General features: G+C 42.1%; 3 protein-coding genes and 1 pseudogene across 11 annotated transcripts; 1 reads left to right on the top strand and 3 right to left on the bottom strand.

Annotated features, from left to right (window-relative positions):
* Nucleotides 1-11501: 11501 nt before the first annotated feature.
* Nucleotides 11502-16357, bottom strand: LOC110537832 (complement component 1 Q subcomponent-binding protein, mitochondrial). Of its 2 annotated transcripts, none has more exons than XM_021624249.2 (6): nt 15932-16357; nt 14826-14976; nt 14497-14590; nt 14293-14388; nt 13968-14111; nt 11502-12202 (listed from the first exon to the last, which is right to left on the bottom strand). In XM_021624249.2, the coding sequence occupies exons 1-6, from the start codon at nt 16182-16184 to the stop codon at nt 12053-12055; spliced, it is 888 nt and encodes a 295-aa protein (XP_021479924.2). In that variant the 5' UTR covers nt 16185-16357; the 3' UTR covers nt 11502-12052. The 2 variants fall into 2 exon arrangements, with proteins under 2 accessions (XP_021479924.2, XP_021479925.2); XM_021624250.2 differs by having other exon boundaries at nt 11657-12202; nt 13968-14093; nt 15932-16356.
* An 8581-nt stretch (nt 16358-24938) lies between these two features.
* LOC110537831 lies at nt 24939-30202 on the bottom strand (annotated as a pseudogene).
* Nucleotides 30203-53587: 23385 nt separating this feature from the next.
* LOC110537827 (P2X purinoceptor 1) lies at nt 53588-106233 on the top strand. 6 transcript variants are annotated; one of them, XM_036937859.1, is made up of 14 exons: nt 53588-54115; nt 73024-73168; nt 79407-79478; nt 79822-79882; nt 85329-85419; nt 85664-85744; nt 91838-91979; nt 92336-92481; nt 92966-93056; nt 93177-93242; nt 95299-95394; nt 97143-97241; nt 99278-99319; nt 105468-106233. In XM_036937859.1, the coding sequence occupies exons 1-13, from the start codon at nt 53928-53930 to the stop codon at nt 99308-99310; spliced, it is 1311 nt and encodes a 436-aa protein (XP_036793754.1). In that variant the 5' UTR covers nt 53588-53927; the 3' UTR covers nt 99311-99319; nt 105468-106233. The 6 variants fall into 6 exon arrangements, 4 of the variants coding, with proteins under 4 accessions (XP_036793754.1, XP_021479919.1, XP_021479921.1 ...); XM_021624244.2 differs by having other exon boundaries at nt 53590-54115; nt 79822-79894; XR_005035031.1 differs by having other exon boundaries at nt 53591-54115; nt 79822-79894; nt 97204-97241.
* Nucleotides 106234-109401: 3168 nt separating this feature from the next.
* Nucleotides 109402-230081, bottom strand: camkk1a (calcium/calmodulin-dependent protein kinase kinase 1, alpha a). 3 transcript variants are annotated; one of them, XM_036937856.1, is made up of 17 exons: nt 229840-230081; nt 199829-200267; nt 186707-186754; nt 180329-180382; nt 163548-163599; nt 160147-160283; nt 152249-152285; nt 149731-149752; nt 145536-145624; nt 141748-141947; nt 140076-140129; nt 139622-139695; nt 138625-138712; nt 135408-135536; nt 135129-135232; nt 113116-113163; nt 109402-111537 (listed from the first exon to the last, which is right to left on the bottom strand). In XM_036937856.1, exons 2-17 carry the CDS (start codon nt 200165-200167, stop codon nt 111465-111467), a joined length of 1548 nt encoding a protein of 515 aa, XP_036793751.1. In that variant the 5' UTR covers nt 200168-200267; nt 229840-230081; the 3' UTR covers nt 109402-111464. The 3 variants fall into 3 exon arrangements, with proteins under 3 accessions (XP_036793751.1, XP_036793753.1, XP_036793752.1); XM_036937858.1 differs by lacking the exon at nt 113116-113163; XM_036937857.1 differs by lacking the exons at nt 109402-111537; nt 113116-113163 and adding an exon at nt 127557-128574.
* Nucleotides 230082-242968: the final 12887 nt, after the last annotated feature.

Genomic DNA, 242968 nt, shown 5'->3' with positions numbered 1-242968 from the left:
TGGGTTGCACTTAGTGGGACTATTATTTGTTTTTCAACAGAACAATGACCCAACACACCTTCAGGCTGTGTAAGGGCTATTTGACCAAGGAAGAGAGTGATGAAGTGCTGCATCAGATGACCTGACCTCCACAATCATCCGACCTCAACCCAGTTGAGATGATTTGGGATGAGTTGGATCGCAGAATGAAGGAAAAGCAGCCAACAAGTGCTCAGCATATGTGGGAACTCCTTCAAGACTGTTGGAAAAGCATTCCAGGTGAAGCTGGTTGAGATAATGCCAAGAGTGTGCAAAGCTGTCATCAAGGCAAAGGGTGGCTCCTTTGAAGAATCTCAAATAAAAAATATATGTTCATTTGTTTAGCACAAGTTCTTACTACATGATTCCATATGTGTTATTTCATAGTTGTGATGTCTTCACTATTACTCTACAATGTAGAAAATAGTCAAAATAAACAAAAAACATTGAATGAGTAGGTGTGTCCACATTTTGACTGGTACTGTATAAAGGTAGTTATCATTGAAACGTCACAATATGGTGAAAAACTTTCGATTTGCCTGCTGGGGGGCAAGGAGACCCCCAGCTCTGCAAAATCCATTGAAAACAGCATGCTATTTGGTTGTAATATCATCACTTCATCACATCGCATTTTTGATTATTTGCGCACATTTAGCATCATCGTCAGAGTTATACAGCAAGTAACTAACTGTATGCTTTTCATGATCAGTAAACATATTTGAGTGATATAAAATAGTCAACTATACCTGACAAGTATGAGTGGTTTAGGTTCATTTCCCATCCTTTGTGGGGTCTGCCTGTCAAGCAGCAGTAGCATGCATTTGCCATGTACTGTTGTGTTAGCTGATAATGTTTACTTTGCAAGCTACCGGTAGAAACGTTGTACAATTGGCTAAACATAGTGGTAAGTAGTCCTAATGTACTTTTTCTCCAACCAACGTAGGCCTACCAAGCGAAGTTAGCTAACATTATCCCCGTTTCAACATTGTTTTTAAGAGTGCTTAATCACAATTGCTACGGACAGACATGATACGCTACATTGGTTGAAGGACCACATCAAATTGGCTAGCTAGCTAATAACAGATCACATCAATATGGTTAGTTAACAAGCTAACTTTCAAGGGATAAACTAGATGGCTATATCCAAATATTTTTTGATTTGCTTTCCATCTATAGTGGTGATGACAGTAGGACGACTGACAACTTTACCAGGATGAGGACTTGCCGATGTCAAACTCTTCCGGAAAACCCAATCTCTGATGAAGCAAGCTAAATTACACGTTGTTTGCTTAGCTTGCTAGCTACATGCCAACTGGATAGGCTACCCTCACGTATCGGAAAGTACATGATCAATTTATATTTGTTTATTTATTTAGGGGGTATGATTAATTGATGTTTATTGATCATGAAAAGCATGCAGTTACTTACTGTAGTAACTGATGATAGAGCTAATTATTGTTTTGCATGAAATAATCTAAACGTTTTTGTTCTGACTATGCTCTTCAAGATGTGATGATATTACAACGAAATAGTTTACAACGAAATGTATTTAACAATACCTTGAAAACGGCATGTAGTTGTCAATGGTTTTAGCAGAGCTGTGGTCTCATACGTTCTGCTCCGTATTGTTTTATTGGTAGTTTTTATTGATAATTACCTATATTGAACATTTTTATTTACTGTTAGATATTTTATTAAACTAATATTTGTTGGCTTATTTACAGTTTGAATTATTCCACAGTTTGTTGTGGGTGAGCGGCATTAAACAGCAAACTTCAAGTCTTTTCCACAGATTCTGGGCTTTGACTGAGCCACTCAAGGACTTTTACATTCTTGTTCTGAAACCATTCCAGGGTTGCTTTGGCTGTATGCTTGGGGTCATTGTCCTGTTGGAACATAAATCTTTGCCCCAGTCTAAGATCATTTTCACTCTGAAGCAAGTTCTCATCAATGGTTTGCCTGTATTTTGCTCCATTCAGTGTTCCCTTTAGCCTTACCAGTCTCCAATTCCCTGCCCCTGAAAAGCATACCCGTAGCATGATGCTGCTACCACCTTTCTTCATGGTAGGGATGGTTAGACGGTTGATGAGCTGTGCTTGGTTTTCTCCAGACATAGTGCTTTGCATTCAGGCCAAAGAGTTACATTTTTGTCTCATCAGGCCACAGAATGTTTTGCCTTATGCTCTGTCTTTCACAAGCCTTTTTAGCAAATTCCAGGCATGTTCTCATGTGCCTTTTTCTCAGGAGTGTCTTCCATCTGGCCGCTGTCCCATAAAGCCCAGATTGGTGAAGTGCTGTAGAGACTGTTGTCCTTCTGGCAGGTTATCCCATCTCAGCCAAATAACTCTGTAGTTCTGTCAGAGTGGTCATTGGGTTCTTGGTCTCCTCCCTGGCCAAGGTTCTTCTTGGCCGGTTGCTACGTTTGGTCGAATGGCAAGCTCTAGGCAGGATCTGTGTAGTTCCAAATGTTTTATATTTCCCAATGATGGAGACCAGTGTGCTCTTGGAAACGTTCAACACTCTAGAAATTCTTGTATACCCTTCCCCAGATATAGGCCTCATCACAATCCTATCTCAGAGTCTACAGACAGTTCCTTGGACATCAAGGTACAGTTTCAACTCTGACATGCACTGTCAACGGTAGGACATTTATATATACAGTACCAGTCAAACATTTGGACACACCTACTCATTCAAGGTTTATTATTATTTTTTATGTTGAGATTGTTGATGGTGAGATTGTAGAATAATAGTGAAGACATCAAAACTATGAAATAACACAAATTAAATCATGTAGTAACCCAAAAATATATTTTCTATTTGAGATTCTTCAAAGTACACACCCTTTGCATTCACGCTCTTGGCATTCTTTCAACCAGCTTCATGAGGTAGTCAGTCACCTGGACTTGTTAGAAGTTAATTTGTTGAATTTCTGTCCTCGATGCATTTAAGCCAATCAGTTGTGTTGTGACAAAGTAGGGGTGGTATACAGAAGATAGCCCTATTTGGCAAAAGACCAAGTCCATATTATGGCAAGAACAGCTCAAATAAGCAAAGACAAACGACAGTCCATCCTTACTTTAAGACATGAAGGTCAGTCAATGCAGAAAATTTCAAGAATCATCAAACGCTATGATGAAACTGGCTCTCATGACAACTGCCACAGGAATGGAAGACCCAGATTTACCTCTGCTGCAGCAGATCAATTCATTTGAGTTACCAGCCTCAGAAATTGCAGCCCAAATAATAAATAATGCGTCACAGAATTCAAGTAACAGACACATCTCCACATCAACTGTCCATGAAGATTGCGTGAATCAGGTCTTCATGGTCGAGTTGCTGCAAAGAAATCACTACTAAAGGACACCAATAATAATGAGAAACTTGCTTGGGCCAAGAAACACAAGCAATGGACATTAGACTGGTGGAAATCTGTCCTTTGGTCTGATGAGTCCAAATGTGAGATTATTGGTTCCACCCACCGTGTCTTTGTGAGACGCAGAGTAGGTGAACGGATGACCTCCGCATGTGTGGCTACCACCGTGAAACATGGAGGAGGGGTGATGGTGTGGGGGTGCTTTGCTGGTTACACTGTCAGTGATTTATTTAGAATTCAAGGCACACTTAACAAGCATGGCTACCACAGCATTCTGAAGCGATACGCCATCCTATCTGGTTTGCGCTTAGTGAGACTGTCATTTGTTTTTTTTAAACAGGAAAAGGGATATTTGACCAAGAAGGAGAGTGATGGAGTGCTGCATCAGATGACCTGGCCTTCTCAATCACCCGACCTCAACCCAGTTGAGATGGTTTGGGATTAGTTGGACCACAGAGTGAAAGAAAAGCAGCCAACAAGTGCTCAGCATATGTGGGAACTCCTTCAAGACTGTTGGAAAAGCATTACAGGTGAAGCTATTTGAGAGAATGGCAAGAGTTTGCAAAGCTGTCATCAAGGCAAATGGTGGCTGCTTTGAAGAACGTCAAAGATAACATATTTTGATTTGTTTTACACTTCTTTTTGGTTACTACATGATTCCATATGTGTTATTTCATAGTTGTGATGTCTTCACTATTATTCTACACTGTAGAAAATAGTGAAAATAATGAAAAGCCCTTGAATGAGTAGTGTCCAAACTTTTGACTTGACTGTTTTTCATTTTGGATCAAAGTAGCTTGTACTGTAGCTAGCTAGCTGACAGCTGACAGTGTCAGCTGGAGATGACGTGCAGGACATGCTAATTTAGCCTTTTACAATCTGAGAGTAAATAGAGACCAATATATTGATAAAAGTAACTTTGTCCGAGAGATGGTTATCAACGCTTCACGCCAGGTCGAAAAACCCTTGAATGAATAGGTGTGTCCAAACTTTTGACTGGTACTGTATATTCTTTCTAAATCCAATTCAAACAACTGAATTTGCCAAAGGTGGACTTCAATCATGTAGTGACATTTCAAAGATGATCAAAGGAAATTGGACAAACCTGAGCTCAATTTGCAAACATTTCTAAAACATGTTATCACTTTGTCATTATGGGGTATTGTGTGTTGATGGGTGAGAAAAAATCTATTTAATTGATTTTGAATTCAGACTGTAACGCAACAAAATACGGAATAAGTAAAGGGGTATGAATACTTTCTGAAGGCACCATATTTCAATTCATGGTGTACTGATGTATTAAAACAATATGGAACTAACATGTTGACATGTTCTGTTGTAGATTCAAAGCCAGATGAACTAATTGCAGAATGTATCCATAATCATGAATGAATAAGCATATTTAGTTGGCATATTTATTTGACAAGAATGCACCTAGCCACCACATCAAACACCTGAACAGCAACAATTAATCAATTGATCAAATTACATCAGCTGATGTCACAAAGTGCTGTACAGAAACCGAGCCTAAAACACCAAACAGCAAGCAATGCAGGTGTAGAAGCACAGTGGCTAGGAAAAACTCCCTAGAAAGAACCTTGGAAGAAACCTAGAGAGGAACCAGGCTATGAGGGGTGGCCAGCCCTCTTCTGGCTGTGCCGGGGGGAGATTATAACAGAACATGGCCAAGATGTTCAAATGTTCATAGATGACCAGCAGGGTCAAATAATAATAATCACAGTGGTTGTAGAGGGTGCAACAGGTCAGCACCTCAGGAGTAAATGTCAGTTGGCTTTTCATAGCCGATCATTCAGAGGATCTCTACCGCTTCTGCTGTCTCTAGAGAGTTGAAAACAGCAGGTCTGGGACAGGTAGCACGTCCGGTGAACTGGTCAGGGTTCTATAGCCGCAGGCAGAACAGTTGAAACTGGAGCAGCAGCACGACCAGGTGGACTGGGGACAGGAAGTAGTCATCAGGCTAGGTAGTCCTTAGGCATGGTCCTAGGGCTCAGGTCCTCCGAGAGAAAGAAAGAGAGAAAAAGATCACAGATTAAAGCAATTACATTAATTTAAATAAATCTAAATAGTAAACAATGAATACGCCTTTTAAACATAACATATAAACATCTGACTTGAAGTAAAGATTAAATTATTTATTCCTGCCACAAACCTGGGACATCGAAGAGCACCATATGAACTGTTAATTTTATCCGAGAGTGTACAGATTCTTCTGCTTTTACATTTTTTGCAGAAATAACACAAAATGTAAAACAGCATATTGTGATTTTTGGTTGGTGAGATACAAATGGAGAAACAACTGAATGCGTAAGGTAGGTTTTATATAAAATACCAGGTCAAATCCAGCAGAATGAGAAACACACTTAACAGACTCCAAACCGGGAAGCCAAGCCTAAACACAGCTATATCAACACCCTTGTCAATTTAACAGGTCCATGTTGCTACTGCCATTTGATTGCAGCACATTCAACACTGCATTCAGTAAACCCCAGAATATGCAGGACATCATTACACACGTGAAAAAGGTAGCCTAAACAGTACACATCAACACTTTTAAATGTGTTACTCAGTCTAGATGTCATCCAATCAAGAGAAGAACAAGTGAAGGAAGCAGCACAGGGGAACTTGGTGAAAATAGGGTGGGTTTATAGAGTTAAGATGGAGAGTTCCAAAGTTTTGGAAGTTGAGGGACCATGGGTCATAAAAGGCATAGTGTGGAATAAGGGGTAGCTAGAGGGATGGTTGGCCATATAATAAACATTAAATGGTGTGTTGTTGTGCTTCCTTACCCCTTTTAGGTCGTTGTCACAAATACCTGGCCCAAGTCCAGTCATACTCGGGGTCTCAGCATGTATCCCTCAAAGTCATTCCGTCTCAGTTGCAGCATTCAAATCATGGTCATCATTTGTCTGTGAATCACATCGTTAAAGAAGATAAGTGATCACAGCATTTCCACAAATGATCCATTCACAATACAAATTAAGCACTGAGGACAGCTAGCTCTCAAAGTGCTGCTTCAAATGTCTTCGGGTCTGCGTCTAAAAAAGTAAAGTGCAAAATGGAGGAACAGGCTTGGATTTAATTCAAAGTAGACAAAAATGATAAACTAAGCTATACAATGTGACAAACTACTACACATATGAAAGACTGTACCACACAGGCCAGTACAATAGCCTACACATGGAGAGGATCCTAAAGACACATACAGTACCAACTAATACTACTCACCCGACAGACAGGTGTGAACCAGTGCTGCATTGGCTGTAGGCTTCTGGTCTGCAGCTGCTCTCTTCTTCTTAAAGCAAATGTATGCTTGATCTGAAAATGTGGTTGAGTGCTCTGTATGGAGGGTGTGATACAATAGCGGAACCTCCGGAGGCATGCAGAGGCCAAATTGAGCTCTGTACCGCATCGCACCACACCTCCCAAATTTTGTAACAATGCGGAGGTTTAGGAATAGCTCCGCACTGACATGATTGGTTGATGGTAAGTGGTGGCATTACGTCCTGTATAAACAAACTCACTTCCTTGACAACTTCCTTCACACAGCTCTACTCAACAGCTCTACGCTGCTCTGCGAAGTGCAAAAAGTATGAATGCCCTGACTTCTGCAGAGGCCGTATCAGCATAAATGCTTCACTGCCAATGCGTATATCAGATTGACCATGCAGCACCTTTTAGCACCTGCCGCCTTGTCATCAGTCAACAAGTTCAACTTCTATCTGAGATTGGAGCATGCATTATATATCATTACCATCTAAATGAATCCCCCCCCCAACCCACCTCCAATTGTACCCATAGTGCAGGAAAATGACTTACAGGGGTGGACAGCTCCAGATCTGAATTGCAGGAGTGTGTATAAGCTTTTGTTTCAGCCCCTCTCATACCTAATTACAAATCAGCCTATCGCCGGGATTAGTTATGTTGATCAACATGTTGATCTAACACCTGACTATCAAATCAACACTTTACGTTGTAAAGATTGTAAAAGTAGTTTTATTTTATAATTTGATTATTTTGTTGAGCTCCTTTTTGAAATAGAAACAAAACAAACAAAAAATTGGTGGAATTAACCACATCACTGAGACTCTCAAGGGCCCTTGTATATTTTTACAGGGGAGAGGAGGAGGATGAATGAGCCAATCATAAACTGGGGATTATTAGGTGACCTTCATGGTTTGAGGGCCAGATTGGGAATTTAGCCAGGACACCAGGGTTAACACCCCTACTCTCACAATAAGTGCCATGGGGTCTTTAATGACCTCAGAGAGTCAGGACACCCATTTAACATCCCATCTGAAAGACAACACCCCTACACAGGGCAGTGTCCCCAATCGCTGCCCTGGGGTATTGGGATATTTTTTAGACCAGAGGAAAGAGTGTCTCCTACTGGCCCTCCAACACCACTTCCAGTAGCATCTGGTCTCCCACCCAGGGACTGACCAAGACCAACCCTGCTTAGCTTCAGAAGCAAGCCAGCAGTGGTATGCAGAGTGGTATGGAGGGTGGTATGCTGTTGGCAATTATAGCAACATTAACTCGTGATAGATCCTTCGTAGTAATCAGAGGAATGAAAATTGATGTCAACATTTAAATAGGCTAACTCTGAATGTCTGATAAATACCCTATTTTACCTCGGTCTAACACCAATGGAAAATGGCACCAAATATTTTCCAACTTTTTTTTAACTTGGCAAGTCAGTTGAGAACAAACTCTTATTTTCAAGATTGGCCTACGAACAGTGGGTTAACTGCCTTGTTCAGGGGTAGAACGATAGATTTTTATCTTGTCTGCTCGGGGATTCGATCTTGCAACCTTTTGGTTACAAGTCCAAACTCTAACCACTAGGCAACCTGCAGCCCCAACTAACCTGGTCTTAGCAGCTTTATAAGTTCTCGATTCGGGGGGAAAAGTGTATCTTATAAATAATAATCATAGATTTATTTATATAGCGCTTTTTATTACAAGTAGTATCTCAGTACCTACCTTGACTAGCAGAAAGGTTTGGAAGCATTTTTTCAACTAACCTTTTCTTGACAATACTTTATGAATGTCCGTGTTCAGTTGCAGGTGGTTCCCCCCAAAAATATTCAGAATGTTTTGTATCTGGTGAGAACTAAGAAATGCCTCTTGCTTGTGTGTAGATCTTTGTTTTGGTTGTACTGTGTGATGCACTGTCTACTTCTACACGTGGCCGAGTCGCATAGAAACCACTAGTTCCTGCAAAGATGTCTGGCAGCTAAAATGGCAAGGAAACTCTTACTCGGAGCAAAACAATGATTTTACTATCTTTCTGAATATTCTCTGGTGTTTGGAGAACCACCTGCAACTGAACACGGACATTTATCAGTCACACTTTTCTTCAGAATCAAGATCTAAGAAAGAATCGCCAAGACAAGGTTAGCTGTTTGGAAGGATTCACATATCACCACCGTAATGATGTGTAGCTTCCAGACGACAGCCTTATGGAGGGCCCAGAAACATGGGTTCGAACCCTAATTGGTAACATTGGTGCTGTGACCCAGGTGGGTCTTTTCGAGGAGAAGGTAAAAGAGGGAGGTGGGGTGGTGATGATGTGTAACTTCTGTTGATGGTTAACTTTGTTTGTTCCTCAGAGTTGCGTGGACAGGTTGAGAAACAGCAGATCCGGGCTACTGGAGAAGTACCGCCAAATGGGAGAGTCAGCACTGTGACACCAAAGGCCAGATGGTGATTGAGGAAGAGTGGAACGCACTCCAGTCAGCCAACGGAGGGCTTCCTTCCCTTTGCAGTAAAGACTGCATAGGAGAGATGAGGGTTTATTGTCAGTTGGCTGTGCATGACAGTTAATCATATAGCTAACATGACTCCTACATAGAACAAATCTACAGCTAATCCTACATGAGCCATGTAACATTACATAAGGCAGATGTATTGATACTAGTTAATTGTTTTATAATCCTGTCTTCCCAACACAGATGTAGTATCATGAAGGAGTATGATGAACTGGCAGTGTTTGAAGAGATCCAACAGGAGCTCATGTCTCAAGGTAGTTTAATTTCCCAAATTAATGTTGCCTGAATACATTACACACACAGAGAAAATGAGACGAAACCCCCAAAATGTATGGTTCTCACTGTGAATAATATGTACTGTATTTTCTCTTTATACAGCACTCTACATCATTGATGAAAATGGGAAAAGTATGCCGTTTGAAGAGTTCTACGTGAATTCAGTTGTGGAAGAGATGGTCGGGGAAAGGGAAATCATATGTAAGTGTTTCAATCTCTCAGAGATGTGCCTTTGCCCCAAACACACTTCCTCCGAGCTGGCCAATCAGCAGTCTACTCGCGTTAATATATATATATATTTTTTACCCCCTTTTCTCCGAAAGCCATGCGTCCTCCGAAACACAACCCAGCCATGCCGCACTGCTTCTTAACACAGCTTGCATCCAACCCGGAAGCCAGCCGCACCAATGTGTTGGAGGAAACACCGTGCACCTGGCGACCTGGTTAGCGTGCACTGCACCCGGCCCGCCACAGGAGTCGCTAGTGCACGATGAGACAAGGATATCCCTACCGGCCAAACCCTCCATAACCCAGACGACGCCCCACGGACCTCTCGGTCGCGGCCGGCTGCGACAGAGCCTGGGCTCGAACCCAGATTCTCTGGTGGCCTAGACCACTGCGCCACCCGGGAGGGTCATTAATATTTTTTATAAGCCAAATACAGAAAACCTGAAAAATTGGAAGAAAAACACTTTCACTCATATTGTAATAAATTATAGGTCATATTTCATAGAAACCTTCAAACACTGGACAGTTACTTCAAAGTTTACCAACCTCCCAAACCAAGATGCCCTTTTTACACTGAATACAAATATTAACGCAACATGCAACAATTTCAACGATTTTACTGAGTTACAGTTCATTTAAGGAAATCTGTCGATTGAAAAAAAAAAAAATGAGGCCCTAATCTATGGATTTAACATGACTGGGAATACATCTGTTGGTCACAGATATCATTTTTTTTTAAATTTAAAAAGTAGGGGCCTGGATCAGAAAACCAGTCGGTATCTGGTGTGACCATCATTTGCCTCATGCAGCGCAACACATCTCCTTCACATAGTTGATCAGGCTGTTGATTGTGACCTGTGGAATGTTATCCGACTCCTCTTCAATGGCTGTTTGAAGTTGCGGGAACTGGCACACGCTGTTCCAGAGCATCCCAAACATGCTCAATGGGTGACATGTTTGATGAGTATGCAGGCCATGGAAGAACTGTGACATGTTCAGCTTCCAGGAATCGTGTACAGATCCTTGCCACATGGGGCTGTGCATTAACATTCTGAAACATGAGGTGATGGCGGGGAATGAATGGCACGGCAATGGGCCTCAAGATCTTGTCATGGTATCACTGTGCATTCAAATTGCCATCAATAAAAGAGGATACGTCTCTACTTCTCATTTGTGCAGAAATCCTTAGGTTGTGCAAACCCCCAGTTTCACCAGCTGTCCTGGTGGCTGGACTCAGACAATCACACAGGTGAAGAAGCTGGATGTGAAGGTCCTGGGCTGGCGCGGTTATACGAGGTCTGAGGTTGTGAGGCCGGTTGGATGTTGTAAAATTACGTTGGAGGCAGTTATGGTAGAGAAATTAACAATAAATTCTCCGGTAACAGCTCTGGTGTACATTTCTGCAGTCAGCATGGCAATTGCATGCTCCCTCAAAAGTTGAGACATCTGTGGCATTGTGTCAAAACTGCAGTTTAGAGTGGCCTTTTATTGTGCCCAGTGCACCTGTGTAAATTTCTTGCAGTTTAATGAGCTTCTTGATATACCACACCAGTCTGGTGGATGGTCTATCTTTATCTCACACTAAACGGGATGTAAATAAATTTGTGCATAAAATCTGAGAGGAATAAACATTTTGTGCATATGGAAAATTTCTGGGATCTTTCATTTCAGCTCATGAAACATGGGACCAACACATTACATTTATATTTTTGTTCAGTATAGTTGGCCATTTTGTTGTCCTGGCCAGATATTCCTCACAATCATTTTAAGTAAGCAACTTTTTTCTGTTCTATGCTCATGGCTGATTGTCCTTTTTTTTTTTTTTACCTTTATTTAACTAGGCAAGTCAGTTAAGAACAAATTCTTATTTTCAATGACACTGACTGGATCTTCATTACACCTTTTATAAAATGTCAGTTGACCATGCTTGGATACTATTTGAAATAAAATCATGCTGAACCACTCATTTGTGAAACATATTATTTTGTCATACAGTGACTTGTGTGGTGACTGACATGCTTCCAAAATGTTGACAAATGACAATGACAGCCTTCATACATTAACCTTATTTTGAGACACAGTAAAATACAGAAGCATTTGCAACGCTGATAAATTTTCAGCAAAGCAGTAGTTCAATATTAAATTACTGTTCAAAGCGGCAGAAACTCATACAACAGTCTAAATGATAACTGACATGTCCAAACTGGGCAATGACTTCAATCAGTGCCTATACTTTCCCTCAAATTTAAATACTTTCCATTTGTTCACATTTTCAATGTAGAGGGGGATGGTGTCTTACTGAAATTAGTTTGGTTTGTGAATTTATTTATACACAGCTTGTTGAATCTATTCATTCCAAACATTAATTGCATTTGACAAAGCCACTGAGGTCCTCCAGGAACTTGATGTATTCGTGATGCTCCATGGCAGTGCTCAGCTCAATCAGTTCATCAGCAAACGTGTTGTCAACCCCCCGGTCAGCCAGGAAGTCCATGAGGTGGTCATACAGGGCCTGAGGTAAACCACAAAGGAACGGCCAGTGAGAACTTCAAAATTAAACCGTAACCATGTGCAGCGGTCTAAGGCATTGCATCTCAGTGCTAGAGGCGTCACTACAGACCCTGGTTCGATTCCAGGCTCTATCACAACAGACCGTGATTGGGAGTCCCATAGGACAGCGCACATTTGGCCCAGCGTCACCCAGGTTAGGCAGTCATTGTAAATAAGAATTTATTCTTAACTTCTTTGGGCTGGGGGCAGTATTGAATAGCTTGGATGAATAAGGTGCCCAGAGTAAACTGTCTGCTACTCAGGCCCAGTTGATATATGCATATTATTAGTATATTTGGATAGAAAACACTCTGAAGTGTCTAAAACTGTTTGAATGATGTCTGTGAGTATAACAAAACTCATATGGAAGGCAAAAACCTGAGAAAAAATCCAACCAGGAAGTAGGAAATCTGACTCTTGGCCTATCGAATACACAGTGTCTATGGGGTCAACTTGCACTTCACAAGGCTTCCACTAGATGTCAACAGTCTTTAGAACCTTGTTTGATGCTTCTACTGTGAAGTGGGGGCGAATGAGTGGGGAATGAGTCAGAGGTCTGCCAGAGAGCCACGAGCTGGACATGCGCGTTCACGTGAGAGTTAGCTTGAGTTCCATTGCATTTCTGCAGACAAAGGAATTCTCCGGTTGGAACATTATTGAAGATTTATGTTAAAAACATCCTAAAGATTGATTCTATACTGGGCTAAACGCGTGAACAAAAAGGAGGTATTTGGAATAATTATGGACATCATCGAACAAAACAAACATTTATTGTGGAACTGGAATTCCTGGGAGTGCATTTTGATGAAGATCATCAAAGTATATATTTATAACGCTATTTCTGACTTCTGTTGACTACACAACATGGCGGATATCTGTTTGGGTTGTTTTGGTCCCTGAGCGCCGTACTCAGATTATAGCATGGTGTGCTTTTTCCGTAAAGTTTTTTTAAAATCTGACACAGCGGTTGCATTAAGGAGAAATGTATCTATAATTCCGTGCATAATAGTTGTATCTTTTATCAATGTTTATTGTGAGTATTTCTGTAAATTGATGTGAGCCACATCTGCAGTCTGCAAAATCACCGGATGTTTTGGAACTACTGAGCGTCAATGTAAACAGATTTTTTAAAATATAAATATTAACTTTATCGAACAAAACATACATGTATTGTGTAACATGAAGTCCTATGAGTGTCATCTGATGAAGATAATCAAAGGTTAGTGATTAATTTCTCTATTTATGCTTTTTGTGACTCCTCTCTTTGGCTGGAAAAATTGCTGTTTTTTTGTGACTTGGCTCTGACCTAGCATAATCGTTTGGTTTGCTTTCGCTGTAAAGCCTTTTTGAAATCCTACACTGTGGTGGGATTAACAAGAAGTATGTCTTTAAAATGGCCCTGCACTTTCACTGGCTGTTGTCATATCGATCCCGTTAGTGGGATCTCAGCCCAAAGAGGTTTTAACTGACATGTCTAGTTAAATAAAGGTTAAATAAGCCAGCCACCTTAACCGTCGTGGGAGTAGGTTTGCAGTGTCTGGAGAGTAATACACCTCATAATTCCTGGTTATAACTCATGTTGCTTTCTAAAAAGTGTGTCACAATTCTACCAAAGCTGCATTAAGACCAATATTGAATATTGTAGGCAGTCAAGTTATCATTGACACTTAGAAGTATTTGTAATGATATTTAATTTGCAGACAGATGGTCCAAGATACAGTACTTACCCAGTCCAGAGAGTCTGTGTTGAGTGTGTAGGCGGTCTCCTTCCACTCTACATCTCCCTCAGGCTGGAAGCTGACCTCACGGATGGCAAAAATATCACTCTCCTCTTCCCCTTCACCATGGATTGCCTGGAAAATGTATTTAGCCTAAGATTGTCAGATATATTGCTTATTAACTAAATGTGGTAAGAAACAAAGCAATAAAGCCTTAGGTGATTAGCAACTGAGGGGGCATGCTTCCCAATTATGTTGATAAAGATGTATTTTGTTTCAACTTAGTCTGGACTATACATGAAGCCAATGATGATTTACTTGTAGGATAACTTACCTCATCTTCAGGATAATGGCAGTCAAACACCAAGGAATGTTTTGCCGCCTGTTTTGTCACCTCGACAACGAAGTTGGGTGAAGACACAATATCTGGCTTTAAGGAAACAAAATACACATGGTTCAAAACCTAAACAATGTAACAGTGCAACACGTTCAGTGCAGTGTGTGTCCATTTCGGAAAAGACAGTACAAAGAGGTTTACCTCATTCTCTGCAGACTTCTGTCCCTGTGCTTGTTCAGCCTCCTCTTCAAACTTAGGGGGAATACTGTTGTTGACGTTGAATGTGACGGTCACTCTAAGTAAAAGGACGAGGGGTCAGACAATGTAGAGTCGCTTATAGAAAATGTAGTTCAAATTACTTTAAAATAATGTTAACTGGGTTCATTTTGTGCAGTTATGGATTTATTAATACAACATCTAGGTTAATTATTAGTCAAATAAAATGTCTGCAGGGATTGTATCAGTACTGGTCATTTACTAATCTACTTGGTGTAGCAGGCAGGGATAAACTAATATTGAGATGGCCTTACTTTTCTCCAGAAATTGTCCTAATGAGTTTGGCTTCTGTGCCGTTCTGCTGTAGCTCCCACCCTCCAGACATCTTGGGAAGAGTACTGCTTTTCTGGATCTTCTTCTCTTCTTTGATTTCATCCGAAAGGAAATTTCCAAAGGCTTTGTCTCCTGAAACCGAGCAATTATATAGGATCTTAGAACAGAAGATAAGTCAGTATTAGCTACATGCTAGTGTAACGGATGTGAAACTGCTATATATATAGCATCGCAGTGCTAGAGGCGTGACTACAGACCCTGGTTCAATCACAGGCTGTATCACAACCGGCCGTGATCGGAAGTCCCATAGGGCGGCGCACAATTTGCCCACTTGTCGTCCAGGTTAGGGGAGGATTTGGCTGGGACAGGCAGTCATTGCAAATAAGAATTTGTTCTTAAAAGACTTGCCTAGTTAAATACAGGTTAAAACTGTATATACACAAAGTCCCAAAGATTATGACCAACCCCTATACATTTGCACCCACCAATGTTCCATTCCCATGGTCACATGTGCATTGAATTACACACGGGTCCAGATGTAGATGACATCAAGGATAACCAGCCAGTTAACATCACTTTCAATAGTTACTGATCTTTTCATTATCAGCTTAGCCTTCCGCACTGCTCTAGAACAAGCGGTCTTAACTGATAAACAAACTAGCTATGAATATGACTAGCTACGGATAGACGTACACAGACGAATGTTCCAAACCGTGGGTGAAACGCATTGGTGACATTTCTGTTGCCAATTTCGTCCAACCGGTCAGCTACATGACAACGGTTAAATAAATTATGTCCATGTTTTGCATCCTGGTCGCAGCTATTCCTCCATTGCTTTACATACAGGTAACTAGTAATTATATTCAACAAGTCCAAGTTGAACCCTATTTAGCAGGTTAGGAGAGCCTTTCCACAAACCCTAACCTTAATTTCCAACCTTAACCTAATTATCCTGACCTGCTGCGTAAATATAGCCGTATAGAAGTGGCGTGTTTTTAAGGAATGTCATATTTAGCTAGCAGCTAGGTAGCTAACGTTAGCTAGCGTACTCACACAACAGTAGATAGTTAATCCAGCTAGTTATTACCTTCTGTGTGTAGTGATCCACATCCACACGACACAGGAGTAAATCCTTTTGAACTGAAGAGTTTTGGTCTGTATACCGATGCTGCCCCGTTATGGCTCATCATCCAGAGAGACCGGCTGAAAGGCCGTATGGTTCCGGAGTTTGGAGAACATAATGTCGATCTCGTAAGAGGCTGGAGACTTCGGGCCGAAAACATTGTGGTTGTAGAAATTCGAACTGCAGTACTCACCGTTCGGGAAAGAGACTTTAGCATGGTTATAGATTGGTAAATTTGACTAAATAAGAAAATATAATAGTAAAATAAACCCAGAGTATCAGTTACCCACGACTGACGTTACAGACAGATTACTGCCTGAGAAAACACGTGGGAAGGACACCCTGACCTCCTCAAACTTCGAACCGGAAGTGGTCCCAAGGTCCAACCCACTGAGGTTTTGCAACGTTTTTTGTAATCTTTTGGGGGAAAATAATAGGTATTAAAATATCTGAAATATTGGACCCTTTTTTTCAATTTTCGCCGAAAATGACATGCCCAAATCTAACTGCTTGTAGCTCAGGACCTGAAGCAAGGATATGTATATTCTTGATACCATTTGAATGGAAACACAGAAGTTTGTGGAAATGTGAAAATAATGAATGAGAATATAACACATTAGATCTGGTAAAATATAATACAAACAAAAAACATGCGTTTTCTATTTTTTTTCCTTCGTCATCTTTGAAATGAGAGAAAGGCCGTTATATCACTTAGGAGTGTAGGCGCAATTTAGATTTGGGCCACTAGATGAAAGCAGTGTATGCGTAAAGTTTTAGACTGATCCAAATAAATCAAATCAAATTGTATTTGTCACATACACATGGTTAGCAGATGTTAATGCGAGCCAATGCAGTAATAACCAACGAGTAATCTAACCTAACAATTTCACAACAACTACCTTATACACACAAGTGTAAAGGGATGAAGAATATGTACATAAAAATATATGAATGAGTGATGGTACAGAACGGCATAGGCAAGATGCAGTAGATGGTATTGAGTACAGTATATACATATGAGATGAGTAATGTAGGGTATGTAAACATAAAAGTGGCATTGTTTAAAGTGGCTAGTGAAACATGTATTACATAAAGATGACAAGATGCAGTAGATGGTATAGGGTACAGTATATACATATGAGATGAGTAATGTAGGGTATGTAAACATTATATTAAGTGGCATTGTTTAAAGTGGCTTGTGATACATTTTTACATCAATTTTTCCATTATTAAAGTGACTGGAGTTGAGTCAGTATGTTGGCAGCAGCCACTCAATGTTAGTGGTGGCTGTTTAACAGTCTGATGGCTTTGAGATAGAAGCTGTTTTTCAGTCTCTCGGTCCCAGCTTTGATGCACCTGTATTGACCTCGCCTTCTGGATGTTTGTCCGTGATGTGTACGCTGAGGAACTTAAAACGTACTACCCTCTCCACTACTGTCCCGTCGATGTGGATAGGGGGGTGCTCCCTCTGCTGTTTCCTGAAGTCCACGATCATCTCCTTTGTTTTGTTGACGTTGAGTGTGAGGTTATCTTCCTGCACCCCACTCCGAGGGCCCTCACCTCCTCCCTGTAGGCCGTCTCGTTGTTGTTGGTAATCAAGCCTAACACTGTCTGCAAACTTGATGATTGAGTTGAGGTGTGCATGGCCACGCAGTCGTGGGTGAACAGGGAGTACAGGAGAGGTCTCAGAACGCACCCTTGGTGGTCTGTTCAATGCTGGTCCGACCAATCTGATTCCACACTCCAAGACTGCTTCCATCACATGGACTGGGATATGTTTCGTATTGCGTCAGACAACAACATTGACTGATTCGGTGAGCGAGTTCATTAGAACGTTGAGGGCAGCGTTGAAGATGACGTTCCCATAGCAACGATTAAAACATTCCAAAACCAGAAACCGTGGATTGATGGCAGCATTCGCGTGAAACTGAAAGCACGAACCACTGCTTTTAATCAGGGCAAGGTGACCGGAAACATGACCGAATACAAACAGTGTAGTTATTCCCTCCGCAAGGCAATCAAACAAGCTACGGGTCAGTATAGAGACAAAGTAGAATCTCAATTCAATGGCTCAGACACAAGAGGTATGTGGCAGGGTCTACAGTCAATCACGGATTACAAAAAGAAAACCAGCCCCGTCACGGACCAGGATGTCTTGCTCCCAGGCAGACTAAATAACTTTTTTGCCCGCTTTGAGGACAATACAGTGCCACTGACAAGGCCTGCAACCAAAACATGCGGCCTCTCCTTCACTGCAGCCGAGGTGAGTAAAACATTTAAACGTGTTAACCCTCGCAAGGCTGCAGGCCCAGACGGCATCCCCAGCCGCGTCCTCAGAGCATGCGCAGACCAGCTGGCTGGTGTGTTTACGGACATATTCAATCAATCCCTATTCCAGTCTGCTGTTCCCACATGCTTCAAGAGGGCCACCATTGTTCCTGTTCCCAAGAAAGCTAAGGTAACTGAGCTAAACGACTATCGCCCCGTAGCACTCACTTCCGTCATCATGAAGTGCTTTGAGAGACTAGTCAAGGACCATATCACCTCCACCCTACCTGACACCCTAGACCCACTCCAATTTGCTTACTGCCCAAATATGTCCACAGACGATGCAATCTCAACCACACTGCACACTGCCCTAACCCATCTGGACAAGAGGAATACCTATGTGAGAATGCTGTTCATCGACTACAGCTCAGCATTTAACACCATAGTACCCTCCAAACTCATCATCAAGCTCGAGACCCTGGGTCTCGACCCCACTCTGTGCAACTGGGTACTGGACTTCCTGACGGGCCGCCCCCAGGTGGTGAGGGTAGGTAACAACATCTCCACCCCGCTGATCCTCAACACTGGGGCCCCACAAGGGTGCGTTCTGAGCCCTCTCCTGTACTCCCTGTTCACCCACGACTGCGTGGCCACGCACGCCTCCAACTCAATCATCAAGTTTGCGGACGACACAACAGTGGTAGGCTTGATTACCAACAACGACGAGACGGCCTACAGTGAGGAGGTGAGGGCCCTCGGAGTGTGGTGTCAGGAAAATAACCTCACACTCAACGTCAACAAAACTAAAGAGATGATTGTGGACTTCAGGAAACAGCAGAGGGAACACCCCCCTATCCACATCGATGGAACAGTAGTGGAGAGGGTAGTAAGTTTTAAGTTCCTCGGCGTACACATCACAGACAAACTGAATTGGTCCACCCACACAGACAGCATCGTGAAGAAGGCGCAGCAGCGCCTCTTCAACCTCAGGAGGCTGAAGAAATTTGGCTTGTCACCAAAAGCACTCACAAACTTCTACAGATGCACAATCGAGAGCATCCTGTCGGGCTGTATCACCGCCTGGTACGGCAGCTCCGCCCACAACCGTAAGGCTCTCCAGAGGGTAGTGAGGTCTGCACAACGCATCACCGGGGGCAAACTACCTGCCCTCCAGGACACCTACACCACCCGATGTCACAGGAAGGCCATAAAGATCATCAAGGACAATATCCAAACGAGCCACTGCCTGTTCACCCCGCTATCATCCAGAAGGCGAGGTCAGTACAGGTGCATCAAAGCTGGGACCGAGAGACAAAAACAGCTTCTATCTCAAAGCCATCAGACTGTTAAACAGCCACCACTAACATTGAGTGGCTGCTGCCAACACACTGACTCAACTCCAGCCACTTCAATAATGGGAATTGATGTAAAATATATCACTAGCCACTTTAAACAATGCTACTTAATATAATGTTTACATACCCTACATTATTCATCTCATATGTCTACGTATATACTGTACTCTATATCATCTACTGCATCTTTATGTAATACATGTATCACTAGCCACTTTAAACTATTCCACTTTGTTTACATACTCATCTCATATGTATATACTGTACTCGATACCATCTACTGCATCTTGCCTATGCCGTTCTGTACCATCACTCATTCACATATCTTTATGTACATATTCTTTATCCCTTTACACTTGTGTGAATAAGGTAGTAGTTTTGGAATTGTTAGTTAGATTACTCGTTGGTTATTACTGCATTGTCGGAACTAGAAGCACAAGCATTTCGCTACACTAGCATTAACATCTGCTAACCATGTGTATGTGACAAATAAAATTTGATTTGATTTGATTTGTGGGGCCCCAGTGTTGAGGATCAGCGGGGTGGAGATGTTGTTACCTATCCTCACCACCTGGGGGCGGCCCATCAGGAAGTCCAGTACCCAGTTGCACAGGGCAGGATCGAGACCCAGGGTTTCGAGCTTGATGATGTGTTTGGAGGGTACTATGGTGTTAAATGCTGAGCTGTAGTCGATGAACAACATTCTCACATAGGTATTCCTCTTGTCCAGATGGGTTAGGGCAGTGTGCAGTGTGGTTGCGATTGCGTCATCTATTGGGGCGGTAAGCAAATTGGAGTGGGTCTAGGGTGTCAGGTAGGGTGGAGGTGATATGGTCCTTGACTAGTCTCTCAAAGCACTTCATGATGACGGACATGAGTGCTACGGGGTGGTGGTCATTTAGCTCAGTTACCTTAGCTTTCTTTGGAACAGGAACAATGGTGGCCCTCTTGAAGCATGTAGGAACAGCAGACTGGGATAAGGATTGATTGAATATGTCCGTAAACACACCAGCCAGCTGGTCTGCGCATGCTCTGAGGACGCGGCTGGGGATGCCGTCTGGGCCTGCAGCCTTGCGAGGGTTAACACGTTTAAATGTTTTACTCACATCGGCTGCAGTGAAGGAGAGTCCACAGGTTTTGGTAGTGGGCCATGTCAGTGGCACTGTATTGTCCTCAAAGCGAGCAAAGAAGTTGTTTAGTCTGTCTGGGAGCAAGACATCCTGGTCTGCGACAGGGCTGGTTTTCTTTTTGTAATCCATGATTAAATATAGACCCTGCCACATATCTCTTGCGTCTGAGCCGTTGAATTGCGACTCTACTTTGTCTCTATACTGACGCTTAGCTTGTTTGATTGCCTTGCGGAGGGAATAGCTAAACTGTTTGTATTCGGTCATGTTTCCGGTCACCCTGCCCTGGTTAAAAGCAGTGGTTCGTGCTTTCAGTTTTGCGCGAATGCTGCCATCAATCCATGGTTTCTGGTTTGGGAATGTTTTAATAGTTGCTGTGGGTATGGCATCACTGATGCACTTGCTATTAAACTCGCTCACCGAATCAGCGTATTTGTCAATGTCTCGAGATGGCTATGCATATTAATACCATGAGGCTAGTAGCATAGCATCTCTCTCCATTGAATACAGGCAATTGACGTCAACAACCCTCATCAAATATTTAAAATAGGATTAAAATAATGACATGTATCCACCAATCTAAAGAATGGAAAGGCGGGAGCTAGACAGCCCATCTTTCCGCTTTGCCCATTGTTAGGACGGAGAGACATGTATCTTGTCAATATATCCATAATCTTTGATATTAAAGATGTACTATGCAGAAATCGCTCCACCATTTCCTGGTAGCTACAATTCTAATAGTTCTCCTAATTTGAGTTTATGTGACAAAACAAGCAAGAGAATCATTGTACCAACTAAACCACTGTGAAATATTTTTTTCCATAACCAAAAATATTGTATTTTCAGTTGTTTGAAGCCGGTGTCCAATACCAAAAGTAAAAGATGCAAAAAAATGAAATTTAACAACGAGAAGCATAGACATAGCGCTCATAGAACAGATCTTCGGCTTCTTAGACTTGCTTTCAATGAGAATGTCAGATCTATAACTGTGAATTTGGTCAGTTCGTACAAAAAAAGTACATATCGCAGCTTCAGAAAGTATTCCTTCCCAACTGACGTATCCCAACAGCCTGATTTCAATATGGATTAAATTAATTGTTTCTCCACACCCATCTACACACAATACACCATAACTACAAAGTGAAAATATTTTTGGGGTCCTTTTTTGTACATTTATTGAAAATGAACCACATAAGTATTCACACCCCTGAGTCAATACTGTAGAAGCCTATCACCTATGGCAGTGATCAAAGCTTTGAGTAATCGCCATATCTACATATCTATGCCTGTATCAGCTTTGCGCATGAAGATTTGGGGATTTTCTCCCATTCTTCCTTGCAGATTTTCTCAAGCTCTGTTAAATTAGATGGGTAACAGCGATGAACTGAAACCTTCAAGTCTTTCCACAGAAAGTATTATTGATTTTATATTTCAATCTTGTCTCATCGCTGCAACTCCCCAATGGGCTCGGGAGGCGAAGGTCAAGTCATGCGTCCTCTGAAACATGACCTGCCAAACCGCACTTCTTAACACTGTGTCAGAGGAAACACCATTCAACTGACGATGAGGTTAGCCTGCCACAAGAGCGTGACGAGCCAAGTAAAGCCCCCCCCGGCCAAACCCTCCCCTAACCAGTACGACGCTGGGCCAATTGTGAGCCGTCCTATGGGACTCCCGATCGGTTGTGATACAGCCTGGGATCGAACCCGGGTCTTTGGTGACACCTCTAGCACTACGATGCAGTGCCTTAGACCACTGTGACATTCAGGAGGCCCTGTTTCACAGATTTTCAATGGGATTCAAGTCTGGGCTTTGGCTGGGCCACTCAAGGACTTTCACATTCTTGTTCTGAAGCCATTCTAGTGTTGTTTTGGCAATCATTGTCCTGTTGGAACGTAAATCTTATCCCCAGTCTAAGGTCGTTTGCACTCGGAAGCAGGTTCTCATCAAGGATTTGCCTGTATTTGGCTCTAATCATCATAACTAGGCAAGTCAGTTAAGAACAAATTCTTACGTTCAATGACAGCCTAGAAACAGTGGGTTAACTGCCTTGTTTCTTGGGCAGAACAACATATTTTTACCTTGTCAGCTCAAGGATTTGATCTTGCAACCTTCACGGTCATTAGTCCAACGCTCTAAGTACTAGTCTACCTGTCAACCCAAGCAATGACCCCAAGCATACAGCCAAAGCAACGCTGGAATGGCTTCAGAAAAATAATATGAAAGTCCTTGAGTATCCCAGCCAAAGCCGACTATAATCCCATTGAAAATCTGTGGAAAGACTTGAAGATTGCGGGTCACTGCCCCATCTAACTTAATTCACAGAGCTTGAGAAAATCTGCAAGGAAGAATGGGAGCAAATCCCCAAATTCAGATGTGCAAAGCTGATATACAGTGCCTTGCGAAAGTATTCGGCCCCCTTGAACTTTGCGACCTTTTGCCACATTTCAGGCTTCAAACATAAAGATATAAAACTGTATTTTTTTGTGAAGAATCAACAACAAGTGGGACACAATCATGAAGTGGAACGACATTTATTGGATATTTCAAACTCTTTTAACAAATCAAAAACTGAAAAATTGGGCGTGCAAAATTATTCAGCCCCTTTACTTTCAGTGCAGCAAACTCTCTCCAGAAGTTAAGTGAGGATCTCTGAATGATCCAATGTTGACCTAAATGACTAATGATGATAAATACAATCCACCTGTGTGTAATCAAGTCTCCGTATAAATGCACCTGCACTGTGATAGTCTCAGAGGTCCGTTAAAAGCGCAGAGACCATGTATTAGTTCATCAAGCAAATAAGAAGACCATAAAAGTTGAAACAATGCCGCAAACAGATTTGGAAGCATACATTTCAGTGTGCAATATTCCTCATCAATCTACACACAATACCCCATAATGACAAAGTGAAACCAGATTTTTACCAATATATTAAAAATAAAAAACTGAAATACCTTATTTACATAAGTATTCAGACCCTTTGCTATGAGACTCAAAATGAAGCTCAGGTGCATCCGGTTTCCATTGAACATCCTTGAGACGTTTCTACAACTTGATTGGAGTCACCTGTGGAAAATTCAAATGATTGGACATGATTTGGAAAGGCACACACCTGTCTATATAAGGTCCCACAATTGACAGTGCATGTCAAACCATGTCATGATGTTGAAGGAATTGTCTGTAGAGCTCCGAGACAGGATTGGGTTGAGGCACAGATCTGGGGAAGGGTACCAAAAAAATGTCTGCAGCATTGCAAGATTAAATGAAAGAAGTTTGGAACAACCAAGACTCTTCCTAGAGCTGGCCGCCCCGGGCCAAACTGAGCAATCGGGTGAGAAGGGCCTTGGTCCGGTAGGTGGCCAAGAACTCAATGGTCACTCTGACAGAGCTCCAGAGTTCTTCTGTGGAGATGGGAGAACATTCCAGAAGGACAACCATCTCTCTAGCATTCCACCAATAAGGCCTTTATGGTAGAGTGGCCAGACGGAAGCCACTCCTCAGTAAAAGGCACATGACAGCCAGCTTGGAGTTTGTAAAAGGCACCAAAAGACTCTCAGACCATTAGAAACAAGATTCTCTGGTCTGATGAAACCAAGACTTAACTATTTGGCCTGAATGCCAAGTGTCATGTCTGGATGAAACCTGGCACAATCCCTACGGTGAAGGACGGTGGTGGTAGCATCATGCTGTGGGAATGTTTTTCAGTGGCAGGAACTGGGAGACTAGTCGGGATCGAGGCAAAGATGAATGGAGTATAGAGAGATCCTTGATGAAAACCTGCTTCAGAGCGCTTAGGACCTCGGACTGGGCCGAAGGTTCACCTTCCAACAGGACAATGACCCTAAGCACACAGCCAAGACAATGTAGTAGTGGCTTTGGGACAAGTCTCTGAATGTCCTTGAGTGGCCCAGCCACAGCCCGGACTTAAACCTGACCGAACAGCTCTGGAGAGACCTAAAAATAGCTGTGCAGCGACACTCCTCATCCAACCTGACAGAGCTTGAGAGAATCTGCAGAGAAGAATGGGAGAAACTCCTCAAATACAGGTGTGCCAAGCTTGTAGCGTCATACCCAAGAAGACTCAAGGCTATAATCGCTGCCAAAGGTGCTTCAACAAAGTACTGAGTCTGAATACTTATGTAAATGTGATAGTTTATTTTATTTTATACATTTGCAAAAATGTCTAAACTCGTTTTTTCTTTGTCATTATGGGGTATTGTGTGTAGATTGATGAGTAAAACAACTATTTTAATCAATATCAGAATAAGGCTGTAATGTAACAAAATTTGGAAAAAGTCAAGGGGTCTGAATACTTTCCGAATGCACTGTATGTCCAGAGGTACTGTATACAGCTGATCATAGCTGAAGTGCATTTTGTATAGTCTCCCCCACAGGCTTCTTCTTCCTCGAGTTTATCCACTGACCTTGTTGGCGTTCACTTTCTTGAAGGTTCTGTAGATGTAGAGTGGGGTCAAGTGATCTCCCTCGCTGGTGGTGAACTTCTTGCGTGCGGCAAGACACTCCTCTCGGCGTACAGGGGGGTTGTAGAGCCCCGTGTCCACCGACAGCAGAGAAACGATGGTCAGCACCTCCTCAGAACACTGGAAGTCTGGCGACAGCAGGATGGTCTGTAGATGTAGACACACAAGAGAGAGATACAGCGAGGGATAATGTGTTAATACAGTATTTATTGTTGGTCATGGGGATCAATACAAACAACCTCCAATAAAAAGCCCCTTTCCTGTGTGTCTGTGTCTTACCTTGGCATAGCGTGGCTCCAGGGGGAAGCTGGCAAATCTTCTTGCCCAGAAGAGTGAGGGTGACCTGCTCATCTTTCTTCTCTACAGCCCCTAGTCCAGCTGCTCCACCGCCTCTGAACAGTCATATTAACATTACGTGATTACAACCAACTCTGACCAAACACGTTGACAACATGAATGCAATACCTAAATGTAAGTTGCTCTGGATAAGAGAGTCTGCTAAATGACTAAAATGTAAACGGAATTACAGTAGTACAACTAACTCCTATCTGAGTCTACATATCAGTGGATTGACATAATAACACTTCTGAAGACGTTAGCATCACAGTGAACACACAGCAGACCTGGGACTGGATGACAGACTGCTTACCAGGAGAAGGCTTAGACATGAAGTCAAAGTTCATCACGTCAGGAATCCCCAGAGCCAGAAGCTGCAGCATGACACTGGCCAGGTTACACCTACAGGGGAGAACACGGGACAGGAACAGTTACACCTGCAGAGGAGAGAACAGAGGAGCAGAACACTCACTCGTAATGACCTAGAGATGCATCAATTTATGCTGCAGCAAGAACTGGGTCGTGTTCATTAGGGTACACCGTAGCAAAAACTTTTACAGTGGCGAATGAAAACGAGCGTTTCTTATTGGACATGTTAAGGTACCTCACCATTTCATGCCTACTGAAAATTACCCTGTTCTCTTTTAACAGGTGAACAGTGACAGCAACTAGATTTGCTTCGGCTCCTAATCTAAGCCATCATGGTCCTACCCACCTCTATCTCAGGCACGGTCATGGGGATGAGGTTGTCAAACTCGTCCTCGGTGTAGAGGCGGTAGACAGACCTTGTGTCCTCTCTGCCAGCCCTGCCCGTCCTCTACCACGCCTGGGCTTTAGATACCCACTGTACTGCTAACACCTCCAGACCACTCTCTGGGGGGCAGACAGAAACACATTACAAATAATGAGGAACACAATGAAAATAAGTCTGTAGACTTTATTATATATGTTAATCTTTGATTTTTCAAGCCTATTTTTGTTTTATCATATTTATTTAGAAAATATACAATTTCATTTCATAATTCGAGTTCATTCATTTATTTATTCACACTAGGCCACAGACCTGAGTGACTCGCAAGTAGAGAAACAGAGTTTAAAAGGCATTGTGTACAGTCAGTGAGGAATCTCACCTGGGTTGAAGTGTTTTGCTTTCACCATGCCTGTATCAATTATGTATTTGATCCCTGAGATTGTGATCGACATCTCAGCGATGTTGGTTGAGAGAATGACCTTCCTACAACCCTGGCAAAACAATATAGTTGCTTGCAGAGACCATGTATCACATTATACAGTGCCTTCAGAAAGTATTCATACCCCTTGACTTATTCCACATTTTGTCACAGCCTGAATTCAAAATGTATTAAATCAATGTAACATTTTCCCCTTTGCGAAGCATTGAAAATCCTCTGTGATATTTGTGGTTGAATCTGTGTTTGAAATTCACTGCTCGACTCAGTGACTTTACAGATAATTGTATGTGTGGGGTACAGAGACGAGGTAGTCATTAAAAAAATCATGTTAAACACTAGTATTGCACATAGAGTGAGTCCATGCAATTATTATGTGAATGGTTAATAAAACATTTACTCCTGAACTTATTTAGGTTTGCCATGACAAAGCGGTTGAATACTTATTGACATTTCAGCTTTTCATTTTTAATGAATTTGTCAAATTCTCTAAAAACATAATTCCACTTTGACATTATGGGGTATTGTGTGTAGGCCAGTGACACATTGCAATTTAATCAATTTTAAATTCAGGCAGTAACACAACAAAATGTGGAAAAAGTCAAGGGGTGTGAATACTTTCTGAAGGCACTGTAGATGACTGCAAGACATTGAGGGGGGTGTAGGTGTATCCTACCTTAGGTGCGGGCTGGAAGAGCCTGAGCTACTGAGCAGGGGACAGAGAGACGTACAGGGGGATGGCTGTCATGGGACCACAGCCGTCAGGAAGGTTCTTGGCGATGTCACGGCAGGTACGTGCCAGCGCCTCTATCTCCTCCTGACCCGTCATGACCACCAGGATGTCATATGATGTAGGGGCTTCCTGTTTAGAATGGACACATCACAACCATACCCTGTCTGGCATCATATGGTGATTTGGAATCACGTCTCCAACTTGTGTTTCCAGAAAGGTATGATTAATGTAAGTTATAAGGTTGAGTAGTGATAGTAGTTGCCTGGTTAGTAGCCTGACTAAACTAGTGAGTGCAGCGTTCAGTCTGGTTTAACCAGGCCAGGTGTCTGGGCCATCTTAAACTGAATCAACTTTTCTACATGAGACATTTCTCTTCAGCTAAAGCACCCCAGCAGCCAGGCCAGCCAGAGCACACTTACAGTGGGGCAAAAAAAGTATTTAGTCAGCCACCAATTGTGCAAGTTATCCCACCTAAAAAGATGAGAGAGGCCTGTAATTTGATGATGAGAAAAAAATTCCAGAAAATCACAAGCAAGATTTCTGGCTCTCACAGACCTGTAACTTCTTCTTTAAGAGGCTCCTCTGTCCTTACCTGTATTAATGGCACCTGTTTGAACTTGTTATCAGTATAAAAGACACCTGTCCACAACCTCAAACAGTCACACTCCAAACTCCACTATGGCCAAGACCAAAGAGCTGTCAAAGGACACCAGAAACAAAATTGTAGACCTGCACCAGGCTGGGAAGACTGAATCTGCAATAGGTAAGCAGCTTGGTTTGAAGAAATCAACTATGGGAGCAATTATTAGGAAATGGAAGACATACAAGACCACTGATAATCTCACTCGCAAGATCACTCGCAAGATCTCACCCCGTGGGGTCAAAATGATCACAAGAACGGTGAACAAAAATCCCAGAACCACACGGGGGGACCTAGTGAATGACCTGCAGAGAGCTGGGACCAAAGTAACAAAGCCTACCATCAGTAACACACTACGCAGCCAGGGACTCAAATCCTGCAGTGCCAGACGTGTCCCCCTGCTTAAGCCAGTACATGGCCAGGCCCGTCTGAAGTTTGCTAGAGAGCATTTGGATGATCCAGAAGAAGATTGGGAGAATGTCATATGGTCAGATGAAACCAAAATATAACTTTTTGGTAAAAACTCAACTCGTCGTGTTTGGAGGACAAAGAATGCTGAGTTGCATCCAAAGAACACCATACCTACCGTGAAGCATGGGGGTGGAAACATCATGCTTTGGGGCTGTTTTTCTGCAAAGGGACCAGGACGAATGATCCGTGTAAAGGAAAGAATGGATGGGGCCATGTATCGTGAGATTTTGAGTGAAAACCTCCTTCCATCAGCAAGGACATTGAAGATGAAACGTGGCTGGGTCTTTCAGCATGACAATGATCCCAAACACACCGCCCGGGCAACAGAGGAGTGGCTTCGTAAGAAGCATTTCAAGGTCCTGGAGTGGCCTAGCCAGTCTCCAGATCTCAACCGCATAGAAAATCTTTGGAGAGAGTTGAAAGTCTGTGTTGCCCAGCAACAGCCCCAAATCACTGCTCTAGAGGAGATATGCATGGAGGAATGGGCCAAAATACCAGCAACAGTGTGTGAAAACCTTGTGAAGACTTACAGAAAACGTTTGACCTCTGTCATTGCCAACAAAGGGTATATAACAAAGTATTAAGATAAACTTTTGTTATTGACCAAATACTTATTTTCCACCATAATTTGCAAATAAATTCATTAAAAATCCTACAATATGATTTTCTGGATTTTTTCCTAATTTTGTCTGTCATAGTTGAAGTGTACATATGATGAAAATTACAGGCCTCTCTCATCTTTTTAAGTGGGAGAACTTGCACAATTGGTGGCTGACTAAATACTTTTTTGCCCCACTGTATGTACCTGATGGATCTGGAAGACTGAGACCAGTGTAGCCTGCAAATAGTCAGACTGGGGATGCTTGGTGAAGTAGATTTGGATGGGGTGCAGCCTGCCCTCCTCCAGGTACAGCACAGGAGATTTCTTGAAGTACTAAGAGAAGAGGACCACAACCATGGTGGCTGACATCACGATCACCCAGAATGGTACATTGGAAGAGACAATACATCAGATTTATTTTTAAACCCCTTTTTTTTTAATCAGCAGTTGTCATAAAGTGTTTTTACATTAAGAACAAGACTACAAGCCACCAGTCTTAAGGTGGTCTGTGCAGAGTAATGTTGACATTGTACATCTGTACTTTGAAGAATGGAACATCAGACCCAGGGGGGGCACGTGCGCGCGCACACACACACACACACACACACACACACACTTATGTTAAAAAACACAACCAGCCTATGACAATTTTTATCTATGGAGCCTAATGTTAGTGACCTAGCCTGAAATTCAAACTGAAATGTTCTGTTACACCATTGTTTCAGATCATATCAGTTTGGATTCCAGGTTACTGAGTCTAGTAGTGACCCAAGGTGAAGGGAATCTTGTTCTGTTCTCTGCGTTTGCATTGGGCTACCTTCACCACTCCAAACAGCACGTCAGTGTGGACCGTGTGCTCGTGAGCCTCATCCAGCAACACCACAGTGTAGCGCAGCGTTAAGGGGTCTCATTTGCAAGTTCAAATCCCTGAGCTGACAAGGTACAAATCTGTCGTTCTGCCCCTGAACAGGCAGTTAACCCACTGTTCCTAGGCCGTCATTGAGAATAAGAATTTGTTCTTAACTGACTTGCCTAGTTAAATAAAGGTAAAATAAAAATAAAATATGACCTCCCGCAGGAGCCTACCATCTGTCATGAACTTTAGCTTTGTCTCTGAGGAGGTGACATCCTCAAATCGCACCGTGTAGCCAACCTGAAGGGCATGATTGGATTTCCTGTTAGGCCCATCTTGAGTGTTTGGTAATGGTATCAGCCATGCTGCTGCCACTCGACCATTGATGATGATCTAGGCTGCGAGGGAAAGTATGAGCACCACATCCTTGCTCTTTGATGCGTGTTCAAAATGTGTCTGTCTTCTTCACCATACAGTTTGATCACTGATTGTAATGTAAAAGGTTGTTTTTATTTACCAGCTTCCCCAGTTGAGCTCTCTTCTCCTCTGCCACCCTCGATGCCTGGGAGATAGCTGCCAGTCGGCGGGGCTGTGTGACTGTGACGATGCCCTGTCATCCGATGCCATACAAGTACTGAGGGATCTGGGTGGAAACGCATTATCTGGAGTGATGAATCACACTTCACCATCTGGCAGTCCAATTGGCGGATGCCAGGAGAATGCTATCTGCCCCAATGCATAGTGCCAACTGTAAAGTTGAGTGAAGAGGAATAATGGTCTATGGCTGTTTTTCATGGTTAGGGTTAAGTGGCAGGTAGCCTAATGGTTAGAGTGCTGGCACAGTAACCGAAAGGTTGCTATATCAAATCCCTGAGCTGACAAGGTAAAAACCTGTCGTTCTGCCCCTGAACAAGGTAGTTAACCCACTGTTCCTAGGCCGTCATTGTAAATAATAATTTGTTCTTAACTGACTTGCCTAGTTAAATAAAGGCTAAATAAAACATGTAAATAAATAAGCGCATTAGTTCCAGTGAAGGGAAATCTTAACTCTTCAACATACAATTCTGTGCTTCCAACTATGTGGAAACAGTTTGGGGAAGGCCCTTCTGTTTCACCATGACAATGCCCCTGTGCACAAAGTGAGGTCCATACAGAAATGGTTTGTCGAGATCGGTGTGGAAGAACTTGACTGGCCTGCACAGAGCCCTGATCTGAACCTCATCGAACACCTTTGGGATGAATTGGAACTCAGACTCCGAGCCAGGCCTAATCGCCCAACATCAGTGCTCAACCTCACTAATGTTCATTGCTGAATGGAAGCAACAATGTTCCAACATCTAGTGGAAAGCATTCCCTGAAGAATGCAGGCTGTTACAGTAGCAAAAGGGGGACCAACTCCATTTTGGAATGAGATGTTCAGCAAGCAGGTGTCCACATACTTTTGGTCATGCAGTGTAGCTAGTGTAGCCAACCCAACTCTCATGTGGCACTACCGGGCAGTGATTACCCTCGCTGTAACTTTTTTTTAAAAAGTGTGTGCCAGTGTCCTAGCTAGCAGGTAAATAATATTTCCCTGTGGATATTTTGTCTCAAATTGTAACCCACTGAATGACCAACTGCAGACAACCGGTAGACTAAGTTCAAATTGTATTAAACTTTCTGCCTTGTAAGGGAACTTTACAAGTTTTTGCAGTGCTTTGTTTCAAACTGTATACCAATAATTGGTATCAGTCTGATTTATTAGGAAAAAGTATGGAGAGCATACAATTTGGAACTATTATGTGAGTCTACGGTAATTACATCCTTGCTATGATTTGATCTTTACTGTTAATAAATAGGCAAAATATCCAATCAAAGACCGTCTGGAAAGCGATTTTATTTATGCTTTGCACACGTTTAGCTATGAACATTGAGAAGGGTGCAATTGCAGTCTTCAATTCGGGGAGTTCCTGTATGTGCGCATTCCTGCATCTGCAGGAACACCTCTTTATACTTCTATTGGGCAATTTGCAGCTAGGACAGGCGGGAGCGCTCTAGTATAGCTGGTGGCGTTAATGCACAATAACGTTGGGTGCCAGCCGCTGAGAAACCCCAAAGAAGATGGGGCCGGGCCGACAACTGTAGCTAGCTAGCTATACCTCGGTAGACAGTGTCATTTGTCCCTGCCTGACGGGCACTGTTTTTTTTTACTGTTCTGTTAACGACGGCAGGTGTTCGGCAAGAGGGTGCGAAGGACACTGTGCTAGCTTAGCCAGCTAGTTCGGTACACAGCAGGTGCAAGCGAGCACTAACAGTGTGCTAACTAGCAAGCTAGCTAGTTAACCCAGTATCACTGGTAGACAGTGTCCCTCGCCCCCGCCTGTCGGCCCCAGTTTTCTCCGGTACCCAGCATTTGGAAGGAGGGAACGACATCATGTCCTAGATTTTTTTATTTAACTTGCAAGCTAGCACATGGTGTCATCCAAACGTCCCGGCTGCTGTGCTAAAGGGAAGAGGGGGCGACTAATAGACAGTGTCCTTCGGCCCCGCTTGCCGGGCACTGTTTTCCCGCAGTTCTGTTAACTACAGTGAGGGTAGGGTGTTCAGCAGGTGAGAGCGAAGGACGTTGTCTACCGGTGTCACTCCCACTACCTAGCAAGGAGGCAGGTGTGAAAACGGATAACTAAATTATTATTTCCCTTTTGCCCCACAACAAAAAGTGTCACAAGCATGAAGATGCTCAGGGGGAGGCGTTCTTGCAAATGCAGCATTGCCCTAAATCACGTATTCCTGCAAGTGCAGGAATGCCATAAATTGCGTGATGCAGTTGCACACTTGCAATCTCATCTGTGCTGTGCTACATTTTTACGTTTTAGTCATTTAGCCGACGCTCTTATCCAGAGCGACTTAAAGTTAGTCCATTCATCTTACGATAGCTAGGTGGGACAACCACATATCAAAGGCATAGTAAGTACACTTTTCCTCAAAGTCATTATAATGAACATGGTTTAGCCAATTTACATATAAATACATGATTATGAAGCTGTCTACGTTGGTTAATACATTGAGACTTCGCCTGGTATATAGGAATATGTTTCCTTTGCACTTCTATTGGTACCGATGCATTTAACTTTCTAGGTAGCAGCATCCCAGCCTTGTCAAAACGTAAAAATTGAGATCCCGGCTTAAATATCGGGGTCGTGGGGCATGGTCTATAGAAACACGCTATACAAAATAAACCTTCAAGCTTATTCTCAACGCGTGTCCAACGGGAAATTAAACAGAAGATACGTTTTTATGGACGCATACTTCCGAGCTGAACAGCTGTTTACCTTTTCGACACAGTTGGTAAATTCCGTCGCTTTAGTTTGACGTCATTGAACCCTCTAGCGGTGACTATGTGCAATGATAATGGGGGCCAACATCTAGCCTCAATGCGCACGAGATGGCGCGGCCCTTCAATATCTTGGCACCTTTGGGTTTAAATGTCTCTTTTTTTCTCGATTTGTTTTTCAGGTGGGCGGGCTTAGAGGCGTGTCTATAAACTTTAGATTGGTCACTTATGACAGAGAGGAAAGGGAAGAGTCCAACTCGGCGGAAAATCTTTCTCCTCCAGCAGGTGGCGTTTTTTCGTTGTTTCGCCCACCAACCAATACGTTTTTGTATGGATGAAAACACTTTATATCGTAGCTGTCTCGAGATGGCTATGCATATTCATGTCTGGCATGAGGCTAGTAGCATAACATAATTCAATTCAAAAGGATTTATTGGCATGGGAAACATTTTTTCATTGCCAAAGGAAGTGAAATACAAATATACGCAGAAGTAAAATAAACGATAAACATTACACACACAAAGTGCTAAAGGAAGAGAGACATTTCAAAAGTCATATTATGACTGTATACCGTGTTGTAACGGTGTGCAAATAGTTAAAGTACAAAAGGGAAACATAAATATGGGTTGTATTTACGATGGTGTTTGTTCTTCACTGGTTTCCCTTGTGGCAACAGGTCACAAATCTTGCTACTGTGGTATTTCACACAATATAAATGGGAGTTTATTGAAATTGGATTTCTTTTCAAATTAATTTTGGGTCTGTGTAATCTGAGGGAAATATGTGTCTCTAATATGGTCATACATTTGGCAGGAAATTAGGAAGTGCAGCTCAGTTTCCACCTAATTTTGTGGGCAGTGTGCACATAGCCTGACTTTTCTTGAGAGCCCGGTCTGCCTACGGCGGCCTGAGACTGTAGATAGTCAAAGCTTTCCTTACTTTTGGGTCAGTCACTGTGGTCAGGTATTCTGCCACTGTGTACTCACTGTTTAGGGCCAAATAGCATTCTAGTTAGCTCTTTTTTTGTAAATTCTTTCCAATTGTGTCATCTCTTTGTTTTCTTGTGATTTGGTTGGGTCTAAACTTTTTGCTGTCTCTGTGGGATCTGTTTGTGTTTATGAATAGAGCCCCAGGACCAGCTTGCTTAGGGGACTCTCTCTGTAGGTGATGGCTTTGTTATGGAAGTTTTGGGAATCGCTTAATTTCAAGTGGTTGTAGAATTTAACAGCTCTTTTCTGGATTTTCAGAATTAGCGGGTATCGGCCTAATTCTGCTCTGCATGTGTTATTTGGTGTTTTACTTTGTACACAGGATATTTTAACCACATTTAAATGGACATAAAGCTCACCCATTTCATAGAGAGTGTTACAAACTGGACTATATTTAGTAACTTAGTTTAAAGAGATAGCGATTGGCTTTAAATAGGCATTTGGTAATAAAAATTCTGTCTACTTGTCTTTAACTTAATTTTCTGAAAGTCAGACTCTTCCCACATGCCAACATATTTTTTCAGCTTCAAAAGCATCTACATTCACAAAATTGTGTGTGGTTATCCTTAGATATATTCTCAAGACTTGCCCAGAGGGAAAATGTTGATATGTTGTATATATGTTTTTCTAGATAAAAAATGTTGGGGAAAAATGTTAGTATTTTACAGCTAGAAAGATAAAAAAGTGTTAATCCTCAATCTGCTCAGGACAGGTCCGGTCCCAGAGTGTTTTAACAAAATGAAGCCAAAATATTTAGGCTGACTTCATCCAGTGTCTAGAAACATGTATTTGCGTGATGTTCAAATGTGCGCATATTTAATGAATGATCAATATGTTTCTAAAACATATTTCAAACTATTTTAATACCAAAAAATATTATATTTGTGTCCACATTCTACTGGTAAATGTTGATTGTGATATGATTAAGGGAAATCTGGCCTTACCTTGGAGGGCCTGAGGGACTAACTAACAAATGATTGCCCTTGTTGGCGTGTTATTGGTTGAGTATTCTTGGATGCATGATGTCAAACAGATGCGCTTCTGATTAGCTTAATGGCTGACTTGAACAGTAAGCGCCAAACGATTTGGGACTTGATACATAAGTGAAGTAATTGGGAAATAAATTAAATAGCTATACTATACCTTGAGTTGAGTGGAATCTACTTACTAAAGTTAGCTAGCTAGCTAATTACTTGTGAGCCAGCAACGCTAATATGTAAGACAAAAAGCAGGCAGTCGGCTCTAACTAAGTAACACCATAGTCCACCACTAGCTAATTGTTTTTCTTCACCTTTCCACAAAGTGTCTGGTACAGTGCATTCGGAATGTATTCAGATCCCTTTATTTTTTCCCACATTTTGTTACATTACAGCCTCATTCTAAAATGGATTAAATAAATACAAATCCTTATCAATCTACACACCCCATGACAAAGCAAAAACAGGTTTAGAAATTTTAGCAAATGTATTAAAAATAAAAACATTTTTTACATAAGTATTCAGACTCTTTGCTATGAGACTCGAAATTGAGCTCAGGTGCATCCTGTTTCCATTGATCATCCTTGAGATGTTTCTTTCTGATTGGAGTCAAACTGTGGTAAATACAATTGATTAGACATGATTTGGAAAGGCACACACCTGTCTATATAAGGTCCCACAGTTGACATTGCATGTCAAAGCAAAAGCAAAAACCAAGCCATTAGGTCGAAAGAATTGGCCGTAGAGCTCCGAGACAGGATTGTGTCGAGGCACAGATCTGCAGAAGTGTACCACAAATTGTCTGCAGCATTGAAGGTCCACAAGAACACAGTGGCCTCCATCATTCTGGAATGAAAGACGTTTGGAACCACCAAGACTCTTCTTAGAGCTGGAAACCTGGCCAAACTGAGCAATTTGGTGGAGAGTGGCCTTGGTCAGGGAGGTGACCAAGAAACCGATGATCACTCTGACAGAGCTCTATAGTTCCTCGGCGGAGATGGGAGAGCCTTCCAGAAGGACAACCATCACTAGAAAACTCCACCAATAAGGCCTTTATGGAGATCGAATATCTCTACAGGGACCTAAAAATAGCTGTGCAGCGATACTCCCCATCCAACCTGACAGAGCTTGAGAGGATCAGCAAAGAAGAATGGGAGAAACTCCTCAATTACAGGTGTGCCAAGCTTGTAGCGACATACCCAAGAATGCTGTAATTGCTGGCAAAGGTGCTTCAACAAAGTACTGGGTGAAGGGTTTGAATACTTATTTAAATGTAATTTCTTTTTTTTTATTTGTAATAAATGTGCAAAAAAAAATCTAAAAACCTGTTTTTGCTTTGTTATTATGGGGTACTGTGTGTAGATTGATGAGAAAAAAACTAAAATGTAATACATTTCAGAATAAGGCTGTAATGTAACAAAATGTGGGGAAAGTCAAGGGGTCTGAATACTTTAGGAATGGACTGTATTAAGCCGAAGGGCATACAAATACACAGCATATGGGGATTTTGAACTATATGGAGACACGAAGGGGAGAACCTGCTACACTAACAGTACATAACCAGTGCCAAATTATATCAACTGAAATTAATGTGATAAACCAGTTAAACATGTCATGGTACACACAGTATTCAAAGGAGGACATCGTAACGGCGTGCATTCACCAAACATTTAACTGAGGAAAACAGATTTGTTTTATAGTAATTGTCTGATTGGGAACCACTATTGCCTATTGCCTATAAAATTACTGTGTCAAATGGTTTCAGTTTGGCATTGGAAGTTTAACGGAGTACAGGCAGTAATACAGGAGTCAAATCGTATCAGGAGTCTCGTCAGATCAAATGTTATCAGCAAGCCAGAGCCATCTGTGGATAGAGTACAAGTAGAACAAAGATGTATGTTCAAACAGATAACAAATGTATCATTCAACATTAGATTCCACCTAAAACAATGACATGAGCTCTGTCCAAATTAATTTCAGCTCAACTCCTCACTTCCTCTCTACTCGCATCTTCCTCAAAATCCATTGGACATTTGAGGCGAGGAACTTTGGGTCCTCTCCTCCGATGGTGTTTTAAGGAGGCACGGAAAAAGGATGCTAGGAAAGATAAAATGGCACAGAGCCATTGCATGTTTGCCTCAGTATGGAATGGCAGAAGTCACTATGTGAGATGATCCAAAACACACCTCCAGGCTGTGTAAGGGCTATTTGACCAAGAAGGAGAGTGATGGAGTGCTGCATCAGATGACCTGGCCTCCACAATTACCCAACCTCAACCCAATTGAGATGGTTTGGGATGAGTTCGACCGCAGAGTGAAGGAAAAGTAGCCAACAAGTGCTCAGCATTTGTGGAAACTCCTCCAAGACTGTTAGAATAGCATTCCTCTTAAAGCTTGTTGAGAGAATGCCAAGAGTGTGCAAAGCTGTCATCAAGGCAAAGGGTGGCTACTTTGAAGAATCTCAAATATAAAATATATTTTGATTTGTTTAACACTTTTTTGGTCACTACATGTGTTATTCCATAGTTTTTATGTCTTCACTATTATTCTACAATGTAGAAAATAGTAAGAATAAAGAAAAACATTTGAATGAGTAGCTGTGTCCAAACTTTTGACTGGTGCTGAGTTGTGCAAGGCACAAGATGAGTTAGGGAACACCCATGACCCCAAAAGCCTTAGAAGAAAGTTACGTTGAGGTCAAAGGTGACTCACAGGTCCAACCTTGGCGTCCTCTGCCTCGTAGATGTAGTGGTCCATATATGTTCTTTGCACACATACTGACACGTCTCCTGAGAACAACTGCAGTGAGAGATAAAGTAAAAATAGGAAATGTCAGACAGAGTTCAACTGGAGTTGAAAAGTTTTAACATGTTAATGTTTCATTCAAGGTAACAGTCCCTTTAAACACTGCTGCTGTATCAAAAGAGGCAACTATGGAAAACCATGTAGCCAAATAAGTTATTAGGCGAACTGTACCAATCAATCTACGCCACTTGTCAGTCAGTATGGCTCAGTATTCAACAGCCTGCTGTCAATTCATGCCAAACCCTCGTCGTGGAGAGCTTTCCTCCTATAGGTTTTCACTTCATCCCTTAACCTAACCAACTTGTACACATTCAGTATAGAATCATCTTTATAGAACTATCTTTCTAACCAAATAGACAACAGTTGGTCAAAGTCAATAACATGTTGGCATCCCGAGTGGCGCAGCGGTGTAAGGCACTGCATCACAGTGTTTCGGCGTCACTATAGCCTGCGGTTTGATCCCAGGTTGTATTATAACCGTCCATAACCGGGAGACCCATAGGGCGGCGCACAATTGCCTGAGCGTCGTCCGTGTTAGGGGAGGGTTTGGCCGGGGGAGCTTTACTTGGCTCATCGCGCTCTAGCATCTCCTTGTGGTGGGCCGAGCGCCTGCAGGCTGACTTCTGTCATCAACTGAACGGTGTTTCCTCTGACACATTGGTGCAGCTGGCTTCTAGGTTAAGTGAACAGTTAGAAGGATACAATATTAGCTATTTAGTTTGGAGTTTTATCTCTCTTGGCTCCCCCTCACCCCATCTCAATCAAGGGTTTCTTCTCCAGTGAGGGCCATTCCTGTCTGTTCTCACCCAGTCTCTCCCTCCTCCGCCACTCACCCCCCAGTCATGCTGGTCTTTCAAGTCCTCCTTCCATACTAATCCCTCGTTAACTTAGCTAGCTAACCCACTGGGCAAACACTGGTTGAATCAACGTTGTAGCCACTTAATTTCAATGAAATTACGTTGAACCAACATGGAATAGACGTTGAATTGACGTCTGTGCCCAGTTGGAATGCTCTTGGTTAAACCAAAGATACTGGTAACTTTTATATGTGATTAAATGCAGTGTTTATTTTGGCACTATATTTTTGTCTAAATAAAATGATAAATGTTTTTGTCATTTGAATAATGATTTAGTCTAGTTATTGTCATGACAAACAGTGGGCCATTTTAGTCAACTAAATGCCCTTTCATTTTAGTCACATCACATTTGTATTGCCTCATTAACATATAGTAAACATAAATCACTGACTTCCAGGTGCACAAACATACATAGACTTGTCCTACCAACATTTTTCTGCATAACATCCTATTCTCTTCCCAACAGCAACAATATGACAAACATACAGTGGGGAGAACAAGTATTAGATAACCTGCAAAATCGGCAGTGTTTCCTACTTACAAAGCATGTAGAGGTATGTCATTTTTTATCATAGGTACACTTCAACTGTGAGATACGGAATCTAAAACAAAAATCCAGAAAATCACATTGTATGATTTTTAAGTAATTAATTAGCATTTTATTGCATGACATAAGTATTTGATCACCTACCAACCAGTAAGAATTCCATCTCTCACAGACCTGTTAGTTTTTCTTTAAGAAGCCCTCCTGTTCTCCACTCATTACCTGTATTAACTGCACCTGTTTGAACTCGTTACCTGTATAAAAGACACCTGTCCACACACTCAAACAGACTCCAACCTCTCCACAATGGCCAAGACCAGAGAGCTGTGTAAGGACATCAGGGATAAATTGGAGACCTGCACAAGGCTGGGATGGGCTACAGGACAATAGGCAAGCAGCTTGGTGAGAAGGCAACAACTGTTGGTGCAATTATTAGAAAATGGAAGTTCAAGATGACGGTCAATCACCCTCGGTCTGGGGCTCCATGCAAGATCTCACCTCGTGGGGCATCAATGATCATGAGGAAGGTGGGGGATCAGCCCATAACTACATGGCAGGACCTGGTCAATGACCTGAAGAGAGCTGGGACCACAGTCTCAAAGAACCATTAGTAACACACTACGCCGTCATGGATTAAAATCCTGCAACGCACGCAAGGTCCCCCTGCTCAAGCCAGCGTCTATCCAGGCCCGCTGAAGTTTGCCAATGACAATCTGGATGATCCAGAGGAGGAATGGTAGAAGGTCATGTGGTCTGATGAGACAAAAATAGAGCTTTTTGGTCTAAACTCCACTCGCTGTGTATGGAGGAAGAAGAAGGATGAGAACACCATCCCAACCGTGAAGCATGGAGGTGGAAACATCATTCTTTGGGGATGCTTTTCTACAAAGGGGACAGGACGACTGCACCGTATTGAGGGTAGGATCGATGGGGCCATGTATCGCGATATCTTGGCCAACAACCTCCTTCCCTCAGTAAGAGCATTGAAGATGGGTCGTGGCTGGGTCTTCCAGCATAACAATGACCCGAAACACACAGCCAAGGCAACTAAGGAGTGGCTCCGTAAGAAGCATCTCAAGGTCCTGGAGTGGCCTAGCCAGTCTCCAGACCTGAACACAATAGAACATCTTTGGAGGGAGCTGAAAGTCCGTACTGCCCAGCGACAGCCCCGAAACCTGAAGGATCTGGAGAAGGTCTGTATGAAGGAGTGGGCCAAAATCCCTGCTGCAGTGTGTGTAAACCTGGTCAAGAACTACAGGAAACTTATGATCTCTGTAATTGCAAACAAAGGTTTCTATACCAAATATTAAGTTCTGGTTTTCTGATGTATCAAATACTTATGTCATGCAATAAAATGTAAATTAATTACTTAAGTCATACAATGTGATTTTCTGGATTTTTGTCTCTCACATTTGAAGTGTACCTATGATAAAAATTACAGACCTCTACATGCTTTGTAAGTGGGAAACACTGACGATTTTGCAGGTTATCAAGTCCTTGTTCTCCCCACTGTATATAAAAATAACATTATATAAAAATTATCTGCCATGTAAATTCCTAATTCAACCTACATAGATATGGCATATTACATAGGAGAGAGAAAGAGAGGCACAATCACCAGATGGTTTCAGAAAGAATTGGCAAAGTAGTTTGGGTTGAACCTCCATCACTCAGTTGCATCATTACCATTGTTATCAACGTTCCACAACCACATTAGGCCTTTTCACACTATTGTTCTTAGCCCCAGGTTATCTTAGCCCCATGCTAGACTAGCCCTGGGATAGCTTAGTCTGTGTTTACACACATTTAACCCAGGGCTAAACTTGAGCCTTGGTCTAAGGATTCACACTTGCATTCCAAAGCCCTGGGCTAACAAACAAACACAGAGACGCGACCAATGTTATTTTTGTTTTATTTCACCTTTATTTAACCAGGTAGTCTAGTTGAGAACAAGTTCTAATTTACAACTGTGACCTGGCCAAGAAAGCAATGCAAGACACAACACAGAGTTACACATGGAATAAACAAACATACAGTATAAGAAAATATATATATACAGTGTGTGCAAATGAGGTAAGATAAGGGAATAAATAGGCCATGGTGCCGAAGTAATTACAATATACCAATTAAACACTGGAGTGATAAAAGATGAATGTGCAAGTAGAGGTACTGGGGTGCAAAGGAGCAAGATAAAATAAATACAGTATGGGGATGAGGTAGTTGGATGGGCTATTTACAGATGGGCTATGTATAGGTGCAGTGATCTGTGAGCTGCTCTGACAGCTGGTGTTTCAAGCTAGTGAGGGAGATATGAGTCTCCAGCTTCAGTGATTTTTGCAGTTCGTTCCAGTCTTTGGCAGCAGAGAACTGGAAGGAAAGGCGGCCAAAGGGGGAATTGGCTTTAGGGGTGACCAGTGAGATATACCTGCTGGAGCGTGTGCTACGGGTGGGTGCTGCTATGGTGAACAGTGAGCTGAGATAAGGCGGGGCTTTACCTAGCGAAGACTTGTATATGACCAGGAGTCAGTGGGTTTGGCGACGAGAGCACACAGGTCGCAGTGGTGAGTATATGGGGCTTTGGTGACAAAACGGATGGCACTGTGATAGATTGCATCCAATTTGTTGAGTAGCATGTTGGGAGGCTCGCCGAAGTCGAGGATCAGTAGGATGGTCAGTTTTACAAGGGTATGTTTGGCAGCATGAGTGAAGGATGCTTTGTTACGAAATAGGAAGCTGATTCTAGATTTAATTTTGAATTTGAGATGCTTAATGTGAGTCTGGAAGGAGAGTTTACAGTCTAGCCAGACACCTAGGCATTTGTAGTTGTCCACATATTCTAAGTCAGAACTGTCCAGAGTAGTGATGCTGGACGGGCGGGCAGGTGCGGGCATTGATCGGTTGACATGCATGCATTTAGTTTTACTTGCATTTAAGAGCAGTTGGAGGCCACGGAAGGAGAGTTGTATGGCATTGAAGCTCGTCTGGATGTTAGTTAACACAGTGTCCAAAAAAGGGCCAGAAGTATACAGAATGGTGTCGTCTGCGTAGAGGTGGATCAGAGAATCACCAGCAGCAAGAGCAACATCATTGATGTATACAGAGAAGAGAGTCAGCCTGAGAATTGAACCCTGTGGCACCCCCATAGAGACTGCCAACGGTCTGGACAACAGACCCTCCGATTTGACACACTGAACTCTATCAGAGAAGTAGTTGGTGAACCAGAAACCAGATTGCATAGCGGGGAAGGTATGGTGGGATAATCTGTTTGTTAATTTGGCTTTCAAAGACCTTAGAAAGGCAGGGTAGGATAGATATAGGTCTGTAGCAGTTTGGGTCGGGAGTGTCTCCCCCTTTGAAGAGGGGGATGATCGCGGCAGATTTCCAATCTTTGGGAATCTCAACAGTGATCGTTTGTATAAACCTTTCCGTCTGCCTGTCTGACCTCAGAAACAATTTCGTCCCTGAACAGAGAATGCTGTGCACGAGACATCAACTTTTCTGATCCAGGCAAAATCATGCAACAATATTATTATCATGGATATGTACAATTAAATGTCAATAGAAAAGCTATGTCAACATTTTGAGTTTGCTGCCCTTCCAGCTATAGAGTTTGTAGCATTACTTGGCTAATTGAGAAGACGCTAGCCAGCCTGCATAGCAAAATAATTGTTAGGCATAGCAGCCAATATTTTTGCGCAGATTTTAAAGGATTTAGTTTTTTGTACTTATCAAAATGATATGCAGAACGCATTGCAGGCATCACAAGCATACAGTGCATTCAGAAAGTATTCAGACCCTTTGACTTTTTCCACATTTTGTTACTTTACAGCCTTATTCTAAAATTGATTTAAAAAAGTATAATAATCCTTAGCAATCTATACACAATACTCCATAATGACAAAGTGAAAACGGTTTAAGTGCACTGTAAATTAAGTGTCAGTGCAGCTTTTGTGATTGGACAATGAGCATTATAGGAGTTGTTCTTGACCCTGTTTCACACTACCTATTTTGGCACTAAAATCTCTCTTAGCACAGGGCTAAGGAGGCTCCAAGCCTTGGGCTAAGGTGCAGCTTGAATGCACCTATTAATGTCCAAAAGTAGAACGGAGCTAATAACTTTGAATGGGACCTATTGACTGTTCGCCCAGTGATGTAGTTGAGTCACTAAACCTCGAGTCCAAGTCCAATTCACCAATGGTTGAGTTACACATCTCTATGGCTGAAGTCTGAGTCCCAGCGCTCGAGTCCTGGTCCAATTGCTTAAGTCTGAGTCACTGGGTCCACATGAACTGAAAATAAAGTTATTTACCCAGTCAGATATAGCCTAGTGGCAAGAGGAATGTAGTCAATAAATAGTTTGCTATCCCTTTTCCTTTCTTTCTGTGTCACCAAATGTTTTCATATAGGCTACTGGTAATGTTACCAGGACCACGTTCAGTTGAACATTTTTCTAAAACGTTGCAGATGGAAATTCCATGAATAGAGCCAACGTTATCCCTTATTCAACATGTCAGAGAGGCATATTTGTTCTACATAGCATATTTATATCTGAACGTTCCAAAACATTGCGTACTGCTGAACGCGCCCCCAGGTTGTTAGCTATAGAAAAGATTATGGATATACTGACAAGATACACGTCTCTCCGCCCTAACAATGAAAGTCATTGTCCACAAACGGGCTGTCTTTTTTCAATATTTGATGAGGGTTGTTGATGTCAACGACCACTATTCAATGGACAGAGATGCTATGCTACTAGCCACATGACATGAATATCCATAGCCATCTCGAGACAACTCCGATATAAAGTGTTTTTCTCAAAGTTGCTGGGATGTCACATAACAACTTAAGCATTACGAAACTTCTATTTGATCAAATAAACCTTATGTAGCAAATTCAACTCAACTCTCTCATTGACCAATTCATACCAAAGGTGTTTGTTGGGGTTGAGGTCAGGGCTCTTGGCAGGCCAGTCATGTTCTTCCACACTGATCTCGACAAACCATTTCTGTATGGACCTCGCTTTGTGCACAGGGCATTGCCATAATGAACCATAGAGCCCTGACCTTCCCCAAACTGTTGCCACAAAGTTGATAACAAACTATAGTTTTGGCAAGTCGGTGAGGACATCTACTTTGTGCATGACACAAGTAATTTTTCCAACAATTGTTTACAGACAGATTATTTCACTTATAATTGTATCACAATTCCAGTGGGTTAGAAGTTTACATACACTAAGTTGACTGTGCCTTTAAACAGCTTGGAAAATTCAAGAAAATTATGCCATGGCTTTAGAAGCTTCTGATTTGATTCAATTGGAGGTGTACCTGTGGATTTATTTCAAGGCCCATCTTCAAACTCAGTGCCTCTTTGCTTGACATCATGGGAAAATCAAAAGAAATCAGCCAAGACCTCAGAAGAAAAAAATTGTAGACCCCCACAAGTCTGGTTCATCCTTGGGAGCAATTTTCAAATGACTGAAGGTACCACGTTCATCTGCACAAACAATAGTACGCAAGTATAAACACTATGGGACCATGCAGCCGTCATACCGCTCAGGAAGGAGACGCATTCTGTCTCCTAGAGCTGAACAAATTTTGGTGTGAAAAGTGCAAATCAATCCCAGAGAAACAGCAAAGGACCTTATGAAGATGCTGGAGGAAACAGGTACAAAAGTATCTATATCCACAGTAAAACGAGTCCTATATCGACATAACCTGAAAGGCCGTTCAGCAAGGAAGAAGCCACTGCTCCAAAACCGCCATAAAAAAAGGCAGACTACGGTTTGCAACTGCACATGGGGACAAAGATCGTACTTTTGGAGAAATGTCCTCTTGTCTGATGAAACAAAAATAGAACTGTTTGGCCATTATGACCATCGTTATGTTTGGAGGAAAAAGGGGGCGGCTTGCAAACCGAAGAACACCATCCCAACCGTGAAGCACGGGGGTGGCAGCATCATGTTGTGGGGGTGCTTTGCTGCAGGAGGGACTGGTGCACTTCACAAAATAAATGGCATCATGAGGTTGGAAAATTACGTGAATATATTGTAGCAACATCAAGACATCAGTCAGGAAGTTAAAGCTTGGTTGCAAATGGGTCTTCCAAATGGACAAAGACCCCAAGCTTACTTCCAAAGTTGTGGCAAAATGGCTTAAGGACAACAAAGTCAAGGTATTGGAGTGGCCATCATAAAGCCCTGACGTCAATCCTAGAGAAAGGATGTGGGCAGAACTGAAAAAGCTTGTGCGAGCAAGGAGGCCTACAAACCTGACTCATTTACACCAGCTCTGTCAGGAGGAGTGGGCCAGAATTCACCCAACTTATTGTGGGAAGTTTGACCAAAGTTAAGCAATTTAAAGGCAATGCTACCAAATACTAATTGAGTGTATGTAAACTTCTGACCCACTGGGAATGTGATGAAAGAAATAAAAGCTGAATAAATAATTATCTCTAGAGAAAATAGAACTGCATTGGGTATATCATTCTATGTTAGGTCCTACTACCCGTACACGGAGACTGAACTGGTTTTTTCTACAGTTCCATACAGATAAGTCACTCAGTCCACATGACATAGAACCTGATTAAAACAAAATCATGGGGCACCATGCCAGATTCAAACAAAGGCAGTGCAGAGACAGTTGGTCCCACACCAATGACGGCTGGGCCTGACCTCTCTGACACTGCCCTGACTGATGCTGACTTGGCGGTTCTGCATGTATAGATCAAACTACAGGGAAGAAACATGCAGGGTTTGGTATTGTGACAATTGATAGAACCACTCACACACAACAACCATTACCAGATACTTTCTCAGCTCAACAGGCTGAGCTTTTGGCACTAACCACTGCCTGTAAAATGGGAGAAGGGAAAAGGGTTACAATTTTCTCTGATTCTGCTAATGCAATAAGGGGTTTTCTCTCCTGGTGTGGTGTCTGGAGGAGAAGGGGTTTTCACAATGCTTGTGGAAGTCTTATTCATAATAGAACTATGGTTTTAGATCTCTTGGAGGCTATGATGCTGCCCTCTGCTTTGGATTTTGTGAGTATGGGTAACGCCATGGCAGATGAGGCTGCTGAATTGGCTGCCTCAAAGTGTCATAGCCACTCCATGTTCTTCTCTGCTGCTGTTGGGAAAGACACAGATTATTTGGCATCTAAACAGGTTTTGGATGTTGGTTCTCATTTGGTATGGCAACAGCAGGGTTGTAAACTTGGAGACAGACTCTTGTCTTATCACCTCTGTTTGCCAAGTGGCCCATGGTATGGCCCATTTGTCAAGGGGGTATATGATAGAGGCAATTTCTTTGGATTGGTTTTGTCCAAATTTGACCCAGCATGTGAAACAGTTTCTGTTTCGACGTGCAAAGTGCATGCAATTTAACATTGCCAAAGGAACACCTGTGAAACCAGGTCATTTCCCTACGCCAAGAGGACCATTTGTCCATCTTGCCATGGATTTTATAGATCTTGCAGAAAGAAAAGAAAGGAAAAGGTACTGTTTAGTTCTTATTGACAGGTTCACCAGTTGGGTGGAGGCATTTCCCACCACACACTGTGATGCTAAGACAGTAGCAAAGCTACTAGTGAGGGAGATACCTAGATTTGGTGTTCCTGAGGTTTTATCTGCAGACAATGGTACTCACTTCACTGGTGATGTAGTGAAGCAGGTAGCCATAATGATGGGAGTGGACCAGAATTTTGTGTCCATCTACCACCCTCCGAGTAATGGGGTTACCGAGAGAGCTAACCAATCCATTAAACAAGGGTTAGCTAAGGCATGCCACTCCACCAAGAAATCTTGCGTGGATTGTTTACCACTGGTGTTAATGAAAATGCGCAGTAGTGTTAATAAAGGCCTGTGGTGTACACCACATGAAACGTTGACAGGAAGACCCATGAATGTTCCCGCACACAGACCCATGACTGACAGACAAATAGACCTGACTCTAGCTGAAGTAGAACACTTGGAGTCCATGAAAGAGCTAATCACTATTGTTAAATCTCTCCACTCTCACACTAGGAAAGCTCAGGAGGAGGTACCAGGTGAGGACCCCAACTACCTGCCTGTGGAGGTTGGAGACTGTAAAAATCCGGGTCCACAAGAGAAAATATAACCAGCCAAGATGAATGGGGCCATTCAAGGTAACCATGGCAACACAAACGGCGGTCAGAGTTCAGGAAAGGTCCGGCTGGCACCACCTGTCCCACTGCCAGAAGGTGTTCAGCCCACATGATGATGATGGAGCCAGACACAGCCTGAAACAAGAGGCAGAAGCAAATGTGAGTCGAGACCAAATACTGGAAAAAGATGAAGGGCAAGACCAAAGCCCTGAAGAACCAACTGTTTTAAATGTTGTAAATAACCAAACCCTTAGGGGGAATAAGCGAGGGAAGATGACCGCATGTGGTCATTGGTAGTTGACTGTTTTGGCTCTATCCACACTACTTGTTTGTGGGGGTGAAGCCGGCCCTGTCAACACGTGGGTAAAGTTTGTTTGAGACTTAGGTAGAAATGTGTCCCCAAACGGGACTGCGGTGTTAATTTTGTCTAAACCCAAATCCATGAGAGAGTTGTTTGGTTAAATGAGTGATTAATATGATGCCATTGGTGTTGACCCCAACTATGACCCTCTTGCTTGCCCAACTGACCCAGAGGATGATTACTATACTACCTATATGTCAATGGTTAAAAGTTCCAGATGTCTAACGTCGATTTCTGTACATGGTTATATGAGACTAGGTAGTCTCAAAGGGGGGAATGTTGGGGTTTACCCTGTGGGTTGGGTGAGGGGCTACACCAATGCCATGATTACTGTATATATATGTGATAACCTTTGTATGCTTGCAATGCGCAATGATGGAAAAGTACTGGGTAAATGGAGATATACTGCTTTAGTTTTCAGGCTGAGAATTGTCTTCACCTGCTGATAGTCACACAGGCTAAAGGCCGAGATAGCAGAGTGAGAAACCACAGTCTAGACATGTTTTTCTCATCTTAGTTACTTTGTATCTAATCCAATGCAACAACGTTAAGGTATGATTGACAGTAGGTTGACAACGCCCACTAGTATATGGAGCTTTGTCTCCTGTCTCGCCTCACAGATCTTTACTATAAACTACTGAGGTATTCTGTATGTGAATCTCTGTCTGCAATTGCATTTTATTATGAAAGAGTTGTATACCAAGGTTCCTGTGTCTGTGTCATCTATCTGAAAGACTGATTGTTAAAGGAAACTTACATCACCCCATGCAAACGACCAACCAACAGCGCTTCAGCACTCGGCTGTCCCGTTCTGTGAGCCTGTGTGGCCTACCACTTAGCATCTGAGCCGTTGTTGCTCCTAGATGTTCTACTTCACAATAACAGCACTTACATTTGACCGGGGCAGCTCTAGCAGTGCAGAATCCTATGACAGCGCCACTTTGAAAGTCACTGAGCTCTTCAGTAAGGCCACTCTACTGCTAATCTATGGAGATTGCATGGCTGTGTGCTCCATTTTATACACCTGTCAAAAACGGGTGTGGCTGAAATAGCCGAATCCAGTAATTTGAAGGGGTGTACACATGCCTTTGTATATATAGTGTAGCTACTGAAGTAACATGACTGAACAAGGTGTAGCTAAACAAATGGTCAACGGTCTGGTCTGCAAGTAGCCTAGTTTTAGAACGCCCCGCGGTATGCCTTATGAATGTAAAATGCAGCCCGCCATTGCACAATAGGTTAATGTCTTTTAAACTAGAATCAATATGTTTTCTCTAAGGTAAAGAAGGAGACTTGGCTATGCTGGATACAGAACCTGTATATGAAATGCAGTGGGAAAAGTGGGAGGGTTGAGTGAGACAAATTCAAAGACAGCCTATTTTTCTATAGCCTACTCAGGGGAGAGAAAAACATAGCTAGACTGTTGGTTTACTATTAAACTCAATGCTACCGTTGTTTTTAATTGTGTAAAGCAGCAGCTTGTGTTTCTTAACCAGACAAACGGTAGCTAACTAGAAGGCTGGTGGTGACAATGGCGATTTTCCACTACAGGCTGTTCCGTGCAGTGAATATCATAGTTCCTATTTCATTTCCACTTGCCCATGGCCTTATCCGGTGCAGTAGGCTGGTGGGTGGGGTTACAAATGGCCGTACTCAATGATTGGTCTCAGGCAAAGATGTCAGTCTCTCTCCCGTATGTTGGTCATACTCATGCAGGAGTCACAAGTCATTTGATCAATAGGCGGGGTTTAGGGCCCCATAATAATTATGACTTTGTGGCTGTGTTAACTAGTGACGACCATGTTCATTGGCTCAAATTTTTACCTGTAATAAAATTATAGTATAAGATTGCAGTTGTGAGAGCAACATTTGTTGTTGTGAGAGGTGTATTTCTGAGTCTTGACATGTAATAAGTATCTCTGCAAAAATAAGTATCTCTGTCTCAAATTAATATTTTGCTGCAGCAATGATGTTCTGTTCGCTCAAACTCACACTTGCAATTGAAGTTTAATTTGCGTGCCCCCGATGCCTGTGTGCTCGCAGGACCCATCCTCAGCCCGCGTGAACACATTCTGTGCTCTCCACTGGTCTGTGCGCTTGTTTCACTTATCCTTTGCTCATGGGACATATCCTCTGCACTCTCTATTCAGTGTTTGCTTGCTCAGTGATGTTTATTATTGCTCGACAGAGCCATCCTGCGCGCAATGGACTTTAAAGGCTGATTTTAGGCAAAGCCTAACATACAAAAAAAGTTAACACAAAGAAATATCATGTAGGAGCAAGCTGCTGAGATAAATATCACAAACAGTTCTGTGCGATCAGGTCTGTGCGATCAGGGATCCTTGGGACATCCCTACCCCATTGAAGTTGAAATTCAAAATCAAAATGGTTAATGTAAGGGTTAGGTAATAGTTAAGGTTAGAGTAAGGGTAGGGGTTAGGGTTTAGAGTAGGGACGTCCCAAGAATCCCGTATAGCCCTGACAGTCACATAATGGTCTCAGAATTCCCAGAGCTAGGGCAACAGCACTAGGAACATTGCTACATTGCTAGGCAACCGGTATGTCTAGAGCAGGAGCGCCAAACACAAGGACTGGTGCTGAATCCGGCCCGAGAGGGGGTCCATCCTGCTAGTAATAAAAAAATAATAATCTCTGAACAAGATTGGTAGCACCAGTTTTTTTTGTCATAGTTTTATAAATGAATCAAACTGTGCATTGTTCATCAATATTTTTTTTATTTGCAAAGCCCTTTTTTATAGTCTTTTTACAGTAGCCTGGCTTAGATCCAGAAAAGCAAGCAAGAGCAGAGTGGTCAGGAAAAAGTTTCTAGAAGGGAGAAACCTAGAGGGGAACCCAGCTCTAAGTGGTGGCCCATACTCTTGTAGCTTTACCAGCTAGAGATAAGCCAGAGTTTCAGTTCAGAGTGTGAGCATGTTTGTCAGACTGATTGACGTGAAATGAATTAAATTCAGTCCACTTATATCTAACCTCTCCTTCCTTAGTCCAGACCTTAAAGTCCAGTAGAGCCATGCCCACATTAAGATAAACATGGAAGGACCAGACACTGAGGACTATCTCCACTAGCACTGGCCTAGACATAGACAACCCATTGATCGTCATGTCATTTTAGAGTAGTGCCATTACAATGGGTAGTTGGAAATATCTATATCAATACCAAGGTTTGTAAATAGTGACATGAGATGTCACTCACTCACTAGCTGTGTTAGGGGATGCTTAATCAGCATAAAAAGTTGTGTAACAGAAAACTAAAGAAGAATGATTAAATGTATCCTTCAACCAGTGGACATATTGATTGCAGGCATTTATTTGAAAAATAGAAATAGACATTTATTAACAAACATTAAAGAAACTGTTACACGGTATTAGAATACCCGCTCCAGTATTTCTCCAGTATTTTCTAAATATTCAGTGGAAGCAGGATCAGGCAGCGTTCACCCAATTACAAGCCATGTTTTTCCAGATTAAAGGCAGACACTGTACATGGTTTGAAAATGTTATGTGAATGATTCCAGCCTAGCCTACTTCTAGTCTCTCACAGTCATAAACTAACACATTGATATATTGAACTATTTTCCCCAGTAGCTTACAGCTCAGTAGTCAGTACACAGACACTGTAGTCCAGGATATGACTCATAACATCAGTATCTTTATAGGAACTACACAAATCAATGTACAGTATGTCATGCAAACACTGGGGTTTAATAAATTATCTGGAAGTGAGTAGACCTGCTTGATATAGGCCTAGGGGCAGTTATTTGAGATTGCATTATCGGCACTATTGGTTCCATTGTTTTGCAAACTAAATCAATACACCTGAAGTATTTGAAAGCGTCTAATATGTATTTGACCCAGCCCTAGACTGGAAATAACCTTCCACATTTGAAAATCATGGGAGATTAGCATTGTCTCACGTCAGATAGCACGACGAGTGTCGCGTAGGAGTGACACGATCTGATGGAAGACAATAGGGAGATCAGAGCACTAGCTCAATATGAGCTAAATGTGGTACCTAAACCAACCACAGAAAAATAGGGCTAAATGTCAAATCAAAGCAAATTGTATTTGTCACGTGTCGAATACAACAGGTGTAGACTTTACAGTGAAATGCTTACTTACAAGCCCTTAATCAACAATGCAGTTTTAAGAAAATCCCCCAAAAAGTAAGAGATAAGAATAACAAATAATGAAAGAGCAGTAGTAAACAACAATAGCGGAGCTATGTACAGGGGGTACCGGTACAGAGACAAGGTGTCAATGCACGGGGGGCACCGGTGTCGAGGTAATTATGTACATGTAGGTAGAGTTATTAAAGTGACTATGCAAATGTGTGGTTTTGAAGTTTTAAATGCCCGCTTATTTGCTATTCAAACATTTGGGATAGATAACTAATGTACTGTAAAAGATACTTTCCATTGCTGGACAGAGATATGAGTTCTGAAATTCTAGTTTAATTCAAAATAGCATGATAATAGGCAGAATCTACCGCACACGCAAAACCGATTTGTGAAGGTGCTGGAGGCAAAATGCAAAAATACAAACTGCAATTTTGACTGGGAGTGTGCAGAGATGTTTTCCATTTCGTGGTATCCAGTTGTTAGTAATTACTATCTTGTCTCATCGCTACAACTCCCGTACGGGCTCTGGAGAGACGAAGGTCAAAAGCAATGCGTCCTCCGAAACACAACCCAACCAAGCCGCACTGCTTCTTAACACAGCGCCATCCAACCCGGAAGCCAGCCGCACCAACGTGTCGGAGGAAACACCGTGCGCCTGGCGACCTTGGTTGGCGTGCACTGTGCCCGGCCTGCCACAGGAGTCGCTAGTGCGCGATGAGACAAGGATATCCCTACCGGCCAAACCCTCCCTAACCTTGAAGACGCTAGGCCAATTGTGCGTCGCCCCACGGACCTCCTGGTCGCGGCCGGCTGCGACAGAGCCTGGGCGCGAACCCAGAGTCTCTGGTGGCACAGCTAGCGCTGCGATAGTGCCCTAGACCACTGCGGCACCCGGGAGGCCCCCCTTTTTAAAATTCAAATTAGTAACACCCTTGTGGTGCGTTGTTGTGTTGAACTCATCCCTAAGCGACATACAAGTAACTGAATTATATTACTTTAATGGTTATGTGTTAATCAAACAGATTAACAGAATGTAGTATTTATTAATACAACCTAATTGCATTTTATTCAATCTGTTATTGATTAAGTAATTTTTGTCTCTTCCTCATACCTTGTGTAGGCTACCCCTACCAAAAATCAACACAATACTATATGAAACATCTGTATTGGAAAGCGAAAGAAGCAGGCAACATGAAGTCCAAGTTCATCTACTTCATTCACATGGCAGAATACAATAGAACTCTGAATTGCGTGAATAAAACAAAATATTTTAAACAAAACACTCACATGCATTATACTGTTTTTGTAGCCTAAGTTTAGGTCAAGCATATGTCCGTGCTATCTCTGTGCACCACACAGGAAGACAGTGTCAGGGGGAAATGATTGCATGGTGTGAGAAGGATGTAATGTTTATTATGTCTGTGACAGATGTTGAATGATCTGATAAGTAGCTAAGTGAAGAAGTCGTTTTTTGACTGTAGAACAGTAACTAACACCTTGGTTTACAGGAAGATTATATAGTATTTGTTTGTTTTGGAGAGTGGGAAGGAGAGAGAAAGAGGGAGTAGAGTAGAGAGCGAAAGAGAGGGAATGAGAGGGCGTGTTTGAGAGGTAAGGGTGACAGAAAGAAACTTGACTGTGAGGAGAGTCAGAGAGGGAGAAAGAAAGAGTGAGTGAGAGAGAGAGGAGGAAGTCTAACTGAAACATGTCAGCTGTTGGGTAAATGAGACTGAAGAAGAAAAATAGGTAATAGAGAAAAGGTGTGAGAGACAGAGAGAGAGAGAGAGAGGCAGGGTCAGGGTGTATGCATGCCAGCGGGATGGAGAGACCCTCCTGTCTCTCACGGAGCAGCAAGATGAACAGCTACATCACCAACGCCCTCTCTGACTTCTTCTTCAAGTATGAGACCCCCCGCCAAGTGCTGGTGCGGAACAGGAGAGTGGGGGTCGTGTGCCGATTGATTCAGCTGGGGGTCCTGGCTTACATCATTGGGTAAGACTCTTTTAAAGGATTCTGTTATTTACCGGGACTCTACAGGCATGCAAACTTAGAGTGGAGCGTGGTGAGCATGTGAGTTAGTGTGTGAGCTTGTCTGTTGCAAGTTTCAGCAAGACTGAGTCATTTCTCCGCTGCAAAATGCATGACCCAGCTTTCATTATTTACATTCAATTGCTTGTTTGTTGAAATGTCAAAATGTGTGTAGTGGAGATCTTTACAATGTAAAACACTACAAAGTAAAATTCTACAGATATCACGAGATATCTGACCAAATTAGAAAGTGATATTTAAAGATGCTGTCTGGAATCTTGAGCACTGACAAATTCGTAACATATAGTACAAATCGCAAAGCAAAAATGTATACATAACATATACAAAATGGATGATATAGCACACAATTGTGCACAATTTTCGGGGACAGTTTTTGCTTGTGAGCGCTACTTTGAAAACTACTGGCTGAAATTATACAAAACCTTTAGAGCACCACTATATTTAAGGGTGATGACTTCATAATGCAAATATAACTATTTTTTGGCATACAGGAGGGATGTATGTATGGAACTTTCTTGTGGATGGATCTAGTGACATCTGGGCTAATTCAGGTTTGATATTTAGGGTGATGAGTCTAATGAGTTTAATGACCAGGGTTGGTGGAGTAACGGATTACATGTCCATTACATGTCCATTACAAAAACAAAAAAAATCTAATCTGTTACATTACTAGCAAAAAAATTGTAATCAGATTACTTCTAGCATTACTTTAAATTTCAGAAACCATGTTTGCAAATTTTTTTTATTGACACCTTTCTGTTTTCTCATTCAAATCAGCATTGAAAAAAGGCATGTTTAAGTTTGTTCCACCTGAGCAAGTCTGACCACAAGTCAGAGACCTCTACGATGACACACCAAATGAGTTTGATGGATTACAGAAAAAGAGCAGGAATAGGTTTTTGTAGGCTACAATCCAAGCTATGTCTTCCAATGTTGCGACTGCTATCAGCCTCCAAAGATGATCCAACTTGGATAAACGTTTGGAGGTAAGGGAGTGGCCGAAATTGACACAATTGTTACCCGGAGGAAAATGGGGAAGGGTCATGTTTTTTTCAATTTCAGTCTGGGGGAGGGTTTAGTATTTTTTGATTTAGTCCAGGGAAGGTCATGTAATTTGTAATCGATTAACAAACCTAACACAATCGTAAATATAAGCGCTGGCGGTGGCACTATAGGTTCAGGGGTGTGTCAGAAATATTTTTGCAATCTTCACATTCAAAAATGATCTTTACAGTGCTTGTTGGTGGTGGTGTGAAAGGGCTGGGTTTTAATGACTAAACCAGTTGTGGGTGTGTCGAGGCTTAGCCCCTCACTGGCCAATATGTGGTTGCTTCACTTTGTGTATTTATGATATTTTATGTATGCATTGCCATGGATACAACTCCAATTCAAATGTTAGTCCCGTTATAGTTTGTTCAACAGCTTACAGAAATGAAATAACAAAATGTAGACCCATCCTATCTTTGCAAAATATGTTAACTTGAACCTGTTTGCAGTCAACATTGTTCTAAGTAATTGCATGGCTTCAATGTGGAAATATATAGCCTACATAGCATTCTCACTGATATAGGGGCTCGCCCTACTGTATATTGAATTATGGCTGAGCATGGACATGCCAAACGGTGTCAATAAGCAAGATAAAATGAATTATTGATAAGGCCTAAAAACAGAGCAAATAATTCTAAATTCTAAACAAAACGAAACAACAACTTGTTTTAAATCGGCTATGTCTAAATAGACTTACTGACACCATCATGGATCCCTATGGGCATTTAATAGGGTATTAAAACAAGGCAGACTAAGCACATCCAAACTTTTCACAAATATCCAATATAAAGAGAAAGGGAGAATATCCACTCACCGTTGTACTTTTCCCTTCGGAAAAAAATCAGACCCCTTGACTTTTTCCACATTTTCCACGTTACAGCCTTATTCTAAAATATATATATGTTTAATTCTCAGCAATCTACACACAATACTCCATAATGACAAAGTGAAAACTTATTTACATAAGTTTTCCTACCCTTTGCTCTGAGACTCGAAATTGAGCTCAGGTGCATCCTGTTTCCATTGATCATCCTTGAGATGTTTCTACAACTTGATTGGAGTCCACCTGTGGTAAATTCAATTGATTGGACATGATTTGGAAAGGCACACACCTGTCTATATAAGGTCCCACATTTGACAGTGCATGTCAGAGCAAAATTGAAGCAATGAGGACGAAGGAATTGTCCGTAGAGCTCCGAGACAAGATTGTGTCGAGGCACAGATCTGGGTAAGCGTACCAAAACATTTTTCGGCAGCAGGGACTGGGAGACTAGTCAGGAATGAGACAAAGATTAACGGAGCAAAGTACAGAGAGATCCTTGATGAAAACCTGCTCCAGAGTGCTCAGGACATACTGAGACAGGACAACGACTCTAAGCACACAGCCAAGACAACGCAGGGTGCTTCGGGACAAGTCTCTGAATGTCCTTGAGTGGCTCAGCCAGAGCCCGAATTTGAACCTGATCAAACATTTCTGGAGAAACCTGAAAATAACTGTGCAGCAACGCTCCCCATCCAACTGGACAGAGCTTGAAAGGATCTGCAGAGAGGAATGGGAGAAACTCCCCAAATACATGTGTGCCAAACTTGTAGCATCATACCCAAGAAAACTCAAGCCTGTAATCGCTGCCAAAGGTGCTTTAACAAAGTACTGAGTAAAGGGTCTGAATACTTAAATAAATGTGATATTTCAGTATTTTATTGTGTGTAGATTGATGAGAGAAAAAACGATTTAATCCATTTTAGAATAAGGCTGTAACCTAACGAGATATGGAAAAAGTAAAGTGGTCTGAATACTTTCCTAATGCACTGTACATGGACGTTCTTACCATAAAACCAGGACATTGTGAATCATTCTAATTTTGGTTTTAATCAAATAATAAAAAATAAAAAAAACAAGCTATTCATTTTTTTCAACAACAACAATACATTTATGTAAAATGTAATGATGTCATAAAATCACTAGGATATAATAGACACGTTGGTGTTGAACCAGCCTTCATTAAATTAGGCCTAAGGTAAGGGTAGGAGGGATTTTGGTTTTAAAAATGGGAAATGGCAAACAAGCAATTATTACAGGAAAATAACTTCTAAATACAATGTTAACCGGTATTCACCACGGTTCTCATGTAATTTCCTGATGGGCATGGACACATGTAGCCTACATCATGGAGGGGGTTTTACACACCTCCAAAGCATGGCTAAAATAATGCAGGCCTGCCTACAATAGACAAAAAGAAAAAGTCAATATTGCGTTGTCCATTATTTCCAAGGCATTTATCCCTTACTTAAATAATAATTAAACAAAAAATACCTTATTAGGCTATACAGTCATTCTACAGTACCTTTTTAAATCAATTTTAGAAATATGAGTTTGGCCAGTCTTTGGTTTGAGGATCATGCAGTGAGCTTTGCATGCCTAGTTTTTTATTTTTTCATTTTTTTTTTCATTTTTTTTTCATTTTTTGAGGTGAGAAGGGAGGTAAAGGCAAAAAAAAAGGCAATGGTGGCAAAGTAAATACAATATAGCAAGTAAAACACTGGAATGCAAGATTTGCAGTGGAAGAATGTGCAAAGTAGAAATACAAATAATGGGGTGCAAAGGAGCAAAATAAATAAATAAATACAGTAGGGAAAGAGGTAGTAGTTTGGGCTAAATTATAGGTGGGCTATGTACAGGTGCAGTAATCTGTGAGCTGCTCTGACAGTTGGTGCTTAAAGTTAGTGAGGGAGATAAGTGTTTCCAGTTTCAGAGATTTTTGTAGTTCGGTCCAGTCATTGGCAGCAGAGAACTGGAAGGAGAGGCGGCCAAAGAAATAATTGGTTTTGGGGGTGACCAGAGAGATATACCTGCTGGAGCGCGTGCTACAGGTGGGTGATGCTATGGTGACCAGCGAGCTGAGATAAGGGGGGACTTTACCTAGCAGGGTCTTGTAGATGACATGGAGCCAGTGGGTTTGGCGACGAGTATGAAGCGAGGGCCAGCCAACGAGAGCGTACAGGTCGCAATGGTGGGTAGTATATGGGGCTTTGGTGACAAAACGGATTGCACTGTGATAGACTGCATCCAATTTGTTGAGTAGGGTATTGGAGGCTAATTTGTAAATTACATCGCCGAAGTCGAGGATTGGTAGGATGGTCAGTTTTACAAGGGTATGTTTGGCAGCATGAGTGAATGATGCTTTGTTGTGAAATAGGAAGCCAATTCTAGATTTAACTTTGGATTGGAGATGTTTGATGTGGGTCTGGAAGGAGAGTTTACAGTCTAACCAGACACCTAGGTATTTGTAGTTGTCCACGTATTCTAAGTCAGAGCCGTCCAGAGTAGTGATGTTGGACAGGCGGGCAGGTGCAGGCAGCAATCGGTTGAAGAGCATGCATTTAGTTTTACTTGTATTTAAGAGCAATTGGAGGCCACAGAAGGAGAGTTGTATGGCATTGAAGCTTGCCTGGAGGGTTGTTAACACAGTAGAGGTCCTGGATGGTAGGCTTCTGTGTAGAGGTCCTGGATGGCAGGCAGCTTTGCCACAGTGATATACTTGGCCGTACGCACTACCCTCTGAAGTGCTTTGCGGTCGGAGGCCAAGCAATTGACGTACCAGGCAGTGATGCAACCGGTCAGGATGCTCTCGATGTTGCAGCTGTAGAACCTTTTGAGGATCTCAGGACCCATGCCAAATCTTTTTAGTTTCTTGAGGGGGAATAGGCTTTGTCGTGCCCTCTTCACGACTGTCTTGGTGTGTTTGGACCAATCTAGTTTGTTGTTGATGTGGATACCAAGGAATTTGAAGCTCTCAACCTGCTCCACTACAGCCCCGTCGACGAGAATGGGGACGTGCTCGGTGCTCCTTTTCCTGTAGTCCACAATCATCTCCTTAGTCTTGGTTACATTGAGGGATAGGTTGTTATTCTGGCACCACCTGGCCAGGTCTCTGACCTCCTCCCTATAGGTTGTCTCTTCGTTAATGATGGTGTTGGAGTCGTGCCTGGCCATGCAGTCGTGAGTGAACAGGGAGTACAGGAGGGGACTGAGCACGCACCCCTGGGGAGCTCCTGTGTTGAGGATCAGCGTGGCAGATATGTTGCTACCTACCCTCACCAACTGGGGGCGGCCTGTCAGGAAGTCCAGGATCCAGTTGCAGAGGGAGGTGTTTAGTCCCAGGATCCTTAGCTTGGTGATGAGCTTTGAGGGTATTATGGTGTTGAACGCTGAGCTGTAGTCAATGAACAGCATTCTCACATTGGTGTCCCCTTTGTCCAGGTGGGAAAGGGCAGTGTGGAGTGCAATAGAGATTGCATCATCTGTGGATCTGTTTGGGTGGTATGCAAATTGGAGTGGGTCTAGGGTTTCTGGGATAATGGTGTTGATGTGAGCCATTACCAGCCTTTCTAAGCACTTCATTGCTACGGACGTGAGTGCTACGGGTCTTTAGTCATTTAGGCAGGTTGCCTTTGTGTTCTTGGGCACAGGGACTATGGGGGTCTGCTTGAAGTTTGTTGGTATTACATACTCAATCAGGGACATGTTGACAATGTCAGTGAAGACTCATGCCAGTTGGTCAACACATGCCCGGAGCACACGTCCTGGTAATCTGCCTGGCCCCACAGCCTTGTGTATGTTGACCTGTTTAAAGGTCTTACTCACGTCGGCTACGGAGAGCATGATCACACAGTCGTCCGGAACAGCTGATGCTCTCATGCATGCCTCAGTGTTGCTTGCCTCGAAGCGAGCATAGAAGTGATTTAGCTCGTCTGGTAGGCTCGTGTCACTGGGAAGCTCGCGGCTGTGCTTCTCTTTGTAGTCTGTAATAGTTTGCAAGCCCTGCCACATCCGACGAGCGTCTGAGCCGGTGTAGTATGATTCAATCTTAGCCCTGTATTCACGCATTGCCTGTTTGATGGTTCGTCGCAGGGCATAGCGGGATTTCTTGTAAGCACCTTGAAAGTGGCAGCTCTACCCTTTAGCTCAGTGCAAATGTTGCCTGTAATCCATGGCTTCTGGTTGGGGTATGTACGTACAGTCACTTTGAGGACGACGTCCTCAATGCACTTATTGATAAAGCCAGTGACTGATGTGGTGTATTCCTCAATGTCATCGGAAGAATCCCGGAACTTGTTCCAGTCTGTGATAGCAAAGCAGTCCTGTAGTTTAGCATCTGCTTCATCTGACCATTTTTTTATAGACCGAGTCACTGGTGCTTCCGAGGATAGAGCTGTGGTCGGATTTACCAAATGGAGGGCGAAGGAGAGCTTTGTACATGTCTCTGTGTGTGGAGTACAGGTGATCTATAATTTTTTCTCCCTCTGGTTGCACTAAATGTTGATAGAGATTTGGTAGAACTGATTTAAGTTTCCCTGCATTAAAGTCACCGGCCACTAGGAGCGCCGCCTCTGGGTGAGTGGTTTCCTGTTTGCTTATTTCCTTATACAGCTGACTGAGTGCGGTCTTAGTGCCAGCATCTGTCTGTGGTGGTAAATAAACAGCCACGAAAAGTATAGCTGAGAACTCTCTAGGCAAGTAGTGTGGCCTGCAGTTTGTCACAATATACTCAACTTCAGGCGAGCAAAATCTAGAGACTTCCTTAGATTTCGTGCACCAGCTGTTTACAAATATGCACAGACCGCCCCTCCCTCGTCTGTGTGCTGTTCTATCCTGCCAGTGCAGCGTGTATCCCGCTAGCTGAATAACCATGTCGTCATTCAGCCACGATTCCATGAAGCATAACATATTACAGTTTTTGATGTCCCGTTGGTAGGATATTCGTGATCTTACCTCGTCTAGTTTATTGTCCAATGATTGCACGTTGGCGAGTAATATTGATGGTAATGGCAGCTTTCCTAGTTGTCTTCTGCGGGTCCGGACGAGGCATCCGGCTCTTCGTCCTCTGCGTCGCTTCCTTTTGCGAATAATTGGGATGTCTGCCCTGTGGGTTGTTTGGAGAATATCGTGTGAGTCCTGCTTGCTGCTGTTGTTGTTGTTGAAGAAATCTTTGTCTAATCCGAGGTGAGTGATCGCTGTCCTGATATCCAGAAGCTCTTTTCTGCCGTAAGATACGGTTGCAGAAACATTATGTACAAAATAATTTACAAATATTGTTAAAAAAAACACATAATAGCACAATTGGTTAGGAGACTGTAAAACAGAGGCCATCTCCTCCGGCGCTATCTATGATTGTGGATAAAGAGTTACCTGACTAACAGAACAGAGGGTGTTCTTTAATGGAAGCCTCTCCAACATAATCCTGTCATGTATTGTCATATTATGTCTTGTTCCTGTTCTTTCTCTTCACTCCGTCTCCCTCTGCTGGTCGTATTAGGTTACCTTCTCTTCCTCTCCTTCCCCCAGCTGCTCCTCATCTTCTCTAACTACCTCGTTCACCCTTTTCCCACCTGTTCCCTTTTTTCCCTCTGATTAGGTCTCTATTTCTCTCTCTGTTCCTGCTTCTGTCTTTGTCAGATTCTTGTTTGAGTTTCTCATGCCAGAACCAAACTATCGTCTCGTTTGCTTCAACCTTGTCCTGTCCTGTCGGAATCTGCCTGTTCATCTGAGGCTACGTGTGATCAGGTACCTCTGTCCTCTACAACCCAGCTATTCTCCTCTGCTGCTAGAAGGGGACTCTAACCCAGCTATTCTCCTCTGCTGCTAGAAGGGGAACTCTTCTGTGATATTCAGAAGGACTTTGTTTCATTTGTCGCCCTCTCTGCGGGTTGTTTATTTTGCCATCATATACATTTGAAGAGGATCTATGTCTTACCTGTGTTTTGACATTAAAGGACTCTGTTTTTGTTAAACCGCTTTTGGGTCCTCACTCACGTGCATAACAAATCCAGGTAGAATCAGGAATTCCCCATGGCAGCTGTCTAGGCCTCTTACTTTTTAAAATCTTTACTAATGACATGCCACGCTTTGAGTAAAGCCATTGTGTCTATTTATGCAAATGACTCAACACTATACAAGTCAGCTACTACAGCGACTGTATTGACTGCAACACTTAACAAAGAGCTGCAGTTAGTTTCAGAACGGGTGGCAAGGAATAAGTTATTCCTAAATATTTCAAAAAACTAAAAGCATTGTATTTGGGACAAATCATTCAATAAACCCTAAACCTGAACTAAATCTTCTAAAAAATGATGTGGAGACTGAGCAATTTGAGGTGACTAAACTGCTTGGAGTCACCCTGGATTGTAAACTGTTGTGGTCTAAACATATTGCTACAGTAGATAAGATGGGGAGAAGTCTGTCCATAATAAAGTGTTGCTCCATCTTCTTAACAACACTATCAACAAGGCAGGTCCTACAGGCTCCAGTTTTGTCGCACCTGGACTACTTTTCAGTCGTGTGGTCAGGTGGCACGAAGAGGGACTTAGGAAAATTGGCTCAGAACAGGGCAGCACGGCTGGCCCTTGGATGTACACAGAGAGCAAACATGAATAATATGCATGTCAAACTCTCCTGGCTCAAAGTGGAGGAGAGATTGACTTCATCACTACTTGTAAGAGATATTGACATGTTGAAAGCACCGAGCTGTCTGTTTAAACAACTAGCACACCGCTCAGACACCCATGTATACCCCACAATACATGCCACCAGAGGTATCTTCACAGTTCCCAAGTCCAGAACAGACTATGGGAGGCGCACAGTACTACATAGAGCCATGACTTCATGGAACTCTATTCCACATCAGGTAACTGATGCAAGCAGTAGAATCAGATTAAAAAAACTGATAAAAATACACCTTATTGAACAGAGGGGACTGTGAAGCAACACAAACATAGGCACAGACACATGCATATACACACATCATAACATACGCACTATTTTTAATTTACATTTTTTTATTTCACCTTTATTTATATCCTCTTGAAACTAGGGGGCACTATTTTTATTTTTGGAAAAATAACGTTCCCAAAGTAAACCGCCTATTTCTCAGGACCAGATGCTAGAATATGCATATAATTGACAGCTTAGGATAGAAAACACTCTAAAGTTTCCAAAATTGTCAAAATATTGTCTGTGAGTATAACAGAACTGATATTGCAGGCAAAAGCCTAAGAAAAATCCAATCAGGAAGTGACTCATGTTTTGAAATCGTTGTGTTCCTATGCACCCCTATTGGCCACTGAAAGGGATATCAACCAGATTCCTTTTTCTACATATTCCCTAAAGTGTCTACAGCATTGTGACGTAGTTTCACGCCTTTATGTTGAAGAATGAGCGTAAACGACTACATTGCATAAGTGGCCAGCTGAGGGCTCTCAGAGTGATTCTTGCGTAAAAGACAGAGGTAGTCATTTTTCCTCTTGCTCCTACTGAAAAGCCAATTGTCCCAGTTGATATATTATCGAATAGATATTTGAAAAACACCTTGAGGATTGATTATAAAAATGTTTGCCATGTTTCTGTCGATATTATGGATATAAGTAGATTTTATTTTCGGCGTTGTCGTGACAGCTATTTCCGGTGGATTTCTCAACATAACGTGACAAACAAACGGAGGAATTTTGGGTATAAAAATCATCTTTATGGAAGAAAAGGAACATTTGCTGTCTAACTGGGAGTCTTGTCAGTGAAAACATCCAAAGATCATCAAAGGTAAACAGTTAATTTGATTGCTTTTCTGATTTTCATGACCAAGCTTCCTGCTGCTAGCTGGACATAATGCTATGCTAGGCTATCGATAAATTTATACAAACGCTTGTCTTGCTTTGGCTGTAAAGCATAATTTCAAAATCTGAGATGACAGGGTGGTTAACAAAAGGCTAAGCTGTGTGTCACTATATTTCACTTGTGATTTCATGAATATGAATATTTTCTAGTAATATTTTTTGACCGTTGCGCTATGCTAATTAGTGTAGTTGATGACAATTCTCCTGGATCCGGGATTGGTAGTTCCAAGATTCCAAGATTATTGTTTTGTAGATATGTGGTAATGGAGTAACGGCCTGAGGGCACACACTTAGTGTGTTGTGAAATCAGATATGAATGTATTGTAATTTTTTAAAATTGTGTAACTGCCTTAATTTTGCAGGACCTCAGGAAGCAGCTAATGGGGATCCATAATAAAGACAATTACAAATACCTACCGTCAACCAATCATGTCAGTGTGGAGCTATACAGAACTCTCCACATTGTTATTTTTTTTTGGAGGAGCACGGCAATGTGGTATGGAGCTCAATTTGGCCTCTGCATGCCTCGGAGGCTCTGCAACTACGTCATACCGTCCATATGGTGCCTCCAACCATATTTTCGGATCAAGCATAAAAGCCTATTTATTTTTTAACTCAAAGCAATGAGACCAATCAGTCCTCTATGACAGCAAAATCATAAACAATAGAGTAGGCTAATTAGTCCTTAGTTTTGGGGTTATGCTTAGGTATAGCAATTTGGCTAATCTGTATTTCCAAATTTCAAAGTCCTGTTTTTGAAGATTAAGGGTATTAAATTGGAATGACTTAAAATCTGGTAGTTTTTAGCCTAATCATATTAGAATCTGCAGTAGAATGCAATAGGTTAGAAATAGTCTACTTAACCAACCCATAAAGTAAAATGCAACATCCATTTATAGCCAGCTATGTAAACTCTAACATTAATTTATCCTGCAATAGATGTTCAAATGGTAATACAAATGTTTGTCTTCTGCTAATGCCTCTTAACTAGGTTGACGTTTATTGGGACGAGTCTTGTTCTTTAGGCAGAACTGAGTGATTTTCAGCTGCAAATCCCAAATTTGCTGAATTGTAAAAAACTATTTATTGGGTTGCTTTTTGGTCTTAATTTAAGGTTAGGGTTAGGCATTAGGGTTAGCAGTGTGGTTAAGGTTAGGGCTATTTAAGGTTAGGATTAGGCATAAGGGCTAGCTATGTGGTACGGTTAGGGTTAAGGTTAGGTTTAAAATCAGATTTTATGACTTTGTGGCTGTTCCAACTACTAACCTGCGCCTCTTAAGGGAAAAGTATTCTAAAAGTAACTGAAAGTAATCAAGTAATCAGATTGCGTTACTGAGTTTGGGTAATAAACCAAAAGTTACGTTACTGATTAACATTTTGGACAGGTAACTAGTAACTGTAATGGATTACATTTAGAAAGTAATCTAGTGTACCCAACCTAATGACTTGCTTTTTTTTTAGGAGGTGGATCAGCTTTAATATTGAGGATAGATTGTTGCTTCCATCAATGTAATTGTCTGCATCATTTACAAACCATTTATTTATTTTTGGGGTAAATATATCTATATATATACACATACATCCACATATCTACAGTGGGCTCCAAAATTACTGGCACCCCTGACTGGCAATGCACAAATAATACATAAAAAAAATATAAACAATATAATTACAGAGAAACTCAAAATACCAACACGTGAGAAATTACTGTACTTTATTAATGCTTCAATGGAAGCCACCAAAATCGTACAATTATTTAATGCAAAATACATTTGACCAAAATCAAGGTTTCATAATTATTGGCACTCATAGTGAAACCACCTCTGGAGTCCTTTCCTGTAATGTTTGACAAGGAACACATTTGGAGGGATTTTGGACCATTCCTCTAAGCAGATCCTTTCAAGATCCTTCACATTCTTAGGTTTGCGCTTATCAACTGCTCACAAGTTTTCGATTGGATTGATGTCCGGCGACAGAGATAGCCATGACAGAACATTGATTTTGTTGTCACAGAACCATTTCTGTGTGGATCTTGAGGTATGTTTTGGGTCATTGTCATGTTGGAAAGTCCACCTACGGCCAAGTCCCAGCCTTCTGGCAGAGTGAACCAGATTGTCAGCCAAAATTGCCTGATACTTGGTGGAATTCATTATGTCATCAATCTTAACCAGTGCCCCTGGACCTCTGGAATTAAAACAGCCCCAAAACATCACTGACCCACCAAGGACTGCAATTCTTTCACAGTGTTTATTGGGGATTTTGTTTCTTCTCTCACCATCCTCCTCCCTATCCTGGGGTTTTCAACTGTTCCATATCTTTTGACTTTTTTTATAATTACTCTGACAGTGTTCAATGGTATATTCAATTGTTTGTGGATCTTCTTGTAGCCATTACCAGATTTATAAAGGTCTATGACCATCTGTCCTTTTGAACTGCCAGTTCTTTTGTTTTCTTCATGATGTTGGATGACAAAGGGATATTGCATGCGTGTTACCTCATTTTTATACCCTAGTGAAACAGGAAGTGATGTAATGGCTCAATATAGTTCCTTAAGACTTAGATCAATTAAATAAATTGAATTTAATTCCTGGTTTAATCTTGGTAGATATTATTTACAATAGTATTTAAGGGTGCCATTAATTGTGAAACCTTGATTTGGAGGACGTTCATTTTTTATTAAATCAATAAATTATTTTGGTGGGTTCCATTGAAACATTAATAAATAACAGTATTTCTCACATGTTGGTATATTGAGTTTCCGTCTATAATTATATTGTTTATATTTTTTAAAGTAATGTTCGTGCATTGCCAGTCAGAAGTGCCAGTAATTTTGGAGCCCACTCTGTACACATATAAACATTCATACATATACACATATATATACACACATACATATATGCACATACACTTCTATTTGAATATACCTTCCTTTATTATTCCCCGCAAACCCTACCATCCTTCTCCTAATTGGAGTAAACTAATAAACAATAACACTAACAATTGAAGTCAGAAGTTTACATACACCTTAGCCTAATACATTTAAACTCAGTTTTTCACAATTCCTGGTGTTTAATTCAAGTAAAATATTCCCTGTTTTAGGTCAGTTAGGATCACCACTTGATTTTAAGAATGTGAAATGTCAGAATATAAGTAGAGAGAATTATTTATTCAGCTTTTCTTTCTTTCATCATATTCCCAGTGGGTCAGAAGTTTACATACACTCAATTAGTATTAGGTAGCGTTGCCTTTAAGTAGTTTAACTTGGGTCGAACATTTCGGGTAGCCTTCCACAAGCTTCCCACAATAAGTTGGGTGAATTCTGGCCCACTACTCCTGACAGAGCTGGTGTAACTGAGTCAGGTTTGTAGGCCTCCTTGCTTTCACACGCTTTTTCAGTTCTGCCCACAAATTTTCTATGGGATTGAGGTCAGGGCTTTGTGATGGCCATTCCAATACCTTGACTTTGTTGTCCTTAAGCCATTTTGCCACAACTTTGGAAGCATGTTTGGGGTCATTGTCCATTTGGAAGACCCATTTGCGACCAAGCTTTAACTTCCTGACTGATGTCTTGAGATGTTGCTTCAATATATCCACATCATTTTCTTACCTCATGATGCCATCTATTTTGTGAAGTGCACCATTCCCTCCTGCAGCAAAGCACCCCCACAACATGATGCTGCCACCCCCGTGCTTCACGGTTGGGATGGTGTTCTTCAGCTTGCAAGCATCCCCCCTTTTCCTCCAAACATAACGATGTTCATTATGGCCAAATAGTTCTATTTTTGTTTCATCAGACAAGAAGGACATTTCTCCAAAAAGTACGATCTTTGTCCCCATGTAAAGTTGTAGACCGTAGTCTGGCTTTTGTATGGCGGTTTTGGAGCAGTGGCATCTTCCTTGCTGAGCGGCCTTTCACGTTATGTCGATATAGGTCTCGTTTTACTGTGGATATAGATACTTTTGTACCCGTTTCCTCCAGCATCTTCACAAGGTCCTTTGCTGTTGTTCTGGGATTGATTTGCACTTTTCACACCAAAGGACGTTCATCTCTAGGAGACCGAACATGTCTCCTTCCTGAGCGGTATGATGGCTGTGTGGTCAAATGGTGTTTATACTTGTGTACTATTGTTTGTACAAATGAACATGGTGCCTCTAGGCGTTTGGAAATTGCTCCCAAGGCTAAACCAGACTTGTGGAGATCTACAATGTTTTTTCTGAGCTCTTAGCTGATTTCTTTTGATTTTCCCATGATGTCAAGCAAAGAGGCACTGAGTGTGAAGGTAGGCCTTGAAATACATCCACAGGTACACCTCCAATTTACTTGAATGATGTAAATTAGCCTGTCAGAAGCTTCTAAAGCCATGACATCATTTTCTGGAATTTTCCAAGCTGTTCAAAGGCACAGTCAACTTAGTGTATGTAAACCTCTGACCCACAGGAATTGTGATACAGTGAATTATAAGTGAAATGATCTGTCTGTAAACAATTGTTGGAAAAATGACTTGTGTCATGCACAAAGTAGATGTCCTAACCGACTTGCCAAAACTATAGTTTGTTATCAAGAAATTTGTGGAGTGGTTGAAAAAATAGTTTTAATGACTCCAACCTAAGTGTATGTAAACTTCTGACCTCAACTACAGGTTTCTACTTCCAGCTTATACATACTATTCACTTTTTGCATACAGGATGAATAGATGTAAAGAGGAACTTTCTTGTGACTGGCTGTTGTGGCAGCTGAATTAATTGTCTGGAGGAATAGTGAAGAATGATGGAACAGCAGCTGTCATGTTATATTGTATAATGTGAGCATATAAGGAACAAGGAGCTAGAATTAGCTGTAGCTGAAGACATCCCTCTTATCACCAGTCTTGGGTAATGCAACATTACTGCATATTGGGAAACTTGTTCACATAGATACTCACATTGGACCAATCCTCTCCTTAGCTTGCAGACTTGCTACCACATGTAGGTTTGCAAATAGTGGGATGAGTCAGTGTTGTGGAAGGAGGATGAATTCTTTGGACTTTCATGTTGTACTTTGTACTTTCTTACTGGAGATGCACCAGAAGACAGACTGTGTTATGTCTCAACAAAACAAATGATTTGTTTACACTTTGTGTGTGTATGTGTGTGTGTATATACGTGTGTGTGTGCGTGCCTGCGTGTGTGTGTGTGTTTTGTGTGTCTGTATACATCTTCAGGCATCTGGACTTTAGGAGCTACAGGACATGAACAGGCTGAGGCATGTGCTCACACAGATAACAATCAAACATGGGTAAACTCACAGCTACACTGCTATTTCTCAGAGATATTCCTCCTTGAGATAATGCCAGAAAGGCATGTGACATTTCAAAAGTTCATTCTCTGTTGAAAACACATTAGAGAAACTTAAATGCGCTCAGCTTGGCAGATTCAGTCATACCAGAATTATCACACCTCATAAATTTGTTCTTTCTTTACATCCTAAAGACATTCCCCTACCGTTGGGCCCTTGAGCAAGGCCCTTAACCCAAGAACATGCTCTCCATCCAGGGACGCTGCACTGCAACCTTGACCCTGTGCTTCTCCAAACTGTATGTGTTATGTGTGCTGTCTGGGGTTGGGGGGTGATTAGGAACATGTCCAGGACTCTCTTAATCAGAGCCCTACTGGATTTGAGCTGTTGTGAAGGAAGTTGTCAAGAAAGTGGATTTGTGTTTATATAGGACCTCCCACCCCCACCGACCGTCAACCAATCATGTCAATGCGGAGCTATACGGAGCTCTCAGCAATGTTACAAGATTTGGGTGTTGCACGGCATGGAGCTCAATTTGACCTCTGCATGCCTCTGGAGACTCTGCAATTGTGTCGCACCATCCATACGGTGCCCCCGGCAATATTTTCGGATCAAGCATAAATTGGCTTCTATCCAGAGCGACTTACAGTAGTGAATGCATACATTTTCGTACTGGTCTCAGGTGGGAATCAAACCCGCAACCCTGGCGTTGCAAGTGCGATGCTCTACGAACTGAGCCACACAGGATCAGACGGCTATGGGCCTTAATAGAAGTAGGGCGACTCAAAATAAATCTGTCTGAAAAACAGTGTGCTCAGCAAGAGCCACAAAGCCAATCACACATCAAAAAGATCTGTCGCATGGTCTGTCTGACTTTGTCGGTCTCTCTCTCTCTGCCAGGCCTTGGGACACAGAACAGATACAGATCTTTCTTAGATTGTTCTAGTGGAAAATGCTTTCCCTCATTTCACGCTTTGGTTTCTTCTAATGTGGCTGTTTTTACGTTTCTCTCTATGTGGACTTTAATTATCATTCAGAAACAACAACAGCGATAGGATTTGTAGTCTTAGCTTGACGGAAACATCCAGTTGAAACGTACCAGGTTCTTTAATTCTTTAAAGTTTAATTACAGCCAAACAACGCTGTGTGTGTGCACATGTGTGTGTGTGTGTGTGTGTGACACTTGTGACTTTAGCTGTAAGGCAGTGGCAGGGAGTTGTAGATGTGTGTAACATCCTGTCTCTGGGGCTTGATGCCAGGGGGTTATTACTTTATATGTCATTTATATAACATCTGTACTTGTTTTATATGTCCTTTTATATTGTACCAGCGTACGTACGTATAGCCCTATGACATCATCTACTTACCTGTTAATTCTCTTGCTCACAAGCTGGTGTCCATCAACTTATTCTGTGCCTGTATAGTACAGTTTTTTTTTATTGCTATCTACCTGTCCTGTTAGTTCCTCTATTTCCTTTGTTAGTCTGATCTCTTTTAACCGAAGCTGCTTTTGTTTTAAAGATGAATATTGAATTAATTGAGCTCTAAAGGTACATTTCAAAGTGTCCCATACAATAAGGGGATCGGATGTGCCTATGTCATGCAGGAAAATGTCAGTTCTAAAATATTTTGTATTAGTTAAGAGCCAATTGTCCTCCAGTAGGCTTTGATTTCATTTCCAATATCCCTACCAAGTGGAAATTCTGTAAGAGTTATGTGGAGGCCAATTAGATGATGGTTCGATCGCATTCTGTCTCCTATCAACACTTTTGAAAAAACTTTTGGTGCCAGTGAGAATGAAACTAGCTTGATGAATAATAATAATAATATAATATAATAATATTGATTAAGCCTCCTCCATATCTCACTAGGTCCGGGTTTGTTAGCCTCCATGTATCCACCAGGTCTAATGTGCCCATAATATTTGTTATCTCCTTAAGTGCATAAGGGTGATAGTTTGTAGTGTGATTTCCTTTATGGTCCATTGAAGTACCTAAAACCGTATATTGGATGACTGGCATTCATATTCCATTCACTCGGCTCAATGTAACATCGATAGGTTTAGGCTACTGCATGATACTCAAATTGTCCCTGTTACCATCATGGGGTTGCTCGTCATGAGGGAGAGAGATAAACAAAATAGGGATGTTGTGTTGTAGGCCTAATTTGGAATGACTGGCTCAGCATTGCAGGGTTTACTCACAACCAGGTTGTTATCTTGGAGGCCCTGAAGAGCTGGTTGTTAATGTAGAGCTTGTCCAACGCCAGGTGCACTTTCTGGCCCTGTGGTGTTTAAGAATAGTGTAAAGAACCCGTCTACATTCCACGATCTCTGAAGAATATTGTTAATTGATAGATAAATTGTTTCCGCATAGCCGCGGGAAGTGGAGGTGCTGAGCCTGCTGCAGCACCCCCTGAAAAATCAGAATGTTTATTTATTTTTATAACAAATATTTTTTGGAGAATTTTTTTTTGTTTTCTCACAAAAGTAGTGCACTGGACCTTTTAATAGTCCTGTATTAGCGGACCGATACAGCCGTCTACAGCATGGGCAAAATGTTTTTTTTGTCCTGCACCCCTACCCCCAAACGAGCGCAGCACTCCAACCCCCAAACTACTTCCCGCTGCTATATCCTTCAGGTCCCTTCCTCTTCCCAGCACTGTCACTTAATTTTGTAACGGGTTAACCGGGTTAACCTTGCAACAACAGGTCTGTCGGGTCTGTTCCCTGCCAAAACGGTGGGCCCTTTGGTAATCCACATTTTACCGTGTTCCTCCGTCATCCTGAGTTGTTCTTTCAAGTAGTCTTTGTTTTGCTCTTCCTCCACCCCTATCATAACAATATTGTGCCTCATGCATCTGCATTTTATATCTAGAATTGCAGCCCTCATTTATTTGTTATCATCCTGTAGTTTTGTGGCATGGAGTGTTTCATTTTCTGCCATTATTTGCTGTATTAAGCTGTTATTAGACTCCACCGATACTTTTTCTGCTATTGCTCCAGGGATCAAATCCAGCTTTTTCAATTGCTCGTTCATGTTTTTCAAAGCAGCTGTCGTCTTTGGCGAATGTTGTTGGGTAACCTTCTTCAGTCTAACCGTCCATTGTGATAGAACGTTTGGTCGGCCACAACTCCTCTCCTCCTCAGTACTGCTCTTTCCTGCTTTGTCTGTTGACTTAGAGAATTGCATTGCTAAATCTTATGATATGCTAAGTCTGGTATCTCTTTAAATTTGCTTCCTTCTTTTAATTGATGGCTAAATTACAATTTCAAACAATCAATAAGGACACAGGTTTGAAGCTCAGCACGTCACTGCCACCTACCACGTCACATCTGCTCAATCTGATGATGATGAGACCATTATTAATAATGACAAATATAAAGTTCCCATGATGAAAGCTTCAATGTGAATACGTTATACTACTCAAACCAAGTTTAACGTGAGAAGATGCATTAAGACCAGCCTTACTGATTGAACTTACATTAACTAGATTAGTCATACAACACATCATACATGTATGACACATACAGTACTGTACTGTAACCTTGACCTATACTGTAGCTGTTGGCATCATTTGAAAATGGTTGTCTAGAAATGCTGGCAATACTCATGGATCTTTGCCCTTGCCTGTGGTTTCATATCTCAGATGCTGAAATCACTAGTACTGTATGAGCCTGGTTCCTCTCAAGGTTTCTGACTGCTAGAGACTTTTCCCTCACCAATGTGCTTCTGCTTGCTTTTTTAGGGTCTAGGCCGGGTTACTGTAAAGCACTTTGAGACAACTGTTTGGGCGTTATAAATACATTTGATTGATCTATTGACTGATTTATGGTATCCTCTGTGTCCTCTGCTCCATCCAGTTGGGTGTTTATCTATGAGAAAGGCTACCAGTCGACAGACACGGCCGTGAGTTCTGTCTTTACGAAGATGAAAGGGGTGGGCTACACCAACGTGGATGGAGAGGAGAGGGTCTGGGACATGGTCGACTACGTCTTCCCTGAACAGGTGGGTCATTGGCTAATATCTTCCTTGAACAGGTGGCTGTGTGTGTTGACGAACAACACTAGTACTGTAATGAATGAGAAACTGAATGAATGACCTGAAAGGTCACATATCATTACACCCTCTAGGAACTGAGCCTCACAGTACATCTACCAGTGTGCTGTAATACTAGTGCAATAGCAATGCGTAATAAAGTACTACAGCGAGGTTCATGCAGGGAAGTCAGACAGATGGTGTCTGACAGATTGAAGAAGGAGGAAATGAAGAAGGTGAAGAACATGAACTGTGGTATCGTGTGATATCATTGTCAACACACAGGTGTGAGAGTGAAACTGTACCTAACTTTCATCAGTAGTTCCTTTGCACGCATCCTGATCCTGCACACACATTAGGCAAATACAGAGACAAGCAGAAGAGTCTCTGTAAACACAGTGACATTGTTTGCCTAAGTGTAGTCAGCTCATGTTGACCGTGACTAAGCAATAAAGAGATACAAAGAAGACACTACTGTTTACTCTGAGGGGTGTGGCCATGATGGGTCTATTTAATTCAGAACCAACCAGTTCGACTGATGGTTAGGAGTAAGGAGATCAATGACCAAAAACAGCAAGAAGGTCAAACACACAAGATTATACAGCCTGTGATCTTATATGAGTATCTATTTGCAAGGTATTTACCGGAAGATGACATTGTCTGCTTTCATAATATATGGTATATGTTAACTTATTCAAGGTCTTTACCTGAAGATTACCTTGTCTGTTATTTATTTATGTAACCTTTATTTAACTAAGTCAGTTAAGAACAAATTGTCATAATATATGGTATCTGTTAACTTATTCAAGGTATCTACCTGAGATGAACTTGTCTGTTATCAAAATATATCAAATCAAAGTTGATTTGTCATGTGCGCCGAATACAACAGCGCCGAATTACAGTGAAATGCTTACTTACAGGCTCTAACCAATAGTGAAAAAAATGTATTAGGTGAACAATAGGTAAGTAAAGACATAAAACAACAGTAAAAAGACAGGCTACATACAGTAGAGAGGCTATAAGAGTAGCGAGGCTACATACAGACACCGGTTAGTCAGGCTGATTTGAGGTAGTATGTACATGCAGATATGGTTAAGGTGACAATGCATATATGATGAACAGAGAGTAGAAGTAGCGTAAAAGAGGGGTTGGCGGGTGGTGGGTGGCAGGACACAATGCAGATAGACCGGTTAGCTAATGTGCGGGAGCACTGGTTGGTCGGCCCAATTGAGGTAGTATGTACTGTACATGTGTAGTTAAAGTGACTATGCATATATGATAAACGGAGAGTAGCAGCAGCGTAAAATAGGTGTTGGGGGGGCACACAATGCAAATAGTCCGGGAAGCCATTTGATTACCTGTTCAGGAGTCTTATGGCTTGGGGGTAAAAACTGTTAAGAAGCCTTTTTGTCCTTGACTTGGCACTCCGGTACCGCTTGCCATGCGGTAGTAGAGAGAACAGTCTATGACTGGGGTGGCTGGGGTCTTTGACAATTTTTAGGGCCTTCCTCTGACACCACCTGGTGTAGAGGTCCTGGATGGCAGGCAGCTTAGCCCCAGTGCAGTACTGGGCTGTACGCAGTACCCACTGTAGTGCCTTGCGGTCAGAGGCCGAGCAATTGCCATACCAGGCAGTGATGCAACCAGTCATGGTGCTCTCGATATTGCAGCTGTAGAACCCTTTGAGGATCTCAGGACCCATGCCAAATCTTTTTAGTTTCTTAAGTGGGAATAGGCTTTGTCGTGCCCTCTTCACGACTGTCTGTGTGTTTGGACCATTCTAGTTTGGACCATTCTAGTTTGTTGATGTGGACACCAAGGAACAGCATTCTCACATAAGTGTTCCTTTTGTCCTGGTGGGAAATGGCAGGCAGTGTGGAGTGAAAGAGAGATTGCATCATCTGTGAATCTGTTTGGGCGGTATGCAAATTGGAGTGGGTCTAGGGTTTCTGGGATAATGGTATTGATGTGAGCCATTACCAACCTTTCAAAGCACTTCATGGCTTCGGACGCGAGTGCTACGGATCTGTAGTCATTTAGGCAGGTTGCCTTTGTGTTCTTGGGCACAGGCACTATGGCGGTCTGCTTGAAATATGTTGGTATTAGACTCAATCAGGGACATGTTGAAAATGTCAGTGAAGACACCTGCCAGTTGGTCAGCACATGCCCGGAGCACACATCCTGGTAATCCGTCTGGCCCCGCAGCCTTGTGTATATTGACCTGTTTAAAGGTCTTACTCAAGTCGGCTACGGAGAGCATGATCACACAGTCGTCCGGAACAGCTGATGCTCTAATGCATGCATCAGTGTTGCTTGCCTCGAAGCGAGCATAGAAGGGATTTAACTCGTCTGGTAGGCTTGTGTCACTGGGCAGCCCGCGGCTGTGCTTCCCTTTGTAGTCTGTAATAGTTTGCAAGCCCTGCCACATAAGACGAGCGTCGGAGCCGGTGTAGTATGATTCAATCTTAGCCCTGTATTGACGCTTTGCCTGTTTGATGGTTCGTCGCAGGGCATAGCAGGATTTCTTGTAAGCTTTCGGGTTAGAGACCCGCACCTTGAAAGCGGCAGCTCTACCTTTTAGCTCAGTGCGATTGTTGCCTGTAATCCATGGCTTCTGGTTGGGGTATGTACGTACAGTCACTGTGGGGACGACGTCCTCGATGCACTTATTGATAAAACCAGTGACTGATGTGGTGACTTCTTAATGCCATCGGAAGAATCCCGGAACATGTTCCAGTCTGTGATAGCAAAACAGCCCTGTAGTTCAGCATCTGCTTCATCTGACCACTTTTTTATAGTCCGAGTCACTGGTGATTCCTGCTTTAATTTTTGCTTGTAAGCAGGAATCAGGAGGATAGAGTTGTGGTCGGATTTACCAAATGGAGGGCGAGGGAGAGCTTTGTACGCGTCTCTGTGTGTGGAGTACAGGTGATCTAGAATTATTTTGCACATTTAACATGTTGATAGAAATTTGGTAGAACTGATTTGTTTCCCTGTATTAAAGGTTCCGGCCACTAGGAGCGCCACCTCTGGGTGAGTGGTTTCCTGTTTGCTTATTTCCTTATACAGCTGACTGAGTGCGGTCTTAGTGCCAGCATGGTGGTAAATTAACAGCCACGAAAGTATATCTGAAAACTCTCTAGGCAAGTAGTGGTATATGGTATCTGTTAACTTATTCAAGGTGTTTACCTGAAGATTACCTTGTCTGTTATCATAATATATGGTATATGTTCACTTATTCAAGGTATTTACATGAGTCTCATGGTCATTTCCAAAACAATGTAATTGACACTGGTTATACAGTACTGATTGAGTGATTCAACATTGTATTACACCCAAAGGTATTTATTTTCTAGATATTGAAATAGGCAGTATATTGAGCAGTTTTATAGTAGTAGTAGTATTAATAGTAGTAGTAAAAGCTGTCTTGTACTACTGTAACTACACAGACATGTCTTAATATAACATTCATCTACAAAGAAATTATATTGACTCTAACTGCACTATCAATTACAGTGGGGCAAAAAAGTATTTAGTCAGCCACCAATTGTGCAAGTTCTCCCACTTAAAAAGATGAGGCCTGTAATTTTCATCATAGGTACACTTCAACTATGACAGACAAAATGAGAAAAAAATCCAGAAAATCACATTGTAGGATTTTGTATGAATTTATTTGCAAATTATGGTGGAAAATAAGTATTTGGTCAATAACAAAAGTTTATCTCAATATTTTGTTATATACCCTTTGTTGGCAATGCCAGAGGTCAAACGTTTTCTGTATGTCTTCACAAGGTTTTCACACACTTTTGCTGGTATTTTGGCCCATTCCTCCATGCAGATCTCCTCTAGAGCGGTGATGTTTTGCGGCTGTTGCTGGGCAACACGGACTTTCAACTACCTCCAAAGATTGTCTATGAGGTTGAGATTTGGAGACTGGCTAGGCCACTCCAGGACCTTGAAATGCTTCTTACGAAGCCACTCCTTCGTTGCCCGGGCGGTGTGTTTGGGATCATTGTCATGCTGAATGACCCAGCCATGTTTCATCTTCAATGCCGTTGCTGATGGTAGGCTTTGTTACTTTGGTCCCAGCTCTCTGCAGGTCATTCACTAGGTCCCCCCGTGTGGTTCTGGGATTTTTGCTCACCGTTCTTGTGATCATTTTGACCCCACGTTGTGAGATCTTGCGTGGAGCCCCAGATCGAGGGAGATTATCTGTGGTCTTGTATGTCTTCCATTTCCTAATAATTGCTCCCACAGTTGATTTCTTCAAACCAAGCTGCTTACCTATTGCAGATTCAGTCTTCCCAGCCTGGTGCAGGTCTACAATTTTGATTCTGGTGTCCTTTGACAGCTCTTTGGTCTTGGCCATAGTGGAGATTGGAGTGTGACTGTTTGAGGTTGTGGACAGGTGTCTTTTATACCAATAACAAGTTCAAACAGGTGCCATTAATACAGGTAACTTCTTCCTTGTTTGTAGGTGACCAAATACTTATTTTCCACCATAATTTGCAAATAAATTAATAAAAAATCCTACAATGTGATTTTCTGGATTTTTTTCTCATTTTGTCTGTCATAGTTGAAGTGTACCTATGATGAAAATTACAGACCTCTCATCTTTTTAAGTGGGAGAACTTGCACAATTGGTGGCTGACTAAATACTTTTTGCCCCACTGTAGATGCCATTGTGGTACTGCCTTAACAGGAATCAATGTAATTGACAGGAATCGATGTAATAACATCTGTCTTTGCATGATAATAACCACTTCCCGAAGTGGTCATAAGTCGGTGACTTGGCATCATGTGACCGAATTACACAAGCATGCCATCCAGACCTGTGTTGAAATACTATTTAAGATCTTTCAAATACTTTGAGTGTTTACTTTAGCCTGCCTGGAGTGTCAGGTGGCTGGGGTTTGTACTTTGGAGATGTTAGACTTTGCTGTTGATTCCATTACAACAGGGAAGCTCAATCAAGCACAGATAAAGTGTAAATCAAGCAGAGCTAAATGGCGTCAAATAGTATTTGAACCTAGGTCAGATGCCATCTAATGCTGTTACCCAGGCAGGAAGACTCCAGTACCAGTCCTTATTAATTCAGGGCCACATGTCCTGTGCTTTATATGGCCTCTACATATGAGTTAGTTTACATTAACATGTACGACATCCTGGTCGACACTCGAGAGAAGGCCAATAGAATGAAACAGGAGAGCGAGGGTCATAGAAATGCAATTACTAGTACAAGAAAAAGTCCCTCAGACCAGCGCTATTCGACTGCACCTTCATGTAATTCAGTATTTCTGTTGCATGGCGGGGGATTTTGATCTGTTACAAAAACAACAGCGACAAAAGGTTTGTCACATAACATGGAGAGATGACCTGCAGGTCTGTGAAAGGTAATAACTTTTTAAATGACAACTGATTTCACCTCATGACCTTCTGATGTGATGACATTTACAGGTAAAAATATATCCGGTAGCAGACCTTGTTGTTCCCATAGGGAATGGATGGAGGATCGTTATATATGCAGGTCAAATTCAAATCATTCGATATGCTTTCATAACAAGGTCAATGTTGCCAAAGCGAAGTGATACAATAATAATTATGAAAACAAGTGACAACAATAACAATAGTGGCTATAATACTAAAGAAAAACAAATGGCTTCAAACTGTGTGATTGTCACATTTAAAGATACTATTATAATCTCTCCGTGTCTCTGTCTCTCTAGCCCTGTTTTTACATGGTGCTAACATGGGTCCTTTGTCCTGATCTTGTCTACATGATTGTGCCCACATTTCCAGAAATGTTTCTGTTATCTCTGCACTGTGTCTGCATTGCCTGATTACTTCCTTTATGCAAATTATTTCACAGGTATTTCTTCAAAATAATATGTATTTATTTATTGTAAGACATATTGATGTAATCAGTCAATGCTACCACCTGTCAATGATTTTAGAGGGCTAAATAATGAAGATTTAAATAGTTTTTCTGTTCAGATCTGTCTACACTTGTAAGATATCCAGACACAATGCGTATCTGACTACCTCTGGATGTGGGCAGGATGATCTGATCACAATCGGATCACAATGTGTATTTTGATTGTCTACAACTGTCTAAAAATGTGGGCACAATCAGAATGTAGACAAGATAAGAACAAAAGACGCAAGTTAGAACCAAGTGTAAATGGGGCTTTTCTCTCTCGTACCTCAGGGAGACTCATCTTTTGTGGTGATGACCAACTACATTATAACCAAAGGTCAGAAGATGGGAAAATGTCCTGAGGTATGTCAACTCATCTCAAAAGTGTTTATTGGATTTTCTGTATCTCTTTGTATATCTTTCTGACATGAATGTATTTTCATAAATACTAAAGCTAAATGGAAAGTACATCATATCAGCTCATCTGCTTTCATTGTGAGATGCTGTCAATGACACATGTAGAGAAGAAAAATTATAATACATTTGCACAGAGATCATCAATCAGGAAAATGTGGTCTAAACAGTCTTTTATTGACCTATTGTATCATGTTTCGTACACACACACACACACACACACACACACACACACACACACACACACACACAAAAAAAAAAACATTGACTCTAACTCCTTCCTGTGTTTCAGCTCACAGAACCCAGGTATCTCTGCAACTCCGACTCAGACTGTGAAAGAGGGATAATAGAACGTACGGGACATGGTAAAGTCCTGACGGCATGGCAGTGTGACAGTGTGACACAGTCCCACTCACTTACTTAGTGTTTGTCAACTTCTGGTCGGTGGACCAGCGTTGGTTCATGGCACATTGCTGGCCGGTCCTGGCCAGTTCCTGAGATGGTTAACTGAACTGAACATATAGTCAGTTCTACAGTGCTAGCAGGTTGTCCTCCAAATGAGGAAGAGGTATAGTTTGCCGGTCCCTGACACAAGACGGCCATAGCTTGTCGGTCCCTGGTATAAAAAGGTTGAGAAACACTGCACTAACTAACCCTCTTCACTACCTACCTAGCCAAACTAACCATTCTTCACTGCCACTACCACAACCCTCCCCACCTGACTACTCACACTGGCCATCTATAACTACAATAAGGGATAAACAACAAAGGGATGTGAGTTCAGTGCAAATAATTCAGTCCTTCGTAGTCTATCCTTTACCTTGTTCAATTATTACTACTGTATGTATTGGATTCTAATTACTTGTAATCAGAATCAGGTGTTGTTTAACATGGCACACGATTTCACTTGTCAGAGAGCTAAAAACCTTGTCAGTGAGATAAGTGTTCAGGTTGTATCATCATTGTTTCCCTGCCCAAAGTCATGCATGCAAGAAGAAAAAGTAGGCTTGATTTCAGATCAACAACTTTCCATGTTCTTAGCAACATGACGCAGGGTGGTTGAGCGCCTTGGCTCACCATTATATTAAAGCATGCAAACAGAGTCCCACACACACATATTATGCATACATGCACACAACCACTGCCTTCCGTTCTACAAGCTAAGTAAAATCGACGACCTACGAGGAAGATTAAACTACCAACGGGACATTAAAAACTGTAATATCTTACGCTTCATGGAGTCATGGCTGAACGAAGACATTATCAACATACAGCTGGCTGGTTATACGCTCTATCGGCAGGATAGAACAGAGGCATCTGGTTCAACAAGGGGTGGTGGACTATGTATATTTGGAAATAACAGCCGGTGCACGATATCTAAGGAAGTCTCGAGGTATTGTTCGCCTACCTAGAGAGTTTTCACCTGTATTTTTCATAGCTGTCTACATACCACCACAGAACAATGCTGGCACTAAGACCGCACTCAATGAGCTGTATTCCGCCATAAGCAAACAGGAAAACCCTCATTCAGAGGCAACGCCGGGGACTTTAATGCAGGCAAACTTAAATCCGTTTTACCAAATTTCTATCAGCATGTTAAATGTGCAACTAGAGGGAAAAAAACACAGAGATTCGTACAAAGCTCTCCCTTGCCCTCCATTTGGCGAATCTGACCATAATTCTATCCTCCTGATTCCTGATTACAAACAAAAATGAAAACAGTGACTCTGTAAATAAAAAAGTGATGAGACGAAGCAGATGCTAAGCTTACAGGACTGTTTTGCTAGCACAGACTGGAACATGTTCCGGGATTCTTCCGATGGCATTGAGGAGTACAATATATCAGTCATTAGCTTCATCAATAAGTGCATCGACAAAGTCATCCCCACAGTGACTGTACGTACATACCCCAACCAGAAGCCATGGATTACAGGCAAAATCCGCACTGAGTTAAAGGCTAGAACTGCTGCTTTCAAGGAGCGGGACACTAACCCGGAAGCTTATAAGAAATCGCGCTATGCCCTCCAATGAACCATCAAACAGGCAAAGCATCAATACAGGACTAAGATCGAATCGTACTACCCTGGCTCCGACGCTCGTCGGATGTGGCAGGCTTTGCAAACCATTACAGACTACAAAGGGAAGCACAACCGAGAACTGCCCAGTGACACAAGCCTATCAGATGAGCTAAACTACTTCTATGCTCGCTTCGAGGCAAATAACACTAAAACGTGCATGCGCTGACCAACTGGCAAAGTGTCTTCACTGACATTTTCATCCTCTCCCTGTCCAAGTCTGTAATACCAAAATGTTTTAAGCAGACCACCATAGTCCCTGTGCCCAAGAACACTAAGGTAACCTACCTAAATGACTGCTGACCCGTAGCACTCACATCTCTAGCCATGAAGTGCTTTGAAAGGCTGGTAATGGCTCAGATCGACACCATTATCCCTAGACCCACTCCAATTTGCATACCGCCCTAACAGATCCACAGATGATGCAATCTCTATTGCACTCCACACTGCCCTTTCCCACCTGGGCAAAGGGAACACCTAATACTGAGTCAGTGCTATTCATTGACTACAGCTCAGCGTTCAAAACCATAGTGCCCTCAAAGCTCATCAATAAGCTAAGGACCCTGGGACTAAACACCTCCCTCTGGAACTGGATCCTGGACTTCCTGACGGGCCACCCCCCAGGTGGTAAGGGTAGGTAACAACACATCCACCACGCTGATCCTCAACACAGGGGCCCCTCAGGGGTGAGTGCTCAGTCCCCTCCTGTAATCCCTGTTCACTCATGACTGCACAGCCAGGCACGACTCCAACACCATCATTAAGTTTGCCGATGACACAACAGTGGTAGGCCTGTTAACCGACAATGACGAGACAGCCTTTAAGGAGGACGTCAAAGACCTGGCCGTGTGGTGCCAGGAAATCGACCTCTCCCTCAATGTGATCAAGACAAAGGAGATGATTGTGGACTACAGGAAAAAGAGGTCTGAGCACACCCCCATTCTCATCGATGGGGCTGTAGTGCAGCAGGTTGAGAGCTTCAAGTTCCTTGGTGTCCATATCACCAACAAACTAACATGGTCCAAGCACACAAATACAGTCGTGAAGAGACCTATTCCCCCTCACGAGACTGAAAAGATTTGGCATGGGTTCTCAGATCCTCAAAAGGTTCTACAACTGCACCATCAAGAGCATCCTGATGGGTTGCATCACCTCCTGGTATGGCCAACTCCAACTGCAAGGCACTACAGAGGGTAGAGTGTACGGCCCAGTACATCATTGGGGCCAAGCTGCCTGCCATCCAGGACCTCTATACCAGGCGGTGTCAGAGGAAGGCCTTAAAAATGGTCAAAGAATCCAGCCACCCTAGTCATAGACTGTTCTCTCTGCTACTGCATGGCAAGCGGTACCGGAGTGCCAAGTCTAGGTCTAAGAGGATTCTAAATAGCTTCTACCCCCAAGCCATAAGACTTCTGAACATCTAATCAAATGGCTACCCGGACTATTTGCATTGGCCACCCCCTCTTTTACGCTGCTGCTACTCTCTGTTATTATCTATTCACAGTCACTCTAATAACTCTACCTACATGTACAGTTGAAGTCCGAAGTTTACATACACCTTAGCCCAATACATTTAAACTCAGTTTTTCACAATTTCTGACATTTAATCCTAGTAACAATTCCGTGTCTTAGGTTAGTTAGGTTCACCACTTTATTTGGTAGCATTGCCTTTAAATTGTTTAACTTGGGTCAAATGTTTCGGGTAGCCTTCCACAAGCTTCCCACAATAAGTTGGGTGAATTTTGGCCCACCCCTCCTGACAGAGCTGGTGTAACTAAGTCTGGTTTGTAGGCCTCCTTGCTCGCACACGCTTTTTCAGTTCTGCCCACAAATGTTCTATATGATTGAGGTCAGAGCTTTGTGATGGCCACTCCAATACCTTGACCTTGTTGTCCTTAAGCAATTTTGCCACAACTTTGGAAGTATGCTTGGGGTCATTGTCCATTTGGAAGACCCATTTGTGACCAAGCTTTTACTTCCTGACTGATGTCTTGAGATGTTGCTTCAATATATCCTACAACATTTCCCTATCTCATGATGTCATCTATTTTGTGAAGTGCACCAGTCCCTCCTGCCGCAAAGCACCCCCACAACATGATGTTGCCACCCCTGTGCTTCACGGTTGGGATTGGTGTTCTTCGGCTTGCAAGCCTCCCCCTTTTTCCTCCAAACATAACGATGGTCATTATGGCCAAACAGTTCTATTTTTGTTTCATCAGACCAGAGGACATTTCTCCAAAGAGTACGATCTTTGTCCCCATGTGCAGCTGCAAACCGTAGTCTGGCTTTTCTATGGTGGTTTTGGAGCAGTGGCTTCTTCCTTGCTGAGTGATCTTTCAGGTTATCTCGATATCGGACTCGTTTTACTGTGGATATAGATACTTTTGTTCCTGTTTCCTCCAGCATCTTCACAAGGTCCTTTGCAGTTGTTCTGGGATTGATTTGCACTTTTCGCACCAAAGTACGTTCATCTCTAGGAGACAGAACACGTCAACTTCCTGAGCGGTATGACAGCTGCTTGGTCTTCAGTTGTTTTGAAATTGCTCCCAAGGATGAACCATACTTGTGGAGGTCTACAATTTATTTCTGAGGTATTGGCTGATTTATTTTGATTTTCCCGTGATGTCAAGCAAAGAGGCACTGAATTTGAAGGTAGGCCTTGAAATACATCCACAGGTACACCTCCAATTGACTCAAATTATATCAATTAGCCTGTCAGAAGCTTCTAAAGCCATGATATCATTTTCTGGAATTTTCCGAGCTGTTTAAAAGCACAGTCAACTTAGTGTATGTAAACTTCTGACCCATTGGAATTGTGATACAGTGAATTATAAGTGAAATAATCTGTCTGTAAACAACTGTTGGAAAAATTACTTGTGTCATGCACAAAGTAGATGTCCTAACCGACTTGCCAAAACTACAGTTTGTTAACAAGAAATTTGTGGAAGGGTTGAGAAATGAGTTTTAATGACTCCAACCTAAGTGTATGTAAACTTCTGACTACAACTGTACATATTCCCTCAATTACCTCGATTAACCGGTGCCCCCCGCACATTGACTCTGTACAGGTACCCCCTACACATAGTCTCGCTATTGTTATTTTACTGCTGCTCTTTAATGACTTGTTCCTTTTATTTATTCTTATTATTCTTTTTTAAACTGCATTGTTGGTTAGGGGCTTGTAAGTAAGCATTTAACCTGTTGTATTCGGGCACATGTGACTAATAACATTTGATTTGAACCATTAACTCGCAGACAAATGCAATCGACACAAGTCATAAGCACAGTCAGAGACATAGGCAGACAGATTGGCAGACACATAGGGAGTAGTAGGAGCCAATCTAATAAGCCTATACAGTAGAATTATGAACCGATATAACGTAGGAAGTTGAAAGGGTTGGCTATGTATTTTGTAACTGTCCCAATATGCCCATGGGTTATATCTAAGCCCTTTCAACCTCTCAGAATCACATCAGCTTCAATGTTTTTCATGCAGAAGGAAATTAAACTCTTCAGATCAGAGAGATAAAAGAGATATCTCCGCACTCTTTTTGCTCACTTAACAGTTTCCTTTGGTGTTCTGTAATGAGATACATTTTAGATAAGATTTTAAGTAGCGAGGAGAAAGAAAAAGTGGACATACTTCATGTTGAAAAGCTATATCCCTCATGTGTCTTTTCTCCATGTCTATGTCTCGCTGCCCCCCTCCACCGCCCACCCCAAGGACATATGACGGGGAAGTGTGTGGGGAACACAACCAAGACGTGTGAGGTTGTAGCCTGGTGCCCTGTGGAAGATGACCACGCAATCCCAGAGTATGTAGGATCACTGAAAATTCTGTTAACACTTTACATAAAGCCTGTAGCTATAATAATGCATTACTTGTTATATGTACTGAATGTTACTTTGAACTGAACCAAGTGATTTGTAAGCTATTTTATGAAAGGAAAATGGTCTCCCTCCATTTTTTTAAGATGAACTCTCTGTATGTCTATGTATGTTTGATGTGTTAATGCTTTGTTTGTCTTCGTTTTCTATGTTCTACTGTTTTCCGTGCAGTCCCGCACTTTTGATGTCGGCAGAGAACTACACACTGTTCATCAAAAACTCTGTCACCTTTCCAGCATATGGTGTTAAGAGGTGAGTGACCCCTTTTTGATACACCCCTTTTTGAGTGACCCCTTTTTAATAAATCTTGCTTGTTTGTAGGTGACCAAATACTTATTTTCCACCATAATTTGCAAATAAATTCATAAAAAATCCTACAATGTGATTTTCTGGATTTCTGTCATAGTTGAAGTGTACCTATGATGAAAATTACAGGCCTCTCTCATCTTTAAGGGGGAGAACTTGCACAATTGGTGGCTGACTAAATACTTTTTTGCCCCACTGTATGTCACTCCCTTTGGTTCCTTCCCCAGGCGTTATTGTTTATGTTTCTGTGTCAGTTCTGTTAGTTGGTCGTGCTTCTTATTTTGTATTATGTTGTTTATTTATTAAAACACTCACTCCCTGAACTTGCTTCCTAACTCTCAGCGCACATCGTTACAAAGGCATATATACATTTTTCAACCATTTTCCATCTTAAAAATTTCTGGATAAACAGATGGTTAAGGGGTCTTAGAAATACATTGAAACACAATGTTGATGTAAAGATTCCAGCTGTCATGCCCTGGCCATAGAGAGGCTTTTATTCGCTATTTTGGTTAGGCTAGGGTGTGACTAGGGTGAGCATTCTACTTTCTTTATTTCTGTGTTTTATATTTCTTTGTTTTTTGCCGAGTGTGGTTCCCAATCAGAGGCAGCTGTTTATCATTGTCTCTGATTGGGGATCACATATAAGTTGTCATTCTCCTTTTGGTGTTTGTGGTATCTTGTTTTTTGTTGGCTCTGTGAAGCCTGCAGAACGTGACGTTCGTTATTCTTCTGTTGTTTTTGTTTGGTGTTCTGAGTAATTAAAGAATCATGAACACTTACCACGCTGCACCTTGGTCTCCTTCCGATGACAAACGTTACACCAGCCAACTAATAAAAACATTTAGTTTTGGAGACATTGATTGCCTTCTCTAAGTTTAAGAAATATTACCTTTTGCCTTGTAATTCCGTTACCGAAATCATAATAGTCACAAACCACAGTGGGGTCACCTGCTACTGTCCTCTCTTCCACTGGCATACTTTTCAGCTCAAAACTGTTTTCTTTCTCTTTCTGTTGTCTGATGGTCAAAGCAAGAGTGTTAAAGTGGCTAGTGATACATAAATTACATAAATAGCTAGGTGGCTAGTATTACAGATTAACAACAAAACGTTTTAGATGTATTTGTTCAATAGCCACGATCAAATGTATTTACAAGCATAGCACCTGCGAGTCCTGCACATCACCTGCAGCTAAAATCAAATCAAACGCTGTGTGTGTCACTCGACACTTTCTCTCCTCCGCCACGGATGATAATGGCTGTGTCAAAAAAAAAAATTCTAGCGTACTACATACAGTACCAGTCAAACGTTTGGACACACCGACTCATTCAAGGGGTTTTCTTTATTTTTCCATTTTCTACATTGTAGAATAATAGTGAAGACATCAAAACCATGAAATAATACATATGGAATCTTCAAAATAGCTACCTTATGAATTGATGACAGCTTTGCACACTCCTGGCATTCTATCAACGAGCTTCATGAGGAATGCTTTTCCAACAGTCTTGAAGCAGTTTCCACCTATGCCTAGCACTTGTTGGCTGCTGTTCCTTCACTGTGCGGTCCAACTCATCCCAAACTATCTCAATTGGGTTGAGGTCGGGTGATTGTGGAGGTCAGGTCATCTGATGCAGCACTCCGTCACTCCCCTTATTGGTCAAATAGCCCTTACACAGCCTGGAGGTATATTTTGGGTCATTGCCCTGTTGAAAAACAAATGATAGTCCCCCTAAGTGCAAACCAGATGGGATGGCATATCTCTGTAGTATGCTGTGGTAGCCATGCTGGTTAGTGTGCCTTGAATTCTAAATAAATCACAGACAGTATCACCAACAAAGCACCCCCACACCATCACACCTCCTCCTCCATGCTTCATGTTGGGATCTACACATGCAAAGATCATCCGCTCACCTACTCTCACAAAGACGACGGTTAGAACCAAAAATCTCAAATTTGGCCAAAGGACGTGTGAGACCAAAGGACAGATTTCCACTGGTCTAATGTCCATTGCTCGTGTTTCTTGGCCCAAACACGTCTCTTTTTATTATTGGTGTCCTCTAGTAGTGTTTTCTTTGCAGCAATTCGACCACAGAGTCTCCTCTGAACAGTTCATGTTGAGCTTTGTCTGTTACTTGAACTCTGTGAAACATTTATTTGGTCTGCAATCTGAGGCTGGTAACTCTAATGATGTTATCCTCTGCAGCAGAGGTAACTCTGGGTCTTCCTTTCCTGTGGCGGTCCTCATGAGAGCCAGTTTCATCATAGCGATTGATGGTTTTTGCGACTGCACTTTAAGAAACTTTCAAAGTTCTTGAAATGTTCTGCATTGACTGACCTTCATGTCTTATATAATGATGGACTGTCATTTCTCTTTGCTTATTTGAGCTGTTCTTGACATAATATGGACTTGGTCAAATAGGGCTATCTTCTGTATACCACCCCTACCTTGTCACAACACAACTGATTGGCTCAAACGCATTAAGGAAAAAATAAATTCCACAAATTAACTTTTAAAACCGTCTGATTCTGGACAACCTCTCCCTTTCTGTCTTTCTCACTCACTTTCAAGTTAATGTCACCTCTCCCAGCTCTTACTGACACCTACCCATGAACCCCCCCCTCTTTCCAGTTACTATATACAACATCCTCAACCACTGAGCACCAAACGACACCAGACGTCCACGGACATTGAAAAGTAGTTGAAATTTGGTCAGTCCACCCTGGCCTTGATGTTAATGTCCACAGATGAACCGGACTGGACTAAGTCTGAACCTATCATAGATGTATATTTCACAAGTTTGAATAGTACAATACAGTGAGTAGGCACAGTAGAGAATAGTACAATACAGTACAATAGAGTACAGTATATTGTACTCCCATGAAGTTATGGAAACAGGATGCAACTGATCTCAATTTCTAGTCTCATAGCAAAGGGTCTGAACACTTGCACATGAGGTATTTATGTTTTTTATTTTTAATAAATGTGCAAACATTTTCAAAAAACGTTTCGCTTTGTTATAATGGACTATTGTGTGTAGATTGCTGAGAAAAAAAATGTATATTTAATCCTTTTAGAATAAGGCAACAACATAATAAAATGTGGAAAAAGTCAAGGGGTCTGAATACTTTCCGAAGGCTGTATATGTGTGATGTAATACATTTATACAACGAGTGGGTAAAAGTACAATAAAAAAGTACATTATTCATATAATGATTTACATATACATAATTTTTTACCCCTTTTTTGTGATATCCAATTGGTAGTTACAGTCTTGTCCCATTGCTGCAACTCACCTATGGAATCGGGAGAGGTGAAGGTTGAGAGCTATGGGTCCTCGAAACATGACCCTGCCAAGCCGAACTGATGATACACAGCTCGCTTAAGCCAGCCGAACCAATGTGTCGGAGGAAACACCATCCAGCTGGCAACCGAAGTCAGCTTGCAGGCGGGAGAGGTGACCCACCACAAGGAGTCGCTAGAGCGCGATGGGACAAGGAAATCCAGGCCGGCCAAACGCTGGGCCAATTGTGCGCTGCCTTAAAAATGTTATTTTGATGAATTTATTCATACTATTTGATAGTCCCGACACAAATCTAGGTTTGCTACCCAAGCCGGCTGGTTGTTCGTTCTATCGGTTCGGTTGCCAGAGTCATGACCCAGTCGTTAAGTCTTTGTTCTGCATCTATGGACTCGACCCAGTCGTTCTATTACCATACTGGCAATGTTGTTATCCCTTGCGTGCTAGTTAGCCAAGTACGGCTAACTTACGGTCACGTCTAACAGTGCAGTCAGAATAACAACAAAATAGCTGCATTTGCATTTGTTTAAGCTGTTTTCTAGTGACAATTTACAGCATTTTGATACATCCATAACAATGAGCTAATGATACGCGATTTCACCTGGCATAGAAAATGTGTTCTCTTGTCAGGACACTTGTTCGGAGGAGCTAGCCAACAACACAGCTAGCAGAATCACTTAAAACGGAAGCTGGAAAGACTGCAAACTAGCTGCACTTTGTTTTGTTTTACCTGTTTTCTATTGACATTTCTTTGTATATATCCATAAAAATTATGCTAGTTTATAATTTCGACAGGCTGAGAAAAGTTGCCTGTCTGTCTGTCTCATCCCAACTCCCACCCTTACATTTTCCCATTACTATGGGAAAGCTGGAGATCGAATTTCAATACTGAAACAATGTTGCAAATGTCAGAGAGACAGACAGTAAGGTTTATACAAATCTCTGCTATTGAAAACCAATTGTTAGTCTAAAAGAAATGGAATGTCTAGATGGATAATGTCTAGATGCTTCTAACAGTGGATATCAACTTTATAAATTGTCTGACTGGGCTGATGAGACAGTGGATTTCACAGTGAAACGGAACAGGCATTTCAAAGTCATAGCTTTAGCCAGTGGTAACTTGTGGAATAGACACTGCCTGGAATGCGTTTTAACAAATCAGTGTCAAGGATTAGAGCCACCCATTGTATAAATGTATTACATCACACATATACAGTGCCTTCGGAAAGTATTCAGACCCCTTCACTTTTTCCACATTTTGTTACGTTACAGCCTTATTCTAAAATTAATGATTTTCTCCCCCAGCAATCTACACACAATACCCCATAATGACAAAGAGAAAACAGGTTTTTAAGAAACGTTTGCACATTTACTAAAAATAAAAAAATAAAAACACCTGACATAAGTATTCAGACTCTTTCCTATGAGACTCGAAATTGAGCTCAGCTGCATCCTGTTTCCATTGATCATCCAGATGTTTCTAGAACTTGATGGTAAATTTACCACCTGTGGTAAATTAAATTGATTGGACATGTGGAAAGGCACACACCTGTCTATATAAGGTCCAACAGTTGATAGTGCACGTCAGAGCAAAAACCAAGCCATGAGGTCGAAGGAATTGTCCGTAGAGCTCCGAGACAGGATTGTGTCGGGCACAGATCTGGGGAAGTGCACCAAAACATTTCTGCAGCATTGAAGGTCCCCAAGAACACAGTGGCCTCCACGATTCTTAAATGGAAGAACCACCAAGACTCTTCCTAAAGCTGGCCACCCAACTAAACTGAGCAATCGGAGGAGAAGAGCCTTGGTCAGGGAGGTGACCAAGAACGCGATGGTCACTCTGCCAGAGCTCCAGAGATCCTCTGTGGAGATGGGAGAACCTTCCAGAAGGACAATCATCTATGCAGCACTCCACCAATCAGGCCTTTATGGTAGAGTGGCCAGACGAAAGCTACTCCTCAGTAAAAGGTACATGACAGCCCGCTTGGAGTTTGCCAAAAGGCACATAAACGACTTTCAGACCATAAGAAACAAGATTCTCTGGTCTGATGAAACCAAGATTTAACTTTTTGGCCTGAATGCCAAGCGTCACTTCTGGAGGAAACATGGCACCATCCCTACAGTGAAGCATGGTGGCGGCAGCATCATGCTGTGGGGATGTTTTTCAGAGGAAGGGACTGGGAGACTAGTCAAGATCAAGGTAAAGATGAACGGAGCAAAGTACATAGAGATCCTTGATGAAAACCTCAGAACCTCAGACTGGGGAAAAGGTTCACCTTCCAACAAGACAACAACCCTAAGCACACAGCCAAGACAATGCAGGAATGGCTCCGGTTCAAGTCTCTGAATGTCCTTGAGTGGCCCAGCCAGAGCCCGGATTTGAACATGATCTCTGGGAGAGACCTGAAAATAGCTGTGCAGAGATGCTTTTAATCAAATTTGATCAATTTTAGAATAAGGCTGTAACATAACAAAATGTGGAAAAAGTCAAGGGGCCGTAATACTTTCCAAATTCACTGTATTGTGTATGTAATGCATTAAATAAGGATTGCGATGGCATGTGACAGCTAATCCATAAGTAGTGGTAGGAGTGATATAATTACCAGATCCATTCATGTTTAGGCAAGTAGTATCCCAAATGTGATATTGATTCAAATATCTATGTAGTTAAATAACCAGTACAGTAAGATATAAACTTGTCATCTTTTTTAACAATGATCTCTTCCCATTCCCTTCCCAGGAGTAACCTTGTAGAAGGTATCGACAATCAGTACATCAAGAGTTGTGTGTATGACCCGACAACGTCCCCACTGTGTCCCATTTTCAGACTGGGTGACTTGGTACAGCTGTCTGGCTTCAACTTCGCCACCATAGCCAAAGTGGTGAGCAATAATAATATACTATTTATGAGTGAAGCAGGTTTACAAGCACCTGTCAATCCATGGGTTGGCTGTGTGTTCGGTGTTGGTGATCATAGTGTTGGTGTTTATTGTTGAGTCATTGATCGATGGTGGTGTTATTGGTAACGAGAGTATGCTCTGACGAAGGTCATTACCGAGGGAAAGATGAGTAAAAAAAACAGAAATTGCTTCTGATTTAAGTGTCTGGAGACTACTTTTTCACTTAGGTGTTATTGGTACCTTCATTGATTGGCAATGTTGATGGCATAGTATTGTGTTGTTTGGGGTTAGTTGTACCCTCACTGACTGGATGTATTGTACTGATTGTCATGTGACAGGGCGGGGCGATTGGTATCGTCATTGACTGGACCTGTAACCTGGACTATGACCAGTCGGAGTGTAAACCGGTCTACACCTTCCACGGTCTCTATGGAAATCCCAATGAGATAGACATGGCTAGAGCGTCTGTTGGATACAACTTCCGGTAAATAAAACATCTGCCATGTGTGTCCTGTGTGGTCTTGCGGTTAGTGCTGCAGACTCTGGTACAACTTTATCCCATATTCGGTGTGGGTTTGAATCTGACTCACTGCCTTTCTGACTCGCAATCTTGCCTGCATTTCCTGTCTCATCTTCACAGTCCTAGCTCAATAAATCAGAAAAAAACCCCATCTGCAACAACAGTGAAGTATTTATTGACCTTTCTGTTAAGGGCCCCTTTCTTATTGTAAATCAAAAAGCCTGTTCTGAATTTTGAATAAGTGAAAGAAAAACACTTAGAAAGGGGTCTTGTTAGCCATGTGACTAAGAAGAGTATGCTCTATACGACTGTATACGACTGTATTCATTATACAGAGTACTCTTAGTTGCATGGCTTAGGTAATGTAAAAGGCAGAAGAGCGAGAAATACAGATCTGATTAAAGCACTAGCCTAGAGGCTGCTCAAATGTTTACATTTTGTGCTTTAGGTATGCAAAGCATTATATGGAGGACAAACAGGAAAAAAGAACACTTCTGAAAGTGTTTGGGATTCGATTTGACATCATTGTTCGTTCAGTGGTAAGTTCATGAAGTTCATGGTTGCGATCCTTGTAATGGTCCAGCCAGTGTTTCTGAATTCCTCCCTTGCAACGGTAGATGAAAACGATGAAGATTGTTAATCGTATTGTTATTTCCCAGGCCAGAAAATTTGATATCATCCCAACACTAACAGCTATAGGGTCTGGCGTTGGAATCTTTGGAGTGGTGAGTCTTGCAATACTACACATCCTATCTGGTATTTCAAAGCATACAGCATCTCAAGTAGGCTACAGTATCTCTTAAGCAGCTTGCATAGTGTAGACTAAACAAACAGCTTTAACTATTCAGTCGTGTGACAGCGGTAGTTATGAACACATAGTTAAATGTCCACTGAGTGTACAAAAGATTTGGAACGCCTTCCTATTATTGAGTTGTATCCCCTTTTGCCCTCAGAACAGCCTCAATTTGTCTTGCCCATTCGCCCTCTGAACGGCACACATACACAATCCATGTCTCAATTGTCTCAAGGCTTGAAAAGGATTCTTTAACCTGTCTCCTCCCCCTCATCTACACTGATTGAAGTGGATTTAACAGGTGACATCAATAAGGGATCATACAGTGCCTTGCGAAAGTATTCGGCCCCCTTGAACTTTGCGACCTTTTGCCACATTTCAGGCTTCAAACATAAAGATATAAAACTGTATTTTTTTGTGAAGAATCACCAACAAGTGGGACACAATCATCAAGTGGAACAACATTTATTGGATATTTCAAACTTTTTTAACAAATCAAAAACTGAAAAATTGGGCGTGCAAAATTATTCAGCCCCCTTAAGTTAATACTTTGTAGCGCCACCTTTTGCTGCGATTACAGCTGTAAGTCGCTTGGGGTGTGTCTCTATCAGTTTTGCACATCAAGAGACTGAATTTTTTTCCCATTCCTCCTTGCAAAACAGCTCGAGCTCAGTGAGGTTGGATGGAGAGCATTTGTGAACAGCAGTTTTCAGTTCTTTCCACAGATTCTCGATTGGATTCAGGTCTGGACTTTGACTTGGCCATTCTAACACCTGGATATGTTTATTTTGAACCATTCCATTGTAGATTTTGCTTTATGTTTTGGATCATTGTCTTGTTGGAAGACAAATCTCCGTCCCAGTCTCAGGTCTTTTGCAGACTCCATCAGGTTTTCTTACAGAATGGTCCTGTATTTGGCTCCATCCATCTTCCCATCAATTTTAACCATCTTCCCTGTCCCTGCTGAAGAAAAGCAGGCCCAAACCATGATGCTGCCATGTTTGACAGTGGGGATGGTGTGTTCAGCTGTGTTGCTTTTACGCCAAACATAACGTTTTGCATTGTTGCCAAAAAGTTCAATTTTGGTTTCATCTGACCAGAGCACCTTCTTCCACATGTTTGGTGTGTCTCCCAGGTGGCTTGTGGCAAACTTTAAATGACACTTTTTATGGATATCTTTAAGAAATGGCTTTTCTTCTTCTATACGACTGATTGTTGTCCTATGGACAGAGTCTCCCACCTCAGCTGTAGATCTCTGCAGTTCATCCAGAGTGATCATGGGCCTCTTGGCTGCATCTCTGATCAGTCTTCTCCTTGTATGAGCTGAAAGTTTAGAGGGACGGCCAGGTCTTGGTAGATTTGCAGTGGTCTGATACTCCTTCCATTTCAATATTATCGCTTGCACAGTGCTCCTTGGGATGTTTAAAGCTTGGGAAATCTTTTTGTATCCAAATCCGGCTTTAAACTTCTTCATAACAGTATCTCGGACCTGCCTGGTGTGTTCCTTGTTCTTCATGATGCTCTCTGCGCTTTTAACGGACCTCTGAGACTATCACAGTGCAGGTGCATTTATACGGAGACTTGATTACACACAGGTGGATTGTATTTATCATCATTAGTCATTTAGGTCAACATTGGATCATTCAGAGATCCTCACTGAACTTCTGGAGAGAGTTTGCTGCACTGAAAGTAAAGGGGGCTGAATAATTTTGCACTTCCAATTTTTCAGTTTTTGATTTGTTAAAAAAGTTTGAAATATCCAATAAATGTCGTTCCACTTCATGATTGTGTCCCACTTGTTGTTGATTCCTCACAAAAAAATAGTTTTATATCTTTATGTTTGAAGCCTGAAATGTGGCAAAAGGTCGCAAAGTTCAAGGGGGCCGAATACTTTCGCAAGGCACTGTAGCTTTCACCTGGATTCACCTGGTCAGTGTATATTATTTCTTTATGTTTATGATGCTAATAATCGTGTTGTGTTTCCGAAGGCGACTGTAGTATGCGATCTGATCCTTCTGTATCTACTACCAAAGAGGGAGTTCTACAACAACATGAAATTCAAGGTCACAGAAACAGTAGAGCAGGTGAGTTTGAGTTTCTAACTTTTTTGTAGCGTTGATCCTCAGTCATTCAGTTTAAACAAAAAAATGGGAGCATAGAGGCATTCTATAAATGCTAAGTTGTACAGAAAACTAGGCAGACAGACCCTCAACAATACACATAGTAATTTACCCAGCAGTTCATGTGTTTTCTCTAAGAAATACATGGTGTAATTGTCTCCTTCTTTGGGGAAGGCTACTAGGTCCCACTTTATTTGCATTGTCCCTAAGAGATGATCTCTGCATGCTCAAACTATCAGCAAACTATGGGAGAATCTCAATTGGATTGGCTCGATTACCTGCATCCTTTCCTCATTGGAGAGAAAACATGGAAACAAATGCACGTGTATAAAATTAGGCTCTCCTTCTCCACTAGCGTGTCATCAGGCAAATAACAATTAAAGAGAAGAAATCATTCTTGAATTGTGGTGGGAAGATGTCGGAAGATGCATGGCTTCCCGCGCTGCTGACAACTATTTTTTTCTGCTCATACAGGAGTAATAAAGGCCTTGTGCACTAATTTTGTGAAAACAAAAACAAAACAATTCAGATTTATCAGGGTGTGCTGCAGCACCCTCGGCACCCCTACTTCCGCGGCTATGCATTGGTGTTACTTTTACTACTGGTGGCACAATTGTATCATAATGGTAAAGCATATTTAAAGTAATTTAGTTGCCATATTAGTTGATTTAGAATGGGAAGATTTAAATAAATACAAAACAAAAAAATTAAGTTCATTTTTCCCATGCCAAAATGCCACCGCAATTCGAGAACGACCAATGTGTATGTAATGAGTTGTGCTAGACATTCTATAGATAAACGATAAGTAGCGTATCGTTTTTAAATGTGGGCATCCTTTTTCCCCCTGAGAAAAAAACTGCTGATTCAAAGTGGGTGCGGCGGATTTCAAAACTATTCCGTGGTAGAAGAGGAGCATTTGAGAATCTCCCTGTCAACTGCAACACTGTTTAATATGCCACAGCTTGGATGTGGACATGGGGTTAAAGGCGCTGTATGACCAATCCCAATTCGGTTTGGTTGTACAGCAGTTACGGTGATACAGTGTCTGCAGAAGTCAGGGCATTCATACTTATTGTGCTTTGCGGAGAAGAGTAGAGCTGTTGTGAAGAAGGTTGTCAACGAAATGAGTTTGTGTTTATACAGGACCTCTCGCCCCATCTACCGTCAACCATTCATGTCAATACCGAGCTACATCGATCGATACAGCGATACCTTGCGGAGCTCGATTTGGCCTCCACAAGCCTCCAGAGGCCCTGTAATTGCGTCACACCCTCCGTACGGAGCCTACGGAGCATTGGCGTTCAGGGTTAGGGTTGAGTTGGGATATGGAAATTAATCTAAGGTTGGAGTTAGGATGAGTGGATAGTTACTTGAATAGTTTGTTGACAAGTGAACATCTATAAAGCATCTATTGGGGACTATTCAAACAACGTGTTTATTTCCATCCCAGTTTTAAGTAACAGCATGCGTGGACAGATTCAAAGTCCTACTGTCATTCTGTAGTTAAAGTCTAAAAAAGCTGTCCCTAGATAGATATCCCTTCAGATGGTTACCAGGCAACACAGACAGATGATGTTCTGTTCTGACAGAAGTAGAGAAAACGGAGGGCAGATCTTAACCTGCTGTCCTCCTCTCTTGCTACTACTCCTACTCAGCTATTCTCTTTAAAGAGGCTAAATGAGACGGGAAGACCGTTGGTTTTTTATTTGCAGTGCGACAACCTGAGGCTGGGTATAAACACGTTCATCTATTACATCCCCGACGTCTATGCAGGACCACAAGTCTCAGCCAATATAATCCTACAACATAAAGTGAGTGCATGTAGTGAAAAGTAAAGTGTGCTTTGTCTTGGGGCAAGGTTGCTGGTGCATGCTGTGTTCTAACCCTGATCAATTGAGGGTTTTTGTGGGATTTTAGGTTATTTCATGATATTTTCACTGTTTTAATTTCCATTCATTGTTATATTTTATGTTGTGTTTTGCCTAATATATCTGTAACTACTGTATATGTATGCTGCTTTCTTGGCCAGGGTTTACTTGAAAAAGAGACTTAAATCTCAATGTGACTTCTCTGGTTAAAAAAAGCTTACAAAAAACCTGTTTAAAATGGAATATTATTTACCTTAATCTGGATGTAATTCACTTATATTCAACCCTCACATGAAGTAAATATTTTTTAAATACACTGCTCAAAAAAATAAAGGGAACACTTAAACAACACAATGTAACTCCAAGTCAATCACACTTCTGTGAAATCACTTAGGAAGCAACACTGATTGACAATAAATGTCACATGCTGTTGTGCAAATGGAATAGACAACAGGTGGAAGTTATAGGCAATTAGCAAGACACCCCCAATAAAGGAGTGGTTCTGCAGGTGATAACCACAGACTACTTCTCAGTTCCTATGCTTCCTGGCTGATGTTTTGGTCACTTTTGAATGCTGGCGGTGCTTTCACTCCAGTGGTAGCATGAGACGGAGTCTACAACCCACACAAGTGGCTCAGGTAGTGCAGCTCATCCAGGATGGCACATCAATGCGAGCTGTGGCAAGAAGGTTTGCTGTGCCTGTCAGCGTAGTGTCCAGAGCATGGAGGCGCTACCAGGAGACACGCCAGTATATCAGGAGACGTGAAGGAGGCCGTAGGAGGGCAACAACCCAGCAGCAGGACCGCTACTTCCGCCTTTGTGCAATGAGGAGCAGGAGGAGCACTGCCAGAACCCTGCAAAATGAATTCCAGCAGGCCACAAATGTGCATGTGTCTGCTCAAACGGTCAGAAAGACTCCATGAGGGTGGTATGAGGGCCAGACGTCCACAGGTGGGGGTTGTGCTTACAGCCCCCAGTTTGGCTTACAGCCCCCAGTTTGGCATTTGCCAGAGAACACCAAGATTGGCAAATTCGCCACTGGCGCCCTGTGCTCGTCACAGATGAAAGCAGGTTCACACGTGACAGAGTCTGGAGACGCCGTGGAGAACGTTCTGCTGCCTGCAACATCCTCCAGCATGACCGGTTTGGCGGTGGGTCAGTCATGGTGTGGGGTGGCATTTCTTTGGGGGGCCGCACAGCCCTCCATGTGCTCGCCAGAGGTAGCCCGACTGCCATTAGGTACCGAGATGAGATCCTCAGACCCCTTGTGAGACCATATGCTGGTGCGGTTGGCCCTGGGTTCCTCCTAATGCAAGACAATGCTAGACCTCATGTGGCTGGAGTGTGTCAGCAGTTCCTGCAAGAGGAAGGCATTGACTGGCCCGCCCGTTCCCCAGACCTGAATCCAATTGAGCACATCTGGGACATCATGTCTCGCTCCATCCACCAACGCCACATTGCACCACAGACTGTCCAGGAGTTGGCGGATGCTTTAGTCCAGGTCTGGGAGGAGATCCCTCAGGAGACCATCCACCACCTCATCAGTAGCATGCCCAGGCGTTAAAGGGAGGTCATACAGGCACGTGGAGGCCACACACACTACTGAGCCTCATTGTGACTTGTTTTAAGGACATTACATCAAAGTTGGATCAGCCTGTAGTGTGGTTTTCCACTTGAATTTTGAGTGCGACTCCAAATCCAGACCCCCATGGGTTGATACATTTGATTTCCATTGATAATTTTTGTGTGATTTTGTTGTCAGCAAATTCAACTATGTAAAGAAAAAAGTATTTAATAAGAATATTTCATTCATTCAGATCTAGGATGTGTTATTTTAGTGTTAGTGTGTTTATTTTTTTGAGCAGTGTACATCTTACATGCTTTGTTTGGTTTCTCTTGAGAGTTTTAGGTTTAAAACAAGGGACACAGGAACTAGTCAGATACAAATGGATCCTTCTAAGTCTGAGTCTGTCTTTCAGGAACCTTTAGACGAGTTCTCGTCAGAAAAATAAGTATCCAAGGTAAGCACATTGTGTGTGTGTTTGTGTGTGTGTGTGCGTGTGTACGCGTGTGCACATGCATGCGTGTTTGTGTGCACCATTTTGATCACCTTAAACTGTAAAAGTTGGTTAAAGTGAGTGAAAGACCAAAATATATTGTGCTGTAGCATATAATTGACGTCTTCTTGGCCACACAGAAACATTCAGATGAGGTGCTAGTGCATCACTGACTTACTGCAATCAATCTGAGGTTTGTGTTGACTGGTGTGGGTCCTCTGGTTTCTGTTGGAATACTTCAAACAAATCCCTTCTCCTTTCCTCCCTTCCTTAAAGGAATAATCCACTCATTAGTCCACTGTTGAAATCGTCCCAAAAATGTTTGCATGTCAGCAGTGAAGCTTTCAAGCTGTAGCACTTTTAAGATGCGTGTAGCACTGCCACATCATCATGATGATACATTACGCATGTGGTAGTGCTATACTTTGCTTTTTGAAAGTAATTTATCTTGAAAACTGACATGCTAAACATTTTGGGACTGTATTAACAGTTCACTGGGCACAAACTGGTTGAATCAATGTTGTTTAAACATCATTTGTCAACGTATTATGACGTGGAATGTACGTGGAAAATACATTGGATTGGAAAAAAGTAATAAACTATTGTTGCGTGGTGCCTAAGAATAGCCCTTAGCCGTGGTATATTGGCCATCTACTACACCCCTTTGGGTCTTAGGCCCAGAAGCTAGGATATGCATATTATTAGTGAATTTGGATAGAACACTTTCTAAAACTGTTTGAATAATGTCTGTGAGTATAACATAACTGATTTGGCAGGCGAAACCCCGAGCACAATCCATCCAGGGAATTATTTTGAGGTCAATCTGTTTTCCATTAGTTTTCTATGGTAAGCCCATTTTAATAGGAATCTGGTTGCAGTTCCTATGGCTTCCACGTGATGTCAGTCTTTAGAAATTGGTTGATGTTTTTCTTTTGAGAAATGAAGAAGTAGCCCTGTTCTTTCCATGTGTCACTCCAGGTGGACTCTAGTCTTTTGGTGCGTGCGACCTGGAACGCGCTTCACTTTGTTTTCGTCCGGTATTGAACACAGTTTATCTCGTCTTAAATTGTATAATTTATTTACGTTTTACGATATCTAAATTTGGATTAGGAACGTTGTTTGAAATGTTTGGACCAAGTTTACATGTAACTTATTAGATACTTTGTAGTCATGTTGGGCGAGTTGGAACCGGTGTATTTTCTGAATCAAACGCACCAAATAAATGGACATTTTGGGGGTATAAAGAAGGAATTTATCGAACAAAAGGACCATTTGTGATGTTTCTGGGACATTTGGAGTGCCAACAGAAGAAGATCTTCAAAGGTAAGGCATGAATTATATCGTTATTTCTGAGTTTTGTGTCGCACATGGCTGGTTGAAATATGACTTTCATGTGTTTGTATGCAGGGTGCTGTCCTCAGATAATCACATGGTCTGCATTCGCCGTAAAGCCTATTTGAAATCCGACACTGAGGCACGGTTAATAAGAAGTTAAGCTTTATTTGGATGTATTATACATGTATGTTTTCTGAATTTATATAATGAGTATTTCTGTTTTAGAATTTGGCGCACTGCAATTTCACTGGATGTTGTCAAATCAATCCCGTTATCGGGATCTGAGCGGGAAGGGATCACTAAGAAGTTTTTAACCAACAGTGCACTTCAAGAAGAGTTCAGAAAATATTTACCAAATAAACTAAAGCAATAATAAAAATAATAATAAAAAGTAACACAATAACATAACAATAACGAGGCTAGTAAGGGGTAGTAAGTTTTAAAGTTCCCCGGCGTACACATCACGGACAAACTGAATTGGTCCACCCACACATACAGCGTGGTGAAGAAGGCGCAGGAGGCTGAAGAAATTCGGCTTGTCACCAAAAGCACTCACAAACTTCTACAGATGCACAATCGAGAGCATCCTGTCGGGCTGTATCACCGCCTGGTACGGCAACTGCTCCGCCCACAACCGTAAGGCTCTCCAGAGGGTAGTGAGATCTGCACAACGCATCACCGGGGGCAAACTACCTGCCCTCCAGGACACCTACACCACCCGATGTCACAGGAAGGCCATAAAGATCATCAAGGATCTATCATCCAGAAGGCGAGGTCAGTACAGGTGCATCAAAGCAGGGACCGAGAGACTGAAAAACAGCTTCTATCAGACTGTTAAACAGCCACCACTAACATTGAGTGGCTGCTGCCAAAACACAGACTCAACTCCAGCCACTTTAATAATGAAAATTGATGGAAATTGATGTAAAAATATATCACTAGCCACTTTAAACAATGCTACTTAATATAATGTTTACATACCCTACATTACTCATCTCATATGTATATACTGTACTCTATCATCTACTCCATCTTTATGTAATATATGTATCACTAGCCACTTTAAACTATGCCACTTTGTTTACATACCCTACATTACTCATCTCATATGTATATACTGTACTCTATACCATCTACTCCATCTTGCCTATGCCATTCTGTACCATCACTCATTCATATCTTTATGTACATATTCTTTATCCCTTTACACTTGTGTGTATAAGGTAGTAGTTTTGGAATTGTTAGATTACTTGTTGGTTATTACTGCATTGTCAGAACTAGAAGCACAAGCATTTCGCTACACTCGCATTAACATCTGCTAACCATGTGTATGTGACTAATACATTTGATTTGCTATATACAGGGGGTATAGCATAGAAGAAATTTAGCTCATCTGGTAGGCTCGCGTCACTGGGCAACTAGCGTCTGGGTTTCCCTTCGTAGTCCGTAATAGTTTTCAAGCCCTGCCACATCCGACGAGCATCAGAGCCGGTGTAGTAGGATTCAATCTTAGTCCTGTGTTGACGCTTTGCCTGTTTGATGGTTCGTCTGAGGGCATAGCGGGATTTTTTATAGGCGTCCGGATTAGTGTCCCGCTACTTGAAAGAGGCAGCTCTAGCCTTTAGCTCGATGCGGATTTTGCCTGTAATTCATAACTCTGTTTGGGATATGTACATACGGTCACTGTGGGGACGAAGCCGATGACTGAAGTGTATGCTCCTCAATGCCATTGGATGAATCCCGGAACATATTCCAGTCTGTGCTAGAAAAACAATCCTGTAGCGTAGCATCCACATCCATATTGAGCAAGTCACTGGTCTGTCTGTCTGTCTCTCATACCGAATTCCTAGCAGCAGACTAGTAATTAATATCAGACTTGTTCTTATTCTGAAATTTTACAAACAGTATCATACTCACTCATTCTTTTTATACAAAAATTAGATGTAAACCTCATATCTGAGGCTATTATATAAACAGCGTTATGGTAATGTGGCCACACCGTCTCCCATGAGCTCCCCCAAGTTGTAACAAACGGACCAGTTCGTAGCCGGATTCTTCACCGATCTTTATTACCTTCTCCGGAACATGAAATTTGTTCGGAGCTCAAGTTCTGTGATGTGGAAGAAATTCCTTTGTTCTCTATGAAAATTCACTTTGTCTCTTATACTATGTGGCCATGAGGCGGGGTCTTCTCCTCAGGAATTTAGGACCTCTCTCTGACCACAGCAGTCTGGTTGTAGAAGCAGAGATCGGAGGATGGTGCTCGCTGTACCCAAAGAGGGCAATGTCATGACACCTGCATTAAAGTCCCTGGCCACGAGGAGCGCCGCTTCTGGGTGAGCGTTTTCTTGTTTGCTAATGGCTTTATAGAATTGGTTGAGTGCGGTGTTAGTGCCTGCATCGGTCGGTCTGTGGTGGTAAATAGAAGGCTAAGAATAATATAGATGAGAACTCTGTTGGTAGATAGTGTGGTCTACAGCTTATCATAATGTACTCTACTTCAGGGGAGAAATACCTAGAGAATTCTTCAATATTAGACATCGCGCACCAGCTGTTATTGACAAAGACACACACACCCCCACCCCTTGTCTTACCAGATGTAGCGTCTCTGTTCTGCCAGTGCATTGAAAATCCCCCCAGCTCTATATTATCCGTGTTGTCGTTCAGCCACAACTCTGTGAAACATAAAATATTACAGTTCTTAATGTCATGTTGGTAGGATAATCTTAATCGTAGGTCATCAATTTTATTTTCCAACGATTGCATGTTAGCAAGTAGAATTGATGGCATTGGGAGTTTAGTCGCTCGCCTACGGATTCTCGAAAGGCAGCCCGATCTGCATCCTCTTTTCCTCCGTCTTTTCTTCACGCAAATGACAGGAATCTGGGCCTGTTCCCAGGAGAGCAGTATATCTTCCTCGTCGGACTCGTTAAAGGAAAAAGCTTCTTCCAGTTCGTGGTGAGTAATCCCACTTCTGATGTCCAGAAGTTATTTTCAGTCATAACTAATGGTAGCAGCAACATTATGTTGTAACGGTCTTCTTGTGGTGAAGTAGAGGCGGACCAAAAAGCAGCGTGATTATATTGATTCATGTTTAATGAAAAAAGGAGAAACACAAAACAACAAACGTGGAAAACCAAAAACAGCCCTGTCTGGTGCAAAACACAGAGACAGGAACAATCACCCACAAACACACAGTGAAACCCAGGCTACCTAAGTATGATTCTCAATCAGAGACAACTAATGACACCTGCCTCTGATTGAGAACCATACTAGGCCGAAACATAGAAATACCCCAAAACATAGAAAAACAAACAGACTGCCCACCCAACTCACACCCTGACCATACTAAATAAATACAAAACAAAGGAAATAAAAGGTCAGAACGTGACATATGTACAAAATAAGTACAAAAATAAGTTACAAACAACGCAAAAAAAACGAACAAAATAGCACAATTGGTTACGGGCATGTATAACGTCAGCCATCCTCTTCGGCGCCATCTTAACTACTGTCCACATTTTGAGGTTACTGTAACTATACATTTCTTATTATGTAATCACATGAAGTGTGCATTTCCAAGATTGCATGCATAGGTTGTCATAGGTCTGTGGAGATCTTCACAATTGCTGTAATAATCTGTACAGAATTTTGAACGACATCGATCACTTGCTGTAATCTCAACTGCAAACAGGTAGTTTGGTTTTGCTATTAGATGAATCACAGTGATAACACATTCATCTGTTGTAAAAATAATAAAAATATGACATTGTACTCCTATTTTAGCTTTTCTCTGGTTTTAAATGGTTGAAATCACAGTGATAGACATTTGGTTGACAATTTAACCAAAAATCAGACATTGTTTTTCCATTGGAATTTGGTTGTGCTTTTAGATGGTTGAAAGCATAATGATAACATGTTGGAAATTCAACTAACTTTCGGCTGTCTTTTTGAGTGGGTGAATATAGGCTGCAATTAATCAACATCTCAACCAAATATTACCCAATCAATGACTGTCACGACTTCTGCCGAAGTCGGTGCCTCTCTTTGTTCGTTCGGCGGTCGACGTCACCTGCTTTCTAGCCATCGCCGATCCACTTTTCATTTTCCATTTGTCTTTTCACACCTGGCTTCACTCAACTAATTACTTGTTTATTATTTAACCCTCTGTTCCCCATGTTGTATTTGTGAGTGATTGTTTATTTGTATTTTCGGTCTGTTATGGTGTGCTCGTGATGTTACTTTGTACATTGGACATTTTGAGTAAAAGTACGTTGATTACTCATATCTGCTGCCCTGCACCTGACTCCCTACACCAGCTACACAGACCTTTTTACTTCGACTTTGAAAGTACGTGGTGTGTCCAGTGGGAGTGGACTAATTAAAAAAAATAGATATATTATTTCTTAACTACAGTAATCCCTGATCTGACATGACTGGATAGGTAGACGCTATGCATTAGAACCATTGCTTACATACTTACCGTCAATACTTACGTCAAGGAAGGGAAGGAGGACGGAGGGATGCATTTTGGAAAGTATTCAAACATGGACCAGAAGAAACACATCAGTTAACCACATGAGAATGTTAAAGTATTTGTGGGGAGTCAATTCTTAGGACTTCAAAACATTTAACATCTGACACAATTCTTTCCTTATGTGCACACTCTAATCTATGCCCCCTGTGACATAGGCCTATTGAACTGCCCAGTGGGCTAAATGACCTGTTTTTAAAGTCCCATTTGAACATGGCCATGTTTTCTGTTTCTCTCCTACAGGAGTGATCCTAAAAAGGGCAGATTCATGACTCTTGGGCTCCAGACAGCAGAAACAGGTGGATCCAGCTCCAACTCTGCAGAACACAGACTCCAGGCTGTACTGCCATGCAAAGGACACTTGGACAGGAAAATACAGTCTCAAACAACATTCTTCTCTCTTCAGCTCAATTATTCAACTGCTAATTATTTATACCTTCAAATCTTGGCAACAGACCTCAAATGATGCTCTGTTTAGGAGATAAACCGAGATAAATACAGCATATCATTCTTTCAGAGACAGAAGCAGCCGCCCTCCTTTGTTCACCTCATAATAAGAATAAGAATACCCTAACCCTAAAAGCACTGTTCTCTCAACATTGCAGAATTAGCACTGAGTATTAGTTGAGTGTTGGTTCATTACCTCAAAGCTCCATGGTTTATAACACATTTTTAGCAGCCCTTCTACTTTATGGGAGAACCACCGATTTACAACTTGATATGACCATTATAACAGTTCCATAACATGTTTATAACACGGTTATTTATACTTTATGGTAGCACCACCCATTTCAAACCTCTTCCATCGGCACAGAGCCCTCAATGTTGTCTTCAAGAGACAACACTAGAAGGACTACTGGTGGGGTACTCCACTTCGAAAGACAAATAATTATGTATTTACAGTTTGCGATTGCCATGTGAATTCAATAAACCATGTTTTGAGTTTAGGTTTTACTCTTGTATGTCCTTTTACAGGTTACTTACAAAATACAAAATTATTCAAAAATTATTATAATAATTGTTTTCTTTTATTGTGTGCCTAGGTGTACAAAAAGCATGCAAAAATAGCTTCTGTATATATTTGGTACATATTTATATATTTTTGTAACAGCTGCATTCAGTACAGGTGGGCCATGCTTTTTTGTTTGTGGGACTTTACGAACCTTGACATTCAAGCCCCATTCATACCTGCTTCTAACATGCATCCTTCATCCTGATCTTGTCCGTTATAAATTCTGATAAATCATTTCACAATACGTCTTTAAAATGCCTACACTTGACTAAAAATGTGGACACAATAATAATGTGGAAGAGATCAGGACACGACGCAGATTAACACCAGGTATAAACAGGGCTTCAGAGAAAGGCGAAACAGTGCAGACATCTATCAACACAGGAAACAGGACCTTTTAACACAGAGACTGGACAATCCCATATGATACATAGCAGCGATGCTAAAACCATGACACTGTCCTAATCTTAACATTATGTACACTCTCACAGGCCTGTTTCATCTGTTGAAGACGATTCCCTCTTTACCCCTGGTTGAAGGAATTATAAAAGTGTCAATATCATCCAGCTCAACTCCCAAGACAATGTAATGTACCTGGACTAATAGACAGAAAGAAAGAGCACCTGAGTGCATTTAGAATCAGAACACAACACTGAAGTAATCTAATGACAACAACATTGCACTTCTGACACACACACATACCTGTACATATAAACACATACATTACAAAGGTAAATACACCTTAGACACGGATAAAGATTATTGCGAGTGCAGTGCTCCAGACAGACTGTTTCCCTTTAGCATCACCGTCAACATATAAAGTGCCATCTCATCAGAGGGGACTTGAACATGGCAGACAGCTGGTTCACAACAGGTGCCGTCTTTGTTCCAATCCCAACAGCCCTTCAGTTAGGAGAAGTTAGTCACCGGTCAGTCTGTGGGTTAAGACAAACCCTTAAAAGCTCCATCAAAAAGCAACTACGTCCAGCGCAACACGAACATAGTGTTCACCCTAAAGGTAGCAGGGGAAAAAAGTAAAGGTAACAAAATAAAAAGCCATAGCAGAAAACAAAGCAAGCTCTTCATATGGTTGATTGAAACTCTGCACTTGAAATTGCATGTACCGGTAACAGAAATGATAAAAAAAAAATATATATAAATATATATATATATATATATATATATATATATATATATTCACAAAGACAATTAAATATGGCTGCCGTAAATAGGTGACACTGACGTGTAAAGGCAACAGCAGGGCAATGAAGAAGAAAAAGACTGGGAAAAAGAGAAGATGGGAATAAGTGAGTGAAAGAGAGAACACTCTCTGGCCCACAGGGAATGCATAATAAAGCTTTTTTCTTCCACTACGATCCCTCTACCCCTCTACCCATTCTCTGACTGTAGCACCTAACAGGTGCACTGATATGTCCACCAGAGGGTTACGATGCATCCAAAATGGCACGCTAATCGCTATGTAGTGGCTATTCCCTATACAGTGGCTATTCCCTATACAGTAGCTATTCCCTATAGTGGATATTCCCTATATAGTTGCTATTCCCTATATAGCTATTCCCTATATAGTGGCTATTCCCTATACAGTGGCTATTCCCTATACAGTGCTTATTCCCTATATAGTTGCTATTCCCTATATAGTGGCTATTCCCTATATAGTGGCTATTCCCTATATAGTGGCTATTCCCTATATAGTGGCTATTCCCTATATCGCAGCTGTCGACAATGTGCCATTCAAAGGTAATTTCCGAATGCGCCGACATCTGCAACGTTTACCATGAATGCAATCTCAGCAAATGTAGGAACATTGCCTTTAAAAGCTGAATTGTCAACACAGTGTGATAAGACTGAATCCTGGTTTTAGAGAGACAGACAGACAGCAATATTACACATCTCCCAAACACACATCTACTGACATCAGGTCTTCCATACTGCCTATAAATACTGCATGACTAAGATGATATTATAGGAAACATGTTTTGAAGTTGCATAAATTGTGTCCATCATTTCTATGATTGTGCACACAATTAGTAGTTTTTAAAATTGAGAGGCTCAAATCACAGAGGCTCAATTCAGAAGAGGCATTGACCCTTGTATATGTATATGCTACCCTCCTATCGATTCTCAGAACCTAATTTCAATGGAGTGTTTTGCACAATAGAATTGCATCAAGTCGGAAGAGAGGGATGAATGGAAATCACTCCACTGGGCCATTCTCTGCCACATGGGGATTGTGTGGTTGTGAATAGATAGTTGTTGTTGTTTGTGTTGTTCCTAATCACCATATTGTAATGGTCCCTGGAAGAGCTGTGGAACAGATCGCTGTGCTCTGACTGACAACACGCTTTCATATATAGTACAAAGTGCCTGAGCTGGCAGAGAGAGAGGGAGGGAAACAGAGAGAGGTGGAGGGATAGAGAGGGAGACAGAGAAGGAGAGAGTGGTGTGGAGGAAGGGAGAAGGAAAGAGAAAGGGGAAGAGAGGGATAGGCAGATAAACAGGGAGGGGGGGAGAGAGAGAGAGTCCCCTCTTTAGCTGTTTGTCACAACCAAACAAAGAAACACCATGACAGCTATTAAAGTTCTGAAAGCTCCCTCTAATTACAGAGTCTAACTGGAGATTATCCATCACACACACTTACACACGCACTTCTAGGGCCGCCCAGGGGCATTTTGAAGGGAAAATACATCCCAAACTTTCCTGATAATTTGGTCAATATATCCTAACCACAACTGAAATACCAATCATTTCTGTATTACTTTAAACTCTTGGTCTAACTCTAACACTTCATAAAGTGACCACCAAACTCCTCCTTTAACTACATTTACATGTCATAACCAATTATTACATTTGTGCAGCCTTCACCATGCTTGGATGTTGTGAGAATAACACAATTATTACATTTGTGCAGCCTTCACCATGCTTGGATGTTGTGAGAATAACACAATTATTACATTTGTGCAGCCTTCACCATGCTTGGATGTTGTGAGAATAACACAATTATTACATTTGTGCAGCCTTCACCATGCTTGGATGTTGTGAGAATAACACAATTATTACATTTGTGCAGCCTTCACCATGCTTGGATGTTATGAGAATAACACAATTATTACATTTGTGCAGCCTTCACCATGCTTGGATGTTGTGAGAATAACACAATTATTCACATTTATTTCATAAATTAACCTTTTACTAATCAAGAAACAGTACATACAAACACCATTACCTGCTTTCACTTCCATTTTGAAATGGAGAAGAATGTATAAAGGACAAATAACCCAGTTTACTGCTGTACAATCTCACATGCATCCCTATCAATGAATGGGCCAATTTCCAATGAAGTTTTTCCTAAATTGAAATAAAACATTTACTTGGTTCTGGGAGGGTGATTAATTGGCTGCATAAATATGATTAGTGTTCCCCCTTTCACAATTGTGGGCTTCAAATGTGTTTTAAGGAGGATAGGTTGCTGCTTCTTGTCAGAGTCTAGGAGACAGGGGAGAGAAACAGGCTTGCTTCATCCTACTGCCTGAGATTCAGAGAAACAACACGTCTCTAATTCTGTACCCTACTAAAAACATTAGAGAATGAAGGGGAGACAATTAGAGCAACACAGAGGAAGAGACCAGTCCACACAGACACCAAACCACATCACCCCCACCCTGAAACTCCACTGGCTCCCAGTTCAATACAGGATCATTTTCAAAATGCTCACATACCTTACTGACCTCCTGCACCCCTACACTTCACTGCGCTTTTCTGAAATTGGCCTCCTAACCATCTCTCACACCAGGCTCTGCTCCATGGGAGACAATGCTTCTAGCATTGCAGCCCCCCCAACTCTGGAACTCCCTCCCTCTCCAAGTCAAAACCTCACAATCCATACGCATATTCAAGTCCAGACTAAAGACACACCTCTTCACATTATCTGTTGTCTTAGAGATCCCTCACTAGTTCACATCCCTAGTTAGTGTCATCCTGTTTAGTTTTTTTCCACCTGGTTAGTCTGTCCTTATGTTCGGTGTAGTTTTATATACTTACTCATTTTAATGTATGATTTTATTGCTTTTAATCGTGCAGATTAGATTGTGTACGTAAAGTGAATTTGGGTGTCTTGTAAAGTGCTTAAAATATATTATTATTATTATTACTTAAGGGTTATGTTGACAGCTTAGCATGTACGGGTGAGATAGACAACAATGACATTACACCGACACACACATTTATGATCTATGTACAACGCTGCAGCATTAATGGGGCAATCCGCAGATGAAACAATAACAAAAAGGTTCCCCTCTGTTTTGGTAAAAAGCTGAAAGATGGGCCTGGAAAAATGTAAACACTCTGATATTAATAGATAGAGCTATGGATGCAAGGACTGACCCTTCAATATATACAAATGATAGTGTCAAGCATATTTTGAGGCTATACAGTGTGTGTTTACAGACATTGGAGTAAAACAAGCTTTTGGTTCTGATGGGGTATGGCAGTTAAACTAAGCTTATGAGGCATTTATAAGTTATATTCTTCAAGAATCATAGGTATATATAATTAATACATTTATAAGTCCAAAAATGTATGAAGCGTCTGCAGATTGCCCCTTCAAACTACTGAAAAAAAGCCCTGTGTGTATGTCTTGTTTCAAACGGTAGGGGGCGTAATAATGTCAGTTGCATGCTCCAGTCTCTTGGTCATGCTGGCTCTTAGGGCACCAATATTGTCCACTGTGAATGGTGCCTCTGAACAGCGATAACGTTCACCATGCATTGTCTAGGTAAAGTGACATCGAAACACGAAATTCCTCTTCTCCTCAGCAACATAATGCCAGCAGACGGACATACAGCAGGAATTTCCAGTAGTCTTGAGTACGCCTGGCAGTGGTACAGTGTTGTCTGGGTTCTATGTGCTTCTTTGGGTGATTACACGCAATGATGGAGTGAGGAGAGATCAGGGAGGGATGGAGGGAAGGAAAGGATTAGAAGAGCGGAGTGCATCATAGATTTAAAGGGAGAGAGGCAATGTACAGATTGGGCTTTAAAGGGGAACGGCATATCATTTTTAAAGGGGAAGCCATGCTTGAGTTGAACCACTTCTCACAAGTAAAAACACTGTTTCAGTCCAGAAGCACTGAAGGTAGGAGCGTAAGATTGCGGTTAAGAACTGTGTAGAACTGGGCTGAGCTGACTGGAGGAGAGGAGGAGGAACGGGATTCAGGAGAAGGGTTCATCTTCATGTAGGTCTTCGAGCTCTCCCTCCCTACTTCCCTCTCCACTGCTGCCCTTTCTGAAAGAGTGACAGGAGACATATAGAGGGGAAGAGAGAGAGAGAGAGCGAGACAGGGAACGAGAGAAACCGTAAAAACAAATACATATTTTTGTTGTTGTTGCCTTCTTGAAAATGTGAACTTTCATGTGCCTTAATCACAAACTGGTATGTGATCTGTAAATATGAATACAAATATAAAATGACAAGCCTAGTTTATCCCAAAATAAAAAATACTATAGTATACTATGGTTAAATACTATAGTATTCACTGTAGTGTTTTTGCGGACTTCTGTATAGTATTTACTGTAGTGTTTTTTTTTTTTATAGCTTTGACATAGCAGTGGGGGCTTTGTCTTTGAGGAAATCTACTGGACAAAATACTCCAACAGCAAATTTTCCATAACCTGTAGGTAGGTAGGTAGGACTGAAGTCTGAACAGATCAGTTCAGAGTTTCTGCTCTTTTCTATAACCTGTAGGGAACACAATATATCCCAATTTGTGCCACCCATAAATGAGAAACCTACATGCCAAGTATAGATATTGGTGGCACAAATTGGGATATGGTGAGGGGAATGGGCAGGGTGTATGCAAATTATATAGTGTAGTATATACTAAAGTATTTACTGTAGTGTTTTTGCAGACTGTAGGGTTGTTGTGGATATTACTGTAGTACTGTGATGTTTTTGCAGTCTGTATTGTACTGTAGTATTTACTATAGTATTGCACAGTATACTACACATTTCTATAGTAAGTACTACACATGATCGAGGTGTGTAGTATAGTATTCTACTGTATACCAGTTTACTACAGAATTCTATAGTAAGTACAGTAGTATTCTATAGTAAACTGTAGTATTTTTGCATGTGGGTAGCCAAGGAGAAAGCACTTAGCTATAGGGAGAAAGACAGGATCGTTCCTGACTTGCCACGATTGGCTGAGATAACAGATAATATGGTGCTGATGAACTTATTTAGCTAGCTAAACAAAGGAGACAAAAAATATCCATTCACATAGAGTCCCGTTCACATGTGAAGTCTAACAGATGGGTGGGACTAAGGCTTAAGAGGGTGTCTACAATGCTGAATGGGTGTACACAAAGAAGAGCTCTCCAGCAAGTGTAAAAACCTCAAAAGTGGGTAAACAAGTATATCAACTTTCATAGCAGCATTACTTTCCCATAATTTTCTCCAATTGCAGTATATGATATGGCATTTCGAAGCTCGGAGTCTGCACTTTTATAAACTGTAAAGTCCTATTTTTGTCACAAATTTAAATAAGCTCTTGTAACCAGTCACATATTTAATCTCTATCATACACGTGGCGAGAAACAAGAGCCACCTTATGTCATCGCATTGAGAAAGGCAAGAAACACCATCTTCAATGACAACACACAGAAATGGTGACAACAACACGTCATGTGTAACACAGGGAGATGGCAGTCGGAGACTTTTGAGTCACAGTTTGATTGACAGTTGGGGAAAAACATTTGCCCCGCGATTCTCATGAAGGAACACCAATGGATAAGGACAACAGGATGGGGGGTTGTTAGGAATTTTGACAGACAGCGTGCCAGACCAATGACCACACAACTTTACCTTAGAGAGGGGTGGAGTTTTAAAGAGTGGCGGAACGGCCACGCATCCCTGCAGCAGATAGAGCGGGGAAGAAAACGGACACAGAGTCAGAGGTCAGGAGAGGTCGTTGGAGGGTGACGGAGAGCTATGAGCATCCTTCCACCACTACACTCATCCGGGAGTCAGTTGCCCTTCGACATTGATCAGCTCAGCTTTGAGGTTTTTCCCTAACGGTTAGGGATAGGGTCTGTGGAGGGTAAGCTGATCCTAGATCTGTGCCTGAAAGCATCCATCTGTCATGCAATGTCAGTTAGCCTACATTAGTGTGTAAGGTTTGTAGAGACGGGGTGGTTGGGTCATGTCCTCAGCAGGGGGCAGTGGTGTTGTGCTTCCAAGTTGATGGGCAGGGTTAAAATAAAATAAATTAAAATAGTATTGGCCGCATACACATACAGCTCTGGAAAAAATTAAGAAACCACTATAAAATGATCAGTTTCTCTGGTTTGACTATTTATAGGTATGTGTTTGGGTAAAATTAACATTTTTGTTTTATTCTATAAACTACTGACTACATTTCTCCCAAATTCCAAATATTGTCATTTTAGTGTCACGTCTGCTCCTGCTCCTCCCCTCCGGTGTACGATGTCACCAGAATACTAACCAACAGTCCTGGGATTCATCATTACACACACCTGGCACTCATCATTACGCGCACCTGTGAATCATTATGATTCACACCTGGACTCCATTACCGTCATCATTTCCTCCCCTTTATATGTCACTCTCCCATGTTCATTCACCAGTTGGTATTGTTCTTGTGCATCGGTATACTGCCTTATGTTAGTGTCGTGTTCTTGGTTTTGTTGTTTTATTAAAACGTTTCACCTGAACCTGCTTCCGACTCCCAGCCCCATCATTACATTTAGAGAATTTATTTGCAGAAAATAAAAACTGTTCAAAATAACAAAAAATATGCAGTGTTGTCAGACCTCGAATAAGGCGAAGAAAATAAGTTCATATTCATTTTTAAACAACACAATACTAATGTTTTAACTTAGGAAGAGTTCAGAAATCCTCCACCAAATTTCACAGTGGGTGCAGCAAGGCTGGATTCGGTCAGATTTGTCTTTGTGAAGGATGCATGAAAAAAATCCACGTACAAGGTTGTCCTGGAAGAAAACTTGCTTCCTTCTACTCTGACAATGTTCCCCAACTCTGAGGATTGTTTTTTCCAGCAGGAAAATGCTCCATGCCCCACAGCCAGGTCAATCAAGGTGTGGATGGAGGACCACCGGATCAAGACCCTGTCATGACCATGAAACCATGAAACTTCTGGAATGTGAGGAAGATGGATGGTCAGCTCCTTTGTTTTGTTGACGTTAAGGGAGAGGTTGTTTTCCTGTCACCACTTCGCCAGGGCCCTCACCTCCTCCCTGTACGCTGTCTCGCCGTTGTTGGTAATCAAGCCTACCACTGTTGTTTCGTCTGAAAACTTCATGATTGAGTTGGAGGTGTGCATGGCCACGCAGTCATGGGTGAACAGGGAGTCCAGGAGGGGGCTGAGCACGCACCCCTGTGGGGCCCCTGTGTTGAGGATCAGCGGGTGGAGGTGCTGCTACCTTCACCACTTGGGGTAGCCTATCAGGAATTCCAGGTCCCAGATGCACAGGTTGGGTTCAGACCCAGCCTGAAGGCTGAGCTGTAGTCAATGAACAGCATTCTTACATGCTGTAGGTGTTCTGCTTGTCTAGGTGGGATAGAGCAGTGTGCAGTGCGATGGTGATTGCTTCCTTTGTGGACCTATTGGGGCGGTACGCAAATTGCAGTGGGTCTAGGCCCTAGGGTGTCGGGTAAGGTGGCGGTGATATGATCCTTAACTAGCTTCTCAAAGCACTTCATGATGACAGAAGTGAGTGCTATGGGGCGATAGTCATTTAGTTCAGTTACCTTCACTTTCTTGGGTACAGGAACAATGGTGGGTATCTTGAAGCAAGTGGGGACAGCAGACTGGGATAGGGAGAGATTGAATATATCTGTCAACATTCCAGCCAGCTGGTGTGCACATGCTATGAGGACACGGTTAGGATTACATCTGGGCCGGCAGCCTTGAGAGGGTTAGCACGCTTAAATGTCTTGCTCACGTCGGCCACGGAGAATGAGAGTGTACAGTCCTTGGGAGCGGCCCGTATGGGTATCACTGTGTTATGTTTGGATGTTAAATGACAAGACAGTCATTGATGCAAGTAACCAGTGTTGTTCAGCACATTCCAATACATCTGGGTATATCACTGTTGTTGCAGTAATTAACATTTACCAACAGATGGTAAACAACGTGCCATCTTACACTTTTAACATATTCCATTTGATAAAATAGGAAAGGAGCTGTCAATTCACAATCACAACAAACCTAGTAATAACATCCAACATGAACAGTTCAGTTTTGTTTTTAAAACACATTTTGATAATCTCTTCAATTTTCAAATTTGTAAACTTCTTTAAAAAAAAGTGTAAAAAAAAATCTTTGTCTGTCAACAGTCCATAATAGGAAACCTACAGATGAAGTATTTTAGGTGTCAGGGACAGCCGCCCACAGCGTGAAAAGACTGCTTTTCTGTGAGGACTGTGGGATCACGGCAGGCGGGTCACATGACTATCTTAGGGAAGTGCTGATGAACATGGGAGTCCTGATGGGTGAGGGAGCGGCTGCCCTGTAATCCCTTGGCTCTTCGCCCAGTGAGTCAGGCCCATGACTTGCTGGTGGTCCGTTCTTTGTCATGTGACCCCTATGACCATCAGGGTTCTGAGTAGGTGCTGGCTCAGCAACCCGAAGGTCAAACCTATTACGGTGGTACAGTGATCCATTCACTTTGACCAAGTAGGAGCGTGGTGCAACTTTATGCACACAGGATGCGAGTCTCCAGAGGCCCGTCCGGTCCCCTGGTAGTGGCTTCATCCGCACCGCTTCACCTACCATAAGCTCAGGTAAGTAATTTGCTGATTTGTCATTGATGAACTTGGACATCTGTCCTCTGTGACAAAGCTTCTCCAGCATGTACGTCACCACACAGGGCTCCAGGAGAGTGTTGGCTACTGGCAGAGCTGCTTTTAAGCTCCTTGCCATGAGGCGCTAGGTCGGGCTGCTATTCATGCCTTCAGTTGAGAGTATTGCGCCACTGCAGGACCGCTTTCCAGGCATCCTTGCCTTTGCAATTTTGACTCCCGACTCTGCCTTCCCTTTGGATTTTGGGAAGGCAGAGTCGGCAGGGTGACATGGCGATGAGGTGACATGCTCAAATTAGTATTCTGCAGAATATTTCCGGAACTCAAAACAGGAGAATTGGGGTCCATTATCTGAGATTACACTACATGGCTGGTCATAGCAGGCAAATTGCGCATTGCAACGTTTGATCGTCGTCACTGCTCAGAGGTCGGGGAGGAAGTCAATCTCCCAAAAGTCTGAGTAATGATCGAATACCAGAAGAAAGTCTTTGCCACTGTGCTGGAAGAGATCTAGACTTCCTATTGTCGCTCTCTGTTGCTCAATGGCATATTCAATGCAGATGGTGCATTTACTGACATTGTCATTTATTTCACTCTGCATTCCTGGTCAATGCAGCATGTCACATGCTTTTCTGTAACAGGCCTCACCTCCAATTTGACTTGAGTGCATGCGCACCAACATCTCATGGTGCAGGGACCGGGGAAGAACAGCTATCTGACCCTTGAATATCACTCCATTTTGAACACTGAGCTCCTCTTTGACTGGCCAATATTCTCTGATGGCTAGAACAGGTTCTTCCGTGCAGTTGGGCCAGCCCATCAGAATCACAGACCTCAATGCCTGGAGGTTTTCGCCCCGGTCTGTGTGCTGTCTGATTTGTAACATTGGGGTAGTCAGTCTGGTTGACGTGTTCAACATCCACTTGCTCTGTTTGTAAGCTGCAAACTGTGTTGTTCATGCATGGCGCATGTGTGTGCCTGATGTAGTAGCCTTGCTGAGCGTGTTACTCACCTACATCTCGGCCCTGGTTTATACACCACCTTGAGGTTGTAGCTTTGTAGAGGCAGTAGCATTCTCTGCAGGCTTGATCTGTCTCTGCGGTAATGATGTTGTGCCCATGCAGGTAGTGGCAGAAGCGTTGCCTTAAAAACACAATGCTGAGGCACTCCTTCTCTATCTGGGCATAGTTCTGCTCTGTTGGAGTGAGCGCTCTAGAGGTGGGCCCCCCTGCATGATGCAACAGCCCAGTCCATGCTGACCCGAGTTACTCTGAATCGTGACAGGTTTTGACACATCGTAGTATCGCAGTACAGGTGTCTGGGTGACCAGTTGCATTATTTTCCTCACGACTGCGTCATGTTTTGGGAGCCAATGCCAGATGGCGTTCTTGTCCATGAGCGTCCTTAGTGGCTCACACACCTGCGAGAGCCACAGCAGGAACTTGGCCAGGTAGGTGAGGAATCTGACGAAGCGCTGCAGTGCCTTCAAGTCAGATTGAGGGGGCATGTCCAAGACAGCCTTCACTTTCTCAGGATCCGCTTTCAATCTGGTGCAGGACAAGATGTGCCCGTGAAAGTGGACCTCTGGCACTTTGAACTGAAGCTTTTTTATGCTTAGCTTTAGCTTGACCTGTCTGCATCTGTCTATCAGGGCCAGCAGCATGGAGTCATGGTCAAGTTCTGCCTCCTCATCACCGTCTCCACAACCAACTACGAGGATGTCAAGTGCTATGGGTTTCACGCCATTGAGTCCCACCAGCAGCTCGTGCTGTTTCCGCTGATACACATCTGGATCCACGGAGACCCAAAATGAGAGCTTCAACCACCTCTTCCTGCCCCATGTTGTCTAAAAGGTGGTCAGGTAGCTGCAGTACTCGTCGAGCTTGCACTACAGGAAGTCAGCTCTGGCATCTATGAGCATGAAGACTCAGGACTTCAGGAGCTTGTAAAGAACATCCTCTAACATGGGAATAATAACCAGTGCCTGGTTGAGGTGTTTAGAATCAATGCATTGTCTGATTTCTTGACAATAACCATATTACTTACCCAGTCTGTAGGCTCAGTGACAGTTGTGAGGTGTGTATCTTCTTTGATTTGTCAAGCTGAGCCTTTGCAGCTGCTTTTATAGCCACTGGTACATTGCGGGGTGTACACTGGACAGGCTGGATTGCTGCGTCCAACTCAAAGTGGACTTCGCGTGAACTGACTCGACCGGTGAGTTGAAGACTCCATGGTATTTGCTTAGGAGTGTCTCCTTGCTGAGGGGCCCAGCCTGGACTTTGTCTACAATGTTAAGGTCTGCTGGAAAGGTGGAGTTAATAAGCCAGAGGCGCTCGCATGTGGTTACAGGCAGTAATGGCTGTTTCCTAGCCTCAACTATTTCAAACTTAAGGGTGTGTTTCTGGCCCGCACAACACACTGTAAAAAACAGGCCTAAAGAGGCCATCAACTGGCCTGTATACAGCTTCAGCTTGGTGCTACTCTCTGTGAGTTTGTCTCTGGGCATGAGCCTCCTTTTGTTTTTAAGGCTCATAACTTTACATGCGACCCTCGAATCTAGATGACATTGCTGTGGTTTATTGTTAAATTGTAGAGTGACAAAAATATTTTGGGGCACTCCCTGCCCCTATGCACACGCTAGCATAGAAATCATTCTCAGTGCTGTTGTTCCCTTGATTTGTGTTTGTTTCAATGGAGTGCACTTTACCCTCCTTTCTCTTGCTTTTCATGTAGACCCTTGCAAAGTGATTAGCTATGCCACAGTATTTGCACATTTTCACATATCCTGGGCAGGGTTGTTTTCCACATCCATGAGTAATGCCACAATATCTGCATGGATTGGGGCTGTCTATTGCAGAGTTGGCTGTAGAATTAGCATTAGCATTATCTGTGGCAAAGGGGCATTTCTTTACTGGCTGACTGAATGTTGCATTGACATTGTACATATGCTACCTTTCTAGCTCCATGGACCTTATATCTGTGTGCTGCACGGCATGTTTCCACTGCCAAACCCAGTATCAGGTCAAATTATCTCAGCAAACGTCTGAGCATGCCCTCATCAGCTATACAGAGCACTATCTTATCTCTGATCAGTTTGTCTCTTAAAACACCATATTCACATGTAGCTGCTTTTCCCTTAACCTGGTGACACAGCTGTCAATGGACTCTCCGCCCTCCTGTTTGTAACAGCCAAAAACCTAATGCTCGTAGATAACATTCTTTGCTGGCTTAAAGTAATGTTCAAGAGCATCAAGAATAGCTGTTGTGTTACCTTGCTGATCTGCTGTCAAGTTATGTTTGTAAACGTGCTAGTATTCAGCTCCCATTATAATCCTCAAAGTGGCAGCCACTACATCATCCTTTTCCAGAAGTCCCGTGGCTAGTGCATAGTCCTCCCATTCACCTCGGAACATATCCCAGTTCATGCTCTAATCTCCGCTGAGCTTCATAACGGTGGGAAGGGGAATGTTCACAGCCTTGTCTATCCGAAACTAATAACACTAACTAGCAAACTCCCTGTAGCTAAGGTAAATTTGGGCTATATTTTACTCACGGACGCATTTTTTGTACACCCGAACATTTCGCTCATGAATAGTTTTCCCACTTCTGACACCATATTTGGACGTTAAACGACGAAACAGAGACATTGATGTGAGCAATCAATCTTGTTCAGCACACTGCAATACATCCGGGTATATCAAGCACACTGGTAAGAACGCTGGTGTTGCAGTAATTAACATTTACCAACAGATGGCATACAACGTGCCATCTTACACCCATAACATGTTATCATTAAAGCAGAAAAGGTGTTTAGCTTGTCCGGGAGCAAGACGTCCGTGTCCGCGACGTGGCTGGTTTTCCCTTTGCAATACGTGATTGTCTGGAGTCCCTAACACATATGTCTCATCTCTGAGTCTTTGGATTGCAACTCCAATTGCAGCTGACATTTTGTCTGTTTGATTGCCTTACAGAGGGCATAACTGGACTGTTTGTATTTGTCCATATTCACAGTCACCCTGACGTGGTTAATTCAGTGGTTCGCACTTTCAGTTTTGCGCGAATGCTGCCATCTATCTACGGTTTTTGGTTTGGATAGGTTTTAATCATCACAGTGGGGAATAACATCCCCTATACACTTGCTGATTAACTAAGTCATTGTGTCAGTGTATACGTCAATGTTATTCTCAGAGGCAACACGGAATTGAGTCGTGATCTGATTTCCCGAAGGGAGGATGGGGGAGGGCCATGTAGCCATTCCAGAATGGAGCGTAACAATGGTCGAGAGTTTTTGCACGAGTACTGCAGGACGTGTCGATAGAACTTCGGCAGCGTTTCCTCAGATTTGCATTATTAAAGTTCCCAGAGACAATAAATATGGCTTCAGGTTTAGGGCTGTTAACTTCTTGGTGACAGGGGGCAGTATTTTCATGTCCGGATGAAATGCATGCCCAAATTCAACTGCCTGCTACTCATCCCCAGAAGATGAGATATGCATATTATTAGTAGATTTGGATAGAAAACACTGAAGTTTCTAAAACTGTTTTAATCATGTCTGTGAGTATAACATAACTTATTTAGCAGGCGAAACCCAGAGGACAAACCATTCAGATTCTTTTTTTGAGGTCACTCTTTTCCATGGCGTTTCATTGGGAATCCAGATTTCTAAGGGACCTTCTTGCAGTTCCTATCGCTTCCACTGGATGTCAACAGTCTTTAGAAATTGGTTGAGGTTATTCCTTTGTGTAATGAAGAAGTACGTCTATCTTGAACGAGGGTCACTTGAAGTGTACTGTTAGATAGAGGCGCGTGACCAGAAAGCATGCTTCAGTTTGTTTTCTTCCTGTATTGAACACAGATCATCCCGTCTTCAATTTTATCGATTATTTACATAAAAAAATACATAAAGTTGTATTACAAAAGTAGTTTGAAATGTTTTGGCAAAGTTTACAGGTAACTTTTCAGATATTTTGTAGTCACGTTGCTCAAGTTAGAATCTGTGTTTTTCTGGTTCAAACGCGCCAAATAAATGGACATTTTGGATATATATCGACGGAATTAATCGAACAAAAGGACCATTTGTGATGTTTATGGGACATATTGGAGTGTCAACAAAAGAAGCTCGTCAAAGGTAAGGCATGAATTACATTTTTATTTCTGCGTTTTGTGTCGCACCTGCAGGGTTGAAATATACTTTCTCTCTTTTGTTTACGGAGGTGCTATCCTCAGATAATAGCATAGTTTGCTTTCACTGAAAAGGCTTTTTGAAATCTGACATGTTGGCTGGATTCACAACAAGTGTAGCTTTAATTTGCTATCTTGCATGTGTGATTTAATGAAAGTTTGATTTTTATAGTAATTTATTTGAATTTGGCGCTCTGAACTGAGAGAGTTCTGTCAGGTGTCATGTACTTTTGTTTGATCCAGATAGGCCTACTGATTTGCTCAGTTGTCCATTTTGGAGGTTAATCCTTTTTGCAGATACGTTACATATGTTGAGACAGTCATTTCTTTGGCTTTCTCTCTAAAACTGAAAAACCTCATGCCAAGCGCCTAGCTAGAATCACAGAATGATGAACTTACTAAATGACTTAGAGTTTCACTGTGTGATATTAGGCTGCTTCTTGTGTAAATATTTTCAGTCTGGATTTTAATGATTTGTCCCAGAGAGGTTGCCACACTGGCAGTAATTGAACATCTAATCAAACACTTCATGAGAGCCCATGAGCTCATGTTGCGCTACATTTCTATAGTCTATGCAATTGCGTGAGAAAACAGAGTTTTGATGGCCTCTTAAAAATAGGAGGATCCCCATCAGCTTTCTATAGGCTAGGCCTACTCTATTTATTTAGCAACTTTCCTAATATCAATCACATTGCTTTGCAACAAGAGTATATCCTACCTGGCTGGCATGAAAATGAACCATGGGAAAAGTGTCCTCCATTCGCTATTTAATTGTATAGATGACATGTATTTTTTCCCCATGCCCCTGTTCGGAGACAGGTGCATGATTATGGTCCATTCCAACTCAAAACTAATTTCACACATATATTTTTTGGTATATGTAAAGACAACATTAAATTAAGAATAGTCTGATGGGTGACAATATTAGCATATCAATTGTGAAGGATTGTCATGACTGTCCTGTGAGGATTGGAATGGGTCAGGTCAGGTTGGCAATGGATGACAGTAACCAGACCTTCAATCACACACAGAAGAGGAGAGGAGGGAACTGGGCCGGTTTGACAGCTCACACCCTGCCGTAAATTAAAGGAGAGGAGATCCAGAGAGATCTCCTTCTCCAAAACCCACCAAGGAATGTGCTTTGTTAAAACCTTTTGTGACTAGGGGGCAGTATTTTCATTTTTGGAAAAATAACGTTCACGGGATATTTTGTCAGGACAAGATGCTAGAATATGCATATAATTGACAGCTTAGGATAGAAAACATTCGAAAGTTTCCAAAACTGTAAAAATATTGTCTGTGAGTATAACAGAACTGATATTGCAGGCGAAAGTCTGAGAAAAATCCAATCCGGAAGTGCCTCATGTTTTGAAAGCGCTGCGTTCCAATGCGTCCCTATTGAGCAGTGAATGGGCTATCAACCAGATTACTTTTTCTCCGTATTCCCAAGGTGTCTACAGCATTGTGACGTAGTTTTAGGCATTTATGTTGAAGAATACCCGTAAGCAGCTACATTGCGCAACTGGTCACCTGATGGCTCCCAGAGTGATTCTCGCGTAAAATACAGATGTAGCCATTATTCCAATCGGTCCTACTGAAAAACCAATTGTCCCAGTGGATATATTATTGAATAGATATTTGAAAAACACCTTGAGGATTGATTATAAACAACGTTTGCCATGTTTCTGTCGATATTATGGAGCTAATTTGGAATATTGTTCGGCGTTTGTGACTGAATTTTCGCCGGGCGATTTCTCAGCCAAACGTGAAGAACAAACGGAGCTATTTCGCCTACAAAAATAATATTTTTGGAAAAAAGGAACATTGGCTATCTAACTGGGAGGCTCGTGAGTGAAAACATCCGAAGCTTATCAAAGGTAAACTATTTAATTTGATTGCTTTTCTGATTTCCGTGACCAAGTTACCTGCTGCTAGCTGGACAAAATGCTATGCTAGGCTATCGATAAACTTACACACATGCTTGTCTAGCTTTGGCTGTAAAGCATATTTTGAAAATCTGAGATGACAGGGTGATTAACAAAAGGCTAAGCTGTGTCTCAATATATTTCACTTGTGATTTTCATGAATAGGAATATTTTCTAGGAATATTTATGTCCGTTGCGTTATGCTAATTAGTGTCAGTCAATGACTACACTCCCTCATGCGGGATGGGGAGTCACAACAGACTTTTTCCCGCTGAAACTCTAACACATTCAAAAAGCGAATACTGGAACAATATTTATAACTTGAGAACGTGGGGAATGGCCAGAGATGATCTATAGAACACTAATGTCATATTGGTTTTGATTTTGTAATGTCATTAAAAGTGTTATAAAGGAAATACTATAACTTGAAAAGAATATACACAACATGTACGAAGTCTCCATCTACGTTGTATATGAGGTACGAAAAATATTAAAGTATTTTTGTTAACTTCTTATGGCTGCAGGGGCAGTATTGAGTAGCTTGGATGAAAAGGTTCCCATTGTAAACGGCCAGCTCCTCAGTCTCAGTTGCTAATATATGCATATTATTATTAGTATGGGATAGAAAACACAAAAGTTTCCAAAATGGTCAAAATATTGTCTGTGAGTATAACAGAACTGATGTTGCAGGCAAAATACTGAGGAAAATCAAAACAGGAAGTGGCTTCTATTTTGAAAACTCCATGTTCCATAGCCTCCCTTTGCTACATTTAAAGGGATATCAACCAGATTCCTTTTCCTATCGCTTCCTCAAGGTGTCAACAATCTTCAGACATAGTTTCAGGCTTTTATTTTGAAAAATTAGAGGGCGTTGGACAGACCCTCATAGACCTGGGAAGCTGGAAATGATAGGTGATCGGGTTGATGCGACTCAGGATCTTGAATGGTCCTATGCAGCATGGAGCGAGCTACCACGAGTCCACCTTTCAAGGGAAGATCACGGGTGGAAAGCCACACCCGTTGACCCGGTCAGAGGAGCCGAAGAGGCCTTTGCAGCTGGTTTTCCTGGTGTTGGTGTCGAGCAGAGGACTGGAGCAAGGAGGATCGTGCTCTGATCCAGGTGCAGCGACGTCCTCGAATGAACGCCTCGGTTGATGGCACCCCCGCGTCGGCTTCTTGTTCAGGAAACAAGGGGGAACCTGAACTGACACTTGAACGGCGACAGTTTGGCAGTGTGTTATGAGCATATTCTGCCCAGATGAGGAACTTGCTCCAGCTTCTGGCCTGAGTGGAGACGAAACAGCAGAGGAACTTCTCCAGCTCCTGGTTGGCCTGCACAGTTTTTCCATTAGACAGTATAGGTATTGTCCCAAAATGTTCACAATATTGCATATCCAACATGAACTTCCAAATAATAAATGTGTACAAATTATAATGGACCTGTATAATGTATTAATTTTTTTGGCCCAGAAATGGCTTTTGACGAACAAATGGGTCCCAAAAAAATCAGTTCAGGGTCTCCATAAAGGAATGTCCTGTACAATAAATTTAAAAAAATATATTTATTTTCCACCATTATTTTCCAGTTATTTATCATTAAGTGAAATGTTCTGATCCTAGAGTGTGTTTTATGCTCTGTCATGGTTAAAAAAGCCATAAAATGGAAAAAAATATATATGGCTATTGACCAATACTACAAAGAAATATCTGATATAGGGTGTGTGGAACCCCGAGGAGAGACTCACCGACACCCCCAACAGGGAACTGAAGGCCTTCCAATACCGTGCAACGAACTGGGGCCCACGATCTGAGACAATGTCCTGGGGAAGCCCTTGGGACGGAGGTAACTCTGTGATAAAGTCTAAGGACAGATGGGACCAGGGCCAGCTGGGGATGGGCAGAGGTTGGAGAAACCCAGCCGGTAGCTGTTGTGAGGACTTGCTTTGGGCACAGGTGGAACAGGCTGCAACAAAGGATCTCACATCCTCAATCATGTTGGGCCACCAGAATTTCCGCCTCAGGAACTCCCGTGTCCGATTAACCCCTGGATGCCCAGTTAATTTTGAGGATTGTCCCCATTGTACCACTCGAGAACGGGCTGATCGTCTGTTAGTTGGACCTCGGCCGAGGTCAGGTTCTTTGGTCTGGGCTTGTCGTACCGTGGTCTCAATAATCCCGATGTCACAGGAAGGCCAAAAAGACCATCAAGGACAACAACCACCCAAGCCACTGCCTGTTCACTCCGCTACCATCCAGAAGGTGTGGTCAGTACAAGTGCATCAAAGCTGGGACAGAGAGACTGAAAAACAGCTTCTATCTCAAGGCCATCAGACTGCTAAACCGCAATCACTAACTCAGAGAGGCTGCTTCCTACATAGAGACTCACTAGTCACTTTAACCAGTTAGAGCTCTAGGGGCGCTATTTCATTTTTGGATAAAAAACGTTCCCGTTTTAAGCGCGATATTTTGTCACGAAAAGATGCTCGACTATGCATATTCTTGACAGTTTTGGAAAGAAAACACTCTGAAGTTTCAGAATCTGCAAAGATTTTGTCTGTAAGTGCCCCAGAACTCATTCTACAGGCGAAACCAAGATGATGCATCACCCAGGAATTAGCAGAATTTCTGAAGCTCTGTTTTCCATTCTCTCCTTATATGGCTGTGATTGCGCAACGAATGAGCCTACACTTTCTGTCGTTCGCCCAAGGTCTTAGCAGCATTGTGACGTATTTGTAGGCATATCATTGGAAGATTGACCATAAGAGACTACATTTTCCAAGTGTCCGCCTGGTGTCCTGCGTCGAATTCGGTGCGCAATTGCCAGCTGCTTCTACTTTACCATTTGATTCAGGGGAGAAAGCATGTGTCCAAGAACGATGTATCAATGAAGAGATATGTGAAAAACACCTTGATGATTGATTCTAAACAACGTTTGCCATGTTTTCAGTCGATATTATGGAGTTAATTTGGAAAAAAGTTTGCGTTTTGAGGACTGAATTTCTGGATTTTTTTTGGTAGCCAAATGTGATGTATAAAACGGAGCTATTTCTAATACACAAGGAATCTTTTTGGAAAAACTGAGCATCTGCTATCTAACTGAGAGTATCCTCATTGAAAACATCAGAAGTTCTTCAAAGGTAAATGATTTTATTTGAAGGCTTTTATGTTTTTGTTAATGTTGCGTGCTGGATGCTAACGCTAATGCTAACGCTAAATGCTAACGCGAAATGCTAACTCTAGCTAGCTACTTTTACACAAATTATTGTTTTCCTATGGTTGAGAAGCATATTTTGAAAATCTGAGATGACAGTGTTGTTTACAAAAGGCTAAGCTTGAGAGATGGCATATTTATTTCATTTCATTTGCGATTTTCATAAATAGTTAACGTTGTGTTATGCTAATGAGCTTGCTGATAGATTTACACAATCCTGGATACAGGGGTTTTTTCATAGCTAAACGTGACGCAGAAAACGGAGCGATTTGTCCTAAACAAATAATCTTTCAGGAAAAACTGAACATTTGCTATCTGAGAGTCTCCTCATTGAAAACATCTGAAGTTCTTCAAAGGTAAATGATTTTTTTGAATGCTTTTCTGTTTTTTTGTGTAAATGTTGCCAGCTGAATGCTAATGCTAAATGCTACGTTAGCCATCAATACTGTTACACAAATGCTTGTTTTGCAATGGTTGAGAAGCATATTTTGAAAATCTGAGATGACAGTGTTGTTAACAAAAGGCTAAGCTTGAGAGCTAGCATATTTATTTCATTTCATTTGCGATTTTCATGAATAGTTAACGTTGCGTTATGGTAATGAGCTTGAGTCTGTATTCACGAACCCGGATCCGGGATGGAGAGATCAGAAAGGTTAAACAATGCCACTTTAACAATGTTTACATATCTTACACTACTCATCTCATATGTATATACTGTATCGTATACTATCTATTGCATCTTGCCTATGCTACTCGGCCATCGCTCATCCATATATCTATATGTACATATTCTTATTCCATACCTTTAGATTTGTGTGTATTAGGTAGATGATGGGGAATTGTTAGATTAAGATATATATATGTAAGATATATATATTGTTTTATAATACAAAACATACACATAGAAATGACAACATCACACAAACATCCACTACATCACACCTGCTCAGACCCACATGCGCACCCCCCCCCCCCCCCCCCCCCCCCATCCCCATCCCCATCTCCAGCATCACTCTCCACCACATGGCTTTAAACTACACCATTTTGTTTCTCTTTGTCACCCACGTACTTTCAACATGTAGATAATAAAGCATTTTACCTTCCCATTGTGTTAACGGAGGATTGTTTGATTGTTTGATTTCGTACATTTTTTCAAGATGATTGACAAGAAAAGTAGCATCAAACCTGCACCTCAAATGTTATGTCTTGAAATATGACGACAGATCAAAAGTAAACTCTTTCTATCTCTACCCATAACTTTTGGACTTTATAACATTCCCAGAAGGCATGGATTATTATAACTTGATGAAAAATGAACCTGGTAATATAATTTCATTTACTGTGGGCCTAAGATCTATGGCTTTAACCTTCTGAATGAATGATTATATTGAAAGAATCCGCCTCTTATGAGTTCTGAGAGCCGATCCGTTACTCAACGGAATAACATCAATTTATTTAGCCTAATAGTAGGCTATTATTCCCCTTTTCCTGCATGAATTAATTTGCATGAATTCATTTGTATGCATGTCTATTCAACAGTTAGCTAAAAAAGAAACCATGCCATGAATAATGAACAAAATATTTTTATTTTCACAACGCAATGCATGTCACGCCCTGACTTTAGTTTTCTATGTTTTATGTATTATTTTGGTCAGGTCAGGGTGTGACGAGGGTGGGTATGCTTGTTTGTCCTGTCTAGGGTTTTTGTATATCTAGGGGTGTTTGTTAGTCTAGGTTTTTATATAGGTCTATGGTGGACTGAATTGGTTCCCAATCAGAGACAGCTGTTTATCGTTGTCTCTGATTGGGGATCCTATTTAGGTTGCCATTTTCCATTTTGGGTTTGTGGGTTATTGTCTATGTGTAGTTGCATGTCAGCACTCGGTCTATATAGCGGCACGGTTATTAGTATGTTTAGTGTTCTTTATTTCATTAAAGAAGAATGTATTCATATCACGCTGCGCCTTGGTCTCCTCTATACGACTAACGTGACAATGCAGCACATCGACAACTCAAATCACTTTGAAAGACCCTTCTAATATTAGCTACTAAAACAATAACTTCAAAAACAGTCCATTCAATCACTCTGATTTCTTCAGATAGCGGTGCAGGAAAAGGATATCATCCACCGTGCCTGGTTGCAGGCTTGCAGCTGGCTTCTCTCTGAAACAACACATCCCTCTGTTGGTGACAGTTTATCCTTTGGAATCAGACAACAACCAGGTGAAGAGTAGGCTGTTTGCTTGCCTCCAAGTCGAGTGTGAAGCGATAGCGGAACAACAAGATCCACAAGTATTCTTTCACAATAGCTGGCCTTATGTTATCTACAGTTTTGAGCTGGGAACTGTCCTACTCCATGGTGAATCCCACCCTCTCCACGAGCACCCACTCTTTGTTTATGTAATGGGCTGTAGGGCACAAGTATCCTTTTTCAAAAATCGTAAAGATTGTAATTTACAAAAGGATAGTCTAACAGCTCGGATAGGTGTGAAAAATCCCCCAATTTGTGCCACAGTTTAGATTACCGATAGATGTTGCAGTCAGTCAGAGTTGAGTCATATTGTACAGTGTAGCCTAACGGACAAAAAGGGCAAACTTACAAGGTATTCGAGGCTTAAGTCCCATTTGGCTCAGTTGGTAAAGCATGGCACTTGCAACTCCACAGTTGATTCTTATGGGGGACCAGTACGAAAAAGTATGGAAATGCATGGAAATCGTTCTGGATAAGAGCGTCTGCTAAATGACTGAAGTTTTACATTTCTAACTCAATATCACAGACCTGATTTGTCCTAATGAAAAATGCATCAACCCCTACAAATATGTCAATCTATTATAATCCACATTATTCAAATGAAATGAGCTGTAGCGAGAGAGAGACTGTGTATTTAACCCTGCATTATAGTATAACTTATTATGAATGAAAGCCACGAATGAGTGAGTCACTCAGCCCGATGCTTAAAAATACAGCTGTCTGTGGTTCTGAAACAATCTTCAGTGCAGCATTGAATTGGCGCTTTTCCCTATATGTTGCTATGTGCATAGTACCGAAGTCAAGCAGCATTTTGGTGTTGAGAACAACGCGGTAGAGGCAGCAGCGGAGAAACATCCCTTGCCTTAACTGTCTAAGAAAATTGAGGAGAGGAAACCCCAATTTAAATAGGTCTATAATCAAAAGCCTAACTGTTAAAAGGTGCCTGGCTTTATAAATCATAACCATATATATCGTCAGAAACAAGACAGATCCTGCTTCTGTTCCCTGTTTGAGTGTTTGTTTAATAGCCTACTGCTTCTGTGAGCACCAAATATCTGGCTGTTTTTAATCTTTTGCTATGCTGTAATAAAGGCTTTAAAAAATATATTAGAACAGACTTTCTGGTATTACTTAGAATGTATTTTGTGTTGTTTACGCTGTTCCAAGAAGGCAGAAAAAATATATTGTAATCTAACAGCACCTGTCGTTAACACATATTGTGCACACCAGCAGCAGCAAACCACCCTGCATACCACTGCTGGCTTGCTTCTGAAGCTCTGGATGGGAGACCAGATGCTACTGGAAGTGGTGGAGGGCCAGTAGGAGGCATTCTTTCCTCTGGTCTAAAAAATATCCCAATGCCCCAGGGCAGTGATTGGGGACACTGTCCTGTCCTGTGCAGGGTGCTGTCTTTTGGATGGGACGTTAAACTGGTGTCCTGACTCTCTGTGGTCACTAAAGATCCTATGGCACTTGTTGTAAGAGTAGGGGTGTTAACCCCGGCGTCCTGGCTAAATTCCCAATCTGGTCCTCAAACCATCACGGTCACCTAATAATCCCCAAACCATCACGGTCACCTAATAATCCCCAGTTTACAATTGGCTCATTCTCCCCTGTTACCTGGTAAAATAATAGATACATTTTAAAAAACACAGCTGTTACTACTATACCCTTATTATTATGATCCTCATTATAATGAGTCATGTCAATTTCATTATAGTACTAGCCTTGTATAAAAAACAGCGAGCTGTAGGCCAAAGTGCCCACCCTGTTTAGTCTTAATACCATAACTTTCTACTCATGAAGCCTCTTTAGTCATAAGAGTTCCACCTAGTTGACAGATATTTAGGAGACTTCATGAGCTGTTCAAGTAAAGAGTTACCAGCAAGTATCTTGATTATATAAAAAGGCAGCGAGTCAGTGGTTCCTGTGCCAGAGAGAAATTTGCTTTGGCATTGTTCAAATAATGTTTAGAGATTTCTATATAATCAACCCATAAATAATCTAGACCTACATGCAACAGTGGCTTTTGTGCTTTTTACGATTTTACACGAGGCCTAATTCACATGGTATGCCTGAAAACTTAGAACCACGAGGCTAATAAATTATCAAATGTTCCTTTAGACTATTTAATGAATCTACAGTGTCTTGCGAAAGTATTTGACCCCCTTGAACTTTGCGACCTTTTGCCACATTTCAGGCTTCAAACATAAAGATATAAAACTGTATTTTTTGGTGAAGAATCAACAACAAGTGGGACACAATCATGAAGTGGAACGACATTTATTGGATATTTCAAACTTTTTTAACAAATCAAAAACTGAAAAATTGGGCGTGCAAAATTATTCAGCCCCCTTAAGTTAATACTTTGTAGCGCCACCTTTTGCTCCGATTACAGCTGTAAGTCGCTTGGGGTATGTCTCTATCAGTTTTTCACATCGAGAGACTGACATTTTTTCCCATTCCTCCTTGCAAAACAGCTCGAGCTCAGTGAGGTTGGATGGAGAGCATTTGTGAACAGCAGTTTTCAGTTCTTTCCACAGATTCTCGATTGGATTCAGGTCTGGACTTTGACTTGGCCATTCTAACACCTGGATATGTTTATTTTTGAACCATTCCATTGTAGATTTTGCTTTATGTTTTGGATCATTGTCTTGTTGGAAGACAAATCTCCGTCCCAGTCTCAGGTCTTTTACAGACTCCATCAGGTTTTCTTCCAGAATGGTCCTGTATTTGGCTCCATCCATCTTCCCATCAATTTTAACCATCTTCCCTGTCCCTGCTGAAGAAAAGCAGGCCCAAACCATGATGCTGCCACCACCATGTTTGACAGTGGGGATGGTGTGTTCAGCTGTGTTGCTTTTACGCCAAACATAACGTTTTGCATTGTTGCCAAAAGTTCAATTTTGGTTTCATCTGACCAGAGCACCTTCTTCCACATGTTTGGTGTGTCTCCCAGGTGGCTTGTGGCAAACTTTAAACGACACTTTTTATGGATATCTTTAAGAAATGGCTTTCTTCTTGCCACTCTTCCATAAAGGCCAGATTTGTGCAATATACGACTGATTGTTGTCCTATGGACAGAGTCTCCCACCTCAGCTGTAGATCTCTGCAGTTCATCCAGAGTGATCATGGGCCTCTTGGCTGCATCTCTGATCAGTCTTCTCCTTGTATGAGCTGAAAGTTTAGAGGGACGGCCAGGTCTTGGTAGATTTGCAGTGGTCTGATACTCCTTCCATTTCAATATTATCGCTTGCACAGTGCTCCTTGGGATGTTTAAAGCTTGGGAAATCTTTTTGTATCCAAATCCAGCTTTAAACTTCTTCACAACAGTATCTCGGACCTGCCTGGTGTGTTCCTTGTTCTTCATGATGCTCTCTGCGCTTTTAACGGACCTCTGAGACTATCACAGTGCAGGTGCATTTATACGGAGACTTGATTACACACAGGTGGATTGTATTTATCATCATTAGTCATTTAGGTCAACATTGGATCATTCAGAGATCCTCACTGAACTTCTGGAGAGAGTTTGCTGCACTGAAAGTAAAGGGGGCTGAATAATTTTGCATGCCCAATTTTTCAGTTTTTGATTTGTTAAAAAAGTTTGAAATATCCAATAAATGTCGTTCCACTTCATGATTGTGTCCCACTTGTTGTTGATTCTTCACAAAAAAATACAGTTTTATATCTTTATGTTTGAAGCCTGAATTGTGGCAAAAGGTTGCAAAGTTCAAGGGGGCCGAATACTTTCGCAAGGCACTGTATATATTTTTATTTCAAGTTATCCCTTTGGAGTGCATGCAAAAGTGATTTAGAGTTGTTGAAAGAGAGTGACGAGTGTGTTCCGCTTCCATAATACTGTATGATTCAGAAATCAAAATATCAGAATTGGTTAAATAATGTTATGCATGCCAACATTTAAGGCAATAATTAAGAGAAGGCAAAGTTATCATGTCAGGCAAAAATGATAGTTTTACCATTGCAATATTTGATGTACAGTCACATTCACTTTGGTTGTCTGAAGTGTCCAGTAGAATTCACAGCTGGCAATGCCTCATCTGGGCCAGGTGTAAATCGTTTGGCAAGCTATTGTTGCAATACAAAACAAGCCATCCACCCTTGATGGGCTATAAGCAGGACAATAGACTTGCTGAGTTGATTTCTATTTTTAGGGACTTGAAATGTATTAATGGACGTTTTAGGTATAGCTATACCTAGGCTACTGTAAAATGCATGCTCTTAGGCCTACAGCTCGATACAAGGCTACTAGTCTACTAAGCCTACTAATGATAATGACATTACTTATTATTATAATGATAACAATATGAATAATTGTAATAAGAAGAAGATCAATAAGGAGGATAGGTGGAGTGTGTGATGTGTGCTAATTGCAGTATGTGTGTCTGTGTCAAACATGTGCTGCTAGATAAAACAAAAAGAAATCGGACCGATTTTTGGTTAGGGTTTAGCGTAGGGTCGTCCCAAGGATCCCAAGAGGGTACTAACCCTAGTTAGCGGGCTAGATGGGGGTGGAAAAACGTGAATTGGATACTTTTTACATTTTTTGTTTCACCTTTATTTAACCAGGTAAGCTAGTTGAGAACAAGTTCTCATTTACAACTGCGACCTGGCCAAGATAAAGCAAAGCAGTGCGACAGAAACAACAACACAGAGTTACCCATGGAATAAACAAGCGTACAGTCAATAACACAATAGAAAAAAAAGAAAGTCTATATACAGTGTGTGCAAATGGCGTGAGGAGTTAAGGCAATAAATAGGCCATAGTAGCAAAGTAATTACAATTTAGCAGATTAACACTGGAGTGATAGATGAGCAGATGATGATGAGCAGATGGTGTGTAAGCAGTGATACTGGTGTGCACAAGAGCAGCAAAGTAAATAAAAACAATATGGGGATGAGGTAGGTAGATTGGGTGGGCTATTTACAGATGGACTATGTACAGCTGCAGCGATCGGTTAGCTGCTCAGATAGCTGATGTTTAAAGTTAGTGAGGGAAATGTAAGTCTACAGCTTCTGCAATTTTTGAAATTCGTTTCAGTCACTGGCAGCAGAGAACTGGAAGGAAAGATGGCCAAAGGAGGTGTTGGCTTTGGGGATGACCAGTGAGATATACCTGCTGGAGCGTGTGCTACAGGTGGATGTTGTTATCGTGACCATTGAGCTAAGATAAGGCGGAGCTTTACCTAGCATAGACTTATAGATGACCTGGAGCCAGTGAGTCTAGAGCGAGGGCCAGCTGACTAGAGCATACAGGTCGCAATGGTGGGTGGTATAAGGCGCTTTGGTAACAAAACGGATGGCACTGTGATAGACTGCATCCAATTTGCTGAGTAGAGTATTGAAAGTTATTTTGTAGATGACATCGCCAAAATCGAGGATCAGTAGGATAGTCAGTTTTACTAGGGTAAGTTTGGCGGCATGAGTGAAGTCCCTGACAAGTGACAACCCATACACAAAAACGTAACTACGAAGCTCTACTTTGTAACCTGCTGTGTTTTTTTTGTGTCTCTGAAAACAATTTAGTGACAGCTTGGGGAATACCCTTTGCAAAAAGCAAATATAACATCAGATTTCGAGGGCTACACTAAAGGGCTGTAATGTTAACGTTACCACAGAGTCGAACGTTATTAGATTTACATTTACATTTGGGCATAGCATTCATTGATTGTCACGACACCCAACACCCTCCCATGACAATTCAAGTAACATTATAAACTGGGTGCTTCGAGTACTGAATGCTGATTGGCTGACAGCCGTGGTATATCAGACCGTAAACCACTGGCATGGCAAAACATTTATTTTTACTGTTCTAATTACGTTGGTAACCAGTTTATAATAGCAATAAGGCACCTCGGGGGTTTGTGGTATATGGCCAATATACCACGGCTAAGGGCTGTATCCAGGCACTCCGCGTTGCGTCATGCTTAAGAACAGCCCTTAGCCATATACCACAAACACCCGAGGTGCCTTATTGCTTAGGTGTATGGCCAGTGCGCATTGCTGTCACTTTATTGAGCTGGCAAGCGTCTGTCAACTCAGGACTCCACATAGAAACAGTAACAGCTAGTTCACAGTAGTTCACTCTCATCTCCTACTAGTGTAGTTGCGTTGGGTGATAGTATTCAGTCTTGCTGTAGGGCGCCAAGGCAAGATAAGCTTATAGCCATGTAAAGAGCACCCACTCCAGGACAAATAATGAAATGCGAAAAAAAAGTAAAATTCTACAAAAAATAACTTTTTTCCAAGCATTTTCTCCACATCTTAGATCAATCCTTATTTTTTTGTTTACGCCAATACAAATACAGTACATCTGTAAAAGCCTAATATCAGCCGTCAAAATAGGATCCATGTAATATCTGTTATTGGGCGTGTAAGTCACAGAAGAGATATTATTGGTGGGTGACTGATAACTTGGCAGTTTGGGTGTTGGAGCTGTACTACTCACATAAGCAGGTTGCTAGGTGCAGACATGGACCTCTCCGCTCTACTCCTGGGACACTCATAGGGGTTACTGAAGGATCTCTTGCGCAGCATGGCCTTCACCAGGATCTGAAACACACACACACACACACACACACACACACACGTCTTAGAATCAGATGATTCGCACACAGACGTACACACACAGACCCATGACCATGCAAACACATGTTTGTACGTCCATGAAGGCAGGCAGACACAAAGGCATGCGTACACACACATACACACACTTCAGACTCCTTACCACGGTGGACAGGCTGGGGACAAACTTGACAGAGTTCTGCACCTCCTCTTCAGTGACCTCCACCACACTGCAGTGGTCCTCCTCTAGAGGCAGAGGATCACAACCATCCTGGGTCACCCACGGGTCCAACTGACGGAGACACACACAACCAGATTGTCACAATGATATGGTATGTGCTTGGGCACAACCGGACAAATCCTACCATGAGAGATATGCCCATGCAGAAGAATCTAAAGTTACTGTAAGATCCTTGTCAAATCATTACTGGAGACGTGGATGATAAGACAACCTAATGAGGCTTCCTGAAATGATGGAACAGGACAAAAACACAGAGAAAAGCAAAAAGACAAAGCACTCAGAAAGCCTAGCAGAGAGAGGGGGAATAACTATCGAAATCATCTATTGGCCAGACTCTAGAAATGCCTGATGCTGTAAACAGTATTCTAATGGCTAAGGCTGTCTACTGTCAGGGATGCCGTCAGGAGAGAGAGAGAGAGAGCGAGAGAGAACGACACCAGGATGTCAGGTCTGGATAGTTCTTGCTTCCTCTATGTGTGTCAGTGGCTTTGAGTAAATTGAAGCATTTCATGGTAAGCTAATCAAAGATAGCAGCTAAGCCATTCTATTTTGATTTGAAACAGTCCATGCCCTTCTTTTCCATCCTTCTTTTTCTTCCTTCTTTCCTTCCTTCCATTATATTTCATTACCATTGCAATTTGCATTCAAAGGAATACAATAATATTTGAATATGATGATATCATAATCAAGCATAGCAAATTTTGTAGAGGTTTTAATTGAGAATGTTTGGTTGATAGGGGCCAATTTGTTTGTTTGGATATCAGTTTTTTTGTGGCAAAAACCCCAAGACTAGATGTTAGACTTGTCTCTGCTATCAAATATCATACATTTTTCCAATATATACATATCCCTTGCCCTATTCAGTAACCAGTGGAGGCGGCCACCCCCAGTCTCCCAGAGTTGTACATGGAGTAGTACCAGGACTTCTGGAACACATACAGTTGAAGTCGGAAGTTTACATATACCTTAGCCAAATACATTTAAACTCAGTTTTTCACAATTCCATTGACATTTAATCCTGGTAAAAATTCCCTGTCTTAGGTCACCCCTTTATTTTAAGAATGTGAAATGTCAGAATAATGGTAGAGAGAATGATTTATTTCAGCTTTTATTTTTTTCATCAAATTCCCAGTGGGTCAGAAGTTTACATACACTCAATTAGTATTTGGTAGCATTGCCTTTAAATTGTTTAACTTGGGTCAAATGTTTTGGGTAGCCTTCCACAAGCTTCCCACAATAAGTTGGGTGAATTTTAGCCCATTCCTCCTGACAGAGCTGGTGTAATTGAGTCAGGTTTGTAGGCCTCCTTGCTCGCACACGCTTCTTCAGCTCTGCCCACACATTTTCTATGGGATTGAGGTCAGAGCTTTGTGACGGCCACCACAATACCTTGATTTTGTTGTCGAGAAGCCATTTTGCCACAACTTTGGAAGTATGCTTGGGGTCATTGTCCATTTGGAAGACCCATTTGTGACCAAGCTTTAACATCCTGACTGATGTCTTGAGATGTTGCTTGAATATATCCACATCATTTTCCTTTCCTTGCCATCTATTTTGTGAAGTGCACCATTCCCTCCTGCAGCAAAGCACCCCCACAACATTCTTTTTGCTGCAAACCTCCCGCTTTTTCCTCCAAACATAACGATGGTCATTATTGCCAAACAGTTCTATTTTTGTTTCATCAGACCAGAGGACATTTCTCCAAAAAGTATGATCTTTGTCCCCATGTGCAGTTGCAAACAGTAGTCTGGCTTTCTTATGGCGGTTTTGGAGCAGTGGCTTCTTCCTTGCTGAGCGGCCGTTCAGGTTATGTCGATATAGGACTTGTTTTACTGTGGATATAGATACTTTTGTACCTGTTTCATCCAGCATCTTCACAAGGTCCTTTGCTGTTGTTCTGGGATTGATTTGCACTTTTCACACCAAAGTACGTTCATCTCTAGGAGACAGAACGCGTCTGCTTCCTGAGCGATATGATGGCTGCGTGGTCCCGTGGTGTTTATACTTGCGTACTATTGTTTGTACAGATGAATGTGGTACCTTCAGGCGTTTGGAAATTGCTCCCAAGGATGAACCAGACTTGTGGAGGTCTATAATGTTTTTTCTGAGGTCTTGGCTGATTTCTTTTGATTTTACCATGATGTCAAGCAAAGATGCAGTTTGAAGGTAGGCTTTGAAATACGTCCAGAGGTACACCTCCAATTGACTCGAATGATGTCATTTAGCCTATCAGAAGCTTCTAAAGCCATGACATAACTTTCTGGAATTTTCCAAGCTCTTTAAAGGCACAGTCAACTTAGTGTATGTAAACTTCTGACCCACTGGAATTGTGATTACAGTGAAATATAAAGTGAAATGATCTGCCTGTAAACAATTGTTGGAAAAATGACTTGTGTCATGCACAAAGTAGATGTCCTAACCGACTTGCCAAAACTATAGTTTGTTAACAAGACATTTGTGGAGTGGTTGAAAAAAATATTTAATTACTCAAACCTAAGTGTATGTTAACTTTCGACTTCAACTGTACATATCCACATTTATGTCTATGCTCCAGCACAACATCCAGTCCTTTTATGAGTACTTCTGCCAGCTTCAAGCCTTCTAATATAGGGAGCTGATGCAGAGGGCCGACTTTGAAAGAGAGGCCCGCATGCACCCAGTGATACAGAAAATAAAGGCCTGGTCTGACTCTGAGGACACTGCTGAAGAACAGGAAGAGGTCGTGGCGCCTCCACAGATGAGGCAACATGGGAACTCTGACAAGCAGTGGCTCTTTTCTGATGAGGAGATGGAGGAACTGGAGGCCATACCCACACCCACACATAGCCCCTGGAGAGAGATGATCCGCTGACAACAGATCAGATTACAAGTTAGAACTCGTAGGGAGAGTGGATTCAGCCTTCACCTTTAGTTTTGGGACTTCGCTTTCTTGCACTTGTGTGTGATCTTTAACACTAAGGACAGCTGTTGATCTGGCAATCTACTGGGAGAACACGTTCAGTCATGTTCATGACCCATTCAGCACTGCCTGTTAATGAGTCCCATTGAAACTACCTTATGCAAGTAACCTCCTACAGTACCATTCGTCTAAGTAAGGGGGATGACGGTGGAGCCCTGGACTGGTTTCTCCTCCCCTCACCTTGATCTCAGGTATGGTGATCCTGGTGTCAGGGTTTTTGTCCAACATTTTCAGGATAAGAGTCTTCAACTCCTCACTGATCTCTGGCCTACAAGAACACAGACACACAGACAGGGTGGGGGGGGGGGGGTTTCGACAGTTCTGTTAACAGCAGTTATTGATCACGTAAATAATGAACAGAGGTAAAAATCCTCCAACAGTATCAATCTTAAATAATGACAGTGGTGGTAGCTAAGCTAACCCAGGCAGTGTTGTTGTAAGGTGTTTGCATTGAGATGAGCCCGTTATGTAATGTGATGTTGTTGTGTTAGGGGGACTAGGGAGCAGCATGCTATCTTCCCACACAGAACAGCTAAGGGTCCACACCAGATGCACGCACGCATGCACAGAGACTATTTCATTAAGCTGGGGATGACAAGATTACATGTCCTACACAGACAGGGAGACTATTTCATTAGGCTGGGGATGACAAGATTACATGTCTTCCCCACACATACTCCAGCTGACACTCTCGCTGTGTTCCTCTCTCTGTCTCCCTCTCCCGTCTGTTTTTATCTCACTCTTCTTCTTTCTTTCTCGCCTATACCGGACACCGAGAATTAGAATTTGCCTCCAGGCTACTTTTTGTCTGGCATTGGGTGTTTTTTCAGAGAGTGAAGTAGATAAGAGGATAGAGTGAATGAGAGAGAAGGAGAGAAGAGGAGAGAGGAGACTGGGAGTGAGTGTTACAGTCTGCAGGTAACCACTACTGACACTCCGGTTTGGCTTCAGAGGATCTGTTTTTTTTTATCACATTCAGTTGACAGAACACTAGGAACATCACCATACTTTTGAAGGGTGTGTGTGCTTGTGTGAGAGTGACTCCTCTGAGCAACACCTAAGTTGGCAGCGTCGGTTTCAACTCTGGGATGTCTGGAACATCAAGTCTGTCTCATTTAATAAAGAGGACAGAGGGGTGATGGAGTAATGGGAAAGAGAGAGAAAAACAGAGACTTACGACTCTGGGAACTCCACACATTTAGTCCTGATCTTATTGTGTAGAACCAGGATGTATTCATCAATGAACGGACACTGCAAGTTGAAAAGCGAAAAGAGGAGAGGACAGACGAGGAGAGGTAAAAAAGTGAGCGTTATAAGTTATAATTAAAATTCTAAGAACATCCTGGGGGCAAAACAAATCTGTATTCCTAGGTAAGAGCATAAATGTGATGTGCACCAGATTGCACTAAAATGAAATGCTAAATGTTCCACTGTTCCATTAGACGTCTGTGAGAAGTTATACAGAGGGGCCAGCTGTGCTAGCAGAGACTCATGACTATCTATACATAGGAAAAACCCCTCTTCCACCACTTCTCCCATAGAATGTCACTGAAAAAAATAATGTTTGGTGGCAGGCTGGGAAGTAGTGAAAAGAAGAGAAAATGGACACAGAAATCAGCTGGCTTGCTTACCTTCCCAAACACAAAGCAGTAGACAGTCACTCCCATGGCCCATACATCCAATGCCTGAAAAACAATAGCAGTCAAACGGTAAGAGTAGCTCTACCAGTGAACACATAGAGAAACACAGACTCATAGACTCAGAATAAGATTACACAGACAGACATACAGACTGACAGACAGACACAAAAAGACACAGACAGGTAGATACAGACAGATAGACAAGCACTCAAGCACACACCCACACCGCTCATACCACTTTCCAAGTCCACTATCAGCCCAACGAGTGTATCTCTAGGGACCTTTGCAGGGCAATCAGATAGGAAACAGAATCAGAGAGCCAATCGAGCCTCAGCCTGCAGCCATCCATCAGTCTCATTCCTGCCCTGCTCTCTCTCTCTCTCTCTCTCTCTCTCTCTTCACCCCCCCCCCCTCTCTCTCTGTCCTCGATCTAACAGCTGGGTTCCAATGTGCAGCACACTGACTGACCAGGACACTCTCTCTCTCTGCCTGCTTGGCTTGCTTACTGGCTGGCACTATGATTGATAAACCCTGCCCTCTGACCCCAGCCACTCTATCACACAGCCTATCTTCTTTCACATGGCCCATTAGAGCACTGCACAGCCAATCTCTTCTATACAGATACAAACAGGCTACTGCAATTTCAGAGCGACTGAGAGAGTGGCTTTTGTTTTGTGTGCTTTTAAACATCGTCCACTGAAATCAAATAATTTAGATTGTGTTTTGCTGCTGAGTATAGAATTAGCAGACGTCAATGATACAGTGTTTGCTCTCGAACAAGGCTCGGGGACTACTTGACAAATCAGAACAGGAGTGGCACCTGTACAGCACATGTTCCCTGAAGACAGACAGAAGGAAGGCTAGTGGCCTAGAGCACTTGTCTCCTACCCAATTCATACTCTGCTGACAGTTTTGCTTGTCGTGCAATTTTCGGTTCCAAGTTCTAAGTTGCAGGCAGGGTCTTCCTGTCCGTGACCAAACCCATCAAATCAAACGGCTATTTGGGGATTATCCAGAAAAAGGCCTGAAAATGAATTAGTTATCTTATATAAAAGCGGGTGGGCTGATTAAATAGAAGCCCAAAGAGATGAGCTGTCAGTCAGAGCAGCACAAAGATGCTGATGTGTGTTGTGCTGCCTAGTGATGGACTCTCCTCTCCTCTCCTCCTTTCCTCTCCTCCTTTCCTCTCCTCTTGTCTCGCTGCCTGATGCTTGTTGCTAAAGTATGCAGGGAGGGGCACGGAAAGAGAGCGAGAGATAGAGAGCGAAGGAGGGAGAGAGGTATGCTTCCTCCTGGCATTGTTGGCCCCACAAATGCTCTCCTCTCCTCCCCTCTCCTCTCCTATCCTCCCCTCTCCTCACCCACCGCTCTCCTCTCTGCTCCACTTTGACTGGCGGCGGCTCATTTTAATTTCATGGTTTTTATTCCTCTTCCTCCTGTTTTGCCTCCTGTTCCTCAGCTTGTTCCATGGCTCGGCTGGCTACAGGCCAACATCTACTGCAACCGATGCTGCCAACCCTTGAACATCCACAGCTCTATATAAACAGCCTGGGAAATATACATTCCCCATGTTAGCAAAAATATTGTACTGCAACGAGAAAGCACACACACATACACACACACACCCACCCCTCTCCCACACACACACACTCTTTGACCATACCTTTCCACTGAAGCTCTGGTGGATATCTGACAGGGTCTCTGGGGCCATGAAAGCAGGAGTCCCAGCCGTAGAGGAGAGCAGGGCATCGTTGCCCTCAAACTGGTTACTGACCCCAAAGTCAGCAATCTTCACATGGCCGTCATCCCCCAGCAGCACGTTAGCAGGCTTAATGTCCCGGTGGACAATCTTCTGGTAGTGTACTGAGGAGAATGGAGAGAGAGAACGAGAGATAGGCATTTTACAGGGTATTCTAGCAAAATAGCACCTTGTAGAACTTAGTATTCCATGGGCCTGCACCTGACCATTATGATTTGGCAAAGATCCAGCATTTTCTGGGGTCAGAAAATTGCAGGGCAATGCTAGTAAGGGGGGAAAGTGTGAGTGTTACTTCACGAAAGGCAGTATTTTTTGCCTTTCATGAAGTACTCTTTGAAGAGGTAGGTAGGGCTTTAGATGGACAGGGACTCTGCTGTCCTAGCTTCAGAGTGAAGCTGGTTCCATCATTGGGGTGCCAGGACAGAGAAGAGCTTTGACTGGGCTGAGCGGGAGCTGCCAAGAGACCAGAGGTGGCAGAACGGAGTACTCGGGTTGGGGTGTAAGGGTTTGAGTATAGCCTGAAGGTAGGGAGGGGCAGTTCCTTTTGCTGCTCCATAGGCAAGTACTATGGTCTTGTAGTGGACGCGAGCTTCGACTGGACCCAGTGGAGTGTGCGGGGTGACATGGGAGAACTTGGGAAGGTTGAACACCGCATAGCAACGATAGAAGAAACCGTGTGAGGATATGACGGAGCTGAGTGACTTGGTGTATAGAGAGAAGAGGAGAGGGCCACCAACCGAGCCCTGGGGGACACCAGTAGTGAGAGTACATGGTGCAGACCGAGATCCTCCCGACGTCACCTGGTAGGACTGGCCTGCCAGGTAGGATGCAATCCAAGAGTGTGTAGAGCCTGAGACGCCCAGCCCTGAGAGGGTGTAGAGCAGGATTTGATGGTTCATGGTGTCGAAGGCAGCGGATAGATCTAGGAGGATGAGAACTGAGGAGAGAGTCAGAATTGGCAGTGTGGAGAGCCTCCGGGATAAAGAGGTGCAAAGTCTCGGTTGAGTGACCCCCGTCTTGAAGCCTGACTGGTTCCGTCCGGTCAAGAAGATCGTTCTGAGAGAGATAGCGAGAGAGTTGGTCCGAGACAGAATGCTCAAGTATTTCGGAAGGAAAAGAAAGATGGGATACCAGTCTGTCATTTTTTGACGTCAGATTGATCGAGTGTTGTTTTCTTGAGGGGGGGAATGATGACTCTAGCTATTTTGAAGTGAGAGGAGATGAAGCCAGTGGTCAGGGATGAGTTGATGAGGAACGTGAGAAGGTCTCCAGAGATGGTCTGGAGAAGGATGGGTTGGGGTCGAGTGGGTAGGTTGTTGGGCGGCCGGACTTCACTAGTTGCAGGATTTCATCTGGAAAGAGAAAAAGGTCAGGAAGGTAGGGCAGGAGAGGAGGGCCGAGCCGGCTGGGAAGAAAGTGATAAGATGCAGAACGGGAGCAGAGTAGGGTCGAAGAGGCAGAATCAGGAGACAGGAGACAGGAGCACCTCTACTTCTAATACCAGGCAAATAGGAAGACATCTTACTCATTATACATTTTAGTCATTTGGCAGATACTCTTATCCAGAGCAACTTACAAGAGCAATTAGGGTTAAGTGCCTTACTCAAAGGCACATCGACAGATGTTTTACGTAGTTGGCTCATGGATTCAAACTAGTGACTATTCGGTTACTGGCCCAACACATTTAACACCTACAGTGGGGCAAAAAAGTATTTAGTCAGCCACCAATTGTGCAAGTTCTCCCACTTAAAAAGATGAGAGGCCTGTAATTTTCATCATAGGTACACTTCAACTATGACAGACAAAATGAGAAAAAAAATCCAGAAAATCCCATTGTAGAATTTTTTATGAATTTATTTGCAAATTATGATGAGGTGCTGGGTTTGCGCCAGACATTGCGTTTTCCTTGATGTCCAAAAAGCTCAATTTTATTCTCATCTTCCATATGTTTGGGGAGTCTTCCACATGCCTTTTGGTGAACACCAAACATCTTTAAGAAATTGCTTTTTTCTGTCCACTCTTCCATAAAAGCCCAGCTCTGTGGAGTGTACGGCTTAAAAAGGTCCTATAGTCAGATACTCCAATCTCCGCTGTGGAGCTTTGCAGCTCCTTCAAGGTTATCCTTGGTCTCTTTGTTGCCTCTCTTATTAATGCCCTCCTTGCCTGGTCCCTGAGTTTTGATGGGCGGCCCTTTCTTGGCAGGTTTGTTGTAGTGCCATATTCTTTACATTTTTAAATAATGGATTTAATGGTGCTCCGTGGGATGTTACTGATATTTTTTTATAACACAACCCTGATCTGTACTTCTCCACAACTTTGTCCCTGACCTGTTTGGAGAGCTCCTTGGTCTTCATGGTGCTGCTTGCTTGGTGGTGCCCCTTGCTTAGGGATGTTGCAGTCTCTGGGGCCTTTCAGAACAACTATATGTGACAGATCATGTGACACTTAAATAAAGTCCACCTGTGTGCAAACTAACTAATTATGTAACTTCTGAAGGTAATTGTTGCACCAGATCTTAAATAGGGCGTGAATACATATGCACGCACCACTTTTCCGTTTAAAATGTTTTACTTTTTTTTGAAAACAAGTCATTTTTTTCATTTCAGTTCACCAATTTGGACTATTTTGTGTATGTTCATTACATGAAATCCAAATAAAAATCTACTTCAATTACTGGTTGTAATGCAACAAATGTAGCCTATGTTTTTGGTCGTTCCACTTTGTTTCTGAAATCACCATTACCCACTAATTAACTTGTCATTTTTTCAGATTAAGTGTTTGAGTTAGTAATGAGATCAAACAGGAGCTAGTTTTTGGTTCTACCTGGAACCAAAAAGGGTTATTCAAAGGGTTGGTTCTCCTGTGGCGACTGCCGAAGAACCCTTCTAGATAGTACCTTTTTTTCTAAGAGTGTAGCCCAAGCTTTGCCATGCTTCTACAGAAGCCTACAGAGCACATTAGATTGGATTATATTGTCCTTCCAGAAAGGAAATTAACTTCCACATGCTTGTACATAAACATAGAGACCAACAACAAACCCATACACCCAATCATAACATTTACAATAACAAACCAAACCAAATTCCCCTACTGTATAGAGAGCATACACTTCCTACGTAGCCCATTCTCTACAACGCTACTACAGTACAGTTTACCTATTGATGTACTGATTGTGCTCATAGCCCTGTGAGCCAGACCACACTCAGGCTAAAATGGCCTTAGAAAAGCCCTAATTGGTTATGAGCTCAATGGCGCTGAGGGGAGATTGTGTGTGACACACCAGAACAGAGAAGTCCTTTGGGACCTGAACATACTGTGGCTGGATGGGAGATAGATGAGGGATGAGTGGAAAACACAAAGAGGGGGAAATGGAATCGGAAATCTACCAGGCACACTGTTCAATGTTGTTCAGTTTAATGGAGGCAGTGGTGGTGGCTGGCTTGCCTCTCCACTGAGATTGATATGAGGGTAGTGGGGTAGTCTGGTAGCTCAGAGCGAGACCCTCGGATGGTACCTACAATCATGTATACATGTATGTGGGTCCTTACAGCGCTCCATGCCCAGGATATCGAGAACGATCTCTCTCAAGTAGAGGCAAGGAGGGGTGGAGGAGCAGTAAGGGAGGAAGAGGGGAGGAAGAGGGGAGGAAGAGGAGAGGAGAGGAGAGGGAGGAGTATGATGCTGGTACTCACAGTACTCAATGCCCAGGACAATGTCTCTGAAGTAGAGGCGTGTTTGCTCCTCAGTGAAGGGGCTGTCTGTGGGGACCTCCATCACTGGACTGGGACCGCATCAGGAACCAACACACAAACACACAGAGAGAGTTAGCGAGAGAAAAAGACAGAGAGAGAGAGAGAGAGAGAGAGAGAGAGAGAGAGAGAGAGAGAGAGAGAGAGAGAGAGAGAGAGAGAGAGAGGGATAGAGACAGATAGAGAGACAGATGCAGGGAGACAAAGAGAGATCTTTTTGTCATTAATCGCTGGAAGGATACCGGTTAAGCTACTTTAGTTCCATTCCATATGGCATTTGAATACCGCCTGTATATATAGATCCAAATCCAAGCACACTCTGGAGCAGATTGTACAAACAATAATGTTACACAAGACAACCACACAACCTCCCACGTCACTGGCACCCAACATCTAATAATGGCATGTCAAATCAAGGACCAAAACAGCACCACCGGTAACAGCTCAATGTCTCCTGCTCACATAGACAAGACTTCATTTAATTCAGGGCTTAAATGGAACATGACCAATCTGTCCATGCTGTACACAAAATGGTAGAGACTAGAGACATAACTGCAGTCTGTTACTCACTGTTAATTATCTATGCTTAGTCACTTTACCCCTAGCTACATGTACAAATTACCTCGACTAAACTGTACCCCCGCACAGACTCGGTACCGGTACCCGCTGTATGTAGCCTCGTTGTTGTCATTTTATTGTGTTACTTATTATTATTTTATACTTTCGTTTATTTGGTCAATATTTTCTTAACTCTTCTTGAACTGCACTGTTGGTTAAGGGCTTGTAAGTAAGCATTTCACATTTCGGAGCATGTGACAAATAAAGTTTGATTTGATTTAACCACCAAATCACTAATCAGCTATTCGACAGACAGCTACAACACTCAAATGTGTCTGAAGTCCTCCATTTCATTACATGACTCCAACTAAATGGCTATATCCTGAGTGTGTATAGATGGAAGGAGTAATGGAATTGAAGTTAAAGGGAAACTGCGTTTCCATCTCCTCTCCGGGAATAAATAGACCATTACTAATATAGAGACTGTGAGAAAAACTAAATGATCTATTCTCTCACTCACTCTCTCTCTCACTCCCTTCCCTCTCCCCCTTCTCTCTCCTTACCTTTCCACTTCTCTCGGTTCTCTGTCTGGCAATGGAAGGTCAGTACCTACCCTGGAGATCAAATATTCACTTCTCTCTCTAACTCACTCCTCTCCTCTCTCTCTTTCCCCTTATTCTTTTCCTTTCCTCTTTTTCTCCCCCTCTCTGTCTGAGTAACAGTTAAATAGGCAATAGGTCGATTAGCTGGGAAAAGTTTCCCTTCTATTGAAGCAAAATGTCTTGATTCAGAAATAACTCCCCCATGCGACAACCTCTATTTCTTCTGTTTTCTTCATAATGTCATAAAGCCGTTAGCTTCACATCAAATTGGCTTCTTTGTGATAGAAACAGGGGAATAGTGTTACTAATAGCTGATAATGTGCTGTGAAAGTCCTGCCTACTTCCTGGATCATGTCCCATACTGTTTTTGAATGGGATTCACAAAAGGTTTTACCTTTTAAACATACTGTTTATCTTAAATGACAGCATTTTAATGATAATACTTTTGAATCTCATTCAAAAACAATATGAGACATAATCCAGGAAGTAGGAGGGACTTTCATAGAGTATAGTTGATATTAATATTACATTTGCGTCTTTGGTGTCCAAAGCGTCTATGGGTCCAAAATATCTTTGGGTCCATTTTTCTACAGGAAGTGATGTATAATAATTAACTGGACATGAAAGGGTTAACCAACAGAGGGCAGAAAGTGTAGGAAAAACCTGGTGCACTGGTGTAGTGCTAATACCACTGATAACTGTCAAGTGTAAAACATAAGCACGTAATGAATCCCTCTGGTGAGAGAGAGAGAGAGGGGGGGGGGGGGGGAGGGAGCAGTGAACAAACACAGGCACTACATCAGCTTTGAGTAATGAAGGAGAACACCGGAGAGAGGGAAGAGAGGAGAAGGGGGATGAGGGGGAAATGGAAGAGGGGATGGCAACCTGGTCTCAGAGCATTTCATATTATTCTGTATGTAAATCCGAGCAGTGGTGGAAAGTACTTAAGTAGTACTCTAAAGTATTTTTACTTAAGTAGTTTTTGGGGTATCTGTAATTTACATTTTTGACAACTTTTACTCCACTACTTTCCTAAAGAAATGTACTTGATGTACTTTTGGCTACCCGGTTCAATGCTAATTGTCCGGGTAGCCATTTGATTAGCTGTTCAGAAGTCTTATGGCTTGGGGATAGAAGCTGTTAAGAAGCCTTTTGGACCTAGACTTGGCACTCCAGTACCACTTGCCGTGCAGTAGCAGAGAGAACAAACTATGCCTAGGGTGGCTGGAGTCTTTGACAATCTTTAGGGCCGTCCTCTGACACCGCCTGGTATAGAGGTCCTGGATGGCAGGAAGCTTGGTCCCAGCAATGTACTGGGCCGTGCGCACTACCCTCTGTAGCGCCTTACGGATGGATGCAGAGCCGTTGCCTTAACAGGCAGTGATGCAACCAGGCTCTCGATGGTGCAGCTGTATAACTTTTTGAGGATCTTAGGACCCATGCCAAATCTTTTCAGTCTCTTGAGGGGAAATAGGTGTTGTGGTGCCCTCATCATGACTGTCTTGGTGTGTTTGGATCATGATAGTTTGTTGGTGATGTGGACACCAAGGAACTTGAAGCTCTCAACCTGTTCCACTTCAGTCCTGTCAATGAAAATGGGTGCGTGCTCGGCCCTCCTTTTCCTGTAGTCCACGATCATTTCCTTTGTCTTGATCACGTTGAGGAAGAGGTTGTTACTACACTGACAGGTCTCTGACCTCCCTATAGGCTGTCTCATCGTTGTCGGTGATCAGGCCTACCACTGTTGTGTCATCTGCAAACTGTGGAGTGCAATAGAGATTGCGTCATATGTGGATCTGTTGGGGCAGTATGCAAATTGGAGTGGGTCTATGGTTTCTGGGATAATGGTGTTGATGTGAGCCATGACCAGCCTTTCAAAACACTTCATGGCTACAGACGTGAGTGCTATGGGTCGTTAGTCAGTTAGGCATGTTACCTTCTTGTTCTTGGGCACAGGAACAATGGTGGTCTGCTTGAAACATGTTGGTATTACAGACTCAGTCAGGGACAGGTTGAAAATGTCAGTGAAGACACTTGCAAGTTGGTCAGCACATGCTTGGAGTAACGTCCTGGTAATCCGTCTGGCCCTGCGGTCTTGAGAATGTTGACCTGTTTAAAGGTCTTACTCATATCAGCTATTGAGAGAGTGATCACACAGTCATCCGGAACAGCTGCTGCTCTTATGAATGCATCAGTGTTGCTTGCTTCAAAGCACGCATAGAAGACATTTCGCTCATCTGGTAGGCTAGTGTCAGTAGGCAGATCGCGGCTGTGCGAGAATGTGATATATTACATTTAATTTGGTATGTATTCATTTGTGGGAGTCCATCACCCATTTGGTATGAGATGTTACGAATTACAATTCGTATTATATGTTACGAATTCGCAAAACGTACAATATGTTACGAATTAGCAAAACGTACAATATGTTCAGAATTTGCTAAACTTATGATATGTTACAAATTTTGCTAGGTGGCTAGGTTGCTAATGTCTGCTAGCTGGCTAACGTTAGCGAGGCTAGGGGTTGGTGTTAAGGTTTGGGATAAGTTTAGAAGTTAGGTTAAATGGTTACGGTTAGGGGAAGGGTTAGCTAAAACGGTTACATTTAAGGTTAGGGAAAGGGTTAGCTAACATGCTAAACAGTTGCAATGTAGCTAAAAAGTAGTAAGTAGTTGAAAAGTTGCAAATGAGATAAAGCATAAGTTGTCCATAATGAGATTCAAACTCGCAACCTTTGGGTTGCTAGATGTTCGCATTATATGCCCCAACCATTCACCCCGACCAACCACTCTAGTTTTGTTTTTGCATTAAGTAACCATATGTCTTTTGTAACCATACCAAACATAACATATCATACTAATTTAAGTATCCTGAATTTACGTGTATATGTTCATGCACACGTGTTCATGTCTAGTCTATGAGACCAGGATGGGAGTGGGGACCAGGCTTTAATTATTGTTGGAGAAAGTGCTACTCACCCCTTTGGCATCAAATCAAACACTGCAGGAGAGGGAGAGAAGAGAAACACATCAGTCTACACACGGTGCATTCAGAAAGTATTCAGACCCCTTCCCTTTTTCCACATTTTGTTACGTACAGCTTTATTCTAAAATTGATTAAATTTTAAAAAAATCTCATCACTCTACATACAATACCCCATAATGACAAAGATAAAACAGGTTTTAGACATTTTTGCAAATGTATTAAAAATAAAATGCATAAATACCTATTTACATAAGTATTCAGACCCTTTGTTATGAGACTCAAACCAAATCAAATTTTATTGGTCACATACACATGGTTAGCAGATAATGCGAGTGTAGCGAAATGCTACACTCGAACTTGAGCTCAGGTGCATCCGGTTTCCATTGATCATCCTTGAGATAATTCTAGAACTTGATTGGAGTGCACCTGTGTTAAATTCTATTGATTGGACATTATTCGGAAAGGCACACACCTACAGTTGACATTGCATGTCAGAGCAAAAACCAAAGTCATGAGGTCGAAGGAATTGTCGGTAGAGCTCCGAGACAGGATTGTGTCGGGGCACAGATCTGGGGAAGGGTACCAAAACATTTCTGCAGCATTGAAGGTCCCCAGGAACACAGTGGCCTCCATCATTCTTGAATGGAAGAAGTTTGGCTGGCCGCCCGACCAAACTGAGCAATAGGTAGAGAAGGGCCTTGGTCAGGGAGGTGACCAAGAACCCGATGGTCACTCCGACAGAGCTCCAGAGTGGAGATGGGAGAACCTTCCAGAAGGACAACCAACTCCAACTTCATGGTAGAGTTGTCAGACGGAAGCCACTCCTCAGTAAAAGGCATGACAGCCCACTTGGAGTTTGCCAAAAGGCACCTAAAGGACTCTCAGACCATGAGAAACAAGATTCTCTGGTCTGATGAAACCAAGATTGAACTATTTGGCCTAAATGCCAAGCTTCACGTCTGGAGGAAACCTGGCACCATCCCTACGGTGAAGCATGGTGGTGGCAGCATCATGCTTTGGGGATGTTTTTCAGTGGCAGGTACCGAAAGACCAGTCAAGAGTGAGGGAAAGACGAACGGAGCAAAGTCCAGAGAGATCCATGATGAAAACCTGCTCAGAGCGCTCAGGACCTCAGACTGGGGCGAAGTTTCACCTTCCAACAGGACACTCACCCTAAGCACACAGCCAAGAGAATGCAGGAGTGGCTTCGGGACAAGTCACTGAATGTCTTTGAGTGGCCCAGCCAAAGCCTGAATATAGCTGTGCAGCGACGCTCCCCATCCAACCTGACAGAGCTGGAGAGGATCAGCAGAGAAGAATGGGAGAAACTCCCCAAATACAGGTGTGCCAAGCTTGTAGCATCATACCCAAGAAGACTCAATGCTGTAATCACTGCCAAAGGTGCTTCAACAAAGTACTGAGTAAAGGTTATGAATACTTATGTAAATGTATTATTTATGTTTAAAAAAAAAAAAATTAATTTGCAAAAATGTCAAAAAAGCTTTTTTTGCTTTGTCTTTACAGGGTGTAGTTTGAAGAGGGGGAAAACAATTTTACCAAATTTAGAATAAGGCTGTAACATAACAAAATGTGGATAAAGTCAAGTGGTCTGAATACTTTTCAAATGCACCGTACAGTACATACATGTCTGTCAAAGAGACTGTAGTATATTCTAGAACTCGGCACAATGGGTTGAAGACTGACAGACACACACACCAAGTTACAACATCTTTTCACCCGGGGCCTTAAATGAGCTCAATAATTTCATTAGCCAATGGCCATGCTTAGCTACAGTTTGATTCCTAATTCCGCCTTTCTTTCTACTGCCATGCGTACTACCTTGGGCCAGTAACCGAAAGGTTGCTGAATCGAATTTAAAAATCTGTAATTCTGCCCCTGAGCAAGACAGTTAACCCACTGTTCCTCATCAGCTGATTAAGGCAGACCTCTCTGATTCAGAGGGGATGGGTTAAATGAGGTAAGCACATTTCAGTTGAATGCATTCAGTTGTACAACTGACTAGTTATCCCCCTTTCCCTACTAGTACTGGTCGAAGGAATCCAGCCATAGTCTATGTACCCTGTGGAGTTGTGGTTCACTCTTAGAAAAGAAGGTTCTTCCTAGAACCATAAAGGGTTTTTCAATTGGTCCCATAGGAGAACACGTGGAGCCCTTTTACTAATACAATGTTCTACGTGAAACCCTTTCACCACCTTCACTTTCACAGCTAAAGGGTTCTACTTGAAACCAAAAAGGGTTATCCTATGGGGACAAATGAAGAAACCTTTTTTCTAAGAGTTTGTGGTAAGGGCTTCATTAATGAGCTGTCCTCTAGTTTAGCATTTTCATATGGAGTCAGCTATGCCAACTGCTAAGGGCAGCAACAGGCTGATTTAGAGTTTGAGATAAGCACGCTCAACTTGGACTCTCACATAAATCATTCATTAATGTCAATGGGAGATTAAGTGCACATCAAGAGAGCGGGAGAGAGCAGTCTGGTGAGGTACATACCCATGTGGAGGTTGTCCTCTGCAGGATCATCCAACACCTGCAACAATGATAACACATCATCAGGAATACCTCATATAATAGAATACACAACAGACCCTTGTTAAGGGAATTTTTATCAATAATTACTAATTATGTATACATTTCAATCAGGACTGACTAATCAGAATACTATTATATTACTGTATATGTATGAATTTTCTTTATAATCCTAGTACTGAATATAATGTGTGTAAATATAATCAAGAATTAGAACAATGACTGTCTGTTCCTTGGTAGAAATGAATGAACTTATAGCCAGACTGGCTAGAAGGCTTATCTACACAGGCAGACCTTGGCTCTGATCGTAAATTATCTTAGTAGGGAGAGACGATGTGGGAAAGCTTGAGAACCATACAGCCATTATACTGGAGCGGAGATGAGACGGGCTAGTACAAAAACTAATGACGTCATTTTCAGTTTATAACCTGTGGTAAAATGTATCATGGGTAGTACTCTCGAGAATAAACGCTGCTGGTTGATTTTAAAGACTGGTCTTTGTCCATTTTATACAAATAAGAGTCTTACAAATTCTTAGGAATTGACAGAGTGTTTCACTTTAATTGGGTATTAAAACATAGAGGAATGTAATTCCTGTAACAACCCTATAGAATAAGGACATGGCATTAGCATTACACTGAATAATGCAGCTTAACAAGTATTCATTGGCCTTTAAAGCACCTTTCTTAAGATTATGTTAGATGCCAGTTCGAACTGAGGCCCAAACGAGGGGGATGTTAATATCTAACATGTACTCTATCATTGTACTAACCATCTGTGACAAATGAAATTGCCATGTTATGTTTTACATTTTCCTCTAGCAGAAACAGTAATATTTGAAAAGGAGAGAAAGGTTCTGAGCATAATAAGAACATTTTACTGGTCTAGAATCCAATATTGGCTCTAAAATTAATTAACAAAGCACTATTAATATGGTCCCATCCTAGACCCAACCCAGGCCCAGTACAGTAGAACAGTGTTTGCCAAACTGTTTCACTAGGGCCCCCCTTACATCATTGGGGAACACCCCGCGCCATTTTAAAGCTAATTTCCTGCAATTCCATTTTTTTTTGCCATGGGATGGAAAGAACATTTAGCAGTTTTAAAGTTAATTTCCTGTTCATGTGATAGCAAAATCAATGAGCAAAAACATCTAGCTAAAAAATGTTAGCTGACATGGGCTAGGACTTTTCTGGTCTGAAATGTTAGGAATTTCTTTCTTTCTTAATGCGTTTGAGCCAATCAGTTGTGTTGTGACCAGGTAGGGTTGGTGTGCAGAAGATAGCCCTATTTGGTAATTTCTCAGTGCTTATTTGAGCTGTTCTTGCCATAATATGGACTTGGTATTTTACCAAATAAGGCTTTTTTCTGTATACCACCCCTACCTTGTAACAGCACAACCGGGTCAAACACATTGAGGAAAGAAATTCCACAAATTAACTTTTAAGAAGGCACACCTGTTAATTGAAATGCATTCCATTAATTAAGCATTCCAGGTGACTACCTCATGAAGCTGGTTGAGAGAATGCCAAGTGTGCAAAGCTGTCATCAAGGCAAAGGGTGGCTACTTTGAAGAATCTCAAATATAAAATATATTTTGATTTGTTTCACACTTTTTTTCGTTACTACATGATTCATGTGGGACACAAGCATATACACAATATATACACACGTGGCATTTACCACATGGAAGCAAATTATTTTCATATTTTCATCATTTTCATTCATTTAATTATAGGTAGCCCTTTTTCTTTTATTCCTGGCTTTATCTAAATATTCCGCAAACGGAAATACACAATGAACAAAAAAACATTTCAGTTTCTCCTCATTGCTCAGCCACATAATGCAAGGGTTTGTTTGAATTCAAGACCAGATTGATCTCAGTTTGTCATTGTCAGATTAGCCACGCATTTCGGTTTCTTAATCCGCCCTGGGAAAGGAGGGCGGCTGGCTGCTCTGGGATGGGGCTGTAGAGTTGAAATACTAAGCTAAGAGGAGCTCCACTTTCACTGTAAACTCATTACGAATGACTGGCACAGTGCTGCTGGGAGCCCCAGAGGTACCCATGGCCACCCACTGACTCCATCCCATCCCCAGTTTCTAAATCCTGCCCTCCTTTCACTGTAAACTCATTATGACTGGCGGCCCTGGTATGGTGCCACCCACTGACTCCAGCCCCAGCCCTCCCCGAGCCCTCTATCCACCAACACCTAGCCCTCCACCCACCCAGCCCTCCATCCTGCTCTGATGAGGCACCCAATTACGGCTGGGAGCCCCCGCCATCTGCCTGTGATTGAAGAGCACTCTGATGGTGTCACTTGGGAGAGGAGAGAGAGGGTCAGTGCGGTGCTTGTCTGTCTATCATCTCTAAATGTGCCTCTCCCATCTATTCCCATCTCCTTTACATAAGCCACTGTGGTAAGCAGCGCAGAACTTGGTTGCATCCCAAATGGCACCCTATCCCATATAAAGTACACTCCCAGCTAGCACATTTGGTTCCTTGGAAATTGTGTGTCTGTTTCTGGTTTCACATTGTTGTGGGAATGAAGCTATAAATAGAATGACTGGTAAAACTAAATGTTTTTTCAACATTGTGAGAAGAGAAGTGAAAATGTTGCCTGTTCTGGGAACATACACTACCGTTCAAAAGTTTGGGGTCACTTAGAAATGTCCTTGTTTTTGAAAGAAAAGCTATTTTTTTGTCCATTCAAATAACATCAAATTGATCAGAAATACAGTGTAGACATTGTTAATGTTGTAAATGACTATTGCAGCAGGAAACGGAAGATTTTTTATGGAATATCTACATAGGCTTACAGAGGCCCATTATCAGCAACCATCACCCTTGTGTTCCAATAGCACGTTGTGTTAGCTAATCCAAGTTCATCATTTTAAAAGGCTAATTGATCATTAGAAAACCCTTTTCCAATTATGTTGGCACAGCTGAAAACTGTTGTCCTGATTAAAGAAGCAATAAAACTGGCCTTCTTTGGCCTCATTGAGTATCTGGAGCATCAGCATTTGTGGGTTCGATTACAGGCTCAAAATGTCCAGAAACAAAGATCTTCTGAATCTCATCAGTCTATTCAAATGAAATGAAGGCCATTCTATGTGAGAAATTGCCAAAAAACTGAAGATCTCGTACAAAGCTGTGTACATTTTTAGGTTTCTGGGATGTTCTGAGAACGTTTTACTCTGATTCTGTGAAATTTGTCCTGGGATGTTTTATGGGCGATCTGAGAATGGAAAATATAGGTTATTTGAAGGTAATTAAATATGTGACTGACCGGCTCAAATTGGTCTTATGTAGCAACATTTTAAATTGTTTTTTACATTGGATAAAAGTAGAGACTCAGTGATTAAAAAATGGTTTCTCATACACTACAATTGAGAAACAATGGGAAAGTAATTCTGCTTTGAAAATTGATCAACTTGTCTACTCACTTTTGAGAAAAGTGGCCTTTGAATGTTTTGGTACCTACTGTAGAGCTCTTATTTGCCTAAACTCATTCAGCATCGTTCACACCCTCGTAAGCTTTAGCCACACCTATCTCTGCTTTTCCAACAGTCATGAAGGAGTTCCCACATAAGCTGAGCACATGTTCGCTGCTTTTCCTTCACTCTGTGGTCCAACTCATCCCAAACCATCTCAATTGGGTTGAGGTCTGGTGATTGTGGAGGCCAGGTCATCTGATGCAGCGCTCCATCGCTCTCCATCTTGGTCAAATAGCCCTTCACAGCCTGGAGGTGTGTTGGGTCATTGTCCTGTTGAAAAACAAATAATAGTCCCACTAAGCGCAAACCAGATGAGATGGCGTATCACTGCAGAATGCTGTGGTAGCCATGCTGGTTGAGTGTACCTAATCAATCACAGACAGTGTCACCTGTAAAGCACCCCCACATCACACCTCCTCCTCCATGCTTCACGGTGGGAACCGCACATGCAGAGATCATCCATACATCTACTCTGCGTCTCACAAAGACATGGCGGTTGGAACCAAAAATCTTAAATTTGGACTCATCCGACCAAGGACAGCTTTTCACTGGTCTAATGTCCATTGCTCATGTTTCTTGCCCAAGCCGTTCTCCTCTTCTTATTGGTTTCCTTTAGTAGTGGTTTCTTTGCAGCAATTCGACCATGAAGTCCTGATTCACAGAGTCTCGTTTGAACAGTTAATGTTGAGATGTGTCTGTTATTTGAACTCTGTGAAACATTTATTTGGGCTGCAAATTCTGAGGCTGGTAACTGTAATGAACTTATCCTCTGCAGCAGAGGTAACTCTGGGTCTTCCTTTCCTGTGGCGGTCCTCATGAGAGACAGTTTCATCATAGCGCTTGATGGTTTTGCGACTGCAGTTGAAGAAACTTTAAAAGTTCTTGAATGTTTGACCTTCATGTCTTAAAGTAATATGATGGTCTGTTGTTTCTCTTTGCTTATTTGAGCTGTTCTTGACATATGGCCTTGCTGTTTTTCCAAATTAGGTGCCATCTTCTTTTTACCACCCCTACCTTGTCACAACACAACTGATTGGCTCAAACACATTAAGAAGGAAAGAAATTAAACAAATACATTTAACAAGGCACAACAGTTAATTGAAATGCATTTCAGGTGACTACCTCATGAAGTTAGTTGAGAGAATGCCAAGAGTGTGCAAAGCTTTACCTACTCGTCAGCAAATTCTTACAAGGCACCTCGCCCTCCTCTTTTCTCAGTCTTTTCTTCACGTTTTGTCTTGACAAAACAGTATATCCTTTGCGTTCGACTCATTAAAGAAAAAATCTTTATCCAGTTCGAGGTGAGTAATCGCTGTTCTGTAGTCCAGAAGCTCTTTTCGGTCATAAGAGAGGGTAGCAGCAACATTATGTATAAAATTTGTTACAAACAATGCAAAAAGCAAAACAAAATAGCACAGTTGGTTAGGAACTCGTAAAAACGGCAACCATCCCCTCCGGCGCCATTATTAAATGTATCTACTGTTACACACCGTATGTACCTGTATGTATAGAGCATAATGTATTTACTGTTTTATTCACGTTTTCAAGTACTGGTGACAAATTATGCATTCCGATACTTGCAGAGATTGTAATGGACACATTTGAAGGTTGTACTGATTATGATGAGCGAATGCTAAGCTAATTCCTAGCTTTGTGTGGTGCCATGTTTGTTGACATCATACAATACATTCTGGTTGTCACGTAAATGTCTGTCAGAACAAAGACGTTATAACAAAACGAGGTGAAGGGACGGTTCACTCGTCTTTTGAGTAAACTTCCAGAAGCGAATGATGGCATTAAATGATGATAGATGACACAACCCCTTCAATATGCATACTGCAAACAGACCCAACTCATCTTGCAATCTCTTCTCTTTGGTTGACACGAAAAAACAAACATGGCGGCGTGCACAAACTACCCATCTTCGGGTTACTTTAGAGTTTTACTCAATTATTTTTTTCAATTATAATTGCTATTAGATAATTCATATATGGTTTCTGTCAGTCGAGACCTAACACCACTTGTGTTAGGTAACTTTCCTCAGTTAGCGCTACAACTAATGTAGCCTACATTTTCCGGTTTGGATGATAATTGTGTTATGCTGTTGCTACTTCTGTGAATGTCTGAACATTACATCCAAAAATATATTGAGGACAAAATGTTGTAACTGTTTGTGCAAAATGTTTCTGTAACAAAACAATGTGGCCAGCTCAAACGCTGACTGTTGTAATCAATCGTAACAGCACGTTCTAAATAAGTGTTCTAATCACACCTGTTTGAGCATACGTTACAGGGACAACTGTAGAACGATCACACCCTTTTGTTCGTACATGTCAAAGGGTTAAGAAGATAAACAGAGAATTTTGTTGATAATGACAACGGAATGTACAGTTGAAGTCAGAAGTTTACATACACTTAGGTTGGAGTCATTAAAACTCATTTTTCAACCACTCCAAAAATTCTTGTTAACAAACTATAGTTTTGGCAAGTCGGTTAGGACATCTACTTTGTGCATGACACAAGTCATTTTTCCAAAAATTGTTTACAGACAGATTATTTTACTTATCACAATTCCAGTGGGTCAGAAGTTTACATACACTAAGTTGACTGTGCCTATAAACAGCTTGGAAAATTCCCCAAAATTATGTCATGGTTTTAGAAGCTCCTGATAGGCTAATTGCCATCATTTGAGTCAATTGGAGGTGTACCTGTGGATGTATTTCAAGGCCTACCTTCAAACTCAGTGCCTCTTTGCTTGACATCATAGGAAAATCAAAATATATCAGCCCTCAGAAAAACCATTGTAGACCTCCACAAGTCTGGTTCATCCTTTGGAGCAATTTCCAAATGCCTGAAGGTTCCACCTTCATCTGCACAAACAATAGTAGGCAAGGATAAACACCATGGGACCATGCAGCTGTCATTCCGCTCAGGAAGCAGACGCGTTCTGTCTCCTAGAGATTAAAGTACTTTGGTGCGAAAAGTGCAAGTCAATCCCAGAACAGAACAGCAAAGGACCTTGTGAAGATGCTGGTGGAGACAGGTACGAAAGTATCTATATCCACAGTAAAACAAGTCCTATATTGACATACCCTGAAAGGTCGCTCAGCAAGGAAGAAGCCACTGCTCCAAAACGGCCATAAAAAAGCCAGACTACGGTTTGCAGCTGCACATGGGGACAAAGATCGTAATTTTTGGAGAAATGTAGTCTGGTCTGATGAAACAAAAAAAAAGAACTGTTTGGCTATAATGACCATTATTATGTTTGGAGGAAAAAGGGGGATGCTTGCAAGCCGAAGAACACCATCCCAACCGTGAAGCACGGTGTGGCATCATCATGTTGTGGGGGTGCTTTGCTGCAGGAAGGACTGGTGCACAAAATAGATGGCATCATGAGGAGGGAACATTATGTGGATATATTGAAGCAACATCTCCAGAAGTTAAAGCTTGGTCGCAAATGGGTCTTCTAAATGGACAATGACCCCATGCATACTTCCAAAGTTGTGGTAAAATGGCTTAAGGACAACAAAGTCAAGGTATTGGAGTGGCCATCACAACGTCCTGACCTCAATCCAATAGAAAATGTGTGGGCAGAACTGAAAATGCGTGTGCGAGCAAGGAGGCCTACAAACCTGACAGGAGCTCTGTCAGGAGGAATGGGCTAAAATTCACCCAACTTATTGTGGGAAGCTTGTGGGAGGCTACCGGAAGCGTTTTACCGAAGTTAAACAATTTAAAGGCAATGCTAATTGAGTGTATGTAAACTTCTGACCCACTGGGAATGTGATGAAAGAAATAAAAGCTGAAATGAATCATTCTCTCTACTATTATTCTTACATTTCACATTCTTAAAATAAAGTGGTGATTCTAACTGACGTAAAACATGGAATTTTTACTTGGATTAAACTTCAGGAATTTTGAAAAACTGAGTTTAAATGTATTTGGCCAAGGTGTATGTAAACTTCCGACTTCAGCTGTATATTTTTTATATATTTCTAAAAACCTTTAGGAAACATTATGCAGAAGTACTGAAATTCTCATAGAAGAAAGTTGTTTTCTTAACGTTCTCTCAACTATTTGAGAACACTCCATTGTCAAACCAGTTGAAGAACGTCTCTAGAACATTACCCAAAATGGTATTAAATGTAAACATGTTTGAAGAAACTTCTGTTAAAGTAATGACATTTTTTGGGGTCAAGTTCCTTAAATGTGCTGAGAATGTTCCAAAGCCAAGCAATTTTATTGCACCATTCCCTGAAAGTTGTGGGAAGGTTGTAAAAATAAGGATGGGAAAACCACGCTCTCACCAAGCTTTTCACCAAGGTTCTCAGAACGTTATGTGCTAGCTGGGTAGGCTATATCCTCACCTCCACCAGTTTGACTATGTTGAGATGGTCCAGCTTCCTGAGTATGGCAATCTCCTGGTAGACCCTCTCCAGGGGGCCTAGGACTTTGGGCTGCTCTCCTTGGACCGCCACCTTGGGTCCCCTAGGAGGGGGGCGACCTGCAGGGAATCAGCCACACAAACCACCAACCACACATTAGCTGACAATTCCATTAAATTCAATACAATTTTATTAATCTCTTTAGGTGCAATTAAGAAAGGCAATTTCCTTGAAAGCATCCTAATCAACACCCTCCACAACAAAGTCCCTGTTAGCAGTCTCACAAAGCATATATGAGACACAAGTCAATAATTATACTTAAAATCACTCATATCTGGGTACATGAGAGAAGTCAAGTGTATACAGGAGTCATGCTACTGCTTAAGATTAGTGTGACCACATTTAAAATACCCAATTGTGGGGACAAGGGAATGATTTTGAGGGACATTCACGAGACAGACTAGTGTAGCTTACATAGAACAGCGAGTGTGAAACTGAATGGGATTTTTTTATTCATATTTTAATAGGCTTCATATAGCCTACCATTTGTATTTCATATGAATACTTTTGCTTATTCAATCAGATCACTAACATAGGCCTACAGCATTGCACCAAATCTTGTTTCAAAAACAATCTGATCTTCAGAACCAAAGATTTGCTTGTTTTGACTGTTGACCAATGACCAGTCATCAGCATTGGCACACAAAAATGTGCGAACATATGTCACGCCCTGACCTTAGAGAGCCTTTTTTCCAAGTCTCTTTTTGGTTTGGTCAGGGTGTGATTTGGGTGGGCATTATATGTCCTTTATTTCTATCATTTGTGTTTCTATGTGTTGGCCGGGTATGGTTCTCAATCAGGGACAGCTGTCTATCGTTGTCTCTGATTGGGAATCATACTTAGGTAGCCCTTTTTCCCTCCTTTTGTTGTGGGTAGTTAACTTTGTTTGTGGCACTTAGCCCTGTAAGCGTCACGTTTGTGTCTTGTTTTGTTGGCGTCATTCCGAAATTAAAAGTCATGTACGCTTATCACGCTGCGCTTTGGTCTTTTTCCCATGACGGCCGTGACAACATATCCAGATTAGTGACCTGAAAGCGGTTGTTTCATTTTCTATGGGTTTTCATGGCAAAAACAGAGTAGACTACCTACACTCATATTATCCATATAAAATACAGTTTAGCAATCTGCTACAGACACATCTTTGCCAGACCTGGTGATGATTCCACTGATTATTTTCATATTTCAAATAGGCCTAGTTCGGGTGCGTTTCTAATTATATACCTCAGTGGTTATGTGTCTAGAGATAGCTGTAACATCGTACTACCTGCAATAATTATGGGATGAAGATGTAACATATTCTGACAAATGAATTACAATATTTGTAAGGAAGAAAAAAGCTAGACAAATCATGCTTTCCATCAGATCTTGCATCCTCCGCTGTGTACAGGTAGACCATATGATCCTGCTTGCTCTGGACTCCAGAGAAGTGAAAATGTGACATGATATCCTTAGTTGATACTGAGTGCTAACATAAATTACTTTCAGCTCAAAATGCAGGTCTAAAACCCAGGTTATTTCTATATCTTGTGTTTTGAAAATGCATCACCGTTTATGGCTATAATGACAAGCTACATTTGCGCAGCGACCTGCTCTTAGAATGCACGTCTTGGACTTGACTCGACACATTGTACTTGGGAGTCGACTTGAGAACGGGATCTTGTGACTTGAGACATGCCTGTGACTCGAATAATAGTGACTTAGGCCTCCTTACTTTTGTAGCTCTTCGTAAGTAGTCCTCTCCAAGCTGTTCTCTCCAAATTTAGCTGGAATTTTGCCCAAAACTATTTGACAAATGTGATTGGTTGACGATATGACATTGGCCCACGTCTCGATTTTGCGCTGCACAGAATAACAGATCTCAACAGCAATTGGCAGCAATTGGAGAAGTGTTTTACATCACCAGTGCCACATCCTTATGATATACAGTGCATTCGGAAAGCTTTCAGACCCCTTTCCCTTTTCCACATTTTGTGCCTTATTCATCAATCAGCACACAATAAATACCACATAATCACAAAGCGAAAACAGGTTTTTATACATTTTTGCAAATGTATTAAAAATAAAAAACAGAAATACCTTATTTACATAAGTGTTCAGACCCTTTGCTATGAGACTCAAAATTTAGCTCAAGTGTGTCCTGTTTCCATTGATCATCCTTGAGATGTTTCATCAACTTTCTGGGAGTCCACTTGTGGTAAATTCAATAGATTAAACATGATTTGGAAAGGGACACAGCTGTCTCTATAAAGTCCCACAGTTAACCGTGCATGTCAGAGCAAAAACCAAGCCATGAGGTCAAAGGGATTATCCGTAGAGCTCCGAGACAGGATTGTGTCGAGGCATAGATCTGGGGAAGGGTAGCCAAAACATTTCTGCAGGATTGAAGGTCTAGAACACAGTGGCCTCCATCATTCTTAAATGGAAAAAGTTTGGAACCAGAAAGACTCTTCATAGAACTGGCCGCCCGGCTAAACTGAGCAATCGGGGGAGAAGGGCCTTGGTCAGGAAGGTGACATCTCTGGAGAGACCTGAAAATAGCTGTGCAGCGGCACTCCCCATCCAACCTGACAGAGCTTGGAGGATCTGCAGAGCTGAATGGGAGAAACTCCCCAAATACAGGTGTGCCAAGCTTGTAGAGTCATACCCAAGAAGACCTGAGACTGTAATCGTTGCCAAAGGTGCTTCAACAAAGTACTGAGTAAAGGGTCTGAATACTTATGTAAATGTTATATTTCAGTTTGTTATTTTTAATACATTTCCAAACATTTCTACAAACCTGTTTTTGCTTTGTCATTATGGGGCATTGTGTGTAGATTGATGAGGGCGGAAAAACGATGTAATTAATTTTAGAATAAAGCTGTAACACTGAAAAAGTAACGGGGTCTGAATACTTTCCCGAATGCACTGTATATCTTGTCATAAGTGCAACCCCAAAAGACAGGTTGGAATGTATGACTGAAATACAGGACAAATCAACCTGTTTTTGTAAATTAGTGGTGTTTTAATTTGTTGATAAAATGCAGGATTGTTTGGTTGCAGGACGCGGGACTGAAATGTGTGAATGCCCTGCCCAATCTGGAGCATGTGGTCACACAACTTAACATCCTATCTGTATCCTTTCTTTGATGGTCCTTCGAGCTGGATTGTAATTATATAATATATTCCATTTAGAAGGCACTTTTATCCAACATGACTTACAGTCATGCGTGTATACATTGTTTATGTGTGGGTGGTACAGGGAAATCAAAGTCACCAACTGAGCTCCAGAGGACCAGAGACCAATGAGTGTTGAATGTGTAAAAGCCAAACCGTGTTCCACGTACGTGGGAATCCATACTGCTTCATCAGCTTCTTCTTGGACACCACCTTCATGGCCTGGAAGAGAAGGAGAGGGGGATGAGATTGGTGATATTGGTGAGCTAACATGCCATTTATTTCATTCTGGTCACTCACTCACTATTAGTTGAATCACTATAACAATAAAACACACACACACACCATACAGTGCACTTTAGTGCAGAACAGATTTGAGTACATCAAGTTTATTCAATAATGTTTGTTAATTCATTAATCCATCCATTTATTTATCCATCCATCCATCGGCATTCAATAAATGTCATATTCATTAGCGTTCAGTACACAATGGTCGGCGTGACACTCGCAGTCAAAGCATCCTAATTTCTAGTGAAATGGATGGCATAATAACATCTCTAACTTCCTGGATTCATTTCCATATTAATAAAAGAAAAGCTTTCATAAATATTGTTTCTTGTGCTAATGACGTTCTTAAAATTCCCAGTACCACTCACTCTGCAGGTGGGTAAGTGATTGCATAAATTACTCTAGAAAGGAAGTGATACACGGTGGAACAATGCTTCTGTTAAGGAAGAGTTGACTTCTGTTAGTGACTAGTTTAACTCTACTAGCTACCATGTAGAATACAGTTATGGTAATGACTCCAGGAAGCCAGCTGATGGTCCAATACTGGAGCCTACAGTTTGTTACCATGCAGAAGGTCTACAAGGTGCGGTGGCCACTGGCCATACATTCAAATATAAACTCATTAACTAGTTACCTACAGTAATGCTATTGAAGTTCAATCCTACACTTTCTTCTGTAAGTAAGGTCTTTCAATCCTTCAGCTCAGGATAGAATTAAAAACATTCTGTGACATCACATCTTCAGAGTATTCTGGTGTTCAAATGATGCGAGAGCCCAGTTCCTTCAGTGGCACACACACACACATCTAATTACCTTCTCCTCTATAGCACTAATTAGGTGTTAATTCCTTGCACCTGCGGATTAAATGTATTTTTGTGTTGGCTAATGAATAAGACCCATCTGAAAGCATCACACAGCATTATTAATGGAAGCATTCATATTCTCCCTGTGTGTGTAATGTTAAGGACATCAGATGCTGTTCAGACACGATGATGAAGGACCATGGATGGTGCATATTTTATAGGAGATCATTTCTATTTCTCCCAGTAACACCACCATGCTAGTACATTCCCTGATTCTGTGTGTAATGTCAGGGACATCAGACTAGTCGTTGTTCAGCGGATGAAAAGGATGAATGGATAGTGCATATCTCAGAGGAGAGATGTTTTTTCATTCTGTTAATTCCACTGCTACAGTACCACCATTAGTAGTGTTGCTAGTTATTCCCTGCATGTGTCAAAGATCACAACATTGGAGCCTATTCAAGATCCAACAGATCCACAGATGGCGCAATCTCTATTGCACTCCACACGGCCCCAGATGGACAAAAGGAACATCAACATGAGAATGCTGTTCATTGACTATAGCTCAGCGTTAAACACCATAGCGCCCTCCAAGCTCATCCCTAAGTTAAGGACCTTGGAACTGAACGCTTCCCTTTGCAACTGGATCCTGGACGGGCCGCCCCCAGGTGGTGAGGGTAGGCAACAACACATCCGCCATGCTGACCCTCAACACGGGGGCCCCTCTAAGGTGCTAGCTTAGTCCCCTTCTGTACTCCCTGTTCACCCACGACTGCGTGGCCCTGCACGACTGCAACACCATCATTAAGTTTGCCGACAACACGACGGTGGTGTGCCTGATCACCTGATGAGACAGCCTATAGGGAGGGAGTCAGAGACCTGGCAGTGTGGTGCCCGGACAACCACCATTCCCTCAATGTCATCAAGAAAGAGGAGTTAATCGTGGACTACAGGAAACGGAGGGCCGAGCACCCCCATTCACAGCAACAGGGATTTAGTGGAACGGGTCGAGCGCTTCAAGTTCCTCTGTATCCACATCACTAAGGATCAGCCATGGTCCAAACACACCAACACAGTCGTGAAGAGGGCCCGACAATGGCTCTTCCCCTTTAGAAGGCTGAAAAGATTTGGCAAGGGCCCTCAGATCCTCAAAAGGTTCTACAGCTGCACCATTGAGAGCATATTGACTCACTGCATCTGGAACCAACAGGACCCTGAACAGCTTCTACCCTCAAGCCACAAGATAAAGCTAAATAGTCAGTGAAATAGCTACCTGGACTAGCTGCATGACCCCTTTTGCACTAACTTTTTTGACTCATCACATACACTGCTGCTACTGTTTATTATTTGTCACTTTATTCCTAGTATATGTACATATCTACTTCAATTACCTCGTATCCCTGCACATCCACTCTGTACTGCTACCACTAGTATATGGCCAAGTTATTGTTACTCATTATATATCTATTATTACGTGTTTTACTTTTCTAATATTTCTCTATTTTTTCTCTCTGCATTGTTGGGATGGGCCTGTAAGTAAGCATTTCACTCTTAGTCTACATCTGTTGTTTACAAAGCATGTGACAAATACAATTTGATTTGATTTTATACACTGTAAAAAGTGGGATGAAGCTATTGTTCACCTGAAGAGGTTTTACTGATTGCAATGATTGAAAACACTTATTTCGTTCAACTTATTCTATTCAATTTGTCTGAAATCAAATAATTATTGGTCTATTGGTTAATAATTTAGTGCTATTAAATTGGCCTGTGTGTATTTCGTCAGTCATCATGTATCTTATTTATCCAACTATGACACGCGCACAGCATACAGAACCTATTTTGAGCAGGATTTCTTCTGCAGCTCCTCAGCTGGTTGCTGCTGGAGTAAAAACATGTGCTTTTATAAGCCCATTCATCCTAAATGCAATCGCGTGTTAAAAACAGCTTTGGTGCACGACTAAAAAATAGCTACTATTTTTATTTCGCAAATGGTATTTGCAGTACACTGAAGGCAGTATGCTGAAGGCTGAAGGCAGTATGCATTGCTGCTGAAGGCAGTATGCATTTTGAAAACATACTTAATCGTTTAAAACCTGAATACATACTTTCATATTATTAGGGATGTCTTGCCTTGCTCCAAAGTAGCCTATAGGAAAAATCTGACCAACATGGAGGCAAATAAAGACTTTATAGGCAGCGCATGATTTCCACGTTTGGGGAAGCTTACAATTTATCCTACCATTTCTACCGTTCTGCGTGTCAGTTATGATTTTCATATGCACATTTTTGTGGAACAGTTTCATTTCAATAATGTTTCATTTCTCAAAATCATTGTCACGTGGTTATTTATAAAAATCGGAATTAAAATGATACAAATTGAAAAGTAAACTAATGCCAGATCACCAGCCTCTGCCATATGGACACATTGATACACCGTGATCCATTGGCAGCTAAAGAAATGGTCGCATGGAACTCATTGCCATTGATTTTTCACATCAAGGATTGGTGATTATTTGAGGGGATTTTTCAAATAGCTTAGTGTGAGGAACAATAGTTTTAATATATTATAATTCGCAATGAATGTTAAACACTTTCCTAAATGTCCACATTGTAGGCCAGGTACTGGTTAGCAGGGTGCGCGCTAATAGTGTTTCAATCGGTAACGTCACTCGCTCTGAGACCTTGAAGTAGTTGTTCCCCATGCTCTGCAAGGGCCGTGGCTTTTGTGGAGCGTGGGTAACGATGCTTCGAGGGTGACTGTTGTCTATGTGTGCAGAGAGTCCCTGGTTCGAGCCCAGGTAGGGACGAGGAGAGAGACGGAAGCTAAACTGTTACACACGTGCTCCCTCAACATTATCAGGCCAGAGAAACCAGACATGTTCATTGCTCACATTGAGCACTCCAAACAAAGGACAATGAAAACATTTAAAAATCTCAAAAATGATGGTTATGAAATAAACCAAAAACGTTTCCCAACTGTAGCAGGTTTAGAACTCCGCAAACAATGTTTCCATTCCCAGAATGAGAACGGTAAATGACTGTAATTAATACATGCATTAACTGAAATGTATGTAACCAAATGACAGGGATTAATGGTACATTTACTAAATGGTGACATATGTAATGGGGAATTGATTAAAAAAAATATATAAAAAGGACAAACAATTCACACAATGAAGCCAAAAGCACAGAAACCAAAGGCACAACCCTAGTAATATTAGCAACCCATCCTAGTTGTTGCATTTTTAGATTCCCCCTCTTTCTATGTTTCTAACAGAGATTTTCATCTCTGTTACATATGGAACCGCTATCAGGTGTGCTGTTTAGAATGGACTTTTCCCAGCTGCACTTTTTAAAGGGTGTTTTCCAGCAAATTGCATTTTAGCAAATGTTTGAAAATTATATTTTTATTGGCTGCTTCATTACACAAGTTGCATGTTCAGTTAAAATGCAATACCATAATTCAGTGGCGACCCTTCAATGTATTTATACATTTGGTTTTTTTCCCGTTTTGCATGTTATTTTGGTATAGATATCAGTTTGCAAACAAAGTAAAAATATTATATATCATTGAGTTAATAAAGCTGCATACAAACATGTTTTTTTGTTGTCGAGTAAGGCAGCTCCAAAATGCTGGTGTTTCAGCCTAGCTCAGTGCTTTCTGTGGTGGTGGGGCAAGCCAGCAGAAAATATGGAGCGTTGCGCCGTGATTAGCTCAGTGTCTGTCACTCATGGGGACACTACGTTACCGCCAAGTCTAAGGGTAGCGCTAGAAAATTGTAGCCCCTTGGGTGCTGCCATAGAGTTACATTAGAAGTGCCCATCCAAGAAGGCTCAAGGTCATTGGCCACCAAATGACGTCAAATCACGTTATATGTACAATAGCTTTGATTAGACTGATCATGTCAACATCATACTTTCAAAATCTTAGCTAGAAGTCATCATCATGAATCAAGTTGACAATCTACAGGCAAATCCTTTTTAATCCTTGTCATATGAAGATACAGTGCCTTGCGAAAGTATTCGGCCCCCTTGAACTTTGAGACCTTTTTCCACATTTCAGGCTTCAAACATAAAGATATAAAACTGTATTTTTTGGTGAAGAATCAACAACAAGTGGGACACAATCATGAAGTGGAACGACATTTATTGGATATTTCAAACTTTTTGAACAAATCAAAAACTGAAAAATTGGACGTGCAAAATGATTCAGCCCCCTTAAGTTAATAATAGTTAATAAGTTGCTTGGGGTATGTCTCTATCAGTTTTGCACATCTAGAGACTGACATTTTTTCCCATTCCTCCTTGCAAAACAGCTCGAGCTCAGTGAGGTTGGATGGAGAGCATTTGTGAACAGCAGTTTTCAGTTCTTTCCACAGATTCTCGATTGGATTCAGGTCTGGACTTTGACTTGGCCATTCTAACACCTGGATATGTTTATTTTTGAACCATTCCATTGTAGATTTTGCTTTATGTTTTGGATCATTGTCTTGTTGGAAGACAAATCTCCGTCCCAGTCTCAGGTCTTTTGCAGACTCCATCAGGTTCTTCCAGAATGGTCCTGTATTTGGCTCCATCCATCTTCCCATCAATTTTAACCATCTTCCCTGTCCCTGCTGAAGAAAAGCAGGCCCAAACCATGATGCTGCCACCACCATGTTCGACAGTGGGGACGGTGTGTTCAGCTGTGTTGCTTTTACGCCAAACATAACGTTTTGCATTGTTGCCAAAAAGTTCAATTTTGGTTTCATCTGACCAGAGCACCTTCTTCACCATGTTTGGTGTGTCTCCCAGGTGGCTTGTGGCAAACTTTAAACGACACTTTTTATGGATATCTTTAAGAAATGGCTTTCTTCTTGCCACTCTTCCATAAAGGCCAGATTTGTGCAATATACGACTGATTGTTGTCCTATGGACAGAGTCTCCCACCTCAGCTGTAGATCTCTGCAGTTCATCCAGAGTGATCATGGAACTCTTGGCTGCATCTCTGATCAGTCTTCTCCTTGTATGAGCTGAAAGTTTAGAGGGACGGCCAGGTCTTGCTAGATTTGCAGTGGTCTGATACTCCTTCCATTTCAATATTATCACTTGCACAGTGCTCCTTGGGATGTTTAAAGCTTAGGAAATCTTTTTGTATCCAAATCCGGCTTTAAACTTCTTCACAACAGTATCTCGGACCTGCCTGGTGTGTTCCTTGTTCTTCATGATGCTCTCTGCGCTTTTAACGGACCTCTGAGACTATCACAGTGCAGGTGCATTTATACGGAGACTTGATTACACACAGGTGGATTGTATTTATCATCATTAGTCATTTAGGTCAACATTGGATCATTCAGAGATCCTCACTGAACTTCTGGAAAGAGTTTGCTGCACTGAAAGTAAAGGGGCTGAATAATTTCTGTTTTTGATTTGTTCAAAAAGTTTGAAATATCCAATAAATGTCGTTCCACTTCATGATTGTGTCCCACTTGTTTTGTTATTCTTCACAAAAAAATACAGTTTTATATCTTTATGTTTGAAGCCTGAAATGTGGCAAAAGGTCGCAAAGTTCAAGGGGGCCGAATACTTTCGCAAGGCACTGTAAATAATGAAGAGAAATTATAGATAAAACATATCGGTGCTCATCTGCCATTGGACATAAACATTAAACAACAAGTTGGAAATAGCAAATTCAACAATGAGTGGTTTGGAAGGAATCAGTGACAGTGGCTAACTGCAAGCATTGCAAAGCAATCACTAGCCTGCTATTCAGTGGAGTGGCTGTGTGGTCCCAAATCTGACATTATAGGGGATATTTTCCATGTTTAAAATTATAAACATTCAACATTGGCCATGCTGTCAATGAAGCATGGTTTGTGACGCGCTCAAAACAACTACTAAATCGGAACTGCGAAAACTTGACTTCAGTGAATTCAAGACAACTGGGCAGTCGGGAATAAATTAGCTCCGACTGGGAAAATACGGTTTGAACTGTCATCCAACTCGGAATTGTAAATTCCTCTTTCTAGAGCTACGACCTGAAGAGCAACGACATCATCATGATTCAACTGCTTTTATGAATCCAGAGAATGCCAGACTTCGATGACAGAATTTGCCCACGAAGGACCACCTTCCTGTTCAAGTGAGCACAGCACAACAAGATGTGTCCAAAAATGTATTGTATGTTGCTGCATAAATTATGTAATATGCCAGGGAGATATGTATACTGTAGCTAAGAAAGTAATACTAAATGTACGTTGTGTAGTAAGTTGTTAGTAGTCCATGTACCTCACCCTAATAATTTAGTCTATTTACCCCTCTTAATTTTGCCTACTGTTCTGACTTGGTGCACATGTATCCTATAACCTATTTTAGAGAAATGTAATAAATTAATATTGTAAGAGCTTTCATTGTCTGCTTATATGCCCCCTTTATTTACCCTACGGTTCTGACTTGGTGTACAGGGATAACACTGTAAGAACGGCCCATGTTCTGAATTCTGTCACTGTACATTTCAAAGTGCTAAACAAATAGTTATATTGACTACGTCTGTCCTAGCTCGCTCATTAATGTCTTAATCAAAATTACAGATTGCCTCTTATCCGCTTGTCGTAGTTTATACGCCTCAATTGTCAGTAGAAACCACATTTGTTTAAGTAAATCAGCTATATCAGCTATGTTTTTGTTTAAACAGTAAATGAGGCTGAATGAACTGTTTCACCGCCAGACAAGGCTCCGCTGATAGTCAGGTGTAGCAGTGGTAAGATGTTGGGACTGCTGTTGGGTCAGCTTTATGAAGGCCGTAACAGTTTGTGGGAACCGTTTGTTACCGTTATAGTGAAATGTATGTATTGTTTAGTGTTGTGTAGTGGTTTTCCTTGCATGCATCCCACTTTTAAAAATGTTTGCCCCACCAAGATTTACATGATAAAATCGCTACTTCCATAATCTAAATGTGATTTCTGTCATTCTGAGCACCACGGCCGGATGCCCTAATGAGTTATGCACTCACTGCATATGGGTCCGGTCATGTTGTCGGGCGCCACATTTTCGGAAACCCTCTAGCAACGAGCCTGATATATTAAGGTAGCCAATGCTTGGTTATGATATTGTGGCAACTAGATCTGAAAGTCTTGTGTAAAGAATATGTTTGGACATTATTTCAAGTTATTGAACCAACTTTATTTCTTGACTTACAGGGTATTTATTTAATTGCTTGTAACTCAATGTAAGAAATTTGAAAAGGTCATTTCAAATCGAAGTAAATTTGGAACAAGATGAAATTTGTAGTTATATACGACTGTAGTCGTCCACTGATGTCCTATATGTCTTATCTGCTTTTCAAAAGGCCTGGGGTGGTCCTGATGACTCTCAACAGATAAAAGTAATATTCCTAAAGGACACAAACTGCTAAGAGCCGTACATAATCTGAATTCTCCACCACAGAAATAAATTATATTTTCTTGAGTTCAAGGACAATCCCTCCCTTGGTAAAGGGATTTACAGAGTATTTGTAGTGCTGACAAGTTGAGGAGCATTGGTTTGTCAGAGCAAAGCGAGGGAAACTAGGGAAGAGACAAGAGAGAGGGAAGAGAAAGTCATGCATATTAAAAGGTGTGTCAGGGGAAAACCATGTGTGTATGTGTGTCCTATGCAGGCAAAACTGCTGTTTTCAAAACACTACGGGGTAGGGAGTGCACTACTACTATGACTACTACAGAGCCAGAGAGAACACAATGAGCCCGTGGCAATAAGCTGACAGTGCAATTAGGCTGGATTACAAATGCATGAAGAGATAGCAAAATGCTTCTTCAATCACACAGATTTAAATAACACTGACAGAAAATACCATCTCACTGATCTACTACTACAGTAGGGTTTCCAGAACTGCTCTCCTTCAATTGAATGCACTCTTTGTCACTCTGGTTAAGAGTGTTCACTTGGTAAATAACTTAATTTACATTTGAAAGTAACTGTCCAGCGAGAATCTCACTATAAATGTGTATATTCTGTTAACTCATACCCAAATAATGTTGTTGACTAGTCCTATACAATTATTTGTTTACAAAGCATAAATGAAAGAAAAAACACTAAAAAAACACACCTCAAACTTGTATGTCAAACAGACAGTTTAAAAATGCTTGCTATTTCCTCATATAATGTGATGTTTAATTGTCATTAATATATTTCATGACCACTATACACCCACACCATTCTGTTGTTGGGATATTCCCACACTATTTAAACACAGAAAAGCAGCTTTTTAACATACTTAATAAATACATTTTGTAAGTAAAGCAATTTCACTCATATTGTAATAACAATAAAATAAATGATATGTCATATTCATCTCCAGGACCATCCTAACATCAACATATGTGAGAATTTTACATTTCTAGGTGTTGTAGTAAAAATTGGAGGAAGATAAGTGTTTCCAAGGTGTGCATCATGTGATTTTAATCAATTATGAGTAGGCGTTGCCAACTAGTTGTCTACTAATTGTCTACTATTTGGTTGATGTCATTGGAAACACTTCTCTTCCTTTATCTTTTATACTACAAAACATAGAAACGTGCAATCTTCACATATGTTGATGTTAGGGTGGTGCTGGAGATGATGAATATGAAGTTTAAAAACATTTGAAATGTTCCTTTAATTATAGGCAATGAAAACACTGGACAGTGACTTTAAATGATCAAATGTAACAACCTCCTTGTTTACAGTGGTGTACTGTACAGCTGACACCATGCAGGTCGCCTCCTGGCGATCCCTTCCTGTTGCACCCTCATATCCTTATTCATGTCGCTTTTATCCTCCATCCATGACTTGTAAAAGGACAACAGGATATTTTATTGGCCCCCTGCCTGCTGCCTCCAGCAGACACGTTGAGGACAGACAGTGACAACCACAACCACTGCTGTAGTACACCATTTCCATAGCAGTGGAGGCTGGAACCGGTTGTTAGTCATTAGAACATTTTTACAGTGTGTATTGTATCCACTAGGGTTGCACATTTTGGGGAATATTCAGAGATGGAAAATGTCCATGGGAATTAACGGGAATATATGAGAATTAACGGGAGAATAGAGGAATTAACAGGAATATATGGGAATTAGCGGAATTATATGCAAATTAATATTAATACCATTTAAATGTAGATATTTTTTGCATTGGATATATTTACCACATCATATGGAGACAGAAACATAAACTTTTTTTTTTTACCTTATCAATGTCTTATGTCTAAGTAGACATACTTGCAAATGAAATCCTACCAATAGAAAAAAAACAAAAAAACGATTTAGTTACGAATTGAACTTCAATTATTAAATGAGTTGACTCTTCACATGGGATGATGTCACTGAACCAGAAAATAAAGGGAATATTGAATGATCCCCAATGATCCATCGCATCTCCCAAAAACATTTTCAACATACACCTGTAAAATGATAGTCTAGAAACTAAAGCTTAGGTTGTCTTCCTGTCAGGCTTCCATGTCTTCTCCCTGGACCTCCTCAATGTCCACCTCTTGAACATCAGACTCTGAGGCCTCACCTTCACTGTCACGTTCCAACCTTGTTGAGGATGGCTTGTTGTCAGGCTCAAAAAGCCTCAAATTTGCCCAGATGTCCACCAATTTTTCAACCCTTGTATTGGTCAGCCTGTTGCGTGCTTTGGTGTGTGTGTTCCCAAACAAGGACCAGTTGCGCACTGAGGTGGCTGATGTTGGTGGGATTTGGAGGATAATGAAGGCAACAGGGGAAAGAGCCTCATATCCACAAAGCCCATTCCACCAGGTGGCTGATGAGATATGTTGGCACGACTGCCACATTGCATCTCCATCCCAAAGTCCTTGCTTGGAAGTGTACTTCGCCAGACTGCCAAGAAACTTGCCCTCATCCAGGCCAAGGTGGCGAGACACGGTAGTGATGACACCATAGGCCTTGTTGATCTCTGCACCAGACAGGATGCTTTTGCCAGTCTACTTGGGGTCCAACATGTACGCTGTGGCGTGTATGGGCTTCAGGCAGAAGTCTTCATGCTTTTTGTTGCATTTCAGAAGCAGTTTCCTCTGCTTGGAGCAACAGTGAAGTGGGCAGGGCAGTACGGATTTCTTCTCTTACATCTGCAAGCAGAGTCTGAACTTCAGACAGGATGGCACTGTCTCCCTCAATCCGTGCAGTGGCTGCTGCTATTGTCACGCCCTGATCTGTTTCACCTGTCCTTGTGATTGTCTGCTTTTCTATTACTAGTCCTCACGGTTTTGACCTTTGCCTGTTTTTCTGGACTCCATTCCCGCCTGCCTGAACATTCTGCCTGCACATTCTGCCTGCCCTGACCTCGAGCCTGGCCATTCTGTACCACTCTGAACTGATTTTGACCTTTTGCCTGTCCACAACCATTTTCTTGCCTACCCCTTTTGGATTGTTAATAAACATCTTAGACTCTAACCATCTGCCTCCTGTGTCTGCATCTGTGTCTCGCCTTGTGCCCTCATAGCTATAGGTTTCAGGAGTTTCAGGCTGCTTACCACTCTCTCCCAAAATACATAATCCAGGAGGATCCTCTTGATGGGGCTGTCCATATCGGCAGACTGTGATTAGGCCATTTCTTTGAGAGACTCCTTCTCCTCCAGGAGACTGTCAAACACAATGACAACACCACCCCAATGGGTGTTGCTGAGCTGCTTCAATGTGGTGCTCTTATTCTTCTCACTTTGCTTGGTAAGGTAGATCTCTGCTATAACTTGATGACCCTTCACATACCTAACCATTTCCTTGGCTCTCTTGTAAAGTGTGTCCATTGTTTTCAGTGCCATAACGTCCTTGAGGAGCAGATTCAATGCATGAGCAGCACAGCCAATGGGTGTGCTGTGAGGGTAGGACTCCACTTTAGACCAAGCAACCTTCATGTTCGCAGCATTGTCTGTCACGAGAGCAAATACCTTCTGTGGTCCAAGGTCATTGATGAATGCCTTCAGCTCATCTGCAATGTAGACACTGGTGTGTCTGTTGTCCCTTGTGTCTGTGCTCTTGTAGAATACTGGTTGAGTGTTGGAGATGATGTAGTTAATTATTCCTTGCCCACGAACTTTCAACCACCCATCAGAGATGATTGCATTACAGTCTGCTTTCTCTATGATTTGCCTGACCTTCACTTGGGCTCTGCATCCAGCAAATTAGTAGATAAAGCATGTCTGGTTGGAGGGTTATATGCTGGGAAAAGAACTTTCAGAAATCTCTTCCAATACACATTGCCTGTGAGCATCAGAGGTGAACCAGTTGCCAACACAGCTCGTGCAAGACATTCATCAGCATTTCTCTGACTACATTCCTTCATTGAGTCAAAACTTCTGATTCCAGGAGGACCATGAGCTGTTGCTATCGATAAGGTGTCTAATTCATAATTTTCCCCTCAAATAGAAGTAGATGGACTTTTGTCAGAGGTTGCTTGTTGTGAGCGCCGAGGGAACTTACTGCACTTGGCCAGGTGATTCCCTCCTTTTCCAGGTGATTTTGTTGCATTCTTCCCATATGATTTGGCACGGTATTTGCAAATGTACACAGCTTTTCCTTCTACATTAGCTGCAGTGAAATGTCTCCACACATCAGATAATGCCCTTGGCATTTTCCTGTATAGATGAGAAAAAAAAGTAAAAATATCCCAAATACATTTCAATGTACAGATAAAGTTAAGCAGTTAGATTAAACAACTCCTTTGTAAGATACATCTTTTAAAATGAAACATGTATGGAAACAGGTGAATTAACTTCTCTAGGGTAGGGGGCAGCATTTGGAATTTTGGATGAAAAGCGTGCCCAAATTAAACTGCCTTCTACTCAGGCTCAGAAGATAGGATATGCATACAATTGGTAGATTTGGATAGAAAACACTCTAAAGTGTCTGAGTATAACAGAACTGATTTGGCAGGCGAAAACCTGAGAAAAATCCATTCAGGAAGTAGGATTTTTTGTTGTTGTAGTTTTCTATTCAATGCCATTACAGTATCTATTGACTTAGGACTCAAATTGCAGTTCCTATGCCTTCCACTATATGTCAACAGTTGTTAGAAATTGTTTCCGGCTTGTATTCTGAAAAATGAGGGAGTAAGAGCAGTCTGAATGAGTGGACCCTGCCATGTCACAGAGCTTTTTCATGTGCGCGACCGAGAGAGTGCCTTTCTTGTTTACCAACGTTGTTGTCCAGTTGAAATATTATTGATCATTTAGGCTAAAAACAACCTGAGGATTGAATATTAACATCGTTTGACATGTTTCTATGAACTTTACGGATACAATTTGGATTTTTTGTCTGCCTGTTGTTACTGCGTTTGAGCCTGTGGATTACTGAAGAAAACGCGCAAACAAAACAGAGGTTTTCGGATATAAAGAGAGACTTTATCGAACAAAAGGAACATTTATTGAATACATGAATGTCTTCTGAGTGCAACCATATGTAGATCATCAAATGTTAGTGATTCATTTTATCTCTATTTCTGACTTGTGTAACTCTTCTACTTGGCTGGCTACTGTTTAATGATTTGTCTGCTGGGCTATGTTCTCAAATAATTGTAGGGTATGCTTTCGCCGTAAAGCATTTTTGAAATCTGACACAGTGGTTTGATTCACAAGAAGTTCATCTTTAAACCTATGTAAAATAGTTGTATCTTTTCTGAATTTTTATAATGAGTATTTCTGTATTTGAATTTGGCGCTCTGCAATCTCACTGGATGTTGGCCAGCTAGCGTCCCACATACCCTAGAGAGGTTAACACTCCTCAGTTAGCAGGCTCAAGCAAACTAAAACCCACATGGTAGCAAAAACTATGATTTAATTTGTTTGGGCTAGGGGGCAGCATTTTCACTTTTCAATGAAAAGCGTGCCCAGAGTAAACTGCCTGCTACTCAGTCCCAGATGCTAATATATGCATATTATTAGTATTGGATAGAAAACACTCTGCAGTTTCTAAAACTGTTTGAATGATGTCTGTGAGTATAACAGAACACATATGGCAGACAAAAACCTGAGAAAAAAATCCAACCAGGAAGTGGGAAATCTGAGGTTGGTCGTTTTTCAACTTTAGCCCCTATTGAGGAGACCTTTGGATATTGGTCATCTTGCACTTCCTAAGGCTTCCACTCGATGTCAGTAGTCTTTAGAACATTGTTTCAGGCTTCTACTGTGAAGGCGGGCTGAATGAGAGGGGATTGAGTCAGGTGTCTGGCAGAGAGCCACGGGCTCGTGATGCGCGGTCATGAGAAAGTTACCTTTCGTTCCATTGCTTTTCTGCAGACAAAGGAATTCTCCGGTTGGGACATTATTGAACATTTATGATAAAAACATCCTAAAAATGGATTCTATACATCGTTTGATATGTTTCTACGACCAGTATATAAGAATTTTCATCCGATATTTCCGCTGGACTTGCCCGCGCCTCGTGAGTTTCGAGTTGTTTACTAAACGCCCTAACAAAAGGAGGTGTTCATAAATTATGAACTTTATCGAACAAATCAAACATTTATTGTGGAACTGGGATTCCTGGGAGTGCATTCTGATGAAGATCATATAAGGTAAGTGAATATTTATAATGCTATTTCTGACTTCTGTTGACTCCAACATGGCGGATATTTCTTTGGCTGGTTTGGGCTCTGAGCGCCGTACCCAGGTTATGCTTTTTCCATAAAGTTTTTTTTATTTTTTATCTGACACAGCGGTTGCATTAACGAGAAGTTTTTCTAAAGTTCCATGTATAATAGTTGTATCTATTATCAATGTTTATTATGAGTATTTCTGTGAATTGATGTGGCTCTGCAAAATCACCGCATGTTTTGGAACTACTGAACATAACACGGCAATGTAAAATGAGATTTTTGGACAAAATATTATCGAACAAAACATACATGTATTGTGTAACATGAAGTCCTACAAGTGTCATCTGATGAAGATCCCTGCCGGCCAAACCCTCCCCTAACCCAGACGACGCTGGGCCAATTGTACGCCGCCCCATGGGTCTCCCGGTCACGGCCAGCTGCGACAGAGCCTGGACCCAGCATCTCTAGTGTCACAGCTAGCAGTGCGATGCAGTGCCTTAGAACACAGCGCCTGATTTTAACACACTCTGCTGTTGGCTACTATTTACTAGTTAACAAAAAATCATGTATGTCAAATAAAATATATTCACCCCACCCAGTATTGTAATCAAAACTTACCAGAAAGCATGTAGTCCTTGGCTCAGTGTAGTAGTGTGGGCTCAATAGCATCTCATTAGTGTGCAAGATCTTGAGAATCAGCTGTACATGTGATGGAAGAATGCACTGTGCATGCAGAGGATTGCAATTCCATTGAATTGGGGATAGTTTAACCAAAATATGCCACAAGACCTAGAATTGCCTTATGTGTATCCCACAAAAAAAAAGTTCACCGTTATAAGCTAACTTTTTTGATGAATTTAAGAATTCCCGGGCTTCACTTCCCATGGAAAATGTTGGGAAATTTACCGGAAAGTTTCCGACCCTTTGCAACCCTAGTATCCACCACCCCGTAGTCTAGGGACACTGTCAGCCCAGTGGTCAGGGAGGTGTGTGCATGCATGCGTCCTTCCGAACAACAGACTGGAGCCCCAGAGACAAAACCAGGGACCAGGGATACTCCTAATTATTCCCCACTGCTCTTTTTTTTTAGCAGTATGCGAAATGAGCGAACGCTGCAGAGATTGGAGCCTGGTAGAGCTCGAGTCCCTCTAATATTGCCAGACCTCAATGGTACTGGACCTCTGCCAGTCACGTTGGCTGAGACAAGGTAACAGCTTCGTCAGCATTGTAATTACAACACGGGCTGAGCGAAACACTCACTCACACACACTCACAAACATACACAAACACAGAGAGAGAGAACATCCGAGATGATAATCTGGCTAGTTTGTTTAAGTGATTCTAGCATGCAAAACTGGACATCAAAATCCTAAAATACAAAATAATCTGTTGCAAAATCAAAATATGTACTTGGCATTTCTGTTGCATGGAAGCCTTCCCCGTTGCCGTGATAAGGTGACTGGTATTGTGCTCTGTGTGTGTGTGTGTGTGTGTGTGTGAAGATTACTGGTCCGTGTGTGTGTCTGTGTGTAGGGGCTGAGCTCCCACTGTGGGCACAGATGCACAGATCCAATCAATACAGTGTGGAGCCAAGTTTGAATGCCAGGAAATAGAATTAAACCCTGGCAGGTGCCAATCTTCTCCTCATCTCCATCTTTCTGTCAACAATCTCTCCTTCTCCGGCAGCCAGGGTGGAGCGGAGCAGAGGAGAGTGTTTGCAAGGTCTCCGATGCCAGGAGCAAGCCTCTATCTCCCTCTCTACTCCCTTTTCTCTCATCCCTCTGTATATCTCTCCCACACCTCTCTCTCTCTGTCCACCTCTATCTCCCCTTCTCTCTCGTTCTCACCCCCCTCTCTCTCCCCTGTCTCCCTATCACTCTCCAGATAAGACCAGTCTGTCTCTGTTGTGAACCATGCAGGGGATAGGGTCTGATAAAGCTGTAATAACATGCAATTGTCCATGCATTTACAGGCCATCTCCCTGCTAGTATGAGCACTAACATGGGGAACGGGGAACCAATTCCCTCTGACATAATTGCTTGGCATCAACACCATTGACGTGAGCCGCAAATATGCGCATGCACGCACGACACACGCACACACACACTGGGGGCAACAAAGACAGTGTGCAGGCAGATAAAAAGCCTTGAGTTGGGCCATTAACCTATCAAGCTAACAAAGCATTCCACTTTACAAAGAGCTGAAAATGGTTAATGGATCATAATTGTCTCCTTTTAGGAGAAAGAGGGCCACACACACACACACACACACACACACACACAACTTGCATAGTGTTTGTCGTCATCCTCATTGTAGGCCAGTTTGACCACCCCGTAGGAGCCCTGCAAAGTCACAGGAGAGGAAAAAGATAGATGTCAATATTATAACATATTTAATCATTCAATGCAATAACATAGTGCCAGAAAGTATTCACATCCCTTAACTTTATTCACATTTTGTTGTGTTAAAGCCTGCATTTAAAATGGATTACATTGAGATTTTGTGTCACTGATCTACACACAATAATCCATCATTTCAAAGTGGAATTACGTTTTAAGAAATGTTTACAAATTAATTAAAAATTAAAAGCTAAAATGTCTTGAGTAAATAAGTATTCAACCCTTTTGTTATGGCAAACCTAAATAGGTTCAGGAGTAAAAATGTGCTTAACAAGTCACATAATAATGCGGGGCGGCAGGGTAGCCTAGTGGTTAGAGCAGACAAGGTACAAAATCTGTCGTTCTGCCCCTGAACAGGCAGTTAACCCATTGTTCCTAGGCCGTCATTGAAAATAAAATTTGTTCATAACTGACTTGCCTAGTAAAATAAAGGAAAAATAATAAATTGTGTTTACTCAATCTCTGTAGAATAATAGTGTTTTAACATGATTTTTAAATGACTACCTCATCTCTGTACCCCACATACAGATAATTGTAAGGTCTCACATTCGAGCAGTGAATTTCAAGCACAGATTCAACCACAAAAAACAGGGAGGTTTTCCAATGGTTCCCAAACAAGTGCACCTATTGGAAGATGTGTTAAAAAAAAGCAGACATTGAATATCCCTTTGAGCATTGTGAAGTTATTAATTATGAATGTGTCAATACACCCAGTCACTGCAAAGATACAGATGCCCTTCCTAACTCAGTTGCCTGAGAGGAAGGAAACCGCGCAGGGATTTCACCATGAGGCCAATGGTGATTTTAAAACAGTTAGAGTTTAATAATGGCTGTGATAGGAGAAAACTGAGGATGGATCTAACACATTGTAGTTACTCCACATAAATGACAGAGTGAACAGAAGGAAGCCTGTACATAATAAAACTATTCCAAAACATACATCCTGATTGCAATAAGGCACTAAAGAAATACTGCAAAGAATGGGGCAAAGAAATTTACTTTTTGTCCTGAATACAAAGTGCTCTGTTTGGGGCAAATCCAACACCACACATCACTGAGTACCACTCTTCATATTTTCAAGCAAGGTGGTGGCTGCATCTTGTTATGGTTATGCTTGTCATCAGTAAGGACTACTGAGTTTTTTAGGATAAAAAGAAAGGAATAGAGTTAAGCACAGGCAAAATCCAAGAGGAAAACTTTGTTCAGTCTGCTTTCCAACAGACACGGAGACAAATGAAAATGTCCTCCCATGAACACCATTCTTGTTTAGTGTTTTACGTATTGTCAGAGATTTTACAATTTCAGAGATTTCTGTAAGTCTTTAGCTGACACTCTAGGAGTCTTCATATCCTCAATGAGCATTCTGCGCTGTGCTCTTGCAGTCATCTTTGCAGGACGGCCACTCGTAGGGAGAATAGCAACACTGCTGAACAGTCTCCATTTATAGACTATTTTTCTTACCGTGGACTGATGAAAATCAAGGCTTTTAGAGACATTTTTGTAACCCTTTCCAGCTTTATGCAAGTCAACAATTTTTAATCGTAGGTCTTCTGAGATCTCTTTTGTTTGAGGCATGGTTCACATTAGGCAATGCTTCTTGTGAATAGCAAACTGACATTTTGTGAGTGTTTTATTATAGGGCAAGGCAGCTCTAATCAACATCTCTAATCTCGGCTCATTGATTGGACTCCAGGTTAGCTGACTCCTGACTCCAATTAGCTTTTAGAGAAGTCATTAGCCTAGGGGTTCACATACTTTTTCCAACCTACACTGAATGTTTAAATGATGTATTCAATATAGACAAGACAAATACATTAACTTGTGTGTTATTAGTTTAAGAACACTATGTTTGTCTATTCTTGTGACTTAGATGAAGATCAGATCAAATGTTATGACCATTTTATGCAGAAATCCAGGTAATTCCAAAGGGTTCACCTACCTTTTCTTGCCACTGTATATACACTGCTCAAAAAAATAAAGGGAACATTTAAACAACACTATGTAACTCCAAGTCAATCACACTTCTGTGTAATCAAACTGTCCACTTAGGAAGCAACACTGATTGACAATAAATTTCACATGCTGTTGTGCAAATGGAATAGACAACAGGTGGAAATTATAGACAATTAGCAAGACACCCCCAATAAAGAAGTTGTTCTGCAGGTGATAACCACAGACCACTTCTCAGTTCCTATGATTCCTGGCTGATGTTTTGGTCACTTTTGAATGCTGGCGGTGCTTTCACTCTAGTGGTAGCATGAGACGGAGTCTACAACCCACACAAGTGGCTCAGGTAGTGCAGCTCATCCAGGATGGCACATCAATGCGAGCTGTGGCAAGAAGGTTTGCTGTGTGTCAGCGTAGTGTCCAGAGCATGGAGGCGCTACCAGGAGACAGGGCAGTACATCAGGAGACGTGGAGGAGGTCGTAGGAGGGCAACAACCCAGCAGCAGGACCGCTACCTCCGCCTTTGTGCAAGGAGCCCTGCAAAATGACCTCCAGTAGGCCACAAATATGCATGTGTCTGCTCAAACGGTCAGAAACAGACTCCATGAGAGTGGTATGAAGGCCCGACGTCCACAGGTGGGGGTTGTGCTTACAGCACAACACCGTGCAGGACGTTTGGCATTTGCCAGAGAACAGCAAGATTGGCAAATTCGCCACTGGCGCCCTGTGCTCGTCACAGATGAAAGCAGGTTCACACTGAGCACATGTGAAAGACGTGACAGTCTGGAGATGCCGTGGAGAACGTTCTGCTGCCTGCAACATCCTCCAGTATGACCGGTTTGGCGGTGGGTCAGTCATGGTGTGGGGTGGCATTTCTTTGGGGGGCCGCAAAGCCCTCCATGTGCTCGCCAGAGGTAGCCTGACTGCCATTAGGTACCGAGATGAGATCCTCAGACCCCTTGTGAGAGCATATGCTGGTGCGGTTGGCCCTGGGTTCCTCCTAATGCAAGACAATACTAGACCTCATGTGGCTGGAGTGTGTCAGCAGTTCCTGCAAGAGGAAGGCATTGATGCTATGGACTAGCCCACCCGTTCCCCAGACATGAATCCAATTGAGTACATCATGTCTTGCTCCATCCACCAACGCCACATTGCACGACAGACTGTCCAGGAGTTGGTGGATGCTTTAGTCCAGGTCTGGGAGGAGATCCCTCAGGAGACCATACGCCACCTCATCAGGAGCATGCCCAGGCATTGTAGGGAGGTCATACAGGCACGTGGAGGCCACACACACTACGGAGCCTCATTTTGACTTGTTTTAAGGACATTACATCGAAGTTGGATCAGCCTGTAGTGTGGTTTTCCATTTTAATTTTGAGTGTGACTGCAAATCCAGACCTCCATGGGTTGATAAATTTGATTTCCTTTGATCATTTGTGTGATTTTGTTGTCAGCACATTCAACTATGTAAAGAAAAAAGTATTTAATAAGAATATTTCATTCATTCAGATCTAGGATGTGTTATTTTAGTGTTCCCTTTATTTTTTTGAGCAGTGTATATTATTTCCTCCCCCCTTTTTTCTCCAATTTAAAAAAAATATTGTCTCATCGCTGCAACGGGCTCGGGAGAGGTGAAGGAGGAGTCATGCGTCCTCCGAAACATGACCCGCCTAACCGAGCTCCTTATCCCAGAAGTCAGCCTCATCAATGTGTTGGAGGAAACACCGCTCAGGCTACAGGCACCCAGCCCATAGGACTATGGGACTACCGGGCCCCGACTCCTTGGGGACTATGGGACTCCCGCCATTCTATGGGACTCCCGGGCCCCGGCCAGTTGTGGCACAACCCGGGAATGAACCCGGGTCTATAGTAACACCTCTAACACTGCGATTCAGTGCTTTAGACGGTTACACCACTCGGGAGGCCCCAGTTTCACCTTTTATATCATAATACTGTATTCTGTAGTAAAGCAGGATGAGGTGATTCATGGGCAAGCTATACTGTATGATTCAGGTTCTGATCAAAGCAACATGACTCATTCAGAGCCTTTCATAATATGGGAGAGACAGTACAGATAGCCTGGGTTATCATCCTAAAGATAAACTACCATTGGATCAGGTCTACTGTGATAAAAATCCACCACCATATTTTACAATAGATGTGTGGTTCTTTTCTGCATATGATTCCTCTTTTTAAGGCCAAACCTACCACTGGTGTGCGTGGCCAAAGATCTCTATTTTCATGTCATCTGACCATTGGTGGGATTGGTGTGGAAAAGAGGAATCATAAAGTACCAGAAAAATGTTGCCCAAAACCTGGTTGCCTCTGCCAGGAGGCTGCAACTTGGAACTTGTTAATTGAAACAAAATGAACATTTTGCAATGGCCATCTCAGTCTCCGGACACATTGAAAATCTGTGGTTTGAATTGACATGGGCAGTCAATAGGCACAGACAAAGGATATCAAGGATCTAGAAATATTCTATATGGAGGAATGGTCTAAGATCCCTCCCAATGTGTTCTCCAATCTCAAAACAATACCCCATAATGACAAAGCGAAAACAGGTTTAGACATTTTTGCTAATTTATATATATATATATATATATATATATATATATATATATAAAAAAACAGAAATACCTTACTTCCATCACTATTCAGACCCTTTGCTATGAGACTCAAAATTGAGCTCAGTTGCATCCTGTTTCCATTGATCATACTTGAGATTGGAGTCCACCTGTGGTAAAATCAAATGATTGGACATGATTTGGAAAGGCACATACCTGTCTATATAAGGTCCTACAGTTGACAGTGCATGTCAGAGCAAAAACCAAGCCAATGAGGTCAAAGGAATTATCCGTAGAGTTCCGAAACAGGATTGTGTCGAGGCACAGATCTGGGGAAGGGTACCAAAAAAAATTGGCAACATTGAAGGTTCCCAAGAACACAGTATCATTCTCAAATGGAAAAAGTTTGGAACCACCAAGACTCTTCCACGAGCTGGCCGCCCGGCCAAACTGAGAAATCAGGGGAGAGGGGCCTGGGTCAAGGAGGTGACCAAGAACCCGATGGTCACTCTGACAGAGCTCCAGAGTTCTGTGGGGATGGGAGAACCTTCCAGAGGACAACCATCTCTGTAGCACTCCACCAATTAGGCCTTTATGGTATTGTGGCCAGACGGAAACCACTCCTTAGTAAAAGGCACATGACAGCCATTTGGAATTTGCCAAAAGGAAACTAAAGGACTCTCAGACCATGAGAAACAAGATTCTCTGGTCTGATGAAACCGATATTGGATCAAGGGAAAGATTAACGGAGCAAAGTACAGAGAGATCCTTGATGAAAGCCTGCTCCAGAGTGCTCAGGACCTCAGACCGGGGCGAAGGTTCACCTTCCAGCAGGACAACAACCCTAAGCACACATCCAGGACAACGCAGGCATGACTTCGGGACAAGTCTCTGAATGTCCTTGAGTGGCCCAGCCAGAGTCCGGACTTGAACCCGATCTAACATCTCTGGAGAGACCTGAAAATAGCTGTGCAGCAACACTTCCCATCCAATCTGACAAAGCTTGAGAGGAACTGCAGAGAAGAATGGGGAAAAACTCCCCAAAACACAGGTGTGCTAAGCATGTAGCATCATACCCCAAAAAACTTGAGGCTGTAATCACTGCTAAAAGTGCTTCAACAAAGTTCTGTGTAAAGGGTCTGAATACTTATGCAAATGTTGGATCTCAGTTGTTTAAAAAAAAAATACATATGCAAACATTTCTAAAAAACAGTTTTTGCTTTGTCAGTATGGGGTATTGTGTGTAGATTGATGAGTGGGGGAAAATATTTAATCCATTTTAGAATAAGCCTGTAACGTAACAAAATGTGGAAAAAAGTCAAGGGGTCTGAATACTTTCCGAATGCACTGTAGATTGAACAGCTACTACTGTAAATCTAAAATATGGGCCTCTTGTATTGATGGCCAGGCCCTCTAAAGGTTAATGTACATTACAATCTATTGATCCTCTCTGATAGTTACATAAGTCTATCCGGACTGAAAAGGCAGACACAGGCACAGAAAGAGGCAGACAAACAGACAGAGCCAGGCCAGGGATACCACCAACAGTGTTGATAGAAGGTGGGCTATTCTGCTTAGGGATAATATTGATTAGAATAGTTTATTCATTAATGAATTTGTATTTAGTGCCAATGATAGCAGACAGTTCGATACAACAAGGACACAATTGTAAAAGAACATGATGTACAAATATCAGAAAGGTGATTGATTGAAGACAGGGTATTCTGCATTTCTGAATTAGTTCAAGGCTCACCTTTCCAATCTCACTCTTCAGCTTGTACTGGTTCAGCTGGATACAGTTCTGCAGGAGGAAGAAAACAAAGGGATGACATTAAACGAGAATATATGAAAGAAGAGAGAGGATGATTCATCCATCTACCATATCCACCTGAGGAGAGAAATAGAACATTGGATGACTCAAATACAGCGTTGGATTCATGAACAATATGTTCTCCACTGACTAGCTCATTTTAGAGATGTTATTAGTGATGCCTACGGCCACTGAATTCAGTTTACAGTCATACATCCATTACAGTGCTGTATAAACTGCTTGGAGCTCCATAGCAACCACTGATAATGCATGTAGTCAACAAGGGACAAGGCAGAGAGAGGAGCAAAGAGGAGTTAAACAGGGCAGAGAGAGATAGAAAGAAGAGGAGAGAGAGAAAAACATAATAATAATAATAAAATATATATATTTATGCACAGTGGGACAAAAAAGTATTTAGTCAGCCACCAATTGTGCAAGTTCTCCCACTTAAAAAGATGGTCTGTAATTTTCATCATAGCTACACTTCAACTATGACAGACAAAATGATAAGGAAAAAAAAAAAAATCTGAAAATCACATTGTAGGATTTTTAATGAATTTATTTGCAAATTATGGTGGAAAATAAGTATTTGGTCAATAACAAAAGTTTCTCAATATTTTGTTATTTACCCTTTGTTGGCAATGACAGAGGTCAAATGTTTTCTGTAAGTCTTCACAAGGTTTTCACACACTGTTGCTGGTATTTTGGCCCATTCCTCCATGCAGATCTCCTCTAGAGCAGTGATGTTTTGGGGCTGTTGCTGGGCAACACGGACTTTCAACTCCCTCCAAAGATTTTCTACGGGGTTGAGATCTGGAGACTGGCTAGGCCACTCCAGGACCTTGAAATGCTTCTTACGAAGCCACTCCTTCGTTGCCAGGGCGGTGTGTTTGGGATCATTGTCAGGCTGAAAGACCCAGCCACATTTCATCTTCAATGCCCTTGCTGATGGAAGGAGGTTTTCACTCAAAATCTCACGATACATGGCCCCATTCATTCTTTCCTTTACACGGATCAGTCGTCCTGGTCCCTTTGCAGAAAAACAGCCTCAAAGCATGATGTTTCCACCCCCATGCTTCACAGTAGGTATGGTGTTCTTTGGATGCAACTCAGCATTCTTTGTCCTCCAAACACGACGAGTTATAAAAGTTATATTTTGGTTTCATCTGACCATATGACATTCTCCCAATCTTCTTCTGGATCATTCAAATGCTCTCTAGCAAACTTCAGACAGGCCTGGACATGTACTGGCTTAAGCAGGGGGACACGTCTGGCACTGCAGGATTTTAGTCCCTGGCGGCGTAGTGTGTTACTGATGGTAGGCTTTGTTACTTTGGTCCCAGCTCTCTGCAGGTCATTCACTAGGTCCCCCCGTGTGGTTCTGGGATTTTTGCTCACCATTCTTGTGATAATTTTGACCCCACAGGGTGAGATCTTGCGTGGAGCCCCAGATCGAGGGAGATTATCAGTGGTCTTGTATGTCTTCCATTTCCTAATAATTGCTCCCACAGTTGATTTCTTCAAACCAAGCTGCTTACCTATTGCAGATTCAGTCTTCCCAGCCTGGTGCAGGTCTACAATTTTGTTTCTGGTGTCCTTTGACAGCTCTTTGGTCTTGGCCATAGTGGAGTTTGGAGTGTGACTGTTTGAGGTTGTGGACAGGTGTCTTTTATACTGATAACAAGTTCAAACAGGTGCCATTAATATAGGTAACGAGTGGAGGACAGAGGAGCCTCTTAAAGAAGAAGTTACAAGTCTGTGAGAGCCAGAAATCTTGCTTGTTTGTAGGTGACCAAATACTTATTTTCCACCATAATTTGCAAATAAATTAATAAAAAATCCTACAATGTGATTTTCTGGATTTTTTTTCCTAATTTTGTCTGTCATAGTTGAAGTGTACCTATGATGAAAATTACAGGCCTCTCATCTTTTTAAGTGGGAGAACTTGCACAAATGGTGGCTGACTAAATACTTTTTTGCCCCACTGTATATAGAGAGAGGACAGATGGACAGACAGAAAATAGTGAAAGAAAGGAAGGGAGAGGGAAGCTCGACCGCTCTTTCGGAGTCGGGTCGATCAAGAGAAAGAGAATTTAAACCTTACATCAGGCTAAGCCTACACGAAACACAGACCTTATTTTAAGTGTTTCTAAAATCGCCCTGTTGGACCGCTAGGTTTTATGGTATTATGACACCTCCAGTGTGGGGTTCTATAGGGTCAAGACCCAACAGCACATCAACAACATAAGAGGAAAGAGCACATGAGTGAAATATAAATAAATAAATATATACACATATACACACATACACACATGAGAGAGAGAGAGAGACACACGAGAGAGAGAGAGAGATGGACAGACCAAGGAAAATTAAAATAAAGAGGGAGAGAAGTAAGGAAAAATAATGAGAAAGGTGGGGATTCAAACTGGATGCTGTTGCTAGTCTGCTCTGTTGGGTTGATCGATAGAGATAGAGACAGAGTGAAAGGGAAAGAGCGAGAACATTGAGTGGAGTTCTCTCATTACGGTGAGACAGCTGTGGTTTAGGCTTAGACATCCCAGATCCTGGGCCCCTGAAACTGGGGCACTGCACTGGAGCCGTGAGCATGTTTGCAGTCTGAATGGGGCTGAAACTAAGCCCTGGATACAGTCAATCAAATAATCAAACTTATTTTATAAAGCCCGTTTTACATTAGCAGTTGTCAAAGTGCTTAAACAGATACCCAGCCTAAACCCCAAAAGAGAGCAAGCAATGCAGAGGCAGAAGAGCACAGTGGCTAGGAAAAACTCCCTAGAAGGCAGGATCCTAGGAAGAAACCTAGAGGTCTAGGAAGAAGCCTGCAGGTCACAGACACACAGGGGGGAGGGGAGTGATCTACCGTGTAACGGGTGAGGTAGTGTAGTACAGCACAGAACGTGGGGTGGTGTAGTACAGCACAGAGGGTGAGGGAGTGTAGTACAGCACAGAGGGTGAGGGAGTGTAGTACAGCACAGAATGTACAGTACGGGGGATGAGTGGCGTGTGCCACTGCACAGGGGACGGCCAGAGAGGGTCAAGCGTAGTACTACAAGAGGTATGAAGACACAAACACACAGTGAGACTCAGAGTGTAAGGTATGCTACTGTATGTGGAGTGAGATGCAGGAAGTGAAAGTGAGTGAGCAAGAGAGGGACAGAGAGAGCGAGAGAGAAAGAGAAACCGGACACTGTTGTTAGCCCATTGTGCCAGGTCCAGCTGGCGCATGCTCAGTGACTCTCCACTGCAGTATATACTGTATCTGAGGAGCTGATGGATAAAGAGCTGGGCCATGTTGAAGGACCACACAGTGTTTTTGCATGTTTTTATTTTTGTTGAACCTTTGTTTAACGAGGCAAGTCAGTTAAGAACAAATTCTTATTTTACAATGACGGCCATGTTCATTGATTGTGTAGCATAACATTAATCAGCCAAAGATAAAGTTTTTTTTTAAACTAAACTAATCTGTTAGTAGTTGGACTTATTGCACCCATTACTGAGATTGTTGTTCCAGTTTAGATCATTGAGGTAGTCTCAGTATTCAATCTTCCCTACCCTGGCAGTCAGTCTGAATGCAGGTTGCAGGTGATAAAAAATGTCACTTGTTGGATATCCTAACACTGGCTGGATTCCAATAGGAATTACACATCACTTTGCAAGCCAACATAATGTGACTTGCAGGCCAGATGTGGCATATAAACCAGGGGTTTCCTAACACCACTGTGTAATGGTATAACTAGGCCCTCAACTAAAGGCCTTATGATATATACTCAGTTTATTAGGTAAACCACCTCATTCACTAAAATTGTTAACTCAAACAGACAGTGAGTCACGTGGCCGTGGCTTGCTATATAAAGCAGGCAGACAGGCATCGAGGCATTCAGTTAGTGTTCGATTGAATGTTAGAATGGGCAAAACGACTGACCTAAGTGACATTGAGCGTTGTATGATCATCGGTGCCAGGCGTGCCAGTTCCAGTCAGTGGTGGAAAAAGTACCCAAATGTCATACTTGAATAAAAGTAAAGATACATTCATAGAAAATTACTCAAGTAAAAGTGAAAGTCACCCATATAAAATACTACTTGAATAAAAGTCTAAAAGTATTTGGTTTTAAATATACTTAAGTATCAAAAGCAAATGTAATTGCTAATATATACTTAAGTATTAAAAGTAAAAGTATAAATAATTTCAAATTCCTTATATTTAGCAAACCAGACGGCACAATTTTCTTGTTTTTTTTATTTACGATAGCCAGGGGCACACTCCAACACTCAGACAATTTACAAACGAAGCATGTGTTCAGTGAGTCCGCCAGATAAGACACAATAGGGATGACCAGGGATGTTCTCTTGATAAGTGCATGAATTTGAGCATTTTCCTGTCCTGCTAGCCATTCAAAATGTAACGAGTACTTCTGGCTGTCAGGGAAAATGTATGGAGTAAAAAGTGCATTATTTTCTTTAGGAATGTAGTGAAGTAAAAGTAAAAGTTTTAAAAACTATAAATAGTAAAGTAAAGCACAGATCCCCAAAATAATGACTTACGTAGTACTTTAAACCACTGGTTTCCAGTATCTCAAAAATGTCTGGCCTCCTGGGCTTTTCACGCACAACAGTGTCTAGGGTTTACCGAGAATGGTACAACAAACAAAAAACATCCAGTCAGCGAAAACAGCTTGTTAATGAGGTCGAAGGCCACAAACAGGCAAATAACGGCACAGCACAACTGTGGTGTGCAGAACGCCATCTCGGGAACGCACAACTTGTAAGTCCTTGTCACGGATGGGCTACTGCATCAGATGACCCAGAAAGCCATTCCTCCCTCCCTCCTATTACTCCACCCATCCCTCCACTCCCTTCTACCCTCTCGGGGGGTGAGAGTTGCTGAGCTGTCATTTCCTTCTATGCATCTCTCCATTGACACATCTCTTCCTCCTCTCCTTGTCCATTGATTTCTCATTTCTCCTCATGTCTTACAGGGAGGATGGATATCATGTTCCTCATTTAGTAACTGGTCGAAACAAGTGTGCTATGTAGGGAATAGGGTGTCATTTGGGACGCACACTTAGACACAGTCATGAATACTGTAGCTCTCTGAGAGAATCTCCAACCAAACAAGCATCCTGTGTAGCCTGCTGCTGCATCGCTAGTATGGCAACAAAATCATCTCTTTCTACTCATTAGTTTACTTAGCATGGAGGTGGAGAAGAGTATAAACTACACCTCCATTTTAGTTTTGTCCCTCAACTCGAAGTGGCCCTGTAGGAGAAAGTGATCAATAGTTTCTTTCAACCCCTTAGTGAGCGCAGAGACACACACACACACCTGAGTGTACTGCGGGAGGATGGTGGCCTGCTGAGCTAGACATTAGTCGACCCTGACTAAATATCGGGTGATGAGTCAATAATTAGAGAAGGGAGATTTATTGGTGCCACAATGCTGCTCATGCTTTTTTTCTGAAAAGTGGGAAGGAGATGCTGTCATTGTGGTTGGGAAGTGAGGAGAGAGTGTGGGGGGAGAGAGACAAGACGAGAGATGAGAGAGAAAAGGGAGAGATTCTACAGGAACATAAAAAATATGAGACAAAGGATGTGGGATGCTATTGTGGATGTGGTTGTAATCATGTTTCTGTGTGCTGTGTTTTGTCGAATACTGTTAAAGTATCTCTATTGTTTGTTTCGGGTGTTTCTCTACAGAATACTGTTTTTAATCCTCGGTTTAACAACAAGAGACTGAAATTAAAGCCACATAAATAAAGCTCATGGTGGAGAGGGGGGGGGGGGGGGGGGGGGGAAGAGTAGCAGGGAGAAAAATAGAGCAAGAAGGTACGGAAGGAGAAAGAAAGAGAGGCGAAGCATAGTGACCGAGAGAGAAAGAGACAGACATAAACAGTGACAAACATTGAAAAATACTCCACAGTTTAATAATTTAGTTAAAACATGTTCTCTCCATGCCATTTTACTGTCGGTCAGGGGTAGGAACTTGATTCAGCCGCGGGCCGATTGTTGTCGGAGAGGACGGTCGAGGGGGCAGGACATAATTATAATAATTTCTACACTGCAAATTGACCACAACTATGACCCCCCCCCCCCCAAAAAAAAAAATAATAATTTCATACCTTGATTACATTGAGACACGATCACATTCACTGAGTGTACTAAACATTAGGAACACCTGCTCTTTCCATGACAGACTGACCAGGTGAATCTAGGTTGAAAGCGATGATCCCTTATTGATGTCACTTGTTAAATTCACTTCAATCAGTGTAGATGAAGGGGAGGAGACAGGTTAAAGAAGGATTTTTAAGTCTTGAGACAATTGAGACATGGATTGTGTATGTATGCCATTCAGAGGGTCAATGGGCAAGACACAAGACTTAAGTCTCTTTGAATGGGGTACGGCAGTAGGTGCCAGGCCTACCGGTTTGAGTGTGTCAAGTACTGCAACGCTGCTGGATTTTTCATTCTCAACCGTTTCCAGTGTGTATCAAGAATGGTCCACCACCCGAAGGACATACAGCCAACTTGACACAACTTTGGAAAGCATTGGAGTCAACATGGGCCAGCATCCCTGTAGAACTCTTTCAACACCTTGTAGAGTCCATGCCCTGACGAATTGAGGCTGTTCTGAGGGCAAAAGACAGGGGGTGCAACTCAATATTAGGAACTCAATATCCTAATGTTTTGCACACTCAGTCTCAGTGTATGTCTCTTCTTTTATTCGTGGAAATAATTGGTGAACACATTTGTATTATATTTACCCCTTTTTCTCCACAATGTCGTGGTTTCCAATTGGTAGTTACAATCTTGTCCCATTGCTGCATCTCCCGTACCAACTCAGGAGAGGCGAAGGTCGAGAGCCATGTGTCCTCCAAAACACGAACCCTCCAAGCCACACTACTTCTTGACATGCTGCTCGCTTAACCCCAAAGCCAGCTGAACCAATGTGTCGGCGGAAACACCGTACAGCTGGCGAACAAAGTCAGCGTGCATGCGCCTGGCCCAACACAAAGAGTCACTAGAGCGCGATGGGACAAGGACATCCCAGCCTGCCAAATGCTCCCCCAACCCAGACGACGCTGGGCCAATTGTGCACCATCTCTTGGGTCTCCCGGTTGTGGTTGGCTGCGACACAGCCCGGGATCGAACCCGGGTTTGTAGCAGTGGAGGCTCCTCAGTGAAATTTCATAAAAATATAAACAGTGAAACATTAAAAAAGTTATCCTTTTTAGATAAAACTAAATATATTCATGTCCCCCCAAAAAATTTAATAAAATACACTGTTTTGCAACGAAGGTCTACAGTAGCCTCAACAGCACTGTCTAGGGTAGCACCATGGTGTAGCCGGAGGACAGCTAACTTCAGTCTTCCTCTGGCTGCATTGACTTCAATAAAAAAAAATCTAGGAGGTTCGTAGGCCTCACTCCCTTTCATAGACGTACATGGTAACTATCACCACTTCCGGAGGACGTCCTCCAAACAATCAAAGCTTTGCAGTATGAACCGAAATGTTATCCATCCAATAATAGAATTAGGATCAGAGAATGAACCTAGTGTGTTGTGTTGGAGTATTGCCACAGAGCATTATGGGGGTTCTATGTGTTGCTTTGTGTCATTGCTGGATAGAGATTAAGATTGAAGAGTGATAGTTGAGCATTTGTTTTATATTATTCAACTCAAATGTGTTTTTTGTAATTACAGGGGACAGAGGTTTGCACACTCAGTGTATGTCTCTTCTCAATTATAAATTGTTTTTCTTGGTTTTAGAACTTTATTTTTGTCACACCCTGATCTGTTTCACCTGTCCTTGTGCTCGTCTCCACCCTCCTCCAGGTGTTGCCCATCTTCCCAATTATTCCCTGTGTATTTATACCTGTGTTCTCTGTTTCCAGTTCGTCTTGTTTGTTCAAGCTTACCAGCGTGTTTCCTGTCTGCTCCTAACTTTTCCCAGCCTCTCTTTTCTCGTCCTCCTGGATTTTGACTGTACCTTTGCTCCACCTCTGGATTACTGTCCCTGGCCCTGCCTGCCGTCCTGTACCTTTGCCCTACCCCAGATTATCGACCCCTGCCTGCCTTGACCTGTTTTTTCCCTGTTGCTACAATAAACATTGTTACTTCGACAGTCTGCATCTGGGTCTTACCTTGAGTCCTGATCATTTTTGTGTCCAGTTAGCAAGGAAAATTGAAATAAATTGCACTAACTTCAGTAGATATCTAGCTACCAGCTTGAGTGTGCAGTTTTCTCCGCCAGAATGGTAGAATGGCCAACACTGCCGAAAATGTGGTGGACTTTTTGTTGAAGAACCCCTTTCATTATCTGGGGTACACAGAAAAGGTTTGAATTAACAGGGAGCCTTTCATCAAGCCGCCTGCATTGCTGGCCTAGCCTGCTTTTTTGACAGTCTGAGCCTTGGTCAAAAGGTGGGTACAGTGACCTGAAGAACATTGAGCTAAACGGCAAAACAAAAGCAGGGAGCAGATAAATGCCTACATCAGATTCAACCTTCTGGGAAAAAGCTGCATCGATTATGACAAAGGTCTGCGTATTCAAACTGTGCAACACAACGAGGAAGTAAGAAGAAACAAGGATGTTCTCAACACCACTGCGTTTTTGGCCATGCAAGAATTTGCTTTTAGAGGACACGACAAGAGGGAAACTTCCGCCAACAAGGGCAACTACAAGGAGCTTGCAGAGATAATTGCACGTTACGATGCTTTACTTGCTGAACATATCGAACTTTCGACTGTCTTTTCTGGGATGTCGAAAACAATTCCGAATGATTTGATAGCTACCATCCATTAGAAATTAGATTAAAGAGAGAGGTTGACGAGAGGTTAGATTAAAAGAGAGAGGTTGCCGAGAGGTTTTTGCGTGTGCTCAAGCAGGCTTTCCACTTTCCTCCAGTATTTATTTAGCAAAGATGATAACACATAATCACTCCGGACAGACAAAAGCAAAAACTCATGACATAAATGTTGCAGCATTAGAAATCCGACATGCTATATGGGATGAAAACAAGACTGTTTCAGTCTGATCAACCGTAGGCTACTAATAATAGCAGATGCATACAGCCTATGCGCCCTGTCCATCTGGCCAGGGTAAACTAATTGGTAACGTTTTGTATTTATAGTCCATTTGTGTGTCAGGAGAAAATGTGAATGTGATCAAATTTAGTTTAGTTTATATTCAAAATTGGGCGGGCTAGGCTGCCTATACGTTTTTTAATACAAAGTTATTAACTGGAATTAATCAAAATCGACATCATAGTGATGACAGATGACAATGTAGAAGGCCTACAGTTGCAAACATGCATAAAGCAAGCTCAGCCTTGTGAGTTGTATTGTCTATCAGTTGTTGTCTATGGTTGTCCTAATCTAATCTAAAGTCGTGGATGTCGATTATGGCAGCCCCCCACACCTCTCTGATTCAGTTGGGTTAAACGCGGAAGACACATTTCAGTTGAATGCATATAGTTGTACATCTGACTAGGTATCCCCCTTTCTCTTAAATATGCTGTATATGAACAAATAAGGTAGCTGCAGTTTGACAGGGTTTTCATCCCCCCCAGGGCCAGGAGTTTTTCCCAGGAGTTTTAAAAAACCCATCAAAGCCCATAGAAAACCTATTTACAACTGATTAATCACTGTCATACCTTAGTGTCCAAACTTTTCCTAGTTAGGTTAACATTACCGTAAAAACTCCAGGCCCCAGGGGGTAAAAATTACCCCACCGCTCTGGGACCTATGGTGCCACCAGTCTTCTTGCAGGTGTCAGTTATCGTCAGGTATGTGGCTGATCAGGGATTTATTCAGGAACGTTTATTGGGCTACTTTGATGTGTCAAGTGGGCGAGTTGCGCAGTCTGTGTTTGACTTTATGAATTTTCAGATGTCTGAATTTAACTTCATATAGGAGAAACTCGTTGTCCAAACCTACGGTGGCGCAGCTGTAATGGAATGTATCTGCTATTTGTATTTACAGCTAAGTCCCTTCCTGTTCCCTGATTAAGAGGTGATGACTACACCACTCCACTACCATTGTCAACTTTCTCCTGACATGAACTGAAGCTACGTCTCATGAGCCCCCTCAACCACTGGCACATTGGATGTTTCCCCTCCAAGCACTGTGAGTACCCCTATCAATTTTCTCTCATTACTGTATGTAGAGCTAATAACATAAACAAACACAATTACATTATTACACATCAATGATTTCACTCCTTGCTTGGACTAACTCATTCTTAGCTCTTTTGTCTAACTGTGTAGTGTGTTAGTTTTTTTGTCAAATCCTGTCCTGCACTGGTCAAGCCTCTGAACACTCATGCCTCATACCCTCATTCAATCACTGCTGTGATCCCTTTCCATCACTGTGTAAGTAGACCTCTCATTCCCATTCACCATAATATTGTACTATAAATGTCTTCATTAAATGCTTTCGGTTAAAATAATTAGTCTTCGACAATTTTTTAAACACACTTTGTCATCTCTGTGCGTTCCGCACCTATACTGTGGGTCTCCCATCCTTCTCAATTTTTCAAGTCACCAGCCTCCACTTGCCTGTAGTGATCCCTCTAGCACTGCGATGCGGTGCCTTAGACCGCTGCTCCACTTGAGAGGCCCGGTTAACACATTTTTTGCTGAATTTCTGGTGATTTTAGTCTTTTTTTTACTAAAAACAATGGGATGGGATGGTTTGAGGTTTGGTCAAAAATGCTAAAATAAGCAGGAATTCAGCAGAAACATTGTTTCATTTAGGGAATCTGTTCACCAACTATTCCCACGAATGGATGTCCACCTGTTGCCGACCCCTGCCGTAGGTTATCCATTGTGAGTGAGGTCAGAAGCATTTCCTGGTTCCTTGTCAATCAGCACCGCTACAGCCTGGATGATGCTAACCTCTGCATACCTCCACAGAATGCACAGCGTGAACAACCTGTATGCGTCCCAAATGGCACCATATTCCCTAAAAGTGCACTCCTTTTGACCAGAGACCTATGGGGAATAGGGTGCCATTTGGGACGCACCCTAAGCCCGGATTCTGCTAACCTTTGTGCATCCCATATGACACCCTATTCCCCATAGGTCTCTGGTCAAAAGGAGTGCACTTTTAGGGAATATGGTGCCATTTGGGACGCATACAGGTTATTCACGCTGTGCATTCTGTGGAGGTATGCAGAGGTTAGCATCATCCAGGCTGTAGCGGTGCTGATTGACAAGGAACCAGGAAATGCTTCTGACCTCACTCACAATGGATAACCTACGGCAGGGGTGTGGGTCCTGGTCAAAAGTAGGGCACTAGGGAATAAGGTGCCATTTGAGACAGACAGACAGAGCCAGAAAGAACCCTTAAACTGCTCATTCCCACATTTGTATTTCTGAACATTCTCCATGTGTCAGTCATAGCAAAGTAGGATAAACTCATCTCCCTACCTGACAGTTCTACTACCTGAACTGAAAAAAAGAGGAAAAACCAACCTTTCATTAAAAAGAGTGTCTTTCAGAGAAGAGCTGGTGGATTACACTCAAATTGTACAACTGATGTACAACACATTTGGCATAATGGTTGTAGAGTTTTTCTGAACAAAAATAAGTACACAAGGGTTGTGCAGACAAAATCTCTATCGCAAACATATAAGATGTTTCATAACGATTGTGACAAATTAATTTTGTGAAACCTAATTGTGTACAGGTCCATAAATGTAAGAAATAGTCTATATACTACACTGGTTATTCCCCTCTCATTCCATGTCCAGACAACCAACTCCTGAGCCTCTCTATACATAAAAAACCATGTCACTTTGAGTGTTTATCAGGGGGCTGGTATAGAGGAGGATGTGTCCCACACAAGGTAAAGCGGTATTGACTAACATGATCCCTTCTCCTGCTCTCTGACCGCCCATAGGATGTCATTATGACACACACACACACACACACGTACTGTAAGTGAGTGAATCAGGTACCTGCTGAGCTCACCGATGTGAACAATCAACCACATGTTCTTTATGTAATTAGTCTAATTCTAATACAACACTCAATAATGATGTGAAGACTGATGTACTCTGACATTCACTAATTCTCCAAATATACATTTTTATGGGAAGAAAATGACAAAGTCTCAATTGAATGCATGACTGGAGATTTGTATATATTTTACCGGTAATACACAATTCCCAACAGTATTGCAATTGGATCCACTTGGGTATTAACTATTAGGTACATGATTTGGATTCCAGTTCTTGAGGAGTGTATATTTGAAGATTAACTGAGGTAGTGAAGAGTAAGTGAAGTAAATCTTCATTCCAAATGCCACCATATTCCCTATTAAGTGGACTACTTCTGACCAGGGCTCTAGGAAATAGGGTGCCATTTAGTACGCACTCTTGGAGACTATTTCCTAGTGCTCTCTCAGATGAGACCAGATGGTAATCCAGCTAGAGGCAAAATATTCAAGATGTAGATTACAGATTTCATGTCCCCGAGCATAGCACTGATTCATTCAGAGCACACATGTAGGCTACACGCACTGAACACACACACAGACACACACAGACATGCTGTTAAGACTTAAGCTCTAAGAGAGAGAAATCTCCTGACCCCTCTGTCTGACTGACCGCTTAGTGGCACATCACACGCAGGACATTCACTTTCCATCTAATACAGAAACAGAGGTCTACTTTGCATTAAAAAGCACGAGTCACAATTGCACGATGGACCGTACAATCCTACTCATTCAATGTCTGAGAACCATGGTCACAACACACACAGCTAAAACACTCACGCCAACCTTGACTGCAACAAGGAGAAAATATGATTTTTTTTCACTAGTTTCCACATTTTTGGATTTTATTCTATTCATCCTTTATTTAAACCCAGATGAACGTGAACCTCTTGATATTCTGCCAGATGCTCTACCACTTAACTATGCCTCCAAACCCCTTATAAACCTAACAGTTAGCCCTCTTAATTCAACTCAATTTGTTCCAGAGGAGCAATAATAATGATTATTGCATTGAATTGAATTTCTCTCTCTCTCCCTGTGTCAGTTCTCTCACCTCGGCGTCTGAGATGGAGACGCGTTTGGACTCCACGGTGGGTCTGCGTACCACACGGGGGGAGACGTGAGCCCCCCCTGACCTCCCAGATGGGTACGTGCCCCGCTCCTGTAGCGACAGCTTCCTCCCTGAGAGGTGTGGCCGCTGAGCAGGGCCTTTCTTAGCTCCTCCTTCCTGAGCCCCAATCCTCACGCCATTGGCCGGTGAGCCGCCCGTCTCGGTGGTCGTCACAGTCACGGTGGCCATCATGGCGGTGAGGTCACTGCGGTCAGGGGTCATTGGGTCGGGGTCAGGGCTGAGGTCGTCCCTTCTGCAGCCCGGGTCGGTACTCATCGCCATCACTGGATGGAGGGATGGGGGAGCGCAGGACGAAGAGGAGGTGAGAGCCCACCAGCATCAACGTGGTGTGGGTCTGGGCCAGCCTGGGGGAGCACTGGATCTGCAGGGAACCGAGAGAGGCGAGAGGGATGAGTTCATATAGAGAAAATTATTTTAATTTAGATTTCCATTTCACATTTCTTTACCCAGGAAGTCCCATTGAGGTCAGGGGACCTCTTTTACAAGGATGCGCTGGCCAAGATGGCAGCTCAATAAAAAGCCATAGATCAAACACACTACATGGTATGGATATCATATGATATGAATGATATGGACACTGGTATTGTATTATGTTCCATGATTAACAGGTAAGTGATAACAACCAGAACAATGTCATCTACCCAAGAACATGTATCACAATACACTGCGTAGTTTGATTGAGTCAAGTTCACACATCTAAAAAGGTCACACTGTTATGTATAGGCAGTTCATGACATTGTGCTCTGAGGACAGCCAAGGTAAATAACTACAAGTAGGACAGTGTTTTGTCATCCAGACACCTCAGTGCCCCCCTTCTATCTCTCCCTCTCTCTTTGTGTGTGAGAAGCTGATTGTTCCAGCAGGGCCGGCCAGCAGATTAAGTCGTCCAAGCGTGTGTGTGCGCGCGTCTGCCGTGTGTGTAGTTGTCTAATTTAAATAAATGACCCTGTGATGAAAGTCAATCTAGGCCCACAGTTAATTATGATCCATTCCTCTGGACATGCTCCTAGTGTGAGTGTGTGTGGGTTAACACAGCTCTCATCAACAACATCCACTTTCTCATGCAATTACTCCGAGTGCGTGTGTATGTGTGTGTGTGTGTGTGTGTGCTTGAACCTGTGTGACAATCACAGCAGATCTTTGTTCATTGTGAGCCCTTTAATCACAAAATGTAAATCAGGGAAGTAGATAGTCATAGTGAGCTGGTATCAAAGCAAGGCTGTGCAGCCTGTTGGTTGATGTGTTGTTGTCTCTGCAGATGAGAGAGCACAGATATGCAAAGTGGACCAGATCTACTCCATCCAGTTATCCATCCAAAGGCCAGGGAGGGAAGAAGAACTGACAAGAAATCTCTCACATTACAATCCTTCCATCTCAAAGAGCCCTTCCACATCTATCTTAGTCAGGGACACACACACACACAGTGAAAAGCTGCTCTGGGAAGGTGATTAATGCTTTTACCTCCAAGAGCTCAATGTGTCCACCTCTTTAGGGTCAATAATTCAGAGAAAGGGGCTTGATTGGATATAAAATGGTGAATCTATTTACAATAACCTTTGTGAGGAGTTTCGGTTGTCTGAATATCAATATTCTTTTAGAGGTTACATTTAGAGTAGTGAAATGGGACATCGTCGTCTTCTGCTATTCCTGAGATTTCTCAGGACACGAAAACCTATCCGTTTAGTTGGACTCAGAGTGCCTTATATTCTAAAATAACTGAGTGCTCCAGTTTTAACTTGGGTCAAATTATTTCATGACGCATTTTATTTTTCACCAGGGCAGTCTTGGCTCCATGTCAATTGGAGTCTTTTCACAGAAACATACATGTTTGATTTTATCAAGTATCACTGCCTCTCTCTCACTCACAACAAGCACGGCAGGACACACATATCAGGGGGGGAAATAAATATGGCGTTCTCTTCGGAATAAATATGGCGTTCACAAAGGGGAAGGCAATTTGTTTCCATCCCTTGAGGGATAACAGTCAGGGCTTAATGAAATGGAGAACTATGTGCTTCAGCAGACAAAGTGTCCATTTAAGTGTGTGTGTGTGTGTGTGTGTGTGTGTGTGTGTGTGTGCACGCATGGGGACCACTGTGCAAACATTATGTTAAATTGGCATACATTATACCAGTGTAAGACTGGCTTATGTTGAGTCTAGAAGTGAGCAGAAGACGTGTGTGTGTGTGTGTGTGTGTGTGTGTGTGTGTGTGTGTGTGTGTGTGTGTGTGTGTGTGTGTGTGTGCGCCCACATGAAAAAAACACTTTAATACAGAATACTACAGTACTTAGAATTCTGAAGTAAACAGTAGTATACCTTGATCATGTGTAGTACTTACTGTAGAATTTTGTAGTATACTGTTGGAATACTATAGTGCACTACAGTCCACAAAAGCACTACAGTAATTACTATAGTGTATACCTTCTTTTTTTTTTTACTAGTGTATACTATAGTATTTAAAAATAGTATAGGATAGTATTTGTTCATGTGGGTGCCAGCATGTGTATGTGTGCCTGCGTGAGAGCATTTGTGTGTATGTGTGTGTGGGCGTACTTGTCGACCCCACCATGACAGTTCCCTCACAGTGGACGGGCAATCTCAGTCCTGGAGGGCTGGCTGCTTGTTGCCCCTGACAACCATTAATGTGGAGGATATTGACAACGCACACATGAATTCAGCCAAAATATTACAGCTTACAATGTTCCCCGGTCTGATAACTGTTGTTCTACCCAACAGTTGGGAAAGCCTTTTAATTGATTGTGATGGTGGTTGAGGTCGGAGAGGAGTGGCGGACGCAGGGGAGGGAGAGAGTTAGAGACAAATACCATTGACTCTTGACCCCATTGAAAAGCCACTTCCTGGTATTAACCGTTCTCTATTAGCCAACCAGTGATTAACTGATGCTACAGCAGCACTCTAGTCTTCAGGAACCATTCATAGGGACTGAGCCTATCAGGGAATGGTATTCATATAATGTCAGGGAGAGAAAGAGTGCTAAACAAGAGGACTGTGATGACGTAATAAACAAGAGGACTGTGATGACTTTTAATAAACAAGAGGACTGATGACTTTTAATAATTATTATTTGCAATGACAACCTGCACAGCAAATTTGCGGGTGCTAAAATCTTGGTGTTGAGGTAAAAAGTGTTGTCTGAGTGTTGATTCAAGTAGGGTTAACACCAGCGGGATTGAAATTGACACCACATGCAGTGAATAAATGAAGTGTTATTTTAAATCACAATGGAATCACCACCGTTGTTAATCGGCTGTGTTGTCACTATCTCAGAGAGAAATAAATATGGGAGGGGGCTCATTATTATATCATTCCCAGTATGCTTTGTTGCAGGTTGCTTTTTAGAATAGTGAATAGTGAATTTTAACCTCTCTGCGCACCGAACCCGTTAGTTAGCGGGATGAAATTCGACAACATACGGTGATCGCTACATAAATAGTCATATTAAACATTCATGAAAATATAGGTGTCTCACATGTTTCGAAAGCCTAGAATCTTGCTAATCCAACTGTTGTCAGATTTAAAAAAGGATTTACTGCGAAAGAATACGATGCGATTATCTGAGGATTACGCACAGGCGTAACAAAATCACAAACTGCAATAAAATTAATTGTTTACCTTTGACGATCTTCCTCTATTTGCAATCCCAATGCTCATTGTTACACAATGAATGGTCTTTTGTTTGATAAAATCCAATTTTATAGCCTAACACAAAACATTTTGTGAACTGCTTGTGTCGTGAATTCCGTCTCATTCCATTTTCGACGACACATTCGATGTAAATACACACACTAAACGTGACTTTTCCAGTCATGTTTGGTTTCATTGCAATCTGGTGCAAATCTGTATACTTAGACTTCGCTTTTCCTGATTTATTCACCATGTCTTCAATGAAATCATTTAAAAAACACTTTCCAAAACACTGCTGTGCGTAACAAGCGTGACTGCAACTACTCTGATGGTCAAGGCGAGAATGAAGTTCGTTAGGCATGCGTTTACAAACAAGGGATGGTGGTCCAACCCATAACCATCACATACTGGCGTTTACCTCAGCTCATTGGCTATCTACCCAGCTAGATTTCAAGAAGATCAGTGGTCTTTGGGCAGAAATACAGTCAATCAACGAAGCTTCGCTAATATTATTGGTGCGCAATGAAGTCATTGCTCGTTGTCTTCAAATAAGTTCACTTCGGTCAATACTCCCCGCAAAAAAAAAAAAATCAAGTTTGGCTGTGTTGCAAACATCCAGAGGATTGCACTGAAACCAACTATGACTAGATAAACGATTGTTTAGTGTGTGTAATTATGTCGAATGCTCCGTAAAAAGTTGATAGAGATGGAATTCACGTTGTTGATCGCTCTTCTCAAACAAAAGCATGGTATTTGTTCTGTAATCGGAAAACGTAGTTTGATTACCAAGATTCTCATCTTTTGAAGGATGTAAGACACTTGTATTTTAAAGAATGTTACGACGTTGTATTTTTAGTTAATCACTCTGAAATGGCCCCCGATGTTGATCCCTGTACGGGGATCGCAGCCATATTAAGCCATTTTGCCACAACTTTGGAAGTATGCTTGGGGTCATTGTTCATTTGGAAGACCCATTTGCGACCAAGCTTTAACTTCTGGAGATGTTGCTTCAATATATCTACATAATGTTCCCTCCTCATGATGCCATCTATTTTGTGCACCAGTCCCTCCTGCAGCAAAGCACCCCCACAACATGATGCTGCCACCCCTGTGCTTCACGGTTGGGATGGTGTTCTTCGGCTTGCAAGTCTCCCTGTTTTCCTCCAAACATAATTATGGCCAAACAGTTCTATTTTTGATTAATCAGACCAGAGGACATTTCTCCAAAAAGTACGATCTTTGCCCCCATGTGCAGTTGCAAACAATAGTCTGTCTTTTTTATGGAGGTTTTGGAGCAGTGGCTTCTTCCTTGCGGAGCGGCCTTTCAGGTCATGTCGATATATGACTAGTTTACCTGTGGAAATAGATACTTTTGTACCTGTTTCCTCCAGCATCTTCATAAGGTCCTTCGCTGTTTTTCTGGGATTGATTTGCACTTCTCGCACCAAAGTACCTTAATCTCTATGAGACAGAACACGTCTCCTTCCTGAGCGATATGATGGCTGCGTGGTCCCATGGTGTTTATACTTGCATACTATTGTTTGTACAGGTGAACGTGGTACCTTCAAGCGTTTAGAAATTGCTTCCTAGGATGAACCAGAATTGTGGAGGTCTACAATTTTTTTTCCCCCAGAGGTCTTGGCTGATTTCTTTTGATTTTCCCATGAGCTCAAGCAAAGAGGTACTGAGTTTGAAGGTAGGCCTTGAAATACATCCACAGGTACACCTCCAATTGGCTCAAATGATGTTAATTAGCCTATCAGAAACTTCTAAAGCCATAACATACTTTTTTGGAATTTTCCAAGCTGATTACAGGCACAGTCAACTTAGTGTATGTAAACTTCTGACCCACTGGAACTGTGACACAGTGAATTATAAGTGAAATAATCTGTCTGTAAACAATTGTTGGAAAATTGCTTGTGCCATGCACACAGTGGATGTCCTAACAAACTATAGTTTTGGCAAGTCTGTTAACAATACATTTGTGGAGTGGTTGAAAAACGAGTTAATGATTCCAACCTTAGTGTATGTAAACTTCTGACTTCAACTGTATAATTTAGAAGAAAGTGGGTGTTAAACTTCCGATCACAAATTTGCTGTGTGGCAAGAGGCAACTGAAGCTAACACAGAAACGACTGTCGGAGGGGAATGGGAGCTCGGAGAAAAGTTTTTCCCTTCACACTACCACCAAACATACAGTATGGTGTAATTCAATATGGTTGAATACGGTTAATTGAGCAGTTCATGTATCCTCTGCTGTCTTCAACTGAATAAAGCTATGATGAAAAAGCCAGAACAAATTGAAAAGGCCTGACATCGTGTGTGTGTGTGTGTGTGTCTGTTCTCCAGGATGTTTAAGCATACAACAGGAGCCACAACCTTCTCGTTTGAAGCACATTTGGGAACCATTTTAACGCCATTTGGGCTCCTCTACTTCCATCCATACCAATCCAATAATAATAATAATAATAATAATAATAATAATAATAATAATAATAATAACTAATAATAATACCTTATTTTTTCATAGCATATTGTAGAGGCAGAGCAAAGGAAATGTGTAAATAAATACATAATACACGGTGGCAACACTTAATGAGATCCTTTTATGAGAGCCAAATGTTATTTCAATCTTTCCACATCTTTCTCCCAATTCATATTGAAAGTATATTCATTAACCAAAACTAATTAGGAGGAGACGAAGAGAGTGCATACAGGTTCTTCTGATTGACACATGTTCCTCTATTAGCGACCCATATCTCCCTCTTGCTCTGTCTCAATTTGTCTTCTAAATTGGCTTGTTGTGTCCCAGGCAGCAAACAAAGACTGCCAAGAACAAAATGGAGATAATGTATAGAGCGAGACAGCGCTGAGCGGACAGCACCATGAATAAATCTCAATAATACTACTGATGAAAAAAGAGTTGTTTTTATGCCATAGCACGAATTGGAAGTGAGGTTCTCGCTCCACGCCGAGTTGTTTTCTCACTGGGTTTCATTCCCAGTTGACAGCTGAGTCATTGATATAACACTGTGACTACATACATAGTGTGTACGTGTGTTTCTATTTCCTTGTGTATTAAAAAAAGCCTTTCTCTAGATAGCTGGAACACAAGCTTGTACGTGACCTTGAAGGCTTAGACAGAAATGGTCATGTTGTCAGCATGTAGTCTCATCTCCATCCACCAACACAAAACTCTACAGATTGGAGGGCAGTGGAGGTCATTGTCTCTCGCTTTCTCTCCCTATCCCCCTGGTATAATGCATGTGTGTTTGTGTGTAGAAAATCTATAAAAATGTTGATCACAGATAGCAGTGTGTTGGTGAATGAGGACCCCAGAGTACTGTATGCTGTGGATGTGATGGGTATTGATTTACAGGCTAGAAGCTCCTGAGGCAGAAGAGAGAGCACACTGACAGAAAGCACAGGCCTACTGTGCCTATGGAGGAGTATTACACTGGGACCAATTTAGCTCAGTCAAACTAGGCATTCGCATTTTAAATAATTTCCCTATTCCAATAATATCATGATTTTTTCCCCCCCCGAATACCCGGATAGTCGAAATACATGTGTTTTTGAAAATAAAACTTTGTTTAAACTTGGGAGAGAGGTGCCACAGTACAGGGACATTGAGAGTGAGCTAAATAAATGTGAATACATTGAGTGTGAGCTAAATAAATGTGAATACTTGCTACTAATGCTACAGCTAACATGATTACGGGGAGAGGCACAACACTAGAATCGCTACTATCGTTATAACTCCAGGAGCTATAGTACCAGTCAAATGTTTGGACACCTACTCATTCAAGGGTTTTTCTTTACATTGTAGAATAATAGTGAAGACATCAAAACTATGAAATAACACATTTGGAATCATGTAGTAACCAAAAAAAGTGTTAAACATGGCCTCCACTGCCCTCCACTCTGTTGAGAGTTTTGTGTTGGTGGATGGAGATGAGACTACATGCTGACAATTTGATCATTTCTGTCCAAGCCTTTAAGGTCACGTACAGGATTGTGTGTGTGGATTGTGTGCAGGTGTGAGTGCATCTGCACGCAGAGTGAGGCAAAGACTTTTGGAGCATGTTCTGGTGTCAAGAAGGGCAGGAAAGAAGCCACTTCCAAAACATCAGGGACAGACTGATATTCTGCAAAAGGTACAGGGATTGGACTGCTGAGGACTGGGGTAAAGTCATTTTCTCTGATGAATACCCTTACCAATTGTTTGTGGCATCTGGAAAAAAACTTGTCCGGAGAAGACAAGGTGAGTGCTACTATCAGTCCTGTGTCATGCCAACAGTAAAGCATCCTGGGACCATTCATGTGTGGTGTTGCTTCTCAGCCAAGGGAGTGGGCTCACTCACAATTTTGCCTAAGAACACAGCCATGAATAAAGAATGGTACCAACACATCCTCCGAGAGCAACTTCTCCCAACCATCCAGGAACAGTTTGATGAACAATGCCTTTTCCAGCACGATGGAGCATCTTGCCAAAAGTGAGTGGCTCGGGGAACAAAACATCAATATTTTGGGTCCATGGCCAGGAAACTCCCCAAACCTTAATCCCATTGAGAACTTGAGAACTGGTCAATCCTCAAGAGGCTGGTGAACAAACAAAACCCCACAAATTCTGACAAACTCCCAGCATTGATTATGCAAGAATGGGCTGCCATCAGTCAGGATGTGGCCCAGAAGTTAATTGACAACATGTCAGGGCAGATTGCAGAGGTCTTGAAAAAGAAGGGTCAACACTGCAAATATTGACTCTTTGCATCAACTTCATGTAATTGTCAATAAAAGCCTTTGACACATGAAATGCTTGTAATTATACTTCAGTATTCCATAGTAACATCTGACAAAAATATCTAAAGACACTGAAGCAGCAAACTTTGTGAAAATTAATATTTGTGTCACTCAAGAACTTTTGGCCACGACTGTATATAGTCTAAGTGTTGAGAGAATGCCAAGAGTGTGCAAAACTGTCAAGGCAAATGGTGGTTACTTTGAAGAATCTCAAAAATAAAATATATTGACATTTTTAACACTATTTTGGTTAATACATGATTCCATATGTGTTATTTAATGTCTTCATTATTATTCTACAATGTAGAAAATTGTTTTAAAAAACCTGGAATGAGTAAGTGTGTCCAAACTTTTGACTGTGTGTATTAATTTTAATAACTCTACCTACATGAACATATTACCTCGACTAACCGGTGCCCCAACACATTGACTCTGTACCGGTACCCCTTGTACACTGCTCAAAAAAATAAATGAGGCTCGGTAGTGAGTGTGTTGCCTCCACGTGCCTGTATGACCTCCCTACAACGCCTGGGCATGCTCCCGATGGGGTGGCGGATGGTCTCCTGAGGGATCTCCTCCCAGACCTGGACTAAAGCATCCGCCAACTCCTGGACAGTCTGTGGTGCAATGTGGCGTTGGTGGATGGAGCGAGACATGATGTCCCAGATGTGCTCAATTGGATTCAGGTCTGGGGAACGGGCAGGCCAGTCCATATAGCATCAATGCCTTCCTCTTGCAGGAACTGCTGACACACTCCAGCCACATGAGGTCTAGCATTGTCTTGCATTAGGAGGAACCCAGGGCCAACCGCACCAGCATATGGCCTCACAAGGAGTCTGAGGATCTCAGCTCGGTACCTAATGGCAGTCAGGCTACCACTGGCGAGCACATGGAGGGCTGTGCGGCCCCCCAAAGAAATTCCACCCCACACCATGACTGACCCACCGCCAAACCGGTCATGCTGGAGGATGTTGCAGGCAGCAGAACGTTCTCCACGGCGTCTCCAGACTGTCACGTCTTTCACATGTGCTCAGTGTGAACCTGCTTTCATCTGTGAAGAGCACAGGGAGCCAGTGGCGAATTTGCCAATCTTGGTGTTCTCTGGCAAATGCCAAACGTCCTGCACGGTGTTGGGCTGTAAGCACAACCCCCGCCTGTGGACGTCGGGCCCTCATACCACCCTCATGGAGTCTGTTTCTGACCGTTTGAGCAGACACATGCACATTTGTCGGATTGGATGATGACTTTTGCTGTTGTATCTGATCGCTATTGCTCTATAAATCGTATTGACAGACCTCCTTCAATTCCCCAGTGGTGTAAAGTAATTAAGTAAAAATTATTTTAATTACTACTTAAGGTCTATCAGTACAGTTTATAAAACAATAGCGATCAAACAAAAGCCATCATCCAGTCCGCCAGGCCCGACAATCACCTCTGATCACATGCAGGCCTACATTCAGTTGCCTTCATACTGCATAATGTTCTGCATGCAGTCATATGGAGTTGAAAAGCTTTTGGTAACAAATGTGGCCTCTGCAACCTGACAGCTGCACATGATAAGAGGATGTCCCCTCCTGCACCTGTCCAAAGGTGGACACTTTAGTGGTGGACATTTACCGGTGGTGTGAGTACATATAAAGAGAGATAACATAAGGGGAGAAAGCTTCAGAAAGATAATCACACACGCATGTGTAACAGTATTGTTTTTGTCCTTCTCCTTGTCCCAACCTGGTCTTGAACCAGAGACCCTCTGAACACATCGACAACAGTCACCCTCAAAGCATTGTTACCTATCGCTACACAAAAGCCCACAACAAAAAAAACACACACACACACTGTGTTGGCCCACCACACAAGGGACCATGAGATTGACCTTCCACTAAACAAGGGGAGCTGCTTTCACAGTCCTAATGCAACCAGGTTCTTTGTGTTTCAATCCTGCATGAGTCTTCCAGGCAGACAACAATTTTAACCATTCCCCTTATACAGTGACAGTGTGTCTTTATCTAACACTCAGACCAATACGCATTCCACAGTTGGGGCAAGCATTGTGCCCAACTAGCACACAGTCAAGCCCAGAGAAAATGCCAATGACCAGAGCCAAGAGAAATATTTTGGCCACAACAACAGAGAGAAAGAGAGCACTGCTGATGCCTCTATTTAACCCAAGTGCCCAACAAAGCAAAGAGCACTACATGGGAAGCCTGCCAAGGCTTACTTCAGTTCTTAACCAGAACAAACAAACACAAAGGATTTCTCTTCTCCAAAGCTGTTTAAACTACTGAAGGACAAATGTCAGGAGTGAGTGAAAGAGAGGACACTAAGTGGGTCACCACCCACTCCATAGTTCTAAATGGCAGGAAGTCAGGAAGACAATAGTATCTTCAATGTTCATTAACAGATTGAGAAACATGGCTCAGAATCACCCTGATGTAAAAGGTAACCCTAGCCTGGTTCCAGACCTATTGATACTATATAGCCAACTGCTATGGTCACTATTTGGAATAACAAGGGTTTGGGTAGATACGCAAAAAATAAAAACATTTTAAAAAACTCCCCATCCAATAGAATCAGATACTCAGCTCTCTTACTATGATCCCAGTGCTGAAAGTTGAGAAAGGAGGGGCTGGAGACAGTGAAACAGGGTAGAGGAGGCTTTCTGTCATCTGTCTAGAACCAGAGAGAGAGGCTGCTTTGCTACCTGTCCTTCGTTACAATCCCCCGGGCCCAGCAGTTTGGACCAGGTCCGCATGGCTGCCTCATCTGTCACATCTCATCCCAGTCAGGGGGAGTATGTGACACATTAGGTGCTGGGGGACTAGGGGAGAGAGGGATCAAGAGATGGATGCTGACGAAGAGGTGGAGGGTGAAAGCCAACACTTCCGCATTAGATGCTGTGAGAAGGGGGATGGGGAAGGAAAGGTGAAAAGGTATATGGAAGCGGCGGGGGGGAGCTGTCCAGAATGACAGCCTGGCCTAGTGATTGCTGACACATGTAGGAGAAGACCAGCCCTGTGGCATGCTTCATGCACACGAGAGAGAGCGAGCGAGAAAGACTAAAATAAGAGTTACAAAAGACTGGCACAAAGAGTTTGTTCTCCTCCATAACTGGTAAGGCTGCGCAATTTATACAATTTTAATCAAAATTGCAATATTGACATGTGCAATATCCATATCGCAAGAGGCTGCAATTATGTTTTTAAGCACCATGAATTCAAATATAATAAGGGTCCCTGTTAACCTTGGTTTCAACCCTGTCATAACTTCTATTGTACCTGTAATTTTCATTAGTTGTCATGCCAAACACCAACAGTAGAATCCAAATGCTGAGGAGTATTTCAGTCTGTAATAAAGCCCTTTTGTGAGGAAAATATTGGGAGTAATCTTAGACCATTCTTCCACACAGAACCTTTCCAGATCACTAACCAGGTTTCCATCCAACCTTTTCAGTAAAGTACATGTCAGAAAACAATGTAATAACAGTCCTGCTGGAACTTGTCAGTAAACTTTCCAAATGTCGACAAAACAAAATACGCTGGACAAGGTGGGATCTGACGGTGCGGTGCGAGAAATGACGCTGGAAACGCTTTTATGTGCAAATATTGATATAATAACTATCATATTGAAGTAAACTTGGAGTCACGCGATGACATGTTGTGTGGTCCTCCCACTACGACTCTTCGGGAAAGCATGCCGTTTATTAGGCTACAGATGAAAGTGCAAGATGATGAGCTTGATGCTCCTTTCCAATTAATATTGAGGGTCTTATTCTGGTGACATGATCGTCGATGCTTGGCTGCCATTTGACAAATAATAAAACATCTTGCTATTTTGTCCATAATAATCTCATCATGTAGGCTATACTCACATTGTGTCTGCGAGCGGTTGCCTAGAGTGCACGTACCAATAGCAGAGTGGGCACACTCGCTATATAACGCACATTGTTTTGTGAGAAAACCATAAATAGAGCTGAAAATGTGATGGAAACCCATTTAACTTGCATTTTTGGTTTGATACATGGGATTTATGTGCACTACGTCATCACACACAGCCTTTTATCCGCAGCAAGTACATTTGATGGAAACACATCTCTGGTGGGAAAATACGCATAGTGTTTTTATGTGGATTTTAGAATATTTGCATGGAAATCTGTCGCCAATCGGATACTTTTTCATACTGTACAACCCTGGCGTTGCAAGCGCCATGCTCTACCAACTGAACCAAATGGGACCTTTGTGGAAAATCCACTGGCGGCCAGGTGTCAGCCTCCTGGCAGAGGCAACCAGGTTTTTGTTCATGATGCCGTTGACCTTAAGGGCCCCAGGACCAGTGGAAGCAAATTGCTCCACAACAGCAAAGATCCAACACCATATTTTACAGTAGGTATGTGGTCATTTTCTGGTCATACATCTTTCTTTTGACACAAAACCCATGACTAGTGTGCGTGGCCAAAGAGCCCTATTTTCATGTCATCCAACAAATATAAATGCCTGGAGTTTCTTAAACGGCATTGGTACATGGATTGGAACTGGTGCTGTGGTCAGATGACAAGAAAATAGAGCTCTTTGGCCACGCACACTAGTCTTGGGTTTTGCGTCGAAATCGCTAAGCTCACTCCCAATGTGTTTTCCAATCTCAAACATTTTAGAAAAAGTCTCAGTGCCCCGCCAGGTGAGGTATTGAAAGGTATTGAAAACAGGGTGTTAAACAAAATCGTGTTCTCTTGAGCATTCGTATAAAATAATATAATTTCCCAAATTTTGCTCATCTTTATCAAGGGTGTCAATCATTTCAGACTCCACTGTATCTACAGGAGCTGAACAGTTGGCAGCTTGTGGTGCCATGCCACTGTCTGAAGTAAAAACCTGCAGTCTTTTTAAGAACCTCATCCCCTTTGAGTGACTGAACTGAATCTCCTCCATACAATAAAGTTCAGCATGGGACTTATCTGTGCCCTGTGAAGCATACCTAGAGAAAGAGAGACTAGCTCTGTCTTTCTGCTGATGACTGTGTGATAGCACTATGATGATCAGTGACAGACAATGAGACACTCCGGGGAGGGTGGATTACTGCATCTAATGACTAGGACATACCTCTGGCAGCTTAGGTGCTAATGGGAACAAGATGACCATATATTAGCTACAGTATTAATAGCAAGGTTTATAAAAGGCTTATAACAGGTTATTAATAGGGTTCTGTACTTACCTTCTAAGTATAGCCTACTATACTTTCCAGCTATTGACCCATTGACTGAGTGTGGTTGACTAGGCAATAGTTCCAATCAGCCTCTTTCCCCTGTGCCAACAACCATCAGAGTCTACATATCAGGCACTCTTTAATTAAATCATTAGCTTTGAAGCTGGATTAGCTCGTTACAGTTCGCCACACCACTACAGCTAGCCTTAGCAATAAATCTGTCAGAGATCCCTCCCTGTACACTTGAAGGTGAGCACAGTACAAAATGCAGCCGTTCCCACTTAGAAAACCCAGGCGTTGCCAAACAGCTTGCACACACAGTGTATGAGTACACACATCGAGACATCAGCAGACTGTAATCTCAATGCACAGAAATAGAGCCAGACAATCTCAGCCAAATCCAGGGCTAACACTCACCCCCCTAACCCGACCCAGGACCAGGGCTGCTAAATCAGGATTACAGAGGAGGATACAGAGGTTTGAAGGAGGAGGAAAAGGAGAAGAGTTGCTGTTCTCTCCTACTACTCACACTCTCAGATGGGCTGAGACTGGAGCCTCTGCATGGCTGGTCTCTCAGGCAAAGCCAAAGTTCCAGGCCTAGGGGTCTCAGAGAAACAAGGCACCCCACTTTGGGCCCCCGAGACAGAGTCAAGGAAGTTCAGGATAATTCCCTGGTGTAACCAACATCCAAAAGTCCTCCCTCGAGTGCAGCCCTGTATCCCTCACACTGGCAGGTGTGAAAAACTGGAGCCCATTTTACATTTGAATAATTTAGTAGACACTCTTATCCAGAGCGACTAACAGGAGTAATTAGGTTTAAGTGCTTTCCTTGCTCAAGGTCACAGACAGATTTCTCACCTAGTCGCCTTGGGGATTCGAACCAGCAACCTTTCTGTTACTGGCCCATTGCTCTAAACCGCTAGGTTACCTGCCGCCCTGCATTGAATTAATCCCATCCATGACCTCAGCATGCCACTGGTTGGCTGTGTGTCTATTTTTAATATGGGCTAGGTAGTTAGCCCAGCGGTGGAGAGTTCAGAAAGAGATTAGTAGGAAGTAATCGTACCACTGTACCCTCGGGGCAGTGGGAATCTGGGTATGTCATCAGGCTTCTCTCTCGACAGGTGGGTGTGGAAGTTCCATGCCTGAGTGTACACTTATAGAACTGCATTCTCATGATGGATGCTACATAAGGATAGTAAGGGGGGGAATTATGTCTAGGAAACCCAGCTATGGTGCAGTGGGAGACCCAGTGGGTTTTAGATAAGGTACCAGCCAAGCCAGGAAAAAAAACAGAGTTACTACACTGACTGCACACATCCAATCTCTTATCTACACGACAGGAATAGACCTAAACAACAAGTATCTGTTAGTTAAACATGTGGCAAGAATCCTCTAAACTGAAAATGCGAAGACTTACTGATTCTGCTTTGTGGATGACTATCTTTGTTAGTCTTCCAGGGACCGATCCTTTGTACTGTCTAAATCCTTCCCAGTGGCAGAATGCCCTGCTATTGCTGAGCGCCATCCTCTCTCAGCCCTATGAGGGCTAGGCTAGCCTCATCAAGAACCAGGCTTCCCTATTTGAAAGCCTGGTGAAGTCAATAGCAGGAAGTAGCCTGGTGTAAATCAATGACGCCTTGCAACACATCAAACAAATCAAATGCCTTGCTTGGGCTGATTAATATAATATATTCATATTAATAAGTTGATATATGCAGTGTTTGTGGTGACTTAATTTCAATCAATTGCTGGCTGTCGGCTACACTTGATACACTCAACTTTTACCATAGCCTACGGGTAGTTTTCAAGCAGAGAAGTTGTAATGCCGTCGACTCGATTGGTCAGAAAATAGTGACGAACATAACATGTGACGCAGCACCCCTTCTACGTGCATGTGGAGGAGGGTTCTTGAAATGTAACATCCAATAAAAATGTAGTCGCTGGAAGCCAGCGGACTATTCTAGCCATTTCGGCTAATACAAAATTCTCCAGAGCTCCAAAGGACCAGCGTGACAACAATGTGATTTTGAGATATGGCTACACGAGACTAGGGCTTGGCTAGCCAAGTCAATGCCCCACCATGCTCCATCCTGTGTCATCCCTGTTAGGGCTAGGCTAGCCAGCTATCACAATGCCCCACCATGCAGTGTCATCTCTGTTAAGTCTAGGATAGCCATGTATCACAATGCCCCATAATGCTTCATCCTGCATCATCCCTGTTAGCACTAGGCTAGCCAGGCTGCCTGTCAGATGTCAATCAATGGTGTGAACCAAGCAAGCCTGTCCAAGGCCAACCCTGATGGATAATGAGCCTGCTCTGGATAGACTAGCACCATCTTATCCTGTCTTCCTGCCTGACTGACTGATTGAGAGACTGACTGACCAACTGGTTGACTGCTTGTGGGGTTTGTTGAGGCCGGCTGGTTTTGGAGTCTTCAGTAGGGAAACATACTGTATCAATCAAGGGAGTCTGCGGGTCTTTCTGTGCCACCAAACATTTGCATACTACTAGTAAAGTAGAAAGTGTAACATTATGGAACAATGTTGTTCAAATTAAACAAATAGTTAGCGGGGAGAGGCTATACAGACACTCCTGGCCTGCAAAGCAATGGCGTATGTTGCGCACTTGACAGCGGAGTGAACCGAATCACACAGGGTTGTTACAGCTAAGGAGGAAATGTGTTCTGGTGCTGTTGCCTTTCATGCTCTCCCCATTGAGTTGACCGTTTCACGGTGACATCTAGATGGCTACCAAAATTAGTTAACACTGTTCCATAATGTTCCATTAGTAGCTTAAACCTGTTCACTTTGATAGTAGTAGTATGCAAACATTTGGTGGCACAGAAAGGAAAATGTTGTGAGTCTGGTAAAATAATCAGTGGAATTGTGTAGGCTATAGCAACGTTGTATTAGTTTGTTAGAATTTGTTAGAGTTTGTTAGCATCTAGCGGTCTTATTTGAAATGTGTTCAATGCCTCAATTCATTTTATAAACTATATTGGATATATGGCTGTACAGATTCCTTGTGGTGTTGTGTCGCACTGCTTTGCTTTATCTTGACCAGGTCACAGTTGTAAATGAGAACTTGTTCTCAACTAGCATACCTGGTTAAATAAAAGGTGAAATAAAACAATTAAAAACTCCTATTTGCCATATCTTCAATCTAAGCCTACTATAAAGTGTGTGCCGACAGGCCTGGAGGGAAGCAAAAGTCATTCCGCTACCCAAGAATAGTAAAACCCCCTTTACTGGCTCAAATAGCTGTTACTAACCCTTAATACACTTTTGGTTGAAAATTGTGTTTGACCATATACAATGCTATTTTACTGTAAATAAATTGACAAGACTTATTGGGAAGAAAAATCAACAAGCACGACTTGATGATAAAAAGATTGTGGGAGCCGTTTTGTTCGACTTCAGCCTGGCTTTTCACATTATCGATCATAGTCTACTGATGGAAAATGTGTTATGGCTTTACATCACCTGCTATATTGTGGATAAAGAGATTTGTTAAAAAGAAGACAGAGGGTGTTCTTTAATGGAATCCTCTCCAACATAATCCAGTTAGAATCAGAAATACCCCCGGGCAGCTGTCTTGGACCCTTACTTTTTCAATCTTTACTAATTGTCCGGTCCTCTGGCAGTCTATGGGGGTACCACAAGGTTCAATTCTCGGGCCGACTCTTTATATATATCAATGATGTTGCTCTTGGTGGGGGCGATTCCCTGATCCACCTCTACGCAGACGACACCATTCTGTATACTTCTGGCCCTTCCTTGGAAACTGTGCTATCTAACCTCCAAACGAGCGTCAATGCCATACAACACTCCTTCCGTGATCTCCAACTGCTCTTAAACACTAGTAAAACCAAATGCATGCTTTTCAACCGTTCGCTGCCTGCACCCGCACGCCCGACTAGCATCACCACCCTGGATGGTTCCGACCTAGAATATGTGGACATCTATAAGTACCTAGGTGTCTGGCTAGACTGCAAACTCTCCTTCCAGACTCATATCAAACATCGCCAATCCAAAATCAAATCTAGAGTCGGCTTTCTATTTCGCAACAAAGCCTCCTTCACTCACGCCACAAAACTTACCCTAATAAAACTGACTATCCTACCGATCCTCGACTTCGGCGATGTCATCTACAAAATAGCTTCCAATACTCTACTCAGCAAACTGGATGCAGTTTATCACAGTGCCATCCGTTTTGTTACTAAAGCACCTTATACCACCCACCACTGCGACCTGTATGCTCTAGTTGGCCGGCCCTCGCTACATGTTCGTCGCCAGACCCACTGGCTCCAGGTCATCTACAAGTCTATGCTAGGTAAAGCTCCGCCTTATCTCAGTTCACTGGTCACGATGGCAACACCCACCCGTAGCACGCGCTCCAGCAGGTGTATCTCACTGATCATCCCTAAAGCCAAAACCTCATTTGGCCGCCTTTCCTTCCAGTTCTCTGCTGCCTGCGACTGGAACGAATTGCAAAAATCTGAAATTGGAGACTTATCTCCCTCACCAACTTTAAACATCTGCTATCTGAGCAGCTAACCGATCGCAGTAGCTGTACATAGTCCATCGGTATATAGCCCACCCAATTTACCTACCTCACCCCATACTGTTTTTATTTTATTTACTTTTCTGCTCTTTTGCACACCAGTATCTCTACCTGCACATGTTCATCTGATCATTTATCACTCCAGTGTTAATCTGCTAAATTGTAATTATTCACTCCTATGGCCTATTTATTGCCTACCTCCTGCCTTTTGCACACAATGTATATATATTATTTTTTTTAATGTTATTGACTTGTTTTTTGTTTATTGTTTACTCCATGTGTAACTGTTGTTGTCTGTTCACACTGCTATGCTTTATCTTGGCCAGATCGCAGTTGCAAATGAGAACTTGTTCTCAACTAGCCTACCTGGTTAAATAAAGGTGAAATAAAATAAAAAATAAAACTAATGAGTAAAGCCAGTTATAAAGCCTAAAGGTTTCCAAAATATTTAGCACAGCCCCTTAAATCATCCATCTCTTCCCTTAATAAATAATGCTCCACGTTTACAGCGAGCAGAGATCCTAATTTCTGTCTTAATTGGTTATCTGACGAGTCAGCCCAGTCCATTTCTAATGGCCAAATAGAAGCAATTAACTGCTTGATTGATGCGCCTTAATGATAGTTAATGCCAGTCAGAGAGAGAGAGAACAAGGTGTGGCCCTCCCCGCTCGCCCTGTTCTACCCTCCTCTCCATCAGACTCCAATGTCTCCCAGCACTCCACTCGTTGAAATGACAAACACATGAGCCCAGTCATCAATAACAGCTTACCCTCAACAGCACTCTGGAAGCACTGTTAGACTGCCTGCAATCCTGCCATGCCACTGCAGGGTTTACACACATACTTTATGACTCCAAAGCAGAGGGATGGAGGGATGTAAGTAATGGATAGAGCGGAACTCAATCTCTCCCACCAGCTCACTAGCACACACGTACAGCGTACAGACAGCCTCCACCGGCCGTGCAGCCGTGCCTAAACACCCAACCCCAAAACAAGTATGCATCCACACGACAGACTGTGAGCACATCTGTGGAGTTGTGGTACATTACAGAAATCTTGGTTACCGTGGGGACTCAAAGCAGGGGCTTTGCAAAACAAATGTTGTAGTTACACTGAACAAAAATATGAACGTAACATGTAAAGTGTTGGTCCCATGTTTCATGAGCTGAAATAAATTATCCCAGAAAATGTCCATACGAACAAAAAAGCAAAGTTTGTGCAAAAATGTGTTTACATCTGTTAATGAGCATTTCTCCTTCGCCAAAATAACCCATCCACCTGACAGGTGTGGCATATCAAGAAGCGGATTAACAGCATGATCATTACACAGGTGCAGCTTGTGCTGGGATAATAAAAGGCCACTCTAAAATGTGCAGTTTTGTCACACAACACAATTCCACAGATGTCTCAAGTTGAGGGAGTGTGCAATTAGCATGCTTACTGCAGGAATGTCCACCAGAGCTGTTGCCATAGAATTTAATGCTACCATAAGACGCTTCAAACGTTGTTTTAGAGAATTTGGCAGTACGACCAACAGGCCTCACAACCGCAGACCACCCGTAACCACGCAAGCCTAGAACCGCCATATTCATCTTTTTCACATGTGGGAGCGTCTGAGACCAGCCACCCGGACAGCTGACGTAACTGTGGGTTTCCACAACCAAAGACTTTCTGCACAAACTGTCAGAAACCGTCTTGGTAAAGCTCACCTGCATGCTCGTCGTCCTCAACATGGTCTTGACCTGACTAAAGTTTGGCGTCGTAACTGACTTCAGTGAGCAAATGCTCAAATTCGAAGGGCACTGGCATGCTGGCGAAGTGTGACCTTCACGGATGTATCCAGGTTTCAAATGTACCGGGCAGATGGCAGACAGTGTGTATGGCGTCATGTGGGTGAGTGGTTTGCTGGTGTCAACTTTGTGAACAGAGGTGGCGGTGGGGTTATGTTATGGGCAGACATAAGCTACGGACAATGAACACAATACCATTTTATCAATGGCAATTTATATGCACAGAGATATCGTCACAAGATCCTGAGGCCCAAACATGTCACCCATTGTTTGGGATTCTCTGGATTGACGTGTACAACAGCGTGTTCCAGGTCCCGCCAATATCCAGCAACTTCACACAGCCATTAAAGAGGAGTAATACCACAGGCAACAATCAACAGCCTGATCAACTCTATGCAAAGGAGATGTGTCACACTGCATGAGGCAGGCAAATGGTGGTCACACCAGATACCGACTGGTTTTCTGAGCCACGATCCGACTTTTCTTTTTTAAGGTATCTGTGACCAACAGATGCATATCTAAATTCTCAGTTGTGAAATCCAAAGATTAGGACCTAATTAATTTATTTCAATTGAATAAAATAAATTATTTCAGTAACATCTTTGAAATTGCTGCATACATTACATTCAGAAAGTATTCAGACCCGTTGACTTTTTCCACATTTTGTTCCCCTCAATCAATCTACACACAATACCGCATAATGACAAAGCAAAAACTGGATTTTAGAAACTGAAACATGACATTTACATAATTATTCAGACGTTTTACTCAGTACTTGGTTGAAGCACCTTTGGTAGTGATTACAGCCTGGAGTCTTCTTGGGTGTAATGCTGCAAGCTCAGCACACCTGTATTTGGGGAGTTTCTCCCATTCTTCTCTGCAGATCCTCTCAAGCTCTTTCATGTTGGAACGGAGAACGTCGCTGCACAGCTATTTTCAGGTCTCTCTAGAGATATTCGATGGGGTTCAAGTCCGGGCTTTGGCTGGGCCACTCAAGGACCCTCAGAGACTTGTCCCGAAGCCACTCCTGCATTGTCTTGGCTGTGTGCTTAGGGTCGTTGCCCTGTTGGAAGGTGAACCTGAGTGCCAGTCTGAGGTCCTGAGCCCCCTGGAAAAGGTTTTCAGCAAGGATCTCTATACTTTGCTCCGCTAATCTTTCCCTCGATCCTGACTAGTCTCCCAGTCCCTGCCACTGAAAAACGTCACCACCATGCTTCACCGTAGGGATGGTGCCAGGTTTCCTCCGGACGTGACGCTTGGCATTCAGGCCAAAGAGTTCAATCTTGGTTTCATCAGACCAGAGAATATTGTTTCTCATGATCTGAGAGTATTTTAGATGCCTTTTGGCAAACTCCAAGTGGGCTGTCATGTGCCTTTTACTGAGGTGTGGCTTCCCTCTGGCCACTCTACCACAAAGGCCTGATTGGTGGAGTGCTGCAGAGATGGTTGTTCTTCTGGAAGGCTCTACCACAGAGGAACTGTGGAGCTCTGTCAGAGTGACCATGGGGTTCTTGGTCACCTCCCTGACATTGGCCCTTCTCCCCCGATTGCTCAGTTTGGCCTGGCGGCCAGCTCTAGGAAGACTCTTAATGGTTCCAAACTTCTTCCATTTAAGAATTATGGAGGCAACTGTGTTCCTGGGGACTTTCAATATCAGGAGAAATATTTTGGTACCCTTCCCCAGATCTGTGCCTCGACAAAATCCTGTCTCGGAGCTCTACGGACAATTCCTTTGACCAAATGGCTTGGTTTTTGCTCTGACATGCAACTGTGGGACCTTATATAGACAGGTGTGTGCCTTTCCAAATCATGCCCAATAAATTGAATTTACCACAGGTGGACTCCAATCAAGTTGTAGAAACATCTCAAGAATGATCAATGGAAACAGGATGCAACTGAGCTCAATTTCGAGTCTCAGAGCAAAGGGTCTGAATACTTATGTAAATTAGGTATCTGTTTTTAATTTTTTATACATTTGCAAACATTACAAAAAAACAGTTTTTGCTTTGTCATTATGGGGTAGTGTGTAGATTGCTGATTTTTTTTATAGATTTTTTAAATTTTAGATGGCTGTAATGTAATAAAATGTGGGAAAAGTCAAGGGGTCTGAATACTTTCCAAATGCACTGTATAATGTTTATATTTTTGTTCAGTGTAGTTTAATTGGTAAAGAGCTTTGAAGTGAATTAAAAAGTGTAAAAACATCTAATAATTAACATGATCCAATCTCGTCCATGCACCTCTACCAAGATCTATGACATCCTGGCTTTTATTGGTAAGCCCGGGATAAGTCGCTACCATGAAACTTAAGATAGTTGGTTTATAAACACTCCTGAAAAGCCTTGGAATCTCTCTGTGCTTGTGCAGTGATAAAAACCACAAGGGGCCACAGCGACAGACACATTCCAATGACAGAGACATAGACTTTTGGCTCACACTCCCTCTATGTTGTGAGCCATGGGGTTTGTGGGGCAGACAGTTCTCAGAGACATGCTCTTCTTGAGTGACAGATTCTAGGCTTTTTTCAGATGTCTAAGAAGTCTGTTCTTTCCTTAGCTCCTCTCCTATCCTTCATTTTACTAATCTGGAAGGACTGACCAACCACTCTAATGGGAAATATCTGCTATATTGCTTTCACCTGTCAAGTCTTTTTCAATCAGTACAGATGAAGGGGAGACAAGGAGAGTATGGATTTTAAAGTAATACAGAGAGCCTGGCCTAGATTGTTCAAAGGACCAGAGACAAAACACAGGCGAGAACAGCCATCTGTTACCTCAGCCTGCTTACCTCACCTTACCGGTCATGGGAAAACAACAAATTGGACGTGGTGACCCTGCTGAGGACACATAATGGAGGGCACTTAGGGTAGGATAAATTGTTGGTGCTTTGTGAATGTTCATGCATTAGAAATGAGTGTCAGAAGAACGTTTAGTGAAAGCCTGAACTGAACAATCTCAAACTTCAAAAGGACACTTGTGGGTCTTTGTTAAGTTGTATCTATCAGGGCACAAGGTGTGACCCAGATGCAGGCATAGGAGGCAGATGGTTGGAGTCTTAGATGTTTATTGATCCAAAAAGGGGTAGGCAAGAGAATGGTCGTGGACAGGCAAAAGGTCAAAACCAGTTCAGAGTCCAAGAGGTACAGAGTGGTAGGCAGGCTCGAGGTCAAAACCGGGAGGATTAGCAAAAAGGGAATGGAAAAGGCAGGAGCACGGGAAAAACATGCTGGTTGATTTGGACATACAAGATGAACTGGCACAGAGAGTCAGGAAATAGGGATAAATACACTAGAGAAAACAAGCGACACCTGGAGTGGGTAGAGACAATCACAAGGACAGGTGAAACCGATCAGGGTGTGACAGTATCCTTCAGGGAATTGTCTTGTGCTCATTGGCGTCTGCCTATCACTTAACCTGTTCTGGGCAGCACTTCAGAAGTGTGTTTGTAGTTCTCCCTAGTTCCAATCATTAGCAGGCAGCCAACGCTCGTCTCCTCCTAACATTGGGCAAACACTATCGGACCAATAAAAGGAGCAGAACAGTGCTTATTATGTCAGGGTCTGTTTGACAAATGCCCTGCAAACATTGACACAAATTAAGTTATGAGTGTTGGGGTTTTAAAGTGCTATCTTTATCAGTTTAAGTGGTTCCAAGGGCAGATAATGTTTCAGAGAAATAAAAGGGCATGACACTCATAGAGAACAACCAGTCAAACAAAGAGAGAAATAGTAGTGTGCTCCAAAGTTGAACTTCCTTCCCTTTAAATTGGTCTTGCAACAACCACTCTGTGTTTCCCCTATACTAATTTAGCAGTGCCAGGCCGCTGCTGCTAAATCATTGCTGCCACAACAAAAAAATATTATCCAAATATTATAATTCAGGATGTTAAAACTTTTCAGTGTAAACTTAAATGACTAAAACCAGATAAAGTATATAAAAAAATATATATAATGGAGCTATATATTTTAGAACTAACAACCACCAAAATAAAAAAAAACTAGACAGTCAGGGAGAATAAAAAATTCAAAAAATGTCATGGCATGGGGTCCCCATTGATTTTGTTATAATGTTTGAGTCACTCAGATAGCATAAGAACACAGCATAAGGCAAGGCAAAATTAGTAGATTTGCTTCAAAACTGATTTGCAGGAACTGCAGGAAACTAACTTCAAAATGGTAAAATGTTCTCTACACTATGGCAAAATGTGTAGACTTACAGGAAATTGACTTTAAAAGAGCAACAACCAAAAAAAAAGGAGGGTCTCTAACATTTTCCGTTGTAGACCACGCCATTGGCCTGACTGCCTACCTGCCTGTGATGGTGGAGGTGTAAACTAATAAATACGCTATTTACCTGAACGGACCTGGACGCAGGTTACCCACGTGCACATCACACACACACACGCATAATCTATGGGCACAGAGAGCAAGAGCTGGAGCCAGAGCAGGTAACGCTGGTGCACAAGGGGAGAGGCTCTGTGGGAAACAGACTGGAACACAGGCTGATCAGATCAGGGCTTTTAAAGAGGCTCCCAGAACACCACACACAGGGCTTAAACAGAAAGACTAACCATACAGATAACACATACACAGGAATACAATGACATTAAATATACAGACACACACACACACAGGAGAGAGGGGGTGAGTGACCAAACTTTGATCAGGGTCTAAAGGGTACTATGTAGGGAATAGGGTGTCATTTGTGACACATCCTAGGAGACCATCAGGGGGTAGAGCTTATTGAGTAAATTCATTAGTTTGCTCTCTGACACTCTTGCTGTACCGGGCTGGCATCGCCCTGGCCTGTTTGTTACAGTGCCTTAATTACACATTTATACACATGCATGCATGCACACACACACACACACAATCAAACAAGTATACTATTATTTGTGTGTAAATGTACCGTAACTGAATTCATTTCAAATACATTTTCCAAAAGCCTGAGTAGTTTATACAGTATACTGTGATGAAGTTGACTTTGTGGGTAGGTCGTTCACGTTTTACGACAGATAGACAGGCAGAAACACAAAAAAATATCACTCCAAGCAGTTGCTCTGTTGTTGCTACATAAACACACTTCCAGGAATCCTGGCTGTGTCTGTTATTGAAACATGGCCGCTTTTTTCTATGAACATCAAGCAACAACATGAAAGACTAGGTACATAAAGTACTAAAAATCCAATATGGATTTTAAAAGGCTATTTGTGTATTGCAACGCTGCACTGGGCCTTTCATTCAAACATAAAGGGTAGGTCACCCTAGGAAAGTCTGGGTATGTCCCAAATGGCACCCTTTTATAGTGCACTACTTTGACCAAATGTAGAGCAATATATAAGGGATAGGGTGCCACTTGGGAAGCAGAGACAGTTTAACTGGACAGTTTGGCTGGATAGATGTAATTTATAATGAAAAACAATCTGTTCGATTTAATTGTGATTTGTTGTTCCAAACATATTGCTCACAGTATGCCTGTTGCAGAGAGACGACAGAGTGTATGTGTAAATGATTTTTGATCAGTCATGGAAATAAAAGTGCTGAAAACATGTTGGCTACCTATTTAAAGAGAAGATGGAGAACAAGCTATAGAATTAAATGTTTTGGCGCAGGTACAGCAGACTAGCACTAGCTAACACTTCCTGTAGCTAAATATTATTTAGAGTCAACAATATAACATTATCCAAAATAATATTGCAATATGTAACTGTATGGGGCACACAAAACACAACTCAAAAGTACAAGAGCACTTGAACAATTGAAAAAAGGGGATAACATTCAGTGTTGTCAAGCTATCAGTTCTGACACGGGTAAGGAAACAGATAGGAGAAGCAACAGTCTCAAACTAACTCATCATCATGGCTGAAACCAACGATGTGAGGTTGCTACTGAGGAAAAGAGTGTGTAGGGAGTGGAAAACCCTTCTGTCAATGTTACAAGCACTGAGGGAAATACCTCCACCACCTACAGTAGCCGTCATGGTCATGCAGTTTGTTGCTAGCCTGAGCTCAGCCTGTTGGCCCCTCCCTGGCTGCAAATCCTCTGGTCAATACTGTCATGTTAAACATATCTGTCCACTAAACAGCAGGGATATCACCATACATCTGACAGACAGTACATGCCTTTAACTACAGTACCAGTCAAACGTTTGGACACATCTACTTAAAAAAACAACAACTGGGAATAGATGTTTTGGAAGCAAGACTGACACACACACACCCCTTCCCTCTGTTTTCCACAAAGGCCCAAAAAGCTGTTGATACTGTATGGTTTCCCCTCGGCAGCTTGCTCTTTGCACATGTGATCATCCAGTGTTAAAGTAGTTCTACAGCAGCCTGGGGGCTCCCAAGTGGCGTAGCGGTCTAAGGCACTGCTTCTCAGTGCTAGAGGCATCATTACAAACCCTGGTTCGATTCCAGGCTGTATCACAACCAGCCGTGATTGGGAGTCCCATAGGGTGGAGCACAACTGGCCCAGCGTCGTTAGGGTTCGTCCGGGGTAGGCAGTCATTGTAAATAAAAATGAGTTCTTAACTGACTTGCCTAGTTAAATAAAACAAATATTTAACAAATCCTGCCTATTGTATCTACACACTCAGCAATACAGGAAGTAAATATAAACGTAGAGAAACAAGTGATGCTTGTGTTGCAAACACACAGGCACTAAAACAAACATGTTGCAGCTTCCTGAAATACACACCAATGAACACAAACCATTCATTTGGAAATGAGGATCTCAGTGGCCAATGCTACTGTATGCTACCAATACAGAACAGAGGCCTACAGATGCCAGAACTAAATTTGATCATCCTGTTATTGCTGCACAGCAGGAAATGCAAACTTGCAGTGTATTTGAGGTTTAAAAGCTTATAATTTCCACTTTAAAATGACAGAGTGCATTTGAGATTTGAATAAGGCAAGCTAACAAACTGACTCTGCTGTGTGTGTACCGTTGTTGTTAAACCCCCCACAGAACCTGTAGTGCTACTGCTGCCTACACCTCACATCTCCCACTCAGCCAACACAAACCAAATCAGACAAACACACACACACTGTGATGACAGTGAATGTAATGAGCTGTATCAGACACTCCTCTCCCGGCAGATCAATCATAGGCCATATTGGTAATAAGGCCTAATGAGCAGCAGCACAGTAGTTACGATTTGATGTGTTGTGGTGTGGTGGGAAGGACTAGTAAACAATGCCTGTATATTGGTCAATTATGGACTCATTGATTAATAATCTAGTGCACAGCCTTATATAGCCAGAAATGTATTTTGCTGTTGTATTGTGGGTAGTATACAACGACTGTATCAGACTCAAAAATGTGATAAATTACTGTTTTGCTGATGAATACCCTGCTAAGTGCCCAGCCACTCGGACAATGACTACTGCTTTACTTGTGTTCTCTCACTAACCAAGACATGCAAGTATTGGGTAGCACTGTAGACAAAGCCTGTATCAATGAGACTTGGCATGGTGAATTAAGGAATCACTATTTGCTGACTTCAAATAATGACAGCACCACATTATACAAAATATAACCTGTTTTAACACAGTTGCAGCCAACAGTATTTTTCAGTGACTACCTTTTTCGGGCATCTTCTTTCCATTTGCACACAGGTGTTCGGAAACGCAGATACTGTAGCTAATTAGCACAGGTAGTCCAGTGCTTTCTGTAAACAAGCGTGTAATGTGGAAATATTGCTTTGTGGGAACCCTAAACCTATAAAATTGTGTAGTAATTATTTTAGTATTATTATTATTATTTCTTGCTGATATGAAATATACGTTCCTTATGTTTCCAAAACCGTGTCGCAAGCCATGCGTTTTAATGTTTAGAGCAGGGGTGTCAAACTAATTTTGCCCTGAGGTCCACATTCTGGAGGCCTGGATGGACGCACTGAAAATTGATTATATTTCCTTACTGTCAAAATTTGCTACAAAATTATTTATTTTTGATTCTCCCTGACTGTCTAGCTTTCATTTCGGTGATTATTAGCGAGCTGGACACAGTCAATAAACTATATGAATGTAGGTCCTACACCTCTAGTTTAGAGCAAGCATCAGAGCGCTTAACAAAACCCCCAGCCAGAAGATATGATCATCAATAAGCGCTAAGGTAGTTAGCGTATATGAATGGGCTAGGACATCGACAGAAAATGCATAGGAAGGACACATTATTCGTTTTTGGGTGGGGCTTGCCTGTTTTGCATGTTATTTTGGCATTAATACGTGTCACGTATCAGTTTGCAAACAATGTAAATTATATATATATCACCAAGTTAATAAAGCCACATGTAAGCATGGTTTCCTTTTTGTTTTCTTGAGTAAGGCAGCTCCAAAATGCAGGTGTTTCAGCCTAGCTCAGAGCTTTCTGTGGTGGTGGGGCAAGCCAGCAGAAAAACGTTGCGCCGTGATTGGCCCAGTGTTCTGTCACTCATGGGGACACTACGTCACTGCCAAGTCTAAGGGCAGAGCAAATAAATTCTAGCCCCTTGGGTGCTGCCATTGAGTTACATTAGAAGTTCCCAACTAAGAAGGCGTTTTGAACGTTCATACAACTCGGAATTGTAAATCCAGCCTGTTTTCTAGCAACGACCTAAAGATCAATGACGTCATCATGATTCGATCATGTTTTTTTCCGAGTTTCCAGTTGTTTTGAAAGCACAATAAATCCAGAGAATGTCAGACTTTGATGACAATTTGCCCACAAAGGACCGCCGCACCACCTTCCTGTCAAGTGAGCACAGCACAACAAGGTGACTCCAAAAATGTATTGTATGATGCTGCATAAATTATGTAATATGCCAGGGAGTTATGTATACTGTAACTAAGAAAGTAATACTGTATGTTATGTAGTAAGATGTTAGTAGTCCATGTACCTCACCCTAATAATTTAGTCTATTTACCCCTCTTAATTTTGCCTACTGTTCTGACTTGGTGCACATGTAGTCTATAACCTGTTTTAGAGAAATGTAATAAATTAATATTGTAAGAGCTTTCATTGTCTGCTTATATGCCCCTTTTATTTATCCCACAGTTCTGACTTGGTGTACAGGGAGAACACTGTAAGAACGGACCATGTTCTGAATTCTGTCGCTGTACATTTGAAAAGTGCTAAACACATATTATATTGCCTCTTATCCGCTTGTCGTCCCCTTATGCCATAGCTTGTACACCTCAATTGACATTAGAAACCACATTTGTTTAAGCAAGTCAGCCACATCAGCTATGTTGCTAAATTAATTGTTTTGCTGCCAGACAATGCTCCGCTGATAGTCAGGTGTAGCAGTGGTAAGATGTTGGGACTGCTGTTGGGACAGCTTTACGTAGGCCGTTTGTGGGCACCGTTTGTCACCGTTATAGTGCAATTCATGTATTGTTTAGTGTTGTGTAGTGGCTTTGCTGGCATGCTTCCCACTTATTTTTTGTTGTTGACCCACCAAGATTTACATGCTAAAATCGCCACCAGGAAGGACAGTATGCTGCTTTAGCATTCAGAACATTCTATATTACCTTGATATGACAAAATTGTGAGTGTACAAATGGCTTTATCTATTGCAATAATCGTAGCGCGTAACATACACATCAATTGAATGTCAAGGCGCTACTACATTGTATCAAATTGTTACAAATTGTAATTGCATCATGACGTTCGTCCGCATGTAAACTTGTCTTGACATTTCAAACAGGGGGAGAATAAAAGTGTGAAGAACAGACTACAGTATAGGCAACATGTACAGTGCATGCGAACATAGGTATACAGTAGGTAGCCTAATGCATGAATCCAGGTTCTTTTGTTCCAAATGCTGCAATAGCCTACACAATTGACCATACCCTAAGCCCGTACAAGAGTAGGAAAGCTATGACAGGCATATGACATTGTGGGGTAAACAAATGTGTCCAATGGTATTTCAAAAAGTTTCACTCACCGAAACAATCACCGGAATAAGCAGTACGCCTGGACCAATATGTTTTGGAAAGCCCTCGAGCACAAGATTGATGTCCCAGCTGGAACCGTCGGTATTGTGACAGTGACACAGCGTTCAATCACTAACATAAAAGCCAAATAATATTGGCTACAACTGAAAATTACTTTATGTCGGACAACCGCTTTTATAAATCCAACATGAAACACGCCCGTATCATTCCACACACACGCCTTGTCCCCTATATTGTGCGCTGAAATGTGTCCCATCGTTCACACCCAATGATCTATATATACACCAGTTGAATCTCAGGGGGCGCGGTTTTGAACCCACCGCGCCCACATCTTGGCACTCCCACACCTTGCAAAGAAATGCATTTATTCAAGTATATATTTTTTTTGCCACGATTATTCTATTGTAGATACCATAATTCATACGTTTGAATTACATTAAGTGAGATAAACATAAAACAATGTATGCAAACATTTTCCTTAAAGTATACTTTTTAGAAAGTTATAATGTTACTGTCCACACTACAACAACAAAATACTTAAATACATGTAATTTTGTCATTGAAAAATGTTTTATTGAAATACTGTAGAATTCCATTAATTCCAATAGAGGACTGCTTCTGCTGGGGAGTTTCAATATGGCCGATTGGTGCATCTCACTGTCCAATGCATCGCATTAGAGATCCAGGGTTTATGTACATTGTTGCTCACACACTCTCTTCCGCAATTAACCTAACACAACAAGCGTAAAATAAACGCCTGAAACTACACTGAACAAGAATATAAAAGCAACATGTAAAGTGCTGGTCCCATGTTTCATGAGCTGAAATACAATATTTTTCATATGCACATAAAATGGTTATTTCTCTCAAATGTTGTGCACAAATGTGTTTACCTCCCTGTTAGTGAGCATGTTATCCTTTGTCAAGATAATCCATCCACCTGAAAGGTGTGGCATATTAAGAAACAGGTGCACCTTGTGCTGGGGACAATAAAAGGTAACTCTAAAATGTGCAGTTGTGTTACACAACACAATGCCACAGATGTCTCAAGTTTTGATGGAACATGCAATTGGCATGCTGACTGCAGGTATGTCCACCAGAGCTGTTGCCAGAGAATTGAATGTTAATTTCTCTGTCATAAACTGCCTCCAACGTCGTTTTAGAGAATTTGGCAGTGCATCCAACCTGCCTCACAACTGCAGCCCAGGACCTCCACATCAGGGAGGAGTGATTGGCTGGGCTGGCTCCCAAGTCCGTGGACCTACATGTATGACCTCCCAAGCTGCGCCCCTTCCCAGTCATGTGAACTCCATATATTCAATTGACTGATTTCCTAATATGAACTGTAATTCAGCTAAATCTTTCAAATTGTTGCATGATGCGTTCATGTTTTTGTTCAGCATATATCCCCTACATACTGGTTTTACTGAGTAGAAAAAAACGGTTATTTTCGGCACTGTTCAACCAATCCCTTAAATGTGGATTGGTTGACCGGTTAACAAGGGATACTCTTTTCACGCCACTTCGATACGAAGTGATTTTCCTAACAGATTAGGAGAGCATATTCGCTAACTATTTTCCTTAACCCCAGTCTCCAAACCTACTACGTTAATTATCCTAACCTGCTGCATAAATTATCCTAGCCAGTCAGAGCTGCCAACTCTCACGTATTGGCCGTGAGACACACGCATTTGAAGCTTTTCTCACGTTCGGCACGTCTCATATATAACGCATTGGAAAGTACTGCTTTTATCTTTCGAATAGTTCCATTGTAGTCAGTGCGTGAACCTTTCAACTGTGCTCCAAATCGTTTTGAAATCGGAGCATCTGAGCGTGCAATTTAACATCACGAGCGGAACCTCTAGCATTGTCCTGTCTTGCCAGAACAATGTGAACCGTACATTTAAGCATATGATTAGTCTAGTTATGTAAGGGATCAAGGGAATTGGGTGCATGTTTTAAAGAAACGCACCTCAAGATTAGATTGGAGCTGAATTGAGAGATAGAACGTTCTCCGCTAATTGATTAAACTGTAAAAAGAGCCGCACGGTAGCGTTGTTTTATGTATAACGTTTCTCCCGTCCCTGTTGTTGCAGAATGCAGCCTTTTGACAGCATGCACTAAAGTCGATTTAATCCACACTTGCCTTAGTCCTCTCGTTTGGTGATTAGCATTTAGGCTGTAACAACGGTATGTTTTAGCGGGAAAATTGGTAGGGTTACCTTATTTGTAACTATGTCAATTATTTTGTCAAACAGATTGTGAACAGAAAAGTGTAATTTTGATTCTAGAGAGGGGGATAATTAATAAAATAATAATTTGGTTAGGGTGTAGGGGCAGATTTTGTCATCTTATTTTATATATTTACTTTATTTAGTCTAATCAGTGGAATAATTATCATTCTTAAAAATTGGCTAAAATATAGGGTAATTACTATGCTTGTCAGGAAGAACGTTATTGTTATTCCCCACACTTAATTTATTATTCCACTTATTCCCAATATGTCCAGTGTAATCACATATTTGAAATAGGTATGCCTACTTGTGTCTTTGAAAATGTATTATATGCATTATTGCAGCCATTCATGGACAGTAAGTTATACAAATAAGCATTGGATATTAAATACTCCAGGAATCAAATATATTTTTGGACATTTAAGTATTGTGCACATACTAGGCAGAGATGATAGGGAGACTCACAACTCATACACACATGATATTTTGTCTATGTAGAATAAGATTATGGTAAGTATCTTCAACTAGTAGGCATAAAGCACCTGGATATTGATATTCATGAGATTTTTCTTGAAGGTTGGATGAATTTGAGAAATTATTGGAAACATAGATCTAGTGCGGCCAACCCTCCTGGAGAGCAAGCAGGATTTCCTTCCATCCCTATTTTAAGGAGGGAATTCTCCCAAATTACAAAATACAAGATGTTTGTATCCTTACCTTGAAAGCAGTCCATGGACAAGGATATTGCAATCTATAATTTGGTTACCCACTACCATCAACCATTAATATAAAATGTTCCTGTGCAGCACCTTGGTGTAGTGGTAACACTCCCTGGCACGTGTTGCTTACAACTTTCCACCTGAGAACAGGGATCAATCCCTGCTTCCAACCTTGCCACTGTTTCTAGCATTTCCCTATCTCATGTCATTACTGTCTGAATAAAGTATCAAACCACAATTTAAAATATATATATATACTAGCATACTTTCAATTTCATCCCCACAAAGTTGTTGAATTTTGAGTGTTAATTTAATGTTCAAAGCATCCTGAATACACCTGACCTGTGGTTTTAATTTTTGTAAATGTTACCCTGGTCATAGGCCTAAGCCATGTCAAAATGCTAGAATTACAGGAAATGAGCTTAAAAACAGTCCAATTTTCCTGTCCCCTTAGGAGTTTCACTTGTTAACACCGTGGGTGCATTCGAGCTGATCACTTTTGTCAAGTTGGTGACCATCGTTGGCCTTTAATACTGTGTGGCATTATGGTGTTAAAAATGGTCAGAGTTGAGCCTACCTTTGGCCGCTTTTCCTGCCCGTTTTCTGCTGCCAATGACTGGAACGAATTGCAAAAATCACTGAAGCTGGAGACATATCTCCCTCTCTAATTTTAAGCATCAGCTGTCAGAGCAGCATGCCGATCACTGTATCTGTACACAGCCAATCTGTAAATAGCACACCCAACTACCTCATCCCCATATTGTTATTTATCTTCTTGCTCTTTTGCACCCCAGTATCTCTACTTGCACATCATCCTCTCCACATCTATCACTCCAGTGTCAATGCTAAATTGTAATTATTTTGCCTCTATGGCCTACTTATTACCTTACCTCCCTTATCTTCTACATTTGCACACACTGTACATAGATGTTTCTATTGTGTTATTGACTGTACGTTTGTTTATGTATAACTCTGTGTTGTTAATTTTGTGCACTGCTTTGCTTAATCTTGGCCTGGTCGTAGTTGTAAATGAGAACTTGTTCCCAACTGGCCTACCTGGTTAAATAAAGGTGAAATAAAAATAAAATAAATGGCGGTGGCAGCATCATGCTGTGGGGATGTTTTTCAGTGGCAGGGACTGGGAGACTAGTGAGAATCGAGGGAAAGATGATCGGAGCAAAGTACAGAGAGATCCTTGATGAAAATCTGCTCCAGAGTGCTCAGGACCTCAGACTGGGGCGAAGGTTCACCTTCCAACAGGGCAACGACCCTAAGCACACAGTCAAGACAACGCATGGGTGGCTTCAGGACAAGTCTCAGAATGTCCTTGAGTGACCCTGCCAGAGCCCAAACTTGAACCCCATCGAACATCTCTGGAGAGACCTGAAAGTAGTTATGCAGCTACGCTCCCCACCCAACCTGACAGATCTTGAGAGGATCTGCAGAGAAGAATGGGAGAAACTCCCCAAATACAGGTGTGCCAACCTTGTAGCGTGAACATTTCTAAAAAACGTTTTTTTCTTTGTCATTATGGGTCTATTGTGTGTATATTGATGAGGGGGAAAAAACAATTTAATCATTTTTACAATTAGGCTGTAACATAAAATATGTAAAACAATCAGAATGCCCTGTATAAATCAAGGAAAGGAAGGAAAGGAACATACAGTGTAAGTACAAACATGTTTTCTAAACCACAATCCAACATTTACTGTAAGTTGCCACGTGTGATAGCAGCATCCTGGAATGAAACTCAAGCAGCTGGTGTGAGGAAGTAGTCCTGTAGTCCTGTACAGCAACCCTGTCTGCCTACATGTTTCTTGGGTCTAGGAAGTTGGTGTCCACTTGTACCACCTGTCTCCATTCTCCTGGACAGAGGTCCCCAGTGGGTGTGACGTGGGTGTACCGTGTTGATGACTCTGTCTGTCTGTTAGTCTCTGTAGTGTAAAGATAGTTGTGGAGGACCACACAGCCCTTAACAATACTCTCAGCTTTTCTGGGGCAAATTCATAGGCACGTCCCAGGATCCTCCATCTTACAGCAAGGATCCCAAAGCAGTTCTTGGAAATTATTCTGGCTCTTGAGTAGCTGTAGTTCTTGGCAACATCAAGACTAGAATAACATTTTAATAAAAATAAGCGTATCTATTAGTATTGAACAGGAACATGAAGGCTATCAAATGTGTTTTGCAACAACTGTGTAGCCTATGCTTTGGACATGTCCCCCATCCAGAACGCCAGATCACTTTTATGTGAGGCGTAAAATCACATTGTCTGTATTGGTATAATTTCCACAGTAAGGGCTTCATTTTAACAAACCTAATACAGTGTCTGTTACGGTGCGTGAATGAGGACCCAAAAGCGAATTAACGTAAACAGAGCTTCTTTAATAACAAAACAAACGTAGGCTCAGATGGACCGGCAGATTCCGACAGGACAGGACAAGGTTGCAGCAAACATGACGATAGTCTGGTTCAGGCATGAATAACACAAACAAGAATCCGACAAAGACAGAAACAAAAACAGAGAGAGATATAGAGGACTAATCAGAGGGAAAAAGGGAACAGGTGGCAAAAGGGGTGACGAGGTAGTTAGGAGGAGACAAGGAACAGCTGGGGGAAAGAGGGGGAGAAAAGGTAACCTAATAACGACCAGCAGAGGGAGACAGGGTGAAGGGAAAGGACAGAAACAAGACACAACATGACAATACATGACAGTGTCAAGAAAAAGTATGTGAACCCTTTGGAAATACCTGGATTTCTGCATAAATTGGTCATAAAATGTGATCTGATCTTCGTCTAAGTCACAACAATAGACAAACACAGTCTGCTTAAACTAATAACACACAAACAATTATATGTTTTCATGTCTTTATTGAACACACCGTGTAAACATTCACAGTGCAGGGTGGAAAAAGTCTGAACCCTTGGATTTAATTACTGGTTGACCCTTGTTTGGCAGCAATAAACTCAACCAAATGTTTTCTGTAGTTGTGGATCAGACATTCACAATGGTCAGGAGGAGTTCTGGACATTCCTCTTTACAAAACTGTTTCAGTTCAGCAATGCTCTTGGGATGTCTGGTGTGAACTGCTCTCGAGGTCATGCCACAGCATCTCAATTGGGTTGAGGCCAGAACGTTGACTGTGCCACTCCAGAAGGCACATTTTCTTCTGTTGAATCCATTCTGTTGTGGATTTACTTCAGTGTTTTGGGTTGTTGTCCTGTTGCGTCACCCAACTTCTGTTGAACTTCAATTGACGGACAGATAACCTAATATTCTCCTGCAAAAAGGCTTGATAAACTTAAGAATTCATTTTTCCGCCGATGATAGTAAGCTGTCCAGGCCCTGAGGCAGCAAAGCAGCCCCAAACCATGATGCTCCCACCACCATACTTTACAGTTGGGATGAGGTTTTAATTTTGGTGTGCTTTGCCTTTTTTTCTCCACACATAGTGTTGTGTGCTCCTTCCAAACAACTCAACTTTAGTTTCATCTGTCCACAGAATATTTTGCCAGTAGCGCTGTGGAACATCATAGACTCGTCAATAGAGATGTTAGCATGTTCCAGAGATTTCTGTAAGTCTTTAGCTGACACTAGGATTCTTCTTAACCTCAATGAGCATTCTGCACTGTGCTCTTGCAGTCATCTTTGCAGGACGGCCACTCCTAGGGAGAGTAGCAACAGTGCTGAACTTTCTCCATTTATAGACAATTTATCTTACCATGGACTGATGATCAAGGCTTTTAGAGATACTTTTGTAACCCTTTTGTAAGTCAACAATTCTTAATCTTAGGTCTTCTGCAATCTCTTTCGTTTGAGGCATGGTTCAAATCAGGCAATGCTTCTTGTGAATAGCAAACAAAAATTTTATGAGTGTTTTTTATAGGGCAAGGCAGCTCTAACCAACATCTCCAATCTCGTCTCATTGATTGGACTCCAGGTTAGCTCACTCCTGACTCCAATTAGCTTTTGGAGAAGTCATTATTCAAGTATTCAATATAGACCAAAAAAAATACAAAAATTTGTGTGTTATTAGTTTAAGCACACTATGTTTGTCTATTGTTGTGATTTAGATGAAGATCAGATCAAATTTCTAGACCAATTTATGCAGAAATCCAGGTAATTCCAAAGGGTTCACATACTTTTTCCCCCCACTGTACAATGGTAAATCTAAACAGAGGTGGTAGCGTTATAGATGCAGGCCTGTGTCAGAAATATTTGAGCTATTTTCACTATCACAATTACTTGCTGTCATTGGCGCAAAAGGGCTGCGTATGAATTAATAAAGTTGTTGTGGGTGTGTCAAGGCTTGGCCCCTCACTGGCTAATCAGAACGTGCTCCATGGCGAAATATGTGGTTGCTTCAAGTTGTGTACTTACGGTCCTTTATGTGTTGCCTTGGAATCAACTCCAATTCCAATGTTAGCCCGTTATAGTTTGTTAAATGGCTTAAAGAAATGAAATAACAAATGTAGACATACTGTATCTTTGCTGAACCCATTTTCCATCCACATTGTTCTAAGTAATAGCATGGCTTCAATAGCATTCACACTGCTATACTGTAGGGGCTAGGCCTACTTTACATTGCATTATGGCTGAGCATGGACTTGCCAAACATTGTCAATGAGCAAGATTAAATTAGTTATTGATAAGGCCTATAAAGAGAAAGGGAGAATGTCCACTCACCGTTATACGGCTCCCAAATCAGCCTATATTTTATGAATATAATCGAAACCATCTTACAGATCAGGTCGCATTCACTTATCTCCAGAAGTACCATTGCAAGCGCGCCACAGACGTTGTCACCATAAAACCAGGAAGGTGAATCATTCTAATAAGTTTGGTTGTAATAAAATTAAACAAAAAACAAGCAATCCATTTTTTTTAACAACAACAATAAATACATGTAAAATGTAATGATATAAAATCTGCATGATAAAAAATACACACATTGCTGTTGAACCAGCCTTCATTATGGTAGTCCTAAGGGAGGGCTTGGATTTTGAACATATGAAACGGAAAACAAGCCATTTTTACAGGTTAGAGATAACTTCTAAATACGAGGTTCACTGGTATTCACTGATGTTCTCATCTCTCGTTTCATGATGGGCATGGACATGTAGCCTACACCAAAACGGGAACCTGCATGTCTCAAATAATGTGGGCCTGCCTACAATGCATAGATAAAAAGGGAATGTCAGCTCACTGTTTCATTCCTCTCAAACGTGATATTTTAATAAAGCTTTGATGATTAAGAAACACCTAGAAATAGCTGTTCTTTACAAAATAAAATGCACTATTATTCCCATAAAATGAATACAGAGAATCAACAAATTATGCTACCCTCTGCCTATTGCCTACTTAGCTTAGTCAAGCCTGTTTCAAAATACAACACTGTCCCTTTAAGACAAAAAAGCTCTTTACCTGACTTGCCTTTCAAAGATGAAATGTACATTTATTGTGCTACTATAGGAAGCAATCACTCCCCTATTGCTGACTACAAATGATCTATAACTGGACTAATAACTCACTAACTAGCAAAGCATAGGAACAAAATGTGCACGTGACTATATGCAGCTCTTGCTTTGATCTCAAAACAAGCGCATCTACTCACGACCACAGCTGTAAACACAGTCCAGTTTAAAGTAAATGGCACAGATCCATATATTCTTCTATGGTATATTGGCGATCGCACAATTTATTGTGCATTCCGCCACCTACTGTAAGCGATGGAAACAGGATTCCCCAAAATTGTAACGGATGTCGTCTGGAGAAAGAGAGGAGGACCAAGGTGCAGCGTGGTAAGTGTTCATGTCTTTTTAATAAACAAGCTGAACACTAGAACAAAACAATAAACGATGTTAACAAAACAAAACAGTACCGTGTGGCCCAAACACTCACACGGAAACAAACACCCACAAAACACAGGTGGAAAAATTCTACCTAAGTATGATTCTCAATCAGGGACAACAGTTGACAGCTGCCTCTGATTGAGAACCATACTAGGCCGAACTCAAAAACCCACATAGAAAAACAAACAGACTGCCCACTCCAACTCACGCCCTGACCATACTAAAACAAAGACAAAAACAAAGAACTAAGGTCAGAACTTGACAGTACCCCCCCCCCCAAAGGTGCGGACTCCAGCCGCAAAACCTGAACCTATAGGGGAGGGTCTGGGTGGGCGTCTGTCCGCGGTGGCGGCTCTGGCGCGGGACGTGGACCCCACTTCACCATAGTTTTTTTGCGCCTCTTAGCCCGCCTCCGTGGCCTCTTTAGAGCAGCGATCCTCGCCACCGACCTTGGACTGGGGACCCACGCCACGGGTCCCGAATGGACGGGAGACTCGGGGAGCGCCGGACAGGCGGGAGACTCCGGCAGCGCCAGACAGGCGGGAGACTCCGGCAGCGCCGGACAGGCGGGAGACTCCGGCAGCGCTGGACAGGCGGGAGCACCTGTAGGGAGAAGACGGAGAGACAGCCTGGTGCGGGGGGCTGCCAACGGAGGGCTGGTACGTTGGGTTGGCACCGGACAGAACGGACCGTGAAGGCGCACTGGAACTCTTGAGCACCGAGCCTGCCCAACCTTACCTGGTTGAATGCTCCCAGTAGCCAGACCTGTGCGGCGAGGTGGAATAGTCCGCACTGGGCTGTGCTGGCGAACCAGGGACACCATGCGTAAGGCTGGTGCCATGTACACCGGCCCGAGGAGACGCACTGGAGACCAGATGCGTAGAGCCGGCTTCATGGCACCTGGCTCGATGCCCACTCTAGCCCGGCCGATATGAGGAGACGGAATGTACCGCACCGGGCTATGTACACGCACCGGAGACACCGTGCGCTCCACCACATAACCGTGCGCTCCACCACATAACACGGTGCCTGCCCGGTCCCTCTCTCTCTCCAGTAAGCACGGAAAGTTGGTGCAGGTCTCCTACCTGACTTCGCCACACTCCCCGTGTGCCCCCCCAAGACATTTTTGGGGCTGCCTCTCGGGCTTCCTTCTGCGCCGCCGTGCTGACTCCATTCGCCGGTATCCCTCCTCACACTGCACCAGAGAATCCCAGGTGGGCTCCGGCACTCTCCCTGGGTCGACCGACCACCTGTCTATCTCCTCCCAAGTAGTGACATAGTCCAGATCTCGCTCCCATGTCCAGGAGTCCTGCGATCGCTGCAGCTGCCCGTTACCACGCTGCTTGGTCCTTTTGTGGTGGGTGTTTCTGTAACGGATGTCGTCTGGAGAAAGAGAGGAGGACCAAGGTGCAGCGTGGTAAGTGTTCATGTCTTTTTAATAAACAAACTGAACACTGGAACAAAACAATAAACGATGTGAACAAAACGAAACAGTACCGTGTGGGCCAAAAAACAACAGGACTGACAGACTTTGTACTTTATCTCCATTCACCCAGCGGGTCAGACGCCGGGCACCAACCGCACCAGGAATTATCTTCAGGGATTCAACCTGAACATCAATCATCACCACTGAGATGACACCTTTGTCGGGCTGCTCTGAAGTTCAAAACACAAAACTTCTGTTGTCCGGATTCTTTTAAGGCTCCCTGCAATCTTACTCTGTTCTTCAAAAATACAATTAATCAAAATAAGACCACTCCTTGTCACTGTCACGTCCTGACCATAGAGAGCCTTTTATTCACTATGTTGGTTAGGTCGGGGTGTGACTAGGGTGTGTTATCTAGGTTATTATATGTCTATGTTGGCCTGGTATGGTTCCCAATCAGAGGCAGCTGTTTATCGTTGTCTCTGATTGGGGATCATATTTAGGCAGCCTTTTCCCACTAGGTTTTTGTGGGATCTTGTTTGTTTGTGTCTAGTTGCCAGTGAGAACTGCATTGGACTTCACATTTCGTTTTGGTTCTGTATTGTTTTGGTGAGTTTCTTTGATTAAACATGTGGAACTCTATGCACGCTGTCCATTAATTCTACAAACGACCGTGACAGTCACTCTTGACAGACTCCACTTTTCCCAGCGCATACTTCACCATTCAACACCTAAAACGAGTCTCCCATATATGCATCCTTACTCAACACATCCCAACAAGATTTAATTCATTATCATGCATACACGTATCCTCCACTCCAATGTCAGACAATCTCCTTTTTGTTCCAGTTTTCGAAACTACTGTTGTCCTTTCAGAACAGTCGTCTTCACCAACTTTGCTCGATGTGCTGCTTGATTCAAACTCATCATCCACTTACACCATCATTCTTAGGCTTTCTCCGAAAACCCAGATCCATATATGGCAATGGTCAATTTGCATATAGGCCTACTGCAGCTCTGATTGGTTATGGCACACAGGTCTGTGTAGAGTATGGGCTGACTCGTGCACAATAGAATCTTACTCCAATGCCTTCTGCCTACAACAAAATCTCTTGCATAGTTTGTTTTGTTGTGGTATGTTGCATTGAAAGTGGCTAATATTGCCACAGTAAAGGGAAACGTTTATAGTGCTTCTCTCCATGGGCTGAAATTCTTCTGCAATCTGCACACTGCCTTGTGGCAGTCTCAGGACTATTAAGTGCCCGCTCACATGGCAGTTTAGAGGGAACAGTGCTTACCACTCAAACCCGCCCAGAGTTTCTAAACCCAGAAGCACAACATCAGCGAGACTTCTGGGAATGCTTGTGAAACAGACCAAGCAGACCAGGCTTGGGTTTGGGATTTGAGAAGTCAATGGGAGAAGTAAAAAATATCTTCCTTAGTTGTTAATATTCTAGAAATCTAAAGGCGCTACCAATATTTGAGCCAATGTCTTAAGTAGTTGAATTTCCAAGCTTGTGAAAGTGACAAACTGACACATTTTAATTTTAGCCAAAACAACTTAATATCGAAGAAGTGCCTTTGATTTGACGGCCTGCACATGCGCAGTTCCACGTGAAATGACCGTTAGACCCGATGAACTGTTTCTGCACATGAGCTTAGCTAGACAATGTCGCCATGACATAATTTACAAGAGTGATCGGGGATTTCTATTAGAGAAGCAGTTTTTGCTTATCTTCATACTCCACTGTCTTTGTTCACACTGTACCTTGTTTGATGCTTTTTAACGTCCAAAAGCAGAAGTTGCCTCACAGGCTCTCTTTCCATTTCCCTTGAAAACTGGAACATCTGGTTGTTTGCGACTTGGCATAAGCTTTTCGCAAAAATAGGCTACACACTGGCTAAAGTGTTTCCACTCGCTTTCACTTTTAAGTCCCACTGACTGTACAAATAGCCTACAGGATCCTGCAGTAGAATGGATAGACAATGTGAAGCGCAGTTTGTAGAACATAAAGGAAAATTCCTACGCGGTTCGCATGTTGACAGTAGCCTAGACATAGGCATAATACACCAAGTTTTCATAGTACGTCAAACATAGGCTATTGTCACGTTGGGTACTAAGATCCGTTCCATAACTGGGGTTTGGGATTACAAAAATGGTAACTGTAATCTGTTATGTTACCAGCAAAATATTGTAATCAGATTACAGAAATTTTTGAAAAACTAGATGATTACTTTGAGGATTACATTTACATTCAGAAAGGATTTTGTAAATGACATTAAAATCTGCATTGAAAAGGGAGCAAGTTTAAATTTGTTTCACCTGAGTGTGTGTGACCACAAATCAGAGACCACTATGATGACACACCAAATGTGTTTGATGGATCGGGAAAAGAGCAGGAATTTGTAGGCTACAGTCCAAGCGTTGTCTTCCAATGGTGCGACTGCTGTCGGCATCCAAAGATTATCCAACTTGAATAAAGGTCAGAATGTCAGCAGTGGTGTAGTTTTCGGTGATACGGGTATAACTTAGTATTGATAGCTACATAGCGCATTGATGTGAATCACAGTGCTGCTCTCTCATTTAGCTATTTGCGCCATACGGATTGTGGTTGTTGTGGATGGCTGTTTACAAATCAGCCATGTATTTGAACCCAGAAATTATTGCCTATCAATCATTGTTTTTGAAACCAATGGACAGCCATTGAAAAATGTGCTCTTGCAACAGCTGCACCGTGCGGATCCCAGCCTATGGAATAAAAGTGGGGCTTTATCTAATTCATGCTGATAGAAATAAAATCTATTGGCCTAATGGACACATGCTCAAAGTCTGCCCCTTTAAGTGTTCAAACTGTTCAAACTGTGTTCAACTGTTCTGCCTGCGGCTAT

The sequence above is a fragment of the Oncorhynchus mykiss genome, chromosome 12 (assembly GCF_013265735.2).
Source record: "Oncorhynchus mykiss isolate Arlee chromosome 12, USDA_OmykA_1.1, whole genome shotgun sequence".
NCBI lineage: Eukaryota > Metazoa > Chordata > Actinopteri > Salmoniformes > Salmonidae > Oncorhynchus > Oncorhynchus mykiss.
Note: the sequence above shows the minus strand (reverse complement) of the source record. Positions and strands in the feature narration are given on the sequence as shown.

Excerpts from the sequence above, each read along its gene's own strand:
- LOC110537832 (XM_021624249.2), bottom strand. The coding sequence starts at position 16,184 with ATGCTAAAGTCTCTTTCCCGAACGGTGAGTACTGCAGTTCGAATTTCT. Across the intron at positions 14,977-15,931 it reads TGGATCACTACACACAGAAG|GAGACAAAGCCTTTGGAAAT; the intron begins GTAATAACTAGC and ends GCTCGGTTTCAG. Across the intron at positions 14,389-14,496 it reads AGAAGTCTGCAGAGAATGAG|CCAGATATTGTGTCTTCACC; the intron begins GTAAACCTCTTT and ends GTTTCCTTAAAG.
- LOC110537827 (XM_021624244.2), top strand. The coding sequence starts at position 53,928 with ATGCATGCCAGCGGGATGGAGAGACCCTCCTGTCTCTCACGGAGCAGC. Across the intron at positions 73,169-79,406 it reads ACTACGTCTTCCCTGAACAG|GGAGACTCATCTTTTGTGGT; the intron begins GTGGGTCATTGG and ends CTCGTACCTCAG. Across the intron at positions 91,980-92,335 it reads TCGCCACCATAGCCAAAGTG|GGCGGGGCGATTGGTATCGT; the intron begins GTGAGCAATAAT and ends GTCATGTGACAG.
- camkk1a (XM_036937856.1), bottom strand. The coding sequence starts at position 200,167 with ATGGCGATGAGTACCGACCCGGGCTGCAGAAGGGACGACCTCAGCCCT. Across the intron at positions 186,755-199,828 it reads TCTCCATCTCAGACGCCGAG|AACTGTATCCAGCTGAACCA; the intron begins GTGAGAGAACTG and ends TTCCTCCTGCAG. Across the intron at positions 138,713-139,621 it reads TGTGTGGAGTTCCCAGAGTC|GCCAGAGATCAGTGAGGAGT; the intron begins GTAAGTCTCTGT and ends GTGTTCTTGTAG.